Source organism: Parasteatoda tepidariorum, chromosome 10, assembly GCF_982258835.1.
Source record: "Parasteatoda tepidariorum strain Cologne lab strain chromosome 10, Ptep-v5.0, whole genome shotgun sequence".
NCBI classification, from domain to species: Eukaryota; Metazoa; Arthropoda; class Arachnida; order Araneae; family Theridiidae; genus Parasteatoda; species Parasteatoda tepidariorum.
The window spans coordinates 5,986,858-6,261,659 of NC_141764.1; the positions used below are offsets into that span (position 1 = coordinate 5,986,858).

General features: G+C 29.2%; 5 protein-coding genes and 1 long non-coding RNA gene across 19 annotated transcripts; 2 read left to right on the forward strand and 4 right to left on the reverse strand.

Moving 5' to 3' along the window:
* Positions 1-237: 237 nt before the first annotated feature.
* On the reverse strand, positions 238-114,140 carry LOC147802107 (hemolin-like). Of its 4 annotated transcripts, none has more exons than XM_087153919.1 (5): positions 113,737-114,137; positions 60,508-60,620; positions 58,928-59,086; positions 58,632-58,779; positions 238-454 (listed from the first exon to the last, which is right to left on the reverse strand). In XM_087153919.1, exons 3-5 carry the CDS (start codon positions 59,010-59,012, stop codon positions 394-396), a joined length of 294 nt encoding a protein of 97 aa, XP_087010045.1. In that variant the 5' UTR covers positions 59,013-59,086; positions 60,508-60,620; positions 113,737-114,137; the 3' UTR covers positions 238-393. The 4 variants fall into 4 exon arrangements, with proteins under 4 accessions (XP_087010045.1, XP_087010046.1, XP_087010042.1 ...); XM_087153916.1 differs by lacking the exons at positions 58,632-58,779; positions 58,928-59,086; positions 60,508-60,620; positions 113,737-114,137 and adding exons at positions 2,991-3,133; positions 3,281-3,439; positions 32,805-32,833; positions 49,837-49,964 and having other exon boundaries at positions 258-454; XM_087153920.1 differs by lacking the exon at positions 60,508-60,620 and having other exon boundaries at positions 113,737-114,140.
* Positions 67,960-77,892, reverse strand: LOC147802108 (uncharacterized). Its single transcript, XR_015429922.1, has 4 exons — positions 77,490-77,892; positions 72,139-72,297; positions 70,951-71,238; positions 67,960-68,059 (listed from the first exon to the last, which is right to left on the reverse strand). It is a non-coding gene; the product is annotated as an uncharacterized LOC147802108 (long non-coding RNA).
* A 5,090-nt stretch (positions 114,141-119,230) lies between the features above and the next one.
* On the reverse strand, positions 119,231-155,606 carry LOC107444804 (nuclear exosome regulator NRDE2). Of its 3 annotated transcripts, XM_043054412.3 has the most exons (13): positions 155,473-155,606; positions 152,872-152,992; positions 149,650-149,731; positions 147,380-147,508; positions 143,461-144,416; positions 141,359-141,616; positions 138,550-139,693; positions 133,218-133,409; positions 130,624-130,766; positions 128,182-128,297; positions 125,067-125,138; positions 121,514-121,689; positions 119,231-119,410 (listed from the first exon to the last, which is right to left on the reverse strand). In XM_043054412.3, exons 2-12 carry the CDS (start codon positions 152,981-152,983, stop codon positions 121,552-121,554), a joined length of 3,342 nt encoding a protein of 1,113 aa, XP_042910346.2. In that variant the 5' UTR covers positions 152,984-152,992; positions 155,473-155,606; the 3' UTR covers positions 119,231-119,410; positions 121,514-121,551. The 3 variants fall into 3 exon arrangements, with proteins under 3 accessions (XP_042910346.2, XP_042910344.2, XP_042910345.2); XM_043054410.3 differs by lacking the exon at positions 119,231-119,410 and having other exon boundaries at positions 121,405-121,689; XM_043054411.3 differs by lacking the exon at positions 119,231-119,410 and having other exon boundaries at positions 121,405-121,689; positions 155,308-155,584.
* Positions 155,607-156,309: 703 nt separating this feature from the next.
* On the forward strand, positions 156,310-193,067 carry LOC107444808 (uncharacterized). Of its 7 annotated transcripts, none has more exons than XM_071184455.2 (8): positions 156,310-156,439; positions 162,509-162,619; positions 164,427-164,563; positions 170,447-170,556; positions 180,081-180,262; positions 182,451-185,465; positions 188,313-188,400; positions 189,073-189,130. In XM_071184455.2, the coding sequence occupies exons 2-8, from the start codon at positions 162,517-162,519 to the stop codon at positions 189,113-189,115; spliced, it is 3,678 nt and encodes a 1,225-aa protein (XP_071040556.2). In that variant the 5' UTR covers positions 156,310-156,439; positions 162,509-162,516; the 3' UTR covers positions 189,116-189,130. The 7 variants fall into 7 exon arrangements, with proteins under 7 accessions (XP_071040556.2, XP_071040560.2, XP_071040562.2 ...); XM_071184459.2 differs by lacking the exon at positions 189,073-189,130 and adding an exon at positions 192,859-193,067 and having other exon boundaries at positions 156,311-156,439; XM_071184461.2 differs by lacking the exon at positions 189,073-189,130 and adding an exon at positions 192,859-193,067 and having other exon boundaries at positions 156,409-156,835.
* A 6,888-nt stretch (positions 193,068-199,955) lies between these two features.
* MCTS1 (malignant T-cell-amplified sequence 1 homolog) lies at positions 199,956-218,554 on the reverse strand. Its single transcript, XM_043054408.3, has 6 exons — positions 218,412-218,554; positions 213,977-214,129; positions 210,991-211,091; positions 206,091-206,224; positions 204,064-204,131; positions 199,956-200,067 (listed from the first exon to the last, which is right to left on the reverse strand). Exons 1-6 carry the CDS (start codon positions 218,420-218,422, stop codon positions 199,986-199,988), a joined length of 549 nt encoding a protein of 182 aa, XP_042910342.1. The 5' UTR covers positions 218,423-218,554; the 3' UTR covers positions 199,956-199,985.
* LOC107444806 (succinyl-CoA:glutarate CoA-transferase) lies at positions 218,527-242,727 on the forward strand. Of its 3 annotated transcripts, none has more exons than XM_071184173.2 (12): positions 218,527-218,641; positions 219,004-219,070; positions 221,015-221,088; positions 222,579-222,664; positions 223,836-223,886; positions 229,049-229,169; positions 232,586-232,821; positions 235,971-236,138; positions 237,443-237,540; positions 240,595-240,697; positions 242,183-242,246; positions 242,397-242,727. In XM_071184173.2, exons 2-12 carry the CDS (start codon positions 219,063-219,065, stop codon positions 242,543-242,545), a joined length of 1,158 nt encoding a protein of 385 aa, XP_071040274.2. In that variant the 5' UTR covers positions 218,527-218,641; positions 219,004-219,062; the 3' UTR covers positions 242,546-242,727. The 3 variants fall into 3 exon arrangements, with proteins under 3 accessions (XP_071040274.2, XP_042910341.2, XP_087010274.1); XM_043054407.3 differs by having other exon boundaries at positions 218,639-218,883; XM_087154148.1 differs by lacking the exons at positions 218,527-218,641; positions 219,004-219,070 and adding an exon at positions 218,758-218,883.
* Positions 242,728-274,802: the final 32,075 nt, after the last annotated feature.

Genomic DNA, 274,802 nt, shown 5'->3' on the forward strand with positions numbered 1-274,802 from the left:
ATTTTATTTAAAAAAAAAGTTATCAAAATTCGGATTTAGGGGAGCACTGATGACATAGTTTACAGATATTCAATATTAAAATGGATAGCACTTTGAATGAACCGCAACATTTTTTTGAAATTCAATTCTAATAAATGTTTTAAAAGTTCGATATAACATACCCTTTTGTGCAAATTATGTAAAAAGTTGAGGATAATGTTAACATGCTATGAAAGCCTTTATTGAAAATAATGCAATAATCTCATTTTTTTTAAAAATAATTTATGTCAAACACAAACAATTTTATGTTCATTATATATACAAAGAATATACAGATGCTAAGCTCCTCCTTCATTTGGTGACAGTTGAAAAAAAAATACAATTATTTCTTATGAACACAATCTTTCCTTGCAGTCAAATAATAGAACTCATTATCATTATTTCCATAACACATAAACAGGGAGCGCAGCCAAATCTTTCAACAAAAAATAAGCACATTTTAAGAACTAAAAAAATATTTTTAGCACTATATACATTTACAAAATGCAAAATAATTTACAAAGAGTTGATATGATAAAACAACTAGTTTCTGACAAAGAACTCTTTTCTTGATTATATTAGCCACCATAAAAATATTGAGAGATTTTTCAATTCAATTTCGGGGGGGGGGAATGAAGCTTGAAGTTGAGAATATCTTACAAAATGCAGCAGAGTTGCACACTAGAATCTCACCAAACTCAGCTTAGTAGACGCATATGCAGATTTGCAAGTATTTCATCAAACATGTAAAATGATTGGCTCCTTCATCCGCTAGGGACCGGCGTTAGGGCGAAATGGATTGTGAAAACGTAGAATAGAACAATGTGAAAAGCACGCTTTTGCATAATATGCGTGCCAAAATCGACAAGGTAAAGAAAAAAATATCATTTTCGAAAAGGGAAAATTAAGCACCTTTTAAAAACACCTAATGAAAAAAGCACCTTAAAGGGCTTTTAAAAAACGAAAAGCACTTTCTAAAACACTACGCACCATGATCTACTGCAAAAAAAATTTTTTAAATTATCGCAAAGTAGTTCTTGTCGTAGGCCATCAAGGCAAAAGGTGCGATTGTTCTTGCTTTTCAGTGGCGACATTTAGGGCCAAGTATTCGACTTCTGCCACCCCATACGTCACACCTGTTTATAGGGCAGACCCATTCCTTCATCCACAGACCGTAATTTTGACCTGAACCATAGAAAAATCAATCTCCTATTCAGTACCCAAAGAGACATAATTTGTTATGAGACTATGGAGTACTTTGTTACCTGACAGATTAAACATGCACTAGTAACCATTTACTACACGAGAAGTCTTTTACTACACGAGAAGAAGTCCAGCGGAAGACAAAACTTTGACCGTTTATCTTTGTCTTCCCCCCCACCTTCCTGGGAAGGGTTTATTCGATTAACAAAACAATAATGAAGATAAACAAATTTGTGAAGGGTCCGTTTTATGAAAAGATATTTTGTGAAGGATCTGTTAACGGACCCAAATTTCTTCTAAACAGACCCCTGAAGAATGTTAAAAAAAAAAACTATTAAAAAAGATGGAAAACAAAATGATGAAAAGATATAATCTCTTCATCAGCTCACACGATTATATCCGCAAAAAGGAGTGCTTTCTAATATTGTATTAATTATTGTCCAAAGCAAAATATATCAATACTATTGTGCGAGGAGAACTCAAAAAACAAACGAAAATAGAACACATTAAGTAAAAAAAAAATGACGAAATAAAGCATATAAAGCAAAAACAGAAAATAAAATTAAGAAAAACACAGAACGAAACACAAAACGTAATCTATAAAGTGAGTAACGAATTCAAATGAACTTACACGTACCGGAATCTTAAGAATAATTCAGGATGTTTTTTGCAATAAGATCAAACGTGCTTCAGTACTGCAGTAAGAACACGCCATAAAATATTTCTCTATTTACGCTTCTAACCTTCCTTTGCGCTATTATTTTCATATTTTGTAATCTAGCATAGCTAATAAGTTAAAAATATAAAGAAAACAGGGAAACTGATAAAGATTATTGAAGTTAAATTATTGCAATCTTATTACTAAAATATTTTAAATCATTCTTTAAAGATTCCGATGCATGTAAGTTCATTTGAATTCGCTACTCGCTTTTTAGATTTAGTTTCGTGTTTTGTTCAGTGTTTTCTGTTTTTTGCTCGATATGTTTTATTTCGCATGTCTTTTTACTTATTATGTGTTATTTCCGTTTAAATTGTTTTTGAGAGATCCTCACACTCATTGTATTAATATATTTTGCTTTGGCTATATTGAGGCAATATTAGAAAGCACTCCTTTTTGTCGATATAATCGTGTGAGCTGATGAAGAGATATCTTTTCATTATTTTGTTTATCATCTTTTTAATATATTTTTATAAAAATATTTTTAAAAAATTTATTTTAATAATGTTTCTTCCTCACTTTTCATTAATCTTTATTATTTTCCATAATTTTTACTTATTTTATGAGTTCTATATACTTGCAGCTTATGCGCAGTAAGTAAAACTTAACAATTTTATTAATTTTCTTAGTTTTCCTTTCAATTCTTGCTTATGGTGCTAAATACATTTATTCATATAGCATAATAAATAAATACAAAAAGGACAAAAGAAAAAGTGATGAAAATTAAGAAAAGCAATATTTATTTCTTTTTTTAAAATATTTTTCTCTTATTTTCATTGTTCTGTAATTTTTTCCATGTTTTCTCTACGTTTTGAACATAAATAGATACACATACATACATAGATACACATACATACATAGATACACATACATACATAGATACACATACATATATACACATACATACATATATACACATACATATATACACATACATACATACACATACATACATATATACACATACATACATACACATACATACATACACATACATACATATATATTGCATGAAAACTGTATTGAAAGAAAGAGGGGTGATGCGATTTACCGTTAGCGTTTTGCTGATAGTAGCGTCATCCCTCTGCCAGGTGACGGAGAGGGGTTGATCTCCGAGGGCTTCACATTTCATTCTACCACTGTCCCCCTTCTTCACGTTCACCACAGCGAACTTCTCCTCGAACTTTGCCGGAACTGAAAAAGAAGATTCTTTTAATGGAGGTTTGTGAAAACGCTATCTCTAGATGAAGTGTTGTTGTGAGTGTGTATGTGTGCGTAGAGTGGAGATTGAAATAAAAGGAGGCCATGGTCTTGAACGTTTTTTATTCGCGAATCCCTTACCCTTCACCCTCACTTGAACGGTTTTCTTGAGAGGGTGATCGATGCCGTTGTCCGCTTCGCATTCGTACATTCCTCCGTCTTTCATTCCGGCTGAGTGGACGGATAAGGTTCCGTTGTTTCCCACGTGGATTCTACTTCCGTTGACGAAACCTCCGCTACCTGAAAAAGTAATTCACATCACAACATTTATCTTAACTTTTCAACATTAAAAATTATTCTATGATAACATTTCATCGAAGAAAAAGGTAAAAAAAGATTTTGAGGAAAATATAGTCAATCCGCATAAAATTATAAGAATAGTAGATAAGCTACATGCCTATTTTATGTATGTATATTGACATCACTTAGTTTTCTTTTAGATATCAAGTTATTCCAACTCTTCGTTTGATTATTTCGTGTCTCTATTCGTTTCTTGAATATATTAATTTTAAAATAGATTTTACAAAATTTAAAATTATCGCGACATTTTTTATTCAATTTGCATCACTCTAAAATTTTTTGCAAATTTATTACAGCTTTATGGAGCAAGTATTTGTGATCAGATCAATAAAACTATATTATACAACCAACAAAAAAGCTTTAGTAAGAATACTATGATTTATAAGCACATATTATTTTAAAACTAGTTTAAATATTTTCTCGAAGTGAAGATTTCTGTAACCTAAAAGGTGTTTTTTTTTCAGTGGGTGATTTCATTTCTTTTCAAAGTTTTATGTATGCTTTGATTTATACAATGTTTTAGATTTTTATCTAGAAAATTCGTGAAATCAAATTGTGAATGATCTCTCACAATAATATTCCTTTTCTAATGAAATTGTAGAGTGAATTGTCAAATTTAAAGAGTAAATGACATTTCATAATTCAATGAATTCATTTTTATTAATTAAAATTATATTTCGAAAATCACTTTGGTTTGAGTCGTGGTGGCTCAGGGGATAGAGCTCTTGCTTCCCAATAAGGTGTACCGGGTTTGAATCCCAGTAATGACTGGTCGATTCAATTTTCGTATCAGGCTTGCACCGACCACAGTGCTGACGTAAAATATCCTAAATGGTAGACGAATCATGGGTAAGAGTCCCTTTGCCGTCAGGCTAACCGTGGGAGGTTTTCTTCTCCATGTAGCGCAAATGTGGGTTAATTTCAGCAAAAAAAAAACCCTACGAAAGCAAGAAAGCAAATCACCCCCCCCCCAAATACTTGATCCAGAAGTTCCCTTATCTTCTAGATTGGGTTCAAAATTATAAGGCTACGAAGTTGAACATTGGTAGCTGTAAACCAAAAATTTGGTTTGCTTCTCAAGGACGGTTATAAAATAAAATAAAAACACTTTGCTTTAAAAGTATAAAAAAAATTGTATTTGCAACCGCAGCTCTTCTAGTTGACTGCACTACAGAGAAAAAAAAATATCAATCTTATAATTACAGTGAATGAATAAAGCGCATTTAAATTTGTCATATTTTTACAAATATATTTTTAGAGTAGTGAATGTGTCTAGATTAAGCAACTATTTTGCAACAGCTCTTTGAGAAATAAAGAAAGTATGATAGCTAAGTAGAATGATATTTGTTCCAAGATATGATCGGGTTTGGATGTCCACCTGCAATGCAATGAATGGCGAATGCCTGACCCTCTAATACTTCTCGATCATCTGGGTCGTTGATCCAAAATGCTAATTCTACACAAACAAAACGAATGTTAATAAAGAAATGGGTTATAATTATGTTGAAATTTACACACAAATCCATTAATTTAATCAATATGAATCTTTTATTGCCTCACATTAACTATTAATTTTAAAAAAGAATTTATTAAGAATGACAGTTATTCTCAATGACAGGGCAGCGGCACTTTTGTGTGCCGCCAAATTCCTAAAGTGTGCCGTCAAATTTTAGAAATGATATGGAGAAATACATACAAGTACTTTCCAGTAAAAATTAAATTAAGGAAAAGTATATACATACACCTACTTATACTTTTTATAAATCTTGCACGCTTTAATAGCGTGAACATCTTTGACGGCGATAGTCCAGACTTTGACAATCTTAAAATCTTAAAATAAGTAGGAAATTTAATGACTATTAAAATTATTAATTAACAAAAGAAAGATAGCCACATATTAGGAATACGTACCACCACCACCACCACCTCCACCTCCATATATTATAAGCAAGTATATGCAAGTAAATGCAAGTATATATTATAAGTATATGCAAGTATATATTATAAGCAAGAATATGCAAGTATATATTACAAGCAAGTATATGCAAGTATATATTATTAGCAAGTATATTCTAGTATATATTATAAGCAAGTATATTCTACTATATATTATAAGCAAGTATTTTCTTGTATATATTATAAGCAAGTATCTAATATCAGCGAATATATGCAAGAATATATTATAAGCCAGTATATATTAAAAGCCCATAGATTATTTTGGAGGATCCGCAGATGGTGTTTGATTTTCTGTCGGAAGCGGTATCCTGGACGTGGTCTAGCCATGTTCCGGCCAAAGAGGAATGCGTACCACCACCACCAAGACCACCATGTATTATAAGAAGTATATGCAAGTATATAATATAAGTATATGCAAGTATATACACTGGTTATCATAAATTAAGGAAAAATCACAAAAATAGCGATAACTCTTTCAAAAGTAAGCCAAACCGTGCAAAATTTGCATATGTTGTCCACTAAGAGTAGCTGAGTAAAATTGCAATATGCAAATTAGTGGCGCTGCACTCGGCTTACGTCATCTGCCTGGAGCATAAAAGTCCAAGTTTGAGAGAAAGCACACAAATTTTACTGTGATTGCGACATTGAAAATCTGAGATAGCCAATTCGTAATAATGACCTCTAGGCATCATTTGCCTGAAGAACTACGATGGAGAGCCATCGGGAGACTAGAGGCAGGGCAGAGTCAATCAGAAGTGGCCAGATGGCTAAATGTGAGTCCATCTGTGGTTCATAGACTTTGGAGGCAATTTCAAACCACAGATTCGGCATCTAGGAGGTTCAGTCAAGGACGGCCAACTGTTACGACCAGTGCCGATGACCGATATTTGACATTAAGTGCACGCAGGAATAGAACCGCTACTCCGACACATCTTAGATCCTCTCTTGCTGCAGCCACCGGAAGGTTGGTGTCAACGTCAACTGTGCGCAGAAGGCTCCACGAAGGTGGTCTGTATGCGAGACGACCAGCCATTTGCGTGCCGCTCACATCACGCCATAGGAGAGACCGTTTGCAGTGGGCCCGACAACATGTCCACTGGACGTCAGATCAATGGAGGCCTGTTCTCTTTACGGATGAGTCCAGGTTTAGTCTAGAAAGTGACAGTAGACGTTATTTGATATGGAGAGAACCTGGGACCCGTTATCATCCATCAAACATCCGTGAAAGAGATGCATACGGAAGAGGCAGTGTCTGTGTTTGGGGAGGCATATCCTTAGGAGGGCGCACATACCTCCATGTCTTTCCAAGGGGAACCGTGAATGCTCAGGTTTATCGAGACAACATCCTTGATGCTTATGTGCGCCCATATGCCGGGGCAATTGGTGATTGCTTCCTGTTACAGGACGATAATGCAAGACCACACAGAGCTCGCATTGTTGATGATTATCTTCAACAGGAAACAATTACTCGCATGGAGTGGCCAGCTCGATCCCCGGACTTGAATCCTATCGAGCACGTTTGGGATGCTCTAGGGAGGCGTGTATCTGCCATCAATCCGCCCCCTCAGACCCTTGCCACGCTTGCAACTGCTTTACAAGAGCAATGGCTCTCACTTCCTATTGAACTGATAGACCGCATATTTGAAAGCATCACACATCGCTGTTTGTGCTGTATTGCTTCTAGAGGCAATCATATTCCATATTAAAGGTACTTTTTCTATTGCAAACCGATACTTCCAATTTGTTTATTTTATACATGTGCTAATTTCTATACTACTATTAATGTCTGATAATTTCTTTTTATGTTGTTTAATACCTTACTATGTGTTGTATATTGTGGGTAAGTTTCATAAAATTCCATGTGTAATTTCTTGAGTTATCGCGATTTTTGTGAATTTTCCTTAATTTATGATAACCAGTGTATTTTAAGCAAATATACGCAAGTATATATTATAAGCAAGTATATGCAAATATATATTATATGCAAGTATATGCAAGTATATAATATAAGCGAGTATTTGCAAGTATATAATATTAGCAAGTATATGCAAGTATATAATATAAGCGAGTATATACAAGTATATAATATAAGCAAGGTTATGCAAGTATATATTAAAAGTAAGTATATGAGAGTATATATTATAAGCAAGTATATGCAAGTATATATTATAAGCAAGTATATATTATAAGCAAATATATGCAAGTATATAATATAATCGAGTATTTGCAAGTATATAATATAAGCGAGTATTTGCAAGTATATAATATAAGCGAGTATTTGCAAGTATATAATATAAGCGAGTATATGCAAGTATATAATATAAGCGAGTATATGCAAGTATATAATATAATATAAGCGAGTATATGCAAGTATATAATATAAGCGAGTATATGCAAGTAAATAATAAGCAAATTTCTGCAATATATATATTATTTGCAAGTATATAATATAAGCAAGGTTATGCAAGTATATATTATAAGCAAGTATATGCAAGTATATATAATAAGCAAGTATATGCAAGTATATATAATAAGCAAATATATGCAAGTATATATTATAAGCAAGTATATGCAAGTATATATTATAAGCAAAGTATATGCAAGTATATAATACAAGCAAGTATATGCAAGCATATATTATATGCAAGTATGTATTATAAGCATGTATATATTATAAGCAAGTATATTCTAGTATATATTATAAGCAAGTATATTCTAGTGTATATTATAAGCAAGTATATTCTAGTATATATTATAGGCAAGTATATATTATAAGCAAGTATCTAATGACAGCGAATATATGTAAGTATACATTACAAGTCAGTATATATTATAAGCCCATAGATTATTTTGGACGATCCGCAGATGGTGTTTGATTTTCTGTCGGTGAACGGTCTCCTGGACGTGGTCTAGCCTTGTTCTGGCCCAAAAGGAATACGTACCACCTCCACCATGTATTATAAGCAAGTATCAGCAAGTATATATTATAAGTATATTCAAGTATATATTATAAGCAAGTATATGCAAGTATATATTACAAGCAAGTATATTATAGTATATATTATAAACAAGTATATTCTAGCATATATTATAAGCAAGTATATTCTAGTATATATGATAAGCAAGTATATAATATCAGCGAATATATGCAAGTATATATTATAGGCCAGTATATATTATAAGCCCATAGATTATTTTGGAGGATCCGCAGATGGTGTTTGATTTTCTGTCGGTGAACGGTCTCCTGGACGTGGTCTAGCCTTGTTCCGGTCAAAGAGGAATACTTACCACCACCACCACCACCATGCATTATAAGCAAGTATATATTATAAGCAAGTATATATTTTAAGCAAATATACGCAAGTATATATTATAAGCAAGTATATGCAAGTATATATTATATGCAAGTATATGCAAGTATATAATATATGCGAGTATTTGCAAGTATATAAGTTAGTGTATGCAATTATGTAATATAAGCGAGTATATGCAAGTATATAATATCAGCGAGTATATGCAAGTATATAATAAGCAAATTTCGGCAATATATATATTAGCAAGTATATATTATAAACAAGTATATTCTAGTATATATTATAAGCAAGTATATTCTAGTATATATTATAAGCAAGTATATATTATAATCAAGTATCTAATATCAGCGAATATATGCCAGTATATAATATCAGCGAGTATATGCAAGCATATATTATAAGTCAGTATATATTATAAGCCCATAGATTATTTTGGAGGATCCGCAGATGGTGTTTGATTTTCTGTTGGTGAACGGTCTCCTGGACGTGATCTAGCCTTGTTCCTGCCCTAGAGGTATACGTACCACCACCACCACCTCCACCTCCATATATTATAAGCAAGTATATGCAAGTATATATTATAAGTATATGCAAGTATATATTTTAAGCAAATATACGCAAGTATATATTATAAGCAAGTATATGCAAGTATATGAAAGAATATAATGTAAGTGAATATTTGCAAGTATCTAATATAAGCGAGTATTTGCAAGAATCTAATATAAGCGAGTATTTGCAAGTATATAATATAAGCGAGTATATGCAAGTATATAATATAAGCGAGTATATGCAAGTATATAATATAAGCGAGTATATGCAAGAATATAATATAAGCGAGTATATGCAAGTAAATAATAAGCAAATTTCTGCAATATATATATTATTTGCAAGTATATGCAAGTATATAATGTAAGCAAGGTTATGCAAGTATATATTATGAGCAAGTATATGTAAGTATATATTATAAGCAAGGATATGCAAGTATATGCAAGTATATAATACAAGCAAGTATATGCAAGCATATATTATATGCAAGCATATATTATATGCAAGTATATATTATAAGCATGTATATATTCTAAGCAAGTATATTCTAGTATATATTATGAGCAAGTATATTCTAATGTATATTATAAGCAAGTATATTCTAGTATATATTAAAGGCAAGTATATATTATAAGCAAGTATCTAATATCAGCGAATATATGTGAGTATATATTACAAGCCAGTATATATTTTAAGCCCATAGATTATTTCGGACGATCCGCAGATGGTGTTTGATTTTCAGTCGGTGAACGGTCTCCTGGACGTGGTCTAAATTTGTTCTGGCCCAAAAGGAATACGTACCACGACCACCATGTATTATAAGCAAGTATATGCAAGTATATATTATAGGTATATTCAAGTATATATTATAAGCAAGTATATAATATAAGCAAGTATATTCTAGTATATATTATAAGCTAGTATATATTATAAGCAAGTATCTAATATCAGCGAATATATGCAAGTATATAATATCAGCGAGTATATGCAAGCATATATTATAAGCCCATAGATTATTTTGGAGGATCCGCAGATGGTGTTTGATTTTCTGTTGGTGAACGGTCTCCTGGACGTGATCTAGCCTTTCTCCGGCCCAAGAGGAATACGTACCACCACCACCACCACCATATACTATAAGCAAGAATATGCAAGTATATAATGTAAGAGAGTATATGCAAGTATATAATATAAGCGAGTATATGCAAGTATATAATATAAGCGAGTATATGCAAGTATATAATATAAGCGAGTATATGCAAGTAAATAATTCGAAAATTTCTGCAATATATATATTATTTGCAAGTATATGCAAGTATATAATATAAGCAAGGTTATGCAAGTATATATTATAAGCAAGTATATGCAAGTATATATTATAAGCAAGTATATGCAAGTATATATTATGAGCAAGTATATGCATGTATATATTATAAGCAAGTATATGCAAGTATATAATATAAGCAAGTATATGCAAGTATATAATATAAGCAAGTATATGCAAGTATATAATATAAGCAAGTATATTCTAGTATATATTATAAGCAAGTATATTCTAGTATATATTAAAGGCAAGTATATATTAAAAGCAAGTATATTCTAGTATATATTAAAGGCAAGTATATATTATAAGCAAGTACCTAATATCTGCGAATATATGCAAGTATATATTATAAGCCAGTATATATTATAAGCCCATAGATTATTTTGGAGGATCCGCAGATGGTGTTTGATTTTCTGTTGGTGAACGGTCTCCTGGATGTGATCTAGCCTTGTTCCGGCCCTAGAGGAATACGTACCACCACCACCAAGACCACCATGTATTATAAGAAGTATATGCAAGTATATATTATAAGTATATGCAAGTATATGTTTTAAGCAAATATACGCAAGTATATATTATAAGCAAGTATATGCAAGTATGTATTATATGCAAGTATATGCAAGTATATAATATAAGAGAGTATTTGCAAGTATATAATATTAGCAAGTATATGCAAGTATATAATATAAGCGAGTATATGCAAGTATATAATATAAGCAAGGTTATGCAAGTATATATTAAAAGTAAGTATATGAGAGTATATATTATAAGCAAGTATATGCAAGTATATATTATAAGCAAGTATATATTATAAGCAAGTATATATTATAAGCAAATATGTGCAAGTATATAATATAATCGAGTATTTGCAAGTATATAATATAAGCGAGTATTTGCAAGTATATAATATAAGCGAGTATTTGCAAGTATATAATATAAGCGAGAATTTGCAAGTATATGATATAAGCGAGTATATGCAAGTATATAATATAAGCGAGTATATGCAAGTATATAATTCAAGCGAGTATATGCAAGTATATAATATAAGCGAGTATATGCAAGTAAATAATAAGCAAATTTCTGCAATATATATATTATTTGCAAGTATATAACATAAGCAAGGTTATGCAAGTATATATTAAAAGTAAGTATATGAGAGTATATATTATAAGCAAGTATATGCAAGTATATATTATAAGCAAGTATATATTATAAGCAAATATATGCAAGTATATAATATAATCGAGTATTTGCAAGTATATAATATAAGCGAGTATTTGCAAGTATATAATATAAGCGAGTATTTGCAAGTATATAATATAAGCGAGTATATGCAAGTATATAATATAAACGAGTATATGCAAGTATATAATTTAAGCGAGTATATGTAAGTATATAATATAATATAAGCGAGTATATGCAAGTATATAATATAAGCGAGTATATGCAAGTAAATAATAAGCAAATTTCTGCAATATATATATTATTTGCAAGTATATAATATAAGCAAGGTTATGCAAGTATATATTATAAGCAAGTATATGCAAGTATATATAATAAGCAAGTATATGCAAGTATATATAATAAGCAAATATATGCAAGTATATATTATAAGCAAGTATATGCAAGTATATATTATAAGCAAAGTATATGCAAGTATATAATACAAGCAAGTATATGCAAGCATATATTATATGCAAGTATGTATTATAAGCATGTATATATTATAAGCAAGTATATTCTAGTATATATTATAAGCAAGTATATTCTAGTGTATATTATAAGCAAGTATATTCTAGTATATATTATAGGCAAGTATATATTATAAGCAAGTATCTAATGACAGCGAATATATGTAAGTATACATTACAAGTCAGTATATATTATAAGCCCATAGATTATTTTGGACGATCCGCAGATGGTGTTTGATTTTCTGTCGGTGAACGGTCTCCTGGACGTGGTCTAGCCTTGTTCTGGCCCAAAAGGAATACGTACCACCTCCACCATGTATTATAAGCAAGTATCAGCAAGTATATATTATAAGTATATTCAAGTATATATTATAAGCAAGTATATGCAAGTATATATTACAAGCAAGTATATTATAGTATATATTATAAACAAGTATATTCTAGCATATATTATAAGCAAGTATATTCTAGTATATATGATAAGCAAGTATATAATATCAGCGAATATATGCAAGTATATATTATAGGCCAGTATATATTATAAGCCCATAGATTATTTTGGAGGATCCGCAGATGGTGTTTGATTTTCTGTCGGTGAACGGTCTCCTGGACGTGGTCTAGCCTTGTTCCGGTCAAAGAGGAATACTTACCACCACCACCATGCATTATAAGCAAGTATATATTATAAGCAAGTATATATTTTAAGCAAATATACGCAAGTATATATTATAAGCAAGTATATGCAAGTATATATTATATGCAAGTATATGCAAGTATATAATATATGCGAGTATTTGCAAGTATATAAGTTAGTGTATGCAATTATGTAATATAAGCGAGTATATGCAAGTATATAATATCAGCGAGTATATGCAAGTATATAATAAGCAAATTTCGGCAATATATATATTAGCAAGTATATACACAGTCCAGTCACATTAATGTGACCACCTGTCAAAAGCCAGAATAATCACCTTTGGCAGAGCGGACCGCTACGAGACGTGCAAGAAGAAAGTCAATTAGGTTTCTGAAAGTGTTCACTGGGATGTTGAGCCATGCCGACTCCAGTGCCGTGGCCAGCTGCTCTAGATTACGCGGTTGAGGATCCAAGGCACGAACAACCCGATCGAGGTGGTCCCACAGATTCTCGATTGGGTTTAAATCCGGTGAGTTTGCCGGCCAGGGGAGTACGGTAAATTCATCCTGGTGCTCTTCGAGCCACGCACATGCACTGCGAGGTGTATGACACCACGCATTGTCCTGGTGGTAGATGCCGTCATTCTGAGGAAAAATCATCTGCATGTAGGGGTGGACATGGTCCACATGGACAGATACGTACTTGTACTGATCCATCGTGCCTTCCACAATGATGAGTGCACCCAGTGAATGCCAGGAAAACATTCGCCAAACCATAACGCTCCCTCTTCCAGCCTGCAGCCTTCCGGCAATTGTTGCAGGGTGCTGCTTTCAGACGTTTTACGCCGTATACGCCAACGTCCATCTGTCCCATGGAGCATAAAATGTGATTCATCGGAAAAAGCCACCTATTGCCACTCTGTGGACGTCCAGTTGCGGTACTGGCGTGCAAATTCCAGCATTCGTCACCGATGAACAGCAGAAAGCATGGGTGCATTAACCAGGCGTCTGCTGCGGAGGCCCATGCGCAGTAGCGTTCGCTGAACAGTTGTTGAGGATACACTCTTGGTAGACCCTTGGTTTATCTGGACGGTCAGTTGCTCAACAGTTGCACGTCTATTTGTCTGAACGCATCTCCGTAGCCTTCATTCGCCTCTGCCATCTTTGGCCCGTGGTGCACCACATGTGCCACGCCGCTTGTTTTGTATAGTGCCATTTTGCCATGCACGGTATACTTTTACCACGGCGGTGAGGGAACAGTTCACAAAATCAGTCGTTTTCGAAATGCTTCCACCCTTGGCCCGAAAGTTAATAATCATGCCCTTTTGGACGTCGGATAAATCGCTATATTTCTGCATTGCGCCAACGACTGAAATGCTTTTCGATGCCCTAGGTCATCCAATATATACACTACACTGTAATGTGCTGCCACCTACACTCTGCGATTGGTTATTTCACTTTGACGTTGAAAGTAGGTGGTGGTCACATTAATGTGACTGGACTGTGTATTATAAACAAGTATATTCTAGTATATATTATAAGCAAGTATATTCTAGTATATATTATAAGCAAGTATATATTATAATCAAGTATCTAATATCAGCGAATATATGCCAGTATATAATATCAGCGAGTATATGCAAGCATATATTATAAGCCAGTATATATTATAAGCCCATAGATTATTTTGGAGGATCCGCAGATGGTGTTTGATTTTCTGTTGGTGAACGGTCTCCTGGACGTGATCTAGCCTTGTTCCTGCCCTAGAGGTATACGTACCACCACCACCACCTCCACCTCCATATATTATAAGCAAGTATATGCAAGTATATATTATAAGTATATGCAAGTATATATTTTAAGCAAATATACGCAAGTATATATTATAAGCAAGTATATGCAAGTATATGAAAGAATATAATGTAAGTTAATATTTGCAAGTATCTAATATAAGCGAGTATTTGCAAGAATCTAATATAAGCGAGTATTTGCAAGTATATAATATAAGCGAGTATATGCAAGTATATAATATAAGCGAGTATATGCAAGTATATAATATAAGCGAGTATATGCAAGAATATAATATAAGCGAGTATATGCAAGTAAATAATAAGCAAATTTCTGCAATATATATATTATTTGCAAGTATATGCAAGTATATAATGTAAGCAAGGTTATGCAAGTATATATTATGAGCAAGTATATGTAAGTATATATTATAAGCAAGGATATGCAAGTATATATTATAAGCAAGTATATGCAAGTATATAATACAAGCAAGTATATGCAAGCATATATTATATGCAAGTATATATTATAAGCATGTATATATTCTAAGCAAGTATATTCTAGTATATATTATGAGCAAGTATATTCTAATGTATATTATAAGCAAGTATATTCTAGTATATATTAAAGGCAAGTATATATTATAAGCAAGTATCTAATATCAGCGAATATATGTGAGTATATATTACAAGCCAGTATATATTTTAAGCCCATAGATTATTTCGGACGATCCGCAGATGGTGTTTGATTTTCAGTCGGTGAACGGTCTCCTGGACGTGGTCTAACCTTGTTCTGGCCCAAAAGGAATACGTACCACGACCACCATGTATTATAAGCAAGTATATGCAAGTATATATTATAGGTATATTCAAGTATATATTATAAGCAAGTATATAATATAAGCAAGTATATTCTAGTATATATTATAAGCTAGTATATATTATAAGCAAGTATCTAATATCAGCGAATATATGCAAGTATATAATATCAGCGAGTATATGCAAGCATATATTATAAGCCCATAGATTATTTTGGAGGATCCGCAGATGGTGTTTGATTTTCTGTTGGTGAACGGTCTCCTGGACGTGATCTAGCCTTGCTCCGGCCCAAGAGGAATACGTACCACCACCACCACCACCATATACTATAAGCAAGAATATGCAAGTATATAATATAAGAGAGTATATGCAAGTATATAATATAAGCGAGTATATGCCAGTATATAATATAAGCGAGTATATGCAAGTATATAATATAAGCGAGTATATGCAAGTAAATAATAAGAAAATTTCTGCAATATATATATTATTTGCAAGTATATGCAAGTATATAATATAAGCAAGGTTATGCAAGTATATATTATAAGCAAGTATATGCAAGTATATATTATAAGCAAGTATATGCAAGTATATATTATGAGCAAGTATATGCATGTATATATTAAAGCAAGTATATGCAAGTATATAATATAAGCAAGTATATGCAAGTATATAATATAAGCCAGTATATGCAAGTATATAATATAAGCAAGTATATTCTAGTATATATTATAAGCAAGTATATTCTAGTATATATTAAAGGCAAGTATATATTAAAAGCAAGTATATTCTAGTATATATTAAAGGCAAGTATATATTATAAGCAAGTACCTAATATCTGCGAATATATGCAAGTATATATTATAAGCCAGTATATATTATAAGCCCATAGATTATTTTGGAGGATCCGCAGATGGTGTTTGATTTTCTGTTGGTGAACGGTCTCCTGGATGTGATCTAGCCTTGTTCCGGCCCTAGAGGAATACGTACCACCACCACCAAGACCACCATGTATTATAAGAAGTATATGCAAGTATATATTATAAGTATATGCAAGTATATGTTTTAAGCAAATATACGCAAGTATATATTATAAGCAAGTATATGCAAGTATGTATTATATGCAAGTATATGCAAGTATATAATATAAGAGAGTATTTGCAAGTATATAATATTAGCAAGTATATGCAAGTATATAATATAAGCGAGTATATGCAAGTATATAATATAAGCAAGGTTATGCAAGTATATATTAAAAGTAAGTATATGAGAGTATATATTATAAGCAAGTATATGCAAGTATATATTATAAGCAAGTATATATTATAAGCAAGTATATATTATAAGCAAATATGTGCAAGTATATAATATAATCGAGTATTTGCAAGTATATAATATAAGCGAGTATTTGCAAGTATATAATATAAGCGAGTATTTGCAAGTATATAATATAAGAGAGAATTTGCAAGTATATGATATAAGCGAGTATATGCAAGTATATAATATAAGCGAGTATATGCAAGTATATAATTCAAGCGAGTATATGCAAGTATATAATATAAGCGAGTATATGCAAGTAAATAATAAGCAAATTTCTGCAATATATATATTATTTGCAAGTATATAACATAAGCAAGGTTATGCAAGTATATATTATAAGCAAGTATATGCAAGTATATATAATAAGCAAGTATATGCAAGTACATATAATAAGCAAGTATATGCAAGTATATATTATAAGCGAGTATATGCAAGTATATAATAAGCAAATTTCTGCAATATATATATTAGCAAGTATATATTATAAACAAGTATATTCTAGTATATATTATAAGCAAGTATATATTATAATCAAGTATCTAATATCAGCGAATATATGCAAGTATATAATATCAGCAAGTATATGCAAGCATATATTATAAGCCAGTATATATTATAAGCCCATAGATTATTTTGGAGGATCCGCAGATGGTGTTTGATTTTCTGTTGGTGAACGGTCTCCTGGACGTGATCTAGCCCTGTTCCCGCCCTAGAGGTATACGTACCACAACCACCACCTCCACCTCCATATATTATAAGCAAGTATATGCAAGTATATATTATAAGTATATACAAGTATATATTTTAAGCAAATATACGCAAGTATATATTATAAGCAAGTTTATGCAAGTATATGAAAGTATATAATGTAAGCGAATATTTGCAAGTATCTAATATAAGCGAGTATTTGCAAGAATCTAATATAAGCGAGTATTTGCAAGTATATAATATAAGCGAGTATATGCAAGTATATAATACAAGCGAGTATATGCAAGTATATAATATAAGCGAGTATATGCAAGTATATAATATAAGCGAGTATATGCAAGTAAATAATAAGCAAATTTCCGCAATATATATATTATTTGCAAGTATATGCAAGTATATAATGTAAGCAAGGTTATGCAAGTATATATTATGAGCAAGTATATGCAAGTATATATTATAAGCAAGGATATGCAAGTATATATTATAAGCAAGTATATGCAAGTATATAATACAAGCAAGTATATGCAAGCATATATTATATGCAAGTATATATTATAAGCATGTATATATTCTAAGCAAGTATATTCTAGTATATGTTATGAGCAAGTATATTCTAATGTATATTATAAGCAAGTATATTCTAGTATATATTAAAGGCAAGTATATATTATAAGCAAGTATCTAATATCAGCGAATATATGTGAGTATATATTACGAGCTAGTATATATTATAAGCCCATAGATTATTTCGGACGATCCGCAGATGGTGTTTGATTTTCAGTCGGTGAACGGTCTCCTGGACTTGGTCTAACCTTGTTCTGGCCCAAAAGGAATACGTACCACGACCACCATGTATTATAAGCAAGTATATGCAAGTATATATTATAGGTATATTCAAGTATATATTATAAGCAAGTATATGCAAGTATATAATATAAGCAAGTATATTCTAGTATATATTATAAGCTAGTATATATTATAAGCAAGTATCTAATATCAGCGAATATATGCAAGTATATAATATCAGCGAGTATATGCAAGCATATATTATAAGCCCATAGATTATTTTGGAGGATCCGCAGATGGTGTTTGATTTTCTGTCGGTGAACGGCCTCCTGGACTTGGTCTAGCCTTGTTCCGGCCCAAGAGGAATACGTACCACCACCACCACGACCACCATGTATTATAAGCAAGTATATGCAAGAATATATTATAAGCAAGTATATATTTTAAGCAAATATACGCAAGTATATGCAAGTATATATTATATGCAAGTATATGCAAGTATATATTATAAGCGAGTATATGCAAGTATACAATATAAGCTAGTATATGCAAGTAAATAATAAGCAAATTTCTGCAATATATATATTATTTGCAAGTATATGCAAGTATATAATATAAGCAAGGTTATGCAAGTATATATTATAAGCAAGTATATGCAAGTATATATTATAAGCAAGTATATGCAAGTATATATTATAAGCAAGTATATGCATGTATATATTATAAGCAAGTATATGCAAGTATATAATATAAGCAAGTATATGCAAGTATATAATATAAGCAAGTATATGCAAGTATATATTATAAGCCAGTATATATAAGAAGCCCATAGATTATTTTGGAGGATCCGCAGATGGTGTTTGATTTTCTGTTGGTGAACGGTCTCCTGGACGTGATCTAGCCTTGTTCCGGCCCTAGAGGAATACGTACCACCACCACCACCTCCACCTCCATATATTATAAGCAAGTATATGCAAGTAAATGCAAGTATATATTATAAGTATATGCAAGTCTATATTATAAGCAAGAATATGCAAGTATATATTACAAGCAAGTATATGCAAGTATATATTATTAGCAAGTATATTCTAGTATAAATTATAAGCAAGTATATTCTACTATATATTATACGCAAGTATTTTCTTGTATATATTATAAGCAAGTATCTAATATCAGCGAATATATGCAAGTATATATTATAAGCCAGTATATATTAAAAGCCCATAGATTATTTTGGAGGATCCGCAGATGGTGTTTGATTTTCTGTCGGTAAGCGGTATCCTGGACGTGGTCTAGCCATGTTCCGGGCAAAGAGGAATACGTACCACCACCACCAAGACCACCATGTATTATAAGAAGTATATGCAAGTATATATTATAAGTATATGCAAGTATATATTTTAAGCAAATATACGCAAGTATATATTATAAGCAAGTATATGCAAATATATATTATATGCAAGTATATGCAAGTATATAATATAAGCGAGTATTTGCAAGTATATAATATTAGCAAGTATATGCAAGTATATAATATAAGCGAGTATATGCAAGTATATAATATGAGCAATGTTATGCAAGTATATATTAAAAGTAAGTATATGAGAGTATATATTATAAGCAAGTATATGCAAGTATATATTATAAGCAAGTATATATTATAAGCAAATATATGCAAGTATATAATATAATCGAGTATTTGCAAGTATATAATATAAGCGAGTATTTGCAAGTATATAATATAAGCGAGTATTTGCAAGTATATAATATAAGCGAGTATATGCAAGTATATAATATAAGCGAGTATATGCAAGTATATAATTTAAGCGAGTATATGTAAGTATATAATATAAGCGAGTATATGCAAGTATATAATATAAGCGAGTATATGCAAGTAAATAATAAGCAAATTTCTGCAATATATATATTATTTGCAAGTATATAATATAAGCAAGGTTATGCAAGTATATATTATAAGCAAGTATATGCAAGTATATATAATAAGCAAGTATATGCAAGTATATATAATAAGCAAATATATGCAAGTATATATTATAAGCAAGTATATGCAAGTATATATTATAAGCAAAGTATATGCAAGTATATAATACAAGCAAGTATATGCAAGCATATATTATATGCAAGTATGTATTATAAGCATGTATATATTATAAGCAAGTATATTCTAGTATATATTATAAGCAAGTATATTCTAGTGTATATTATAAGCAAGTATATTCTAGTATATATTATAGGCAAGTATATATTATAAGCAAGTATCTAATGACAGCGAATATATGTAAGTATACATTACAAGTCAGTATATATTATAAGCCCATAGATTATTTTGGACGATCCGCAGATGGTGTTTGATTTTCTGTCGGTGAACGGTCTCCTGGACGTGGTCTAGCCTTGTTCCGGTCAAAGAGGAATACTTACCACCACCACCACCACCATGTATTATAAGCAAGTATATATTATAAGCAAGTATATATTTTAAGCAAATATACGCAAGTATATATTATAAGCAAGTATATGCAAGTATATATTATATGCAAGTATATGCAAGTATATAATATATGCGAGTATTTGCAAGTATATAAGTTAGTGTATGCAATTATGTAATATAAGCGAGTATATGCAAGTATATAATATCAGCGAGTATATGCAAGTATATAATAAGCAAATTTCGGCAATATATATATTAGCAAGTATATATTATAAACAAGTATATTCTAGTATATATTATAAGCAAGTATATTCTAGTATATATTATAAGCAAGTATATATTATAATCAAGTATCTAATATCAGCGAATATATGCCAGTATATAATATCAGCGAGTATATGCAAGCATATATTATAAGCCAGTATATATTATAAGCCCATAGATTATTTTGGAGGATCCGCAGATGGTGTTTGATTTTCTGTTGGTGAACGGTCTCCTGGACGTGATCTAGCCTTGTTCCTGCCCTAGAGGTATACGTACCACCACCACCACCTCCACCTCCATATATTATAAGCAAGTATATGCAAGTATATATTATAAGTATATGCAAGTATATATTTTAAGCAAATATACGCAAGTATATATTATAAGCAAGTATATGCAAGTATATGAAAGAATATAATGTAAGCGAATATTTGCAAGTATCTAATATAAGCGAGTATTTGCAAGAATCTAATATAAGCGAGTATTTGCAAGTATATAATATAAGCGAGTATATGCAAGTATATAATATAAGCGAGTATATGCAAGTATATAATATAAGCGAGTATATGCAAGAATAAAATATAAGCGAGTATATGCAAGTAAATAATAAGCAAATTTCTGCAATATATATATTATTTGCAAGTAAATGCAAGTATATAATGTAAGCAAGGTTATGCAAGTATATATTATGAGCAAGTATATGCAAGTATATATTATAAGCAAGGATATGCAAGTATATATTATAAGCAAGTATATGCAAGTATATAATACAAGCAAGTATATGCAAGCATATATTATATGCAAGTATATATTATAAGCATGTATATATTCTAAGCAAGTATATTCTAGTATATATTATGAGCAAGTATATTCTAATGTATATTATAAGCAAGTATATTCTAGTATATATTAAAGGCAAGTATATATTATAAGCAAGTATCTAATATCAGCGAATATATGTGAGTATATATTACAAGCCAGTATATATTATAAGCCCATAGATTATTTCGGACGATCCGCAGATGGTGTTGTATTTTCAGTCGGTGAACGGTCTCCTGGACGTGGTCTAACCTTGTTCTGGCCCAAAAGGAATACGTACCACGACCACCATGTATTATAAGCAAGTATATGCAAGTATATATTATAGGTATATTCAAGTATATATTATAAGCAAGTATATGCAAGTATATAATATAAGCAAGTATATTCTAGTATATATTATAAGCTAGTATATATTATAAGCAAGTATCTAATATCAGCGAATATATGCAAGTATATAATATCAGCGAGTATATGCAAGCATATATTATAAGCCCATAGATTATTTTGGAGGATCCGCACATGGTGTTTGATTTTCTGTTGGTGAACGGTCTCCTGGACGTGATCTAGCCTTGCTCCGGCCCAAGAGGAATACGTACCACCACCACCACCTCCACCACCATATACTATAAGCAAGAATATGCAAGTATATAATATAAGAGAGTGTATGCAAGTATATAATATAAGCGAGTATATGCAAGTATATAATATAAGCGAGTATATGCAAGTAAATAATAAGCAAATTTCTGCAATATATATATTATTTGCAAGTATATGCAAGTATATAATATAAGCAAGGTTATGCAAGTATATATTATAAGCAAGTATATGCAAGTATATATTATAAGCAAGTATATGCAAGTATATATTATGAGCAAGTATATGCATGTATATATTATAAGCAAGTATATGCAAGTATATAATATAAGCAAGTATATGCAAGTATATAATATAAGCAAGTATATGCAAGTATATAATATAAGCAAGTATATTCTAGTATATATTATAAGCAAGTATATTCTAGTATATATTAAAGGCAAGTATATATTAAAAGCAAGTATATTCTAGTATATATTAAAGGCAAGTATATATTATAAGCAAGTATCTAATATCTGCGAATATATGCAAGTATATATTATAAGCCAGTATATATTATAAGCCCATAGATTATTTTGGAGGATCCGCAGATGGTGTTTGATTTTCTGTTGGTGAACGGTCTCCTGGATGTGATCTAGCCTTGTTCCGGCCCTAGAGGAATACATACCACCACCACCAAGACCACCATGTATTATAAGAAGTATATGCAAGTATATATTATAAGTATATGCAAGTATATATTTTAAGCAAATATACGCAAGTATATATTAGAAGCAAGTATATGCAAGTATATATTATAAGCAAGTATATGCAAGTATATATTATAAGCAAGTATATGCAAGTATATATTATGAGCAAGTATATGCATGTATATATTATAAGCAAGTATATGCAAGTATATAATATAAGCAAGTATATGCAAGTATATAATATAAGCAAGTATATGCAAGTATATAATATAAGCAAGTATATTCTAGTATATATTATAAGCAAGTATATTCTAGTATATATTAAAGGCAAGTATATATTAAAAGCAAGTATATTCTAGTATATATTAAAGGCAAGTATATATTAAAAGCAAGTATCTAATATCTGCGAATATATGCAAGTATATATTATAAGCCAGTATATATTATAAGCCCATAGATTATTTTGGAGGATCCGCAGATGGTCTTTGATTTTCTGTTGGTGAACGGTCTCCTGGATGTGATCTAGCCTTGTTCCGGCCCTAGAGGAATACGTACCACCACCACCAAGACCACCATGTATTATAAGAAGTATATGCAAGTATATATTATAAGTATATGCAAGTATATATTTTAAGCAAATATACGCAAGTATATATTATAAGCAAGTATATGCAAGTATGTATTATATGCAAGTATATGCAAGTATATAATATAAGAGAGTATTTGCAAGTATATAATATTAGCAAGTATATGCAAGTATATAATATAAGCGAGTATATGCAAGTATATAATATAAGCAAGGTTATGCAAGTATATATTAAAAGTAAGTATATGAGAGTATATATTATAAGCAAGTATATGCAAGTATATATTATAAGCAAGTATATATTATAAGCAAATATGTGCAAGTATATAATATAATCGAGTATTTGCAAGTATATAATATAAGCGAGTATTTGCAAGTATATAATATAAGCGAGTATTTGCAAGTATATAATAAAAGCGAGTATATGCAAGTATATAATATAAGCGAGTATATGCAAGTATATAATTCAAGCGAGTATATGCAAGTATATAATATAAGCGAGTATATGCAAGTAAATAATAAGCAAATTTCTGCAATATATATATTATTTGCAAGTATATAACATAAGCAAGGTTATGCAAGTATATATTATAAGCAAGTATATGCAAGTATATATAATAAGCAAGTATATGCAAGTACATATAATAAGCAAGTATATGCAAGTATATATTATAAGCGAGTATATGCAAGTATATATTATAAGCAAAGTATATGCAAGTATATAATACAAGCAAGTATATGCAAGCATATATTATATGCAAGTATGTATTATAAGCATGTATATATTATAAGCAAGTATATTCTAGTATATATTATAAGCAAGTATATTCTAGTGTATATTATAAGCAAGTATATTCTAGTATATATTATAGGCAAGTATATATTATAAGCAAGTATCTCATGACAGCGAATATATGTTAGTATATATTACAAGTCAGTATATATTATAAGCCCATAGATTATTTTGGACGATCCGCAGATGGTGTTTGATTTTCTGTCGGTGAACGGTCTCCTGGACGTGGTCTAGCCTTGTTCTGGCCCAAAAGGAATACGTACCACCACCACCATGTATTATAAGCAAGTATCTGCAAGTATATATTATAAGCAAGTATATGCAAGTATATATTACAAGCAAGTATATTATAGTATATATTATAAAAAAGTATATTCTAGCATATATTATAAGCAAGTATATTCTAGTATATATTATAAGCAAGTATATAATATCAGCGAATATATGCAAGTATATATTATAAGCCAGTATATATTATAAGCCCATAGATTATTTTGGAGGATCCGCAGATGGTGTTTGATTTTCTGTCGGTGAACGGTCTCCTGACCGTGGTCTAGCCTTGTTCCGGTCAAAGAGGAATACTTACCACCACCACCACCACCACCAAGTATTATAAGCAAGTATATATTATAAGCAAGTATATATTTTAAGCAAATATACGCAAGTATATATTATAAGCAAGTATATGCAAGTATATATTATATGCAAGTATATAATATATGCGAGTATTTGCAAGTATATAAGTTAGTGTATGCAATTATGTAATATAAGCGAGTATATGCAAGTATATAATATCAGCGAGTATATGCAAGTATATAATGAGCAAATTTCTGCAATATATATATTAGCAAGTTTATATTATAAACAAGTATATTCTAGTATATATTATAAGCAAGTATATATTATAATCAAGTATCTAATATCAGCGAATATATGCAAGTATATAATATCATCGAGTATATGCAAGCATATATTATAAGCCAGTATATATTATAAGCCCATAGATTATTTTGGAGGATCCGCAGATGGTGTTTGATTTTCTGTTGGTGAACGGTCTCCTGGACGTGATCTAGCCTTGTTCCTGCCCTAGAGGTATACGTACCACCACCACCACCTCCTCCTCCATATATTATAAGCAAGTATATGCAAGTATATATTATAAGTATATGCAAGTATATATTTTTAGCAAATATACGCAAGTATATATTATAAGCAAGTATATGCAAGTATATGAAAGTATATAATGTAAGCGAATATTTGCAAGTATCTAATATAAGCGAGTATTTGCAAGAATCTAATATAAGCGAGTATTTGCAAGTATATAATATAAGCGAGTATATGCAAGTATATAATATAAGCGAGTATATGCAAGTATATAATATAAGCGAGTATATGCAAGTATATAATATAAGCGAGTATATGCAAGTATATAATATAAGCGAGTATATGCAAGTAAATAATAAGCAAATTTCTGCAATATATATATTATTTGCAAGTATATGCAAGTATATAATGTAAGCAAGTTTATGCAAGTATATATTATGAGCAAGTATATGCAAGTATATATTATAAGCAAGGATATGCAAGTATATATTATAAGCAAGTATATGCAAGTATATAATACAAGCAAGTATATGCAAGCATATATTATATGCAAGTATATATTATAAGCATGTATATATTCTAAGCAAGTATATTCTAGTATATATTATGAGCAAGTATATTCTAATGTATATTATAAGCAAGTATATTCTAGTATATATTAAAGGCAAGTATATATTATAAGCAAGTATCTAATATCAGCGAATATATGTGAGTATATATTACAAGCCAGTATATACTATAAGCCCATAGATTATTTCGGACGATCCGCAGATGGTGTTTGATTTTCTGTTGGTGAACGGTCTCCTGGATGTGATCTAGCCTTGTTCCGGCCCTAGAGGAATACGTACCACCACCACCAAGACCACCATGTATTATAAGAAGTATATGCAAGTATATATTATAAGTATATGCAAGTATATATTTTAAGCAAATATACGCAAGTATATATTATAAGCAAGTATATGCAAGTATGTATTATATGCAAGTATATGCAAGTATATAATATAAGAGAGTATTTGCAAGTATATAATATAAGCGAGTATATGCAAGTATATAATATAAGCAAGGTTATGCAAGTATATATTAAAAGTAAGTATATGAGAGTATATATTATAAGCAAGTATATGCAAGTATATATTATAAGCAAGTATATATTATAAGCAAATATGTGCAAGTATATAATATAATCGAGTATTTGCAAGTATATAATATAAGCGAGTATTTGCAAGTATATAATATAAGCGAGAATTTGCAAGTATATAATATAAGCGAGTATATGCAAGTATATAATATAAGCGAGTATATGCAAGTATATAATTCAAGCGAGTGTATGCAAGTATATAATATAAGCGAGTATATGCAAGTAAATAATAAGCAAATTTCTGCAATATATATATTATTTGCAAGTATATAACATAAGCAAGGTTATGCAAGTATATATTATAAGCAAGTATATGCAAGTATATATAATAAGCAAGTATATGCAAGTACATATAATAAGCAAGTATATGCAAGTATATATTATAAGCGAGTATATGCAAGTATATAATATCAGCGAGAATATGCAAGTATATAATAAGCAAATTTCTGCAATATATATATTAGCAAGTATATATTATAAACAAGTATATTCTAGTATATATTATAAGCAAGTATATATTATAATCAAGTATCTAATATCAGCGAATATATGCAAGTATATAATATCAGCAAGTATATACAAGTATATATTTTAAGCAAATATACGCAAGTATATATTATAAGCAAGTTTATGCAAGTATATGAAAGTATATAATGTAAGCGAATATTTGCAAGTATCTAATATAAGCGAGTATTTGCAAGAATCTAATATAAGCGAGTATTTGCAAGTATATAATATAAGCGAGTATATGCAAGTATATAATATAAGCGAGTATATGCAAGTAAATAATAAGCAAATTTCCGCAATATATATATTATTTGCAAGTATATGCAAGTATATAATGTAAGCAAGGTTATGCAAGTATATATTTTGAGCAAGTATATGCAAGTATATATTATAAGCAAGGATATGCAAGTATATATTATAAGCAAGTATATGCAAGTATATAATACAAGCAAGTATATGCAAGCATATATTATATGCAAGTATATATTATAAGCATGTATATATTCTAAGCAAGTATATTCTAGTATATATTATGAGCAAGTATATTCTAATGTATATTATAAGCAAGTATATTCTAGTATATATTAAAGGCAAGTATATATTATAAGCAAGTATCTAATATCAGCGAATATATGTGAGTATATATTACGAGCCAGTATATATTATAAGCCCATAGATTATTTCGGACGATCCGCAGATGGTGTTTGATTTTCAGTCGGTGAACGGTCTCCTGGACTTGGTCTAACCTTGTTCTGGCCCAAAAGGAATACGTACCACGACCACCATGTATTATAAGCAAGTATATGCAAGTATATATTATAGGTATATTCAAGTATTTATTATAAGCAAGTATATGCAAGTATATAATATAAGCAAGTATATTCTAGTATATATTATAAGCTAGTATATATTATAAGCAAGTATCTAATATCAGCGAATATATGCAAGTATATAATATCAGCGAGTATATGCAAGCATATATTATAAGCCCATAGATTATTTTGGAGGATCCGCAGATGGTGTTTGATTTTCTGTTGGTGAACGGTCTCCTGGACGTGATCTAGCCTTGTTCCTGCCCTAGAGGAATACGTACCACCACCACCACCTCCACCTCCATATATTATAAGCAAGTATATGCAAGTATATATTATAAGTATATGCAAGTATATATTATAAGTATATGCAAGTATATATTTTAAGCAAATATACGCAAGCATATATTATAAGCAAGTATATGAAAGTATATAAAGTAAGCGAATATTTGCAAGTATCTAATATAAGCGAGTATTTGCTAGAATCTAATATAAGCGAGTATTTGCAAGTATATAATATAAGCGAGTATATGCAAGTATATAATGTAAGCGAGTATATGCAAGTATATAATATAAGCGAGTATATGCAAGTATATAATATAAGCGAGTATATGCAAGTAAATAATAATCAAATTTCTGCAATATATATATTATTTGCAAGTATATGCAAGTATATAATGTAAGCAAGGTTATGCAAGTATATATTATGAGCAAGGTTATGCAAGTATATATTATGAGCAAGTATATGCAAGTATATATTATAAGCAAGGATATGCAAGCATATATTATATGCAAGTATATATTATAAGCATGTATATATTCTAAGCAAGCATATTCTAGTATATATTATAAGCAAGTATATTCTAATGTATATTATAAGCAAGTATATTCTAGTATATATTAAATGCAAGTATATATTATAAGCAAGTATCTAATATCAGCGAATATATGTGAGTATATATTACAAGCCAGTATATATTATAAGCCCATAGATTATTTCGGACGATCCGCAGATGGTGTTTGATTTTCTGTCGATGAACGGTCTCCTGGACGTGGTCTAGCCTTGTTCTGGCCCAAAAGGAATACGTACCACCACCACCATGAATTATAAGCAAGTATATGCAAGTATATATTATAGGTATATTCAAGTATATATTATAAGCAAGTATATGCAAGTATATAATATAAGCAAGTATATTCTAGTATATATTATAAGCTAGTATATATTATAAACAAGTATCTAATATCAGCGAATATATGCAAGTATATAATATCAGCGAGTAGATGCAAGCATATATTATAAGCCCATAGATTATTTTGGAGGATCCGCATATGGTGTTTGATTTTCTGTCGGTGAACGGCCTCCTGGACTTGGTCTAGCCTTGTTCCGGCCCAAGAGGAATACGTACCACCACCACCACGACCACCATGTATTATAAGCAAGTATATGCAAGTATATATTATAAGCGAGTATATGCAAGTATACAATATAAGCTAGTATATGCAAGTAAATAATAAGCAAATTTCTGCAATATATATATTATTTGCAAGTATATGCAAGTATATAATATAAGCAAGGTTATGCAAGTATATATTATAAGCAAGTATATGCAAGTATATATTATAAGCAAGTATATGCAAGTATATATTATAAGCAAGTATATGCAAGTATATAATATAAGCAAGTATATGCAAGTATATAATATAAGCAAGTATATGCAAGTATATAATATAAGCAAGTATATGCAAGTATATAATATAAGCAAGTATATTCTAGTATATATTATAAGCAAGTATATTCTAGTATATATTAAAGGCAAGTATATATTATAAGCAAGTATCTAATATCTGCGAATATATGCAAGTATATATTATAAGCCAGTATATATAAGAAGCCCATAGATTATTTTGGAGGATCCGCAGATGGTGTTTGATTTTCTGTTGGTGAACGGTCTCCTGGACGTGATCTAGCCTTGTTCCGGCCCTAGAGGAATACGTACCACCACCACCACCTCCACCTCCATATATTATAAGCAAGTATATGCAAGTAAATGCAAGTATATATTATAAGTATATGCAAGTATATATTATAAGCAAGAATATGCAAGTATATATTACTAGCAAGTATATGCAAGTATATATTATTAGCAAGTATATTCTAGTATAAATTATAAGCAAGTATATTCTACTATATATTATACGCAAGTATTTTCTTGTATATATTATAAGCAAGTATCTAATATCAGCGAATATATGCAAGTATATATTATAAGCCAGTATATATTAAATGGCCATAGATTATTTTGGAGGATCCGCAGATGGTGTTTGATTTTCTGTCGGTAAGCGGTATCCTGGACGTGGTCTAGCCATGTTCCGGCCAAAGAGGAATACGTACCACCACCACCAAGACCACCATGTATTATAAGAAGTATATGCAAGTATATATTATAAGTATATGCAAGTATATATTTTAAGCAAATATACGCAAGTATATATTATAAGCAAGTATATGCAAATATATATTATATGCAAGTATATGCAAGTATATAATATAAGCGAGTATTTGCAGGTATATAATATTAGCAAGTATATGCAAGTATATAATATAAGCGAGTATATGCAAGTATATAATATAAGCAATGTTATGCAAGTATATATTAAAAGTAAGTATATGAGAGTATATATTATAAGCAAGTATATGCAAGTATATATTATAAGCAAGTATATATTATAAGCAAATATATGCAAGTATATAATATAATCGAGTATTTGCAAGTATATAATATAAGCGAGTATTTGCAAGTATATAATATAAGCGAGTATTTGCAAGTATATAATATAAGCGAGTATATGCAAGTATATAATATAAGCGAGTATATGCAAGTATATAATTTAAGCGAGTATATGTAAGTATATAATATAAGCGAGTATATGCAAGTATATAATATAAGCGAGTATATGCAAGTAAATAATAAGCAAATTTCTGCAATATATATATTATTTGCAAGTATATGCAAGTATATAATATAGGCAAGGTTATGCAAGTATATATTATAAGCAAGCATATGCAAGTATATATTATAAGCAAGTATATGCAAGTATATATTTTGAGCAAGTATATGCATGTATATATTATAAGCAAGTATATGCAAGTATATAATATAAGCAAGTATCTGCAAGTATATATTATAAGTATATTCAAGTATATATTATAAGCAAGTATATTCTAGTATATATTATAAGCAAGTATATAATATCAGCGAATATATGCAAGTATATATTATAAGCCAGTATATATTATAAGCCCATAGATTATTTTGGAGGATCCGCAGATGGTGTTTGATTTTCTGTCGGTGAACGGTCTCCTGGACGTGGTCTAGCCTTGTTCCGGTCAAAGAGGAATACTTACCACCACAACCACCACCACCACCACCATGTATTATAAGCAAGTATATATTATAAGCAAGTATATATTTTAAGCAAATATACGCAAGTATATATTATAAGCAAGTATATGCAAGTATATATTATATGCAAGTATATGCAAGTATATAATATATGCGAGTATTTGCAAGTATATAAGTTAGTGTATGCAATTATGTAATATAAGCGAGTATATGCAAGTATATAATATCAGCGAGTATATGCAAGTATATAATATCAGCGAGTATATGAAAGTATATAATAAGCACATTTCTGCAATATATATATTAGCAAGTATATATTATAAACAAGTATATTCTAGTATATATTATAAGCAAGTATATATTATAATCAAGTATCTAATATCAGCGAATATATGCAAGTATATAATATCAGCGAGTATATGCAAGGATATATTATAAGCCAGTATATATTATAAGCCCATAGATTATTTTGGAGGATCCGCAGATGGTGTTTGATTTTCTGTTGGTGAACGGTCTCCTGGACGTGATCTGGCCTTGTTCCTGCCCTAGAGGAATACGTACCACCACCACCACCTCCACCTCCATATATTATAAGCAAATATATGCAAGTATATAATATAATCGAGTATTTGCAAGTATATAATATAAGCGAGTATTTGCAAGTATATAATATAAGCGAGTATTTGCAAGTATATAATATAAGCGAGTATATGCAAGTATATAATATAAGCGAGTATATGCAAGTATATAATTTAAGCGAGTATATGTAAGTATATAATATAAGCGAGTATATGCAAGTATATAATATAAGCGAGCATATGCAAGTAAATAATAAGCAAATTTCTGCAATATATATATTATTTGCAAGTATATAATATAAGCAAGGTTATGCAAGTATATATTATAAGCAAGTATATGCAAGTATATATAATAAGCAAGTATATGCAAGTATATATAATAAGCAAGTGTATGCATGTATATATTATAAGCAAGTATATTCTAGTATATATTATAAGCAAGTATATTCTAGTGTATATTATAAGCAAGTATATTCTAGTATATATTAAAGGCAAGTATATATTATAAGCAAGTATCTAATATCAGCGAATATATGCAAGTATATATTATAAGCCAGTATATATTATAAGCCCATAGATTATTTTGGAGGATCCGCAGATGGTGTTTGATTTTCTGTCGGTGAACGGTCTCCTGGACGTGGTCTAGCCTTGTTCTGGCCCAAAAGGAATACGTACCACCACCACCATGTATTATAAGCAAGTATCTGCAAGTATATATTATAAGTATATTCAAGTATATATTATAAGCAAGTATATGCAAGTATATATTACAAGCAAGTATATTATAGTATATATTATAAACAAGTATATTCTAGCATATATTATAAGCAAGTATATTCTAGTATATATTATAAGCAAGTATATAATATCAGCGAATATATGCAAGTATATATTATAAGCCAGTATATATTATAAGCCAGTATATATTATAAGCCCATAGATTATTTTGGAGGATCCGCAGATGGTGTTTGATTTTCTGTCGGTGAACGGTCTCCTGGACGTGGTCTAGCCTTGTTCCGGTCAAAGAGGAATACTTACCACCACAACCACCACCACCACCACCATGTATTATAAGCAAGTATATATTATAAGCAAGTATATATTTTAAGCAAATATACGCAAGTATATATTATAAGCAAGTATATGCAAGTATATATTATATGCAAGTATATGCAAGTATATAATATATGCGAGTATTTGCAAGTATATAAGTTAGTGTATGCAATTATGTAATATAAGCGAGTATATGCAAGTATATAATATCAGCGAGTATATGCAAGTATATAATATCAGCGAGTATATGCAAGTATATAATAAGCACATTTCTGCAATATATATATATTAGCAAGTATATATTATAAACAAGTATATTCTAGTATATATTATAAGCAAGTATATATTATAATCAAGTATCTAATATCAGCGAATATATGCAAGTATATAATATCAGCGAGTATATGCAAGGATATATTATAAGCCAGTATATATTATAAGCCCATAGATTATTTTGGAGGATCCGCAGATGGTGTTTGATTTTCTGTTGGTGAACGGTCTCCTGGACGTGATCTGGCCTTGTTCCTGCCCTAGAGGAATACGTAACACCACCACCACCTCCACCTCCATATATTATAAGCAAGTATATGCAAGTATATATTATAAGTATATGCAAGTATATATTTTAAGCAAATATACGCAAGTATATATTATAAGCAAGTATATGCAAGTATATGAAAGTATATAATGTAAGCGAATATTTCCAAGAATCTAATATAAGCGAGTATTTGAAAGTATATAATATAAGCGAGTATATGCAAGTATATAATATAAGCTAGTATATGCAAGTATATAATATAAGCGAGTATATGCAAGTATATAATATAAGCGAGTATATGCAAGCATATATTATATGCAAGTATATATTATAAGCATGTATATATTTTAAGCAAGTATATTCTAGTATATATTATAAGCAAGTATATTCTAATGTATATTATAAGCAAGTATATTCTAATATATATTAAAGGCAAGTATATATTATAAGCAAGTATCTAATATCAGCGAATATATGTGAGTATATATTACAAGTCAGTATATATTATAAGCCCATAGATTATTTCGGACGATCAGCAGATGGTGTTTGATTTTCTGTCGGTGAACGGTCTCCTGGACGTGGTCTAGCCTTGTTCTGACCCAAAACGAATACGTACCACCACCACCATGAATTATAAGCAAGTATATGCAAGTATATTTTATAAGTATATTCAAGTATATATTATAAGCAAGTATATGCAAGTATATAATGTAAGCAAGTATATTCTAGTATATATTATAAGCTAGTATATATTATAAGCAAGTATCTAATATCAGCGAATATATGCAAGTATATAATATCAGCGAGTATATGCAAGCATATATTATAAGTCCATAGATTATTTTGGAGGATCCGCAGATGGTGTTTGATTTTCTGTCGGTGAACGTCCTCCTGGACTTGGTCTAGCCTTGTTCCGACCCAAGAGGAATACGTACCACCACCACCACGACCACCATGTATTATAAGCAAGTATATGCAAGTATATATTATAAGCAAGTATATATTTTAAGCAAATATACGCAAGTATATATTATAGGCAAGTATATGCAAGTATATATTATATGCAAGTATATGCAAGTATATATTATAAGCGAGTATATGCAAGTAAATAATAAGCAAATTTCTGCAATATATATATTATTTGCAAGTATATGCAAGTATATAATATAAGCAAGATTATGCAAGTATATATTATAAGCAAGTATATGCAAGTATATATTATAAGCAAGTTTATGCAAGTATATATTATAAGCAAGTATATGCATGTATATATTATAAGCAAGTATATGCAAGTATACAATATAAGCAAGTATATGCAAGTATATTATATAAGCAAGTATATGCAAGTATATATATGCAAGTATATATTATAAGCAAGTATATGCAAGTATATATTATAAGCAAGTATATGCAAGTATACATTAAAAGCAAGTATATACAAGTACGTAATATAAGAGAGTATATGCAAGTATATAATATAAGCAAGTACATGCAAATATATATTACAAGCACGTATATGCAAGCATATATTATATGCAAGTATATACTATAAGCAAGTATATTCTAGTATATATTATAAGCAAGTATATTCTAGTGTATAATATAAGCAAGTATATTCTAGTATATATTATAAGCAAGTATCTAATATCTGCGAATATATGCAAGTATATATTATAAGCCAGTATATATTATAAGCCCATAGATTATTGAGGAGGATCCGCAGATGGTGTATATTTTCTGTTGGTGAACGGTCTCCTGGACGTGATCTAGCCTTGTTCCGGCCCTAGAGGAATACGTACCACCACCACCACCTCCACCTCCATATATTATAAGCAAGTATATGCAAGTATATGCAAGTATATATTATAAGTATATGCAAGTATATATTATAAATAAGTATATTCTAGTATATATTATAAGCAACTATATATTAGTATATATTATAAGCAAGTATCTAATATCAGCGAATATATGCAAGTATATATTATAAGCCAGTATATATTATAAGCCCATAGATTATTTTGGAGGATCCGCAGATGGTGTTTGATTTTCTGTCAGTAAGCGGTATCCTGGTATATGCAAGTATATATTATAAGTATATGCAAGTATATATTTTTAGCAAATATACGCAAATATATATTATAAGCAAGTATATGCAAGTATATATTATATGCAAGTCTATAATATAAGCGAGTATTTGCAAGTATATAATATAAGCGAGTATATGCAAGCATATAATATAAACGAGTATATGCAAGTATATAATATCAGCGAGTATATGCAAGTATATAATATCAGCGAGTATATGCAAGTATATAATATCAGCGAGTATATGCAAGTATATAATATCAGCGAGTATATGCAAGTAAATAATATAAGCGAGTATATGCAAGTAAATAATATAAGCGAGTATATGCAAGTATATAATATAAGCAAGTATATGCAAGTATATGGTATAAGCAAGTATATTCAAATCATATTAAAAGCAAGTATATACAAGTACGTAATATAAGAGAGTATATGCAAGTATATAATATAAGCAAGTATATGCAAATATATATTACAAGCAAGTATATGCAAATATATATTACAAGCAAGTACATGCAAGCATATATTATATGCAAGTATATATTATAAGCATGTATATATTATAAGCAAGTATATTCTAGCGTATATTAAAAGCAAGTATATATTATAAGCAAGTATATGCAAGTATATATTATAAGTATATGCAAGTATATATTATAAGTAAGTATATGTAAGTATATATTACAAGCAAGTATATTCTAGTATATATTATAAGCAAGCATCTAATATCAGCGAATATATGCAAGTATATATTATATGCCAGTATATATTATAAGCCCATAGATTATTATTTTGGAGGATCCGCAGATTTTGTTTGATTTTCTGTCGGTAAGCGGTATCCTGAACGTGGTCTAGCCTTGTTCCGGCCCAAGAGGAATGCGTACCACCACCACCACCAAGACCACCATGTATTATAAGAAGTATATGCAAGTATATATTATAAGTATATGCAAGTATATATTTTAAGCAAATATACGCAAGTATATATTATAAGCAAGTATATGCAAGTATATATTATTTGCGAGTATATGCAAGTATATAATATAAGCGAGTATATGCAAGTATATAATATAAGCGAGTATATGCAAATAAATAATATAAGCGAGTATATGCAAGTATATATTATAAGCAAGTATATGCAAGTATATATTATATGCAAGTATATAATACAAGCAAGTATATGCAAGCATATATTATATGCAAGTATATATTATATGCAAGTATATATTATAAGCAAGTATATTCTAGTGTATATTATAAGCAAGTATATTCAAGTATATATTATAAGCAAGTATGTAATATCAGCGAATATATGCAAGTGTATAATATCAGCGAGTATATGCAAGCATATATTATAAGCCAGTATATATTATAAGCCCATAGATTATTTTGGAGGATCCGCAGATGGTGTTTGATTTTTTGTCGGTGGACGGTCTCCTGGACGTGATCTAGCCTTGTTCCAGCCCAAGAGGAATACGTACCACCACCACCACCACCACCACCACCATATATTATAAGCAAGTATATGCAAGTATATATTATAAGAATCTGCAAGTATATATTATAAGCAAGTATATGCAAGTATATATTACAAGAATCTGCAAGTATATATTATAAGCAAGTATATATTACAAGCAAGTATATTATAGTATATATTATAAGCAAGTATATTCTGGCATATATTATAAGCAAGTACATTCTAGTATATATTATAAGCAAGTATCTAATATCAGCGAATATATACAAGTATATATTATATGCCAGTATATATTATAAACCCATAGATTATTTTGCAGGATCTGCAGATGGTGTTTGATTTTCTGTCGGTAAGCGGTATCCTGGACGTGGTCTAGCCTTGTTCCGGCAAAAGAGGAATACGTACCACCACCACCACCACCACCAAGAACACCATGTATTTTAAGAAGTATATGCAAGTATATATTATAAGTAAATGCAAGTATATATTTTAAGCAAATATACGCAAGTATATATTATAAGCAAGTATATGCAAGTGTATAATATAAGCGAGTATTTGCAAGTATATAATATAAGCGAGTATATGCAGGTATATAATATAAGCGAGTATATGGAAGTATATAATATAACCGAGTATATGCAAGTACATAATATAAGCGAGTATCTGCAAGTATATAATATAAGCGAGTATATGCAAGTATATAATATAAGCGAGTATATGCAAGTAAATAATATAAGCGAGTATATGCAAGTATATAGTATAAGCAAGTATATGCAAGTATATAATAAAAGCAAGTATATATTATAAGCATGTATATATTATAAGCAAGTATATTCTAGTGTATATTATAAGCAAGTATATTCTAGTATATATTATAAGCAAGTATGTTCTAGTTTATATTATAAGCAAGTATATTCTAGTATATATTAAAGGCAAGTATATCTTATAAACAAGTATCTAATATCAGAGAATATATGCAAGTATATATTATAAGCCAGTATATATTATAAGCCCATAGATTATTTTGGAGGATCCACAGATGGTGTTTGATTTTCTGTTGGTGAACGGTCTCCTGGACGTGATCTAGCCTTGTTCCGGCCCTAGAGGAATACGTTCCACCACCACCACCTCCTCCTCCATATATTATAAGCAAGTATATGCAAGTATATATTATAAGTATATATTATAAGCAAGAATATGCAAGTATATATTACAAGCAAGTATATGCAAGTATATATTATATGCAAGTATATATTATAAGCAAGTATATTCTAGTATATATTATAAGCAAGTATATTCTAGTATATATTATAAGCAAGTATTTTCTAGTATATATTATAAGCAAGTATTTTCTAGTATATATTATAAGCAAGTATCTAATATCAGCGAATATATGCAAGTATAAATTATAAGCCAGTATATATTATAAGCCCATAGATTATTTTGGAGGATCCGCAGATGGTGTTTGATTTTCTGTTGGTGAACGGTCTCCTGGACGTGATCTAGCCTTGTTCCGGCCCTAGAGGAATACGTACCACCACCACCACCTCCATATATTATAAGCAAGTATATGCAAGTATATATTATAAGTATATGCAAGTATATATTATAAGCAAGAATATGCAAGTATATATTACAAGCAAGTATATGCAAGTATATATTAAAAGCAAGTATATACAAGTACGTAATATAAAAGAGTATATGCAAGTATATAATATAAGCAAGTATATGCAAATATATATTATAAGCAAGTATATGCAAATATATATTACAAGCAAGTACCTGCAAGCATATATTATATGCAAGTATATATTATAAGCAAGTATATATTATAAGCAAGTATATGCAAGTATATATTATAAGTATATGCAAGTATATATTATAAGCAAGTATATGTAAGTATATATTACAAGCAAGTATATTCTAGTATATATTATAAGCAAGCATCTAATATCAGCGAATATATGCAAGTATATATTATATGCCAGTATATATTATATGCCCATAGATTATTATTTTGGAGGATCCGCAGATTTTGATTGATTTTCTGTCGGTAAGCGGTATCCTGGACGTGGTCTAGCCTTGTTCCGGCCCAAGAGGAATACGTACCACCACCACCACCAAGACCACCATGTATTATAAGAAGTATATGCAAGTATATATTGTAAGTATATGCAAGTATATATTTTAAGCAAATATACGCAAGTATATATTATAAGCAAGAATATGCAAGTATATATTATATGCGAGTATATGCAAGTATATAATATAAGCGAGTATATGCAAGTATATAATATAAGCGAGTATATGCAAGTATATAATATAAGCGAGTATATGCAAGTATATAATATAAGCGAGTATATGCAAGTAAATAATATAAGCGAGTATATGCGAGTATATAGTAAGAGCAAGTATATGCAAGTATATAGTATAAGCAAGTATATGCAAGCATATAATATAAGCAAGTATATGCAAATATATATTATAAGCAAGTATATGCAAATATATATTACAAGCAAGTATATGCAAGCATATATTATATGCAAATATATATATTAAGCATGTATATATTATAAGCAAGTACATTCTAGCGTATATTATAAGCAAGTATATTCTAGTATATATTATAAGCAAGTATATTCTAGTATATATTAAAGGCAAGTGTATATTATAAGCAAGTATCTAATATCAGCGAATATATGCAAGTATATATTAAAAGCCAGTATATATTATAAGCCCATAGATTATTTTGGAGGATCCGCAGATGGTGTTTGATTTTCTGTTGGTGAACGGTCTCCTGGACGTGATCTAGCCTTGTTCCTGCCCAAGAGGAATACGTACCACCACCACCAAGACCACCATGTATTATAAGAAGTATATGCAAGTATATATTATAGGTATATGCAAGTATATATTTTAAGCAAATATACGCAAGTATATATTATAAGCAAGTATATGCAAGTATATATTATATGCAAGTATATAATATAAGCGAGTATATGCAAGTAAATAATAAGCAAATTTCTGCAATATATATATTATTTGCAAGTATATGCAAGTATATAATATAAGCCAGGTTATGCAAGTATATATTATTAGCAAGTATATGCAGGTATATATTATAAGCAAGTATATGCAGGTATATATTATAACAAGTATATGCAAGTATATATTATAAGCAAGTATATGCAAGTATATATTATAAGCAAGTATATGCAAGTATATATTATAAGCAAGTATATGCAAGTATATAATTCAAGCAAGTATATGCAAGCATATAATATATGCAAGTATATATTATAAGCATGTATATATTATAAGCAAGAATATTCTAATATATATTATAAGCAAGTATAATATAGTGTATATTATAAGCAAGTATAATCTAGTGTATATTATAAGCAAGTATATTCAAGTATATATTATAAGCAAGTATATATTATAAGCAAGTATCTAATATCAGCGAATATATGCAAGTATATAATATCAGCGAGTATATGCAAGTATATATTATATGCCAGTATATATTATAAGCCCATAGATTATTTTGGAGGATCCGCAGATTGTGTTTGATTTTCTGTCGGTAAGCGGTATCTTGGACGTGGTCTAGCCTTGTTCCGGCCCAAGAGGAATACGTACCACAACCACCACCACCAAGACCACCATGTATTATAAGATGTATATGCAAGTATATATTATATGCAAGTATATAATATAAGCGAGTATTTGCAAGTATATAATATATGCGAGTATATGCAAGCATATAATATAATCGAGTATATGCAAGTATATAATATAAGCGAGTATATGCAAGTAAATAATATAAGCGAGTATATGCAAGTATATATTAAAAGCAAGTATATACAAGTACGTAATATAAGAGAGTATATGCAAGTATACAATATAAGCAAGTATATGCAAATATATATTATATGCAAGTATATGCTAATATATATTACAAGCAAGTATATGCAAATATATATTACAAGCAAGTATATGCTCGCATATATTATATGCAAGTATATATTATAAGCATGTATATATTATAAGCAAGTATATGCAAGTATATATTATAAGTATATGCAAGTATATATTATATGCATGTATATGCAAGTATATATTTTAAGCAAGTATATGCAAGTATATATTATATGCAAGTATATAATACAAGCAAGTATATGCAAGCATATATTATAAGCAAGTATATATTATAAGCATGTATATATTATAAGCAAGTATATTCTAGTATATATTATAAGCAAGTATATTCTAGTGTATATTATAAGCAAGTATATACAAGTATATATTATAAGCAAGTATGTAATATCAGCGAATATATGCAAGTGTATAATATCAGCGAGTATATGCAAGCATATATTATAAGCCAGTATATATTATAAGCCCATAGATTATTTTGGAGGATCCGCAGATGGTGTTTGATTTTTTTTCGGTGGACGGTCTCCTGGACGTGATCTAGCCTTGTTCCAGCCCTAGAGGAATACGTACCACCACCACCACCTCCACCACCGTATATTATAAGCAAGTATATGCAAGTATATATTATAAGCAAGTATATGCAAGTATATATTACAAGGAAGTATATTATAGTATATATTATAAGCAAGTATCTAATATAAGCGAATTTATGCAAGTATATATTATATGCCAGTATATATTATAAGCCCATAGATTATTTTGGAGGATCCGCAGATGGTGTTTGATTTTCTGTCGGTAAGCGGTATCCTGGACGTGGTCTAGCCTTGTTCCGGCCCAAGAGGAATATGTACCACCACCACCACCAAGACCACCATGTATTATAAGAAGTATATGCAAGTATATATTATAAGTATATGCAAGTATATATTTTAATCAAATATACGCAAGTATATATTATAAGCGAGTATATGCAAGTATATAATATAAGCGAGTATTTGCAAGTATATAATATAAGCGAGTATATGCAGGTATATAATATAAGCGAGTATATGCAGGAATATAATATAAGCGAGTATATGCAAGTATATAATATTAGCAAGTATATGCAAGTATATATTATAAGCATGTATATATTATAAGCAAGTATATTCTAGCGTATATTATAAGCAAGTATATTCTAGTATATATTATAAGCAAGTATTTTCAAGTATATATTATAAGCAAGTATATTCTAGTATATATTAAAGGCAAGTATATATTATAAGCAAGTATCTAATATCAGCGAATATATACAAGTATATATTATGAGCCAGTATATATTATAAGCCCATAGATTATTTTGGAGGATCCGCAGATGATGTTTGATATTCTGTTGATGAACGGTCTCCTAGACGTGATCTGACCTTGTTCCGGCCCTAGAAGAATACGTATCACCACCACCACCTCCACCTCCATATATTATAAGCAAGTATATATTATAAGTATATGCAAGTATATATTATAAGCAAGAATATGCAAGTATATATTACAAGCAAGTATATGCAAGTATATATTATAAGCAAGTATATTCTAGTATATATTATAAGCAAGTATATTCTAGTATATATTATGAGCAAGAATTTTCTAGAATATATTATAAGCAAGTATCTTATATCAGCGAATATATGCAAGTATATATTATAAGCCAGTATATATTATAAGCCCATAGATCATTTTGGAGGATCCGCAGATGGTGTTTGATTTTCTGTCGGTGAGCGGTATTCTGGACGTAGTCTAGCCTTGTTCCGGCCCAAGAGGAATACGTACCACCACCACCAAGACCACCATGTATTATAAGAAGTATATGCAAGTATATATTATAAGTATATGCAAGTATATATTTTAAGCAAATATACGCAAGTATATATTATAAGCAAATACACGCAAGTATATAATATATACAAGTATATAATATAAGCGAGTATATGCAAGTATATAATATAAGCGAGTATATGCAAGTATATAATATAAGCGAGTATATGCAAGTAAATAATATGCAAATTTCTGCAATATATATATTATTTGCAAGTATATGCAAGTATATAATATAAGCAAGGTTATGCAAGTATATATTATTAGCAAGTATATGCAGGTATATATTATAAGCAAGTATATGCAGGTATATATTATAAGCAAGTATATGCAAGTATATAATATAAGCGAGTATATGCAGGTATATAATATAAGCGAGTATATGCAAGTATATAATATAAGCGAGTATATGCAAGTATATAATATAAGCGAGTATATGCAAGTATATAATATAAGCGAGTATATGCAAGTAAATAATATAAGCGAGTATATGCAAGTATATAGTATAAGCAAGTATATGCAAGAATATAATAAAAGCAAGTATATATTATAAGCATGTATATATTATAAGCTAGTATATTCTAGTGAATATTATAAGCAAGTATATTCTAGTATATATTATAAGCAAGTATGTTCTAGTTTATATTATAAGCAAGTATATTCTAGTATATATTAAAGGCAAGTATATATTATAAGCAAGTATCTAATATCAGAGAATATATGCAAGTGTATATTATAAGCCAGTATATAATATAAGCCCATAGATTATTTTGGAGGATCCACAGATGGTGCTTGATTTTCTGTTGGTGAACGGTCTCCTGGACGTGATCTAGCCTTGTTCCGGCCCTAGAGGAATACGTTCCACCACCACCACCTCCTCCTCCATATATTATAAGCAAGTATATGCAAGTATATATTATAAGTATATGCAAGTATATATTATAAGCAGGAATATGCAAGTATATATTACAAGCAAGTATATGCAAGTATATATTATATGCAAGTATAAACCTAGTATATATTATAAGCAAGTATATTCTAGTATATATTATAAGCAAGTATTTTCTAGTATATATTATAAGCAAGTATCTAATATCAGCGAATATACGCAAGTATATATTATAAGCCAGTATATATTATAAGCCCATAGATTATTTTGGAGGATCCGCAGATGGTATTTGATTTTCTGTCGGTGAGCGGTGTCCTGGACGTGGTCTAGCCTTGTTCCGGCCCAAGAGGAATACGTACCACCACCACCAAGACCACCATATATTATAAGAAGTATATGCAAGTATATATTATAAGTATATGCAACTATATATTTTAAGCTAATATACGCAAGTATATATTATAAACAAGTATATGCAAGTATATATTATATGCAAGTATATAATATAAGCGAGTATTTGCAAGTATATAATATAAGCGAGTATATGCAAGTATATAATATAAGCGAGTATATGCAAGTATATAATATAAGCGAGTATATGCAAGTATATATTATATGCAAGTATATATTATACTCATGTATATATTATAAGCAAGTATATTCTAGTATATATTATAAGCAAGTATATTCTGGTGTATATTATAAGCAAGTATATTCAAGTATATATTATAAGCAAGTATATATTATAAGCAAGTATCTAATATCAGCGAATATATGCAAGTATATAATATCAGCGAGTATATGCAAGCATATATTATAAGCCAGTATATATTAGAAGCCCATAGATTATTTTGGAGGATCCGCAGATGGTGTTTGATTTTTTGTCGGTGGACGGTCTCCTGGACGTGATCTAGCCTTGTTCCAACCCAAGAGAAATACGTACCTCCACCACCATATATTATAAGCAAGTATATGCAAGTATATATTATAAGTATCTGCAAGTATATATTCTAAGCAAGTATATGCAAGTAAATATTACAAGCAAGTATATTATAGTATATATTATAAGCAAGTATATTCTGGCATATATTATAAGCAAGTATATTCTAGTATATATTATAAGCAAGTATCTAATATCAGCGAATATATGCAAGTATATATTATATGCCAGTATATATTATTAGCCTATAGATTATTTTGGAGGATCCGCAGATGGTGTTTGATTTTCTGTCGGTAAGCGGTATCCTGGACGTGGTCTAGCCTTGTTCCGGCCCAAGAGGAATACGTACCACCACCACCACCACCAAGACCACCATGTATTTTAAGAAGTATATGCAAGTATATATTATAAGTATATGCAAGCATATATTTTAAGCATATATACGCAAGTATATATTATAAGCAAGTATATATTATAAGCAAGTATATGCAAGTATATAATATACGCGAGTATTTGCAAGTATATAATATAAGCGAGTATATGCAGGTATATAATATAAGCGAGTATATGCAAGTATATAATATAAGCGAGTATATGCAAGTAAATAATATAAGCGAGTATATGCAAGTATATAGTATAAGCAAGTATATGCAAGTATATAATAAAAGCAAGTATATATTATAAGCATGTATATATTATAAGCAAGTATATTCTAGTGTATATTATAAGCAAGTATATTCTAGTATATATTATAAGCAAGTATATTCTAGTATATATTAACGGCAAGTATATATTATAAGCAAGTATCTAATATCAGAGAATATATGCAAGTATATATTATAAGCCAGTATATATTATAAGCCCATAGATTATTTTGAAGGATCCACAGATGGCGTTTGATTTTCTGTTGGTGAACGGTCTCCTGGACGTGATCTAGCCTTGTTCCGGCCCTAGAGGAATACGTTCCACCACCACAACCTACTCCTCCATATATTATAAGCAAGTATATGCAAGTATATATTATAAGTATATGCAAGTATATATTATAAGCAAGAATATGCAAGTATATATTACAAGCAAGTATATGCAAGTATATATTATAAGCAAGTATATTCTGGTATATATTATAAGCAAGTATTTTCTAGTATATATTATAAGCAAGTATCTAATATCAGCGAATATATGCAAGTATATATTATAAGCCCATAGATTATTTTGGAGGATCCGCAGATGGTGTTTGATTTTCTGTCGGTGAGCGGTATCCTGGACGTGGTCTAGCCTTGTTCCGGCCCAAGAGGAATACGTACCACCACCACCACCACCACCAAGACCACCATGTATTATAAGAAGTATATGCAAGTATATAAGTATATGCAAGTATATATTTTAAGCAAATATACGCAAGTATATATTATAAGCAAGTATATGCAAGTATATATTATGTGCAAGTATATAATATAAGCGAGTATTTGCAAGTATATAATATAAGCGAGTATTTGCAAGTATATAATATAAGCGAGTATATGCAAGTATATAATATAAGCGAGTATATGCAAGTATATAATATAAGCGAGTATATGCAAGTATATAATAAGCAAATTTCTGCAATATAGATATTATTTGCAAGTATATGCAAGTATATAATATAAGCAAGTTTATGCAAGTATATATTATAAGCAAGTATATGCAAGTATATATTATAAGCAAGTATATGCAAGTATATATTATAAGCAAGTATATGCAAGTATATAATACAAGCAAGTATATGCAAGCATATATTATATGCAAGTATATATTATAAGCATGTATATATTATAAGCAAGTATATTCTAGTATATATTATAAGCAAGTATATTCTAGTGTATATTATAAGCAAGTATATATTATAAGCAAGTATATATTATAAGCAAGTATATATTATAAGCAAGTATATATTATAAGCAAGTATATATTATAAGCAAGTATATATTATAAGCAAGTATATATTATAAGCAAGTATCTAATATCAGCGAATATATGCAAGTATATAATATCAGCGAGTATATGCAAGCATATGTAAAAAACCAATATATATTATAAGCCCATAGATTATATTGGAGGATCCGCAGATGGTGTTTGATTTTCTGTCGGTGAGCGGTATCCTGGACGTGGTCTAGCCTTGTTCTGGCCCGAAAGGAATACGTACCACCACCATGTATTATAAGCAAGTATATATTATAAGTATATTCAAGTATATATTATAAGCAAGTATATGCAAGTATATATTATAAGCAAGTATATTCTAGTATATATTATAAGCAAGTATCTAATATCAGCGAATATATGCAAGTATATAATATCAGCGAGTATATGCAAGCATATATTATAAGCCAGTATATATTATAAGCCCATAGATTATTTTGGAGGATCCGCAGATGGTGTTTTATTTTCTGTCGGTAAGCGGTATCCTGGACGTGGTCTAGCCTTGTTCCGGCCCAAGAGGAATACGTACCACCACCAACAAGACCACCATGTATTATAAGAAGTATATGCAAGTATATATTATAAGTATATGCAAGTATATATTTTAAGCAAGTATATGCAAGTATTATTATATGCAAGTATATGCAAGTATATGATATAAGCGAGTATTTGCAAGTATATAATATAAGCGAGTATATGCAAGTATATAATATAAACGAGTATATGCAAGTATATAATATAAGCAAGTATATGCAAGTATATATTATAAGCAAGTATATGCAAGTATATATTATAAGCAAGTATATGCAAGTATATATTATAAGCAAGTATATGCAAGTATATAATACAAGCAAGTATATGCAAGCATCTATTATACGCATGTATATATTATAAGCAAGTATATTCTAGTATATATTATAGGCAAGTATATTCTAGTATATATTATAGGCAAGTATATTCTAGTGTATATTATAAGCAAGTATATTCTAGTGTATATTAAAGGCAAGTATATATTTTAAGCAAGTATCTAATATCAGCTAATATATGTAAGTATATATTACAAGCCAGTATATATTATAAGCCCATAGAGTATTTTGGACGATCCGCAGATAGTGTTTGATTTTCTGTCGGTGAACGGTCTCCTGGACGTGGTCTAGCCTTGTTCTGGCCCAAAAGGAATACGTGCCACCACCATCATGTATTATAAGCAAGTATATGCAAGTATATATTATAAGTATATTCAAGTATATATTATAAGCAAGTATATGCAAGTATATATTATAAGCAAGTATATGCAAGTACATATTATAAGCAAGTATATTCTAGTATATATTATAAGCAAGTATATATTATAAGCAAGTATCTAATATCAGCGAATATATGCAAGTATATAATATCAGCGAGTATATGCAAGCATATATTATAAGCCAGTATATATTATAAGCCCATAGATTATTTTGGAGGATCCGCAGATGGTGTTTGATTTTCTGTCGGTAAATGGTCTCCTGGACGTGGTCTAGCCTTGTTCCGGCCCAAGAGGAATACGTACAATATAAGCACTTATATGCAAGCATATAATATTAACTACAACTGGACTAAGTATGAAATTGAAATGCAAGTATATAATATAAACTATAGCTGGACTAATGCTGAATATTACTTGTCATAATTAAATTAAATGCAAATATGTAATATATGCAAGTATAGAATGTACCCTATAGTTGTACTAATCATGAATATGACCTGTCATAATTAAATTAAATGCAAATATAAGGTAGTATATAATATAAACTATAGCTGAACTAATGATGAATCTAACTTGTCGTAATTAAATTGAAATGCAAGTATACAATATAAGCACTTTTATGCCAGCATATATTATTAACTACAACTGGACTAAGTATGAAATTGAAATGCAAGTATATAATATAAACTATAGCTGGAATAATGCTGAATATTACTTGTCATAATTAAATTTAATGCAAATATGTAATATATGCAAGTATAGAATGTACCCTATAGTTGTACTAATCATGAATATGACCTGTCATAATTAAATTAAATGCAAATATAAGGTAGTATATAATATGAACTATAGCTGGACTAATGATGAATCTAACTTGTCATAATTAAATTGAAATGCAAGTATACAATATAAGCACTTATATGCAAGCATATATTATTAACTGCAACTGGACTAAGTATGAAATTGAAATGCAAGTATATAATATAAACTATAGCTGGACTAATGCTGAATATTACTTGTCATAATTAAAATAAATGCAAATATGTAATATATGCAAGTATAGAATGTACCCTATATTTGTACTAATCATGAATATGACCTGTCATAATTAAATTAAATGCAAATATATGGTAGTATATAATATAAACTATAGCTGGACTAAAAATGAAATTGAAATGCAAGTATATAATATAAACTATAGCTGGACTAATGATAAAATTGAAATACAAGTATATACAAGCATTTAAAATAAACTATAGCTGGACTCATGATGAATATAACTTGTCATATTAAATTAAATGCAAGTATGTAGTATATACATGTATATAATGTAAAATATAGCTGGACTTATGATGAATATAACTTGTCATAATTCAATTGAAATGCAATTACTCAATTTAAGTATAAAATATAAACTATTTCTGGAATAATGATGAAAATGATATTTAAGTATATAATATAAACTACAGCTGGATTAATGACGAATATAGCTCACTAGCTCTAGCACTGAAGAAAAACCACGTACAACATAAATTATCAAAAACTTAAAGTATTGTCTGTAAACTGTCGTATAGCGCTGGGTTATAAAATAAATTTATAATGTTAACTTGTGCAATGCTTAAAGAATGGTTGTATGACAACAACTCAGAAAACCAAAATTGTGGCAGTCTTTACAAAAAAACAAAAAAAAAACATTTTGAAGAGAAAAACTTAAGAAAAAGGAATACCTTCTCAGTCCAGTGCTGAAAAAGAACGAGTCGAATATCTACATCACTCAGAAAACCAGACGTTACGCAGCAGGAACACAAATACAAAAATCGAATGCGCGCGTTGAGTGAAGTCAGCAGCTTGAATAGGAAAACGAGTTGCAGTTAGGAAAAAATTAGAAGTTACGGTTAAGGCAGGCGTAGGAAGGTAAAATAAAAGTTAAAGTGTTTAAATATTTGAGATAGTTACGGTTAAGAAATAAGAAAACGCGGAAAAGTAAAAGTTTTCACAGGAAACATCAAAGAAAGCCGGAGCACCTGTTATTCTACGAACTTGAGGGGAGCGACATTCCAGTCCACTTCCATAAGGGAAAGTGTAATAACTGTGTAAACCGACCAAGAGCCTTTCTTTATTTGTCTGAGTTAATTCTAAATACCGTCTGCATTGATTCATTAACACATTTTAGGTCACCCTCCCAAACCATTAATATTGAGTTTTAGTACGTGAAGATCAGATTATTCGATCGAAAGTAATCCGTGTTTTTTCTCTTTGTACGTTGGGTTTCATATGAAAATATTGGAATGTATAATTTAAATATTTCAATGTTAGTATTGCAATTATTGATTACTCGTTATTTCTTTTTAAAAATAATATAAAAAAATGATTTTAAAATAATAAAGTTTAAGTTTCATTATTTTTTTTACTTGATAAAGATTTCTTTTTATATTTCCAATGCCTACTTGTGTTAGTATTTCGTCAATTCAGGCCTTTATAGGGCAGAATTTTTGGCCACTCTTTCAGGGGTACCCTATGAGGTGGGTCAACGTTGTTCCCACAGTAGGAACAGAAAGTACAGAGAATGAAAGAACATCCATGCCTTGCTCGGGATTCGAACCCAGAACTTTTCTGAAACAAGGCCAGTTCCTTTACCCCTAAACAGTCTTGTAGGCCTTAATAAAGATTATTGGTCATTAAAAATGAGTTGATGCAGCTAAACAAGAAAAAAAAAAGGAACATAGAGGTAATTAGATTTGTAAGTCCGCAAGATACGGTTTCTGGTAGATCACCGATGACAGGTGAGTGAGCAGGTGGGTGACCACTTTGATCAACCTGCAAAGGGATCGCCGTGTAGGTCTTCCTTAAACTGTTCTAGGTGGTCTGTTTTTAAAGTAAGGACAGTTTTGTTGTGTACACTAATATGTGACGCTTTTGTCGCAATGAATGCTTGCGTAGCGTCCTGGCATTCCGTGAGAACAACTGTACTTAGTTACAGCTGTGTAGGCAACCTATATGGTCAGTTCTGTGTCTTTAACATGTTCAAGTTTAACAAATCATATGAGGTACGGTTATTGATGCATTCTTAGTCTGCAAAACACCTGTCAGCTGCATACATTCACTGACAGCAACAAAACTCCCTCTCATTGTGACGGGAAATTTTGCAACTCTATGACAATGACTCTTTTCACAGCGCAGTCCCGAGTTTTTGGATGGGAAGTTTTGGACCACTCCTCAATATAACCCAGACCTTGAGTTAAGTGATTTTTTCATATTTTCCGCAAAGATCATTCTGGTGGCAACGAAGAAGTGAAAAAAGTCGTGACAGTCGTTAGTTAATATGAAGAGGGTGTTCTAAATCTAGTTGTATGGTATGATAAGTGTTTAAGCAAACTTAGCAACGATTTTTAAAAAAAACGAGAAACGTATGTCGAATCAAAAAATAATTTTTCTTCATGAAAATTTTCTTCGTTTTTTTTTTTTTTTTTTTAAACGATCCTTAATTAAAAAACAGCCTTAGTACCATGAAGTGATCGACTTCGTGCACAGGTTGATGGGCTACCATTTTCTCTGCCGAGGATAAAAATTGTAATGAAAAGTGTGCAGATTGTTCTCAGGGATGTTCCTCAGAAAGTCGCCAATAGAGATATGCAGTTATATTATATTTTGCAAGCCATAATTTGTTATTAATGTAATTGAAGAACTCTTCAAATACATTAATTCAAGTATTTTATTTCGGTATTTCCGTGAGCCTGAAATTGTCAAGAAATTTGATTTTGGGATAAAAAAAAAGTCAGGAAAGAAATGCTATTTTAGGACAAAATATATATAAAAAAAAAAAAAAATCTTGCAACAAATTTTAAAATTGATGGTAACAATAAGTGGCTAATGAAGTTCAAAGTAAATTCGTCTAACATCTATTTTAATTATTTCTTTTAAAGCATTTTTAATATTTTGTGTAGAACACTCTTTCCTTAAAAATTTCTTGTTTCAAATTTTTCTCATTCATAACCATATTTGCAGTTTAATATTATTTTAAAAATTTAATTTGTTATGTAATAAAATTTTGAAAACAGTTAAACAATAAGTCGTCACATGCACCAGAGAAAGGATCTATTTTCCTAATCAACTTAGAAGTAAGATTGATTACAGCTAGAAGTAAGATTGATTACAGCTCTAAAGACTCAGAGAACAGGGTGATGATCTTTTCTTCTTCTTTGTCAGTGTAACAGCCCCTTGCAGGCCTCAACAGCTGACAAACGCCAGCGCCTCCTATTCATGGCAACTCCCTTTCAATTTCTAATCTTTAGGGAATCTTTTCGTAATGCTGGGAAAAAAAGTCTTTATTTCCTTTCACAGTGATTATATATAAAATATCGAATCAACATAATAAAATATAAAATGATTGTATATAAGATTCCGTTCACGGGTAGATAAGATATAAAACATTATTGAGAGAATCTAACAGATTACTAATAGAATCTAAATAAAAGATTTAAAGAAATCATAAGGGGCCGTTCAAAAAGTACGTACATCCCGAAGGGGGGGGGGAGGGGATTTGCTATTTTGTACGATTTTGTATGATGGGGAGGGGGGGAGGTATTATACGAAGTACGTACATACAGTTGGGTGTTATTGTTAAAATGATTTAAATGAATAAATTATATTAAATAAATATTTAATTTTATTTGAAACATAAATATTTTAATTTTTATAAAAAAGGGGGGTAGACTAATAAAATGTACGTACTCTAAGGGGGGGGGGGTAAGACCTTGTGTACGGTAATGTACGAAGGGGGGGAGGGGTTTAAAATTTCTCCAGTTTTGTGTACGTACTTTTTGAACGGCCCCTAACTGGTTTTAAAAAAAAAATTAACCCTCCGAGCCACTGCAACTCTTCCAGGGAAGCCTTGGGTTCAGCGAATATCATTTGGGAACCACAGTTTTAAATAATATTATTATAATAATTAGTTAACTTTGTATATTAACTGTAACTTTGTATTAGTTAACTTTGAATGTAATTAACTTTTTCTAAAAATAATCAAGGTATGAACTTTATATATAAAAATATTAATTTTACGGTTTTTTTTTAATTACCAGTTTATTTCTAATTTTTAAGTGCACAAAAGTATAAAATTTTTATTATGCACAAAAATTAAAAATAATGCAAAAAAAAAACTTCTCAGATGTTTCACTTTTGCTTTGGTTGCAGTTTTTGAAAGCAACTTTTTCTTTGGTTGCATAGTAAAAATTCAAATATGTCTCCCACCTTTAAATAAGGATGTTTGAGATACCTTTCTTAAAAAGAGAAATGATTTGCCCTAAATATGAATTTCATAATGTCGTGAAATTATTAGAATATTTATTGTTAGCTTAGTTAACCACTTCCCTGGTAATACAGAGTTAACTAGGGTACGTATATATTGCAAATATTTATTATCCCAAGAAAACTCGTGCATAGCAGAATTTGTCAATGCGTTTTGTTTTCACATTTTTACTCAGCCGGAAGCAAAAAAATAATAATCTGTTGTCATGGGAAGTTTTGCTGTTAGATTGTGGCACTTTACATGTATTTTGAGCTATTTTATATACGAGGGTTGCTGAATTTGAACAGAAAAAAAAAAGTTAAAAAAATGGCATATCACTTCACTGGCGTTTGGAAAGTATGACCTTGTGTTGTCCCTTGTTTTAAGAACAAAGACTAATATTTAGCTTTTTTCATTTGTCCGAGATATCTCGGGATAAATTAAATATTTTCAATTTATCCCGAATCAAATATTTTTTAAACAAAAAAAAAATTTAAAATTTCAACTTATAACATGGGTGTTATGTTTTGTTTAAGTTCTTTGTATTTATTAATGAAATAAAAAAAAATATCTTAACTTTTTGCATTTTTCCCCCTCAAAACAATTGGTAAGGGAAATGGTTAAAGGCTTTTTCTTTTCCTACTCATTTAGTTTGTCACCTCAGAAATGTGGATGAATTAAGATAGGAAATAGGTTTGTAATACATACTTGGTTGTTGCGTAGGAACTATTTATTTATATATTTTTTTCGGCAGTTCAATAATAGATTATAGGTAAAATTTTAGTTTACGTTATACACTAGCACAATTTTGAAATTTTTTTCCATTGTTGAAACAATGTTTTTATGATTCTTGCCAAGAATTGTTGAGAGCAAAAACAGAAAATAGTAAATGCATAAATATATGAAAAAAAAGCTTATATTTCGTTAACCAGCAGTTGGCTCAACAGTTCATCATGTGGTATCCGACGATACTATTTCGCTATTTTGGGAGAAGGATGTGAACAATCCTATTTGGCGATCGTCAGACAGAAATATTTATTTCGCAATCTTTATGTGCATTCTTTTAACATCGAATATTTCATAAATTTGATATTTCTCTCTTTTGAGTGAATAGTTTGTCCTTTTGAGATATTTTGCTGGCAGTTCTTAAATTTAAAATATATTTAATTAGCTAGAGTAACGAAAGGTGTAATAGCAGATAATAAAGCGAAGTAAGTGACTGAAAAAGAATTCACTTTTGGCGCTAGGCATGCATTAAGGGTTGTCTCAATTTCAAGCGCAGAGAAGTTTCTCCTCTTACTCCCGCGTTGAAATGAACTCTTCGTCCGACAAGGTGGAGCCGAGTGCCAACTCCTGGTGAACGAACTGTACTTACTAAACAAACAATAGCCCACCGAATCTACAACTACAGATTGCAAACATCACCAAATCCACTGTGTCACGTATACTGGGATAATTAAACATGCAAATTTATGCATAATTATACAAAAATTATGCATCATATGTAACATGCAAAATTATTTTTGATTATAGATTATATTGATAACAAATGTAAAGAAAAGTTCTGATGATACAGAAACTAAATACACAAAAAGAAGGTATTCTATAGCCTCTGAACGTTGAAAATAGCTTCCATTTCCCCAAAAAAAATATGTAAACCTAAAAACACAGATTTTTTATAGTTGATAAAAATGTTTAACTTGTGTTAAATTTTACACAAAAATGATAACTAGTTTCATGCTTTTATTTTTAAAAAAAAATAGATTTAAATTGGTGATTTTTTATTTAAAAAAAATCCAAGTGATTAAAATTCGGATTTAGGGGAGCACTGATGACATAGTTTATAAATATTCAATATTAAAATGGATAGCAGTTCGAATGAACCGCAAAATTTTTTTGAAATTCAATTCTAATAAATGTTTTAAAAGTTCGATATAACATACCTTTTTGTGCAAATTATGTAAAAAGTTGAGGATAATATTAACATGCTATGAAAGGTTTTATTGAAAATAATACAATAAACTCATTTTTTTTAAAAATAATTTATGTCAAACATAAACAATTTTATGTACATTATATATACAAAGAATATACAGATGCTAAGTTCCTCTTTGTTTTGGTGACAGTTGAAAAAAAAAACAATTATTTCTTATAAACACAATCCTTGCTTGCAGTCAAATAATAAAACTCATTATCATTATTTCCATAACACATGAACAGGGAGCGCAGCCAAATCTTTCAACAAAAAATAAGCACATTTTAAGAGCTCAAAAAATATTTTTAGCACTATATACATTTACAAAATGCAAAATAATTTACAAAGACTTGATATGATAAAACAACTAGTTTCTGACAAAGAACTCTTTTCTTGATTATATTAGCCACCATAAAAATATTGAGAAATTTTTCAATTCAATTTCGGGGGGGGGGGGAATGAAGCTTGAAATTGAGAATATCTTACAAAATGCAGCAGAGTTGCACACTAGAATTTCACCAAACTCAGCTTAGTAGACGCATATGCAGACTTGCAAGTATTTCATCAAACATGTAAAATGATTGGCTCCTTCATCCGCTAGGGACCGGCGTTAGGCCGAAATGGATTGTGAAAACGTAGAATAGAACAATGTGAAAAGCACGCTTTTGCATAATATGCGTGCCAAAATCGACAAGGTAAAGAAAAAAATATCATTTTCGAAAAGGGAAAATTAAGCACCTTTTAAAAACACCTAATGAAAAAAGCACCTTAAAGGGCTTTTAAAAAACGAAAAGCACTTTCTAAAACACTACGCACCATGATCTACTGCAAAAAAAATTTTTTAAATTATCGCAAAGTAGTTCTTGTCGTAGGCCATCAAGGCAAAAGGTGCGATTGTTCTTGCTTTTCAGTGGCGACATCTATGGCCAAGAATTAGACTTCTGCCACACCCATATGTCACACCTGCTTATAGGGCAGACCCATTCCTTCATCCACAGATCGTAATTTTGACCTGACTCGCAAGGTGGACCGGTGGTAGGCCGAAATGGATTGTGAAAACGTAGAATAGAACAATGTGAAAAGCACGCTTTTGCATAATATGCGGCCAAAATTGACATGGTAAAGAAAAAAATATCTTTTTCGAAAAGGGAAAATTAAGCACCTTTTATAAACATCTAATGAAAAAGGCACCTTAAAGGGCTTTCACAAAATGAAAATAAGCACCTTTAAGCACTTTCTAAAACACTACGCACCATGATCTACTGTGAAATTTTTTTAAAAAAATTATCGCAAAGTAGTTCTTGTCGTAAGCCATTAAGGCAAAAGGTGCGGTTGTTCTTGCTTTTCAGTGGCGACATCTAGGGCCAAGTATTCGACTTCTGCCACCCCATACGTCACACCTGTTTATAGGGCAGACCCATTCCTTCATCCACAGATCGTAATTTTGACCTGAACCATAGAAATATCAATCTCCTATTCAGTACCCAAAGAGACATAATTTGTTATGAGACTATGGAGGACTTTGCTACCTGACAGATTAAACATGCACTAGTAACCATTTACTACACGAGAAGTCTTTTACTACACGAGAAGAAGTCCAGCGGAAGACAAAACTTTGACCGTTTACATTTGTCTTCCCCCCACCTTCCTGGGAAGGGTTTATTCGATTAACAAAACAATAATGAAGATAAACAAATTTGTGAAGGGTCCGTTTTATGAAAAGATATTTTGTGAAGGATCTGTTAACGGACCCCAATTTCTTCTAAACAGACCCCTGAAGAATGTTTAAAAAAAATAAAAAACTATTAAAAAGATGGAAAACAAAATGATGAAAAGATATAATCTCTTCATCAGCTCACACGATTATATCCGCAAAAAGGAGTGCTTTCTAATATTGTATTAATTATTGTCCAAAGCAAAATATATCAATACTATTGTGCGAGGAGAACTCAAAAAACAAACGAAAATAGAACACATTAAGTAAAAAAAAAAAATGACGAAATAAAGCATATAAAGCAAAAACAGAAAATAAAATTAAGAAAAACACAGAACGAAACACAAAACGTAATCTATAAAGTGATTAACGAATTCAAATGAACTTACACGTACCGGAATCTTAAGAATAATTCAGGATGTTTTTTGCAATAAGATCAAACGTGCTTCAGTACTGCAGTAAGAACGCGCCATAAAATATTTCTCTATTTACGCTTCTAAACTTCCTTTGCGCTATTATTTTCATATTTTGTAATCTGGCATAGTTAATAAGTTAAAAATATAAAGAAAACAGGGAAACTGATAAAGATTATTGAAGTTAAATTATTGCAATCTTATTACTAAAATATTTTAAATCATTCTTTAAAGATTCCGATGCGTGTAAGTTCATTTGAATTCGCTACTCGCTTTTTAGATTTAGTTTCGTGTTTTGTTCAGTGTTTTCTGTTTTTTGCTCGATATGTTTTTATTTCGCATGTCTTTTTACTTATTATGTGCTATTTCCGTTTAAATTGTTTTTGAGAGATCCTCACACTCATTGTATTAATACATTTTGCTTTGGCTATATTGAGGCAATATTAGAAAGCACTCCTTTTTGTCGATATAATCGTGTGAGCTGATGAAGAGATATCTTTTCATTATTTTGTTTATCATCTTTTTAATATATTTTTATAAAAATATTTTTAAAAAATTTATTTTAATAATTTTTCTTCCTCACTTTTCATTAATCTTTACTATTTTCTATAATTTTTACTTATTTTATGAGTTCTATATACTTGCAGCTTATGCGCAGTAAGTAAAACTTAACAATTTTATTAATTTTCTTAGTTTTCCTCTCAATTCTTGCTTATGGTGCTCAATACATTTATTCATATAGCATAATAAATAAATACAAAAAGGGCAAAAGAAAAAGTGATGAAAATTAAGAAAAGCAATATTTATTTCTTTTTTTAAAATATTTGTCTCTTATTTTCATTGTTCTGTAATTTTTTCCATGTTTTCTCTACGTTTTGAACATAGATACACATACATACATAGATACACATGAATATATACACATGAATATATACACATGCATATATATATACACATACTTATATACACATGCATACATATATACACATACATGCATATATACACATACATGCATATATACACATACATACATATATACACATACATACATATATACACATACATACATACACATACATACATATATATTGCATGAAAACTGTATTGAAAGAAAGAGGGGTGATGCAATTTACCGTTCATCACCAGTTTTGCTGATGGTAGCGTCATCCCTCTGCCAGGTGATGGAGAGGGGTTGATCTCCGAGGGCTTCATCTTTCATTCTACCGCTGTCCCCCTTCTTCACGTTCACCACAGCGAACTTCTCCTCGAACTTTGCCGGAACTGAAAAAAGAAGATTCTTTTAATGGAGGTTTGTGAAAACGCTATCTCTAGATGAAGTGTTGTTGTGAGTGTGCATGTGTGTGTAGAGTGGAGATTGAAATAAAAGGAGGCCATGGTCTTGAACGTTTTTTATTCGCGAATCCCTTACCCTTCACCCTCACTTGAACGGTTTTCTTGAGAGGGTGATCGATGCCGTTGTCCGCTTCGCATTCGTACATTCCTCCGTCTTTCATTCCGGCTGAGTGGACGGATAAGGTTCCGTTGTTTCCCACGTGGATTCTACTTCCGTTGACGAAACCTCCGCTACCTGAAAAAGTAATTCACATCACAACATTTATCTTAACTTTTCAACATTAAAAATTACTCTATGATAACATTTCATCGAAGAAAAAGGTAAAAAAAGATTTTGAGGAAAATAAAGTATATATATATATGAAAAATTATTAGAATAAAATTATAAGAATAGTAGATAAGCTACATGCCTATTTTATGTATGTATATTGACATCACTTAGTTTTCGTTTAGATATCAAGTTATTCCAACTCTTCGTTTGATTATTTCGTGTCTCTATTCGTTTCTTGAATAGATTAATTTTAAAATAGATTTTACAAAATTTAAAATTATCGCGACATTTTTTATTCAATTTGCATCACTCTAAAATTTTTTGCAAATTTATTACAGCTTTACGGAGCAAGTATTTGTGATCAGATCAATAAAACTATATTATACAACCAACAAAAAAGCTTTAGTAAGAATACTATGATTTATAAGCACATATTATTTTAAAACTAGTTTAAATATTTTCTCGAAGTGAAGATTTCTGTAACCTAAAAGGTGTTTTTTTTCAGTGGGTGATTTCATTTCTTTTCAAAGTTTTATGTATGCTTTGATTTATACAATGTTTTAGATTTTTATCAAGAAAATTCGTGAAATCAAATTGCGAATGATCTCTCACAATAATATTCCTTTTCTAATGAAATTGTAGAGTGAATTGTCAAATTTAAAGAGTAAATGACATTTCATAATTCAATGAATTCATTTTTATTAATTAAAATTATATTTCGAAAATCACTTTGGTTTGAGTCGTGGTGGCTCAGGGGATAGAGCTCTTGCTTCCCAATAAGGTGTACCGGGTTTGAATCCCAGCAATGACTGGTCGATTCAATTTTCGTATCAGGCTTGCACCGACCACAGTGCTGACGTAAAATATCCTAAATGGTAGACGAATCATGGGTAAGAGTTCCTTTGCCGTCAGGCTAACCGTGGGAGGTTTTCTTTTCCATGTAACGCAAATGTGGGTTAATTTCAGCAAAAAAAAACCTACGAAGGCAAATCACCCCCCCCCCCCTCAAATACTTGATCCAGAAGTTCCCTTATCTTCTAGATTGTGTTCAAAATTATAAGGCTACGAAGTTGAACATTGGTAGCTGTAAACCAAAAATTTGGTCTGCTTCTCAAGGACGGTTATAAAATAAAATAAAAACACTTTGCTTTAAAAGTATAAAAAGAACTGTATTTGCAACCGCAGCTCTCCTAGTTGAACTACACTACAGAGAAAAAAAAAATATCAATCTTATAATTACAGTGAATGAATAAAGTGCATTTAAATTTGCCATATTTTTACAAGTATATTTTTAAAGTAGTGAATGTGTCTAGATTAAGCAAATATTTTGCAACAGCTCTTTGAAAAATAAAGAAAGTATGATAACTAAGTAGAATGAGTCTTACTTTGATATTTGTACCAAGATATGATCGGGTTTGGATGTCCATCTGCAATGCAATGAATGCCTGACCCTCTAATACTTCTCGATCATCTGGTTCTATGATCCAAAATGTTAATTCTACACAAATAAAACGAATGTTAATAAATGCATGGGTTATAATTATGTTGAAATTTACACACAATCCATTAATTTAATCAATATGAGTCTTTTATTGCCTCACATTAACTATTAATTTTAAAAAAATAATTTATTAAGAATGACAGTTATTCTCAATGACTGGGCAGCGGCCAAATTCCTTAAGTGTGCCGTCAAATTTTAGAAATGATATGGAGAAATACATACAAGTACTTTCTTATTACCTGTAAAAATTAAATTAAGGAAAAGTATATACATACACCTACTTATACTTTTTATAAATCTTGCACGCTTTAATAGCGTGAACATCTTTGACGGCGATAGTCCAGACTTTGACAATCTTAAAATCTTAAAATAAGTAGGAAATTTAATGACTATTAAAATTATTAATTAACAAAAGAAAGATAGCTACATATTAACTTACAAAAGGAAGTAAAAGCTAACAATTATAATAAGCTATGCAATTAGTAGTTATAAAACAAATATACAAAGGATAACAAACAAAGAAACAAGCTAACAATCAATAATTAGCAAAAAAAAAAGAGAATAAAAAACAAGTTAACAGGGAATCACATAAAAGTAACAATTATTGTAAAAAACAAAACAAATTAACAATTAATAACTATGAAAGACAAGGTAATAATTAATAAAGAGCAAAAAAGAAACAAAAAAAACATTTAACTTGTAATTAATCACTTAATAAACGTATTGTTTTAGTAGTACATATTTTATTAAAACTATTTTACAGAGTATTATATGTAAGAAAACATTTTTCAAACTTTTTTTTCTTTGAGTGCCATCAAATTTCGAAATAGTTAAAAGTGCACCGAGACTAAAGATTCAGAATCCCTGATTTAGATTCTTAGGCAAACAACCAATGAATTAATTAGATAAAGTCATTGAAATCAAGTAACAAATTATAAATAATTGTAAGACTATTAAAAAATACCGAGCATCATGAATGACTGAAAAAGTCTTTTCTTTCTCCTAGAATAATTGTATTTAAAAATAAGTCGAACGAAAAGTCTTAAGAAACGCTTGCTTCCTCTGATGAAATACAAAAGCATGCATTAATATAAAAATAAGACTTTATAATTAACTTCAGTCATACAATTCGTAAAAGGAAATGATACACATTACGGGAAAATAGGACATATATTGTAGATTTATATACTGTCGGGCTTCTATTTAACGAAATTCCATTTTGCGAGTATCTCTATTTTGTGATTTGTTTTGAGGAACCAAGAACATTTTGGAAATTTCTTCGTAAAATAACTTCCAAATAGCGAAGCGAATTTTTTATTTAACAAACTTTTCTTTGACTTTTTTCCACTTTCTCTATATCCCAAAATATTTTAGAACATTTCAAACCTGTTAACACATTCTGCAGGGGAAATTACCTTGAATTGATTTTCGAAGCCACTTAACTTTTAGAGAAAGCAGTAAAATCCCTTCCAATTTTTGTTTGCATTTCAAACGAAAAACTCAGACAAAATGAGCGAATTTAATCAGTAGGAATTAAACTTAAAAACGTAATGTACGTTTAAAATTACTTTTATAATAAATGCAGCTATAATTTTATACATAAACTAGGAGGCTCCACCCCCTGCTCGCTAACGCTCGCCAACCCCCGAGAATTGCTACGCTATCCTATGTGGTTCACGCCGTGAACCATGGATCGTGGAACCATGTGTTCTAGCACAAAGACATAATATATTATCATCACAGACATAGTATTTTATCATCAAAGACATAGTATTGTACTTATGTAGATGAATTCTACCAATGTTCTTATTGGCTTTTAAAAAAGTATATTAGCTATTTAGATTGTACATGGTGAAAAAATCAAAACATTAGCTAAATAAGAAACATATTAGCAAAATAAATTATCAAACATTGCTTCACTAATATTCTGCATTTTAAAGCGTGAAAATTCAATGCATAAATAAACGCGAAATATAAAAACATTCAATGCATTCAATACAAACACTTAAACGTTTTTTAGACGTTTAGGTAGCTCCCAGTAGAAAAATATCAATTCAACAGCGGCCTTTTAAAGCATTCTCACTTCAATTAATTAATTAATTCCTAATTGAGTTTAAATTAAATATTGTCATGTTTTTAGTGCATGAATCTGAATTGAACAACCTGATAATGCTCACTCTGGTTATTGTTATCTGGTTGCTCACTACGTGCTCTTGCGCGCCGAATCCAATCAATTAAAAATGAAAACTGTTGCCAGCGCGAGAAAAGAAATATCATCGGTTTTATTGATACATACATACATACGTACGTATTAGCGTTTTATATAATATAGATTAAGCTTTTTTTAAGTTGAAAATGATAGTGCAACAATGGATAACATAATAGTGTAACAATGGATAATGTTTTTCTCTATTCTTGCCTTTCATGCAGATTTCTTTTTTGGTTAAGATTTCTAAAATAAATAGTAGATACTAGTTAACAAGATAAAGGTTTATCAATTCCTATTGTAATTAAGTCTAGCGTTAAGAATTTATAACTAGTTTTATATTTAAGTACTTCAAACGGTGATTTCCTATTTAACGAATTTTCTATGTAATGTAACGAATTTTCCATGTTATTCGTGACTTTGTTAAATAGAGATCCGACTGTATATTCATTTCTGCGTGAGTATTTTGGTTTACCTGAAGAAACACTCATATTGCAGAAAACACACTTTTACAGAATCAGAAGTAGTAGAGAAATATCTTAACAACAAGTATAATATAAAAAGCATTTTTTGAATTAAATTCCTACTAATGTCAACAAAGAAAATTTTTATTTTAGTTACTTTTTATTAAACAATTTTAATTCTTTCTCCCATATAAAACTAAAATTAATTAAATAAATTTAATGAATGAATCAATATTTGAAAAAAAAAACTGTATTAACATCAAGCGTCATTCCCTACAAGTTTAAACAAAAAATATATTTGAAGTTAAGTGGAAGAAGGATTGAAAATTCGAACAAGATGTAGTGTGTGAACTAATAGTAAGAATTGAAAAACAGGTCATATTTCAGGATATTTTTTAGATAATTGAGAAAAATAAATAAAAGTGTCCTTCGACCAATAGTTGTGCCGTGCGGGTGTCTCTACCGTAAGCATTTTCGACCCGAATGAGCAGCCGAAACAGGATTTATATTCAACACTGAAAAATCATCGTACGAACTCAGAATGTTCGTTGCTGTACGTCCACTGAAATTTTAAAGGTCTGCTTCCTTTCTCGCTCGTGCAGAAGATCTTGGTGGACGATCCACTTCGGAGGAATTTTTGGTACATCTGAAACAGACGATTTAATAAAGAGCGTAAATATCAATTCTTTTAAATAAACATACAATGGGATTGTATAAAAATGTTCGATATATTATATGTTCAATAACTATAAATTTTTAATCAATGAAAATAACAAAAGGAAAAGACACACGCCTTTCCTAGAAGAGTTCACAGGAACATCGCAAACACGAGGAATACCCACAGCATCCTCAATATCCAGAATTTGCCGGTAATCAGTTTCATTAAAAGGTGATATAAAAAGTAACACTAAATCATAACGACAAGTGATATGTTGTTCTGAGGAAGAAGTAAACACATCAAGCATACCGAGGAGGGTGAATATACAGTATTGTAGCGCCACGCTGTGACGGCGATTGAAGTCTAAAGTTGTAAAATCGCAATACTTCCACACTTTACGGGAAATTATAATATATAGTAAAAATTCATCAAGATAATAATTACAAGCATGCAAATAACAGAAATTTAAGTACAAACTATTTCATTTTAATTCAAAATCGCTGAATTTGAGAGTCTAGCTGAGTTAAATGCCTATTTCTACAAAGTTTGAATTCAATAACAATTTAAGCGAATGTTAAGTAGAAAAATATGAAAGTTTTTTTTTTTAATGCATCACTGTATCACGTTAGTATAATATTGATAGATTATGCAACCACAATACAGAAATATAACATGAGAAAGTTCACAAATTAAATTTTACGAGACAGCATTCTAAATTTATGCAGTCACTTGAATGTTATTTAGCTGTCCAAGATATCGCGTCGTACAGAAATTTCTATACATGTGTGAAGGAAACATACGATTAAATTTATGAAAAATGTTTAAAATATTTTCTTCACTTTAAACGGATCGTCCTTCTACATATGACAGATGTACAAAGAAAACATACACATGTATTAAAGAAAACATACGATTAAATGTATAAAAATAATTTAAAATATTTTCGTTACTTTAAAATGACCGTCCTTTAAAGCTTCCCTAGATTAAGGAATTTGATCCCTGTATTTTTTTTTCAAGGCTCCTTCAATTCAACTTAAATTGAACGAGCCTTTTGATTTGATTATTTTTAAAAATTTCATCTTGGAATTGATGCACGCATTCTCGTACGATAAAAAAATAATACGATCTAGAACAAGCCAATATAATCTCAAATATATTGTCAGCTTCCAAGATGCAATTAGGGAGCATGCACACATTCAACTTAAATACAGTGTCACTTGTTGACTCATGCAGCTATATTTTTTAAAGAAAAGAAACCATCGATTTGAATATATTTAGTTCGCTTAGTAAAATTAATTTTTTTTAAGGGTCGGGCATTTGGGTTTATTTCCCATTGAAATGGCCTAGTGGACTTATTACCCAGTGGGCATTTGTGGCTAAGTCACGGCAGTGGAGTATCTTCGCCCACGCCATACAACCATTTATATCTGGTTACATTGACGGACAGAAGAAAGGACACAGAACACAGAGAGGGAGAGAAAGTGACATCCATGCCTACGGTGGGATTCGAACTCACAACCCGGAGTAGAGCACAGTAACCATTAGAGCAGTGATCGTCGTCTTTAAGGAATAATAATAGTGAATGATATCGTACCACGCACTCTCAATACTACCAACTTCTTGAGGGGAGGTGGAACACCGTTATTTGCTTCGCAGACATATGTTCCATCATCAGAACTCTGAATGTGATCCAAATGGAGGATCTCTCCTTTCATCCCTTCTTCTCTGCCTGCAATAAAGGAATAAATTTACTACTGTAATTAAACTAATTTAAAAAAGTTTACAATATATATACCGTAAACCGGGGCGAGTCTACCCATTTTTTCAGTTTGTCAACTTTCAAGTGGTCAAACTTTTGTAAATATTAAAGAAAAAACGCTTTTAATAGGTGTTTCGGAATCGCTATTTATCCCTCTTTAAAGCTGTGAAGTCGATTTTAGAAAATATTAACAGTTACGCTGTTACTGTATATTTTTATAGAACTGCTGACAAATCTCTCGTATGGGGCGAGTCTACCCATTCTACTAAAACGAATGTTAACATTGTAAATAATCAAATTTTACTATTAAATTGTCATTTTAGTTACTATATAGGATATTTATGAAGTAAAATTCATAACTTTATTATATATTCCATTTTTTTATTCATAAAATAACGCAAATTGAGTATTTGATCGATTATCACATTTTGATCACAGTTTTGTTTTTATAATCATTAACATTATAAAATAACATTTTTTTCTGATTATTGTTGATAAAAATAAATTAAAATTAATATAAATTTACAATTAAATAATTAATAAATAATAATAATTAAAGATTATTAACAAAATCGAAATTCAAACATTGGGAATCATGAAAAATCCTTTTCCCATACTTTGGGAGGTAATAATAATTTATAAATAATAATTTATTTAACTTGCATTAAATAAAAAAAGTTAATTTTGTAATATAAAAATTGAAAAAATAGGTAAAATAAACATATTTTATTCTTACATTTATATTTAACCTATAAATTTTCTTAATGATAAATTTATCAATGCAGAATTAAAATAATATACTTAAATTCATTTAAAATGACTTAATTTTAATGTAAACAAAGTTCTAAATTATATTATTATGCTTTATTAAAACTAAATACGAATGGGTAGACTCGCCCAGCGAATTCTGACTTTTTGTTTACAACAGCAAAACTTACATTCTTTTTGGTTTTTTTTCATATAAAATTAATGTAATCTTAGTCTTAGATAAGTTTATCACTTAACCAAAGTGAAAATAGTAATAATAATAATATACTTACGGAGCACCAACTAAAAGTTTGCTGACTTTCAATACAAATCTCTCAAAAGACGTTTGAACAGGTCGGTTAAAAAGACACCAAATAAATAAAAACGGATCAAACTACTACAGCGCCATCTTCCTTAGAGTCTGAACTAAGTCCTCCGTCTTTAAAAAAAATTTTATTTGCAATTTAAAATAGAGAAAATTAAATAAAACTAAAATGGGTAGACTCGCCCCTGGATGGGTAGACTCGCCCCGGTTTACGGTATATATATATATATATATATATATATATATATATATATATATATATATATATATATATATATATATATATATATATATATATATATATATATAAATTGCAGAATGAAGCTTACAGAATAAAAGTGCAAAATATGTACGCATTTTATGGAGTAATAGAAGTTTGAATTAAATATTTTAATTAAAGAAAATTTATAACGTTTAAACAGAAACAAAATTAAAATAAATTTTTTAATGCGATCAGAAGATCCAGCTGGTTGCTTGCAGACTGCTCACCCCTTAATGACCTTTTTTTCAAATGGGTATAATGTGTGACCTTATTTTATAACTATTTTAATTAGACTAAAACGTAATTTTACTAATTGTTATACATTCAGTTAGAAACAAATATTTTCCTGATTTATAAAATGTTCAAGGTAAGTGTAGTTTGAAGATTGAGTTTGCAATTATTGAATCGATCTTTTGAAAGTATTTGCAAACGTATATTTTTTAGTTTAGTTTATGAAACTGAAGCAAATTTATTGAGATATTTGACCTTTCAATACTTTTCGGACATTTTATAGATGCTAATAACAATAACATTAGTATTAATAATAGGAGGAAAAAAAACAAGTTAAATAGTGACTATAGATCTTAATTACTTAATAATCATAATTGAAGCGATGAATGCTAAAAGGGGGTATGTTACATTTCTGCACTTTCGAGAAAAACCAAAAAAAAAAGAAGAAAAAAAAGCTGTAAATTGTGGATAGATTGTTTTAATTGCTTCTAAATTGTTGGATTCTCTTCTTTAGGTAGTCTAGAAAATTACTCGTTTTTTTATAATCAGTGATTGATAATGCAAAACAAAAAACTTATTTTTGCAAAAATGTTACATAATCCCTTGTGACATTAAGCACTTCAATTGTAATTAGCGATGCATATATTGAATAAAAAAATAAAGGGAGTGACCTTTGATCCATGTAATTTGTGGAGGAGGGAATCATGGGCAGAACAACGAAATGAATAAGATGAGCCGACTAAAACTGTAGCATTTTCCGGTTCAATGAGCCACTTGGGTGGAGCTGTGAAAGAAAAACGTATATCAACAGAAGAGAAAGGGTCGTCCTAATAGCAGAAAAATGTTTTGGGTCCCTATAACATGGCATGCTGTTTAAAATCTAACTAAAAACACTTCACATACATAAAATAAAGATATGCAATAATTTTAAGATATGCAACATTGTCAAGATATGCAATAATTTAAATAAACTTAAACAAATTTTCATTACCCCCAAAAACTCATTGCACATAAAATTAAGCATTTTTAAACTATGCATATTTTTTCCCCTCTTTTTAAAAATTGAGATATAAACCAGTTGCAATCCTCATACAATAAAATAATTTTAAAAGCCAAGAAGCTGATGAAAACAATTAAAAAAACATAGGGGTATAACAGATAAAAAATTCAAAAAGGTAGGGATTATTTCACCAAACAATTAAAGTCAATTGTTAAAATACCTTTCAGTGCACATCAGACATAACCAGTTTAAAAATTGCTGTCCCATAGTGTTCTGTAATTCTAAACTCTTTCAATTATTACTTTATTTAACTAATTATAAATACTAAAAAGAAATGGTGGTGGTCAAGCCTATTTAGAGACATTATGACTTAGAGAGTTGAGTACTCTTGAGTACGTTGAGTGAGTTCAAGTTTTTTTGGTGATAAACTATTCAAGTAATTGGTGTTTGCATGATAATCAATTATTTTGTAGAAAACTTTTTGCATAAGAATATATTTGTTTTAGAAAACATAAAATGGAACATTGTTTATTGTTCGTTTTTTTAAGACACATCTTTACTCTTAAATCTATAATTTTCCTTTATGTTTTGTTAGATTTTTTTTATACCTATTATTGTATTAGTATGAAATGGAAAAAATGCAATGTGATATAAAGCCATATTTGCAGTAATTTGCTTCATGATTAATTACAAAGAACAAAAAAAGGTTATTAATCTTACTATATATAAAATTCTAATGATGGTGTCGCAGTTTTCCATTGTTGTCGGTGCATTTTTATTGGCCAGAAAATCACGTGGTAGGATCCAGTTTTCCCTCATTCATTTCCATATTGTCTTGGTTGTCATCAGCAATAGTCGTAAAGGTATTGTTTTTCTTTAAATATTTTGTATCCCTAATTTAAACTTATTTTCCAGTACTGCTACTATTAGCGAGAATATTAAATTATGGTTGTGAACTCATCAGATTTGTTTGAACAATATAATGCTATAAGAATATAAATGTTATTTTAAAAAATGATTACTTCGAAAAATCGCTTCCTTTCACCAACAGATCTAATATTTGGGTAAAGTAATATTTAGACGTGGGAAGTAGAGGCACAAGAGTAAGTAAACAGAATTCCTTTTAGTACATATATGTTAAAGGAATAATTTTAACTTTAATAGAAAAATTGTTTTCTGCCAAGAAAAGACAATTATTGCGAAGCAATATTGCAAAGCAATAATCGGGGTTGGTGAGCGGCAGCGAACAGGGGGCTTAGCCCCCTAGTAAGTTCATAACATTCTTAGTCATTCATAACAAAATAGTGAATTTTTTTTATAGAAAGTACTTTCATTTATACGTTATGGGCAGTTTAATTTAATATAAAATTATTTATATATAACCACTATTACGATATCATTTGTTTAAACTTAGTTAATATATTCATGGTTTCTTTCTACTAATTTTTTGCAGTTTTATTTTTAAATAGTTAGACATCTGCTACTTCCCCAGCCTAGCGTTTCATATCTTTTTTTTCTCATAGTTTCACAGTTTTTTACTTACAAAAATAAGTAAATAAAGAGAAAGTTTTCAGAAACAGCATTTGTTTTACCGTCATAAAGCGTAGAAAATAAAGTAGTAATAAACATTTTATAGAAATATTTGAACTTGTAATTTTTTAAAACAATTATCCACATTATGTAAGCAAGCAAGTTATAGTAATTTTCGAACATGAAAGCAATGCTCAAAGTATATTAATTATTATAGTTTTTATATTTCTACAAAGAAAAAAAAATGACAATTAAATTTTTTTCAACAAGTTCTTTTAAGAAAGATTAGGAAATTGTTACACAAGATTCTAGCTTGCGATTTTTACAGACAAAAAATATTCTTAATATTCAAATTTTTGGATTTGTGCCTATTTAAATGCTAAATATAAAACTATAAATTAATTACAAAAAATTATAACTGCGCTAAAGATATCATTAATATAGACTGAAAATATAAGCAAAATATATTTAAGGAGTTAAACTTCAATGCAGTTTTTAAGATTGTATTTTATAACTCTTAACACCAACTATACATTAATATTTATTGTTACAACATTCATACAATCTCTTGTTTGCATGTAAATTACCCTATTAAAATTATTCAATTGGATCAAATTGTTTTTAAAATAAATTAAGTAGTAACAAGTTATATTCTTTAGTAACAGAATAAAAAATTTTATTTGTGGTTCTCATGAATTAATAAATAGTTATATTTAATTATGAGTTTCTTAGTTAGTATGTTAAATATTATTTTAATTTTGAGCTATAAAGTCTTAAAAATACTTTGCTAGCAAAAGCATGAATAAAAAAAACATACAACTGGATAAATTAAAAATAAAAGCAGGAGACAATTTATGGAACATCAGAGAGTTGTTGATTTTTGTTTTTGATGAGAATAGTTTTTGTTTTGAATTCAATCTTCATAAGGTTGTCAAATAAATGTGCTTTTTTATAAAAAAAGAACTGTTTTTTTAATATAGTTCTAATTCATTACATCAATATTTAATTTTAAAACAAAAATCCAGCTTATAGGAACATTATTGCTTATTTTAAATCAAAAGTAAAAAATGCTGATTTTATATAAATGTGTTAATTCCATATTTATTCTTGGATTACAAAATATAATTAAATAAATTAAAAAGTACCTTTCACTATCAACTCTGCTGTGTATTTATCAAAGTGCTGTTGTTGGTTGGTTGCGATGCAAGTGTAATTGCCTGAGTGATTTGTCTTCACGCTTTTTATAGTCAGTGCTGAAAATTCTTCGTCTATTCTGAATTTAAACTCGTCATTTTCAGAGAGCGGTTCTCCGTCCTTCTGCCAAGAATAAGATATTATATTTGAACTCGATTTGGCTGTACAGGACACTGAAGTCTTATCCCCGATTTAAATACCTTCTTCAAAATGAAACTTCTAGATTACCACCGATGAAGCTAAATAAATAAAAAAAAGTAGCTTATTCTTCTAAAAAATGGAATAATAATTCTTAACTGGAATTATAAGCAGATGAAAGCAACTTCTAAAACAAATGGAACAATAATTCTTAATTAGATGAATTGCACTTCACAACAACATTTATTCATAGTAACTTATACTTCTAAAAAAAGGAACAATAATTCTTAACTGGAATCATAATGAGATAAATTGAGCTTCACAACTGCATTTATTCACAGTAACTTAAAGTTATCATTTTGTATGTTTTTAAAAATTATTATGTTATCACTACCCACGCTAACTTACACTACATTACAAATTAATAAATAAAAATTAAAAAACACTCAGCAAAAAGAATCAATGTTATTTTTCGATTCGTATTATGAGTTTGACAATATCATGATTTTAAGAGAAATAAAATCAGCAAATTACGAACATTTTCAACATTCAAAAATGATCAAATGAAGTTACCTTGCATTGAGAAAATCATCGACAATAAAATCAAAGTTTTCGAAAGATTTCGTCGTCGGAGCACACATCATCAGCTAGCATCTCTAAAGCTTCTAACTTTACGTAATTAGGTAAACAAACGTTATGTTATTTGATGAATTTTGAGTTTCGTAGACTCCGACAGTATTTTTACTTATAAGCGGAATACACTCATATAATGAAGGGAATTGCCGTGAGAATTCCCCCTAAGCGTTGCCACTCAATGTGTTACGGTAAATGAGCTCCACATATTGACAAAATAAAGAACTATTAGACATTTCACGAAGCACAACATTCAAAATATTCAAGTCATAACATGCTAAAGAGGTACTGTGCAATGACATTTTGTATTTTGCGATTATTTGTAATAAAAAAAATAATCCAGAATTTAGAACAGTTGGTCGTCTTACCAATGACCTTAATATGAATATTTTCGATTAGCTTTAATATTTGATTATCAGCCTGACACTCATAATGTCCGATATGTTCGACTCCGACTGAGGGGATGAGTAAGACGCTCTCATTCCACATTGATGTGTCCACAGACTCCTTCACATCTTCAGACACATCTAAACATAAACGAAAAGTAATAATTATGAATATAATCTATTAATTTTTTGAAGGGTGACTATTTTCTACGCTAACATAATATAAAAATTCATTTAAATAAATTGTGCTACTACAGTCAAACTAAGATAATTTCGACAACAATATTGTTTTATTTCTAAGAAAATTTCCTGCTCCTCGAAAAGTTAAAAAACATATTAGACATTTCTTCGTATTATGAATTTCAAACTGTTTCTACAGGTTCCGTAACTCTCAAAGCGTCTTAATAGCATGCAGGGTCTCCGGGCATGTTATAATATGACATACTGTTTAAAATCGAACTAACAAATTACATATATATATAAAATGAGGCATTTTTAAGTTATGCAATAATTTTAATAAATTTAAACATATTTTGATTACCCCAAAAGTTCAATGTATATAAAATAAAGCATTTTTAAACTATGCATAAATAAAAAAAAATTGAGATGGTAACTAGTTTCAATCTGCGAATAATAAAATAATTTTGAAAACTATGGAAGCTAATTAAAATTACTAAATTGAAAAAGCATAAAGGTATAACAAATGAAGATATGAATTATTTGTCAAACTGAAATTAGTTATTAAAACATCTTTCAATGCACGGCAGACATAACCAGCTGAAAGTTGCTCTCCCATATTTCTGCGTAATTCTAAATTCTTTCAATTATTACTTTATTTGACGAAAGTTAAATACTAAAAAGAGTTGGTGGTGGTCAAGCATTTTTAGAGACATTATGACTTAGCATAAATCTTACTCCCATTAATTTATTATATACAGATATTTTTTCAAGGACACAATGATATGTTAACATTTGCCGGAAGTCAGAGTCTAGCACCTAAACACTTCATAGCAATATCGAAAAATAGACTTCGGGTGCTTTTTTAAGTTTTCCTGGTGATAAACTATTCAAATTATTGATCGTGTTATGATATTCAACCACTATTTGTAGAAAGAAAAACGAATTGCACATTTTATATAATAGAATAGATTTTTTTTATTAAATATATAAGGCAACGTATATCCTTAGTATTTTTAAAATACAATTTATGAAGATTCTCAAGGGACACCGATGGGTGTGTCCATGCCTAAAGACTGTACTAGGCAGCTTTTACTTCTCAGGCAAAGAGACACCCATTGATCTGAACGTTGGTTGGCTTCATTGAGGATCAATCCCCAATTCATCCCAATAGCCTTAGTCGCTATCCAATCGTAGCTCATTGACTAGAATAATTATGTATGCAGTCATTAAATCAGTAATATCATCATAGTTGTCCAGACAGTCCAATGTGGGCCAATGCCTTCCTCTGAAGATTTCTCCATAACGACTTCCGATTTATCTTTGATCTCCAATTCTTTTCGTTAATTAAAAGAAAATCAAACTCTAACGAGTCAGCCCATTTCATCCACGGCCTTCCCCGCTTTTTTGTTGCAGTTGGACTAAAAAGCAGTATCTTTTTTACTGTATTGTCATCACTCATTCGAATCACGTGGGCCATTCTATTCATTCTATCTATTTTTATGTATTAATTAATATCGGGTTGTTCATAGATCTTGTACAGTTCAAAGTTAAATCATCTCCAGTTATTAATTTCATTTACACCAACTCCGCAAAATCTTTCTCTCAAATATTGCAGTACAATTTTCCTCCGGTTTTGTCATTGTCTAAGCTTCAGAGACAAGAGTTTTTAAGATTAAAAACTTTGTTTTTCTAGAAAGAAACCTAGATTTAATAAATTTTCTCAGCTTATAGACAGCCCTATTTGCCAGATAGATTCATTTTTTTATTTATTTCAGGAGTCATTCTGTTGTCAATGTTAATAATTGATCCTAAGTAAGTAAAACTCCTTACTGTTTCAAATCTATAAGAATCTATTTCAAGATAGGGGTCTGGGACTCTGAGAATAACATGTATTTTGTTTTGTCTACATTTATGACTAAGCCCATTTGTCCTGCAGCCACCTCAGGGGCCAAAATCAGTAATATATTGGTGGAAAAAAAAGTAACGTACTATAAAAAATTAACAACGAAAGAAGCTTTTGAATTACACACATTGATTTGGTAAAGTTTTCGAAATTTCCTTCAGCAAAATGGGAATTTCCTTTTTCCACCAGGGACGTGTTAATAGTAAGCAGGGTCCCCGGGTATGCTCCCCTATATCCTGTCATACTTTTTAAAATCGAACTAAAAAACTTGAAATACTTAGAATAAAGCATTTTAAGGATACGCAATAATTTTAACAAACTTAAACATATTTTTATTACCCCCAAAACTCAATGTACAGTCCGCAAAAAAAAAAAGATATCACCCTGAATAACTTTCGTTCTAATGATCCGATTTTCACGAACTAAGTGTCAATCTTAATGGTTCCTGGGGGTAACCTCAAATATGCTAATTAATTAGTGCTAACTATTTATTAAGTTACGAAATCTGACACAAAAACGTACTTTCTCTGAATAAACATATATTTTTGTTACATATTTGGAATCTAGACATTTGAATTAGGGGGGGTAGACAAAATTTTAAAACAATTGGGTCGTAAATTGGGTTGCAATAAAGGTTTATATATTTGGCGATAGTCCAGAAAACAGCCAAAAAAAGTCGCCTGCGCAAATAAATATTTTAAGATAACCCATTGACTGATTCAAAAGAGAAACGCTTAATTTTACTAGGTTGCTAGGCAACCAATTTCTGACTGTAAAAAAATTGAAATAATGTTTTGTGATTGCTCTGAGAGGTTTAATTAATAGTTAATAGAAAACATCTCGAAGTTTCTTGGCAATAGACAATTTTTAAGTTCATTTATGTCCAAAAAGCAAAAAAAAAAAAAAAATTATTTTCCTTTGAAAAGAATATTTGAATCGATTTATAAGTTTTTAGAATTTAAATATATGAACTTTTTATCTGATATTATTTAGATTATGCTATTTTTGCTATGTTTATTCGAGGATTTCATACTAAAATCAAATTAACATAACTTATACAAAATTTTAGCTATATACAAAATTAGCTATATGCAAAATTTTAGGGATAATGATTTTTACAGCTTTAATCGAGTCTTCTAGGCATGAAAGTTTGAAGAAAAAAAAAGTGCTTGAAAAATAAAATGTAGATTGTACAGTAATTCTAATGCACATTCACAACGTTTTCTATAATTTACGATATTTCTTTTTTCTGTAACTCAATGAATTGCTGAATGTTTAGTGAAATTTTAAAAACATTGAAATATTTTATGTTTAAGAATAAGATATTGAAATAATATGTTGCATATTGTATGATTCATTGTTTAAAAAATTGCTTAATTTTGCTAGATATTTACGTTACATGGTTTTCTTTGGATAAAGATGATTAGCAAATAGCATCCACATGTTTCGATACATTCTGAAACTTACGTTCGCAAATTCACCATAAAATGTCGCACACACATATTCTTCAATTACGATCGGCTACATTTACCTCCAAATACTGCTACTATGATTATTTTCGTTTTCTTATATAGATCTGATACTCTCTTTTTAAACAGAGCTCGTAAGATCCTTAAGTTACTGAAATGGGGGCACAAAAACGTAAAAGATAAAATATTTAATTTCAATAACTCATAATATCTTCCACGTTAACTGTGGTTATATGTTGTAATTCCAAGAAAAATCTTGTTTTTAGACATTTGTGTGGCCTATGGATTCCTAACGAGCATCAAACATTCTCAAAATTAAGTGTTCATTCACTGGAAAATTTAGTGTTTATTCAATTTAAGAACTGTTCCTTCACTTGGTTATCTTACTGCTTATTATTTAAACCACCAAAAGCTTAAAACAATATTATGTAAGTTATCTAAATTTTTTTACATAATTTGCATTTAATAACAAATATGTCGACATGCATTTAAAATAACAAATACGTCATTTAGCTAAAATTACAAATTTTGAAATTTTTATGATTTTTTTTAAAGACAAGCTAAGTTTAAGTATTCCATCACTGGTTAGTTTACCCTATAAGATTTTGAGAAATTTGCGATGTTGTGAGAGATGCTTAAAAATGTTGACTACGTATTTTTATCAATATTTATAAAATATATATTCAAGAAATTGATGAATATTTTATTCCAAATTTATTCATTCGTATGTATATTATTGAAATTTTATCAGTTATTGAGAAAAAAAAACTAAAAAATAAAAAATAATCACATTAAAGAAGCACAATCTGTTGTATAATCATATTCTATCAGAAGCATGCTTTTATAAAACTCCACATTCTCTGAATAAAATGTATTTTATTCAATAAAATGTTTTATTCAAATTTCTTTACTAAATTGCAAATAGAATTTTAGACGACTAAAAAAGAAACATCGTATTTTATAGCTTAAAAAAATAAAAATGAAAAGATAAGCAAACGATTATTAGCGAAAAAAATATGAATGAAATTTTATGCTAAGCGCGCGAAGTCAAGCTCCTCGCAAGGTTATCAGATTTTAATATTAATCGCCCCATTTAATCATTTCTTCATTGTCGCCAAATTATTTTTTTAAAAATAATTAATTTTAATTTTTCTCAGCTTATAATAAATAAAAACAGTAGAAACTTTAGATTTTTCAATTGAAAAATATGTAGATTAATATGGTATAAAAAAAATTATACCTTATAATTCAAATATTTTTCATCCTTAATTTAATTAAATAATAAAAAATAATTAACAATTATTAAAAATTATTTTTTTCGTAAAATTATCTTTGGGTAAATGAGTTTTATGACTGGGTGAAATTTTCTTCGAATTGAGTTATTAGTTTTTAAAATACGACTAAAAACGTAAAAAGTTAAATTAACATTAAGGGGTACGAACTTTGGATCCCTCTCCTGACCAAACTATGGGGACCATATTTCCCAGATTGCGGCTACCCCCTATATTTTGAAGGTTAAGAATCCAAATATGTAAGAAAAAATATATGTTTATTCAGAGAAAGTACGTTTTTGTGTCTGATTTCGCAACTTAATTAATAGTTAGCACTAATTAATTAGCATATTTGAGGTCACCCCCAAGAACTATTAAGATTAACACTTAGTTCGTGAAAATCCGATCATTAGAACGAAAGTTATTCAGGGTGATATCTTTTTTTTTGCGGACTGTACATAAAATAAAGTATTTTTAAATCATGCATAATAGGTCATTTTTAAGACTTACATTTTGTCCAAGTGACGCTTGGCTTGGGATGCCCAGATGCTTCACATCTCAGAATAACTCGGTCACCCACATGAGTTGTCACATTCAGGGGTTTTTGCAACCATTCGAGGGGACCTGATGACAAAGAGAGATCATTTAATAATTCGTAGATTAACTTGACTTGAAGATCATAGTTTACCCATCTAATATGTTTCGAGAGCAATTATGTACTCAGCTATTAAAAGACGTTATACCACGAGCAAAACTTTAGATGACAAATTCTATTTCACCTCCATGGGAATTTTCAAGATTAGAATAAAAAAAATAAGTGTAGGTAAAAATCGAGTAGGCGAAGAAGTCTTAAATGCAGAAAAGTAAATTTTTAATATGCATACACACATTATGGCCGAATAACTTCGCCACTGCTGAATCTATATTATAAGCAAGTACATTCTAGTATATATTAAAGGCAAGTATATATTATAAGCAAGTATCTAATATCAGCGAATATATGCAAGTATATATTATAAGCCCATAGATTATTTTGGAGGATCCGCAGATGATGTTTGATTTTCTGTCGGTGAACGGTCTCCTGGACGTGATCTAGCCTTGTTCCAGCCCAAGAGGAATACGTACCACCACAACCTCCTCCTCCACCACCATATATTATAAGCAAGCATATATTATAAGTATACAAGTATATATTATAAGCAAGTATATGCAAGTATATAATATAAGCAAGTATATATTATAAGCATTTATATATTATAAGCAAGTATATTCTGGTATATATTATAAGCAAGTATATATTATAGGCAAGTATCTAATATCAGCGAATATATGCAAGTATATAATATCAGCGAGTATATGCAAGAATATATTATAAGCCAGCATATATTATAAGCGCATAGATTATTTTGGAGGATCCGCAGATGGTGTTTGATTTTCTGTCGGTGAACGGTCTCCTGGACGTGGTCTAGCCTTGTTCCGGCCCAAGAGGAATACGTACCACCACCACCACCATGTATTATAAGCAAGTATATATTACAAGTATATGCAAGTATATATTATAAGCAAGTAGATATTTTAGGCAAATATACGCAAGTATATATTATAAGCAAGTATATGCATGTATATATTATATGCAAGTATATAATATAAGCGAGTATTTGCAAGTATATAATATCAGCGAGAATATGCAAGTATATAATAAGCAAATTTCTGCAATATATATATTAGCAAGTATATATTATAAGCAAGTATATTCTAGTATATATTATAAGCAGGTATATTCTAGTATATATTATAAGCAAGTATATATTATAAGCAAGTATATATTATAAGCAAGTATATATTATAAGCAAGTATCTAATATCAGCGAATATATGCAAGTATATAAAATAAGCCAGTATATATTATAAGCCCATAGATTATTTTAGAGGATCCGCAGATGGTGTTTGATTTTCTGTCGGAGAACGGTCTCCTGGACGTGGTGTAGCCTTGTTCCGGCCAAAGAGGAATACGTACCACCACCACAATATATTATAAGCAAGTATATGCAAGAATATATTATAAGCAAGTATATGCAAGTATATATTATAAGCAAGTATATGAAAGTATATAATATAAGCAAGTATATATTATAAGCATTTATATATTATAAGCAAGTATATTCTGGTATATATTATAAGCAAGTATATTCTGGTATATATTATAAGCAAGTATATATTATAGGCAAGTATCTAATATCAGCGAATATATGCAAGTATATAATATCAGCGAGTATATGCAAGAATATATTATAAGCCAGTATATATTATAAGCGCATAGATTATTTTGGAGGATCCGCAGATGGTGTTTGATTTTCTGTCGGTGAACTGTCTCCTGGACATGGTCTAGCCTTGTTCCGGCCCAAGAGGAATACGTACCACCACCACCATGTATTATAAGCAAGTATATATTACAAGTATATGCAAGTATATATTATAAGCAAGTAGATATTTTAGGCAAATATACGCAAGTATTTATTATAAGCAAGTTTATGCATGTATATATTATATGCAAGTATATAATATAAGCGAGTATTTGCAAGTATATAATATCAGCGAGTATATGCAAGTATATAATAAGCTAATTTCTGCAATATATATATTAGCAAGTATATATTATAAGCAAGTATATTCTAGTATATATTATAAGCAAGTATATTTTATAAGCAAGTATCTAATATCAGCGAATATATGCAAGTATATAATATAAGCCAGTATATATTATAAGCCCATAGATCATTTTGGAGGATCCGCAGATGGTGTTTGATTTTCTGTCGGTGAACGGTCTGCTGGACGTGATCTAGCCTTGTTCCGGCCCTAGAGGAATACGTACCACCACCACCACCTCCACCTCCATACATTATAAGCAAGTATATGCAAGTATATATTATAAGTATATGCAAGTATATATTATAAGCAAGTATATGCAAGTACATATTACAAGCAAGTATATGAAAGTATATATTATAAGGAAGTATATTCTAGTATAAAGTATAAGCAAGTATTTAATATCAGCGAATATATGCAAGTATATATTATATGCCAGTATATATTATAAGCCCATAGATTATTTTGGAGGATCCGCAGAAGGTGTTTGATTTTCTGTCGGTGAACGGTCTCCTGGACGTGGTCTAGCCTTGTTCCGGCCCAAGAGGAATACGTACCACCACCATGTATTATAAGCAAATATATATATTAAAAGCAAGTATATATTATAAGCAAGTATATGCAAGTATATATTATAAGCAAGTATATGCAAGTATATATTATAAGCAAGTATATGCAAGTATATAATATAAGCAAGTATATATTATAAGCAAGTATATTCTGGTATATATTATAAGCAAGTATATATTATAGGCAAGTATCTAATATCAGCGAATATATGCAAGTATATAATATCAGCGAGTATATGCAAGAATATATTATAAGCCAGCATATATTATAAGCGCATAGATTATTTTGGAGGATCCGCAGATGGTGTTTGATTTTCTGTCGGTGAACGGTCTCCTGGACGTGGTCTAGCCTTGTTCCGGCCCAAGAGGAATACGTCCCACCACCACCACCACCATGTATTATAAGCAAGTATATATTACAAGTATATGCAAGTATATATTATAAGCAAGTAGATATTTTAGGCAAATATACGCAAGTATATATTATAAGCAAGTTTATGCATGTATATATTATATGCAAGTATATGCAAGTATATAATATAAGCGAGTATTTGCAAGTATATAATATCAGCGAGTATATTCAAGTATATAATAAGCTAATTTCTGCAATATATATATTAGCAAGTATATATTATAAGCAAGTATATTCTAGTATATATTATAAGCAAGTATATTTTATAAGCAAGTATCTAATATCAGCGAATATATGCAAGTATATAATATAAGCCAGTATATATTATAAGCCCATAGATCATTTTGGAGGATCCGCAGATGGTGTTTGATTTTCTGTCGGTGAATGGTCTCCTGGACGTGATCTAGCCTTGTTCCGGCCCAAGAGGAATACGTACCACCACCACCACCTCCACCTCCATACATTATAAGCAAGTATATGCAAGTATATATTATAAGTATATGCAAGTATATATTATAAGCAAGTATATGCAAGTACATATTACAAGCAAGCCTATGCAAGTATATATTATAAGGAAGTATATTCTAGTATAAATTATAAGCAAGTATTTAATATCAGCGAATATATGCAAGTATATATTATATGCCAGTATATATTATAAGCCCATAGATTATTTTGGAGGATCCGCAGAAGGTGTTTGATTTCTGTCGGTGAACGGTCTCCTGGACGTGGTCTAGCCTTGTTCCGGCCCAAGAGGAATACGTACCACCACCATGTATTATAAGCAAGTATATATTATAAGCAAGTATATGCAAGTATATATTATAAGCAAGTATATGCAAGTATATAATATAAGCAAGTATATATTATAAGCAAGTATATTCTGGTATATATTATAAGCAAGTATATATTATAGGCAAGTATCTAATATCAGCGAATATATGCAAGTATATAATATCAGCGAGTATATGCAAGAATATATTATAAGCCAGCATATATTATAAGCGCATAGATTATTTTGGAGGATCCGCAGATGGTGTTCGAATTTCTGTCGGTGAACGGTCTCCTGGACGTGGTCTAGCCTTGTTCCGGCCCAAGAGGAATACGTACCACCACCACCACCACCATGTATTATAAGCAAGTATATATTACAAGTATATGCAAGTATATATTATAAGCAAGTAGATATTTTAGGCAAATATACGCAAGTATATATTATAAGCAAGTTTATGCATGTATATATTATATGCAAGTATATGCAAGTATATAATATAAGCGAGTATTTGCAAGTATATAATATCAGCGAGTATATGCAAGTATATAATAAGCTAATTTCTGCAATATATATATTAGCAAGTATATATTATAAGCAAGTATATTCTAGTATATATTATAAGCAAGTATATTTTATAAGCAAGTATCCAATATCAGCGAATATATGCAAGTATATAATATAAGCCAGTATATATTATAAGCCCATAGATCATTTTGGAGGATCCGCAGATGGTGTTTGATTTTCTGTCGGTGAACGGTCTTCTGGACGTGATCTAGCCTTGTTCCGGCCCTAGAGGAATACGTACCACCACCACCACCTCCTCCTCCACCACCATATATAATAAGCAAGCATATATTATAAGTATACAAGTATATATTATAAGCAAGTATATGCAAGTATATAATATAAGCAAGTATATATTATAAGCATTTATATATTATAAGCAAGTATATTCTGGTATATATTATAAGCAAGTATATATTATAGGCAAGTATCTAATATCAGCGAATATATGCAAGTATATAATACCAGCGAGTATATGCAAGAATATATTATAAGCCAGCATATATTATAAGCGCATAGATTATTTTGGAGGATCCGCAGATGGTGTTTGATTTTCTGTCGGTGAACGGTCTCCTGGACGTGGTCTAGCCTTGTTCCGGCCCAAGAGGAATACGTACCACCACCACCATGTATTATAAGCAAGTATATATTACAAGTATATGCAAGTATATATTATAAGCAAGTAGATATTTTAGGCAAATATACGCAAGTATATATTATAAGCAAGTATATGCATGTATATATTATATGCAAGTATATAATATAAGCGAGTATTTGCAAGTATATAATATCAGCGAGTATATGCAAGTATATAATAAGCAAATTTCTGCAATATATATATTAGCAAGTATATATTATAAGCAAGTATATTCTAGTATATATTATAAGCAAGTATATTCTAGTATATATTATAAGCAAGTATATTCTAGTATATATTATAAGCAAGTATATATTATAAGCAAGTATATATTATAAGCAAGTATCTAATATCAGCGAATATATGCAAGTATATAAAATAAGCCAGTATATATTATAAGCCCATAGATTATTTTAGAGGATCCGCAGATGGTGTTTGATTTTCTGTCGGAGAACGGTCTCCTGGACGTGGTGTAGCCTTGTTCCGGCCAAAGAGGAATACGTACCACCACCACAATATATTATAAGCAAGTATATGCAAGTATATATTATAAGCGAGTATATGCAAGTATATATTATAAGCAAGTATATGAAAGTATATAATATAAGCAAGTATATATTATAAGCATTTATATATTATAAGCAAGTATATTCTGGTATATATTATAAGCAAGTATATTCTGGTATATATTATAAGCAAGTATATATTATAGGCAAGTATCTAATATCAGCGAATATATGCAAGTATATAATATCAGCGAGTATATGCAAGAATATATTATAAGCCAGTATATATTATAAGCGCATAGATTATTTTGGAGGATCCGCAGATGGTGTTTGATTTTCTGTCGGTGAACTGTCTCCTGGACATGGTCTAGCCTTGTTCCGGCCCAAGAGGAATACGTACCACCACCATGTATTATAAGCAAGTATATATTACAAGTATATGCAAGTATATATTATAAGCAAGTAGATATTTTAGGCAAATATACGCAATTATTTATTATAAGCAAGTTTATGCATGTATATATTATATGCAAGTATATGCAAGTATATAATATAAGCGAGTATTTGCAAGTATATAATATCAGCGAGTATATGCAAGTATATAATAAGCTAATTTCTGCAATATATATATTAGCAAGTATATATTATAAGCAAGTATATTCTAGTATATATTATAAGCAAGTATATTTTATAAGCAAGCATCTAATATCAGCGAATATATGCAAGTATATAATATAAGCCAGTATATATTATAAGCCCATAGATCATTTTGGAGGATCCGCAGATGGTGTTTGATTTTCTGTCGGTGAACGGTCTCCTGGACGTGATCTAGCCTTGTTCCGGCCCTAGAGGAATACGTACCACCACCACCACCTCCACCTCCATACATTATAAGCAAGTATATGCAAGTATATATTATAAGTATATGCAAGTATATATTATAAGTATATGCAAGTATATATTATAAGCAAGTATATGCAAGTACATATTACAAGCAAGTCTATGCAAGTATATATTATAAGGAAGTATATTCTAGTATAAATTATAAGCAAGTATTTAATATCAGCGAATATATGCAAGTATATATTATATGCCAGTATATATTATGAAGCCATAGATTATTTTGGAGGATCCGCAGAAGGTGTTTGATTTTCTGTCGGTGAACGGTCTCCTGGACGTGGTCTAGCCTTGTTCCGGACCAAGAGGAATACGTACCACCACCATGTATTATAAGCAAGTATATATTATAAGCAAGTATATGCAAGTATATATTATAAGCAAGTATATGCAAGTATACAATATAAGCAAGTATATATTATAAACAAGTATATTCTGGTATATATTATAAGCAAGTATATATTATAGGCAAGTATCTAATATCAGCGAATATATGCAAGTATATAATATCAGCGAGTATATGCAAGAATATATTATAAGCCAGCATATATTATAAGCGCATAGATTATTTTGGAGGATCCGCAGATGGTGTTCGAATTTCTGTAGGTGAACGGTCTCCTGGACGTGGTCTAGCCTTGTTCCGGCCCAAGAGGAATACGTACCACCACCACCACCACCATGTATTATAAGCAAGTATATATTACAAGTATATGCAAGTATATATTATAAGCAAGTAGATATTTTAGGCAAATATACGCAAGTATATATTATAAGCAAGTTTATGCATGTATACATTATATGCAAGTATATGCAAGTATATAATATAAGCGAGTATTTGCAAGTATATAATATCAGCGAGTATATGCAAGTATATAATAAGCTAATTTCTGCAATATATATATTAGCAAGTATATATTATAAGCAAGTATATTCTAGTATATATTATAAGCAAGTATATTCTAGTATATATTATAAGCAAGTATATTTTATAAGCAAGTATCTAATATCAGCGAATATATGCAAGTATATAATATAAGCCAGTATATATTATAAGCCCATAGATCATTTTGGAGGATCCGCAGATGGTGTTTGATTTTCTGTCGGTGAACGGTCTTCTGGACGTGATCTAGCCTTGTTCCGGCCCTAGAGGAATACGTACCACCACCTCCTCCTCCACCACCATATATTATAAGTATACAAGTATATATTATAGGCAAGTATATGCAAGTATATAATATAAGCAAGTATATATTATAAGCATTTATATATTATAAGCATTTATATATTATAAGCAAGTATATTCTGGTATATATTATAAGCAAGTATATATTATAGGCAAGTATCTAATATCAGCGAATATATGCAAGTATATAATATCAGCGAGTATATGCAAGAATATATTATAAGCCAGCATATATTATAAGCGCATAGATTATTTTGGAGGATCCGCAGATGGTGTTTGATTTTCTGTCGGTGAACGGTCTCCTGGACGTGGTCTAGCCTTGTTCCGGCCCAAGAGGAATACGTACCACCACCACCACCATGTATTATAAGCAAGTATATATTACAAGTATATGCAAGTATATATTATAAGCAAGTAGATATTTTAGGCAAATATACGCAAGTATATATTATAAGCAAGTATATGCATATATGTATTATATGCAAGTATATAATATAAGCGAGTATTTGCAAGTATATAATATCAGCGAGTATATGCAAGTATATAATAAGCAAATTTCTGCAATATATATATTAGCAAGTATATATTATAAGCAAGTATATTCTAGTATATATTATAAGCAAGTATATTCTAGTATATATTATAAGCAAGTATATATTATAAGCAAGTATATATTATAAGCAAGTATCTAATATCAGCGAATATATGCAAGTATATAAAATAAGCCAGTATATATTATAAGCCCATAGATTATTTTAGAGGATCCGCAGATGGTGTTTGATTTTCTGTCGGAGAACGGTCTCCTGGACGTGGTGTAGCCTTGTTCCGGCCAAAGAGGAATACGTACCAGCACCACAATATATTATAAGCAAGTATATGCAAGAATATATTATAAGCAAGTATATGCAAGTATATATTATAAGCAAGTATATGAAAGTATATAATATAAGCAAGTATATATTATAAGCATTTATATATTACAAGCAAGTATATTCTGGTATATATTATAAGCAAGTATATTCTGGTATATATTATAAGAGAGTATATATTATAGGCAAGTATCTAATATCAGCGAATATATGCAAGTATATAATATCAGCGAGTATATGCAAGAATATATTATAAGCCAGTATATATTATAAGCGCATAGATTATTTTGGAGGATCCGCAGATGGTGTTTGATTTTCTGTCGGTGAACTGTCTCCTGGACATGGTCTAGCCTTGTTCCGGCCCAAGAGGAATACGTACCACCACCACCACCACCATGTATTATAAGCAAGTATATATTACAAGTATATGCAAGTATATATTATAAGCAAGTAGATATTTTAGGCAAATATACGCAAGTATTTATTATAAGCAAGTTTATGCATGTATATATTATATGCAAGTATATGCAAGTATATAATATAAGCGAGTATTTGCAAGTATATAATATCAGCGAGTATATGCAAGTATATAATAAGCTAATTTCTGCAATATATATATTAGCAAGTATATATTATAAGCAAGTATATTCTAGTATATATTATAAGCAAGTATATTTTATAAGCAAGTATCTAATATCAGCGAATATATGCAAGTATATAATATAAGCCAGTATATATTATTAGCCCATAGATCATTTTGGAGGATCCGCAGATGGTGTTTGATTTTCTGTCGGTGAACGGTCTCCTGGACGTGATCTAGCCTTGTTCCGGCCCTAGAGGAATACGTACCACCACCACCACCTCCACCTCCATACATTATAAGCAAGTATATGCAAGTATATATTATAAGTATATGCAAGTATATATTATAAGCAAGTATATGCAAGTACATATTACAAGCAAGTCTATGCAAGTATATATTATAAGGAAGTATATTCTAGTATAAATTATAAGCAAGTATTTAATATCAGCGAATATATGCAAGTATATATTATATGCCAGTATATATTATAAACCCATAGATTATTTTGGAGGATCCGCAGAAGGTGTTTGATTTTCTGTCGGTGAACGGTCTCCTGGACGTGGTCTAGCCTTGTTCCGGCCCAAGAGGAATACGTACCACCACCATGTATTATAAGCAAGTATATATTATAAGCAAGTATATGCAAGTATATATTATAAGCAAGTATATGCAAGTATATAATATAAGCAAGTATATATTATAAGCAAGTATATTCTGGTATATATTATAAGCAAGTATATATTATAGGCAAGTATCTAATATCAGCGAATATATGCAAGTATATAATATCAGCGAGTATATGCAAGAATATATTATAAGCCAGCATATATTATAAGCGCATAGATTATTTTGGAGGATCCGCAGATGGTGTTCGAATTTCTGTCGGTGAACGGTCTCCTGGACGTGGTCTAGCCTTGTTCCGGCCCAAGAGGAATACGTACCACCACCATGTATTATAAGCAAGTATATATTACAAGTATATGCAAGTATATATTATAAGCAAGTAGATATTTTAGGCAAATATACGCAAGTATATATTATAAGCAAGTTTATGCATGTATATATTATATGCAAGTATATAATATAAGCGAGTATTTGCAAGTATATAATATCAGCGAATATATGCAAGTATATAATAAGCTAATTTCTGCAATATATATATTAGCAAGTATATATTATAAGCAAGTATATTCTAGTATATATTATAAGCAAGTATATTTTATAAGCAAGTATCTAATATCAGCGAGATATGCAAGTATATAATATAAGCCAGTATATATTATAAGCCCATAGATCATTTTGGAGGATCCGCAAATGGTGTTTGATTTTCTGTCGGTGAACGGTCTTCTGGACGTGATCTAGCCTTGTTCCGGCCCTAGAGGAATACGTACCACCACCACCACCTCCTCCACCACCATATATTATAAGCAAGCATATATTATAAGTATACAAGTATATATTATAAGCAAGTATATGCAAGTATATAATATAAGCAAGTATATATTGTAAGCATTTATATATTATAAGCAAGTATATTCTGGTATATATTATAAGCAAGTATATATTATAGGCAAGTATCTAATATCAGCGAATATATGCAAGTATATAATATCAGCGAGTATATGCAAGAATATATTATAAGCCAGCATATATTATAAGCGCATAGATTATTTTGGAGGATCCGCAGATGGTGTTTGATTTTCTGTCGGTGAACGGTCTCCTGGACGTGGTCTAGCCTTGTTCCGGCCCAAGAGGAATACGTACCACCACCACCACCATGTATTATAAGCAAGTATATATTACAAGTATATGCAAGTATATATTATAAGCAAGTAGATATTTTAGGCAAATATACGCAAGTATATATTATAAGCAAGTATATGCTAGTATATATTATAAGCAAGTATATATTATAAGCAAGTATATGCTAGTATATATTATAAGCAAGTATATGCAAGTATATATTATAAGCAAGTATATGCATGTATATATTATGAGCAAGTATATGCAAGTATATAATATAAGCAAGTATATGCAAGTATATAATATAAGAAAGTATATGCAAGTATATAATATAAGCAAGTATATGCAAGTATATAATATAAGCAAGTATATGCAAGTATATATTATAAGCAAGTATATGCAAGTATATATTAAAAGCAAGTATATACAAGTACGTAATATAAGAGAGTATATGCAAGTATATAATATAAGCAAGTATATGCAAATATATATTACAAGCAAGTATATGCAAGCATATATTATATGCAAGTATATATAAGCATGTATATATTATAAGCAAGTATATTCTAGTATATATTATTAGCAAGTATATTCTAGTGTATATTATAAGCAAGTATATTCTAGTACATATTATAAGCAAGTATATTCTAGTATATATTAAAGGCAAGTATATATTATAAGCAAGTATCTAATATCTGCGAATATATGCAAGTATATAATATCAGCGAGTATATGCAAGAATATATTATAAGCCAGCATATATTATAAGCGCATAGATTATTTTGGAGGATCCGCAGATGGTGTTTGATTTTCTGTCGGTGAACGGTCTCCTGGACGTGGTCTAGCCTTGTTCCGGTCCAAGAGGAATACTTACCACCACCACCACCATGTATTATAAACAAGTATATATTATAAGCAAGTATATATTTTAAGCAAATATACGCAAGTATATATTATAAGCAAATATATGCAAGTATATATTATAAGCAAATATATGCAAGTATATATTATATGCAAGTATATGCAAGTATATATTATATATATTACATATATGTGAGTATATATTACAAGCTAGTATATATTATAAGCCCATAGATTATTTCGGACGATCCTCAGATGGTGTTTGATTTTATGTCGGTGAACGGTCTCCTGGACGTGGTCTAGCCTTGTTCTGGCCCAAAAGGAATACGTACCACCACCACCATGTATTATAAGCAAGTATATGCAAGTATATATTAGAAGTATATTCAAGTATATATTATAAGTATATTCAAGTATATATTATAAGTAAGAATCAAATATCAGCGAATATATGCAAGTATATATTATAAGCCAGTATATATTATAAGCCCATAGATTATTTTGGAGGATCCGCAGATGGTGTTTGATTTTCTGTTGGTGAACGGTCTCCTGGACGTGATCTAGCCTTGCTCCGGCCCAAGAGGAATACGTACAACCACCACCACCTCCACCACCATATATTATAAGCAAGAATATGCAAGTATATATTATAAGCAAGTATATGCAAGTATATATTATATGCAAGTATATGAAAGTATATAATATAAGCGAATATTTGCAAGTATCTAATATAAGCGAGTATTTGCAAGTTTCTAATATAAGCGAGTATTTACAAGTATATAATATAAGTGAGTATTTGCAAGTATATAATATAAGCGAGTATATGCAAGTATATAATATAAGCGAGCATATGCAAGTATATAATATAAGCGAGTATATGCAAGTAAATAATAAGCAAATTTCTGCATTATATATATTATTTGCAAGTATATAATATAAGCAAGGTTATGCAAGTATATATTATAAGCAAGTATATGCTAGTATATATTATAAGCAAGTATATATTATAAGCAAGTATATGCTAGTATATATTATAAGCAAGTATATGCAAGTATATATTATAAGCAAGTATATGCATGTATATATTATAAGCAAGTATATGCAAGTATATAATATAAGCAAGTATATGCAAGTATATAATATAAGAAAGTATATGCAAGTATATAATATAAGCAAGTATATGCAAGTATATAATATAAGCAAGTATATGCAAGTATATATTATAAGCAAGTATATGCAAGTATATATTAAAAGCAAGTATATACAAGTACGTAATATAAGAGAGTATATGCAAGTATATATTATAAGCATGTATATATAATAAGCAAGTATATTCTAGTATATATTATTAGCAAGTATATTCTAGTGTATATTATAAGCAAGTATATTCTAGTATATATTATAAGCAAGTATATTCTAGTATATATTAAAGGCAAGTATATATTATAAGCAAGTATCTAATATCTGCTTATATATGCAAGTATATATTATAAGCCAGTATATATTATAAGCCCATAGATTATTTTGGACGATCCGCAGATGGTGTTTAATTTTCTATCGGTGAACGGTCTCCTGGACGTGGTCTAGCCTTGTTCTGGCCGAAAAAGAATACGTACCACCACCACCATGTATTATAAGCAAGTATATGCAAGTATATATTATAAGCAAGTATATTCAAGTATATATTATAAGCAAGTATACATTATAAGCAAGTATATATTATAAGCAAGTATATATTATAAGCAAGTATATATTATAAGCAAGTATATATTATAAGCAAGTATATATTATAAGCAAGTATCCAATATTAGCGAATATATGCAAGTATATAATATCAGCGAGTATATGCAAGCATATATTATAAGCCAGTATATATTATAAGCCCATAGATTATTTTGGAGGATCCGCAGATGGTGTTTGATTTTTTGTCGGTGAACGGTCTCCTGAACGTGGTCTAGCCTTGTTCCGGCCCAAGAGGAATACGTACCACCACCACCACCACGATGTATTATAAGCAAGTATATATTATAAGCAAGTATATATTTTAAGCAAGTATATGCAAGTATATATTATATGCAAGTATATAATATAAGCGAGTATTTGCAAGTATATAATATAAGCGAGTATATGCAAGTATATATTATAATCGAGTATATGCAAGTATATAATATAAGTGAGTGTATGCAATTATATAATATAAGCGAGTATATGCAAGTATATAATATCAGCGAGTATATGCAAGTATATAATAAGAAAATTTCAGCAATATATATATTAGCAAGTATATATTATAAACAAGTATATTCTAGTATATATTATGAGCAAGTATCTAATATCAGTGAATATATGAAAGTATATAATATAAGCCAGTATATATTATAAGCCCATAGATTATTTTGGAGGATCCGCAGATGGGGTTTGATTTTCTGTCGGTGAGCGGTATCCTGGACGGGGTCTAGCCTTGTTCCGGAACAAGAGGAATACGTACCACCACCACCAAGACCACCATGTATTATCAGAAGTATATGCAAGTATATATTATAAGTATATGCAAGTATATATTTTAAGCAAATATACGCAAGTATATATTATAAGCAAGTATATGCAAGTATATAATATAAAGGAGTATATGCAAGTATATAATATAAGCGAGTATATGCAAGTATATAATATAGGCGAGTATATGCAAGTAAATAATAAGCAAATTTCTGCTATATATATATTTTTTTCAAGTATATGCAAGTATATAATATAAGCAAGGTTATGCAAGTATATATTATAAGCAAGTATATGCAAGTATATATTATAAGCAAGTATATGCAAGTATATATTATAAGCAAGTATATGCAAGTATATAATATAAGCAAGTATATGCAAGCATATATTATATGCAAGTATATATTATAAGCAAGTATATGCAAGTATATATTATATGCAAGTATATAATACAAGCAAGTATATGCAAGCATACATTATATGCAAGTATATATTATAAACATGTATATATTATAAGCAAGTATATTCTAGTGTATATTATAAGCAAGTATATTCTAGTATATATTAAAGGCAAGTGTTTATTATAAGCAAGTATCTAATATCAGCTAATATATGTAAGTATATATTATAAGCCCATAGATTATTTTGGAGGATCCGCAGATGATGTTTGATTTTTTGTCGGTGGACGGTCTCCTGGACGTGATCCAGCCTTGTTCCAGCCCAAGAGGAATACGTACCACCACCACCACCTCCACCTCCACCACCATATATTATAAACAAGTATATGCAAGTATATATTATAAGTATATGCAAGTATATATTATAAGCAAGTATATGCAAGTATATATTACAAGCAAGTATATTATAGTATATATTATAAGCAAGTATACTCTAGCATATATTATAAGCAAGTATATTCTAGTATATATTATAAGCAAGTATCTAATATCAGCGAATATATGCAAGTATATATTATAAGCCAGTATATATTATAAGCCTATAGATTATTTTGGAGGATCCGCAGATGGTGTTTGATTTTCTGTCGGTGAACGGTCTCCTGGACGTGGTCTAGCCTTGTTCCGGCCCAAGAGGAACACGTACCACCACCACCACGACCACCATGTATTATTAGCAAGTATATATTATTAGCAAGTTTATATTTTAAGCAAATATACGCAAGTATACATTATAAGCAAGTATATGCAAGTATATATTATATGCAAGTATATGCAAGTATATAATATAAGCGAGTATTTGCAAGTATATCATATAAGCGAGTATATGCAAGTATATATTATAAGCGAGTATATGCAAGTATATATTATAAGCAAGTATATGCAAATATATAATATAAGTGAGTGTATGCAAGTATATAATATAAGCGAGTATATGCAAGTATATCATATCAGCGAGTATATGCAAGTATATAATAAGCAAATTTCTGCAATATATATATTAGCAAGTATATATTATAAACAAGTATATTCTAGTATATATTATAAGCAAGTATATATTATATGCAAGTATCTAATATCAGCGAATATATGCAAGTATATAATATCAGCGAGTATATGCAAGTATATATTATAAGCAAGTATATACAAGTACGTAGTATAAGAGAGTATATGCAAGTATATAATATAAGCAAGTATATGCAAATATATATTACAAGCAAGTATATGCAAATATATATTACAAGCAAGTATATGCAAGCATAAATTATATCCAAGTATATATTATAAGCATGTATATATTATAAGCAAGTATATTCTAGTATATATTATAAGCAAGTATATTCTAGTGTGTATTATAAGCAAGTATATTCTAGTATATATTATAAGCAAGTATATTCTAGCATATATTAAAGGCAAGTATATATTATATGCAAGTATCTAATATCAGCGAATATATGCAAGTATATATTATAAGCCAGTATATATTATAAGCCCATAGATTATTTTGGAGGATCCGCAGATGGTGTTTGATTTTCTGTCGGTGAGCGGTATCCTGGACGTGGTCTAGCCTTGTTCCGGTCCAAGAGGAATACGTACCACCACCAAGACCACCATGTATTATAAGAAGTATAAGCAAGTATATATTATAAGTATATGCAAGTATATATTTTAAGCAAATATACGCAAGTATATATTATAAGCAAGTATATGCAAGTATATATTATATGCAAGTATATGCAAGTATATAATATAAGCGAGTATTTGCAAGTATATAATATAAGCGAGTATATGCAAGCATATAATATAAACGAGTATATGCAAGTATATAATAGAAGCGAGTATATGCAAGTAAATAATAAGCAAATTTCTGCAATATACATATTTTTTTCAAGTATATGCAAGTATATAATATAAGCAAGGTTATGCAAGTATATATTATAAGCAAGTATATGCAAGTATATATTATAAGCAAGCATATGCAAGTATATATTATAAGCAAGTATATATTATAAGCAAGTATATATTATATGCATGTATATATTATAAGCAAGTATATTCTAGTATATATTATAAGCAAGTATATATTACAGGCAAGTATCTAATATCAGCGAATATATGCAAGTATATAATATCAGCGAGTATATGCAAGTATATATTATAAGCAAGTATATACAAGTACGTAGTATAAGAGAGTATATGCAAGTATATAATATAAGCAAGTATATGCAAATATATATTACAAGCAAGTATATGCAAATATATATTACAAGCAAGTATATGCAAGCATAAATTATATCCAAGTATATATTATAAGCATGTATATATTATAAGCAAGTATATTCTAGTATATATTATAAGCAAGTATATTCTAGTGTGTATTATAAGCAAGTATATTCTAGTATATATTATAAGCAAGTATATTCTAGCATATATTAAAGGCAAGTATATATTATATGCAAGTATCTAATATCAGCGAATATATGCAAGTATATATTATAAGCCAGTATATATTATAAGCCCATAGATTATTTTGGAGGATCCGCAGATGGTGTTTGATTTTCTGTCGGTGAGCGGTATCCTGGACGTGGTCTAGCCTTGTTCCGGTCCAAGAGGAATACGTACCACCACCAAGACCACCATGTATTATAAGAAGTATAAGCAAGTATATATTATAAGTATATGCAAGTATATATTTTAAGCAAATATACGCAAGTATATAATATAAGCGAGTATATGCAAGCATATAATATAAACGAGTATATGCAAGTATATAATAGAAGCGAGTATATGCAAGTAAATAATAAGCAAATTTCTGCAATATACATATTTTTTTCAAGTATATGCAAGTATATAATATAAAAAAGGTTATGCAAGTATATATTATAAGCAAGTATATTATAGCATATATTATAAGCAAGTATATTCTAGTATATATTATAAGCTGGTATCTAATATCAGCGAATATATGCACAGATTTTTTGTCGGTGGACGGTCTAATGGACGTGATCTAGCCTTGTTCCAACCCAAGAAGAATACGTACCACCACCACCACCACCACCTTCATATATTATAAGCAAGTATATGCAAGTATATATTATAAGTATATGCAAGTATATATTATAAGTATATGCAAGTATATATTATAAGTATATGCAAGTATATATTATAAGTATATGCAAGTATATATTATAAGTATATGCAAGTATATATTATAAGCAAGTATATGTAAGTATATATCACAAGCAAGTATATTATAGTATATATTATAAGCAAGTATATTCTAGCATATATTATAAGCAAGTATATTCTAGTATATATTATAAACAAGCATCTAATATCAGCGAATATATGCAAGTATATATTATATGCCTGTATATATTATAAGCCCATAGATTATTTTGGAGGATCCGCAGATTTTGATTGATTTTCTGTCGGTAAGCGGTATCCTGGACGTGGTCTAGCCTTGTTCCGGCCCAAGAGGAATACGTACCTCCACCACCACCATCACCACCAAGACCACCATGTATTATAAGAAGTATATGCAAGTATATATTATAAGTATATGCAAGTATATATTTTACGCAAATATACGCAAGTATATATTATGAGCTAGTATATGCAAGTATATAATATAAGCGAGTATATGCAAGTAAATAATATAAGCGAGTATATGCAAGTATATAATATAAGCAAGTATATGCAAGTATATAGTATAAGCAAGTATATGCAAATATATATTACAAGCAAGTATATGCAAGCATATATTACATGCAAGTATATATTATAAGCATGTATATATTATAAGCAAGTATATTCTAGTGTATATTATAAGTAAGTATATTCTAGTATATATTATGAGCAAGTAACTAATATCAGCGAATATATGCAAGTACATATTATAAGCCAGTATATATTATAAACCCATAGATCATTTTGGAGGATCCGCAGATTTTGAATGATTTTCTGTCGGTAAGCGGTATCCTGGACGTGGTCTAGCCTTGTTCCGGCCCTAGAGGAATACGTATCACCACCACCACCTCAACCTCCATATATTATAAGCAAGTATATGCAAGTATATATTATAAGTATATGCAAGTATATATAAAAAGCAAGGATATGCAAGTATATATTACAAGCAAGTATATGCAAGTATATATTATATGCAAGTATATTTTAGTATATATTATAAGCAAGTATATTCTAGTATATATTATGAGCAAGTATTTTCTAGTATATATTATGAGCAAGTATCTAATATCAGCGAATATATGCAAGTACATATTATAAGCCAGTATATATTATAAGCCCATAGATCATTTTGGAGGATCCGCAGATGGTGTTTGATTTTCTGTCGGTGAGCGGAATCCTGGACGTGGTCTAGCCTTGTTCCGGCCCAAGAGGAATACGTACCACCACCACCACCAAGACCACCATGTATTATAAGAAGTATATATTATAAGTATATACAAGTATATATTTTAAGCAAATATACGCAAGTATATATTATAAGCAAGTATATGCAAGTATATATTATATGCAAGTATATGCAAGTATATATTATAAGCAAGTATATGCAAGTATATATTATATGCAAGTATATGAAAGTATATAATATAAGCGAATACTTGCATGTATCTAATATAAGCGAGTATTTGCAAGTATCTAATATAAGCGAGTATTTGCAAGTATATAATATAAGCGAGTATTTGCAAGTATATAATATAAGCGAGTATATGCAAGCATATATTATAAGCAAGTATATGCAAGTATATATTATAAGCAAGTATATGCAAGTATATATTATAAGCAAGTATATATTATAAGCAAGTATCTAATATCAGCGAATATATGCAAGTATATAATATCAGCGAGTATATGCAAGCATATATTATAAGCCAGTATATATTATAAGCCCATAGATTATTTTGGAGGATCCGCAGATGGTGTTTGATTTTTTGTCGGTTGACGGTCTCCTGGACGTGATCTAGCATTGCTCGAGCCCAAGAGGAATACGTACCACCACCACCTCAAACTCCTCCACCATATATTATAAGCAAGTATATATTATAAGTATATGCAAGTATGTATTATAAGCAAGTATATGCAAGTATATATTACAAGCAAGTATATTATAGTATATATTATAAGCAAGTGTATTCTAGCATATATTATAAGCAAGTATATTCTAGTTTATAATATAAGCAAGTATCTAATATCAGCGAATATATGCAAGTATATATTATAAGCCAGTATATATTATAAGCCCATAGATTATTTTGGAGGATCCGTAGATAGTGTTTGATTTTCTGTCGGTGAACGGTCTCCTGGACGTGGTCTAGCCTTGTTCCGGCCCAAGAGGAATACGTACCACCACCACGACCAGCATGTATTATAAGCAAGTATATATTATAAGCAAGTATATATTTTAAGCAAATATACGTAAGTATATATTATAAGCAAGTATATGCAAGTATATATTATATGCAAGTAAATGCAAGCATATAATATGAGCGAGTATTTGCAAGTATATAATATGAGCGAGTATTTGCAAGTATATAATATAAGCGAGTATATGCAAGTATATATCATAAGCGAGTATATGCAAGTATATAATATAATTGAGTGTATGCAATTATATAATATAAGCGAGTATATGCAAGTATATAATAAGCAAATTTCTGCAATATATATATTATTTGCAAGTATATGCAAGTATATAATATAAGCAAGGTTATGCAAGTATATATTATTAGCAAGTATATGCAAGTATATATTATTAGCAAGTATATGCAAGTATATATTATAAGCAAGTATATGCAAGTATATATTATAAGCAAGTATATGCAAGTATATATTATAAGCAAGTATATGCAAGTATATATTATAAGCAAGTATATGCAAGTATATATTATAAGCAAGTATATGCAAGTATATATTATAAGCAAGTATATTTTAGTATATATTATAAGCATGTATATTCTAGTATATATTATAAGCATGTATATTCTAGTATATATTATAAGCAAGTATTTTCGAGTATATATTATAAGCAATTATCTAATATCAGCGCATATATGCAAGTATATATTATAAGCCAGTATATATTATAAGCCCATAGATTATTTTGGAGGATCCGTAGATGGTGTTTGATTTTCTGTCGGTGAGCGGTATCCTGGACGTGGTCTAGCCTTGTTCCGGCGCAAGAGGAATACGTACCACCACCACCACCAAGACCACCATGTATTATAAGAAGTATATGCAAGTATATATTATAAGTATATGCAAGTATATATTTTATGCAAATATACGCAAGTATATATTACAAGCAAGTATATTATAGTTTATATTATAAGCAAGTATATTCTAGCATATATTATAAGCAAGTATATTCTAGTATATATTATAAGCAAGTATCTAATATCAGCGAAAATATGCAAGTATATATTATATGCCAGTATATATTATAAGCCCATAGATTTTATTGGAGGATTCGCAGATGGTGTTTGATTTTCAGTCGGTAAGCGGTATCCTGGACGTGATCTAGCCTTGTTCCGGCCCAAGAGGAATACTAAGCAAGTATATTCTAGTGTATACTATAAGCTAGTATATTCTAGTATATAAAGGCAAGTATATAATATAAGCAAGTATCTAATATCAGCTAATATATGTAAGTATATATTACAAGCCAGTATATATAAGCCCATAGATTATTCTGGACGATCCGCAGATGGTGTTTGATTTTCTGTCGGTGAACGGTCTCCTGGACGTGCTCAAGCCTTGTTCTGGCCTAAAAGGAATACGTACCACCACCACAATATATTATAAGCAAGTGTATGCAAGTATATATTATAAGCATATTCAAGTATATATTATAAGCAAGTATATGCAAATATATATTATAAGCAAGTATATGCAAGTATATATTATAAGCAAGTATATGCAAGTATATATTATAAGCAAGTATATGCAAGTATATATTATAAGCAAGTATATTCTAGTATATATAAGCCAGTATATATTATAAGCGAGTATCTAATATCAGCGAAAATATGCAAGTATATAATATCAGCGAGTATATGCAAGCATATATTATAAGCCAGTCTATATTATAGGCCCATAGATTATTTTGGAGGATCCGCAGATGGTGTTTGATTTTTTGTCGGTGGACGGTCTCCTGGACGTGGTGCATCCTTGTTCCGGCCAAAGAGGAATACGAACCACCACCACCATATATTATAAGCAAGTATATATTATAAGCAAGTATATGCAAGTATATATTATAAGCAAGTATATGCAAGTATATATTATAAGCAAGTATATATTATAAGCAAGTATATTCTAGTATATATTATAAGCAAGTATATATTATAGGCAAGTATCTAATATCAGCGAATATATGCAAGTATCTAATATCAGCGATTATATGCAAGTATATATTATAAGCCAGTATATATTATAAGCCCATAGATTATTTTGGAGGATCCGCAGATGGTGTTTGATTTTCTGTCGGTGAGCGGTATCCTGGACGTGGTGTAGCCTTGTTCCGGCCAAAGAGGAATACGTAAAACCACCACCACCATATATCATAAGCAAGTATATGCAAGTACATATTATAAGCAAGTATATGCAAGTGCATATTATAAGCAAGTATATGCAAGTATATATTATATGCAAGTATATATTATAAGCAAGTATATATTATAAGCATGTATATATTATAAGCAAGTATATTCTAGTATATATTATAAGCAAGTATATATTATAGGCAAGTATATAATATAAGCGAGTATATGCAAGTATATAATATAAGCGAGTATATGCAAGTATATAATATAAGCGAGTATATGCAAGTATATAATATAAGCGAGAATATGCAAGTAAATAATAAGCAAATTTCTGCAATATATATATTATTTGCAAATATATGCAAGTATAAAATATAAGCAAGGTTATGCAAGTATATATTATTAGCAAGTATATGCAAGTATATATTATAATCAAGTATATGCAAGTATATATTATAAGCAAGTATATGCAAGTATATATTATAAGCAAGTATATGCAAGTATATATTATAAGCAAGTATATGCAAGTATATATTATAAGCAAGTATATGCAAGTATATATTATAAGCAAGTATATGCAAGTATATATTATAAGCAAGTATATGCAAGTATATATTATAAGCAAGCATATGCAAGTATATATTATAAGCAAGTATCTAATATCAGCGAATATATGCAAGTATATATTATAAGCAAGTATATGCAAGTATATATTATAAGCACGTATATGCAAGTATATAATACAAGCAAGTATATGCAAGCATATATTATATGCAAGTATATATTATAAGCATGTATATATTATAAGCAAGTATATTCAAGTATATATTTTAAGCAAGTATATATTATAAGCAAGTATCTAATATCAGCGAATATATGCAAGTATATAATATCAGCAAGTATATGCAAGCATATATTATTAGCCAGTATATTATAGTATATATTATAAGCAAGTATATTCTAGCATATATTATAAGCAAGTATATTCAAGTATATATTATAAGGAAGTATCTAATATCAGCGAATATATGCAAGTATATATTATATGCTAGTATATATTATAAGCCCATAGATTATTTTGGAGGATCTGCAGATGGTGTTTGATTTTTTGTCGGTGAACGGTCTCCTGGACGTGATCTAGCCTTGTTCCAGCCCAAGAGGAGTACGTACCACCACCACCACCTCCACCACCATATATTATAAGCAAGTATATGCAAGCATATATTATAAGCAAGTATATGCAAGTATATATTACAAGCAAGTATATTATAGTATATATTATAAGCAAGTATATTCTAGCATATATTATAAGCAAGTATATTCAAGTATATATTATAAGGAAGTATCTAATATCAGTGAATATATGCAAGTATATATTATATGCCAGTATATATTATAAGAACATATATTATTTTGGAGGATCCGCAGATGGTGTATGATTTTCTGTCGGTAAGCGGCATCCTGGACGTGGTCTAGCCTTGTTCCGGCCCAAGAGGAATACGTACCACCACCAAGACCACCATGTATTATAAGAAGTATATGCAAGTATATATTTTAAGCAAATATACACAAGTATATATTATATGCAAGTATATAATATAAGCGAGTATTTGTAAGTATATAATATAAGCGAGTATATGCAAGTATATAATATAAACGAGTATATGCAAGCATATAATATAAGCGAGTATATGCAAGTATATAATATAAGCGAGTATATGCAAGTAAATGGTATAAGCGAGTATATGCAAGTATATAATATAAGCGAGTATATGCAAGTATATAATATAAGCAAGTATATGCAAGTATACAATATAAGCAAGTATATAGTATATGCAAGAATATGCAAGTATATAGTATAAGCAAGTATATATTAAAAGCAGGTATATACAAGTACGTAATATAAGAGAGTATATGCAAGTATATAATATAAGCAAGTATATGCAAATATATAATATAAGCAAGTATATGCAAATATATATTACAAGCAAGTATATGCAAGCATATATTATAAGCATGTATATATTATAAGCAAGTATATTCAAGTGTATATTATAAGCAAGTATATTCTAGTATATATTATAAGCAAGTATACTCTAGTATATATTATAAGCAAGTACATTCTAATATATATTAAAGGCAAGTATATATTATAAGCAAGTATCTAATATCAGCGAATATATGCAAGTATATATTATAAGCCAGTATATATTATAAGCCCATGGATTATTTGGGAGGATCCGCAGATGGTGTTTGATTTTCTGTCGGTTGATGGTCTCCTGGACGTGATCTAGCATTGTTCGAGCCCAAGAGGAATACGTACCACCACCACCTCAAACTCCACCACCATATATTATAAGCAAGTATATATTATAAGTATATGCAGGTATGTATTATAAGCAAGTATATGCTAGTATATATTACAAGCAAGTATATTATAGTATATATTATAAGCAAGTATATTCTAGCATATATTATAAGCAAGTATATTCTAGTTTATAATATAAGCAAGTATCTAATATCAGCGAATATATGCAAGTATATATTATAAGCCAGTATATATTATAAGCCCATAGATTATTTTGGAGGATCCGTAGATGGTGTTTGATTTTCTGTCGGTGAACGGTCTCCTGGACGTGGTCTAGCCTTGTTCCGGCCCAAGAGGAATACGTACCACCACCACGACCACCATGTATTATAAGCAAGTATATATTATAAGCAAGTATATATTTTAAGCAAATATACGCAAGTATATATTATAAGCAAGTATATGCAAGTATATATTATATGCAAGTAAATGCAAGTATATAATATGAGCGAGTATTTGCAAGTATATAATATGAGCGAGTATTTGCAAGTATATAGTATAAGCGAGTATATGCAAGTATATATCATAAGCGAGTATATGCAAGTATATAATATAATTGAGTGTATGCAATTATATAATATAAGCGAGTATATGCAAGTATATAATATCAGCGAGTATATGCAAGTATATAATAAGCAAATTTCTGCAATATATATATTAGCAAGTATATATTATAAACAAGTATATTCTAGTATATATTACAAGCAAGTATATATTTTAAGCAAGTCTCTAATATCAGCGAATATATGAAAGTATATAATATAAGCCATAGTATATATTATAAGCCCATAGATTATTTTAGAGGATCCGCAGATGGTGTTTGATTTTCTGTCGGTGAATGGTCTCCTGGACGTAGTCTAGCCTTGTTCCGGCCCAGGAGGAATACATACCACCTCCACCACCACCCCACCACCACCATACATATTATAAGCAAGTATATATTATAAGCAAGTATATGCAAGTATATATTATAAGTAAGTATATACAAGTACATAATATAAGCGAGTATTTGCAAGTATATAAAATAAGCGAGTATATGCGAGTATATAATATAAGCAAGTATATGCAAGTAAATAGTATAAGCAAGTATATGCAAGTATATATTATAAGCAAGTATGTATTATATGCAAGTATATATTATAAGCATGTATATGCAAGTATATATTATAAGCAAGTATGTATTATATGCAAGTATGTATTATATGCAAGTATATGCAAGTATATAATATAAGCGAGTATTGCAAGCTGGACTCAATATATAATATAAGCAAGTATATGCAAATATAAATTATAAGCAAGTATAAGCAAATATATATTACAAGCAAGTATATGCAAGCACATATTATATGCAAGTATATATTATAAGCATGTATATATTATAAGCAAGTGAATTCTAGTATATATTATAAGCAAGTGAATTCTTGTATATATTATAAGCAAGTATATTCTAGTATATATTAAAGGCCAGTATATATTATAAGCCCATTGATTATTTTGGAGGATCCGCATATGGTGTTTGATTTTCTGTTGGTGAACGGTCTCCTGGACGTGGTCTAGCCTTGTTCCGCCCCAAGAGGAATACGTACCACCACCACCAAGACCACCATGCATTATAAGAAGTATATGCAAGTATATATTTTAAGCAAATATACGCAAGTATATATTAAAAACAAGTATATAATATAAGCGAGTATTTGCAAGTATATAATGTAAGCGAGTATATGCAAGTATATAATATAAGCGAGTATATGCAAGTATATAATATAAGCGAGTATATGCAAGTATATAATATAAGCGAGTATATGCAAGTATATAATATAAGCGAGTATATGCAAGTATATAATATAAGCGAGAATATGCAAGTATATAATATAAGCGAGAATATGCAAGTAAATAATAAGCAAATTTCTGCAATATATATATTATTTGCAAATATATGCAAGTATATAATATAAGCAAGGTTATGCAAGTATATATTATTAGCAAGTATATGCAAGTATATATTATAATCAAGTATATGCAAGTATATATTATAAGCAAGTATATGCAAGTATATATTATAAGCAAGTATATGCAAGTATATATTATAAGCAAGCATATGCAAGTATATATTATAAGCAAGTATCTAATATCAGCGAGTATATGCAGGCATATATTATAAGCCAGTATATATTATAAGCCTATAGATTATTTTGGAGGATCCGCAGATGGTGTTTGATTTTCTGTCGGTGAGCGGTATCCTGGACGTGGTCTAGCCCTGTTCCGGCCCAAGAGGAATACGTACCACCACCACCACCACCAAGACCACCATGTATTATAAGAAGTATATGCAAGTATATATTTTAAGAAATTATACGCAAGTATATATTATAAGCAAGTATATGCAAGTATATATTATATGCAAGTATATGCAAGTATATAATATAAGCGAGTATTTGCAAGTATATAATATAAGCGAGTGTATGCAAGTATATAATATAAACGAGTATATGCAAGTATATAATATAAACGAGTATATTCAAGTATATAATATAAGCGAGTAAATGCAAGTAAAAAATAAGCAAATTTCTGCAATATATATTATTTGCAAGTATATGCAAGTATATAATAGAAGCAAGGTTATGCAAGTATATATTATAAGCAAGTATATTCTAGTGTATATTATAAGCAAGTATATTCAAGTATATATTATAAGCAAGTATCTAATATCAGCGAATATATGCAAGTATATAATATCAGCGAGTATATGCAAGCATATAATATAATCCAGTATATATTATAAGCCCATAGATTATTTTGGAGGATCCGCAGATGGTGTTTGATTTTTTGTCGGTCGACGGTCTCCTGGACGTGATCTAGCCTTGTTCTAGCCCAAGAGGAATACGTACCACCACCACCTCCACCACCATATATTATAAGCAAGAATATGCAAGTATATATTACAAGCAAGTATATTCTAGTATATAGTATAAGCAAGTATATTCTAGTATATATTATAAGCAAGTATATTCTAGTATATATTATAAGCAAGTATTTTCTAGTATATATTATAAGCAAGTATCTAATATCAGCGAATATATGCAAGTATATATTATAAGCCAGTATATATTATAAGCCCATAGATTATTTTGGAGGATCCGCAGATGGTGTTTGATTTTCTGTCGGAAAACGGTCTCCTGGACGTTGTCCAGTCTTGTTCCGGCCCAAGAGGAACACGTACCACCACGACCACCATGTATTATAAGCAAGTATATATTATAAGCAAGTATATATTTTAAGCAAATATACGCAAGTATATATTATAAGCAAGTATATGCAAGTATATATTATATGCAAGTATATGTAAGTATATAATATAAGCGAGTATTTGCAAGTATATAATATAAGCGAGTATATGCAAGTATATAATATCAGCGAGTATATGCAAGTATATTATATGCAAGTATATGTAAGTATATAATATAAGCGAGTATTTGCAAGTATATAATATAAGCGAGTATATGCAAGTATATAATATCAGCGAGTATATGCAAGTATATAATAAGCAAATTTCAGCAATATATATATTAGCAAGTATATATCATAAACAAGTATGTTCTAGTATATATTATAAGCAAGTATATATTATATGCAAGTATCTAATATCAGCGAATATACGAAAGTATATAATATCAGCCAGTATATATTATAAGCCCATAGATTATTTTAGAGGATCCGCAGATTTTGTTTGATTTTCTGTCGGTGAACGGTCTCCTGGACGTTGTGTAGCCTTGTTCCGGCCAAAGAGGAATACGTACCACCACCACCATATATTATAAGCAAGTAAATGCAAGTATATATTATAAGCAAGTATATGCAAGTTTATATTATAAGCAAGTATATATTATAAGCATGTATATATTATCAGCAAGTATATTCTAGTATATATTATAAGCAAGTATATTCTAGTATATATTAAAGGCAAGTATATATTATAAGCAAGTATCTAATATCAGCGAATATATGCAAGTATATATTATAAGCCAGTATATATTATAAGCCCATAGATTAATTTGGAGGATCCGCAGATGGTGTTTGATTTTCTGTTGGTGAACGGTCTCCTGGACGTGATCTAGCCTTGTTCCGGCCCAAGAGGACTACGTTCCACCACCACCAAGACCACCATGTATTATAAGAAGTATATGCAAGTATACATTATAAGTATATGCAAGTATATACTTTAAGCAAATATACGCAAGTATATATTATAAGCAAGTATATGCAAGTAGATATTATATGCAAGTGTATGCAAGTATATAATATAAGCGAGTATTTGCAAGTATATAATATAAGCGAGTATATGCAAGTATATAATATAAGCGAGTATATGCAATTATATAATATAAACGAGTATATGCAAGTAAATAATAAGCAAATTTCTTCAATATATATATTATTTGCAAGTATATGCAAGTATATAATATAAGCAATGTAATGCAAGTATATATTATAAGCAAGGATATGCAAGTATATATTATAAGCAAGTATATGCAAGTATATATTATAAGCAAGTATACGCGAGTATATATTATAAGCAAGTATACGCGAGTATATATTATAAGCAAGTATATGCAAGTATATAATACAAGCTAGTATATGCAAGCATATATTATATGCAAGTATATATTATAAGCATGTATATATTATAAGCATGTATATATTATAAGCATGTATATATTATAAGCAAGTATATTCTAGTATATATTAAAGGCAAGTAAATATTATAAGCAAGTATCTAATATCAGCTAATATATGTAAGTATATATTACAAGCCAGTATATATTATAAGCCCATAGATTATTTTGGATGATCCGCAGATGGTATTTGATTTTCTGTCGGTGAACGGTCTCCAGGACGTGGTCTAGCCTTGTTCTGGCCCGCAAGGAATACGTACCACCACCACCATGTATTATAAGCAAGTATATGCAAGTATATATTATAAGTATATTCAAGTATATATTATAAGCAAGTATATGCTAGTATATATTATAAGCAAGTATATTCAAGTATACATTATAAGCAAGTATATATTATAAGCAAGTATCTAATATCAGCGAATATATGCAACTATATAATATCAGCGAGTATATGCAAGCATATATTATAAGCCAGTATATATTATAAGCCCATAGATTATTTTGGAAGATCCGCAGATGGTGTTTGATTTTTTGGCGGATGACGATCTCCTGGACGTGATCTAGCCTTGTTCCTGCCCAAGAGGAATACGTACCTCCACCACCACCTCCACCACCATATATTATAAGCAAGTATATGCAAGTATATATTATAAGTATATGCAAGTATATATTACAAGCAAGTATATTATAGTATATATTATAAGCAAGTATCTAATATCAGCGAATATATGCAAGTATATATTATAAGCCCATAGATTATTTTGGAGGATCCGCAGATGGTGTTTGATTTTCTGTCGGTAAGCGGTATCCTGGACGTGGTCTAGACTTGTTCCGGCCCAAGAGGAATACGTACCACCACCAACCACCACCACAAAGACCACCATGTATTAAAAGAAGTATATGCAAGTATATATTATAAGTATATGCAAGTATATATTTTAAGCAAATATACGCATGTATATATTATAAGCGAGTATATGCAAGTATATAATATAAGCGAGTATATGCAAGTATATAATATAAGCGAGTATATGCAAGTATATAATATATGCAAGTATATATTATATGCAAGTATATGCAAGTATATATTATATGCAAGTATATGCAAGTATATATTATATGCAAATATATAATATAAGCGAGTATATGTAAGTATATAAGAGAGTATATGCAAGTATATAATATAAGCGAGTATATGCAAGTATATAATATAAGCGAGTATATGCAAGTATATAATATAAGTGAGTATATGCAAGTATATAATATAAGCAAGTATATGCAAGTATATATTAAAAGCAAGTATATACAAGTACGTAATATACGAGAGTATATGCAAGTATATAATATAAGCAAGTATATGCAAATATATAAGCAAGTATATGCAAATATATATTACAAGTAAGTATATGCAAGCATATATTATAAGCATGTATATATTATAAGGAAGTATATTCTAGTATATATTATAAGCAAGTATATTCTAGTATATATTAAAGGCAAGTATATATTATAAGCAAGTATCTAATATCAGCGAATACATGCAAGAATATATTATAAGCCAGTATATATTATAAGCCCTTAGATTATTTTGGAGGATCCGCAGATAGTGTTTGATTTTCTGTCGGTGAGCGGTATCCTGGACGTGGTCCAGCCTTGTTCTGGCCCAAGAGGAACGTACCACCACCACCACCAAGACCACCATGTATTATAAGAAGTATATGCAAGTATATATTATAAGTATATGCAAGTATATATTTTAAGCAAATATACGCAAGTATATATTATAAGCAAGTATATGCAAGTATATATTGTATGCAAGTATATGCAAGTATATAATATAAGCAAGTATTTGCAAGTATATAATGTAAGCGAGTATATGCAAGTATATAATATAAGCGAGTTTATGCAAGTATATAATATAAGCGAGTATATGCAAGTAAATAATAAGCAAATTTCTGCAATATATATATTATTTGCAAGTATATGCAAGTATATAATATAAGCAAGGTTATGCAAGTATATATTATAAGCAAGTATATGCAAGTATATATTATAAGCAAGTATATGCAAGTATATATTATAAGCAAGTATATGGAAGTATATATTATAAGCAAGTATATGCAAGTATATATTATAAGCAAGTATATGCAAGCATATATTATATGCAAGTATATATTATTCGCATGTATATATTATAAGCAAGTATATTCTAGTATATATTATATGCAAGTATATTCTGGTATTTATTATATGCAAGTATATTCTAGTATATATTAAAAGCAAGTATATTCTAGTATATATTAAAAGCACGTATATTCTAGTATATATTAAAGGCAAGTATATATTATAAGCAAGTATCTAATATCAGCTAATATATGTAAGTATATATTACAAGCCAGTATATATTATAAGCCCATAGAGTATTTTGGACGATCCGCAGATGGTGTTTGATTTTCTGTCGGTGAACGGTCTCCTGGACGTGGTCAAGCCGTGTTCTGGCCCAAAAGGAATACGTGCCACCACCACCATGTATTATAAACAAGTATATGCAAGTATATATTATAAGTATATTCAAGTATATATTATAAGCAAGTATATGCAAGTATATATTAGAAGCAGGTATATTCTAGTATATATTATAAGCAAGTATCTAATATCATCGAATATATGCAAGTATATAATATCAGCGAGTATATACAAGCATATATTATAAGCCAGTATATATTATAAGCCCATAGATTATTTTGGAGGATCCGCAGATGGTGCTTGATTTTTTGTCGGTGGACGGTCTCCTGGACGTGATCTAGTATTGTTCCAGCCCAAGAGGAATACGTACCACCACCACCTCCACCACCATATAGTATAAGCAAATATATGCAAGTATATATTATAAGTATATGCAAGTATATATTATAAGTAAGTATATGCAAGTATATATTACAAGCAAGTATATTATAGTATAGATTATAAGCAAGTATATTCTAGCATATATTATAAGCAAGTATATTCTAGTATATATTATAAGCAAGTATCTAATATCAGCGAATATATGCAAGTATATATTATAAGCCAGTATATATTATAAGCCCATAGATTATTTTGGAGGATCCGCAGATGGTGTTTGATTTTCTGTCGGTAAGCGGTATCCTGGACGTGGTCTAGCCTTGTTCTGGCCCAAAAGGAATACTTGCCACCACCACTATGTATTATAAACAAGTATATGCAAGTATATATTATAAGTATATTCAAGTATATATTATAAGCAAGTATATGCAAGTATATATTAGAAGCAGGTATATTCTAGTATATATTATAAGCAAGTATCTAATATCAGCGAATATATGCAAGCATATAATATCAGCGAGTATGTACAAGCATATATTATAAGCCCATAGATTATTTTGGAGGTTCCGCAGATGATGCTTGATTTTCTGTCAGTAAACGGTCTCCTGGACGTGGTCTAGCCTTGTTCCGGCCCAAGAGGAATACGTACCACCACCACCATATATTATAAGCAAGTATATGTAAGTATATATTATAAGCATGTATATGCAAGTATATATTATAAGCAAGTATATGGAAGTATATATTATAAGCATGTATATGCAAGTATATATTATAAGCAAGTATGTATTATATGCAAGTATATATTATAAGCATGTATATGCAAGTATATATTATAAGCAAGTATGTATTATATGCAAGTATGTATTATATGCAAGTATATGCAAGTATATAATATAAGCGAGTATTGCAAGCTGGACTCCTGATGAAAATAACTTTTCCTAATGAAATTGAAATGCAAGTCTATATTATAAGCAAGCATATAATGAAACTATAGCTGGACTCATGAATATAGCTAGTCATAATTGATTTGAAATACAAGTATGTAAGTATGTAATGTATGCAAGTATATAATGTATGCAAGTATATAATGTATGCAAGTATATAACGTATGCAAGTATATAACGTATGCAAGTATATAACGTATGCAAGTATATAACGTATGCAAGTATATAACGTATGCAAGTATATAACGTATGCAAGTATATAACATATGCAAGTATATAACATATGCAAGTATATAACGTATGCAAGTATATAACGTATGCAAGTATATAATGTATGCAAGTATATAATGTATGAAAGTATATAATGTATGCAAGTATATAATGCATGCAAGTATAATAAATATATGTAAGTATATAATATAAACTATAGCTGGTCTAATGATGAGCATAACTTGAAATAAATAAATTAAAGCAAATATTAGAAAGTATATAATATTAACAAAAGCTGGACTAATGATAAAATTTAAATGCAAGTATATGCAAGCATATAATAAAAACTATTGCTGGACTAATGACGAACATAACTTGTCATAATTTAACAGAAATGCAAGTGTATAAAATAAGGAAGTTTAGGCTAGTATGTATTATAAAATATAGCTGGACTAATAATGAGTATAACTTTCTATAATTTTTTATTGAAATGCAAGTATATAATATATGCAAGTATATAATATATTCAAGTATATAATATGAACTATAGCTGGACTAATGAATATTACTTGTCTTAATTAAATTTAAATGCAAATGTATAATATAAGCAAATATATAATATAAACTATAGCTGGAAACATGATGAATATAACTTGTCATAATTAAATTGAAATGCAAGTATACAATATAAGCACTTATATGCAAGCATATATTATTAACTACAACTGGACTAAGTATGAAATTGAAATGCAAGTATATAATATAAACTATAGCTGGACTAATGCTGAATATTACTTGTCATAATTAAATTAAATGCAAATATGTAATATATGCAAGTATAGAATGTACCCTATAGTTGTACTAATCATGAATATGACCTGTCTTAATTAAATTAAATGCAAATATAAGGTAGTATATGATATAAACTATAGCTGGACTAATGATGAATCTAACTTGTCATAATTAAATTGAAATGCAAGTATAATATAAGCAAGTATGTGCAAGTATATAATATAAACTATAGCTGGACTAAAAATGAAATTGAAATGCAAGTATATAATATAAACTATAGCTGGACTAATGATAAAATTGAAATACAAGTATATACAAGCATTTAAAATAAACTATAGCTGGACTCATGATGAATATAACTTGTCATATTAAATTAAATGCAAGTATGTAGTATATACATGTATATAATGTAAAATATAGCTGGACTTATGATGAATATAACTTGTCATAATTCAATTGAAATGCATTTACTCAATTTAAGTATAAAATATAAACTATTTCTGGAATAATGATGAAAATGATATTTAAGTATATAATATAAACTACAGCTGGATTAATGACGAATATACTATAGTGTTCGAATTAATTGGGACAAGCAAGATTTTCTCATTCGAGTTGGTATGGGATTGCCAGTGATGTCCCGAACCACTTCAAACCAGTTATATCTGCCTTGAGCTGCGGTGACGGATAGACCTTCACTATAATTTACTCGTCTGACTGGTTTTAGTGTATTTGTAGTTCAGTTGTGAGCATTTCAGTGTGGAAACTGGTGGTTATAATTTTGAGTTTAGTCTAACACAAGTTATGTGCTTATAAAAGATTGATATTAGTCCGAGGAAGCGCTCTAAAATTATAGCTCTTAATGAGCACACTTCTATGACTGTAAGAGACATAGCTACAGCAGTTGGTGTAGGGAAATCTAGTATTTCCAGAATTCTTAGAACATTTTAAGATTCCGGCTCATCCTCTCCAAAAAGAAAAGGAAAATGTGGACGCAAACGGAAAACTACTCCAAGAACTGATAAAAATCTAATAAGAAATAGTAAAATTAATCCAAGAAAGACGCGCACAGACCTCCGAAGGGATTTATTGGATTGTGGTGTTGATGTGAGTACTTCAACTGTACGAAAAAGGCTTCTAGAAAGTTGGACATAAGGCAAGGAGACCAAGGAAAAAACAATTTCTAACTCAGAAAATGATGAAAAAACGCTTAGCATGGGCCAGAAAATACCAAAAATGGACTGTAAATGCCTGGAAGAAAGTGGTTTTCAGTGATGAAACACATTTATTTGTGCAGGGACAAAAATCAAGTGTAGTTAAACGAAGTGAAGGCGAAAGTCTTAGACCAGATCATATCCAACAGACAGTAAAACACCTTTCTAAACAAATGTTTTGGGGATTCTTCGCAACAAATAGCATTGGAAGCTTAGTGCCTCTAAAAGGCATGATGAATTCAGCCAAATACATCGATATATTACATAGTAGGATTGTTCCATTCATCGAAACATTTCTACATGATTTGGCCCCTTGTCGCAATTCCAAACTGGTCCAGAATTTTATGCGAGAAAACAAAATAAAAGTGTTTGATTGGCCTGGTAATTCACCAGACCTAAATCCCATTCAGAATATGTGGCATATTCTAAAAAATCGCTTAGCCAAGATGAATTGCACGACAGCAGAACAAATGATAAAAAGTGCTATTCAAGCATGGTTCCACGACGATGAAGTCAAGAACATGTACGCTACACTAGTGGAATCAATGCCAAAACGTGTTCTTGAAGTCATATCTGCTAAAGGAGGACATACTTCATATTAATACAGACGTGTATCAATGTAACTTAAGGTATGTAATGATTAAAAGCTAAAGTTTCAATAAATCACTTTTTTTTAATTTGTCCCAATTAATTCGAACAGTATAGTAGCTCACTAGCTCTAGCACTGAAGAAAAACCACGTACAACATAAATTATCAAAAACTTAAAGTATTGTCTGTAAACTGTCGTATAGCGCTGGGTTATAAAATAAATTTATAATGTTAACTTGGGCAATGCTTAAAGAATGGTTGTATGACAACAACTCAGAAAACCAAAATTGTGGCAGTCTTTACAAAAAAAACAAAAAAAAAACATTTTGAAGAGGAAAACTTAAGAAAAAGCAATACCTTCTCAGTCCAGTGCTGAAAAAGAACGAGTCGAATATCTACATCACTCAGAAAACCAGACGTTACGCAGCAGGAACACAAATCTTTATTCGGTAAGTTGTGACAGCAACATACTGCTGAAGAATTGCGAATGTAGAATAGGTCTCCGGAAAGAAGGTGGTGATCTGTTGGACACATTGCTCAGACGGAAAATACGTTGATTGGATAAATTACAATTATTTTGAAGAAGACAACAGATGAATGTTCATTTGCGCCATCCTTCCTAACCGTTTTACGGGGAAGGTGAAAAAAAAAAACACGCTTCATTTAACGGAGAATGGATCCAGAAAAAGACGAAAATCGAATGCGCGATGTGAAGTCAGCAGGTTGAATTGGAAAACGAGTTGCAGTTAGGAAAAAATTAGAAGTTACGGTTAAGGCAGGCGTAGGAAGGTAAAATAAAAATTAAAGTGTTTAAATATTTGAGATAGTTACGGTTAAGAAATAAGAAAACGCGGAAAAGTAAAAGTTTTCACAGGAAACATCAAAGAAAGCCGAAGCACCTGTTATTCTACGAACTTGAGGGGAGCGACATTCCAGTCCACTTCCATAAGGGAAAGTGTAATAACTGTGTAAACCGACCAAGAGCCTTTCTTTATTTGTCTGAGTTAATTCTAAATACCGTCTGCATTGATTCATTAACACATTTTAGGTCACCCTCCCAAACCATTAATATTGAGTTTTAGTACGTGAAGATCCGATTATTAGATCGAAAGTAATCCGTGTTTTTTCTCTTTGTACGTTGGGTTTCATATGAAAATATTGGAATGTATAATTTAAATATTTCAATGTTAGTATTGCAATTATTGATTACTCGTTATTTCTTTTTAAAAATAATATAAAAAAATGATTTTAAAATAATAAAGTTTAAGTTTCATTATTTTTTTTACTTGATAAAGATTTTTTTTTATATTTCTAATGCCTACTTGTGTTAGTATTTCGTCAATTCAGGCCTTTATAGGGCAGAATTTTTGGCCACTCTTTCAGGGGTACCCTATGAGGTGGGTCAACGTTGTTCCCACAGTAGGAACAGAAAGTACAGAGAATGAAAGAACATCCATGCCTTTGCTCGGGATTCGAACCCAGAACTTTTCTGAAACAAGGCCAGTTCCTTTACCCCTAAACAGTCTTGTAGGCCTTAATAAAGATTATTGGTCATTAAAAATGAGTTGATGCAGCTAAACAAGAAAAAAAAAGGAACATAGAGGTAATTAGAATTGTAAGTCCACAAGATACGGTTTCTGGTAGATCACCGATGACAGGTGAGTGAGCAGGTGGGTGACCACTTTGATCAACCTGCAAAGGGATCGCCGTGTAGGTCTTCCTTAAACTGTTCTAGGTGGTCTGTTTTTAAAGTAAGGACAGTTTTGTTGTGTACACTAATATGTGACGCTTTTGTCGCAATGAATGCTTGCGTAGCGTCCTGGCATTCCGTGAGAACAACTGTACTTAGTTACAGCTGTGTAGGCAACCTATATGGTCAGTTCTGTGTCTTTAACATGTTCAAGTTTAACAAATCATATGAGGTACGGTTATTGATGCATTCTTAGTCTGCAAAACACCTGTCAGCTGCATACATTCACTGACAGCAACAAAACTCCCTCTCATTGTGACGGGAAATTTTGCAACTCTATGACAATGACTCTCTTCACAGCGCAGTCCCGAGTTTTTGGATGGGAAGTTTTGGACCACTCCTCAATATAACCCAGACCTTGAGCTAAGTGATTTTTTCATATTTTCCGCAGAGATCATTCTGGTGGCAACGAAGAAGTGAAAAAAGTCGTGACAGTCGTTAGTTAATATGAAGAGGGTGTTCTAAATCTAGTTGTATGGTATGATAAGTGTTTAAGCAAACTTAGCAACGATTTTTAAAAAAAACGAGAAACGTATGTCGAATCAAAAAATAATTTTTCTTCATGAAAATTTTCTTCGGTTTTTTTTTTTTTTTAAACGATCCTTAATTAAAAAACAGCCTTAGTACCATGAAGTGATCGACTTCGTGCACAGGTTGATGGGCTACCATTTTCTCTGCCGAGGATAAAAATTGTAATGAAAAGTGTGCAGATTGTTCTCAGGGATGTTCCTCAGAAAGTCGCCAATAGAGATATGCAGTTATATTATATTTTGCAAGCCATAATTTGTTATTAATGTAATTGAAGAACTCTTCAAATACATTAATTCAAGTATTTTATTTCGGTATTTCCGTGAGCCTGAAATTGTCAAGAAATTTGATTTTGGGATAAAAAAAAAGTCAGGAAAGAAATGCAATTTTAGGACAAAATATATATAAAAAAAAAAAATCTTGCAACAAATTTTAAAATTGATGGTAACAATAAGTGGCTAATGAAGTTCAAAGTAAATTCGTCTAACATCTATTTTAATTATTTCTTTTAAAGCATTTTTAATATTTTGTGTAGAACACTCTTTCCTTAAAAATTTCTTGTTTCAAATTTTTCTCATACATAACCATATTTGCAGTTTAATATTATTTTAAAAATTTAATTTGTTATGTAATAAAATTTTGAAAACAGTTAAACAATAAGTCGTCACATGCACCAGAGAAAGGATCTATTTTCCTAATCAACTTAGAAGTAAGATTGATTACAGCTCTAAAGACTCAGAGAACAGGGTGATGATCTTTTCTTCTTCTTTGTCAGCGTAACAGCCCCTTGCAGGCCTCAACAGCTGACAAACGCCAGCGCCTCCTATTCATGGCAACTCCCTTTCAATTTCTAATCTTTAGGGAATCTTTTCGTAATGCTGAGAAAAAAAGTCTTTATTTCCTTTCACAGTGATTATATATAAAATATCGAATGAAAATGATTGTATATAAGATTCCGTTCACGGGTAGATAAGATATAAAACATTATTGAGAGAATCTAACAGATTACTAATAGAATCTAAATAAAAGATTTAAAGAAATCATAACTGGTTTTAAAAAAAAAATTAACCCTCCGAGCCACTGCAACTCTTCCAGGGAAGCCTTGGGTTCAGCGAATATCATTTGGGAACCACAGTTTTAAATAATATTATTATAATAATTAAACTTTGTATATTAACTGTAACTTTGTATTAGTTAACTTTGAATGTAATTAACTTTTTCTAAAAATAATCAAGGTATGAACTTTATGTATAAAAATATTAATTTTACGGGTTTTTTTTAATTTCCAGTTTATTTCTAATTTTTTAGTGCACAAAATTATTATGCAAAATTATCTAATTTTTATTATGCACAAAAATTAAAAATAATGCAAAAAAAAAACTTCTCAGATGTTTCACTTTTGCTTTGGTTGCAGTTTTTGAAAGCAACTTTTTCTTTGGTTGCATAGTAAAAAATCAAATATGTCTCCCACCTTTAAATAAGGATGTTTGAGATACCTTTCTTAAAAAGAGAAATGATTTGCCCTAGATATGAATTTCATAATGTCGTGAAATTATTAGAATATTTATTGTTAGCTTAGTTAACCACTTCCCTGGTAATACAGAGTTAACTAGGGTACGTATATATTGCAACTATTTATTATCCCAAGAAAACTCGTGCATAGCAGAATTTGTCAATGTGTTTTGTTTTCACATTTTTACTCAGCCGGAAGCAAAATAATAATAATCTGTTGTCATGGGAAGTTTTGCTGTTAGATTGTGGCACTTTACATGTATTTTGAGCTATTTTATATACGAGGGTTGCTGAATTTGAACAGAAAAAAAAAATAAAAAAATGGCATATCACTTCACTGGCGTTTGGAAAGTATGACCTTGTGTTGTCCCTTGTTTTAAGAACAAAGACTAACATTTAGCTTTTTTCATTTGTCCGAGATATCTCGGGATAAATTAAATATTTTCAATTTATCCCGAATCAAATATTTTTTAAACAAAAAAAAAATATTAAAATTTCAACTTATAACTTGCGTGTTATGTTTTGCTTTAGTTCTTTGTATTTATTAATGAAATAAAAAAAATATCTTAACTTTTTGCATTTTTTCCCCTCAAAACAATTGGTAAGGGAAATGGTTAAAGGCTTTTTCTTTTCCTACTCACTTAATTTGTCACCTCAGAAATGTGGATGAATTAAGATAGGAAATAGGTTTGTAATACATACTTAGTTGTTGCGTAGGAACTATTTATTTATATATTTTTTTCGGCAGTTCAATAATAGATTATAGGTAAAATTTTAGTTTACGTTATACACTAGCACAATTTTGAAATTTTTTTCCAATGTTGAAACAATGTTTTTATGATTCTTGCCAAGAATTGTTGAGAGCAAAAACAGAAAATAGCAAATGCATAAATATATGAAAAAAAAAGCTAATATTTCGTTAACCAGCAGTTGGCTCAACAGTTCATCATGTGGTATCCGACGATACTATTTCGCTATTTGGGGAGAAGGATGTGAACAATCCTATTTGGCGATTTCAGACAAAAATATTTATTTCGCAATCTTTATGTGCATTCTTTTAACATCAAATATTTCATAAATTTGATATTTCTCTCTTTTGAGTGAATAGTTTGTCCTTTTGAGATATTTTACTGGAAAAACAGCAGTTTTTAAATTTAAAATATATTTAATTAGCTAGAGTAACGAAAGGTGTAATAGCAGATAATAAAGCGAAGTAAGTGACTGAAAAAGAATTCACTTTTTGCGTTTGGCATGCATTAAGGGTTGTCTCAATTTCAAGCGCAGAGACGTTTCTCCTCTTACTCCCGCGTTGAAATGAACTCTTCGTCCGACGAGGTGGAGCCGAGTGCCAACTCCTGGTGAACGAACTGTTTTTACTAAGCAGACAATAACCCACCGAATCTACAACTACAGATAGCAAACATCACCAAATCCACTGTGTCACGTATACTGGGATAATTAAACATGCAAATTTATGCATAATTATACAAAAATTACGCATCATATGTAACATGCAAAATTATTTTTGATTATAGATTATATTGATAACAAATGTAAAGAAAAGTTCTGATGATACAGAAACTAAATACACAAAAAGAAGGTATTCTATAGCCTCTGAACGTTGAAAATAGCTTCCATTTTCCAAAAAAAAATATGTAAACCTATAAACACAGATTTTTATAGTTGATAAAAATGTTTAACTTGTGTTAAATTTTACACAAAAATGATAACTAGTTTCATGCTTTTATTTTTAAAAAAAAATAGATTTAAAGTGGTGATTTTTTATTTAAAAAAAAAATCCAAGTGATTAAAATTCGGATTTAGGGGAGCACTGATGACATAGTTTATAAATATTCAATATTAAAACGGATAGCAGTTCGAATGAACCGCAAAATTTTTTTGAAATTCAATTCTAATAAATGTTTTAAAAGTTCGATATAACATACCTTTTTGTGCAAATTATGTAAAAAGTTGAGGATAATATTAACATGCTATGAAAGGTTTTATTGAAAATAATGCAATAAACTCATTTTTTTTAAAAATAATTTATGTCAAACATGAACAATTTTATGTACATTATATATACAAAGAATATACAGATGCTAAGTTCCTCTTTGTTTTGGTGACAGTTGAAAAAAAAAAAACCAATTATTTCTTATAAACACAATCCTTACTCGCAGTCAAATAATAAAACTCATTATCATTATTTCCATAACACATGAACAGGGAGCGCAGCCAAATCTTTCAACAAAAAATAAGCACATTTTAAGAACTCAAAAAATATTTTTAGCACTATATACATTAACAAAATGTAAAATAATTTACAAAGACTAGATATGATTATGATAAAACAACTAGTTTCTGACAAAGAACTCTTTTCTTGATTATATTAGCCACCATAAAAATATCGAGAGATTTTTCAATTCAATTTCCGAGGGCCTGAAATTGAGAATATCTTACAAAATGCAGCAGAGTCGAACACTAGAATCTCACCAAGCTCAGCTTAGTAGACGCATATGCAGACTCGCAAGGTGGACCGGTGGTAGGCCGAAATGGATTGTGAAACGTAGATTGTGAAAACGTACAATGTGAAAAGCACGCTTTTGCATAATATGTGGCCAAAATCAACATGGTAAAGAAAAAAATATCTTTTTCGAAAAGGGAAAATTAAGCACCTTTTATAAACACCTAATGAAAAAGGCACCTTAAAGGGCTTTCACAAAATGAAAATAAGCACCTTTAAGCACTTTCTAAAACACTACGCACCATGATCTACTGTGAAATTTTTTTAAAAAAATTATCGCAAAGTAGTTCTTGACGTAGGCCATTAAGGCAAAAGGTGCGATTGTTCTTGCTTTTCAGTGGCGACATCTAGGGCCAAGTATTCGACTTCTGCCACCCCATACGTCACACCTGCTTATAGGGCAGACCCATTCATTCATCCACAGACCGTAATTTTGCCCTGAGCCAGAGAAAAATCAATCTCCTATTCAGTACCCAAAGAGACATAATTTGTTATGAGACTATGGAGGACTTTGTGACCCGACAGATTAAACATGCACTAGTCACCATTTACTACACGAGAAGTCTTCGTCCTTCTGGATTCGAACTCTCGCGAATGTGAGTTCAGCACCTTGCCAACCAGGTTATCTAGGCCCAATTATTGCAATTAAAAATTCTTATGAATTTTCTTTTCTTTATGATTTGTGTACTTCATTTTGAATTAAAAACCAGAATAAACTAAATAATTTTTTTTTCTAAACCACTTTCCTGATTATCTTGAGTAAACTCGGGTATGTATACATTGCAAATATTTATTAACTCGGGTAAACTCGGGTCTAGCAGAATTCGTCAATGCATTTTGTTTTATCACCTTTTTATTCGCCCAGAAGCAAAACAAATAATAATCTGCTGTTATTGGAAGTTTGCCAATTTTTGTTAGAGAGTTTTGCTATTTGGGACTGCAGACGTGCTTTGTAAAATTGTAAATACGATGGTTGATGAATTTACATAGAAAAAAAGAGTTTAAAAAATGACGTTCATTTGAAAAAGTAATGCAGATGATTTTTCAGATGATGAAGATGTGAACATATACAAAGACTAATACAGTACAGAACCCGTTATCCGGAAATCAGAAAACCGGAAAACCAGAGAACCGGAACGAAATTCGATAAATTTTCCCGCCATTTTTTAAACAAATTTTTTTTTTCCTTATAAGATTTTAGGATTTTTCTTTCTTTTTTGAAAGATGTTCACCTTACCATCATTTTGGAAATAATCATTAGTGTATTACTTCATCGTTTTTTCTTCTTTTCAAGATTATTTCCTAAAAAAAAATTTTTTTTAGTTGGGTTTAACAATAAGAAAACGGCTTTTTGTAGCGATTCAGAAAACCGGAAAAATCAGTTATCCGGAATAGTGATGGTCCCGATCGTTCCGGATAATCGGTTCCCTACTGTATTTAACTTTTTTCATTTACCCGAGATAATTTGGGATAGTAAACTGATGGCAAATTAAGTATACTTTAAAAATTAAAATTTCAACTTAGTACTTGTGTATTATGTTTTGTCTTAGTTCCTTGTATTTATTAATGAAATAAAAATATATGTTGATTTTTTGCATTTTTTTCTTCAAAAAAAATTGACAGGGAAGCGGAACTAAAAAATTTTATATGAGGTATAAATTTAAATGATTTGAAACAGAGCATCATCCGCTAAGTTTAGACTTTCAAAGGGTAGGAGTTGACTGCATTTATTAGCATACTTAAAATGTACAGGAGAAGTATAATAGCAAGTGATTAGTTTTTTTTAAATATTATGAACTGAGTTATGGAAAAAATCTTACAAAATTTTTAAAAAAAAGAGTTAAAATCTGCATCACTGTTACTCCTGAACACAGTGTTCTATGAGCAAATTCACTTCTTCTAGAGGTGTATGAATTCTCATTTGTTTTTCAGTCATGAAATCCAGCGCTTGTTTTAAGTCGTCTTCAAAGAATTCAACTCCATCCAGAACTAAATCCTAATAAAATGTAATTTTATTCAAAATTATGACTCAGAGTATTTGTATAAAATATATTACTTAAATTTGAAAACATGAAAAAAATATTTAGTAGTAAATAAAGCTTTAATATATTTTCTGGTGTCTGTCTAGGTATTTTTGAGAGGCACCTATTTTGTGAAAATTCAGACATAATTTGCAAAAATTAAAAATTATATTAAAAAATCAACACAAAATATGGTAAAATAAGAAAATATTTTCAAAAATTGCAACTTCAGTTTAATAAAAACATGCATTAAACAGTAATAGCACCAGAAGTTATTTTCCTTATGCGAACATTTTTGACTGAATCATACAAAAAAAAAAAAATTCACAGAGAAAAAATGTTTCATAAAGAAGAAGAAATAGAATAGAATAATTTTACGAATAGAATAAATTTTACGATAATATTTACGATAACCGATAATATTACGTTATTATTTTACGATAATATTACGAATATTTAGGATAATGTTCGATTGTTTAGAATAATGTTCGATTGTTTAGAATAATGTTCGAACTTTGACTTCCTGTAAAGTTTACAGAGGAAGAGCCTCGTTGTTTCATTTTAAAAAACTCGGCTTGCAATGTAAGCCTCCTGCGGAAGGGTTACGTTGCATCGGGTTGCAATACACATGTAAGGGTTACATCGGGTTGCAATGTAACCCTCCTGCGGAAGGGTTACATTGCAACCCGAAATTAAATCAGGATTTAACGTTTTTTACAGGGATACAAAAACAAAATTTTAAGAGGTAGAGAGGAGAATCATAGAACTTCCTTTCTGAAAAGGATTTTGTGAAACTACCGTTTTCCTAAAGTTGAATTTGTGAAGGTACAGCTAAACGGTAGTAAAGTGCCCTGGACAGATCCCTGATTTTAATCATTATAATATTTATTATTAATACACATGTACCTAAGAAAAAATGAGCTTTTTCCTTATATCACAAATTTCAACATCATGGAAGCCATTTGCAATTATGGCAGCATTTCATTACAGCATAAAAAAAATTACATATATTTCGTTTGCGTAATGTGTGTGGAGAGTAGATAGAGACAATATCAACCTTCATCTATGAAAGGGTACTCCTCCATGTCTAATAAACAAGTGAATGGGAATTACATTTTTATTTATAGTGGTCAACTATTTATAGTGGTAGATACACTACAATATCCCTCACCAGAATTATATCTATGATAGAATTCAATGAACAGATACCTCTAGTTGATTTAATGCTGTTTCGTGAGAAGCAGGGAGAGCTGTATTAAGATCACCGGACTTTTGCTGATCGTGAGAGCTGTATTAAGTTCATGGTCGTGGTTGCTCCCGTGCTGTCATTGGCGGTTGAGTTTTGAGACTGAGTAGCAACAGTGCAAGTGGGAGTTTCTGTTAAGGTATGCAAGTTCACATCAGGTTCGAAAGTCCCCAATGTGAGGAGAGTAGATAGCGACAATATCAACCTTCATCTATGACAGGGTACCCCTCCGTAGAATCAAGCTAACATGTCTTATAAACTAGTGAATGAGAATTACTATATACATGTTTCAAGACATCACAACAGGGCCGGATTAACCTATAGGCACACTAGGCACGTGCCTAGGGCCTACGAAATTCAGGGGCCTACGAAAAACTTGGGAGAAAAAAATTTGTTGACAAAAATAATTTAGCTTTAAAAACAACAAGTGTATTTTGCACAAAATTATGAAGATACAAATAAAAATATAATATTTTTCGGTAATAAATTATTTTGCAGAATCTTACTTTTTTGCGATTTTTGGATTCAACGAAATCTTGTATCATGCTGTCGAATTCCAAACTACGCAAAATGTCGTATTCAATAGACATAAGTGCGAGCGATGCCAAACGATCTTGATTCATTGTTGAACGCAAATAATTTTTTATCAATTTTAATCTGGAGAAAGATCTTTCTCCTTCTGCATTTGATCCAAGAATCGACAAATATATTCTTAATGCAATGTGAACGTTAGGAAAAGTATTCACAAGTTTATCTTTAATTTGAGCCTTCAACATTTCTTGTTTAGATTTATGTTCATATAAATTTGAAAATAGTAAAAATTCATCTACAAAGTTTTTCTCTAAATCGGATGAGTAAATTTTCACCAAATTTTGCGCTTTTAGTTTAATCTCAGATTCTGACAAATTTTTGTGTAATTTCCTTGTAATTCGAGTTCGATAAAACATCGATTAATGACACTTTTTGGTCGATCCAGAAAACTGGGAAATTCAGACATCCGAGATAGCGATGGTCCCGAGCATCCCAGATAATTGGTTCTCTACTGTATAAATATTTCTTGTAATTAATCTCACTATCAATTTCACTGTTTTCTTTGCTGGTTTGTTGTTGTATTGTTGACGTGAAGTGTTTACATAGTTTTCGATCGAACTAATCATAATGGTATCATTGATATCAACTGCAATATCGGCAGTATGTCGGTATTGCAGATAAAGTTCGATAAACATATTCATGAATTAAAATCCATATTAATAAAAATGCAAAAAAAAATATGCAAGAAAATTTTAGCAGATATTTTGAAAAGAGGGGAGGAGTGGGGGAAGGAGGGGAGGGCCCAAAAACAGCTATGCCTAGGGCCTACGAAAGGTATAATCCGGCTCTGCATCACAAAATACTTTTCCCTTCTTCAGCATTCATATTTATATTAAAATCACCGTCAAGCCAGTCATTATACGTTAATAATAAAAAGAATATAAAAATACTTTAAATTATTATGATGTAAATACATTAAAAAGACCTGCTAGTGAAAATAAAAATAAAAACAGCAGCGGTCGCCTTAGTAACGCATGCCATGTTGACGACGCATGCGCACCGTTTGCCATCACTCTTGAACGCAATTGACAAGTGCGTGGATGCCATCAAATCCAAACCAAGACCCCTTTTGCTAATGGGTAATAAGATAATAATTTGGTTTTCAAATGTTAGGAAATATGTTATGCATATTTCAGCAAATCAGTCATATAAAGCAAAAACTCACTTTTAAAATAATTCACTTTCTTATTTTGTTTTAGAATATAACAAGTACCGTAACTTCTTCTTTTTCTAAAATATACAAATAATAATTAAAACTCAGTGTAAATACGATGAGGAATCTAGTTTTTCCACAACAGAGAGTGTTATGTAAAGAAAAAAATAACATGGGGTTGATAAATTATAATTCTTCTTTTCTTCGTAACTTCTTCTTCTTTTTTAAAATATACAAATAATAATTAAAACTCAGTGTAAATACGATGAGGAATCTAGTTTTACCACAACAGAGAGTGTTATGTAAAGAAAAAAATAACATGTGGTTGATAAATTATAATTTAGTCATAAAATAATATCTACCTTATACCAACAGCAATTTTGAAGAGCTCTATAGTAAATGCTTTTGGCTTTTGTAATTTGCTTATTGGATATCTGAAAGAAAAATATCAAGGAATAATAAATTGACGAAAAAGTATTACTACAACTGTAAAACATGCATAGCTGCCAACACGTATAGGAAAAAATACAGTAGATTTTACGAAATAATATAAATTTCATGATAATTGTTGCAAAATATACAAAATATTTTACACATAGGAAATTTTAGGGATTTTTATAGACATCAAAATAGAAAAACTGCCTTATTTTCCAGTTATGATTTCACATTAAATAAACATGAAATGTTATGTGTTGTGTTTATCTTTCTGCCGGCCGATGGTCAAGTGGTTATCGTGCCTGACTGCGAAGCCAGAGGCCAAAGGTTCGAATCCCGCTCAGGACATGGATGTTTCGCTCTGCTTGTTTTCTCTATTGTGTGATGCGTGAATATGGCCCACCCTATAAAATTAGTATCTGTGGCAGTGTGGCGTGGGTAATGTTGCTCGCCTCCGTGACTTTGGCTCACAAGTGCCCATTGGGTAATGTTAAATGAGTAACACTTCCGGCATCTTCCTAGGCGAAGAACGTAAAAGTTCAGTGTCTGCTGTTATGAGAAAAAAAATGTTTATTCATCTTTATGAATAGTAATAGGAATTTAATTCAGAGATAGTCAATTGAATTTTGTTAATGAGATTTGCTTCATTAGTGACACTTATTTAAATATTCAAGAAAGCAGTAATCTGCACAAAAATTCTATTTCTATAGTGACTTTTTAAGGAAACTTTAGGGAATAAAATTTTTTTAATTTCCAATTTTAGGAAATTTTCTGAAATGTACAAAAACCAGGAGAATTTTTATGAAACCAAAAAACCAGGAGAAACTGGAAAAATCCAGTAGAGTTGGCAGCAATGAACATGTAAAAATCAATTTATGTGATTAATTTATAACTAAATAATTTTAATGCATACATATTGAGATATTGCTAGCTCAAATGATGATATTTACAAATACAAAAGCTTAAAATGTGGCGGCAGTTCAAAAATATATAAGAAATTCCCTTTTCTTTCAGCACTATATCCCATCTGAATAACATAGCATAACCAGTTACTGCAAAAAATATGACTTGAAGAACAATTAACCCCTTGTCAGTATCGCCCGAACTGACATCGGGCAGGAGAAACGTTTCTATTTTGTGAAGCCTGAGTTGAGTTCGTTTCTATTTTAGGATATTTAATTCACTATATTCCTAATAGATGGCATTAGTTGTCCTAGTTTATCATGGATTATGACTTCATTCAAGGTAGGGAAACGAGGGTGGGGGGTTTGGGGATATACCATATTGTAAAAGATTTGTAAAATTTATGTATTGAAAATCATATTGTTGTGTTTTAATATTATATTATACTAGTTATATTATATTATATTATATTTAACTGAGGAAAGAGATTTAACTTTAAACTGTACAAAATTCATAAATAATCTGATATTATTAAATAGATAAAAACAAATAGAATGAATTGGATCGCCCTCGTGATTTGAATGAGTGACGACAACAAAATAAAAAAGATACTGCTTTTTAGACCCACTGGAAAAAGAAAGTGGGAAGACTGCGGTTGAGATGGGCTGACTCAGTGGAGTCTGATTTTCTCGCAATTAATTAAAAGAATTGGAGATCAAAGATACATCGGAAGTCGTCATGGAGAAATCTTCAGAGGATGGCATTGGCTCACATTGGGCTGTCTGGCCAACTATGATGATGAGTTATATTATATTAAGCTTCAAATTTTGTTTAAGTTGCTCTAATTGAATAAGATGTGAGTGTAATCCATTACTTTTTTATGTGTATGTAAAAATTATAAATACAGTAGTTATTGCATTTAAAATGTTATTTTTGCAATAATAAAAGCACTTTCTAACTTTGATAGTACTATAAAGAACAAAATTAAACAGTCAAAAAAGTTCATTTTTCTGAAATATATGTCACTGTTAAAGGGTTAAAGAACACAAAATTCAAGTGTTTTCCAGGGGAAACTTTGATAGATAGCGTAATTCAAAATTTTAAAATCAGATTTATGAATACCATTAATTCATTAACGTACAATAACAAGTCTGATCAGATTCAGATTCACATTAATATTTGGTACCAAAATACTGGAAAACCAAAGATATTGTTGTTCTTTATAAAGAAGGAGATGATCCTTCGCACGTTCTTGACATTTCCAAGTATGCAATAGACATAAATGACTTAAGGGATTTATTGAAAATATTTTCCAAAACATGAACAAGTGAAAATCAAAAAGTCATTGGAAACATTTAAGAAAATAATTAATTCAAAATAAAAATATATGCTTTTTTATACCTCCTATTTTATGTTCTTAAAATGTTCTATAATGATTATTTTTTTCTTCTAAAAATATTTATTTAAGAGTACCGGATCTTAAATGATTTGAATTTGGGAGAGTCATTAAAATAAAAATTAGCACAATAACTATTAATTTGTCTGTAAAGTAAAGGTGGCCTGTGCACAATAATGACCCTATTGTCACCTGTCAGGCGTCCAATTTTTAAAGGGGACGAAACTAAAATATTCAGTTAGATAAGTTTTAAACATTTTCCTTATGAAAAAAAAAATATTCCACCTGCAAAATGCTTAATTTCTTTAATTCCTTAGTTTGTTTAAAATAAATTAAATTTAAATTGATGAAAATTCATTCAATTTTTTAATACATTTTAAATAACAGGGGGGGGAGCTTTCTAAGATTTCGACTTACTGAAGGTGACAACTATCTACCATTCATTGCACCAACAACGCCTATGATTAATATAACCATAATTCTATTTGTCTTGAAATTGTAAAGCCTTAACTTCTATGATAACTCACGCCTACAAAAAATTGGTGCAGGTATAGTCCAAAATAACTATTGAAAACAAGAATAAAAATTTTTTTTTACTAATAACTAATACTAGAAGGATACAATAAAACACGAAAAATTTTTAAAAGGAGTATTGAATCATTATGTACATATTAAAGAGCAAAGAGAAGATACAAGAAAAACATGGATTTTTAATTGAAAACAAACATAAAAAGAAACCCTACTTCAAATTTCAGGTAGGACCTCCATAAAAGAGGGATATAACAACATAATGGGGATGTCAGCATTCTTTCATACAAGGCTCGGATTTTCCACATTATCCCAAGACTAAATGAACTATCTGTAGCGAGAAATGTTAACAAAAAATGTTAAAAATACAGCACAATCTAGCACTGATTAAGTATAAACACACACATACACACAAAAAAACATTATCCCAAACCCAAATGACCTATCTGTAGCAAGAATGATTAAAATACAGCACATAGCACTATTTAAATATAAACATACAAAAAAAACATTATCCCAAGACTTAATGACCACAATATAGCACAAATTAAGTATAAACACACACAAAATTTTAATCTTCAAAATAAAATAAAAATTTCATTTTTAAAGTAAGTTCAAATATAAAAAGTTTACAATGTGTGTACTGAAAATAGATATATCAAAGCTTTTAACAGTGAAATATAACTAACTTTTTTTTCTTCCAATTTCTTTTTTTTTTGTAATATTAAAATGCAAATTAATTTATTTTTAAGGAAAAAAAATTTGTATTTCTGATGTATGAAGGGTTTTTTCAAATTCTTGTTACACCCACAATTTTTTTAAGGCTTTCTTTTAAAATTTATATAAAGTTCCATTTAAATTCTGAAATGAGCCTTCAATTCAAAAATAATTCTCTTTAATGCTAATTTATTAAGATACAGATCTGTAAAGTGTAAACATTAAGACACATATTATAACTCACTTAGCGATTTTGCATGTAACAATTCGGTTATTTATCAGAGTTCTCCAACAAGGGCGCCACAAACTCATATTTTTGGGAGGGGATAAATTATCCCTTCAATGAATGAAGTTCCTAATTTAACCAAATCATAAATAGATTTTACTCATTGAATGTTTTCAAAAAAAGGGGTCAGCACTTGATTTATTTATAAAGCGTTCTTAATGATTTGGCAATTTTGATGGGACTATTCTAAGTGTACCTTTATTTATTATTCTTTTTGGTGGGTGTTTCCTTATTATGTCTTATTTTGTGTACTTTTAAGTCATTATTAAGACTTACTTTGTGATTGTTTGTCACTTATTTTTCTTTGCATTTATATATCAATTTTTCTAATTGCTTTCTCTTATTTGATTTTCCATTATAGAGCCTCAGTTTCACCACGGTTCAGTCGGTTTTTGGTTTCACCATTGACAACAGAGAGGCTTCTGTGTGTTAGCAGGTATTGTGTCCCCTGATGAAGTGTTGTCCTGCTAACACACATATCTTAAAAGTTTTATAATTTTTGTTTTTTGCTAGAATTGTTTTCCTGATTTTATAAATTAAAATAAAACATATTTGAATTTAGCTGCTTCAAGCGCTTCTCTATTTTGATTTATCATTTTAAATGAAACTTACTTATTTTGTCTTTTTCTGAATTTGCAAATTAGTTTCATTCTTTGATTAGATCATAAATAGGTATGTTATTCATTTGCTTCAAAAAACCTATCATGCAACTAATATTTGCATTACATGAAATGCATTAATATATTACTGATTTATCAATTTTATATCTGTTTATACTTGTAAATTAGCTGCAATTTCTGAGTGAGTAAGATACTAAACTGCTGTAAAGAACTAGGGTTCAATTCCCAATGGCAACTTGAAGCCCTTCAGATTGATGGGTACCAGCTTGTCAAAAAAGTAATGGTACCAGCTTGTTTAGGAAGTAAAGATGACCTGTGTACAATACTGACCACATTGCCACAATTAGGCTGTAGATCACATAATTAAGGGTCCTTAACCTCCCTGGCCACAATGAGATGTTGATTCATCGTTTTCTCGTAAATAAATAATGTACCATTTGATAAGTAAATATAAAACAAAGAGAAATAAATTAATTTGCAGCTAAGATGAAGGCATAATTTTTCAACATCCTATAAATCACATAACAAATTATTTCGTTTCAGCAATTCGCATCAATACTAAATAGAAAGATAGATAAAGCATGGGAGTTCTGTGACTTATTATTGACAAGTTTATTTTACATGATATTTTATATCATGAACATAAATACTACCTCAAATCCTTCTGGTTCTTGTGTTGGTTATCTACATCTTAATGTAATCTACATCTTATTATTGACAAGTTTATTTCACATGATATTTTATATCATGAACATAAATACTACCTCAAATCCTTCTGGTTCTTGTGTTGGTTATCTACATCTTAATGTAACGTAAAAGCAATCTTACAAATATATACATTTAAAAACAAGTAAAAAGTAATATAGGCCAGTTCCGTTAACCAGTTGTTTAAATTATTTTTATTTATTAATTTTTTTATTTTTCACACACAGACAAAACACCCCAAATAATAAAAAGTATATTTGAATTCAATTGCACCTGGCAAACAGAAAAGTACCCAATATTCTAAATAAATAAGAGAAATTATGCGTTACCAAAGTCTTCTTTAGTAGAGTCATCAGAGGTATTTTGCTTGCAAACTAGAGAATTTAATATTGTAAGTTCTGAAGCTATAAGAAATATCCAAGAATGTGGCTGGATTTGAGTGGAGGATCTCTCCAGAAATTTGGCAAAAAATCTAGATGAGTAATGAACAAAAAAGTATATTACTATAATGCTAAACTATATTTCAGTTAATAAAAAGAAGAAAATAAGCAAGTGGTTTCAATAGCGAGAGACAAGGAATAACTTGGAGGGGGAAAAACCTTTTTATTTATCATCAGAGCTTAAAATTCCATTATTGGTTCAAACAAGCATATAAAAGTTGGTTTTATATTATGCTGCTTCAGAACACAGAGCTTAAAAGAACTCAAGCATGCATTATTTTAAAAGCACAAAAATGGCCACTTTTTTGGACTGACTCCTATCCATTTTGGTTCAACTTGGAGACAAGGATTTGAGCTTAACTTCAAAGGGTAGGCATTTCTAAAGGAGTATTTTGTGCAAGAAAGGTGACAGTACACAGTTAAATGAGCTGTGGCCCAAATCGGGAAATTTCGTGACAGATTTCACAGCTCTATATTTAGACTAAATGGGGCCACTCAGAATTTTTTGCAAATATATTACAGGTAGAATTGTTTATTTGAAATTTTAGTTGCAATATTTCAATAATAGACACCAATCTGTTACTCAGTATATTTTTTAGATCAGTGGTTTTCACCTGGTAGTTCAAGCTGCCTTTTTTTCTTTATTGACTGCAAATGAAAATATATTAATTAAAAATTTATTTCTTTTTTTGAAGGTCTATATGGGTTTCACATATTTGTTATTCAGAAGCAAATTTGACTTCTTTCAGTTTCTCTGGAAGTTAGTCCACCGACCCATATATGTTCTATTTCCCTATGTTCTCTAACCCGAAAAAGGAAAGTATCCTTAATTTATTAAAAAAAAAATTTAAAAAAAGATTTTCGACAAAAGTTTACAATCATGCTCGAGAATACTAATTTTTTATATTTTATATCCGTTGCTGAACAGCTGACCCAAATTCGGGCTTACGACTACTAATGTTCAACTTCGGCAGCCTTGTAATTTTTGAACCAATCCAGATGACAAGGAAACTCCTGGATCAGTACCTCCAGAGGTGCTGATTTGTCATGGGAACATGGAGGACTTTGCAACCTGACAGATTTAACGTTCATAAGTCACCATTTACTACACGGGGAGACTTCGGCCTGTCAGAATGGAACCCACGAACTCTTGAACAGGGGTCCAGTGTCCTACCAACCAGGCTATCCCGGCTTCAGGACTAAAATTTATAAAGAGTTTCCCTAGTTCCCTTGTACATTATCTACTCCTTCTCTCGAGACAAACTTAAGGCGGACGTTCGGTCTCTTTGGTGTCAGTTTCTTATGCAATTCTTTCACTGAGCATTTTTTTAACTTTCATGAAATTTTTGCTCCTTGTTTTGTAAATTAATATCTTAAGACTTGCTATTAAAATAAAAGTATTTTTGTTCTGTGGAAGTTTTTTTTTTGGAAATGAAATTACAGATGATAAAATAAATACAGTGACACCTCCTGTTAAGGACACTCTTGCGAAACGGACGCGTCTCAATACGGACATATTTTTAATTACCCATGAATATTCTATGAATAAACCAATATGTACAAGCACATTCTCTGCAAAGCGGAGAGTCATCTTTGCCCTGAAACGTTATTTTCTATCTCGTATATTATGTGGTATTATTATGTGGAATTCATTTTAGCTTGGAATGTTACATTATATAATAAGATCTATTTCCCTTTATTTTTTAAAACAGGCAGTGTCAAAGTAACTTGTTCAGTTATGCATAAGATATAATTTATAATAAAATACTCATGTTCAGAGTTGACAAGGTTTAGGACAGAATGGATTAATATGCAGTTTAAACCGTCTTGTCCAAAGCCCTTTTTATTAAAATTGTCACAATTTTAAAAAAATATTGTGAAAAATAAAAGGTTAATTTTTGAACAAGACACAAAATGAAGACTATTTTTTGCTTTATTAAAAAAAGTTAATTATTATTTTTAATATTCATTATTTATCCTTAAGCAAAAACATAATTAAAGGATAAGGTATTCACTTTTGTTGTTCAATGAATTGTGGAGCTTTAAAACTTATAAATATTTTCCTATTATATTATATTATTTATCAAATATTTATTAATATATGTAATTATGGATACAATGGTTACACCTTTCAGAACTTTTACCTTTTACCAAATTTTATTACTTGTTTTGGACACTTTAGGACAGTTTGAGACTGTAAACCGCAAGTGTCATGTCCAAAATCAATTTAGGACGTCTAAAACCTCAACCTTGCTCATGTTTATTTTATTTTAGCATGGAATGTTGCATTATATATGATAAGATCAGTTTCCTTTTATTTTTTAAAACAGGCAGTGTCAAAAATAACTTTTTCAGTTATGCACGAACACTAATTTTATTGTTAAAAAGAAGTTTTATTTCAATGAACTATTTGTATATCATTACAAATTATAATAATAACATCAAAATAATTGATAAATACATGCTAAAAGATTAAATAGTACCTTCTGGTGGGGTTGATAAGAGAAGAGGCACTTTTCAATTTCACCAAATAGTGAAGAAGAGCTGAGTTGTTTGGATAGTCCGACACACACGTTTGTAAGAAAGAATGAAGAGGTTTGAGTGAAAAATTGGAATTCCAGGTATGAAAGTTGAGCAAATCAGCTTGGAAAATTGTTATTTGCTCTATCAGAGTCCTATGGGTGGAAAAAAAATTTTGGGATAATTTAAACAAAACTTGAATGCATCAGTATTAACAAGAAATTTATTCTACGTTAGTATAATACAAAATTAAAAATCGATCATTAGAATTTTTTGTGGAACTTCAGCTTTTAAAAAATTATGAAATTTCAATTCAGCAGTCAAACACAACTTTAAAACATGTGAGAGTAAAAAAATTCACCAATGGCAATGCTTCATACAGGAAATTTAGGTTAGAGATTCCAATTAGAATACTCACACACTATTGTAAAAATTTAATTACGAATAGATTTTTAACTATGAAAGAATACTGTTATATACAGTTATACACAAGCAAAATTCAAATGTGCCCATGACCGGCTTTTTTTTACAACATCAAACTTCTAAACTAAATTTTTTGATAACTATGAAATAATTTTTCAATCTTGAAACGTTGTAAAGATTTCATATTACCTGAAATAAGATAAATTAATTTTAAACTTTCAATTCTTTTCATTTCATTCTTTTTTTAAAATCTGAAGAAATTTTTGTTACATCATATTTTATCTGTAAGATTATTTTAAAGACATAAATTACATTCTGAGAAAATGTTTAGTAACACCAAAATGTCACCCAAGATTTCGAGAATAGAGAGAAATTAAAATTTTTTGAAAGAAGCCTATCTGAATTTTTTTTAAAATTTTCTATTGTTATTGTGAGGTCAGCCGACGTCACCTTCCGCCATTATTAATGAATCAATGACGGCAGCCTGTAGTTGCTGAACAGCAGCGCTGCCTCACCGATCTAGAGAGTATATAAACATGTTACTAATAGATGTTCATCACTAATCTTTGTTACTTAATGCTAGCATGTTATGTTATGTTGGTTTATTAAATATATATTTTAAGCTATCATGTTTCGTAATTGGAATACTTCGTCAAGGATACACACAGTCTTACAGTTATTATAATTCTTTAACAAGTTTGAGACTGTTTAAAAATTCAAACTTGGAGTGGAAAATAATGCAATTTATCTCAACATTCATGAACAATCATCTGCAAAAAATATTTTATTTTTATTTATTTAAACTAAATTTTCAGATTTTTTTTGATAAGAAAGTGCTACAAAAGATTTTTTTTTTTCAAAAGAAAATATTAAAAACTGCAAGTCTTATGACTTTTTTAATGAAGTTAAAAGTAACAAACGAAAAAATTGGAAGTATTATTCTTGCATATATATAAAAATTATTAATAATTTTTATAGTTTTAATTTTTGATAACATACTGATAATATAACATGTTATCAAAAATTAAAACTATAAAAATTTGATAATTTTGTGTATGTATGTAAAAATGTGTCTGATAACATGTATTTTCGTCCAAGGATCAAGTCATGATTTCATTTTTTAAAACCAATAGCAAAGTTTAAAGAAGTTAAAGTGCAAAAAATACTACCAGCAAAACCAGGGTTTCATAACAGCAATTTTAAAAGCGTTATAACAATAAAATTTGCGATGCAGAAAAAGCAACAAAAAATATTACAGTGTGACATATTGCAATTAAAGCGATTATTGAACAGTTAACATTCAGTATTTATACTCGTATGTATGAAACTTCAAACAACACTGTTTTATATTATTTTCATGCTACAAGATGTCTACACAAGTTTTAATGTAAAAAAAAAAAAAGATTACTAGTGGATTAAAGTGGCTTGCAACACATAAATAATAATTAATTAATAACAAAATTTTAATAAACAGTAAAAATTTAATAAATAATTTTGCATTATTTAATGTAGGTAAAATAATTTGTGTTTATTTAAATATGAATATTTTTAGAACTTTTTAAATATGTTGTTTGTGTAAATAATTAAGAAATATACTTCCTTTTTTTCATGTTTCCTAGTCTATTAATTTATTCAACGTTTGATACATATTTTGTGTTTACAAATTCATGAGGATATCGAGTTTGTACAGGGTATCTGCTACATTTTAGATTTTCAAATTCATGACTTTTCATGATTTTCCATGACTATTTCCAAGAGTTTTTCATGACTTAACAAAGTTACTATTTTCTCGGACAAAAATGCAACAATAAACTAAAAAATGCATTATAATAACATTAATTGAAATTATAGGTATAACCAAAACTGCTATACTCTGCATCTTCATATTTAGATTTTAAAATTAAAAAACAGAGTAAAGAAAGAGTTGAAACAATAAAATAGCTGAAAAAAATACAAAAGCAAATAATTTTTTTTTCTGTAGAATTATATTTTAAAGAAACTTTTCTTGCTCATCTGAAAGGAAAGAAATACTCCTGATTTTTCTGTTCTCATTTCGGAATAAAAAAAATTCGCCAATGACTGGTTTGCTTCAACTAAAATTTTAAATTAATAAAGTTTTTAAAAAAATAAATAATAAAAATTCTTAAATCACAGAAGAGTTTAAAAGATAATTCCCTCTAGAAATGATGTTTTTTTCCCTCATTTTTTGAAAGAACACCATAATTTTTAAAGAACATGATAAAATAACTTTATATTCTAATAAAATATGCCTGAGTGGTGATTTTGTTAGGAATTCAGATATTTGGAACAGGATGAAATTAGATTAATTGGAGCGAAAAAAAAAACAAAAAAAAAATTGGAGCAGCAAAACAAAATTTGAAGCATATTTAAAAAAAAAATTAAAACAAGAATTTAATAACAAGAGTTTTTTGTTCATTAATAACATATCTTATTTTTTACACTTTTTTGAAGGTCCTTGCATAATCAAATTAAGTTTCTTTTTGGCATCTTCCAATACTGTTAAATATTCTGCTATCCTCGACTTAGCCTCAGATAAGAGAAATAGAATTATTAGGACATAGAATTTTTTTTTTCTTTTTGAAGAAGAAGAAGATAAGGATGTCATCGCATTTGTGGTATCTAGTGCAACATCTATTAAATTTGAATTTTGCCAAATTTCTGCATTTTCAACATACAAAGATTTTAAGTGCTTTCCTGTCAAACTAAGAAAAGCAGAACTCTTTAAAAAACGCCCTAACAATGTTTAAACTAGAGACACCATTTCATCATACAGCAAGTGAATCAATGGTGTCTCAGTTTGGAAAAGACCTAAAAATTTATCTAATTTAGCAGAAACATTTCTTAAAAATGAGCTTTTGGCAAAAGCAATATAAATTCAATATTGAGTGGCTCATACTATTTTTTAAATTAATAATTACTTTATTTAATTCTGTAAAAGATAATTTAAAACTCTAATTAATTTAACTATTAAAGGTTATTGAGTATATTTTTCTTAAAATTTAAATAAATGTTATTTATAGTCGTATATTCAACAAAACATTAACAAGATTAATATTGATCATACCGAATTTATAAAAATATGTAAAGAATTAAGCAAACTTTAATAAATTTATATTACTAATGTTAATTAGTGAATGGACCCTAAATTTTTTTTAATTAAAATTGATTACCTAGTACAGTATTCCATTAATGAAATAATTAAAAAAATTAAATAATTTTAAAATGCACATACAATGAGTATTGAAGCTAAAAATTTTTTGTCAGAAGTAAATTATTATATTGTCCCTACACTCATAATATTTAACAAATCTATAATAATTTAAAATTTTTATATCAATTGTTTTAAATCAAGTCTTTATGAGATGAATTAAAGTATTTTTGAATGACAAATCTGAAAAACAGGAGATTTATTTGCTGCTTTAAAAATTCTGAAAGCCCCTCTCTTCATACTTATTTAAAATCTTGCTTCTAAATATTATTAAGTTTTTTCCTAAAACAAAATAAAAGCACCGAAAATTTTGAAAGTAATATAATAACACAATAATAAAATGCAATAAGTAAAAAAAAATTTTAGTGAAAGAAAAGTAATAAAGTATAAAAAAAATTTTGCAAACAATTTGCAATTAGTGGATGGTCCCTCAGATAAAAATTTACGTTTAAGAAACTCAATTAATTCTATCTTTATTAATTAAATGAATAAAAGGGAGATGGAAATTTTGAGGTTTTGAACCTTTGTGATTCTTGACTGCTCTGAGGATCAACATGAAAACATGTACTTAGTGAATGGTCCCCAAGTTAATTCCAAGATCATGGGTACTATTCTATAAATAGAATAGAGCAAGAAGGCCATTAGCTTGCCATTGACGAAAACGATAGCACTTCAATAACGATGAAATTAACAAGAGAAGTAAAATTTTCTTTTGCTATTAAAATTTGGCGATGTTTAGCTGGTCCCCTAAAATTCGTGGGAAGTCTCAGTTCCAATTGAGAGAGTGAAAAATGAAATCTGAAATTTAGAATATCTTGCAAAATGAAGCAGAGTTGCACATGAGAGTGCAAGAATCCTTCCCACTGAATCCAGAGCAACCCCCCACATGGCAGTAGCTGGGTTGCCGCAAAATTGTGACTTGGCGATACCCAGGGGGAAATATCCCTTTCGGCACAGAGTGGCGCAATTTAAGCCTACTACTTCAATTTGGAGCGTGTAGGCGCAGGTTTTCACAATTGGCACGGATCGGCGCAATTGGCGCAGCACTTGCAACACTGGGAGACCTAAATCCATGACTTTCCATGATTTTTTAAAAAAAATAGCAAAAATCATGACATTTCATGACAAATTTTGTTCAATACTGAAATTCATGACTTTCCATGATTTTTCATGACTTTCCAGGTGCGCGGATACCCTGTTTGTATAAAAATAGCAATGATTTTATTAATTTAGTAAATAGTTTTGAATGATTAAATAATAATTTTAAACATTTTAGTTTGAAATATCAAGTACTTTAGCTATATTATAACATGATATTTGAACAATATTAAAATATTTTATATGAGCTGTGATTAATATATGTAAAAAAAAAAAAACATATTCTGATTTTTTTATTAAAAAGAACATGTTCTCTACCTTGATAATACAACTAACCCTGACAATAAAATTACTCCAACCCTGATAGTATAATTACTTAATTTTTTGATATTACTAATAAAAAAATTTAAGATATCTATATTCATTTATTGACTATACTGCTTGAATAATTAAATTTAAAATGGTTTTTGTAATTCTACTCATTTTAAAGAAGAAAAAAGAACAGAGAAGGAAAAAACACAAATAAAAAAAAATATATTGCTTACGTTTTAGGAACATTTTGGAGATTTGCAATAAAATAGTCAACAACCTCTTTAAAAACATTCATAGCTGAATCAATACCTTTTGTAAAATACTGTAAGAAGGCAAAACATTTTGCACAGTCTAAAGCTGAATAGGAAGTCGGGTCAATGCAGAAGCAGAAATCAAACTCCTTGCCAACAACAGATTGTAGTTCTTGATGAAGCATACTTTTATAATTTGAAACAGCTCTCAAATGGAACACTGGTTTAAGAAACTCACTGGAAGACGTTTTTGTGTATTTTTCTTTGCAGCCGATACAAATAAGGATAGCAATTATTTCCTCGTGAGAAAATATTTTTCGATCACAGAAAGATTTGTCCGTTATTCCTAAAGAGTAGTCCAAGTAAGAACGGATAAAATACCACATTTCTCTCGTCGTCATGGTTCCTGCAGCTAGACCCTGAGAGCTAGAACCTATCAAAGTCTCAAAGGTTTTTTTTGCTTTCCTTTCTGAGTTTATTGACTCGATTTTTATGAATTCAAACCACAGTGATAAACGGTTACGATTTTCGGTTTCTTGCAGAACAGATTTTGAAAGTTTTTTTACATCGTCCACTTTTATAATCGAGTTGCCAATTTCAGAAGCAGATTCTCGGTAGAATTTTAATTGCATCAAAGATAAAAAAGTTTTGAATTTCGATGAAAACACACATGGCGACTGAGAGAAAACATTGTTTAAAAATTCAAATTTTTCTTTACATATTGCCTTCTTTTCAAAGCATAAAGGTGAAGAGATATTTTTAAACAGAGTAGTTTTTAAAGTTTCTGTTACTTTGTCAAAGTTGAAAATATCAATATAAATTGATTTAGAGTTAAGGGATGGTAAATTGCACTCAAAATTGTGTGAGTTGAAACCTAGGAATTGTATGAAATGAAAAATTAACAAAAATTTGTCTTCCTCTTTCGGTATTCGAAAGAGATACTTGGATACATCACCAAAGGAAATAATTCTTTCCGTATCATCTATGTCATCATCAGTTTGGTCATAATTGGGATTAGGTTTCCAAGGCAACCAGTGATGGTGTTCTCGTAACTTTTCAAATTGGAGCCATGTTTCATGAATTGAAAGTTTTTTGTCAAGGATGTCATCCTCAGTGTTATTTAGATCTAAACAAGAAAACAAAATTTATTGAAAAAGAAGTGCCCACTACTGCACATTGATATTGTTTTATTCTGAAGATTTAAACAATGACTGTGATAAATATATGTTTTAATTTTTAAAAAACTCTTTATAATTTTAAAGGTACATAAAACAAATACATATGGGCATGTACTTCTGAAATTATATATAGTTTTTACAAAGTTAATCTGCTTGTTTTTAAAATCAGGCACATTTTAAATCTTCAGAATATATATATAACATAATAAAGACAAAAAGGATAAAAAGAAAAAAGGTAGAAAATTAATAAGTTTCATTTACTGCACATTAGTTGCAAGTATATAAAACTCACAAATAAATTAAATTAAAATAAATTAAAAAATATAGAGAAAACATGGAAAATATTAAAGATTAATGAAAAGAGAAGAAGAAAAAAATTATTAAAGTAAAATATTTAAAAAATATACATCAAAAAGCGGGGGGGGGGGGAATGAAAATATATAATCTCTTCATCAGCTCGCAGAATGATATCCGAAAAAAGGAGTGAATTCTAATATTGTATCAATATAGCCAAAGCAAAATATATCAATACAATAGTGTGAGGAACACTAAAAATAAATAAATTTAAAACAAAATAGAACCCATTAAGTAAAATAATATATCACGTAAAAAGCAGAAAATAAAATGTTAAGAAAAAACAGAGCAACACATAAAACGAAATCTATAAAACGAGTAGCGAATTCAAATGAACTTAAATAAACTGAAAACTTTCAAGAATGATTTAAAATATTCTTGTAATATGATTGCCAGATTAAAATATGAAAACAGAAGTGAAAATGCAGTTAAAAACGGAAATAGAAGGATTTTGTTTCATGGCATATTCTTACTGCAGTACAGAAGCATATGGGATTTGTTACTTACCAAGGATTGTCCCAAAAATGGATATGCGCAAGGTAATATTGGATGTGGATGGATATTGAAAATGGATATGCGCTGAATAATTTTAAAAAGTTCATACTTAATAAAGATTGATATTTAATTATACAATTTTAAAGATTTCAGAAAATGAACTTATTTAAAAAGAGAGAGAGAGAAAACATGATTTGTCCGTTTTGCACGGATAAAGCGTTTTATGCATCAAGTCATTATTGAAAAATAAAAAAAGTAATCAAAACTTAGCTACATTATTAGTATGAGGTAGAGGGGAAAAAACTATAATCGAAATATTTAAGACAATAAAGAAAATTAGATATTAAGATAATTAGAAATATTTAAGATAAATGAAAAACTGAGTAACCAGGATTGAAAAAAAAAAACTAAAGTGATAAAGTTGAAAAAAAGAAAAAATATCTTCTTAATTCTTAATACAAAACTCTAATGATAAAAATAATATTTTCTGGAAAAAATTATTCATAAAACTTTAAAAAAGATATCTATCAGAAACGCTTTTCAAAATGCAGTGCTATCTAAAAATCCTCATAAAAATATTATATACAAAAGAAAAACTAAAAACCGATCTTAATTTTTGAAAGAAAATTTTGGTTCAAAATTACAAATGGGATTAAAAATCACAAGACTACAGAGTTGAACATTAGTAGTAGTGAACGAGAAAATTGGGTCGGCTGTTTAATGACGATTATAAAATAAAATAGATATTTGTAATGTTTGTTTACCTGACTGGGTAACAATTTTGTTGAAAGTAATTTTTCTCTCATTAACTGTGGCTGCCCAACCAATAGCACCATCTTCTCCAAATCTTGCCGATCCACTGTCCCAGAATGGTTCCAGAAATGAAATCTGGTCAGAAAGGGGAAGGACTTCAATACCATTCTCTCGAAATAAGTTGAACTCAATTAAAGATTGGAATGCCGCAACTGCTTTCTCCATGAAACCACAACTTTTAAGAACAAAACACATTTGGCTAAAAATATCTGAAGAAAAAGTTCAAGTTTGTTAATACCAAAACTATTATTTATACATAAATACAATCAAACCCTGGTATAGTGCACCTTCAAGGAACCGAAATTTCGGTTCACTATAACCGGGACTTCACTATATGCGTTCCGCAGACACTTTTAACTAATGGTTTCCAACTACCCCTTTTTATTACACACTATTTAAATAAATAGCGAATAAAATGAAACACAGAAATGACTGAAAGATAATAAGTAGCAACAAAAATGTGTGAACTTTTATTTTTTAATACTCTTCATCTTGAATTTATGTCACTCCGCTTTTTAAACCTGTCTAATCAGTCATTCGAGCACATAAAAGCAGTCTCACCCAATTGCATAGCAATTTCATCAGTTTTGACTTGAAGCATTTGTCCAGATACTGGAAGATTGCGGCTTCTTTGAATGCTGAACCAATTCAATAATGAAGAAAACAAGAAAAATGCTTATTGCTACATTTCATGCTGTAGATGGCTTTAAAAATCGGTATATGTATTTATTTTGAAGTAGAAATTTCAAAATTATTACAGAAAAAATGAAGATAATAAATCAGTCGAGGATAGAAAAAAAAGTTCATAATATCCAGCTTCCCCTCTTTTGTTGGTTCATTATATCCATAAAATATAACACTATACGTGTGTAGCAAGGCAGGGGAGCGAACATTTTGTTCATTATATCCAGGAATTTACTATAGCGAGGTTTGACTGTATAAAAGTCAGTGGGGCAGTTTTTTATAGATTCTTTAGTCATACGAAAATATGTCAGTTTTTGATAAGTATTCGTAACTTATTTAAAAATATCAAAAACAAGTTTTTTTTTTTAAAAAAAATACATGGATTCAAAACTGAATTTTTTTTTTTGTTTGTTCTACATATGAATAGCAAAAGTATATTTTAATACTAATTGTTTAATGAAATACTTTCTATACACATATACAGACCTTCATATAGAAAACCGATGCATAGTCTTGTTTGCTTTTCCATTGAAAATATATTTTATTTTAATGACTATTAGAATGCCTACATTGAACCCTTCACAGCGACTAAAATTTAATCATTTGATTTAGAAAAAGTAACAGAGAAATTCTTAAAATAATTATTTCCTAATGATGTTAGAATACAATAAATGTAAAATACATTTAATCTCCTTTGAATAAAAGAACCCCCTAAAATCTTATTCTAAGTTCTAGGTGGTCATGATTTATAGCTTTTCATATTTAGTGCATCAGTGTTTTAAGAAGAAACAATAAAATTTTCAGTCATGCTTTTCCTGTTTGATAATTGGATTTACTTTTATTTTGAAATGTCAGTCTCTTTGTGTGGTGAATTGGAATTATATGTAAAAGACGTGTATATGTTAAATATTACGACACTACACATGTAAAAAGATTATTTCCCGTTGCTTAATACAGCTCTCACGATCAGAAAAAAGTATGGTGAGCTTAATACAGCTCTCCTGGTTTCTCACAAAACAGCAATGAATCAACTAGTGGTTTCCGTTCATCGAATTCTATCACAGATATAATTCTGATGGGGTAATACTGTAGTGTGTCTACCACTACAAAAATATAATTCCAAATCACTAGTATATAAGACCTGTTAACTCGATTCCATGTTGGGGTACCTTTTCACAGATGAAGGTTGACATTGTCGATATCTACTCTCCCCACAAAGAGGAGAATTTTTTTAAATTTTATTTTGCCCATCTTTGCAATATGTGTTTAGAACAAAGCTATCTATTCTGCAATTAAAACTATTTTTAAAATTATATATTCTACATAGAACATTTTAAAATAGAAACATTCAAGAGACTTTAATACCTACCTAACATTCTAGGGACTATATCAGGAGGTGCTTCATGTGATTCAATTATGCCCTCATTAAGATTTGAAAGAGTCGCAAGACATTTACAGTAGAGCTTCAAAATTCGAGGGGTGGTAAAATATGTTACATTCGTCAAAAAGAAAACAAAATATTCCTGCCAAACTTCTACGTTATTGGGGTTCAAGAACACTAAATTATCCCAGCTTTGTATCAATTTTTCTAACTTCCACAGACTTCTGCAGAGTTTTAACTTTGCAACATTCAGTTGAACTGATTTAGGATTGTGGCTTAGAGCTTTGTCTAAAATTGCAATTTTTTTCTCTATCACAGAAGACTCTGGAATTGAATCGGAACTTTGGTTTCTTTCACACAACTCATCTTGAAAGGAAACAAAGTCCAGCCACAGTTGAATGTCCCTAGGACATTCAGATAATTTTTTATTGAAATGAATTGTTTTCTGTCGCAACTCAAAATCCACAAAAAATTCCTCTTTTTCTTTGTTTTGATTCAAATCAGTAATCTTTGAAGGAGTTTTCCAGGAACGAGATATTCCTTCAAATGTTTCTTGAGAATAATCTGCACGCATATCAGATTCTCTGTTAACAAGAGAAAGAGGAATAAACGTAGAATTTGTTGTGAGAGAATCATCTTTTATATCAATTTTTTCTACTGTTTCTATAGCTTTTAATTTTTTAATCGATTTCTTACTGAAGTAACGTACAAGAGCATTTTGCTGTTTGGGTACATGGGATTTATACCACTCGTCTCTTTGTTTTTTATTCAATCCCATAGGCATTCTTGGATTTAATTTGTACTTTGCAATATATTTTTGTTCCAAGTGTTCATAATAAATATTTTCTGGATCTCGATGTTGGTCCACTCGATAAGCTCGTTCATAGGATAGTCCAGTTTCTTCGATAAATGTCTTCTTACTTAAGTAACTTCTAATTGAGTCTCTAAAAAATAAATTTAGATTTAATCTTTTGAACATTCAATGTAGAAAAGGTTAAGTCTATGATAATAATATAAGCACAAATTAATAAATAAATTTAGTTAACAACATAAAAACAAATAATTAATAAAAAATACATAAATACTACGATTAGTCGAACTTTACTATTATGAAAATAATATATTCCGATATAAACAACTTTTCACCACTGTGGCAGAATTTTCTCGTGCTTTCTGCGATACACCTCTCTAATACTGATATCTTTCTGTAAGATACTTAATAACAAATACCGTATATTCCGGCGTATAACGCGCACTTTTAATACAAAAAATAACATTAGAATTTACGGGTGCGCGGTATACGCAGAATATAAAAAATTATAGATTAAAAAAATTTAAATATAGAAAAATACTTTTATTTTAAAGAAATAACATACCTTTACCTATATACTTCATTGATTTTCGTTATTACATAAATAGTTCATTATATTCGTCTTCCGCTATCAATTACAATTATTAAAATTTTTTTGTATTATAACTACAACTTTTTTTGTATTATCTGTAAGGTGGGACCTAAACATGTCCCACTCTAAAAGGCTTTCTGGTTTTCTTACGCAACCAGGACGGATTTGCCAGATGCTTTTTACCCACAATTTAGCACCATTTTTGTCCATCCAGAATCACATTATTGCTCTTTCAATTCTAGCCCTCACATACATGTCAAATTCAGTTTCATTTATTTTTTCAAAAGATAGGGAAAAATACTTTTTATTTACGATCTTGAAAGATGGTACAATCCAAATTTTCGTGCGCGTTATACGAGGAGTATATCTTAAAATTTAAAAAAAGTAATTAGAAATTACGGGTGCGCGTTATACGCCGGGGCGCATTATGCGCCAGAATATACGGTATACATGTTACTTATTTGAAGTAAGAGAAGCGTTAACTTCAAAATAAATAAATTTTAAAAAATCGGATCAAATAATTTTTTAAATTTAATATGTAATATTTTTTTATTCTAATATTATGAGAAATATTCTCGCCTTTTGTAATTAATCATCACATTAATTAAAATTTTAAGAAATCGCGAAATCTGTAGCAGTAAGTACCGTGAAAAAAAGATCGATGACGAAATCCTGCGAATCGGACTCTTCAAAAAGGGGATACTAAATGCGTTTTCATTTCGAGATTCAGTTGCTTTAATAAATAAGATCGTTTTAAAAATATCGGATTTTAATAGCTATGTGGAAATCAGTAGTAATAACTGCATGAAAAAACAGAACAAAAATTTTTACAGAAAAGAAAACCAATTTTTTACTTTATTATTCTTTATTTTTCATTGTTCTCAAATGAAAATAAAAAAATCGCAAGAATTTTTTCCACTCTGATGAGCGAGAAAGGCGTCTTCTGAATATAATTCTGAAGAAAATATAAAATCTTTCAAAAATTTCTGCCGAAAAGAAAAGCAAAATGTTTTACTTCCCAAAGAAAAAATATTGCTGCAAGAACTTGGTAAAGTTCTGCAACAATGTCACCGTGTCGCCACGGGGCTTTTCACTACATTGCTGCCTATTGAAGAGATTAAAAAATCACAAGGATTAATAATGAAGATATAAATTTTTTTCATTAGCTTTAAAATATTATTGAAAATTATGCATTTTAACACAATGAACCATCCATTTATATTAATGAAAGACTAATTTTTGAAATAATATTATGATGTGCATAGATAGTTAATTTTTGCAAGGCAGAAATTGTTTTTTATTAACACATATGGTGAAGTAGGATTTATGATCGAACACACTAGTTTGTATTAAAATGCTACAGACACCTATATTTTTACACCAAATGATGATACAAATTTTGTAATAAATCAACAATTAACCTAAAACTATTAAATTAAGACAATTTTTAACATAAAGTATTGATTCTTTATACACCACTTTATCAAATGACAATATTTCATTGAATTTTTTAGATATATTGATAATGTAGATGTAAAGTAGAATAAAAGATTTCGTATGAAACATTTAATTAGCTTTATTTGTACAGCTTATTTTAGAGACGTGAGCTGTGGTGCTGAATGATAGGTAAGCATACAGTCACAACTTTTTAATTCTCCAACTGCAGATTGAAAACTACCATATTAATTTTCACATCATAAATAAAATATAATGTTCATAAACTGAAAAATTGAGGAATAGAAAAACTTACTACTGTCCACTCTCTTTAATACAGTCCCCCATTAGTGCGATCCTTCAGACTGGATTTTCAATTTTAATAATAACATATAATTTTCAACGATATTAATATTATTACAACCTGGTATACTTTACACAATAGGTTTTGTTGGCATTGGCAGTGTTAGAGAAGGCAATAAAGTTTGTAGTCTGTAGTAGTAGATTTTAGCTAGACATTTTTTTTAAACAGTTGAGTTTTAGTTTGGCTCTTTTAGTGCCACTGCCTGGTACACATTTGGCCAGTATACCAATAGTTTGGCGACAAGCATCCTTATGGCAGTGGTGACATTTTCTAAAATCGCACCAAACTTGTAGCGTACACTAGAATTTTACTGATATTATTCGACAAAATATATTTTTTTTATTGTTAATTACATAACACCGACAATTTCAAAACAAATTACAAGACATTTATCATTAAGAAAAAATTGTTTTGCATAAAAAATAGGATTTTGCAGTATTTTATGAGCTAGAGAAAAAATCTCCCAGACTAACAAATTGTATTTTTTATACATACTAAATTTCAACACTAATTTGATAAATTTCATTCTCTAATGAAATGTTTTAAAATACAGTTTCAGTAAAAACTTCACAATCATAAGCATATTTGCTCCAATAAAACAACAAAATAGAATTGATCTATAGCTGTTTCAAAAGAACTATACGTTTACACAAAACAACTGTATTAAGGTATTTTTAAAAGAAAAGGAAATTTATATCCGTTATACTTTTCTGGAACTATAAAAGTTTCACTAGTTGTATTTGGAGTAACACTTTTGTGTTTAGCTTTTTTCTTCTTCGAATGCTTGATTTTCTTGCTTGCTCTAACATGTTCAGTATCACAATCAACAGTTTTCCTACAAAAAGTCATAAAAAAATACAAAATTTAGTTTAAAATGAAAAATTAAAAAAAACTTTATAACTTTAAAAATAAAAACTAATTATGCTACAAAATCCGGTGAAAAATCTTTAAAAAAAATTACAACAACATAATATGCTCAAGTGATTTGTATGAATGATATTGATTTAGAAATAAAACTATAAAAATTAAATCTTCTTTAACTTATTAATAGATCAGATAATAAAAGATTAATTTTCTTTTTTATTAAAAATATGTAGTGTAAATTAAATAGTTTCTTTCTCAGAGCTTTTTCTAGATTTTTTCCTTCATTTTTTAAATTAAAAATTTAAATAATTGGAAAGCAAATGTTCTATCCCCTAAGCCATCACAACTCTCACTGTATTATTTATAACTTTAAAAAAAATTATCATGTTCTCTCATTCTGGCTTTAGAAACTCTGATAATGGAAAATTTTCTGCCCTGTATGCTTTAATTTGTTAGTATAGCAACCATGGTTGGCAAGTTTTTGACACATGACAGTTTTTACCGGTTTATACCATGGTTTTTACCGTCATGTCATAAACCCCTCTGTAAAAAACGTCAAAAACCCATAGTTTTGGTAAAACTATTTTTATTTGAGTTTAACTGCTTATAATTTAAAATTAATTCATTTTTGGGCAATAAAATTAGAAAAAAAGTTGTTAAAAAGATATTTAAGAACAGATTCTTGAATTTTCCCAACATGATTATATCAAAACATACTATTTGAAGTAAAATATTAGGATACTAAACAAAATTTTCAACATTTCCAAGCATCATTTTGTTTGGCATTCTTGACTTAGAGTTTGTTAGTAGTTACAAGTTTTGAAAGTTTTGTTTAGCTTATTTCTAATATTTAAGAAATGCCAAATTTTAAATTCTTCTCTTTAGTTCTTGAATTTATTAATAGTTCCAAGCTTTTTTGTTTGTCTGTTTATTTCTAACAATTAAGAAGTGCAAAATTTTGAATCCTTTGCAAATCAAGCTATAATGATAAAAGTAAGTATTACTATTTTCAATAAGTTTATTACAATATTCCTATATGAATGTATATCCTTCAATAAGAATACGTGTATATAGTTGCAAAATCAATAGCAATCATTTACAACATTCATTTATAAAGGCAATTATGTGAAAATAATATATTGTGCTATATGCCATAAATTAAAGAAATCAGTAGGTTTTTGACAGTTTTTACCGGTAAAAACACTGTTTTTACCACTGTCAAGTCAAAAACCAGTTCTTGACGGCAAAAACCTAACCGTGATAGCAACAAGGGTGCACTTGCTTTGCACATTCAATCCATCTTTGTCTTTTTTTTTCAAGTGTAACAGCAAAACAGTTTAATTTTTCAATGATCTTTCTGTAGAAAATAATTTAAACATTTAAGTTTGTAGAAGGAACGAGGATGGATGGACAAACGATTTTTCAAATTCCAACATATTAAAGTTTTTTAGACATGTAGGTTTGATAATAACAGAACAGACATAGTAAGTCTTAAAATATCTAACAATTTAAATACCTAAAAATTTTTTAAAATTAGTTTGATGTTTCATTATTTTGAATCCGAATTTTGGTAATTAATTTAAGTCATTCAACTTTATGTAAAGTAATCTAATTTTTTTATATAAAATTAAAGTGATAAAAATTTCCCAATCTTGAATTCGGATACAAAATAAATCTTTCATACATTATAAATTTTTTTACAACATGAATTATAAACCACAAATTTGAAATAGCAGTCATGCTCACAAGCTCCCTCTATAATTCTAAAACTAGAAGAACACTATTTGCAACAAAAACTTGATAGACACAAAATTCTGGGCTCCAACCGACCATCAACCAGTTTAAAACAATTTCTCTAGAATATGTATTTTAAGAAACAATAACAATCTAACATTTGAATAATAAAGCAAATAATAATTTCTAAAGTAAGTAGCATCCATTGAAATAATTCTATAGAAAAATTCAATCAATGTGATTCAATTCGGAAAATTACTACAACCTAAATAAAATTTTAAAAAATATTTTCTATATCAACATTGCCATTGATTAAATGTCTTTTATTTTTAAATTAATGTATTAAATATACTATTTCATATAAGAATTTATACTTACTCTAGTTTGCTGTATACTATTTCATTATTCGAGGGAGCATAACTACTGTTGTTTAGCCACTCGGGATCAGCATTCTTATTGTCTTTAAAGCAAATAAAATGCATAAATTACTTTAGTAACATTGGAATTCACATCAAAAGTAAATTTACACTGAACACATAGTAATTCCAGTCTAACAATTAATATAGATATTTAAATGATAAGATTTTAAAGGGATTTGCAGAATACAAATTACCAAAATAAAATAAGCATAGGAATCCGATTGGCGCTATATTTAGAGTTTAGAATTTTTTTCACTTTTTTCACTAGAGCTGCACAATGGGCTATTGGCGACAGTCTGGGAAATATCCCTGAGGACGATTTGAAAATATGCTAGCACAATTTTGATACTCTGCAGAGGGGATGACTCCCCTGCCCTGATAGCCCGACGACCTGCATGCTAAGTCGAGCGCTTTACGGTAACAGTTTAACGAGGACCGATACAGAGAACCCTTGGTCCCTACGCAGGCTGATCAATGACCAAGTGGTCCTCCACCCCATTACTTATTGCAGTCTTTGAGGCTTGACTGCGGTGTTCTACTTGGAACCCTAACTTTACAATCAGTCCACTAAGGGAAGCTATGATGTGCCTACTTGATTAGAATGGAGCAATAGTTACACGTGTATAAGTAGAAGCTAGAAATATGCACACAAATCAGTTTAATGCAATTTTAACCAAAAAGTAGGGCAAAAATAAAAAGTTGAATAAGAATCAAACTGCTTCTATAAACAAACAAATTGAGTCACATTTTTAATTTAATTATGCTCATTAATTTATGCCTATCATGGTTTTGTCTGTATAGTTTGTCCAAAATAAGAACTCCCCCAGACATTCCCTGAACCTGTGGCGGTTACTATGGTAACGAGGTATGAATATTTCAAGCAGGGGTGCGGGGTCACTGTTTTTGTGGTTTTGGCTCGGGTTAGCCCTAAAGTGAAGCTACCCTCCCTAAAATGCATCATCCATTCTTGTTTCCATAGCAACAGACAGCCTCAGACTTTGTTGCGGGAGGATTTCTTAGCTTAGACAAACTACATTCCCAACTGTGACTCACTTGACTGATGACATACAGCAAATCCAAGAAACATGATTTATTAGTTTCACATGAATAGTGGGTAAGCATCCTTTGTGATAATTAGCACAACATCCAAGTAGTAACAAAATAAATCAGGGATGAGTTCGGTAAAAAGCCGAAAATAGAAATCCAAAAATGTGTGCAAAACAAATTATACATAGAAAAAATTCCCAAAATTTGAGCAAGAAGTGTCTGTAAGAAGCATATACAGGAGTTCTGTCCAAGACAAATTTAATACTGTTTAGCGGTACCTTCACAAATTCAACTTTAGGAAAAACGGTAGTTTCACAGAATACTTTTTCTTAAAATTTTATGTTTGTATCCCGTAAGAAACGATAAATCCATATTTTTGTGTTGATTTTTTAATATTATTTTTAATTTTCACAAATTATGCGCAAATTTTCACAAAATAGGTACCTTTCAGAAAAATCTGGACAGATCCATGATATATCTGTAGAACAAACATTATCAATGTTTTAATAAAAAAAAATAGTAAAAATATCGAATATATATGCTGAATAAAATTTTAAATGTTTTTTTCTTTTTTTAATTTTGGGTGAATTTTGATCTCGATGATACGAATTCCAATGGGAGATTTTTTTTTAAATCGCTTAAATACAAACCAAGATGTGTAATTTCAAATCGTGTGGATACGACTCGTGATGCATAATTTTAAATCGTGTGAATACGAAACAAGATATGTAATTTTAAATATGAATCAGGATGTGTAATCGCATGAATATTTTATCGCGATATGATTTTTGAATCCAGTAAATGCAATTTTGAATTGCTTTTACATAGGTATGAAAAAGCATAAAAACAAATTATTTTTTTATTAAATTTTTTTCAAAAAGAGCAGAATTCCTCCAAAAAGCTGATAAAACCCATCCTTGTAAATCAAATTACTTCTTGATAAATTTTGAAATGATTAACAATATTTTTCTGTTTTCAATAAAGATATGAAAGATAGAAAACAAAAATTTTGCTGGGTTCGATTAATCAGCACCAAGCAAAAACAAATTTTTTTTTACATGGGTGATACTGGATACCCAACACACTGGATGGGTATGTACAGACTTCATGCGAAACAATATATAAACCATATACTATATACTTTCTATTGAATAAACAAAGTAGTTTTAAGTAAACTTATTACTTACACATATAAATAAAAGCATACACATTATTTTCATTTTTTCTACATGTTTTAAAAAAGTTTATAAAAGAAATCCAGATAAATTAATATATAATTACTGACGTAAGACTTAGCTGAGGTATGGATAAGCTAAATGTGAGCTTATAAAATCATTAATTTTTCATTTGATTTACTTAAAACTTTAGTAACATTTAAAAGCGGGATATTTTAAAAGTATTTTTAAATAACATGATGACATATTGAAAGAAAATAATTTTCCAAATTTTAATAAACTTTAAAAAAAAAAAAAAATTGCCTAGAGTGTTAGATTGGCAGTAAAGGAACTCAACTGGATAGAAATTGCGGCTGTTGGACTAGTCAGTATGAAACAAGCTTTTTAGAGAAAAGGCAATTTAAAGTTAAAGGTAGTTGATTTCACTTATTTATGCATCACTTCAATGGGTCAATATAAGCAAGAATAATAAAATGTCCTATATAAAAAATTTTTATTTTTTATTTTTACTATTTTGCAGGCGTGTACTTGCCTGAATGTTTTTATTTCGTATTTTTAATTTCATTAATAATCTATCAAAAGTGTGTATTACACAATAATTATTTTCCTCAATTTTAAAGCTTTAAATTTGTAAAGAAGTTTTTCATGTACATATATATTTTTTACTTCTTATGTACTGTTAATCGCACAAGTTTTTTTCCCTGTATTTTGAAATTCACATTGTGTAAAATTTAGACTGAATGTTTGTTTACTTTTAATTATCACTTTTTTTTATGAACAAAAATAAAAATTTAGAATTAGTATGATTTTGTTTAAAATTTACGTTCAAATAAAATTTATGTTTCAATATAAGCAAAATTATTTTTAAGAATGTTACAAAATTCAAACAACAAATTCAAACTTAAACCATTTTTACATTAAATCAAATCAAACAATAAATACAATATGCAAATGCATACCATCATTTTGCCCTTGCAAATAATAAGCTGGAAACAGAGAAGTTGAGGGGTTGGGTGCAGTTGTGGTGGTAATGGGGAATAATGGAAGAACTGATATCTCATTAGGATCCATTTCAGCAATCTAAAAAAATAATAATTATATATAAAAGGAATTAAATAATTGAGAAAAATTCCTCAATAGTAACATTAATTTAAAACAGTCTTAAACTAAATTCATGCAATTATATTTTAAGTAGGTAGGCCCAGAAGCAGAAAGTGCCTAAAACTGTGACGTACGTCGCAGAACAAACGAAATCCTGCAGAACAATTTGTATCTTGAATAGAATTCTCTTTAGCTTTGACCACTTGCTGTTTTCCTGGAGTGATGTTGCTTTAAAAGAGGAACATTTGACACCCTGCACAAATTTCAGCACATTTATCAGTATTCTCCCTCTCCCGTATCTTTGCCATTCTGAGGAGGAAATTAAAGAATCAGCTTTTGGCTATAACATTTTTATAAAATGGGTGTATCAGTGTTTAGCAGACAGCAGGAGAAATCGATCACCTATTTTATCAAGAAAGCTTCTAAATCAAGCCGTTAAAGAATTAAATTCCGAGATTTCCAATTTCATAAAGTTTATGACTTTTATATTTTCCATTCCCATTTCAAAAGCAATTTGAGAATCGTGGGGATCCACGATTGACAGAATTGTTTCTGAAAGACCAAATGCTTTCGATGGAGATGAAGAAGTTGTTGGAACAACAGCCAGCGAATGTTTGTGTTTGCAAATGGTGCACCATTTGGGCACTTGTCCCTTCGAAAGATTTTTAAGGCAGCCCTTATTTTAATGTTCGGATCTTCATATCACAGGTATTTTATTTATAATTTATCATCATCATCGTCGTCATTAACAAAAGTTGTACTTCAAAAGTGATTGAAAAAGTAACAAATCAAGAATGTTTGCCTTGGTTTAAAAAATAATGCAGTGTATCTGTGTATAATCCTGTATTTTAATAAGTGAAAATATAGTATTTTAACGTAAAGTTGACTTTTTTTCGCAATGAAATGCATGCAGAACATTTGTATAAATTAATAAGTCCTGTTGCAGAACATTTGAAAATATTCTGCTTATGGGTAGGTAGGTACTTTATTTAAGTCACACTAGAGCTGTACAATGAGCTATTGGCGACGGTCTGGGAAACATCCCTGAGGACGAACCGAAAACATGCCACCTCAATTTTTATCCTCTGCAGAGGGGATGTCTCCCCTACTTCGGTAGCCCAAAGACCTGCAAGCACTTTAGGGTCTAACAGTTTAACGAGGACCAATACCGTGCACCCTCTTTCCCTACACAGGCTGATCAAAGTGGTCAACCATAAGCTTACTGATCGCAGTCAGTGATGCTTGACTTCAGAATTATATTTTAAAATGTATACGATTGGTAAAATAAAAAAGTATATTTTCTTTTGCTATTTTTCAATGGCAGGCTACAGGAACTAAAAAAATGCCATATTCAGGGCGAACATGAATAAGGTGATTTAACTGTAATTTTAAACACATAAAGCTTTTAGATCCTAATTTAAAGTAACATGCATCTTTGTAAAAATTGCGAGAAATTACTATTCTCTGCAAGCACTGAACCCTGTGGCTAAATCATAGCGACATTGTCGTAGAACGTTACAGACTTCTTGCAGATAAATTTTTCTTTTGAGACGCAAAATAAGCAGCCTTTCTTACTTACTATTAGAGAAGGTAGAAATGCATGTCATTTTTTTTTTATTTATTAATTTCTTCTGAGAATAAAAAAATCTGTAATGAGTTAGTTGGAACTTGATATTCTAAAAAGTAATTCCAAAATCATAAAAATTTAAACAATAGTTCACTTCAGAAATGCTTTTTAGAACATTTTATTTTATACTTTAGTAAAGTAAGAGTGTGTGTGGGGGTTTAATTAAAAATTCAGATTTGTGACAAAAGAATCAATAAATCATTGCGGCATATTTCTCCCTTTTTAATATTTGGTAGAAATAAATCTATTCAATATTCCAAGTAAATCTGTATCAAGCAAAAAACATTTTTTTTAAAAATTTAACTTTCTAATAGAATGGTATTTTTTCCAAAGCAGAAAAAAAAAACATTTTTAATGCAAATGCTTCAAATTAAGAATACATCATAAATTTTTATTAATATTTAAAACTGTTCTAGGGGCAAAACGCATGGTTCAGAGGTCAGTTTTGGCTCATGAACTGTAGATTGTATACCACTGGTTTTAACTATAAAAATAATACAAAATTTCTTAAACTAATAGTTGACAAACTGTTTTTTAGGATATTTTAAAGGGTACTTCATTGATATAACATACTATTTATATGTGCTCTTGTCACAATGATTTAATCACTAACCATATTTTATATAAAAATCAATTACTGTGTCAATCAAAAATCAATTTATAATACCGCAAATTCAGATATAATAATCAGGTATATTTATTAAAACCAGAAAAACAGCAGCGTTTAGCGATAAAGTTCTTTTTTTAAAGTTCAAACGGTGACAAATTTGATAACCTAAAAACTAGCGCTATTAGGTCTTTCAGTAAAATATAAGATAAGATTCATAATTACGATTTATAGACAGGGGATTTTCATTGGTACGTTTTCATTCAGCATTATATTTTTTTGCACAGAACAGATTCACAAAACACATAAGTACGGATTGTTGTGTAGAAAGTTGATTGTAAAAAAGTACGACGAGCTCTCTGAGTTAGCTTATAGCTCTGTTTTTTTATTAATGGGGCTAATGGCTGAGGCTAGGTAGCTAGCTGCTACTTCACGATACGAAGCCTTCCCTTTTGATGTAAATGCGAGAAACAAAGCCCCTCCACAAAAATGAGTAAATATTTCTTACCTCAACAATATTTTTGTAATGGCTATTTTTTTCATTTTAATTCATCGGACGACATCGTACAACAACTCTAATCTGAAGGATATTTCTGAAAACTGGATTTCAATGAAAACCAATTTTTACTGGGAAGGAATTAAAATATATTTGCTTACCGACATATTACTTTTAGAAGCAAACCAAACTTTACATCTCAAATGAAAACACGATAATTAATAACAAAAGAAAAGGATATACACTGTGTTTACTTGTCTCGCATTTATCAATTATTTGTTAGATGATCAATTATTTGTTGAGAAGATGAAATCAGTAGAATCGAATCGGTTGAATAAAACTTCGTTTTTAAATATCAATTTAATACTTGTTTGAATAGTATATTACATCCGCATCCGATCTTAAAGTTCATTCAGTTCAAGGATTTAAACTCCAAATCAGTTGCCATGGGAACAAAATTAAGATTATTAATGAACTTATTACATGATTAAATTTGAATGAAAATGAAAAGTGATTAAATTTTTTAGTGCTTTAAATTAAACTAAATTACAGTGAAGAGACCTAAAAAAGGGAAAAATTCATAACATTGACATTCACTTTATTGGGAAAAATATTGGCAACGAAAATTTGTATTCTTTTTTGTCATAACCGCTGAAATTCAAAAGTTGTTTCTTCCTCTGCTGTTTCGTTGCAATAGTAAGTTACAATAACAGTATCTTTTTGAAAGTTTTATGGTAAAATATTTTGTGAAAAGTTTGTTGACAAAATAAAATGCAAATAATTATGAGTAAAACTCTTATGCATCTGGAATCTTTCTTGAGCAGTTTCAATTTTGCTATAGTTGGTGTTTGAAATTTCGTTGTTGTCATAAATCTTAAATATATTTTCGAAAATATCAGGTAAAAATTATAGTTAACTTATAATTTTTGGATTAGGTTTGTGAAAATAAAACCAGTATTGATACATATCAGGGATATTGATACAATAATGGATTTATTCCTGTAAGAAATTCTCTGGCCTTCTCTTTCTGTACATTGCTGAGAAGCTGCCCTTTATATTTTGGGTGTAATAAATAAGCAAGAAGGTGCCAAGGTAAAATTGATTGCACAAATCTTTTTTTTTACTTGTATTTTATAAGGCTGTAAATTGTCGCATATGTAATTGAAATCACATATGCGAGCAACAATGTTTTGATCCATCTCTTTCAGATGATCATTTGTGACTTCTATGTAAGACTTATGATTACGCACATACGTTTGCAGGCATGCTAACTGGCTATTCCACCTGGTGCTTCCATGTAACTGAGGTAGAATACTATCACTGCATTCTTTTAGCCAGGCTGACAGAGCATGGTGATTGCGAAAATATTTGCTAATATCCACAACACAGGGTTCGCCAAGTGGGCCCACTTTGAAAAAACCCGCCCGGGTTTTATTGGGTGGGTCCACCTTGAAAAAACCGTCTTGGAACGATAAGTGGATTTTTTCAACAAAACATTTTTTTTTTTTATTAAAACTTATTGATGCACATTTAATTTTATATAATTTATTGTGCAGCATAAATTTGTCAAATAGAGTTGCATGATTTATGATTAAGTTTTTAATATTTGTAAAGTAAAGGAAACTTGTATCTATAATTTTATAGTACTATTGAAAACTATATGTGTGTTTTTTCAAAAAGTAATATTTTAATGAAATTAAATCAAATGGAAATTTAAATAATATAGTCTGAAAAGATCAACTTTTTCAAATATAGTTGCATGCTTTATATATTAATAAAGAGCAGGGGTCTGTCTAGGTTTTTCTGAGAGGTACCTATTTTGTGAAAATTTAGACATAATTTGTGAAAAATTAAAAATTATATTAAAAAATCAACACAAAAATATGGATTTATCATTTCTTAAGGGATACAAAAATAAAATTTTAAGAAAAAGTATTTTGTGAAACTACCGTTTTTCCTAAAATTGAATTTGTGAAACTACCGTTTTTCCTAAAGTTGAATTTGTGAAGGTACCGCTAAACGGTAGTAAATTCGGCTTGGACAGACCCCTGAATTGATTCCCATGTTCAAAAAAATTGGAAAAAATGTTTTTTTTTTTTAGACTAAGTGATATATTAACAAATTTAAACAGTTTTATTTTTCTGGCTTTAAAAAAATAAGCTAAAACTTTTTATACGAGAACTTTTTAAAATTATTCATCTAAAGATGAAATTATTTTCCTATGGTTAATTATTGGAAAAAAATGGGACAAGTAACTGATATTCTTTATAATTATACGTAATTTTAATTCACTTTCTTCTATATCTTAGTCTTATTATAAAAACATGAAAGACCACTAAGTATTTATCTCAGTTATTTATTTAATATTTGTTATTTTTATTATATATATATTTATTATAGTTATATTAATTTACTAAATATTTGTATCACTTATTGATACATATATCATTATGAAAATTGTTTAGAGTTTTCCTTTTAAATTTTTGGTTACAAAATTAATATGCTATTTGTGAATACTATATTTGATCTTTAATTCAGTACATTACAGTTTAATTGCAATATTTTTAAGATTCGTTTCTTAAGAAATTAATTGCATTTAGTTTTCTTTTAAATTTTTACTTTTTTATTTTCACTTATAATTGATTTATTAAAATATTTATTAAATAGCTTGGATATTAAAACTTGATTGTAATTTGAAACTGAATGAAATTTTTCTCCTGTTCCCTTTTTAAAAAGAATTTCTTCTTGAGTTGGAAGAAATTTATTACTTCTTTCTGGGGTCTGTTTAGAAGAAATTTGGGTCCGTTAACGGACCCTTCACAAAATATCTTTTCATAAAAACGGACCCTTCACAAAATATCTTTTCATAAAAACGGACCCTTCACAAAATTATTTTTCTTTTAATCGGATCCTTCACAAATTTGTTTATCTTCATTATTGTTTTGTTAATCGAATAAACCTTTCCCAGGGCAGAAAACAAGAAAGATGGAAGTAAACGAATTAAGTTTTGTCTTCGGCAGACGATTCTTCCATTATTCGTCCGAAACGAATATTCAACCTTCAGCAGTATAGGCTAAATACCGAATATTTTATGTTGCATCTCTAATTTAGAAGCAGCAATTGCTGTTTATTTTTGAAAATTTTAATTTTTTTTATTATAATTTTACAGTGCTGAGCATAATCTTGTATCTATTTACAATTTAAAAACTCCTTGAAAAAGGTTTTTGCAATAACCAGACCCTATCTGCACAAATTCATAAAAGCGAACCCTGGTTAAAAGAATGTGAGTAATTTTTTCACAATTTCACGAAAAACGGACCTTTCACAAAATGTCTGGGCAGACCCCTGTCTTTGACAAATTTCTTTATAATTCTTTCCACTTTGGATTAAATTTGCTATCCTTGATCAGGGTTTTGAAAACCTAACCCGCCCGGATTTTATTGAAAAAAACCTGGGGAAAACTGTGTATTTTTATTAAGTTTAAAATTTTACTGTGAAAATATTTTTTTTTATTAAATAGTGTTGTATAAGCTTAAAAATAGAAATAAATCCAAAAAGTTTATATGAAATATGTATTATAAAATTAAAATAAGTTTAAATAATGCACTATGACTAATGAATCTTTTTTGTTAAAAACATAATCTTAATGAATCTTTATTGTTTGAATCTATAAATATTTATAATCAGTAAAAACTAAAATTTCATCTGACTTTTACCTTTAATAATTAAACTGGAATAAATATTTAATGGTCTTCCATGTTTTTCTAATATGATTAATAGAAAGTGAAATTAAAATTACGTATAATTATAAAGAGTATCAGTTACTTGTCCCATTTTTCAGATATTTAACCTTAGAAAAGGACTTCATTTTTAGATATATTTTAACTTTATAATTTCAAAAAACAAATTAATCTTAAAATTATAAAATAGCATAGATGAAAAGTTTTAGCTTATTTTTTTGAAACCAGGAAATAAAACTTTAAATTTGCTGTTGTTTAATGTATCACTTAATAGAATTTTTGTTGTTGTTTGTTTTCAATTTTTTTAAACATGATTAAAAGAAACAAAATAAATCATATTCAAATGAAATCTTAAAAATAATATTTAAAAAATCTTAAAAATAATATTTTAATTTTTAACTGTTTTTAATGGTCTTAAACTTTCTCCTAAATTGTCAGCAGATGTTAAGAGTTAACTTTAAAAAAATGTCCATTTTTTTTATTCATTATTATCATACATCAGATTCAAAGTGTCTACATTTCTCTCTTAGATGGCGATACACTTTTACAAGTTATGTAGCTTTATCTGTTCCTAATCTATTTTGTAGTTTACTCCATGCCAAACTGAAAGTTGAAAAGTGTCTTTTGATAGAGGATGCTGGTGCTGAGTGTAAAGAAAAAAAAATTGGCATAAATTTTGTGGAAACTTGGAATTTTTTTTCTTGCCATAATTTTCTACTACGTTTTGATGAAAACTGTTAAATAGCAGTGTCAAGCATCATTAATTTTGGAAAGTATTCAGGATCGGAAATTTTGAATGCCATAACACCTGGCAGAAATCCTGGATAATGATTAGAAAGACAGTTTTCTGCTAATTGCTCTTGTTCATCATTTAAAAATTGTCCCCTTGTTTCGGGATCCAGGATGCATATGCTAATAATTGAGGTGGCTGAACAGCTCAATGGAATCTTTTTACAAAATGTTTATGGGGTTCTAATTCATCACACAATAGTAAGTTAATTCATATTTCAACAGCTTCTGAAATTGAAATGTTTTCTGATTCAAGCTTTTTTAAAGCTTCAGAAACAATTGATATCTGTTTTTCCAAATTGATAGTTTATTAATAAAGTCCAACATTATTTAATATTTTTAACATATTATTATTAAATTTATTTTGATGTTCAAGAGCAATCTCTTGATATTTATAGTAATTATTGGCAAAAGTTTTTACGCGGTCACAATATGAATTGCACCTAGTATCATTTGGTCATCAAGCAGTTTTTTTTCATTTGCCCATCCATGTGCTTGATGCACATTTCTAAAATATTTGTTAACTTCAACGATATGTCCAATGATAGTATTAGGAGATACTTCCTTTTGAACCAAATTAAAAAAAAAAAAAAACAATTTGTGAAAAAACCCACGAAGTGGTTTTTTTTTTTTTTTTTTCATAAATCCCACCAAGTGGGCCTACCTAGTTAAACCCGGGCGTGTTTTTTCTAAGTGGGCCCACTTGGCGAACCCTGTCCTTGATTGCAATGATTAGTCATGATAATTGATGACAGTAATGTGATCATACCTCATCATAATTAGTAATTATATAATGTTATAATAATCATGATCTAAAGTTAATCAAGCCTCAAATCTTACGTTTTTAAGAGGTAAATTTTTTTTATATTTAATGACAAATACTTACTAATTTTCTTTTGGTACATTGAAATGCTACTTTTGCATTTCTAAAATCCTCTACATTTTAAATGTTATATAAACTAAACACAGTGGCGCAATAGCTCATGGAGGGCCAAGACCTACTGCACCCATCTCAGTTTTCTTGTCCTTAGGCTCTGGGGTGCAAGAGCAGATGTTCCGGTTAGGTGGTCAGCCGAACGCTGAACCCCCAGTGTTTAGTTTTCAAGTATGCTTGGTACTCATTTATAGACCCACCAAAGGGATGATAGGCTGAGTCAACCTTGCCCGGTCCGAGGATTAAATGTTATATTGCAAAAGTTTTATTTTCTTTTCACTATTGACTTTTTAAAGTTGAAAGCAGAATGAAAAAGTCTTTTCAGCAGTAGAAAAAAAATTTTTCACTGAATAATTTTAAAAAATTTGTTTGCTTTGTAATTTACCATCAAGTTTTGACAGCCATTCTTCAAAAATTCTCTTTATCATCCATGCCTTTTTGTAATTTGAGGACAAATAAAATATTTCAAATTATCACAAGTTTGAGTTATAGATAATCGAGAAATAGAAGTTTGTACTCGATTGAAATTCTGTAAAAATAGTTTTTTGTTTAAATAGATGTAAAGAAAAAAACTCAACTTTTTAGTGCTAGATTAATTTGTTGAAATTTAAGCTATTCCTATTCAGGGGTGTAATAGCTGACAGATTCTGTGTATGAAATTGCATCATTGTTTTTACTGGATGCAAATCCTTTGATCAGTTATAATTATAACTCTTGTTTAGAAATTCTTAGTTCAGTATATCAGTATTGAATAATTATGAATTTGAGTTAAAGAACAAAGTTTTTTCATTGCTTGTTATCCATTTGTATACCTAAATGTATGGTTTTAATGAAATGGATTTATATTTAATGAAATGGATTTTAAAAAATTTTGGAAATTAAAAGTAATAATTGTTAATTGAATCCTCGCCTTTAAAAGAAAAGTAAATGATCAAATGCACAATTCGAATTTCCCATATCACCTGAAATATATCGGGATATCTAAAAGCCACATAAAAATCAATTTCAATAACTGCCGCAAATGCAAAATTGATTTTTGATATCTACTTAAATGTGAAATTCAAATTTTGCATGTAAATTACTACTGAAAAGCAAACCAAAATTGTTTACTTTCCAAAACGAAAGTCTTTCTGCGTGAATGTCGCCATGTCGTCGCGATTCTGTCATGGGTCTCCTGATTGTTTTAGGCAAAATCTCCCAATAGCAGTATTAACCATATAATTGAATAAACAAGCTTATTTAGAAAATGATGTAATTTTTAAATTTCTACATACAAAACTAACTTTGTGCTGAATTATGCAGAGAAAAACATGAAGAAGAAAAAGCGTTCGCAATTACCCAAAGGGCAGAAGGTGATTCATCGCCATTTTAAAAGGAGAAGGAAAACTACTTTGTCTAAAATCCTCCAAGCAGGTAGTTATCTTTTGTTTGATTTACTGTAATGATATTTATAACTGTAAGATTAGATTAGATTTTATCTACTATTTGTATGCAATTTTTCTAAATTCTGCCAAATGAAAAAAAATATATTAAATTTACTCTCATTTATTTTTAATGAGTTTAATTGCCAATGGGAATTCGCATACTCAGTGCCGTTCCTGAGGTGGCGAACGCCTGCGTGCAAGAATAATTTTCTGCGCCCCTATATACTATGCTTAAATTCTGATGATAAGGCCAATTTTCATAATCATTTTTAGTTTGAGGTTTAAACTGAATAGTTTCCTTAAAGACTAAAGTCACTTTAGTGTAAGTGTTTGATTATGAAAATCGGCGTAATAAAATAAAACAACGAAAAAATATGACAAAAAATTTATTTTCGACATCAAATAAAATAGACTACTAACATACAATATAGGTCATAAATTCCAGTGTAGAAGCAAAGTGTAGAAGTTACTTCTTATATTAGTTTACTGTTTCTTCCTGTTATCAAAGTTTACAGCTTTGCTATAATTTAATTTTTAATAATTTGCTATAATTTGATTTTTTTCGAATAGTTGAATTGGGCGCCTACGTGCGGGGCATTCGCTGCATACCCGCCAGGAACGGCACTGCGCATACTTCCGGTGGACTTAAATCGGCAATTTTTAAAAGATTACATGGAGTTAATTTCAATAGAAAAAAATATATGTGAGCACATTTTAGATAAAATCATAAGTTCTTTTAAAAATGCTTAAAATAAAGTAGGACATCACTAATTTCATGTTCTGTTAGTTTTTAAAATTTGTTAAATCATGTAATTGTTGCAAGAATTAACCTTTTTCCTACTTTATTTTTATATTCTTGTTAAAAATGCATAATCCTTGCTGCAGTCATAAGGTGCTTTTCTAAATTTTTTTTTTCAGTTTAATATTAGAATTATTTTCTGTTAAGTGGCAAACAAACTTGTATTTATACAGTATGCTTATAATCATTATTATAATATTTCAAATCACAATTTTCATACTATATTTTTTTTAAAAAAAAAAAGAAATTGTTAAAGAAAAAATATTTAAGATTAATATAAAATATATTTGTTATTGCAATATCTCAATTAGTGCACTGTTATAGTTTGAACTCCACTATTTAAAAATAAATGACAAGAAAGTAATTCTTTGTTTTTCTAATCTTTAGAACTGAAACATACCTATGCTATGAGTTAGTGTTTATGCAGGCTGCTTATCAATTTTACACCTTTTTATTATTTTAAATATTTCATGGTCCTTTATTTTAAAAATTGTGTTGATTCAATAAATAAATGAAATGATCAATGCTTCTAATTGCATACTGCTAAATAATGACATTAATGTAAATAATGCTAAAAATTTAATTTTTATATATACAGACTATCTAAGGGGGAAATTGTTTTTTACAGTCATTGAAATAACATTTAGATGTTAATAAAAGTGAATGTGTTTGAATTCTTTTTTCAAGGTATTAATCTATCAATAATTAAAAAAGATGTCTGTGTACTGCATTTTAATGGTTTGGTGACTTTTAATTTGGAGCTGAAAATATTAGGTGTCCCTTGAAGAAGTGCTGTGTTGCATTCATTGTTCTTTTGTATTATTATTATCTAATTTTATTATAAATGTATTTGCTGCTTTAATGCATTCCCAAATTGTACTTTTATATATTGCTTTTATGCTACATTTTCAAACAGATTTTTATTTAAGAATTTGATCGGACTAATGTAATACTGTCTTATTAAAGCATACTGTGGTTTGTTTTTTCTTATGTTTAGGTTCAAACAGCCGTCGCACGAAGGAATTGTTGCAGAATAATAGAGCATTGACAGCTGAACTTGTAGAATGTAGGACCATAATAGCTAACAACACTAGAATGATCCAAAGTTATAACGTAGCCAGTACTCAAGTTTGTGTAAGTTACATGCTTAAATTTTTTTTTTTTTTTAAAGAGTTCTTGGTTTTTTCTTAGATAAATTATTTAAAGATATTCTTGACATTTGTAAGAAGAATTGGCACACCTGTGATTCATTTATAGTTTGTCAAAAGTTAGAACTCCCCCAACCATTCGTCTGGACCCGTGGCTATGACTATGGTAACGCGGTATAACTAGTAGGGGTGTGGGGTCACCGCTTAGGACAGGTTTTGGCTCAGGTCAGCGAGAGAAAGGGAATCTTTTTCTTTGGTCTATTGTGTTAGTCATGAGAATCTACCCTCTCTGAAATACGCCATTCTTGTTCACATAGCAGCAGACGGCCTCCGATTTTGTGGCGGGGGAGTTCTTACCGTAGACAAACTGTACCAATTGATATTCACAAACGAAAGTCGTTAACTTGAAAATGAGTTTACACTGAAATTAAAATTTCCTCCCAATATCCAACTTTTAACAGACATGATTCAGTTTCAACCAGGATTGGAGTTTTGAATGGGACATGTGAGTTTTACTGTCCTAAACTGTCTTAAAGTGTCCAAAACCTTGAACATTGGTAAAAGGTACAAGATCTATATGTGTAACCATTAAACACATACAGTGTTTTCATTACAAAAAAAAATGGAGAATTTCTCACCCTTTCTCAAAAACAAGGTGAGATTTCAAAAAGTTAAGTGAGATTTCTAAAAATTAAAAAAACACGAATAGACTTGGAAAAAGATTATTTCTTTAATTATAGTACATTTTTAACATCTTCTAATTGAATATTTTTTGCTGTATCATCATATGGAAAATGTTCTATATCTACTTTTTCATCAGCTATTACATTTATTTGGCTGAAAAATATCCGTATTTGTTTCATTTTTATTTGTCCATTACGGAGTAGAAGATGTCGCCTTAACAAGGTATTTGTCCATCTTACATTCATGCACAAAAAATGTAAACATCTTACATGAAGAAACCTTACCTACAGTGAACATGTGGTTGCAGAGAAATGTGTTCTGAAAGGGGTTCAGGGGGGTGTTCTGCTGTTCACTCCGGTTCTGAACAATACTGGTAAATAGGGAAGCTGGATAACAAGGACCGATGTTCAAAATAATGAAGGATCAAGGAAGAAAAGTGAGGCGAATTTTATTCAAAATGGCAAAAGATGAAATTTTTTCAAAAATTCGCACATTTTGAAATTGATTAATAGAGTAAGCGAACTTCTCGCATTAATAATTTTTTATTGCGAGAAAAGAAAAAATATGCAAGATTCTCGCGCTGCAGTGAAAACACTGACATAATAATTACATATATTAATGAATATTTGATACTTTTTATACAATTTGCATTAACTTATTGAAGGGAAGTAATATAATATAATACAGGGATGAGATTCTTCCTCGGATTCGCGGATTTCTGCTCTTTTTTTTTCTTTCAAATTTTTTTTTATTTTCCCCGCTAATTTCTGCTGAAATTTTTTTTTGCACAAAGTAAAATATTTTATGAGGAATTTAATTATCCGATGAGCGAAATTATTAAAGTCCTTATTCCTCCCTCTGAAGTTTTCCTAAAAATCATTTCCTTGGGATAAAACTGGTTAACCTTTATACAGGGATGAGATTTTTTTTGTCTCGAATTTCAGCCTTTTTATCAAAAACTCCGATTCTCTGAAAGTTTAGTTTTTTTTAAATAAATATCCCTCTTTTTTTTTTTTTTTTTTTTTGAAATTCAGTTGTTGAAGTAAAATAATTATATTTATTTACGATTTTCAAAGATGAACAGAAAATTCGAACTGCTTCCTAGCTGCTTACCCTCCCGCATTTTTATTTATATTAGCTATTTTCTCCGATTTCACGCACAGAAAGTAAGATTTTCCGTATTTTTTATCCGTCGGCGGGATAGCTCGTATTTTCGTAATTCAGATGTCGCTGCTTCTTGTATTCTGGCATGAAAACAAATAAAAAAAGAAATAGAGGTGGATTTGCAGTGAAAATATTTATTTGCTCATTCAGTTAATCTTGTAAATTTTTATTTATTATGTCTAAACAAAAACAATACAAACAAGCCTTTTAGAAATCCCAAGTCCAGGCTCTGCAAATATCTCGATTTTTATTCACGCGATTTTATTATCAAACATCGATTTTCGTATTTACCTGCTTTTAAAGTTGAACGTTGCAATTCTTATTCGGGCAATTTAAATGTTGTACGAGATTTAAAGAACCAATTATCGCGATTTGTATTTACGGGCTTTTAAAACTCCATGTAGCAATTTGTATTCACGCGAGCTTAAAATCCAATGTCGGGATTTGTTATTGCTGTTGTAATATCGCGCGATTAAAAAATTATGTATTGTGATCTAAAAATTACGCATCATGATTTGCATTTTCGCAAAAAATAGTTTCCTTCTAGAAATCGTGTTCTTTCATTCATGTATATTTTTCAATTTAACCATGTTTTACTTTTTAATAAAGTTTGACTGAATCTTTAGATCTTTTTTTTTTTTTTTAAATTTGGTTAAAATGAAATCGATCCAATATATTTTTACAGAATTATGCTCATGAAAATTTTAAACCACTCTTTTGTGTTTACTCTTTTACGCTCACAGCTTGTGTTGATTCCATCATAGATATATGTAGTGTTTTAGTTTTTTTTTTTTTTTTGCAATTGCTATGAATCTTTGCTTTTTTGAATTCAAATTTCATTTCTCAGTTATTATTTATATTCTCATGAATTTTTAAAATATACTGATATTGTTTCGGAACGCGTAAGTCGAATTGCAGGTTCAAGAAATCGTTCTTTGAAATGCTTGTTTTGCATTGATATTCTCGTTAATCCATATCTTATTTCAATTGTTCTTTAGACTGTTATTGCTAGATTTTCACATTTAAAGAAAAAAATATCGATTTTATATAATTTAATTAGCAACTCAAATAAATTTTTTACTTTTCATGTGATCATTTCATCGTTTTTTTGACTTTTTATTGCTAGTGCAACCGAATTCCACACAATTTTTAAAATTCCGGTTATATCTCAGTTAATATTATTTCTACTCATAGAATTTAAATTGTGCATTTAAATAATTACATTTGGACACACTTACATTATGCCGATAACTATCCATGTAGTGTTTCGATTGTATTTTCGGCAGTTATTTATATTTATTTTCACATGGTTTTTAAATATCCAGATTTATTTCTGACAATATGGGAAATTCAAATCGCTTATATGAATATTTAATTTTTAAAGCAAAATATTGCTTTTTGAGGGCATATATTCAGGGGTCTGTTTAGAAGAAATTTGTGTCCATTAACGAACCCTTCACAAAACAATTCATCTTTTAATCGGACCCTTCACAAATTTGATCTTTATTGTTTTGTTAATCGAATAAACCCTTTCCAGAAAGGAGGGGAAAGAAACCCAGATGTAAACGAAATAAGTTTTGTCTTCAACAGATGCTTCTTCCTTTATTCGTTCTAAATGAATATCCTGCATTCAGCAGTATAAGCTAAATACCAAATATTTGTATGTTGCATCTCTAATTTAGTAGCAGCAATTGAGGTTTATTTTTTTAATATTACAATGTTGAGCATGATCCTGTATGTCAGGACCTTATGTGCACAAATTACGAGTAATTTTTTTACAGTTTTACAAAAACGAACGTTTCACAAAATGTCTGGACAGACCTCTGATATTTCCCCACAGAATCTTAAAGCAAAATTTTTGAAAGAGAATTTCAAAGCTAAACATCTGTTTTTCATTTACCCTATTTTCAAAAAATAAAAGAGTAAAGTATAAAATCTAATAGAAATTGATTTGCCGCGTTTTAATGAAAATGTCTAAAAAGCAAAAGATTTTTGAAAAAGAGAAGGCTAGATAGAAACCAAAGCAAAAATCATTTTTATATGAAAGATTTTTATGCTAAAAATCTCGGTTTAACATTTTTACATTGCCATATTTTTAGAAGAAAGTGACCATGAAAGAATAACATTGATTATATATACTTGTGGCGTAACTACCACTACGATTATTAAACATCAATTCACTAGTATATAAGACATGCTAACCTGATTCAATCTTGAGGTACCTTTTGATAGATGAAGGTTGACATTGTCTAATAGTTTTTCCCCACATTGGTGATATACTGACAGATATGATGGTCCACATTGAATAGTTTTCTTGCTAATTGTGACTGTGTCATCGTCCTCACGCTGTTGATTCTCAGTCTCATTTACACACAACTGGTTTCTGCTCACACTTGACTGCTAATAGCTCAGGAGTGATCACACACACAACCATGAACTTAATATAGCTCTCATGGTTCAAGATCAAAACCCAGTGACCTTAATCCAGCTCTCCCGGTCTTTCACAAATACAGCAACTAGTGGTATCCGTTCATCGAATTCTATCCCTGATAAAATTCTCGTGGGGGAGTGTTGTGGCATAACTACCACTACGGTTATTAAACATCAATTCACTAGTATATGAAACATGGTAACTTGATTCAATCTTTAGGTACCTTTTGATAGATGAAGGTTGACATTGTCTAATGGTTTCTCCCCACATGCTCTTATAAAAATGCTATCATAATAAAAACACTGTTAAAAAGAAAAGTTAATAGAAAAAAAGCTAATCAGAACAGACTAAAGAATTTCTTAGTGTTGAAAATAAGTTTCCTATGTGTCTGGTTACCTGTCTTACCATATTAAAAATTGAAAATTAGAGAATAAAGTTTATTAAAAAATATTGCTTATTTTGCTTTAGTCTAGTAAAAACATTTTCTTTTTTAATTATATATTTTATGTATTTGAATCAGGGTTTTTGACACATGACGGTTTTTACCGGTTTATACCATGGTTTTTACCGTCATGTCAAAAAACCCTGTGTCAAAAACGTCAGAAACTGTCAAAAACCCATAGTTTTGGTAAAATTTTATTTTTATTTGAGATTAACTGCTTATAATTTAAAATTAATTCATTTTTGGGCAATAAAATTCGAATAAAAGTTGTTAAAAGATATTTAAGAACAGATTCTTGCATTTTCCCAACATGATTATATCAAATCATACTATTTGAAGTAAAATATTAGGATACTAAACAAAATTTTCAACATTTCCAAGCATCATTTTGTTTGGCATATTACATTACTGAAGAATGTCAAGTCATTCTTGACTTAGAGTTTGTTAGTAGTTATAAGTTTTGAAAGTTTTGTTTAGCTTACTTCTAATATTTAAGAAATGCCAAATTTTAAATTCTTCTTTTTAGTTCTTGAATTTATTAATAGTTCCAAGCTTTTTTGTTTGTTTGTTTATTTCTAACAATTCAGAAGTGCAAAATTTTGAATCCTTTGCAAATCAAGCTATAATGATAAAAGTAAGTATCACTATTTTCAGTATATTACAATATTTCTATATGAACGTATATCCTTCTATAAGAATAATACATGTATGTAGTAGCAAAATCAATAGCAATCATTTACAACATTCATTTATAATGGCAATTATGTGAAAATAATATATTTTCCGCTATATGCCATAAATTAAAGAAAACAGGTTTTTGACAGTTTTTACCGGTAAAAACACGGTTTTTACCACTGTCATGTCAAAAACCAGTTTTTGACGGCAAAAACCCAACCCTGATTTGAATAAGACCAACCTAAAAAATTTATAAAATTTGTGTAGTATAGTGATTAAATTATGCAATTCTTTAATTATGTAATTTATAATATAAAAATCAGGAAAAAAAATTGGAGATTTTTTTTGTCTGTTGTAAGTATTAATCATGCATTAAAAAATGTAGTATAAAGTTAAAAAATAATTCTACTTGAAATTTTTTTACTGACAGATTGTGCAAAACTTCAGATGCTTATAATATTTGCTTTTGGTAGATGGCGCAAAGAAAACTTAAAGACATGGCCTCAACTTTACAAAAAGTGGTAGGTGATTTGGATGCTGCTTTAAATTACCTTGATGTGAGACATCTAATTTCTTCAACAATGTAAGTACTTGTTTCTAAGTGTCGATCGGTTTTAACTAATTTATAAGCTGCACTTAAAAGAAGAGCTAAAAAAAATCTATTTAATTATTAGATATGTTTTTTTTTTTTTTTTTTTTTGTTAAATAATTAAATCAGGTTTTCTATTTTGAGTTATATAACAAATATTAGAAAGTCTTGAGAGTTATTTGTTCTTTATTAGATTGTTCTAAGAGAGAATTTATGTATATTTATTCTATTCACAGGGTTTGAGGTTGCCCTGATTTTCCTGATAAAAGATATTCTGATAAAGATATTCCTAATTTTTGAGTGTGCTCAGAACATCCCCCTCATTTTTGTTTTCTTCTTTCCAATACATACATTGAAATAATTTACATTGAATAATTTGACTTAGTTATATTTTAATTATTCCGGTAAAGATCAATTCAATAGTTCAAGCTTGGAGACTTTTCATGAATTATATACATAGTACAGTCATATTACCTTACCTACGAAATTCATTGTTTCAAACTTTTTAAGACATTTTTGTAGTTGGCTGTCTTTGCCATTCGATGCATATTGTGAGAAACAGGATGTTTCTCTACTACTAGTTTTAATTGATGTATCTGAAAGAAAAATGTGCATAAAAATTAAAGATAAGTATTAGTTTTAAAGGTTCATCCACAAAATCTTCAAAAGAATCCTCCACTTTGATTTAACAAGAGAAAATGTTGATGTTTCTTTCATCTAGTATTAATAAAGCTTTTTGTTTATTTTTAGATTAAATAATTTTATTTATTTTTCTTACATAATTATTATATGGTTATATGATTATTATATTTATTTTACTGTTATCACTAAATGAACGTAAAACACCTTGAGTTTTCTATAAATGAAGAATGAGTTATAGGGCCATCTATTCTTATCATAGTTATGCTATCATAGTTAGGTTATCATACATGGTATCCGTGCACCTGGAAAGTCACGTAAAATCATGGATTTAGGTCGCCGAATAATTTTATTTTTAAAATGGATTCCCTCCCCAATTTCACGGTGTTCCGAATATCTGAATTTGTAACACAATCCCCACTCTGAGTCATATTTTATTAAAATGTAAGAAGTTTTTATAATTTTCTTTAAAAATTATGCTGTTCTTTCGAAAAATGAAAGAAAAAACATCATTTCTAGAAGGAAGTATCTTTTAAACTTCAGAATTATTATTATTCATCTTTTTTTTTATTTTATCAATTTAAAATTGTAGTTGGAGCAAGCCAGTCATTGGCAATTTTTTTTTATTCCAAAATGAGAACAAAAAAATCAGGAGTATTTCTTTCCTTTCTGATGAACAAGAAAAGTATCTTTAGAATATAATTCTGCAGAAAAAAAGAAAAGAAAAAATTATTTTCTCAGCTATTTTATTGCTTCAACTCTTTACTTTGTTTTTTAAATTTAAAATCAATAAATATGAAGATGTTGAGTATAACAGTTTTGGTTATACCTATAATTTTGATTAATGTTATTATAATGCTTTTTAAATGTATTATTCTGTTTTTGTTCGTTAAGTCATGAAAAGTTCTTGGAATTAGTCATGAATTTGAAAATCTGAAATGTAGCAGATACCCTGGACATGGAAAGTCATGAATTTGAAAATCTAAAATGTAGCAGATAACCTGATCATAGGTCCTAGACAAGACATAATCTATGCTCAAAAAGATAGTAAAATAGTGATTACTTTTCATTATTGAGAATTATAAGTAAAAATATATTACATCCTCATGTGTAACTCTGAGTCTCCTGTGTGTATTCTTAACTTTTGTAAATTTGTTTACAAAGAGTTCAATAAATTCAAAAATCATATATTTTTGCTAGAAAATTGTATGTACTTTTTTTTATAAAGGCTGTCTTTCCACCCATCTGTCAAAAAAAAAAAAAAAAAAAGAAACAAAAAAAAATCAAATAATCTACATTTAAATTAGTGTTTTTTTTGGGGGGGTTTTTTTTGGCAAGAGATAAGTAAAGCTAAAAAAAAAAAAAAACAATGGCTAACTTTTTTTCTCCCTGTTAATACTGCTGCTGTTATTGTAATTCCACCCATTTTTGATTATTTTTCTCAAATTATTTTACCATTTTTAAGCTCATACTCTTTATTACTTTCATAATAGTTGTTAACCAAAAAATAATTTTTAAATTTTTACTGTATAGAAATGTATAAAATTTTAAATAATAGAAAATATTTTTACATAGAAGTAAAACACATTAAGCTAAAAGTTCTGAAATAGTCTCTTTTAGTTCCGATTTACTGTTTAAATGTTTATAAACTTTAATAAGCTTCTTGACTAAGTTGATAACGAAACTATTTCTCAATTTGGAGCAAACAAATCCACATGTAGATAAACATGTGTTCAATACTATCTGGTTTAAGCTCATGTTACCTTTGCTATTTATTATTACTTAAATAATTTCTAACCATGCGGCTGCTGCATGTTGACTGCATTTACTTTTAATTTCTGTAGATGACATCTTTCCGTGACACGCAAATTTCCAGATTTGTCTTTCTTGTCTTGATGAATTATTTTTTTTTGGTCTTCTAATGCGCTGTTTACAGCAATAGCGTTCAGGGTTCCTGAAGTAACTATTCACTGCAACCTTTATTTTCATTTATTTATTATTTTTTTTTTTTGCAATTTGAGAACTTTTTAAAAGTTAAAGTTTTACCTTATTCGCCAACCTCTAAATTAGTTCTTTTTGGCATTGTATTGTGCATGCAGACTACCAAAATCTGCCTTTATACAACTCTCACCAAATCAAACCGCTTTTTGCATGTTTTATAACCTATGACCTAACCTGACAATGACCTAATGAATCCTAATTCCAAATTTATACTTTTTTTCAAGTGGTTTTTTAATGATTATGTCAATTTTACCATGATTTGAATAATATGATAAATAAAAATAAAATTGTCATGTAAAGCAATTAAGCTCTACATTTGCAGTTAGAAAATAAATTTGTGTATTCAGCCATAACAGTGGCGTTTCAAATTTGGCAATGTTTTGCTTGGCTTTATGTTTTCTTTTCTAGCACTGAATGTATTTGCCCCTCATCCTCCCCCCCCCCCTCCCTTAAGAAAAAAATATGACACCTAATTAAACCCAAAGAATACCAATACGACAAATCCAGTTTGGACTTTTCTAAAAAGCAAGGTTTTTTTTTTTTTTTTTCCAGCCCTAATTCCCATTTTTCTATATTTTTACAGTTCTATAAACTTATGCTATTTAATTAAAATGCTTGAACCTAACTAGTGTGATGCCATATTCTTAGAACAGAATTGAGAAATATTTGAAAGAAGTAGATAAAAGAATGATGGTTTTTGTATCATCTTAAATATTTGCTATAGTTTTACAAATTCACGATATAGCGGCCTCCGGTTATAACACCCATTTCCACTGAAAAAAGTTTCTTCTGATATCACGGTACAAAACGTTATATGCACTCACATACATCACACATTTGAAACCTAGTTTAACCCAGGATTACTTTTTGTTTATAATTTAATTTTGAAAAATATTTGATAAAATTTTCTTCTTGCATATAGAAAGCAAATTAAAGGCCATACTGTCAGTGCATCACAGTGGTAGAAATTAGTTGAAATGTGTGTTTATGATAAAGATCTGACAGGTTTTTACAACTTTATGGTTGCCCTAAGCAGCTCTGTTCAGCTAGCTCTGCATCACTTTCTGCATTATTATAGTATAACTTTTATTATAGATTTATTTTCAAATTATATTCTGTTTTTTATATGAAACCTATACCATTTTTCATCATTAATTACACAAATAATTTTCTTTTCAGATTGGTGTTAGTTTTTCCATAGGTTCATTATTTTAGCTAGACTACAGATATTTTTCAATAGAATAGATCTTTAATAGGACTGGGCGATATAAGAAATTTTATATTGTGACACATCGCCAGTTTTGCGTTGCGATGTATTGCGATATTGTATTTTTGAATTTCATTTACTTGTAAGGCACAAAAAGTCGGATTTCTATCAAAACTTCATACTCAGATTAATTTAAATCAATTTATGAATTAGAAGATACATATGTTTTGCTTAAGAAAGATATTAATGCAGGGTTGCCACAGGCTACTAAAATGCAACTATTTGCTACTATTTTCGGCCTTAGGCGACTATGGCGACTTTTTTTGCCTGAAAAGGCAACTATTTTCAGGAATAGGCGACTATTAGGAGACTTTTTTTTACTCTTGGAGAAGTTTTTTCGCAAAAATGAACATTACTTTTCAGAACGTTAATAAAAGAAAGCAAACTTTTATACAATCATTTATGTCCAAAGAGCCAAAAATTTAAATTTCCATGGATTTAATAAAGTACTTGTTATATGTTCTCTCAGAGGGGCAGTTTTGTTATTTTTAATTGTCTTTTCCTTCTACTAACATTTATATTTTATTGTAGTTTGACTTTTATTTAGGTATCTATTTTCTAATATGTATACCTTTTATATTTGTAAAAAATTTTTTTTTAATTGGAGCATAGTTAGGACTGGGAGATAAATCGATGTATCTCGAAATATCGATTTAACGCATATATCAGTAAGCCGATGTAGTGACTTTCGTTTTAGGCGATGCATCAGAAATCTGATTTAAGCCACCGGAATTAGATTACAATCACGGTTTAACGATTTAATATGCAAGGATCCTTGACTAGGCTAACGCTGTTACCGCACTAATGAAGAGGATTTTGATTTCCTCTAGCTGCAGAGATGTAGATAGCATTTTGCTATTAAGATGATGTTGAATGACGAAGAGCGAATTGAATCAGAACTCCCGATTTCGTGCGAGGATCAGCGTTGTAATATAGAACGCAATGCATAGTTTCTTGATGTCCATTTTTGTCTTTGGGATTTGCGTTTTTTGAAGATTATTTTCAATGGGACGTAATTCATTTTGCGATCGTTGTGCATTTCATTCCGTCGGAAATAATTGTCGGGTTTCTTGTAAATTATTTTTAGTGAGACTTTTACAACGATCGTTTCGTTCTGCATTATTTCATACCATTTTTTTTCTGTCTGGGCTTAACGATTCTTGTCAATTATTTTTAGTAGACCTACTGTTACTTTGCGACTGTTGCACAATCGCTGTTATCTTAAATTTTCGTTCTGAACTCAGATCAAATCATTGATTTTTTTCAATTATTTTTTATTTTAAGCGATACAATTTAATCGTATTCTGTATTTAACTTTGTTATAAAAAGTTAATTTTTTTAAATTTATTGAATGTAGTTAAGTATATAATTTTGATTGTTTTTCAACCAATAAATGCTTATTCGTTTTTAATTATAAAAAAAATTAAAACAAAGCCTACCTTAATTTAATTTGCTTTTATTTTTGAGAAAATGAAAACAAAGTTTTAAAGCAAATTTTTTTTTAATTAAATAAAAAGTTCAGTAATGTTTTGACGTTTTTAATAATTAAACATTGGTACTTAACTTATTTTTTTAAAATTTTTATTAAAATTCTTTCAATACTTTATAATTTGTTCGATAGTCAGTATCATTTTGAAACAAATAAATCTTCAGTCGATTTTATTTTCAAGAATGAAAATAATAATAAATAAGTAAAAATATTTTTACATTTATTAAGTACAGAATTCGACCATTAGTTAATACTACTTTTTATGATTTTAAATAAGTAAATAAAAAAGGGTCTAATGATGTTTCAAAAGCAAAAAAAAAAAATTTTTTTCTTCTTTTAATTTTTAATGCATGTATGTAAAATAATTTGTTACAGTATTATTATTTTTAAACCAATAAATCTTAAGTCATTTTTAATTTAAGAAAAATGAAGTAAAGCTTGGGTTTGCTTTTACTTTGACTTCTTTATTAATTTAATTGAAAAAATTAAGCAATGATATGGATGTCATAGTAGAATATGTTTAGAATTAATATTTTCTTTTGTACTAGATTTATTCCTTTTTATTTATTTTTGATTGACTTAAAAATTTCCCATAGGTAATTTTTGAACATATGCTAAATTGCGGTACATCACTATATCGTGATGTTTAACTGACAATGTATCACTGTTTAAAATTTCTGACATCACCCAGTCCTAATAATGGTATATGACAATTAAGCTATAATTTTAGTTATTTGGCTACTATTTTTGAAAAATTTTTGTTCCTGTTCAGGCAACTATTTTCATAGTTTTAGGCAACTATTTTCATGCTTGAGGCTACTAAAAGCAACTATTTTTGTTCATTTTTTACTGTGGCAGCCCTGTTAATGTTATATTTTCTAAAAATGATCGCGCAAATAGCGAAAGATTTCTTAGTTTAAAAATAAATTATAAAAAAAATAATTAAAATTGAAATTTATCAATATATTTACCTAACAATATAGAAAGAAAATTTAAAAAATAAGTTCGTTAAAAATTATTTGTATGCTTAAAGCAAAGTGCTAAATAAATTTTTTAAAAAGAAACGCTTTTAAAACAACACTATTATTTATCATTATTATTTAACATAACAAAAAAAAAGTAAGGTTTAATTTCCTAAAAATAAAAACGAAAGAATTATAATATTCGATAATATATTTCACTGACAATATTGAAAGAAAATTAAAAAGCACGATTATACTCTTTAATAAAACGAAGAGCTAATTAAAAAAAGAAGTCGCAAACCTTACTAATTTTTTTAAATAAACAAAGTTGATTGACTTATGTCCAAATCCAAACGAGGAAAAATAAGTTTTGTTATAATTTTATTTATAAATCTAAAAACAACTAAAGATTTATAAATTTCCGGGCTGATTGTGCTCCGGGAAAAATCCGGATTTTTCGCTAACAGTGATCCGTTTAAAAAAAATCATTGATCACAGAAGTTTCCGGAAATCAAATTTTCAAAGGTGGAACTTAAAAACTCTATTTTATTTGTTTGTAAGGGAGACCCAGATACTTTATAAGCTTATATTCATGATTAATATTCAATTTTTTATCAGTAAATAGTTATTATAATCATAAATTCAAGAAAGAAAGACATATTTGTAAATTTTAATTACTTCTCTGAGTCATCATAGGTATGTGTAATTGGTATAAGTGTGTGTAAAATTTTAAATCTACTTTAAGTAAACTAAAAAAAATATTGAGAAAAGGGAAGAAAAAAAACTTGTCTGCATTTTTTTTTCTAATTTTTCAATTTAAACTGTTTTTTTTTTTTTTTTTAATTGAAATTTTCCGGAATTTTGACTTGGACTCACAATCACCCCTAAAATTTAAAATCAGTAATAAAAACCCATTAAATTATTACAGGGATGTGATTCTTCCGCGGATTCGCGGCTTTCCGCTTTTTTTTTTTTTTTTTTTTTTTTTTTCCAGATTTTTCCATTTTTCCCGCTAATTTCCGCGGAAAGTTTTTTTTGAACAAGTTAAAATATTTTATGAGGAATTTAATTTTCCGCGGAGAGAAAGTATTTAAGTCCTCATTCCTCCCTCTGAAGTTTCTCTAAAAATCATTTCCTTGGGATAATACTGGTTGACCTTCATACAGGGATGAGATTTTTTTGCGTTTGCTACTCGAATTTCAGCCTTTTTATCAAAAACTACGATTCTCTAAGAGTTTCGTTTTTTTTTTTAATAAATATCCCGCTTTTTTTCTTTCTTTTTTTTTGAAAATTCAGTTGTTGAAATAAAATAATTATATTTATTTACGATTTTCAAAGATAAACAGAAAATTCAAACTACGTCCTAGCTGCTAACCCTTCCAGATTTTTACTTATTTTAGCTATTTTCTCCGCTTTTATGACCAAAAAATAAGGTTTTCCGTATTTTTATTCGTCCGCCCGATAGCTCGTATTTTCGCAATTCATACGTTGTGACCCTGTTGTCTGATGTGAAAGCAAACGAAAAAAATAATAATAAATCGAGGTGGATTTGCAGTGAAAATATTTACTTGCTCATTCGATTAATCTTGTAAATTTTTATTTATTATGTTTAAACAAAAACAATACAGTCAAGCCTTTTAGAAATCCCAAGTCCAAACTCTGTAAATATCTCGATTCTTATTCACGCGATTTTAATATCAATAATTGATTTTCGTATTTACCTGATTTAAAAGTTGCACATTGCGATTCTTATTTACGCTATTTAAACATCATACATTATGATTCTTATTTGCGAGATTTAGAAATCCAATATCGCGATTTGTATTTACTCGCTTTTAAAACCCTATGTAGCGATTTGTATTCGCGCGAGCTTAAAATCCAATGTCGTGATTTGTTTTTGCGGTTGTAATATCAAACATCGATTTCCGTATTTATACGTGCTTTAAAAATTAGACATTGTGATTTGTATTCGCGCGATTTAAAAATTATGCATTGTGATGCGTATTTACGTGATCTAAAAATTACGCATCATGATTTACATTTTCGCATTTATTAAAATTCGATATAGAGTTTCATATTCACGTGATTTAAAAGCCTCATATCGGGATTCATATTCTCTCAATTTAAAATCATGCATGTGATTCATATTCATGCAATTTTAAAAATAATCATGGGGATTTATAATCGCATGGCTTACAAGTTTAAAAATCACACTTTTTTTGTCAAATAATTTGTATATATATATATATATATATATATATATATATATATATATATATATATATATATATATATATACACACACACATTCATTCTTGGATTTCCTCTTTTTTTACTTTCTGACTACTGTCATCTCTGTTATTAGAAGTTTTATCTAAAAAGTTTTTAATAAATTAAAATAAAGTAAAAAATAGCCTAACAAATTTAATTACTTTGTAATTTAATTCTTTATGGGCACCTTAAATTAGATTTCCGATTGTAATAAATTCAATAATGTAAAAAATTACTTAAACATATAAAATCAAAATTAATTTTCACATTTAAAAATAAATAAAAAAGTTTTGTTTTAAAAGAAAATTTATCTAATTAATTAAGAAACACTTCTTTATATATTCTTTTCAATAATAGATTACGTTCAGAACAAGTTAACGACGGCAATCACAAAGTCAGCTATTGAAAATAATCTACAAGAAGCAATATCAAGTCGCTACAAAGAAAAAGAAAAAAAGCACGAACATGCGAGATCATGATATATATTCTCAAAACTATGGTTCTGATTCTACCACTCATCAATCAAAGCTATTTCAACCTAACGAAACGTACATCGTCGTCTTCTGCATGCGTCGGTATCAGTTGCAAGAAGATCCTTGCACGTCTTATATCGATACATTGTTTCGCACTCGTCGTCTTTAGTCTACGGCTTAAATCAGATTTCTGATGCATCGTCTGTAACAAAAGTTGCTGTATCAGCTTGCTGATATATGCATTAAATCGATATGTCATGATACATCAATTTATATCCCAGTCCTACTTTTTAATATATCAGAAGATTAAAAAGAAATCATATTTTAGAAGAACCCACTTTGTTTGGGTTTTACTGGGTAGGTGGGTTTTTACATTGAGCGTTGATAGTAATTTCCCTTGATCATTGTCTTTTTAGATTTTCTAATGATTTCAAACCTGAATCCTGTCCACCAGAATTGGAAACTATTGAGGAAAGTCCCAGATCATCAGTCACCAGCAATGAAGTTGAACTCATGGAAGATGCAACGCCTGTTTTTGATGATTATGTTACAGAAATCTATAATGTTACTAACTTCCTTAATCTTGATAAACAAAATGGTAAGTGATTTCTAGCTCAAATTGTAGTAATAATTGTCATCTTGAGATTGTTTATGGAAGATATCTTAAAAATTTGTTCTTAATACAGTACAGAACCCGTTATCCGGAAATCAGAAAACCGGAAAACCAAAAAACCGGAACGAAATTCGGTAAATTTTCCCGCCATTTAAAAAAAAAAAATTTTTTTTCCTCATAAGATTTTAGGATTTTTCTTTCTTTTTTGAAAGATGTTTACCATACCATCTTTTTAGAAATAATCATTACTGTATTACTTCATCGTTTTTTCTTCTTTTTAAGATTATTTCCTAATATATATTTTTTTTTAGTTGAGTTTAACAATAGAAAAAACGGCTTTTTGTAGCGATTCAGAAAACCGGAAAAATCAGTTATCCGGAATAGCGATGGTCCCGATCGTTCCGGATAATCGGTTCCCTACTATACTAAACATACCAACACTTAATCTATACCTATTTCTATCATAGCCGGTCAAATGACCGGACTTTATGTTTCTTGATTGAATGTATGAAATATGGATGTTAGGAAAGAAATAAGCTAAAAAACTTTATAATACTAATTCAAAATTTTATATTGCCAATTTTTAATTCATTGCTTGATGCATTTTTTACATATACAGGGTAGGGTGTTTCCATTGTACATTTTCCAAAAACGTATTTCTTCCAATTATTATTATTTTTATAAATTAATATTATTTCTTCTAAGTTTGATTATTATTGTTTCTTCTGTTTTGATTGTTTTGACATTTTTCTGACGGTAAAAACAAACAGTTAGTTCGAAATGAAGTAAACCTATCAAAATAAAATATAAGCTACTTACCAAAACATTTAGTTTTTGGTCACTTTTTCTGACACAAAAATGCCAATCTAAAATGTTAGGTACTTTTTTGAAATTTGAATTTACACTTATTCTGATTGTACTCACTACGCAACAGTTTTTGCAGAAATGTGCAACTCATCGAATGCAATATGTTGGACACGCATTACATCATCATTTCTGATTCGATAACCTTATAAAGCAGTAAATTGTTCTCCCGGTCAAATGACCAGTTGTGGTAGAAATAGGTTAACGGCAAGTATTATTCGAAACGAACAAAATACAAAAAGTAAATAATAATAGAATATTCACTGTATATAATTGTTTGAAAAAGTCATGAAGTCAAATGCGCAAAAAGATAAGCTGATCAGCGCATTTTAGATGCAAAAGATGTTAAATGGTCATTTGAGCGGTTATGGTATGTTTAGTGTTAACTTAGTGAATCTATTATACTCAATGTAAAGCTGCAACAAATATTCATGCAACTAAGAACCTGTGAAATTGATCACTAATTATCAAGAATCAATCTTTTTTTTTATGTAACAACAGAGAGAAAAACTTGTAAACCTCATTACTTGTCTATCTTGTTATATTTGTGATGGTATTCTGGTTTTAAAAAAAACTGGAATTCTTTTTATTGAAATGAAATGTTTCTTCTTTAGAAAAAGACTTTTTTTTTCATATCTACAACATGATTTTCCCTATATCTGTGATGAGTAAAAAAAAAATAGCATGAAAATGTCAGAAAAAAACTGAAACTGTTTTTTTTCTTCTCATTTTTTTTTTTTTTGTTTTTTTTTTTTTTTTTGATTCAACTAAACTCAGTGGTGCGACAGCCCACGGAGGGCTAAGGCCTACTGTACACATCTCAGTTTTCTTGATCTTGGGCTCTGGGATGCATGAGCAGACATTCCGGTTAGATGGTCGGCCGAACGCGAAACCCCCGGTGTTTAATTCCCAAGCATGCTTGGTACTCATTTATCGACACTCTGAAAGGTTGAAAGGCTAAGTCAACCTTGCCAGGACCTGCGGCACATTAGCGCGTAGCGCTACCACTCAGTCGCCGGGCGTTCACTTAATTAAACCAAATTTTTTAAGCTAATTTAAAACAGACATGAAATATTATTTTGAGAACTAAACTATTGAAAGGTGCTGCATAATATTTTCAATGAAAATTATCTACTTGTAATGTCTTTCATCAGCTTTAGTATTTCTATGCTTTTCAGAGAAGGCAATTTAGCTAAATTATTGAAGAATTTAATCAATATAAAAAATTATTGCGAATATTCTTGATTTAAATTCTTTGTTCATAAATTCTTTTCATTCTGAAATTGGAATTGTTTTATTTTTTATTTAGGTTCAGAAGAAAACAATGTTTCTACAATACGGACACCTGAAATGCCCCAATTCAGTCCCCAAAAGTATACTAGTAAAATGCCAGATTTTGTATATGAGAAACCTAAAGACATAGAAGGGAAAGAATTTACAAAAGAAACAACACCCAAAGCAAAAACAAGCTCTAATCTCTCCAGAATACCGGTGCGACGACATAACTTATTTTGCGATCTGGGTATACCTGACACTCCTGAAGCTTTCGTTCCTTCGATTCGACGAGAAACTTTTGTTGTTAACCAGCTAAACAAAGATAACAATGACTGCTTACCTGTTTCTGTGAAGTCGGGAACAGACTCTTTGCAGGAACTAGCGCACGAGTTACAAGCCACCAAGAAGGCTGATTCAGATAAGAGAGGCACATTTGTAATTCCTCATTTGCCACCGCAGAAACCAGATCCCAGACCTGGAAACCCATTCCAATTGCCTCATGAAATTTGTACTGGTGATATGACCCTGAACTTTGTTGAAGACATGGATCTCACTGAAATTATCCCCTCTGTTGCCCTTGCAAGTTCAACATATGAAATGCATTTTAATAACTTCTCTCTTCCTTCCAATAAAACAGCATGCAACCTGAAAGATTTACCTTCTGTTTCGAATATTTCAAAACCAATATCTCCCATTGAAAAATTTAAACCTTCTCCTAATCTAAGTATAGTATCCAGTGATCATAAGCCCGGGTCATCAATGTTGAAAAAAGGAAAAGTTGTTTCAAAATGCTTTGAAGAAGGTTTTGTGCCCGAATCTAGTAACCTAAAACCCACCAATAAAATTTCTAATAAGTTAATTGGATCAAATTCCTTAAATGAAGCTTTTAAGCATCCCACAATATCAACCCCGCCTACAGTAAATACAGGGTCGCCCGAGTATTGCCATAAATCTGTCGGCCAATCAGTATCACCTACTATACCCGAAGAACTGTTAAAGCAACAAAAGTTATCGATTGATCCTATCATTGCAGTTGAAAGTGATTTAGATGTCATAAATAAGCGCAAAAAATCTAATCGAGCTTCTAGAAAGTCAGTGTTGCCTTATCCTGCTAAAGGAGTTTCAAAGCAAACGAACCAAACAAATGATGCAGATGATTTGGAAGAAGTACACGAATGTCGAAGATCGAAAACTTCTAAAATGACAGTATTACCCAATTTTTTAAAAAAATCACCAAGCTACCAAAATTTATCATCTAATCATGATCTGTCAGAAGAAACTGATTCAGAAGCAATAGATAAGCAAAACAAATCTAGTAAAGCCTCTATCAAATCGTTGTTACCTAATCCTAAAGAATTATTAAATCAGCTAAACTTATCAGGTAACATTGATCTGCCAGATACAGCTCATACAAAAGCTACAAATGAGGTCATGTCTTTGGATGAAATAACAAGGCCATCATGTAGCACTGAAAAAACAGTAGTGAATAGAGAACATTCAAAGGAACCAGAAATTTCAAACAGCAAATCCACAAAAAAGAATCTTAAGAAAACTTCTAGTATATGTCCTAGAAAATCTGTTTTGCCTAAAATTTCAGAAAATTCATCAAATTCAGAAAATTCATCAAATTCATCTTTTTCGGATATGTTCCCCTCAGATTCTGAACCTGAGGTTATTGCAACAGAACAGCAGAGAAAGAGAATCCCAGGCAGGAGAAGTTTAAAACCAGGCCGAAGAGGACCTTTCATATTTAAAAAAACTAGGAAGTCTAATTCAAAGCTAAATAAGCTTGAATGTGCCGATTCTAAAGGATACGACTTCTCTTTGTCCGACGAAGATGAGGAACCGACCACGAAATGTAGGCAGAGCAAAAAACCACCCAAAAAGAGTTCAAAAATGCCAAAGAATAAAAATACAGTTGCCGTTCTAGAGCGAGATATCGGACTCATGTATCAAGAGCAAGGTCGAAAGAAACGCTCCTTGAAAAAGAAAGTTTCATTTGCAAATATTAATGCAACCCCTACAGATAGTGACGGCGAGGACAGAGTTAAAAACTCTGAGAGAGAAATTAAAATTTTGGATATGTTTGAACCTAATGATTGTGAGAAAAAAAGTGTTCCTGTGCGACGTTCGATGCTTAAAAAACCATCACTGCCCGCTGAAAAAAGTTACATTTCACACAATATTTCTCCCAATATTGAACACAAATTAAAAAGCTCATTTCCAAGTACTGATGAAAGTGAAGAGGAGTTAAGGTCCAAGAAAAATGAGAAATCTGAAGAAACTGAAAAACAAACAAATAAGGTTAAGGGAAGAAGCCAAGGAGATGGTCTTGTAAATGTGACTGATAAAAAAATGGATGGTGAGCCTAAAGAGATTGAAACAGACTACCCTCTTATTGCTACAACACATGTTGATAAAATAGATGTTAGCAAAAAATCAAGTTTAAATGTGAAACAAGGGAATAGTTCCTCTAAGTTGAGTGGTGCGAAATCTCATAAAAACTCTGAATTTTTCGGATTTGAGAGTAAAAGGTCTAAAAGCAAAAAGACGTTCTCGGGGATTTCCGAAAGGTCTAGCAGGAAGAGAGTAACTGCAACCGATGACTTCTTAGATGATGTTGATATCCCTTTTCCGGAAGAAAATCCAAATGGTGGGGCTTCAGATATAAAAAGCCTGAGCAGTGCCACACAGAGCACCCATACATCGTTGGCAAAGCCACCGATTGATAACTTAAATGCGGAAGACGTTGCAGTGGAAAATGAAACGAGTGATGCCAATGTTGCTCCCTCCAGCGACAAAGAAATGGAAGCTCTGACGGTGGTCCCGAAAACGCCGGTCTGCGTAAATGTGAGTTCCAAGAAAATTTCTAACCTGAAAAGAAATAAAAAAACCAAAACTCCAACTTCATCTGATGTGCTGACAGAAGTTAAAGAGAATGCCAGGAAAAGTAAATCTAAGAATGTTCTTAAAGAGAACATTAAAGACTCAGCTTTCACTCCTCCTCCCTCTAAAGCAAGAAAAACTGATAGCACTGGAAGTCTAAAAGGTACTTATCATTTCTTATGCTATGATTAAAATAGGGTTTACTGTTTCTAACAACAAGGTTCTTACTGTTTCTAACTCATTACATTATAGCCATGATCCGAGTGGCAGTTGTAAAAATGCATTTCTTAACTTATAGCAGTTTGAACTTTTAAAGATACATTGGGATGAAAATACAGGGTGGCCACCCACCTTGAAAACCTGGAATTAGCAGGGAATTTTTTTATACTGGAAAAAACGGGGAATTTTCAAGAAAAGCTGGAAATTTTTGTTTTGATATTTTTTCAATTTCCCTAATTTAAATTATTAACTAATTTTCTTAATTTAAATTATTTCATCCATTATATCCACTTTTTTTAGTCTGAAATGTGTCTCCAAACAGTTGAAATATTATTAACTTAACAAAATTTGCTCCATTATAACCCTGTTAAACTAGAGTGCCTCATAAAATTCGCCCATGGTTGCTGAATGAATGTAGAAACAGTTGACCTCTATTGAGACTATGGGACTGCAATTTAGGAAAGGCAAAGATCAATCATCAAAAAGTAACGAAAACTTTATCCCACAAAAGTCATTTTACACTTTCAAAAAAAAATTTTCGCCTATTGAAAAATATTCTAATTTTCGTTAAATTAATATTTAGTGGAGTTTCCTTTCACATCTACTATAGCTTTCATGAGTTTGTAAATAAATGTAGCTAGTTTTTTTTTTTGTCGGGTGAAATTCGAGCAGAATATTTTTTATTAAATTTTACAGAAACTTTTACAACACTCAATTGTGAATTTATGAATTTTCCCACAAATTTTTATAATTTTAATCTTTGGTATGAAGTCTTTCTTTTAAGCATTTTATCACATATTACAGTGCAATAGCACACAATAAACTAATTTAACAATGTTCATACTGATTTACCCCTTATGATGACAAATTACCCACTTTCAAATTTGGTCTATTTTTTTAATAAGACAACGAGCCGTTTTTAAATGATAAAATAAAAAAATTAAAGCAATTGACGATAATTTTAATTCTAAAATTAGAAAACATTTAAAGTGTACAATGACTTTCGTGGGGTAAAATTTTTTTTACTATTTGATTATTGATATCTTAGAAATGAACTTTTGCTTTGATATACTAAATATTGAACTAAAATATTCTATGCAGTTTTGCTAAGAATAGATTATACATCTTAAAATCAAATACCCATTCTGAAATATTCATTTTAATTAATGAATTTTTATTTCCTATTTCAATAAAAGTTATAAGTGAACGAACATTTTTTGGAGCCACTGTAACTATAAACTTTATTGATATATTATCACCTGGAACGGTTTTCCTTTACTTAATGAAAATATATTAAACAATACTTATCCAAGCAAAAACTACTAAAAATAACACATTAAAAATATTTTATTCAATGAAAACAATCTATTCTACAAGCTAAACATATTATTTTCTCCACATGTTTTAATTTCTTAAAAATTAATGTTGTACCAAAACATTAAAAAAAAAAACTTGCCAAATTGTCAAAATAAATTATTTTTTCAAGATGACATGTTAAAAAAGTAACATTTTGAATAAAATATTTCATAATATTGACACTTTTCTTGTACAAATTCTACACTTAAATACATAAGAAAGAAAAAAATACTGATTTTGAAATTTTAAGATTTTTACATGGAAAAATCAGAGAAATTTGAAATCTGATTTGAGTGGCCACTCTGAAATAGAGTTTAGTAAATACAGTGAAAATTTCCAAATAGTAAACAGGGTTGCCACCCACAGTGAAAAACCTGGAAAATGCAGGGAATTTAAAAACCACCTAAAAATAACAGGGAAAATGCAAGGAATTTTGATTTTTTTTTTCTTTACGAACTGGAAAAATACAAGGAATTTTGTTTCTTATTTTTGTCTTTTTAAAAATGGTAGGCACTCAAGCGTAATCTATGGGATATTTAACTATGATATTTCAGTTATACTAAACTATTTCATTTACTATAGCATTATACAGCTGTTTTTCCAAAAATTAGAACTTATATAGTTAGCCCAATGTAGCTCACACATGAGCACAGTCGTTTCCTCTTAATATATTGTGTGTAATATTTACAGGGAATACACATGGAATTTTTTTTTACAGATTTGAGTGGCAACGCTGGTAAACATAAATTTTAAAGAGAAAAAGATCAGTTGGAAAACCTCTCATTATAAGTTAGAATTCTGATCTGTTACTGTTAACTTTATATGCTGTTTTATTAAAATATTATTATCTAACGAATATAAGGGTAAAATAAAATAAAAAAAGAGAAAACCTTAGTGAGTTGTATGTAAAAATTATCAAGGTTGCTGATATTTTTTTAAAATAGGGTTGCTTAAACTTAAAAATCAGCATTTGTTTGTTTTTTAGTGTGTACTACAAGATAAAATGTACGACTCAATCGTTGTCAACTTAAATAGAAAAATTTTTGAAATTTTGGTACCAAGTAAGTTAAATGCGTATATACATAATTTAATAATTTGTTAGCAATATAATTTCTGGAAGAGGAAAAAAATAAATACCGATGTTTAATTTCATTGTTCAAGTATAAAAAAATATCAGTTGATATTTATAATTATCAATAAAAACATAAGGCAATGTAGTTTAAGAGATGGCTTTACAAAATCATAATATCTGAGATTTTTGGCAGTGTCTTTTTTACATAGAATTTTTGTTTTACCTGTAAACAAAATTGCCAACAATTGTGACGTGTCAGAAATATATTATTTTTAAATATAATTGATGGGAATTAAATATTCTTTTAGTTTCAAATCTTGGACTATCTTAAGTATACACTTATGTTTCAATATGTTATTTTAGAGAATTTCGTTGTTCCTGACTTAGAAAGTGGAGGACGAAGTAGGCGTAATCGGCCAACAGTAAACTTTAAGGAACCTAGCCTGAATCGGTATGTACTCCACTTTTATTTTAAAAAGAAATTAAAAATACTTTCCTTATTTAATTAATTTAAACAATTCTTAAAAATATGTTCCTAAGTTATGTATTTTACTTGTTTGTATATCTTTATAGAAATATAATTGGTTTTTTAATGTGATTACATATAAAATCCCTGATTATAATGCCCATTTATTTTGTGTCTGAAAACAAATATGTCCTTTTGTTCGTTACTAATGCATTATTGATTAAAAAAGTGTGTCATGTTACTTTGAGTTAATATTGACAAAAAAGTATAAAGATTTAGTAAGTATATGTTCCATGAAGTAAAGATTGAGATCTTTTAAATCACTTTTCATTGACATTGTGTGTAGTGTTTTTAAAAAAAGCTTAAATGTTCTTATTTTTGATTTTCATTCTTTAAAAGTCCTTAAAGGTGCTTTTTTCATGGGGTGTTTTTAAAAAGTGCTTGATTTCCTTCTTCCAAAACCAGGGTTCGTGGGTTTTTTTTATATTTAAATCGAATTTTTTTTTATTTTTATTCAAACACATTGTAAGAACTTTAATTTATGATTAAAAATACTTTATAAATGTTTAATCAAAATTAAATTAATATTAAAACAATATTATATGAATATTTTAGAAGCTCTAACTTACTAATATAATTTTTCATTACAATACATAGCTTTGAATGCATAGCAACCATTTTGAAACAAATGCATAATTGAAATTTGAAGACTAGATGAAATAGAGAATTTAATGAAAGTGATATGTCTAGGTTTTTCTGAGAGGTATTTATTTTGTGAAAATTTAGACATAATTTGTGAAAATTAAAAATAATATTAAGAAATCAACACAAAAATATGGATTTATTCGTTTTGTACGAAACACGAAAATAAAATTTTTAGAAAAAGTATTTTGTTTATCCTTTGTTGATTTCCAAAGTTGAATTTGTGAAGGTACCCTAAGCAGTAGCAAATTTGGCTTGGACAGACTCTTTAACTAATAAATTAAAGTTTCAAATAGCAAATCATAATTTTATTTTAAAATTGTGTTTTTTTCTCTTGATTTTTAAAATAAATAAATATTTAATCTATATATTTTTATATTAAAATATTCATTTTTAATTCTATATCAAAATAGATCAGCTGAAAAAGTTTTTTAAAAAAATCTATGCACTCATTGAAATTTTTTTCACAAAATTTCTTAATAGAAAATCTGATAATGTCAAAGATACTGTAAACATATTATGAGAAAAAAATACCAGTTAATAACTCAATAGACTTTGAAAGGGAAGAATGACACTATATCAGGAAAAAATATCTGAATTAATTTGCCTTTTTTTTTCTATTTTTGGCATATTAGGGTAATTTCTTTTTAATATAACCTCAAGCTTTAGAAATATACATTTTCCATCAATGAAATATTATGTCAATTTTAATTCCATGCTGTTTCAATCAAGAGGTAGGATTTTAATTAAGATTACAGAGTTGCCACAGACTACTAAAATGAGACTATTTGCAACTATTTTCAGCGTTGGCGACTTTTTTTTGCATGAAAAGGCTTAAAAAGCAACTTTTTTCAGGAATAGGCGACTATTGGGAGACTTTTTTACTCTTAGCGAAGCTTTTTCCCAAAAATGAGCGTTACTTTTCAGAACTTTAGTAAAAGAAAGCAAACTTTTATACAATCATTTATGTCCAAATAGCTGAAAATTTATATTTCCATTAGATTGAATAAAGTACTTGTTATTTTTTCTCTCTGAGGGGCAGTTTTGTTATTTTTGTTTTTTTTTTCTTCTATTAACATTCATATTTTATTATAATTCAACTTTTATTTAGGTACCTATTTTCTAATATGTATACCTTTTATATTTGTACAAAACTTTGTTTTAATTCGAGTATAGTTAGTACTGGGCGATAAATAGATTTATTGCAAAATATCGATTTAACGAATACATCGGTAGGACGATATAGTGACTTTCGTTTTAGGTAGTGCATCAGAAATCTGATTTAAGTTACCGGAATTAGATTACAATCGCGGTTTAACGATTTAATGTGCACGCATGTAAAATATTTTGTTACAGTATTATTGTTTTTAAACCAATAAATCTTAAATCATTTTTAATTTAAGAAAAATAAATTAAAGCTTGGGTTTGCTTTTACTTTGACTTCTTTATTATTTTAATTGAAAAAAAATTAAACAGTGATATTGATGTCATAGTAGAATATGTTTAGAATTAATATTTTCTTTTGTAATAGATTCATTCCTTTTTTATTTATTTTTGATTACATCGCTATATCGCGATGTCAAACTGATAATGTATCACAATTTAAAATTTCTGACATCACCCAGTCCTAATATAGTACTTGACAATTAAGCTATAATTTGAGTTATTTGGCTACTATTTTTGATAAATTTTTGTTCCTGTTCAGGCAACTATTTTCATATTTTTGTTCATTTTTTACTATGGCAACCCTGAGATTATTTGCATTTTTTTCTTTCAAAATTCATGTCTATTAATTACTTTCTACAGCTATGTAAGTCTATAATAAGACAGCATTAAATGTGAACTTTAATCTGTACTTTCAATCTCAAGAATCAAAAGATTTTTAAAATTTTATTTCGAATGTGTTGGAATTTAACATACACCAAGAAAGAAAGTAATTTCGTTAACTAAAATTAATTAACACAGCAATTTATTGAAAATAAATTTTAAAACTAAGAAAAGAAAATAATAAAAGTATCTATAATTTAAAACACTGTTTTTTAACCTTTAAAGTCAATATATATATGGATTTTAAAATTGATATAAATCAGATGATTTAAATCAATGAACCCTGTCTAAAACTAGATTTTTTTTCTTGCTTTTCCATGTCGATTTTCGCCATGTATTACGCAAAAACGTGGTTTTCATATTAGTCAACGTTTTCACAATTTCTTCAACCACAATTCATTTCTCCCTACCGTCGGTCCGTAATGTATGATAGCACCAATCATGTTAAAATACTTGGGAGTCCGCGTGTTCTTCTACTGAACTGGATTCAGTGAGATTCTTGCACTCTCATGTGCAACTCTGCTGCATGTTGCAAGATATTCTCAGTTTCAGGTTTCATTTTCCACCCTCTAAAATCGAACTGAAAAATCTCTCTATCTTTTTATGGTAGCTAATATAATCAAAAAAAGAGTTTTTTTTTTGTCAAAAACTAGTTATTTTATCATGATTATGCTAAGTCTTTGAAAATTATTTTGCATTTTGTTAATGTACATAGTACTTAAAATATTTTTTGAGTGTATTTTTTATTATTGATATTCAAGAAATAAAATGTTACTTTATTATGTAGTGTAAAATCATATCACTCTGAATTTTATTGAGTGCCTTTTTTAGATTTTTTACCGACATGTATTTTTTTTAATTATTATTGTTGTTGTTATGCAAAAATTCAAATATTGTTATTATTCATTTTCTCTTAACTTAAATTTTATTTTCTGGATTTAAGGACACAATTATTGAATTAAAAGATAAGTACAAAATTTTTTTTATTTCTATAGAAACTATTATTGGCACTAGTGATGCTTAATCAATCATGGTCAGGGGTCTGTCCAGACATTTTGTGAAGGGTCCGTTTTTGTAAAATTGTGAAAAAATTACTCGTAATTTGTGAATATAAAATAAGCGTTAAGTCACATTCTTTCAACCAGGGTCCGCTCTTGTGAATTTGTGCAAATAGGGTCCGTTATTGCAAAAAAACTTTTTAAAAGAGTTTTTAAATTGTAAAGACATACAAGTTTATGCTCAACACAGTAAAATTATAATTAAAAAAATTCATTTTAAAAAATAAACAGCAATTGCTGCTACTAAATTAGAGATGCAATATACAAATATTTGGTATTTAGCCTATACTGCTGAATGCAGAATATTCATTTCGGACGAATAAAGGAAGAAGCGTCTGCCGAAGACAAAATTTAGTTCGTTTAAATCTATCTTTCTCCCCCCCCCCCTTCCTGGGAAGGGTTTATTCGATTAACAAAACAATAATGACGATAAACAAATTTGTGAAGGGTCCGATTAAAAGATAAATTATTTTGTGAAGGGTCCGTTTTTAAGTTAAAATATTTTGTGAAGGGTCCGTTTTTATGAAAAGATATTTTGTGAAGGGTCCGTTAACGGACCCAAATTTCTTCTAAACAGACCCCTGATGGTAATAAGTACATACTGTAGTAATAAGTCTCAAAATCTCCCCTAGAACAGAAAACTTCTTAAATATCTTGATGTTTTTTAGTACTGGAGAATTTTAACAGTAACTAACACATTTGCTAACTTAATTGTAATTGCCTTTTAAATATTCTGGTCAACTAGAACCTCTGTGTTATAAACTTTGTATATGTGTGTGTGTAATTCTCTATTAAATATAAAAATCAGAATACATAACTTCAACTTAAAAATAAAATATTGTTTTTATCATTTCAGGAAATTAAGAAGAAACTAATCTTCTTAGTCTTCTTTTTGTAATCAGTATCATTTCTGTGCTATGTATATTTTTAAAAACATTGTCGCCTTATAAGCTTTGTATGAAACTTTGAATTAGAATTTTAGTCTTCTTTTTGTAATCATTATCATTTCTGTGTTATGTATATTTTTAGAAACTAGATAGTTTGAAATAAATTGTTTTGCTGCCATTAATCTTTTTTTTTTAACTTTTCATTTACATTTAACTAAAAAATTAAGCACTTAACAAAGTTTTAATTAATTATCTATCAATTTGTATTGACATATTTTTGTTTGCACCTTAAACATACAAGTTATCTTAATTTATTTTAAAATTTTTGTTATTTGACATAATTGCAGTGTTCCCATGGGTCAGGGGAAAACCTGGAATTGTCTGGGAATTTTAACTCCAAAAAATCAAGGAATAGTCACTGAAAGTTGCAATTTTTTTTATAAAAACCTGGAATATTATGCCTGGAAAATAACTAGTTTTAAAATTGTCAGTAATAGTAATCAGTTATTGAGATTTGAATTAAATAATTCTAACCTCTATTACAATGATCTGTTGTAAAAATTTCAATCAAACTGAAATGTTCCCTTCCTCATTTAATAATATTTTTTATACAGAAAATCTAATATTTCACATTATAAATAAAAGAATAAAAATTTTCTGATGGTCTTAATTTTCACTGAAATTTACCTGGAAAAGTCGGGGAATTTTTTTTCTGGAAGTGACCTTTTTTTGTAATTGTTCAAGCAAAATTATATATGTATCTACAGTGAAACCTTGGTAAGGACTAGGACGCACTAATCTAATGTTGAAAAAACAAATTATTTAATTTTTTTACATGTTTGTATATAATTCAAAATTACATAATTCAAAATAAGGAATTACATTAATATTTATTTTAAGTTTATTCAAATCTCAAGAAAGGTAGTTGTTGTAATTTTGCGATACAATCAATAAATAATAATGCAATGATTCATCAAGTTTCAATTATATGCAAGAAGTTTTAATTATACTATTTCTTTCTTCACATTACCAGCACAAAAATGTTTACCCCACCCTTCAATATCCCTTAAGGACATTCACATAGCTGCCAACTCTACTGGAATAGACTGCTGGATTTTGGCAGTGTCTCCTGGTTTAATAAAAGTTCTCCCGGTTTTGTACATTTTAAAAAAATCTTTAAAATTGAGTAAGTTTCCTTAAAAAATCTCTATTGAAGTAGAATTTTTGTGCAGATTGCTTGCTTGAATATTTAAATAAGTGTCACTAATACATAATAAAGTGAGCCTCATTTATAAAATTCAGTCAACTATCATTGATGAATTAAATGCCTATTACTATTCAAAATTATGAATAAACATAATACATAACATTTCAATATCATTGAATGAGAAATCATAACCAGAAAATATTGCAGTATTCCTATTTTGATCACTATAAATTTCGCTGTGTGTAAAATATTTAGAACATTATGCAACAATTATCATGAAATTTATATTACGTAAAATCTACTGGATTTTTTCCTATCCATGTTGGCAGCTATGCATTCACATCTATGTAAAATTCATAAAAATATGAAGTATACTGCTTTCAGGGAATGTCTAAGAAATTAATCGAATTAAAAAAATATCCACCCTTTGTAAGGGTATATTCATGGCCATGTGATAGAATCGTGGTGACATTGTCGCAGAACGGTACTGAGCTCTTACCGAAAGATTTTTCCTTTGGGAAGTAAAATACTTTTGCTTTTTTTTCTGCAGAAATTTTGAAAGATTTTTTTTTCTTTTCTTCAGAATTATATTCAAAAGATGCTTTTATCGCGCATTGGAGTGGAGAAAAAAAAATGCTTGTGATTTTTCTGTTCTCATTTGATAATGAAAAATAAAGAGCAATGAAGTAAAAAGTTTTGGTTTTCTTTTCTGCAGAAATTTTCATTCTATTTTTTATGCACTTTTCATTTTTTTTTTTTCATTCTATTTTACCATTGATTTCCACATAGCTTTTAAAATCAAATATTCTTAATACTGTATTATTTATTGCAACAACTGAATCTCAAACTGAAAACACGCATTTAGGTAACCCCTTTCTGAAGAGTCTGATTTGCGTGATTTTGCCGTCTGTCTTTTTTTTTTTTTTTTTTTCGGTAGTTACAGCTACGGATTTCACGGATTTTTTTAAATGTAATGCGACATATTAGAATTTAAAAAATATTACATATTCAATTAAAAGTTTTATTTCCTTTGAAGTTGACGCTTCTGTTACTTTAAATTAGTAACATGTATATTTGTAATGTTTAAAAGTATCTTGCAGAAAGATATTATTAGAGAGGTTTGTCACAGAAAGCCCAAAAAAATTCTGCCACAGGGATTCATAGAAAGTCTTCTATAGATTTTGGAAACCTGGTGAAGTGAGGTTTCACTGTAATGATGATTTGATTTTCATAACCATGCTTAAATGATAGATACTTATGTAATGCTAAAAAAATGTATTATTTATTGTATCCTGTGTGATTTTCTTATGTTAAAACAATGAATTTTCAAATTAGTATTTTTATTTCCTGTTAAGAGTTTTTTTACTATGTCAACTGTTTTTAGATTTAATTTCAATTCATTTAAGGTAATAAAATGTTTCTTGCATCACACTCCTTTTATCATCTTGAACTCTAAACACAAAAGCAAAAAAAAAAAAAACTTGGAAAAATAAGAACTTAGTCCGTTCTACACAGAAAGAAATTTTTTTTTTCTCAATGGATCTTACGGATTGTGCAGCCAACACAAAAACTGCAGAATATTCTGTCATTCTTGCCACTAAATTAATAGAGTATTGATATATGAGAATTTGGAAATCAATATTTTTACAATATATAGTTTGTCTAAATTAAAAACTCCCCATGCCATTCGTATGGACCCGCAGCAGCGTCTCTGGTAACGAAGTGTAACTATTTCAAGTAGGAGTGTGGGGTCATTGTTTAGGACAGGTTTTGGCTCACGTTGGTGAGAGAAAATAAATATTTTTCTTCGATCTATTGCATTAGCCTTAAAGTGAAGAGAAGATTCCCCCTGAAATTAGCTATCCTTGTTTTCATAGCAGCAGGGGGAGTTCTTACTGTAGACAAACTATACACATGTTAAACTACATTTACAGGGTGGCCACCCACATTGAAAACCTGGAATTATCAGGGAATTTTTTTTTTATACTGGAAAAGTCAGGGAATTTTAAAGAAAAGCTGGAAATTTTTTTATAGGTTTTCTTAATTAAAATTATTTTATCCGTTATACCCACTTTTTTTAGATGGAAATTTATTGCCAAACAGTTGAAATATCAACTTAATAATATTTTGCATGCGTCAAAATTTACTCCATTAATCCCTGTTAAACTAGAATGACACATAGAACCCTTGAATACAGTTTAGGAAAGGCAAAGATTGTAGTTGAAGAAGGAGTTAAAATATTTGCTTCTGTTTATAAAAGTAGCATTTGTTTCACTTCTAATCTGTGGGTTGAATCCAATTATCGTTCAAGTTTGTTCCGATGCTTTAAGTTTTTTTTTTCCTTCTAACTAAATGATTAAGAATGTTTTAGTATTTTTAATTTCATAAAATTCCCCACAAATTAGTTGGTCATAATTTAATAGATTTTATGTTACACTTTTTTTCTAAAAGCTTTTGTACTCCCATCCAAATCGGTGAATTATTTTTCTCAGCAAAGCCAATCAATCACATGTTTTCTTATAATCGCTAACAGCAATGTTTGTCAACAAATTGTTATAATTTTTGCATTGATGCTAATTTTCTCTATTTGATTTTAACCTTTTATAACATATTTTAATTTTAAAAAAAATGTTCTTTTAAAGACCGACCATATGTTAACGTTCTGTTGGTAAATAATCTATTTTTGATTCAAAATTAAGATTTTTGCTTTAAAATTTGATTCACAAGGTCCAATTCAAAATTCGACATTGTGTAGTAATAACATTGTCGAAAGTTCGTTACTCTTTTTCCCGATATGATATTTCCGAAACTGTTTCTCTTTTTACCTTAAGGAGCTGGTAAAAATTAGGGAATGTATGGGAGACATGTTAAATGTTGTATAAACATAGGATATAAATTTTTTTATTCATATGTGTTTATTACGAAGAAGAAGGAAACTATATTTTTGTTCTGCACTGTGCAGGTTTCTAGTTGTAAAAAAAAAAAATACTAATAATTAATCTAAGCTAAAAAAATCATTTAGTTAGATAAGAATTCTTTAAATATTTTAATTTCATATTAGAAAAGAATAAAATATAAAGAATTTATCTAGTTTTTTTCCATAGGATATGCAATAATAAATTTCACAATTTTGCCTTTGTAACATTAATTTTTTAATATTGCATATTGATTAAAATAATAATTCTGCTTGAACACAACATTATTTAAACATTTGACTTTAGATATTTATTAGTTTAAAGAAAATATGATCAATGAATTTTACAAAGAGCACTGTTTGGATTAAATACAGTATAGAATGTGCTCTATATAAAATGTAAATAAATATAAAAAGTTATTGATGCAAAATCGCCTGAAATTATTGATTTTTATTAATTATTTTTTTTTGTTTAGTGAAAATTAGGGATGCAACAAATATTCGATTACTATTTGGCATTCGGTTACTATTTGGCAAGTATTTTTTTTTTTTCTAAGTTTTGATAGATCAAGGGTGATTGTGAGCCAAAGTCAAAATTCCGGAAAATTTCTTGAGTTAAAAAGAAATAATAATAATAACAGTTTAAATTGAAAAAAAATTTAAACAAGGTTTTTTTCCTTTTTCTCAATATTTCTTAGTTTACTTAAAATATATTTAAAATTTTGCACATACCTATACCATTTACACATACCTATGATGACCTGAAGAAGTAATTAAAATTTACAAATATGTCTTTCTTTCTTGAGTTTATGATTGTAACAACTATTTACTGATAAAAAATGAATATTTATCATGAATATAAGCTTATAAAGTATCTCTTTGGCTCTCCCTTACAAACAAAGAAAATAAAATTTGGTATTTAAGTTCCACCTTTGGAAATTTGATTTTCAGAAACTTCTGTGATTAATGATTTTTTGAAACGTCTGGACCTTCGATCTCCAGAAACCTCCGGATCACTGTTAGCGAAAATTCCGGAAATCCGGATTTTTTCCGGAACACAATCAGCCCTGATAGATTAAATAAAAAGTTATCTAAAATAGTATTTTCATTATGCATTATCAGATATAGTCTTTACACATCTTTGTTAAGTTTTAATATTCATGTGCTTGCAAAATTATATTGTGAAAGATAAATGGATAAGCAAAATTTATGTTTTAAGAATCCAGATTTTCTTTGTTCTGTTTTGATTATAGCACAGCATTTTATGATAGATTTTATTCTTACTTTTTTCTAGTATAGTAAGACAGATAGCTGGTAACAAAAAAATGCTATGATTTTCAATCTTAAAGTTATATTTTAAGAAATAAGAATGTTTTTTTTTCTGTCTTTTCTTATTAACTTTTTATCAAAGTTTTTATTATGATACAGTATTTTTTAAAGAGCGTTTCTGAGGAACGTTATTTTTGATCGCCACTGTTTGAAAAAGCATTAAATTTTCTTTAAAAAATTTAGAACGATTTTTTTTTTGTTTCTCTTTTTTTAAAAACTTTGGTTTTAATGAGGAGTTTTATTATGGCGGAGCTATTAGACTTCTTTTTTCTACCCTTTACCAATTATGCTGTATTTTTTTTTAAACAGATGTTCAGTTTAATTATGATAGATTTTTATTTTTTATGTTTCGCTTTTGTGTATAATTTTTTGTGGGCATTTTTAAAAGCTTTTCTGATAGACTCTTGTCTTTTAAAGTTTTATGTTTACTTTTTTTTCGGAAAATACTATTTTCAGCATTAAAGTTTTGTCATAAAAATCAAGAGAATATTTTTTGCTATTTCTCTTTCTTTTTTATTAAACTTTACAACTTCAGTTTTTTTTTTGTTTTTTTTTGTAGCTATTAGTTAGTTTTTATTTATCTTAAATATTTCTAATAGATAACTTTTATAATTTTTTCTCTTTATCCCACACCATTAATATAGCTAAGTTTTGATTAATTTTCAAAAATGATTAATTTTATTAATATATAAAAAAAATATGTATTAATGATTTTTTTTTATTGAAAAATGTTTGAACACAGCCCTGGTTTCTACTGACTGTTCGGTAAAAAAAATTTCAGAAAAATTTAGAACCAAGATATTTTTATAGAAACTTTGCTATGTCATTAACATTACAAATAATAAAAACCCATAATGATGTGTGCATCTTTCCTTTTTGAGTAAAATGAAGAGAAGAATTGAATTTCTTTTTGATGACTAAGTTTCAAACGATGTAATTGTGTGAAACAAAATAATCAGGGTAAAATGCATTTCCACACGCTAAGAAGAGGTTGTGAGGGACTAAAGCTATTAAATCACTTGTCAATCGCATTAGTTCCTCACCAACCCTCCATAGTGTGTGGAAACACATTTTAACCTGATTTGCCCTTCTGTGGTTTTTCTTGTTCTGCTATCTTTCATCCTTCGCGTTTATTTAGTTTTGTTTCTATTTTTCCATTGGCTACTATACGTTTTATATTTCAAATCACTTTAGTTTCTTCTCATTGACTTCTGGCAAGTCTTGAAAGTGAGCACTTCAAACAATGTCAACTGATATTTCCTATGTATATATTTTTGAAGTTTTCACTCAGTTAATTCCTCATCTGATAAGAAATTAAAAGATCCCTCAACAACAAAAAAGGGAGAAAGCTAACAGAGGATAGTAGGATCATTTTCAGGTATTTTTTATAGCAAAAAATATATTTTTCGAAAAAAAAAAAACTTTTTATTTACTTTAATTACTAAACTATACATAAAATGTTCAATGTAACTAAAATAAAAGGTTTGAATTAAAACTAAAACTTTTTGTTTTATATAAACTGTAATATCTTTTGTAAAGACAACTTGTACTCTTTACACACAAAGGTATTTACATAATAATTACACAGGTCACAAATAAAAATAGAACGGAACAAATATATCAAAAGCATAATTTTATTAAATTAATTATTTTACAGTTCTCATTTGCCAAAGACCATCATTAAGATAATGAATATTTTCAACTCCTATACCTTTGTTAACTTTAGCTCTAGAAAGAAAAGAAAAATCATTAAATAAATCTCTTCTTAAAAAGCACAATGAAGTTAATAAAATATACAGGGTGTACTCAACTCAAATGACAGCTAAATATATAGTTGTAGAATATTTGTAACAATTGAAACAGAAATAAAATAAGTACATTAGAGGGTATCCAGTTAGATATCAAACTTAGTTTTTTTTATTTCCTTACTTAAATATTAAAGTATTATCTAAATATAATGAATCATGAAAACGTCGAAACCTATTTGACAGGAGGGATCAATACAGAAAAAATATTGAACGATGACAATTGTTCTTTATTATGAAAACTCTAATCTTAAAAATCATAAATCTATTTTCAGCAAAAGTTTTTAAATTCCCCAGTAATATTTAGATATTACAAAATTTATGAGGTTATTGGTGTCATAAAATTTATAAAGGTAAACAGAACCGATTTGTAGAACACATTTGTGGTTTAAATACAACTACATCAACACATTTCAAATATGAACTAATTGATATCAGAGCTAAAGGAAGCCTAAAACTTTGATGGCTGAACTCCATTAATGCAGATTTGAAAACTATCAGCATAACTGCCATCTTTTAATCCTTTAGGGAATGATTTTCCCAAAAGGAAATTTAATTTAGTTTATGCAATAAAGCTTATGTGCTGTACCACGACAGTTTTGCATATTAATATATCTGCTTAATTTTTTTTAAAAACAGTGGTGGTCAAGAAGATTATAAATTAAGTTTATAAGTGCAAGGAATCTATAGAAATCATACATTTTACAACCACTTTAAATATAAAAATAAAATTTTACACCAAATGCGTAAAAGTTGGCAGGTATGTATCAGTATGTTGAACTGCCAAGTGGCCACAAGTAAAAATGTTGCAGCAAGGGCCAACCCCGGGCTACCGTGCCCGTAAATAAGCTGATAAAGTAATATTTAGAGAAAATATAGCATAGTGAAATTATTTATATTTAACATGTGCACTGGAGTTTCAATTTTAATGCAATTATTACTTTAAAATTTGAAGAAAAAAAATTCCTTTCTTTTTTGTACCAATTCAGAAAAAGTATAACTGTGGCCAATAAAAGCAAAACCATATATAAATTCAGACCAATTCTTTTGGTATGCGTGGCTCTTTTTTTTTCTTCTTTTTTTTTTAACATTTTATAGTAAATCTTTGAATAGAAGATTATTCAGGTTCAAAATCAAAATTGCAGGAGATTATTCGAGTAGAGTATTTTTAGAAGCGGGAAAGATATATATGAAACTGAACAGGACAGAATTCTATCAAAAGATGTGAAAATATTGATTTCGCATTATTATTTCAGAACCTTCTACCTATTACGCTGTAACCCATTAAAAAAAAAAATCATTATTTGATTTTGAATATATATAATAAAGTTTTATTTACATGTATTTAATCAGTTGTTTATTATAAAAATTAATAAGTAAGAAGTTAGAATAACAAATGTATGTTTACTACTTACACATTCCATTACACTACATTAAGAGGACGATATACCGTGGGAGAAATTTTTCATCATAAATTCTCTGTCACTTCCATAAGTAATTTAAACAGGGTATCTGCTACATTTTAGATTTTCAAATCTATGACTAATTTGAAGAATTTTTCATGAATTACCGTAGTTATTATTTTCTCAGACAAGAAAACAACAATAAATTTAATAATTCTCCTTTATCCACTAAAGGACGCAGCCTTTAACCATTGGATACCATTGATGGCCACTCTCAAAGCCTTGTGGCAGAATCACGGGCAATATAGCTTCACAGAACACAATTGAATTCTTGCAGAAGGGCAAAAGGATTTTTCTTTTGGAACTTTAAAAATTTTGGTTTTCTTTTCTGCAGAATCATACTCTAAGGATACTTTTCTTGTTCATCAGCAAAAAAAGAAATGCTCCTGATTTTTGTGTACTCGTTTGGGAATAAAACAAAAATTGCCAATGACTGGCTTGCTTCAACTAAAATTTTTAAATTGATTAAATAAATTCAGAAATCCTGGAAGTTTAAAATATAATTCGCACTAGAAATGATGTTCTTTTGCTCATTTTTTTTGGAACACCATACTTTTTTTAAAAACATGATACGAACATTTTATATTTTAATAAAATGTGACTGAGAGTGGGGATTTTGTTACAAATTCAGATATTCAGAACAATGGGAAATTGGGGAGGCAGGGCTGATTGTGCTGCGGGAAAAAATCCGGATTTTCGTATTTTTCACTAACAGTGATCCAGAGATCGAAGGTCCAGACATTTAAAAAAAATCATTGATCACAGAAGTTTCCGGAAATCAAATTTTCAAAGGTGGAACTTAAAAACACAGTTTATTTTATTTGTTTGTAAGGGAGAGCCAGATACTTTATAAGCTTATATTCATGATAGATATTCATTTTTTATGAATAAATAGTTGTTATAATCATAAACTCAAGAAAGAAAGACATACTTGCAAATTTTAATTACTTCTCCAGGTTATCATAGACATGTGTAAAATTTTAAATATATTTTAAGTAAACTAAGAAATATTGAAGAAAAGGGAAAAAAAAACCTAGTTTAATTTTTCTTCTTCTGATTTTTCAATTTAAACCGGTTTTTTTTTTAACTCAAGAAATTTTCCAGAATTTTGACTTGGGCTCACAATCACCCCTGGGGAGGTAATCCATTTTAAAAATAAGATTTTTTAGTGACCTTAATGTATGAATTAACACAATTTTTTTTTTTAAAAAAATAGTTAAAATCGTGACAAATTTTGTTCAATACCGAAATTTATGATATTTCATGACTTTCCAGGTGTGCGGTTACCTTGTTTAAAGTATAGAAAAAAAGAGTTGAGGCAAACCTAGAGTAAAGCTATAAAGGTTCAAACACTGAAAAAAAATTTATTTTCAAAACATTGAAATGAAAAATAATAATTATGTGAGGATGACTTTGGATTATGCAATGAGGAAGTTCTCTTCCAATAATTTGTTTTATTTTAATATTTTGAGTTTTATTTTTAGTACCTAATAAAAACTTCAAGGCTTACCCTAGGTTGTCTGAACTTACTTTTTCTAGGCATTAAATTAGCATGGAAGTGAAACAGAATTTGCGATGAAAATTTTTTCAGGTATAGTGTCCTCTTAAACATGCTCTCTTAAGATGTGAAATTCAGGGATACAGAAAATTATTAATATGTCTCCAAAATTGTTTTCTTTTTTTTTTAAATTCCCCCCAAAATTATATAGGTTATTTTTACTTAGCTGCAACAACTTTTTCAAAATATTTTTAGAAAAATTAATATATAGTTAATATTTTTTGATAATTTTTGTCTTTTGAACAAAAATAAATTTCAATACGCAATTCTTGAATAAACAGGAAAAATTTTGTAAAGCAGCAGGGTTTTTTTTTTTTTTTAACAATAAAAAGATTTGTAGCCCTATTGTTTTTTTTGTAAAAAAATTAAACAAGAATTCTCCTCGGAACTTATTTGTACGACTGGACATATTCTGCACCTCTGGTGAAATTTACAGCTTAACACCAAGTAACTGTTAAAGATGAGATGCGCTGAGCTAAAAAATTAAGAAATTTATTTATCCTTTAGTAAGTAATCTCATGAAGATATGTTATTGGAACTTTGACTTCCTACATTTTGGCTTTAACCTCTCCAAATTTCAGCCTCAATCTACCATATTGAATATCTGGCTCAGATTTCAAAAAATGACTCGTAGCTGAAAACTGGGAGAAAAATACTTTGTGCCCATTTTTCACAAAAATAACGATTGGATCACTAAATGTTATATTTTGAGGATTACTGAGTTTCGACAAATCAATAACATGGAAAATTGGTTTTCCCCAAGACAGTCCTACTGTAGAAAGTCTTAACTTAATATTTTTATTCTTCACTTATGTTCATTCATAGTATCAAAAATATTATTATTTAGTATCAGGTTACAACAAAGGTAGATTGAAAAAATTACAAAATAAATACTCACATTTCTTCAGTAGACAATGATGTAAGTCCAATTGCCAAAGCATGTTCTTTTCCTTCAGCCATTATAGCCTTTCATCAAATTAAAGAAAATACGGATTTTTGTTTTCACTTATACAAGAAAACAGTTTGATATAGATTACTTAAAATATTGAAAATTAATCACAAAATTAAAATGTCGAATCAAATCTCTATTTGAGTTACTTTTTTTTTCCTTGATATAAAAATAGTGTAAGCTTTTGTTTAATTGTTTCACATCTACTGTAAACATTATAATTAATTATAGGAAACTATATCAAATGTTGCCCCCTACAGATGGGGTAATTATTGATCACTGGGGTAATTCCTGATCATTGTCATTTCTTCTTATAACTAGTATATAAAATAGCTAATTGTCTTTTCTTAAATAACAGTTCATATTTATTAAGTGGAACAACTATAAAATATATATTTCAACTGTCATCACAAAATTTGTTTTTAACTGAATACAAGACTACAATCTGATTTGCACCATTTCTGGTTTGTCTTACCTTGCTTCTATCTAAATTTTATGTGTGAATATTGTTAGAATAATTTTTAAGTTTATAAATTAGCCTAGTATAAATATGGTGAGAAATTATAAGTCTAAAAAGGATACTAAGATTCTAGAAAGCAAAATTAGTGAATTTCTTTTAATGATTGAAAATGAAAATTTAAGTGTGAGAGCCCCTGCCAGAGCTGTTGACATACCTTACTTATCTTTACACTTTCCCTTAATGAAGTTAAAAAAGCCAGCAAAAGTAACCCATGCGGGAACTCTCTTATATTTCAGCAGAACATGAGAATGAGTTGGCTGATTGCTTAAAATGTATGGCACGATGCAAAGATTTTTGGAAAATTTAAAATGTTAATCTTTCTTCTTGCTTTTAAATAAATTGTTTTATTAGCTGCTTAAACATATCTTTTTGGTTTATTTGTTTGATCGTGATGTCTTATTTGTTAATTACCATTATATAATTATTTTTAAACAGCCCTTTTACAATAAAAACTGTGATCAGTAATTTCCCCAGAAAAGATCAGGAATTACCCCAGAAATGATCAAGACCAGGGGTAATTCCTGATCACTAAAAATTTAAAAGCTTTTAAATTCTAATTAGATTTTCAAACAAAAGAAGGTGGCATAGGACTCATCTCATATAGCCTCAAACTTCCAGTAAATATTAAAATTCTATCTTGAATAGTTTTTCACAAAGAGATGTTGGCATTTTTTGATCAAGAATTACCCCAGGTCACCCTACTAATTTAAAATAACAAAAGTGCTGTGTTTACAACAAAAAAAATTAAATTTTTTTTTTTTATAATTAAACTTGTAGCAATTTTTTCTTCTTATATTTTGTTGTTGGGGAAAAAACTCACCATATACTTCCTTCATGGCATTTTGTAAATAATGATCACAATAAAAACCATGAAATCTGTTAACAGAAAAAGATCGACGACTAAAACACACGAATCGGTCTCCCCAAAAAGGGATTACTCAAATGCATGTTTCATTTAGAGATTAGGTTGCTGCAATAAATAACATCGACGAAAAAAATTGGATTTAAAAGCTATGAAGAAATTAACAGCAATAACTGCCAAAAATTTGATAGAATCATTGCTTTGAAAAGTAAATACTCAAATACATGATTAGAACTTTCTATATTGTTTGAAATATATCGGGATATTTAAAAACCACGTAAAAATCAATATCAATAATTGCCGAAAATTAAATCGAAAAATTACATCTATTTACGATATTATCCGGGTAAATTGAGCGTGTCAAAAAGTTATTAGTCTAAATGAATGAGTTAAATATTACATGCAAATTTCTGTAGAAAAGAAAGCTAAATATGTTTACTTTTCAAAAGAAAGTTTTTTCTGAAAGAACTCTGTACCGTTCTGCGACATTGTCGCTGCGATTCTGCCAAGGGGCCAGGTAGTTAGCTATCAAAAGATGTATGTATAAATTATGATAAAAATATGTATAAATAATGGTTAAAAAAGAAAGGATACCACAACAGTATTTTTAGGTACTGATGTCATTTTAGCACCAGGAGATGTTAAACCTGGACACATTATGTTAGCCCCACTAAGAACAAAACGAATAGCACCTCTATCAACTTGTTCCCATGGACAGATAAATGGATCTGTAAATAAAAAGTTTTTATTGAATTAATTTTGAATACAATTACCATAAGACTGTGTTTTTATTATTATAATTTATTTGTTTAAACAAAAACAAATATTTTAGGAAATTTTAATAGATAATCGTAGTGCGTCTACTGCTACAAATATACAATTCCAATTCACTAGTATATAAGACATGCTAACTCGATTCTACAGTGGGGTACCTTTTCATAGATGAAGGTTGACATAGTCTATATCTACTCTCCCCATATTGGTGACCTTCGAAAATGATGTGAACACGCCTACCTTGACAGAAACTCCCACTTTGATTTGAACTCACATTCTTCGGTGACTTGTCCACATTGAACAGTTGACTTGCTACTACTGACTGCAACATTACCCACCTCCCAGGGTTTCCGCTACGGTAGCTTTTTTCGCAAAATGCGAAAAGACCCCTCAAAAATGCTAAAATTCAACAAAGCATTTTCGCATTTTTGCTAAAGGATTTTACTAAATTCCATTTAAAAAAAAGCTTCCGCGAAAAACCATGACGCTAACATCCATGAAAAAAACTTGATCAAACAAGAAGGAGAAAAAATCTAAATATCTTTCGCAAGAAGAACCATGACGCTAGCGTTCACGAAAAAAACGTGATCAAACGAGATGAAGCATAGCGATCAACAAAAATGGCCGTTGCAGTTTCAATTTGTTTTCGGAATCTCCCAGAAAAGATTTTCAGTTTACAGAAACTGAATTACTTTGTGAATGGGGATTATTTAAACACATCTTAATGCAACGATGTAAAAACATGTCATTTAATGAATTACTTTTATTTTTATATACCAATGATGTGTCTGAACAGTACCCATTAATAACTTCTGTTATAGAGTAGTGTGCAAAAATACCAATGCACACTGTTGACTGTGAAAGGGGCTTTAGCTGCCTTAATTTGATTAAAACTAATATTCGAAACAGGTTGTTAATCAACCATGTAAACAATTTGTTAATGATTAATATTGAGGTCCCTGAAAGTGCATTTAACTTTCAAGAAGCATTTGTAAAATGGGCAAACATGAAAGAAAGGAAGATTGTTAATTATAAACCAAAATGTTTTGATAAATAATAAATGTGTTTTTTTTTGTTATAGGTATTCTTTTTGATATTCTTGTACATTAAGCTATTCTTTGTCAGATAACTTACAGTACTTGTTTGATATAAAGTAATTTTATAAGCCTAATGGCATTTTAGCATTTTGCTAAAACTTTTTTTCAGATTTTAGCTTTTTTGCTAATGAATTTTTCGACTCAGCTTAAACCCTGCCACCTCCTCTCACTGATGCCACTCAGTCTCTATCATACACAACATCAACCTGTATACTCTCGACCGCTAATGGCAACACAGGAGTGACCACGACCGTGAACTTAATACAGCTCTCACGATCAGTGTTTAGAAGTGCGGTGATCTTAATACAGCTCTCCCGGCTTCTCACAAAACAGCAATGAATCAACTAGTGGTATCAGTTCATCGAATTCTATCACAGATATAATTCTGGTGGGGGAGTACTGTAGTGTGTCAACCACTACAAAAATGTAATTCCAATTCACTAGAATATAAGACATGTTAACTCGATTCTATGGTGGGGTACGCTTTCATAGATGAAGGTTGACATTGTCAATAACAACTCTCCCCACAATTCTCTTAACCATAAAAAAAATAAAGGGAAAATCCTGGATTTCTTTTTACTGGGCATCTGCTATGAGAATCTTGACAAAAAAGTGCCTTGAATTTTATCAAAAAGATTTTTTGGGCTTTTTTTAAAAGATATTTTTGTTTCTTCTATTTTAACAAAATATTGAATTTAACAATAAGCTACATTTATAAAAGAATGAATGAGCTTATAATTGCAAAAAAATTCAATAACCAAGTGTTCTTAAAATAGAAAAATAAGTTAGTAGGTCAGTCTTATAATACACAATAGATGATGTTTTCAACCCTAGGGAACGCCGCATGCTCGGTACCGCCTAAATTTCCGGGTTACTGTTTCCGTTGTATTTTACAGCCATTTGGCATCATTGTGTTTTGGGATTCATGCAAACAATGTATTTGATTACTTATTACTTGTGTTTACAATGCTAACAATACTTGTGTTTACAATGCTAAAAGTTTAACACTAACATAAGATGGTGTACAGCTTGCAACAAGAACAAACTGTAATAAACTTATGGAAAGAGGCCATATCAAGACTGCCAAAAAAGCGAGCTATTCAAAATCTAGCAACCATGTCACCTTTTTTAACAATATATCTCTAAATAACTAAAACAAATTTTCACTTCAAACTCACCAGAATTACATAATAACAGTCGCAGAATTACATAATAACACATTATGAAATACGGCAGATTTGAGCTCAGAAATCATCTAATTTATTTCTTTTATTGAAAACAAAATTATCAGTTTAAAAATATTGCCTTGCAGAATAACATGTAGTAAGCAGCTGCAAACTTTCTAACCGGAACTAGAGCAGGCATACAGCTCGAGATTGTCATTGTTTACATTTTTACTGAAAACACCATCCATAGACAAGTGTAGACTTTTTTAAAATCTCAGAATTGAATATGAAATTATATTCCATTTAAAATGAGTTTATTACATACAAAATGAGATTGCTTTGTTTATAAAATTAAAGGTAGAACATAATACTTAATTATCAATAATATCAAAGAAATATTTAAAGAAACAATAAAATACATTTACAAAATAACTTTTAAACACTCATTAGCACTATCTGTAAAAAATAGAATAATGCATTGCAACTATCATAAAATTAGTAACCTTGTTTTTTTATGCCAAATATTCTAATACAGGGTAAAAATAAAAAATAATCAACCATATAGTTACTATATTAATGAAACTATCAACTTACTGCAAATTCTATAAAATACATAAAAACTGATTTGTATATTGTTGGTTGATATAAAAAAAATTACAATCAATGCATCATGTGTACATTTTATTTTTGATGAGTTCAAAGACGTTTTTTCCCAAAGAACACACTTTCACATGCATGGCATATATCCTTTGTATAGTACAAACATGAACATAATGTAATACTATACATTTCGGATATATATATATATCATATCAGGTTTAACAAACCCCGATATTTGGTTATTGTTTTTAATTTACATTTGTAGAAATAATAAGTCGATAGATTTTAACAGGCTTTATTTACTGGAGTATGATGTAAACAGAAATCTCACCCACTCTCCAGCCGGAGGGGGAAAGATACAGATTCCCGTCAAAACGACGAAGTTCAGGTGGTAAACATGAAACAACAAAAGACAAGCAAAAATCATTGCTCTTGGGTTTTATACGATACTTACAATGTGTAAACAGGGCAGTCATATTGCATTAATTGTATTCCTACGCCTCATTAAAATTATTTATTACTCATAGAAAATCGTTTAATCTTTCCTTATATGGAAGTGAAAGATCTTAAAATAACTCCTCTTTTGAAACATAAATCTAATTATAATTCATTGGTATGTTTTCAGCCTTGAAGTCCCAAAATAGAATATCTGCATTTTATGAACACGAAAAGTTTTAATGCTTTTATTAATACAAAAGTAATTTTATAACTTTTGTATTACATATATATATGTATATATTAAAAGCATACAGAAAACATCAAAAAAGTTAAAGATAAGAATAAAATTATTGAAATAAAATATTTTAAAAAAATATTAAAATGCCAGAAAAAAAATTAAAAGATATAATCTCTTCATCAGCTCACATGATTATATTTGCAAAAAGGTTTGCTTAAAAAAAAGAAGAGGGAAAAATTATTAATTTTCTTAATTTTTATCCTTTTTGTCTTTATCGTGATACAGATATATATAAATAATGAAAAGTTCTTTTTTAGAGTGGAGGTCTTTATTTTGTGAAAAATCCGATAAACTTAGACTAGAAATAAATTAAACTCCAGTCTAATTTATTGGGTTGCAAATAATTTAGACTAGCTTGTACAAATGATTTGTCTATTTTTCTCCTAAATTTTTCCATTAAAAATATAAATTTCAAATTTGTTTTTTTCAAAAAAACTAATAGCTTTCAATCTAAATAACATTTATTTAAACTTAATTTATTAAAAATAAAAAATTTAAGAGAAAATATTCAAGATTTATTAAAACATTCATCTTTAGAATTCAGTTATTTCCAAAACACATTAAAAGCTTTCTCAAATAGGATCATATGATAGAGTAAGCTTTGTTACCAACAATAAATAGAAATAATTTATCATAACTAGTATCAATTTTTCAAAATCAAACAATAAACACAGTAAACAATATATTTGATACAGATTTCAAAAATTTTCCCCCAAAACTTTTTAAAACCATGAAAAAACTGAAAGAGTTGAAGATTAAATCAGAAGACTATGCAGAGCTGAAGAAAAAAAAAATTTATAGTCTACTAAAAATTTAGTATATTTAGCAACTATAGATAACAATTAACAAGAATATAGAGTTTAAAGGTATGACTATCTTTTTTAACCAACTATCTTTAACAGTATCTTTTATACTTTATAGCCAAAACAAACGCAAAAACTACACCAAATAAAAATGATATTGTGTACTATAAATAAGCTAATCAAATAGCATTCTAAAGGCAAAATAATAAATAGAAGAATACTCATTCTCAGAGCTTGCATTTACCCAATGAAACCTTACCTAAAATATCAGTTTAAGACATTTTATGCAACACAAACAGAATAAATAAACTAACATACATTTATGCAAAAGTCTAAGTGTTGGAAAATAGGGTCCTTCTCGTTGTCGAAAGAACAGAAGCTCGCCGTTTGCACCAACAATGATTTCAATGTGATCATGGCTGAAATACAAATAAAAAACTGTCAAATATTTAATATTAGATTAAGATATAAAAACAATAACTAAGTTAATTAGATACAATAAAGGAAACGAAGGAAATAAAAATATGACCATCGAAGTTGACGTCTTTAGGGGGTACCGTACCGGTCAAGAAAAAGATACATAACAAATTAATAGTTAAATGTTGAATATTTAGATTTTAAAAATGATATTGTTAACAGTTTTATGAAAATTGGTGTTCTTGATGAAAGAAAAGCTTTTAAATTTTGAGTTATTTTTTCTGCAATTTTAATACTAATTTGTGTAATAAATTTTTAAAAATTTAGTTTTTTCACAATTGGTTAGGATCAAAAATATTTGCAATAATGTTGAAAGTTTTCCGGAAGCTGTGAATAATTTGAGCAACAATGATTTTCTTTTTAATTTTTGTAATGTTAATTTTTTAATTAAGAAAATGATTGAAGAATCCTAGGTTTTTATACATTTTTTTTTCTTTTAACAGGACGCAATTCAAGTCTTAACTGAGCAGCCCCAGTTAAGCATTCTATTAATTTGTTACGTATCTTTTCTTGACTTCTTTTATTTTCTATCTGCGCATTGTAATAGAGGGCATTGCTTTCTTTAGTTTTTAGTGTTTCCTTTTCATTCGGCTTGCTTGTGAAATCGCTGTTCGACCTGGTTAAGTGAGTTTTTATTTTCTGATGATTTTGTTTGAGTTTCTTTTCTAAATTGGTTCTTTGTATTTCATGTTTTTTTTTCTGGACTTCTATACAAAACCATCAGGGTACTGAGGGAGTTAATTTAGGCATTTGCTTCTCCCTCAATAGAAATGGTTTTGTTTTATGAAGTTTTGTTTGCCCTGAAGACGTCGGCTTCGGTGGTCATATTTTTATTTCCTTCGTTTCCTTTATTGCAACTTTTTTTTAAATTTTTGCTACTTTTTAGCACATTTTTTTCTATTTAGAATATAAACATTTTTTTGTTTTCTTTTAGTATTAGATACTATAACTTAAATGCCACATTTCTTCCACAGAATTTCAAGACAAGACACAAGTTGATTTAAAACTAAATTTACTGTGATTACCTATTTTATTATTTCCTTTAAGGGGTTTTGATAAAAAAAAATCAATACTGAAAATTAAGGTTGAGTAGAAGGTCAAGCTAGTCATGAAAGTTAAAATGGCAAAATATCCATCAATCAGATTACTGTTACTTATTCTTACACACTTTTCCTTCTATGTCACAAAGAGAGGTATAATCTTAAACAATCTAGAAGCCTTTACTATCATCATCTTGGAATTTAGGTTACAATTTTAATTTACATTTTTCATTCTCTCAATGTTTTTATGCTTGTAAAAATCTTTTCATCATAGACTACCACTTTGTAAAATTAGATTAGAAAAAATAGCATTCGATAATTTTTGGAACACCTTTTGATTTTTTCTCGAAATGTAAATCTAAAAAAAATTAAGGGTAAGTAATTTTGGATTGATGTAAAATATATTTGAATAGAAAGAAAATGGATGGTTCTATTCACTTTTTTATTTACTTTTATTGATGTTTAAACTGATTTAATATCTTATTTGGATTTAGAGGTATTTATCAAAAATTTAAAAACAGAAAAAGACATAATACTGAACAATCTTTCAAAAAAGCTGATAGCAGAATTAAAATGGTACAATTTTGTAACAGAAAAAATAAAAAATAGATAGAAAATCTAAATTATTACACATTATATTTTATAAATTGTGAGTTGGATGAGTCTTATATTTTGAAAAATTATGTTTTAAATGTTACTATGGGGTAGAGTATATATCCAATGGCAGTTCTATTGAGAAAATTAATTGAGAATTATTTAAAGTACATTAAGTCCATTTTCCCCTTTACTATCTTCACTCCATTTGAGTTTGGTTGAGAGAAAAAAGGTCACTGTAGCTCTCCCTACAAAACTTTGTGTATAACTTTAATCCTGAGAATGAAAAAACTAACTCAATACAAATTGTTTATGTGGGATCTCATGTTAATCACTTAAACTCAAATGCTTTCATTCTGGAATCTTTTAAATAAAATGAGTTTATATATACATATGTATATTAAAATGTCAATTTTAGCATTTTGCACAAATGCCAGATGTGAGTAATGAATGTGAGAATGCGCTTCGTTTTTAATAATAAATTAAGAAAAAAAATTCAGATAAAGAAATAACAAGGTTATATATATATATATATATATATATATATATATATATATATATATATATATATATATATATATATATATATATATATATATATATATGAATGAGATGGCAATAGAGAAAAAAAGGAAGGACAATAATTAAGATTTTAAGATTATTTTATTTAAAAACTACAAGTATATAAAGCTCAAATCATAAAACAAAATACAAAGAAAGCATGGAAAGAAATTTAAAAAAAAAAGAAAGGAAGAAAGATATAAAAAAAGAGAAAAACACTTTAAAAAAATAATTAAAAAAAATTGTCATGAAAAAAATAATTGAAATTTTTAAAATTGAAATAAAAATAATAATCATCTTTCATCTATATTAGTAAAATTGCTCTCTTTTCAAATAAAAAGTAACATTTAAACCAAAAAAGTTTTATTCTAAATAACACTTTAACCCAGCAAACTAAAATCTCACTTGGTTTGGGTTTTTCTAAAAAAGACTAATTTATTTAAAAAATAAATAAGAGATTGTATAAAAAACTAAAGGGGACCAACACTATAAATCTTCGATTTTTAAATAAACAAATATTGTTGCTGGGTTTATTGAGAAAGAAAATACTTATATCAGTCGATTTTCGATGCCTATTAAACGCAACTCAGAATAATTTAAAATTACAATAATTTATTTAAAAAGAAACTAACCATTTGACCACACGTAAATTTTCTTTTTTAGGCAAAATTTGATTCATGTAGTCATCTAAGTGGGGAAATTGTTCTAGCAGCTTTGTTCTGATAGCTTTCTGTACTGATGATTTCAACTGAGTAACACCAGAAACATGCTCTTTTTCATCAAACCTGAATAGAAAAAAAAATTGAATATTAAGTTATATATTTAAGAAATGAATAAACTGGAAGCATTGTATCTAAATTAAATAGATTTTTAAAAATATGTATAACTTGATAGTGGTGAAAGTATGTAGAAGAGTTGGCAAGGTTTAGGACCGAATGGATTAATTCACAGTCTAAATCAGAGTTTAAACCGCCTTGTCCAAATTTCTTTTTTTCAAATTATGTCACAATTTAAAAAAAAACAATTATTTTTTAACAGGAAAAATGAAGAAATTTTTTTGTTTCATTAAAAAGTTTATAATTACTTTCAATATTGCATTATTTATCTTTAGGCAAAAACGTAATTTATCAGTACTAAAAGCATATTTATTCATATTTAAAGGATAAGGTATACACTTTTGTTCAATGACTTGTGGAGAATCAAAAAATATAAATATTTTCCTATTATATTATATTATATTCTTGTAATAAGTTAAAGCAAATTGTATAAAAAGCATCAAATATTTATTAATAAATGCAATTTTTATGTGTACAATGGTTATACACATAGAATCTTTACCTTTTACCAATGTTTAAGGTTTTGGACATTTTAAGACAGTAAAAGAATTTTAACCTTTTTAACAAAGTTCAAGGTTTTGGACATTTTAAGACAGATTTAGTCAGTTTAGGTCAGTAAAACCCAAAACAAGTCCAAGAAATTGATCATGTCCAAAACAAGTTTAGGACGTCCAAAACCTGAACCCTGGAAGAAAGTTCTAGAAATTATTTTTTAACTGAACACCATTAAGTTTAAAAGCATCAGTTAAAAGCAATTACCATATACAGTAGAGAACTATTTATCCGGTATCCAGATAACCGGGAAAAAATTTGATCTGTTTTCCCACCATTTTAAGCTAGAACGATTATGAAAAAAAGTGGAAATTGAATTCATCCTTGAAGTTGAGTAGAGGAAAATGTAAGGAAGGGGAGAATTTATTTCCCCGTTTACCCAGAGAAACGTCATTTCCTCCGTGACCTTGAAGGGAGGAATGTTTTATTTTCTCCTTTAGACCGTCAATCAAGCTCAAGGGTGTGGCATGCTGATTTCGTTTTCTGCCTGATTTACGAGGGTGGTGGGGAAAATGCATTGCCTGCACATCAGACAAATATATTTATCTATTTGACATCGATTAATAAAAATAAGAACTTTTTCTTCTGAATAAATTCTCATTCCTTGGAAGTGTGGTATCATTTGCAAGTTTTTATTGCTGTGGAATCACATCAACTGTAATTAAATATCGTGTTTTTATCAACAAAAAAATAAAAGGAGAATTGTTTATTAATTTAAACATAGGTTTATTTTATGAAGCAGATTGCAGTTTTGTTTTTCTGATTCCACTACGTTTGATATTTTTTTCTTTTCTCGATAAATTCCGCACTTAATAAATTAATTCTTTTTATTCATAACTTTTATCATTAGGTTTTTTTTTAAAATTTTGTTGATCTTGCCTTGTTCCGGGTTTCAATAGTTATGCTAGTGCCTTTTTTAACTATCGTTTCGGTTCGATAATTTTCAAGTGCTTTTATTTAGATTAATAAGTTTTCCTTTTATTTTATCATTTCCCCCGTATAATTAGGTATGAAATATATTGCGTTATTTAACCATTGGTTTTGTTTATACTAGTTAATTTAGGAATTGTAATTATTTTTAAAAAATAAATACGAAAATTTTGTATTTTTTAAACTTGTTTTACTTGTCTAAACTTGCTAATTTTTTTTATTCTTTTAAATGTTATTTTTCTACCGTTTTTTTCCTTTTTAAAGTTAGGAGTACCTTTCTTTTTTCTTTTACTTTATGCATTCCTTGCTTATTTTCTTACTTTTCTTATTTTATATTGCCTTTTCTTATTTTTCCTTGTAATTTGGGTTGGACAAAACATCGATTAACAACACTTTTTGGTTGATCCAGAAAACCGGGAAACTCAGACATCCGGGATAGCGATGGTCCCGAGCATCCCGGATAATTGGTTCTCTACTGTATTTCCAAATGCTGACAAGGGACAGATTGGCTTAGAAATGAATTGATTAACTTTGTAAAATTTTACACCAGAGACAAAAATTTTTTTTGGGCAATTCCACCCTTTCGGATACTCACGTAGTTGACTTTAAAAGCATACAACTCAGTCAACAAAAAAAAAAAAAAAGAATCAAGCAATTCTAATAATTTTTGCAAAAATAGTTTTTGATTGCTTATGATTGATTATTTATGATTGCACCAATTTTCAGTAACTTTCGCAAGTTTAAAAACTTTTAATAACTAAAAATTGAGCATTACAGACACAACAGAATGTGTTACATCTGCAACACATAGTTTTTGATATTTTAAGTTCATAAACATTACAGTAATAAGTAATATTAATTAACTTAATAATAATGGTAATATTTTAAATTAAAAAATATTACTGATTTACTGACATACTTTTAAGACGACTAATACGAAACTTATTAAAAGGTTGAATTACTATTTTCTATTGGTTGAAAATAAGCAATAGATCATTAACTGTCACGAAGTGGCATTTACAAAATATATAAATACATTAAGAGTTGAATAAATACAGATAAAAATGCTTACAGGAAAGGAATATTTTTTAATACTCATTTTACAGTTCATTTTTATAAATAAAACAGAAAACTAACTAAGAAAATAAAACATGCTAGCATTTTGGAAATTTAAACGAAGGAGGGTTCAAAAATTAAATAGTCACCTAATGGAAGGGCATTTGTGATTTGCTTATATTTTCTAACAAGGTGGGAGAAAGGATATAAACAGTGCTCACAAAAGACACTAAATATTCCCTTAATTTCATTATTTTCTAAAAAGGCAAAAATCTTTGGAAGATTTAATTAGTGGAATTTAAACTAAAAAATTGAGAACTGGGTAGTGTAAAATCACAAAAGGATGTCAGTTGGAAAGGCATTATTTGAAGCCACCCTTGAGCAATGATTCCATAATTTTTCTTGCAAGAGCAAAACTTTTTTAGCAATTCTAGTCAACATTAGCAGGTACCAATATGGAATTATCACTCAGTTATCCTGCTTAATAAATTATTAATTTATTTATAGTGAATTTCCTGAAAGTGGTTAAACTTTTAATTGGTAAATTTTCACCCTTAAATAGCGTAGAATACCGAATAAGCCTCCAGATTGAATTAAACCTCCAACCATGAATATACAAATATTGAATAGCGATCAAAACCTAATAAGCCCCCATCCACTGTTAGATAGTACAGATGCATACAGTAAAGGGATACACCCATGGGAATTCTTTAATTTTGTAGATACTTTTTTTTAAATTAACAAAAGTTTTCATACAATTTGAAAATTCAAATACCGCGATTTGAACACTACAGTTCAAATTTGAGTGATTTAAAAATCAAACATCGTGATTAGCATTTATGTGGTTAAGTGAACTAGATAGCGTTTTGGAAGATTTCCATATTGTGGTTTGCAGCTGAATAATCTTCAAGTCTTGGCAATTTCCAGACAATAGCCAGTAAGAAGTTTTAAAAAAAAACTTCATAAAAGGCAAGCAACTCAAATAGTAGAACTTGCAGTCAAGCAAAGGCAAACCACTGTTTTTTAAAAAAGAATTTGCAAGCTTAAAATTCATTTGGCACTTTGGCGATTGTAACTGCATGACAGATAATGATACGGAATATCCTAGTTCTTTGTTTAAATCAAAATTAGACTTAGTTATAGATTCTTCTGATATTTTTGTTTATTTAACGTACGTAACAATTTTTTTTAAACTAATTAGAATAAAACAGTTCAAAAGTGAACAAGAATTTAAAAACTAAATTTTTAAATAAAAAAAAGTCGATAAAAAAATTACTCTATTAGATAGCTTTGGGGGCTCTAGAGTAGAATCGGGGGGCCCTTTATTAGGTGATAATTTCCGTTCAATTTTGCTGAAATCTCATTTCTTGTTACCATAATATACTTTGCGGTCTTTGCTTTCAATGATGTCACCTTCGAGTAACTGCAACTTTTGTTTACCTTTATATAATGGGCTCTTGGTTTATTTACATTTGTAGGGATTTTTATCATAACCACTTTGTATTCGTTTACTTGCAAATAGCCAAAAATTAGAGGGCCCCGCGATAGTAAAATGCATGGGCATCTAAGCTCTGGTGATGATTGTAGTTTAATAAAATATTGAACATCTAGAATAATTGCAAGAATTACTTTAAAAAATTCAAAACACAACAATATTAGTTATGTAATGTCAATTCAATTACTGTTTACTTACTTTTTAAACATTCTTGCTTTACTTTTTCTAAATGCAAGAACGACTGCTAGAACAAATGAACTAAATTGTTTATTTATTTATTAGTACACTTCTGGCTGCTTATTTCTGCTGTTTTATAACAGCTTATTTTTGTTAAGCTAATGACCTTTAATAAGTGTTGTAACCTAAATATTGAAAAGATATTCATGAAAAAACACTTTTAACTGTAAACCGATGGCAAATTCGATAAAGTAAATAAACATTGCTCAAGTTTTTATTTTATCCCAACCAACTATCTGTCCTTTAAATTTTTTATACGCTTTAATATGTGATTATTGTTGTCAGAGTATTATGAGAACATTATTGATAACTTAAAATATTGTCACAATTTGTAAAAAGTTCAATTTTAACAAATATACTTCAATTATGTTGAAAAGAATTCTTTTTAGGCAATTTACAAATTGTACTAAATGTAGATATCAGTATTTTACAAGTATGTCCTCATATTTTAATTTGACCGTTTTTCTTATAATTCTCTATATTTGGTACGATTTTATATGTTGTTCACATTTAAACTATTTATTTAAAAATTATATGGCAATATTTTTTTTAGATTCAAGCTCGAACGAAGCATTGAAAGAGGGCCCTCTTTCTGGCATTCGTATTCTTGATATGTCGCGGTAAATTCAAATCTTACCTTTTCTTCTTACTATTATTGCTATTGTATCATTCATATCTGAAAATTTATTCATAATGAGGATATTTCCATATCCATTTGTTCGCGATCATTACCACTATGGCCAAAAAAATATAAAACTTTTAAAAAGTGGTTGAGGCCTCCCTAGATGTGGCTACGAATTATACCCTTCAAATGGCTTCAAATGTTTTTTTTTTCCAATACGGAAATCTTTCACTCATAATAATTATATTGTTTTAAAATGTTACTCTATAATACTTAGCTATTTTATGTTCGGATAGTGGTTCAAATTTAGTGCTTAAATAGGTTTCAAAATCAGCTTTGAGTTATCTGTTTTATTTTCTTAAAAGAGTAATTGACAAGTCTTATAAATTGAGAAGTTTTCAGTGTATGATTAAGTTGTCTGTGATTTTGTTTCATAATAATAATGAAAACAATTCTAAATTTTCTATTTTGTTTTCCTTCTTATGATACTTGTTTAGTGGCAAAAGTTTTATAATTGGGTTTTGCCCAGTCAACATTTGATATTCAAAATATCTGGTCTTAATCTGTTTTAATTATGTGTTGATTTTAAAGTATTCTTAACTTTATAAAATTTTAACCGATTTTTTTTTTAAACAGAGCTAGGGGATCTCATTAGAGATCAGTTCATGGTCACTTGTCTTTAAAATCATATGTGATCCACTGTAGCAAGGAGGGGGGGGGGAGACTGGGACATTTGTCCCAGGGCTCATGATTGTTGAAGGTTCAATTCCTTAGAAAAAGTAAAATGATTTTTATTTTTTATTTTTTTTTAATTGCACAGGATTTCTTTCATATTTATTTACAATGTTCTATAATTTTAGTGAATAAATTTTTTAAATTTAGTGCTTGTTTATGAAAATAAAAACCAGCAAGCATTAATTTTTTAATTAAATGAAGTAAATTAGAATACAATATTTTAGTACATCTACAAAAACTGATGTTTCAACAATCAATGGTAAACCAATGTTTTAACAAAAAAAAATTTGAAAAAGCATACAAAATAAAAAAAAATTGACTTATTGTGTTTTGAGCAATGGGCTCGCGAGTGTTTATTGTCCTGGGGCAAAATCCATGTTCACCCTTGCACTACAATAGAAACCCCTAAAAAATGATGCAAACTACAACAAAATAATTTTTAGTGAGCTCTGGGACCTGAAATTGCTGTCCATAAAAACACTGATCACATTGCACAAAGTAAATTTTTAATATTCATTCTTATAAAGCCAAGAAAATATCAAATTTTTGCTTAAACTAAATCTGTAACAATTTAGTAAAATAAAATAAATAAATTTTTAAAAAATTCCTTCTGAATATTAGCTTTTTTTCTTTTTGTGTATTTGCTATTAATTCTAAACAGTATTTTTGGTAGTTTATATTATGTTTGCTTTATCGTAACCTTTAAAAAAGGTTCAGAGTTATATTTTAATTGTGGTTAAAATATTTGATTTGTGATTAATTAACAAACAAGGTTAAATATTTATATTATTTAAATTTCATTAAAAATTTGTGAATAAAATAAAGTTATTGTTTGATGGAAGAAAGTTCTCAGAGAGTATAGAGTTAAACTGCTGTTAGACCATTAACATTAATTGTAGACCACTGTGTTATTACGTGTTTAAATTCATAAAAAATTCGGTCATCATCCTGGTATTACGCAACCACAACCATTTTCTAAGCCAAAGAAGAAGCCTAATCTTTAACTTTATTTCCATATACTAAGCATCCCTAGATCTTAATACTGGAGATGATTCAAATTTTTATCAAGCATTACCTTTCAAGGGTTTCAAGTTTTTATTCTGCCTCCGATATATTAACTTTCTTATATTCTAACAATACTTATTTATGTATTTTCAATATTATACAATGTTTATTATAAGCAAAAATTTAACTCTTGTTTTTACAGTATTTTAGCTGGTCCATTTTGTACTATGATATTGGGGGATCTTGGTGCAGAAGTAATCAAAATTGAAAGTCCTTGTAAGTCATACCCTTTGTTTAAGGTTTAAATCCGAATTTGTGTGATCTATATATACATATATATTCAAATGTTGTTCTAATTTTATTTATTTATATCATTTATAAAATGTTTTATACTTTATACAAAAATTTAATTTCAGTACACTGATTCACGAAATTTTTTTTTAAAAAAAGTGTCGATTCACATCATTAATTTTAATTTTTAACACTTTCATTCTTATTAATTTCATGATACATGAACACTGTTTATAGTGAACTCTCGAATTTTTTTTGGCATTACTAAAAAAGAAAAAAAAAGTCAAAATTCCCATATCCTAATGAGCAGGTCAGTCTGACAGAGATTAATATGGGAATTTTTTTCTCTGCATCATGCAATTATGTCATTGCATTTGACTTGGCATGCTGGTATCAGAGATTAGTTTTTTCTCCTTTTTTTATTTCTATAAAAAATAAAGTATGCATCTTTAAAGAAAGATTGGCTTTTTCGAATTCCTGAGAAAAAATATTCCTTTCTATACTTTTTCTTATCTATGCAAACACAATTTAAAACTACATTCATATGATTTAAAATAACACAGCGCATTTCATGTTCACATGATTTAAAATCATACATCGCGATTCTATTTACAGGATTTAAGATCACACACCCTGTATCATATTTTCATGATTTTATATCAAATATTGTATTTTGTAAACGTGCGATTAAAAAGCCACAATTATAATTAATTTTTAAGTGACTTAATTATACATCAGAATTCATTTAAAAACAATTTTAAAATCAAACGTAGAGATTTGTCTTAAGTTAAATCAAATACCGAGATTCGTGTTTGCATAAATTTAAAATTCATTCATTGAGATTCAAATTCACATAATTTAAAAAATATATAAGTAAATAAAATCTTGCATCAGAATTTTTAGTAAGACATTGGTGAAATTTTGTGGATAGATGCTTCCTATATTCACTTTTTCTTGCTCAAATTTCAGATATTTTTTTCAATTATTTAAAGAGTGCTTTTGCACAAAGCATTTTTTGATTTCTATATTAGCTTGTTTGGTTTTTCAACAAATTCATCTTTGTGGTATGAATCAATATATTATGAAAATTAAAAAAAGTTTTATGAAAATAAAAAAAAATTTTAAAAATCTGTGATATTGAAAAGCAAATTTCACTGATATGACAATGAAACTAGTTAAAAGAGTTAATATATTGCTTGCATAAAGTTTTTTAAGTGAGATTTTTTTATTGTGTCTAAGTCTTATTGATTATTAAATCCTAAAACAGAAGTAAAAATATGCACCGTGAATTTATAGAATAATTTTTAAATTTACTGAAGAACATACTTTGTTTTAAGTTTTTTTTTTTTTTTTTTTTTTATAAAAACTTCAACCTACAAACTTTTTTGTTTTAATCTTGCCATATTCTAATGTTTACCTTTAAGAATTTATTTTCTTAATTAATTATTTAATTTTTACATAATTTAATTTTGCAGATGGTGGGGATGAAACACGAAGATGGGGACCACCTTTCATCAATGGAGAAAGCATTTACTTCATTTGTGTGAATAGAAATAAAAAAGTATTTATTTAACACATTTTTAATGCAATCAAGCCTTGATGTCACAAAGTGCTGTTGCTTAACTACCACTACAATTATTAAATATCCATTCACTAGTATATAACATGCATGCTAACTTGTTTCAATCATGAAGTAACTTTTGATAGATTTTGAAGGTTTGCATTGTCGGTAACACTTTTTCCACATTACCGTGATAGGAATTTTTCAATATCGTGAAAAATTTGGAATTCCTTATGAGTTAACTATGTTTCTAATTGAGAAAAACCTTTTTTAGCCAAATACATTTTTTGTTGACCCTTGATTTCAAGAAATTTTTTTGATATCAGGAAAAAAGTTTTCCCCCCTAATTTCTTCAGGATTAAAACTGTTTTCGCAAATTCCTAATTTCAAAAACTTATCTTGAATAATTTTATAAATCATTTTTCAAATACCCTAAAAAGAGAAAGATGTTTGAAAAGTGGCAATCTAAATCATCCATTTCTGAAGAAGTAAATGTGCAAGATATGTATACCCACTAATAAAATGGGAAAGAACTTGCTAATTAAATGAATCCAAAAGAAACTAATATTTATGCGGACGTAGTTACTGTAGTGATTAGGAACAATTAGAGTTATTAAAAGAGACTTCCGCGTCTGGAGATACATCAGAAAAGGAAAATGACAAAACCGAAGAAACTTAGCAAAACTTAAAATCAAATGAATGAGCAGATATTGTTTGAAGTAACTGCTTTTTTTTAATAATTTTTTCATTAAGCATCTTTTAATATATTCTGTGTTTTATTTAAAGTTATTATTTTGGATTAATTGTTACAAAATAATAGATTAAAAATATCCAATTTGTGATGTCCTGAAATTCTGATATCACAACATTTTTAATGTCTTGGTTCCATTTTGTGCTATTTAGGTTTGACTGCATTTCTCTATATTAATAAAAAGTTACTTCCTCTATTGTACCTACAATTCCAGAAAAAATTTGACACACATATCTCTGACTTTCAAGAGCCCAGGCTTTTTCGTATGTATGTGTGCAGAAGGTATTAGTTTTCATTGTATTAATACTAAGATTTTTTTATGATCCTTGTATCAATAAATTCTTTAACTATTGTATTGTATTAACATGCAATTTGAAACTGTGTGTAATAATGTTATATCCATTTTCTTGTGTATTTCAGAGTATCGCAATTGATATTAAGAAGCCACAAGGAAAAGAGTTACTTATGAAAGTGAGAAACATCATATTTAAATATTATTTTTTTTTATTATTATTATTTTTAATGAAATAAACATCACTTATATGTGTGCGGTTTGTGTAATGTAATTGAAATTTCTAATATTACAGTTTCTCCTTGTAGAGATAAAAAAGAATTAATAATAAATTTTTGCAGTGTGTGATTTTTTTGAAATATTCATGAAAAAATTATACACAGTATACAGTGTGCAAAATATAAAAATAGACCATCACCCTGTATAACTTTTGATCTAATGAGCAGATCTTCATGCTCTAGGACTCTATCCTAAAGCAGTGTTTTCACTACAGCGCGAGAACGCGAGAATCTCGCATATTTTTTTAAATTCTCGCATTAAAAAATGATTACCGCGAGAAATTCGCGCAATCTATAAAAAAATTTCAAAATTAGCGAATTTCTCGCATTTTGAAAAAAATTTCTCTTTTGCGCCATTTAGAATAAAATCCGTTTCACTTTTCTTCCTGGATCTTTTATTATTTTCAATATCTGCCCCATTATCTAGCTTCCCTATTTACCAGTATTGTTCAGAACCTTTAAGAACAACAGAACACCATCCTTCTGAACCATGGAACCTCTTTCAGAACGCATTTCTCTGCAACCACGTGTTTACCGTAGGTAAGGTTTCTTCATGTAAGACGTTAAAAGTTTTTGCTTGTTAATGTAAGATGGACAAATACCTTGTAAAGCCAATATCTTCTACTCCGAAACGACCAAATGAAAATGAAACAAATGTGGGTAGAAGCGATCAAAACGAAACAAATACGCATTTGAGCAACCTAATGAGAATAGCTGATGAAAAAGTAGATGTAGAACATTTTCCATATGATGATGCAGCAAAAATATTCAATGCTTTAAAATTTAGAAGATGTTAAAAATGCATCATAATTATAGAAATTTTATTTTTTTTCAAGTCTCTTTACGTTTTTTTTTTATTTTTAATTTTTGAAATCTCACTTAACTTTTTGAAATCTCACCCTGTTTTTGAGAAAGGGTGAGAAATTCTCACCCATTTTTTTTCTGAGATGAAAACACTGTCCTAAAGGTTCGAGATGATGACTCCAAATATGCTAATTAATTAGTGCAGGCAATATTTTAAGTTTAAAAATCAGACACAAAGGCATACTTTTTTTGGATGAACATACCTTTTTTCTGGCGGATTCAGATTTCTAACTCCCGAAAATTAGGAGGTATTGTAATCTGGAAAATATTCCAATAGTTTGGTCAAGAGTGGTCTAAAGTTTGGACACCTAAATGTTAATTTTACTTTTTGTGTATTTCTCAGTATCTCAAAAACTTTTTAACGAGTCATAAAATTCGATTACGATATGAATATAAAATTCCTTTATCCAAATACAATCACATGCAAAAACAATTTTGTTGTAAATATTTACAATTTTTTATAACATTTAATGGTTTTTGAACAAAATTTTTAATTGTAAGGTATACGTTTTTTTACATAATTTTAAAAAAATGCAATTTTAAAACATAAAATTTGAGCAAAATGGGCCAAATTTTGAGCAAAATCAGCCAAATAGCTCCTGAGAAATTGAATTTTAAAAATATGACTTTTTAAAAAATTTGAATTCTCAGGAACTATGTGTCCAATTTCACTTAAATTTTGCATTGTAAAATTACATTTTTTAAATGAGTGTCAAAAGCTGTATACCTTACAATTGAAAGTTTTTTTTTTATTAGATAAAATAATAAAAAATATTGAATGTTTACTAAATGTTATATTTTGCATTAATCATCTTTAGATATACAAGTTTCATTATTCTGTGGAAAAAATTGTCAAAATTTCTCGAGAATTGGTGAAATTCTCAGATAGTAAAATTAACATAAAAGAGTTCTAACTTTTTCCTGTCTTGCTTGACATATTTCCCAGGAACCATATGTCCCATACTAGGACTACCTCCTATATTTTGGAGGTCAGAAATTATAATCCATAAAAAAGAGGAATGTTAATTCAGAGAAAGTAAGTTTTTAAGTCTGATTTCGTAACTTAAAATATCGTTTGCTCTAATTAATTAGCATCTATGATATCACTCCCTCGAACCATTAAGATTGAGTCTTAAAGTGATCATTAGTTTAAAAGTTATTTAAGAAGATCAATTTATTCATTATTATTTTTTTGCGCAATGTGCATTAGATAATTAGAAATCACTATACTATGTATGTATACTATTTATGTACCTTCTTCATATAATCAGGGCTCCTATGGGACAGGGAGAACAAGAAAAACCTGGAATTGGCTGGGAATTTTTTTTTGACTCTAAAAAGCTGGGAATATTCAGTTGCAATTTTTTACAAGAACCTGGAAAATTCCTACATCATTTCTGGAAAATAACCAGTCTCAGAATTGTCAGTAGCAGTGATCAGTTATACGAGTTAAAGTATTTTAAACATTTGTTATGATTATTTGTTGTAAAAATTTCACATTTTAATGAAACTTTCATCCTTATTCAATTATACTTTTTTTCTCCCAAAATCTAATATTTAACATTACAAATAAAAATCAAAGTTTCCTCATTAAAAATTGCTTGGTATAAATAAATTGGAATTCTATAAATAAGTGAAATTTTCCCGATAAACCTGGAAAAGTCAGGGTTTTTTTTTTTTCTTTCTGAAATTGGGTGGGAACCCTGTATAAATTGTTCTTAATATAGTGAATCACTATGAAGCATATGTTGCCAAAGTAGGCATGACCTACTTCCTATCATTCAATAATTTAATTCATATTTAAACCACCAACTATTTTCTCAATTAAAATATGCATTAAATATATTTTTCAGAAAACTCTCTGAACCAAAATTCTATAAATAGCTTGTCTGTTTTTTTAATTACTCTCAATATTTATGTAAATATAAGAAACTTATAAAGGATTGATGTAATGTTTCGACTTTAAGAGATAGTAATTATTAATTTTCACCAACTCATTTAAAATTTCTAAATCTTATATTAAAGTAGAAGTATTACTTCTACAATAGCTATTGCTAGCAAAGTTATCGATCTCAGTTTAAATACTTGTGTTTGGAAAAATGTTTTGTAGTTCATAAACAAGCATTTTATTCTGGACGCAGTGTGAAATACCTGTTTTAAAAAATAGACATTAGAAAAGATGCACATTTAAGGAAATGGACACAGAGAAAAACATACTTTTTCAATGTTCAACCCAAATGACAAAGAATTTCATAAGTACTTTTTTAAACACTAAGCATAATCGTAATGAGTCCATCACACAGGCTTAGTACAGATCTCATTTTTGAGCCATCTCTTCATATTCACATACGCTAAACTATAAAGCGGTTTTGAAAAATCTCTAAATTTGTTCAACATCAACTTAATAACCACTATTATAAATTTATAGGAACCGTGACAACCTTGTAAGTAAAGTTAAATGATGTACTATAAAGTGGTTTTGAAAAATTTAAATTTGTACTATGTCAACTTAATCATGACTATTATACATTTATAGGACCTGTGAGAACCTTGTGAAAGGAACTGTTGTTAATATCTTTTCAAAAAAGAGTAATTTTAACAAAAGTGTACTTAACAGTTTAGGCAAATAAACGTCATGAATGAATTATGATGAATTTATGAATTTATTTGAATCCATAAGCATATTCTTTAACAAGATTCAAAAAAAGAAATTTGAAAAATGAAATTAAAATGTTTGTCTATTTTCTTGGACACTCACATTTTCTGTGTCCATATTCTTAAACACTTTTCGGGCTGTGTCCATAATTAAAGACTATCCAATGAGATTCTAATTAGTACTACACTAAAGGATTTAATACAAGGAGGATGCCACAGTTGTTAATTGCATGTCCTCTTAATTTCACTTTCTTATCCAATCATTGCAATAGTGCAAAATTCATTAATATTCGAGTAATGTGTAACTTCTTCATCTGCTTAGAAAACAAAATAATGGTTTCTTTTTTACAGGACATTTATGTATTGTGTCATCTCTCTCTTTTCTATGCACTCTGTTTCTAATAGAACTTCATGCAAATTTTTAAAAAATTAATACAATTGGTACTAAGATCAGTACGAGATCGACATAGCATAATTCTATTAACTTCACTAACTTAGCAGGTGTAAACAATTGTAATTAAAAAATTTCTGTGACTTAGCAAGAACTATTGAATTTTTTCATTATTTGTTGAAAGGTTACAAATTTTAAAAGTACTAAATTAAATTTTTTTTTCTATAAATAATAGACTTATATTAATACTTATAATAAACACTTCTAATTTTTTTGTTTTTCATTAATTTCCTATGTTCCAGACAAATATAACCATGTTTAGTAGGTAAGTTTAACCCCTTGCCTGTGTCGCCCGAATCCAGTTCGATTATTTACTATGTGCGTTGTTTGTGTTGCCCGAACTGACTTCAGGCAAGAGGAAAATTAACGTTTCTATTTTGTGAGGCCCGAGTTGAGTTCTTTTCTACTTTAGGGTACTTAATTCACTATTTTTCTAAAAGATGGCATTAGTGGTCCTAGTTTTTCACTGATTACAACCTCAGTCGAGGGAGGGAAGTGTGGATGGGGATTTTGAGATATGCCATACTGTAAAAGATTTGTAAAATTTATGTATTGAAAATCATATTGTTGTGTTTTTATATTATATTATACAAGTAATATTATATTTAGCTTCAAAATTTTGTTCAATTTGCTCTAATTGAATAAGATGTGTGTATAATCCATTATTTTTTATGTGAATGTAAAAATTATAAATGCAGTAGTTATTGCATTTAAAATTTTATTTTTGTTATATAAAACTATTTTCTAACTTTTACAATAATGTAAAGAACAAAATGAAACAGTCAAAAAAGTTTTCCATTTTTATGAAATATATGTCACTGTTAAGGGGTTAAAGGCGTGTGAAAGGATCTATATAACGAAAAAGTCTGAACAAATGCAACATTTGGTGTTTTAAGGTTTATGGAATAAACTAATTCTATCTGTAACAAAATTTATATACTTTTATTTCATGACATATCTTTTTAAAAAATATTTTAAAATTTAATTTTTTATATAAGAGTTTTAATTTTATGATAACTATTTCTTTTTTTATAATACTAATGCCATGATCTTTTTTCAAATTGCATTTTATATTATTCGTACTTCCTTTTAGCTTGCTACAGAAAGTGATGTTTTGGTAGAAAATTTTGTTCCTGGGAAACTCAACTCTTTAGGATTAGGTTATGAATCTTTTAAATCAGTGGCTCCTCATTTAATATATTGTTCAATAACTGGTTAGTAACATTTATTTTAATTAATTGAATAGAAATTTTTAAAAACTTGAAAGTTTCTAAAATGCTTCAATTATTATTATTTTACATCATTGTAATTTTATTTGATGCACACAAGTTTAGCAAGTTTTTTTTTACTATTATTATTTTCCTTGTGACCGAATCACTGCGATACAGCAACAGTTCTGGTAGAAAGAATTTTCTTTTGAAGAGCAAAAAATGTTTATTTTCGACATAAATTTACATATAATATTTGAATCATGCATTTAGATAATCACTTTTTGACTAGCTCAATTTATGCTGATAAATGTAAAATTTCTATTGTATTTTTGGCAGTTATTGTTATTGATTTTTCACATGGTTTTTAAATATCCCAATATATTTGAAACATAATGAAAAGTTCCAATTGTACATTTGAGTATTTACCTTTTAAGGCAATAATTCTATCAAATTTTTGGCAGTTATTACAATTGATTTCTCCATAGTTTTTATATCAGATATTTTTTATATGATATTATTTATTAGAAAAACCTAATCTCGAAACATACATTTTAGTAGTCTGATTCGTGTGATTTCATCGTTGATCTTTTTTTTCGGCAATTACTACTACAAAATTTCTTGATTTTTAATGATTTTTCATTGTGATGGTTATTTTCAAAATGCGAAGGAGGAAATAATTCCCCCCCCCCTTACCAAACTGCCAGAATATCACCCATAATATTAGAATAAAAAATTATTACATGTTCAATTCAAAAAATATACTATCGTTTTTTTTTTATCTTTTTGTAAACAGAGTGCTTTTGTTATTTTAAATTAGTTACATATATGCATGTTATTATTTAATGTATATTTCAGAAGTGCTCAAGAGTTTTGATGCAGAAAAAATTCTGCCACGGGAATTATTTATTTGTACTAGTTGCTGTCATTATATAAATTTTAAAAAAATCTAATTACTAAGCCAATAAGTTCAAAATCAAGTTATGATATTTTGTTGTATTTTATGCAGAATCATAAAATTGACATCGAAATGTAGAAATTGTATAAAATTAGCCCGAATCTAAAGAGCCTAAATTTGTGTTTTTATTAAATTGTTGGATCATTTAGTTGTTTTTAATGTGAAAATTGATAACTGTTTTAAAACTGGTGCAGTTCTCATAACACTTTTCACCTTGATATTGTGAACTATTTTTACTTTTGTTGAAAAATGAGACTCCATTTGATTGAAACTGCCATGTCTACACACAATACACACAGTGACAAATTCTACATTTTAAACTAAAAAAAAAAAACTGAATAGATGTTGCCATTGATAATTTTAAAATGGTTAATATAGAAAACAATTTTTAAATTAATTTTGCGATTTTAATAGGGTCCCTCAAAGTAGACATGCCACCCACCAGTGCTTAATGTGTGGACCACAGTAAAATGTAATCATAAAAAATAAACTATTTATTTTTTGTTTGAAAATTTTTAAAAAAAAATGTCTGCAATTTTGAAATGCCCTTTTAAATTTTGGGTGTACTCAATCTTAATCAGTGTAGCTTTTTGGTGGTTATCCCTAGAGATTTTCTCATAATTTTAAAAATCTCATTATTTTTAATGTGAGATTATTACAGTACTTGAATTTTGAATTTTAGTAATCACCTTTGACTATCATCATTATATTTCATTATAAATTCTTTGTGTTTTAATCATTTTTTGATAGTATTGCCTGCAAATATCCCTGTAGTTTTTAAAGCTACACTATTTTAATGCCTTTTAAGTTTTGAATCGTGCATTTAAACACTCTTCGATGCACTTTATTTGTTAAAACTTCATCCCAAATCCAAATGACTTTTGTTATTGCTAATTATTGTTTTGCTATTACTAGTTGTTATTGATAATTTGTTAGTAATTGATATGCATTTCCATGTAGTTTATAAAATTTCAATATTTTTGGCTTGTTATATTATGAATTGTGTAGTTAGATAACCACTTTTTGACATGTTTTATTCATGGTTATTTTTTGAAAATCCTAATTATTTTTCAATGGTTAATTTGGCAGTTATTTCTACAAATTTCTTCTTGGTTTTTAAAGTCTCGATATTTTTAATACTCTATTATTACAACATTCACATTTCGAATCGAACATTTAAAAAATCACTTTTTGACACTCTTCATTTGTGCTGACTTAATCATAAGTACAATTGTTTTTTCTATCGTTTTTTGGGCAGTTATTGCTATGCTTTTCTGTGTGGTTACTAAAATCCTGATACTTTATCACAATATTATTACAACTCGTGGATTCAAAATTTTTTTTTTTTTTTGGTTAATAAGTGCTTTATTTTTTAAAAAAAATAATAAATAAATAAAATATTTTAGATTTATTAAGCCTCTTACAATTTACTTAATATAAATGTCTTAAAGTTGAAGTATATTCCTTACTTAATACTAAATCTTATTTTGCACAATTATGGTTTTGTTTTAATTTAAATCATTCTTTTTTTATTTGAAGTATTTAACCTGCATTTATTTTGCTCTATTTAATTATTTTTTTTTTAAAAACTTAAGGTTTTTTTAACATATAAACATTGTTTCTTTTTGATATAATATTTCTTAAATGAACTTTTGTATTATTTAATGCAACAAAGTACCCACCACATTTTACCATTGTTTTTATTTATTTTAATCATTCTGTATATTTTGTTTTTCTTTAATTTTAAGTAAACAGATTACCTTGTTAACTGATGAAAAGGACTCAAGGCCCAGAACACTGATATTTATTAAAAATTACTATAATTGCCATCAACATATATTGGATATGTGACCTTTCATTAGTCAATCTGTTGTAGGAGTGATCCTTTATTGGTCAATATGCTGTGCTATAGTTTATCTTAGCTAAGAACTTCTCCTACCACAAAGTCTGAGGCCTTCAGGTGCTGTGGAAACAAGAATGGAGCATTTTGGGGGTGGGGTAGCTTCAGTCTAGGACTAACACAATAGACCGAAGAGATTTCCTTTCTCTCCCCGACCCTATCCAAAACAGTGACCTTGCACCCCTTCTTGAAATAGTCATACTTCGTTACCATGGTCACCACCACAGGTCCAGATTTTAGACAAACTATAGTGGCCCTTCATTTGTCAATCAGATGTGCAGGTAACTCTCTATTCAAAAAGATCATGCAACCGCAAGTTGCATACCTTAAAGGGTGCTATTAGGTATAACAATTTACCTGTCTTCTGTTAGTCATCATATTTATTTTTAATGTGGCATTTCTTTGTTAATTGTTTGACCCTATAAAGAAAAGGAAAATTATTCATCTTAATTATTACTGCATCAGATACATTTCATTACTATTTTAGTAACTAGGTTATAATCATAGTAACTAGATTTCTTCTATAGTACACCGAAATTTTAATAATTGTGTCTTGTACTGTAGGATTTGGACAAACAGGTCCATATGCAACCCGACCTGGACTTGATGTCATTGTTGCCTCTGTTGGTGGTCTGTTTCACATCACTGGTCCAGAGGGTGGGCAGCCTTGCAAAGCAGGTGTGGCCGTGACTGATTTGGCTACTGGGCTGTACGCTCAAGGTGCTATTATGGCTGCTTTAATTCACAGGATGAAAACCGGAAATGGTCAAAAAATCGATTGTGATCTTTTTTCTACTCAGGTACGCATGTTTTCAAAACACTGATGTGCAGGGGTGTTCGAAATCCCGGGGCAGGTGTCTTAATTAGATGACCCTAAAAAAGAAATGAAATAACTGAAGGGGACAAAAAAAGAGTCAATTTAATTTTAAAAATAAATTTTGGAATTATGCCTTTAAATTTATCAGTTGGAACCTATGTTTATAAAAATCTAAATCCATACTTTTTTTTAACTAATTTTCTGCCAACTCTATTGGATTTTGCCAGTTTTTCCTGGTCTATTGGTTTTATAAAAATTCTCCTGATTTTTGAACATTTTAGACAATTCCCTAAAATTGTGAGTAAGTTTTCTAAAAAAATCCCTATTGAAAGAGAATTTATGGACAAATATTATGGTTTGCTTGAATACTTAAATAAGTATTACTAATGCATTATGAAGCGAACCTCGTTTATAAAAATAAGTTTAGAACCTTTTATTTTATTCTAAAATTTTCAGTTTATCTTGATTCAGAACTTTTTAAATTGATTAAGAAATCTTCTAACTATCTTTGATGAATTAAATGCCTGTTACTATTTAAAATTATGAGTAAGCATAATACATAACATTTCAAGTTCATCATAGCAGGAAATATTTGCAGTCTTCCTACTTTGATTACTGTAGAAATCCCTAAAATTCCCTTGTTATAAAATATTTAGTACATTATGAGACAATTAACATGAAATTTATATATTATTTTGCAAAATCTCTTGGTTTTTTTTATTATCCATGTTGGCAGCTATGCATTTTGATATAAATGTAGGTGAAGATTATTATGGGGTAACGCACAAAATATTCTTCAAATTTTTTTAACCCTAAGAAATATTTTAATTTTAATGACGAAAAATTTAATTTGTTTTAAAATCAGGAAATATTTTTGATTGAGTCACATATTTATTTATTTTAAAAAATTAATTTCATAAAAAAAAATTTTTTTTAATTGATTTCAAGTCTTATTATCCTTAATTGTCAAATGAATATCTAGGGTAGTTGCCCGCTTTCTCTACCCTTTCTGCATGCCCACTGTTAGTGTTTTGACAGTGATACGCTCTGGCCAAAAGTGTTTGGACACCCAGTGATATGGACTTAGAGCATCCTGAGGCACGGATTAATATGATGTTGGTCTTTTGCATCGATGACAGCCAGCACACACCTGAGAAAACTTTACACCAGTTTTTGATAGGTAGCCATAGGAATTGACTTCCAGGCTTTGCTCTCAACTTAAGTGAGTGGATACGTAATCTACCCTCTAATTGGTCCTAAAAGTATTCTATGGGATTTAGATCGTGGCTCTGAGAAGGCCTGTCCAGTTTTTGAACACTCATTTTGTTAAACCGCGTCTTTACAAGCTCGATGTGTGAATGGAACAGCTATCCTGCTGGAACAGAAATGGGCCTTCCCCCAAATATTGCTATAGAGTTGGGAGTGCAGCATTGTCCAGAATGTTCACATACATCTCAGAGTTCATGATTCCAGCTACAGGAACTAACGGACACAGGCCAAACCACAAGAAACACCCCCCACACCATTATGCTTCCACCACCCATAACAACCGTTTGTCCGGACAATTTTGGCCAGATAGTGTATCTTAATTCCATTTGCCACCCCCTTATATATATCATATATATATATAATATTTTTATTAAGGTGTCAAGTAATGAAAATAAGTTTCAGTTATTTGAAACTTTCATATCGTTATTAATACTTTATTTTTTATTGAAATAACCTAACTGAAAACATCAGGTTCATTATTAGAGAAAAAATATGATCAGACTTTAGTATTTTTGCTTAGTTATGTAATTGATTCAAACAAAAATGACAGTTATCTAATTATGAAAAAATTAATGACATTTCTTATAAAAGAATCTTTGCTTACAAATATTAAAACATGTAGTACTGCTCTTAAAATGATTTAATGATGGTTTTAAATTGTTTTTATTTATTTTCATCTGTTCCAATATTTATTCTAATTTAGGTCTTTTCATTTGTGTCCATAGTTTTCTCTATTATTTCCTCTACAATTAAAAAATGTTTATTCCTATTTAGGTTTTTTCATTTGCGGTTATAGTTTTTAATTATTTTCATTCACTTGCAATTAAAAATGTATTCTTGATAAAATAGTTTTCATTGCTAAACATTATTTTAAATTATATGCATTCATTTTAGTTGAAAAATATTTATTAAGGTATCTTAACTAGAGAAATTTTTCTTATAATTTTTATTCACATCTAGAATTGAAAAATATTTATTCCTGATAAAATGCCTTCATTAGTGAAGACAGTTTCAAATTATAATTCATTCATATATAATCAAAAAAAAATTTTTTTTACTGGTGTAGAATTACCACCGACTATAATACAACTATTTTTTTACATGAGGCGACTATGGCTTCTTTTTTTTTTTGCCTGAAAAGGCTAAAATAAGCAATTAATTTCATTTAAAAGAGACTATTGGGAGACTTTTCTGTACTCCTAGCAATGTTTTTTAGCATAAATTAGGTTCAAAATCTGCAGCCCGCAATAGCTTTTGAACACACTAAACTTTTTTTTCTCAAAAAAGAGAGTAAAAAACGTTGAAAATTTTAAGTTGCAAATTCTAATCTTCACTTTTTATCGTTCAATCCGCAGATTCCATTGTAAGTCTATTTCGTTTCTCGATCGCCTTTTCAATGGCTATTGCCTCAAAATTCCGTATGATTTGGAAAACAATGAAGAAAAAAAAAATTTTATACGATATTATGCTGCCTGAATTTTGAATTTGAGTGATCACTTTTCACAATATATATATGTGTGTGTGTACAACTATTGATAGAAGGGAAAATAGTACTAGAACATTAACGCTTATATAAAAATTATCATATTTGCCACCAAATTGACTAAATGGATCACAGTATATAACAATTAAGTCATTAACAAAATTTTAGTCCTATTTTTGTTCTTATTTAGGCAACTATTTTCATAGTTTTCGGCAACTGTTTTCATGCTTTAGGCTACTAAAGCAACTATTTTGTTCATTTTTTTCTGTGGCATCCCTGTAGTGAGATATAAATATTTTTTTAAAAATGTCTTTTTTAGTGGATTTTGTTTCCAAATCTTTTCATTTCTCTACAACTGAAAAATATTTATGTCTTTTAAGGTTTCTTCATTAGTGAACATAGGCTCCAATTATCTCAATTCTGGAGTAGAGGCAAAGCGCTGGGGAACGGCCCATGAGAGTATTGTCCCATATCAAGCTTTTGAAACAAGGGATAGTTATATAACTATAGGGGCTACCAGCAATGACGGGTTCAAAAAGATGTGTAAGGTAAGTGTTGATATTTAAGTTATTATCCCTGTGGCAGAATTGCCGCAACACGGCGCAATGTTGCAAATTTTTACAGAGTTTTTGCAGAAAAATGTTTCATTTGGGAAAAGAAAAATTATGGTTTTCCTTTCTGGATAATTTCTCTAAATTTTTTTTTTCTTCTGCAGAATTTCTTTTTTTAAAGATGCCTTTCTTGCACATCAGAGAGGAAGTAAATAATCATGATTTTTCTATTCTCATTTGAGATTTTACAAAAAAAAAAATCTTTAAAGACTGGCTTCAGCTAGAATTTCAAAATAATAATCTAAAATAAGAAAATTAAAATTAAAAGAAAGTTAGCTCTAGAAATGATGTTCTTTCTTTCATTTTTTTTCTTTAAAGAACTCCTTATTTTACATACACTTATTTGAGCTTCTCTTTTTTAAAGAGTCCTATTCGCGTGACTCCTGATCTTTATTGTGGGAGTTACTGCACGGATTTTACGAGTTTTAATTCAAGTACGCATTTTAGTTTAGTATCGCTTAATTTATATACGAATTTTAATTTGCGGAATGATTTTCAAAATTCAAAAGCAGAAATAATTGGTGAATTTTTCCGCCTACAAAATGCGACAATATCGCATACAATATAAGAATGTAAAAAAATATAACTTTTACAATTAAAATTTATTATGCATTTTTATTCTATACTTCTTAGAAATACAACGTTTCTGTTATTTAAAATTAGTAATTGTTATAATTAAAAGTATCTTAACACAAAATATTAGTGCTAGGAAAGTTTGTCTCAGAAAGACCGAAAAAATTCTGCCGTATTGTGGGTTCATTAACTGCTTCCCTGATCATCCCGAGAAAACTCGGACAGAATTTGTCAGTACATTTTGTTTTATCACGTTTTTACTCGGTCAGAAGCAAAAAACATCTGCTGTGATTGGAAGTTTGCCAAGTTTTATTTGAGAGTTTTTATGTGGGACTGCACTCGTGTTTTGTGTGATTGTATATACGATGGTTGCTGAATTTGCATAGCAATAAGAGTATTAAAAAAACCTGCCATATTCCTTCACTGACGTTTGAAAAATATCACTTTGTGTTGTCCCTTGTTTTAAGAACTATCCTACAAAAACTAATATTTAACTTATTTCAATTGCCCGAGATAATTCGGGTCAAAAAAGTGATTTTAAAGTAAATGTTTCTTACACATAAAATTAAACTCGATTTTTTTGAGGGGGCAGGGGAGTTTGTATGCCCATTCTTTTCTGATACAATTTTATTCTGTTTAAATTGAATAAAATAGTTTTCTTATTGCAGCTTTTAACTATTCCAGAATTCTGTGCCGATCCAAGATTTTCATCAAATGAGGAAAGAGTGAAAAATAGAAAAACTCTCATATCGAAATTATCAGAAATGTAAGTATTATGTTGTTGTTTTTTTTTATTTATTTATTTATTAAAGAAAAAGATCATATTTACTAATTCTCAGAGTTCCTGGTTTCTGTTCAAAAATTTTCAAAAACCTTAGTTCGCAACATTTAGGATAGAATGGATGAAAAGCCACGGTTTAAACCGTCCTGTCCAAAATCCGTTTGTCCAAAACAGTCTTAAACTTTTCAAAACCTATTCACTCAAATGATATCACAATTTCAAAAAAAAATATATTGTGAAAAATAAAATGTAAATTTTTGAACAAGAAGGAATATGAAAGCAAGTTTTGGTTTTATTAAAAAAGTTTATCATTATCTTTAATATTGCATTGTTTATCCTTATGCGAAACATAATTTATCAGTATTTAAAGCATATTTATTCATATTTGAAGTATTCATTTTTGTTGTTCAATGAATTGTGGTGCTTCAGAAGTTATCTTTTCCTCTTATATAATTTTCCTTTTGTAATTAAAAGCAAATTACAGTAGAGCGCCGATTATCCGAACTGCTTGGGACCGAACGTGGTTCGGATAATGAAATGTTCGGATAATTGGAAAGTTTTTTAAAACCTAGTTTAAATGATTATTATTTATGCGCTAACCTCCCTTCACACTTTTTCTAGGCTTAGGACTGGCAGTACTATCTAAAATAGCTCTGGCGAGTTTAAGAATTTTTTTTTTTCGATTTTTAAACATATTTTTTTAAACTTTTTTTTTTCAATTTGAATCATTTTTATCATATTTCGGCTTTTTTATAATTTTTTTTGTCAATTACTGATTTTACCACATTTTTCTTTATTTTCCATTGCAAAAGATATCCAGCAAAGACTTTTGTTTCAAAGAACATGCTCTTTTTTGTGCAGCCATATCCCTTATTCTTTTTAACAATATCAACTGAATTGGATCAACATCATTTTGACGTTCTAGGCAATTCATTGCAATATCTAATGAATTGCATCCTTCTTATGAGAAGGTCCATGATCTTGAACTTGATCACGTACTTCTTCCTCTTAATCTGAGGAGTTCCGATTTTCATTCAAAATTTCAGAAACAATTTCATGATCATTTAAAATTTGAAATCCTGAGTCGTTTTCAGTGTCTCGACACCAGTCTTCTATTTCTTCTGCTGTATAACCTGGCATCTTTTCACTCGAAAGATCTACCGATTCACGAACTGAAGTTTCGTTTGTTTTTCTGATAAGAATTTTATTCCAAGATTTAGGATTCCAAGCACTGTAATCACTAATCATTAACCATGAGTGTCAACAACTACCCATCCCCAATTGTAGAATTTCAGCACTTATTTATTCATAAACACATTCTGCTTTCCAACAATTGTAGATTGTCAAAATGAAGCTCGCATTCTTTGATGATAATTTTCAGTTGAAGAGGGCTAAAGGGGTATGTAGGTTTAACTGTATAACAATACATGTATGTATGGCTACTATAAGAAAACTGCTGAAAAAGGTTGTAAATTAAATATAGTCTTCAGATGTAGTTGATATTATCTATTCCTCTAAATTTAGAAAAATTGTCGATAAGTTAAAAAAAATTCTAAACTTAAAAAAGAGAAGGAAAAAAAAAAGCGAATTCGGAATTCATAGTTCGGATAATTGGACGTTCGGATAATAAGGGTTCGGATAATCGGCGCTCTACTGTATATAAAAAGTATCAAATATTTATTATATGTACTTATTATGTGTGCAATGCTTACCTTTTACCAAAGTTCAAGGTTTTGGACACTTTAAGACAGTTTTAGTCAGTTTCAAACAGTTTAAGACTGTAAAACCCAAATGCCCTGTCCAAAACCAGTTTAGGACATCTAAAATCACAACCCTGCCAACAGTCTATCAGTGCTAGTCTATCTTGCCATTTTTTTTATTGGGTTTTAATTTTATCCATTGATTATAACTTGTTTGCTGCATCTAGTAGACATTTTGTTGAGTGATTTTCTTTGCTTAACAGGTTTACTATCCTCAGCGTCATTTGTCTTAAAGATTTTGAACTAAAACTAGGTTTACCAAGAGTAAGAGTTTATGCCCATGTTACAAACCCTGTGGCTATCTTTTCTTTGTGGTTGTCTTTTTCAAGCAATCTGTGATAAGACTCTCTATCACTAATATCATTCTGCAAGATACTTCTAATAATAACAAATATATATGTTACTAATTTAAAATAACAAAACTGCTGTGTTTACAAAAAAAAAAAACTGTAAAATATTTTTTTAATTGAACATGTAATAACTTTTTATTCTAATATTATGGGTGATATTCTTGCAATTTGTTGGAGGGGAAGCACAAATTATTTCCTTCTTCGCATTTTGTAAATAATCATCACATTAAAAAAAGTAGTTAAAAATCATGGAATCTGTAGTTGTAATTGCCGGAAAAAAAAGATTGACAACAAAATCACTCGAATCGGATTCTTCAAGTGCGTGTTTCCTTTCAATATTAGGTTGTTGTAATAAATAATATTGTATAAAAAATATTAGATTTAAAAACTATGGAGAAATAAATAGAGATAACTGCCAAAAATTCTATAAAATTATTGCTTTAAGAGGTGAATACTTAAATGCACGATTCTAATTTTACATAATGTTTGAAATATATCGGGATATTTAAAAATGCGTGTGAAAACCAATATCAATAACTGCCGAAAATACAGATTAAAATATTATTTGTAAATTCTGTAGAAAAGAAGAGTACAAATTTTTTGCTTTTTAATGGAAAAATCTTTCTTCCAGAACTCTGTAAAGTTCTGCAACAATGTCTGAAGTTTTAAAATCAAAATTCAGTAAGCTACAAAGATAATATGTTAAAATATTGCTGGCTTATATAATTAAAAAATTTATAAAAGTTGGAAGATATTAAACTGAAGGGCACTTTTAATTTTTAAGAGAAATTTGTGAATGTCACAAAAAAAGCATTAAAAATTCATTGAATAATGATTCTAAATACATCATTTTAATTTTGCTGTGAATAAATTAAATGTAGAGCTACTTTTTATTTTAACTAATCATCATAATGTTTCTATCTTGGTAGCTTTTTAAAACACCCTACTGAATATTGGTTGAGAGTATTTGATGGCAGTGGTCTACCTTATGGTCCTGTTAACAACATGGAACAAGTGTTTAATGATCCTCAGGTAACTAATTTTTTAATTTAAAAAAAAAATTATATCTTTTGTTGATTTGATTTAAATCTATTTTTGTATCGTGATGAAAAAGGCATCTAATGCATTGATATGTCTGCGATTACAGAAATGTCATGAATCGTAGTTCCATAGACATTTGTCCCTCAAACTATTCCAAATGCATAAAAACTTGAACAGTAAGGTCCCACGTTCAATCCTCTCAACTGCCGGGGCCCACTAAGTACATACAATATGTATTTTTGTAAAATCTGTGGAATCAAAAGTCCTTAGATGAGGGGGAAATTTCCTTCCTCTTCAGATCTATGCCTCACTTCTGGAAGTGGACTCACAATTGAGTGGTGCTGCTATCTATCTGGGGGATTCTGAACCAACTGACACTTTGACCCTAGCGGTGCTCTCTTGTCAAATGAAACGCCTTCCTGTTTAATTTGTAAGGGCAATAGCTGCAGGGACATTGGAATGAAAGGTCTATGTGAAACTAAACTATTCGGCATGAAAATTGAAACTATTCTATGAAAATTGTTACTATTCGGCAAATTTTATCTGTTCATTTTCGGCACATTTACAAGATTTCGTATTCTGACTTTTGTTTATTTATTTTTTAGAAAACAAATTAAATTAGTAAGCATCACAGATTTGACTGTCTTTTTTTTTTTTTTTTTTAAGAATACTTTTTTTTATAGCAATAAAAAAAAAGTATTCTTAAATAATATTATAGGAACCTATTTTGCAATTTCTTACCAAATAGAATCCCGATTGCTATAAAAACTCACCTTTGTTATTTCTGGATTCATGCAAGCCAGTTTTGTCAGAAATAAAGAGACAAATATTAGCTTATAATAATATCTTTTTATGTCACCCACCCATCAATGAAATTTGCAAATGCTGTATTTTTTAAAATTGCGAAAATGTTACGAAACAGTTGATAATTCAAAGAACAAAATTCCATAACAAAAAATATTTAGTAGCTTATAGTACTAACATGAACTATTCTTCTTCTAATATTGAATTTCTTTTCCATTATCTAATACATGCATGGCTTGCAATATGTTAAAAATCTGTAAATTAAACTTTAAAAATATGCTTATTTGTTGATGTTATACTATATAGATCATACTTTATTTCTAAATTGCCAGCACTTGCTCTTTTTTAAGAAGTTTTTTTCCAGTGGTCGTAAAATAAAATTGCGATGATAACAATAAGTAACTCTGTGTAACGCAAACGCTGGTTAGTTCCATCAAAAAGTCTTCCACAAATGCAAAATTTCTCCCAATACTTGATCCAGGAGCTCTCTTGATTTCTGGATTGAGTTCAAAATTACAAGGCTATGGAGTTGAACATTAGTAATCGTAAACCCAAAAGTGAGTCGGTTGTTAAGCGACAGTTATAATTATAAGTTAAATGCTTTCTGCATGTTATAGAAATATTTCAAAGCTGATTTGGGTTTTATGGCTAAAATGTTTGTAAACATTTCAGGTTATCCATAAAAAATTAGTAGTTGACTTGGAACATTCAACTGCTGGTCCTATAAAGGTAATAGGTAAGTTTTCAAATGTGACTGTCAAACTTAATAACAATCTTTTTAATTTTAAATTATTGATTTCTTTAAAAGTTTTGTAATATTAAAAACTGTTGGATCCCCCAAAACAGTTTAGCCTATATCTAAGATTGTTTTATGTTCTGCAAACAGGCCCTGCTGTGACATTTAGTGAAAGTATCAATAAAGTTAGATCACCACCTCCAATACTTGGTGAGCACACAGATGCAGTCCTTTCAGAAGTCTTGTCTTGTTCTCCACAAGAAATAAGACATTTAAGAGAGACCAAAACAGTCTGCTAAGTTAAAAAGACAAATTTCTTTCAAAATGAAATTTTCAAGAAGAAAACAAAAGCTGAAAATTATGATAGAATTGTGGGTTTCAAAAAAGAAAGTTTCCTATGTGTCAATAACATTTTTGTATTCTATAAAAATGAGTTCTTTGTAATAAATATTTATAATATAATAAATATATATAATAAATATTTGTGGTGGCCGTGATCATTTTAAATTCATGAGTGGATTTGTACAAGTAGCATTATTCTATTTTGGCCGTTACAGATACATCTTAATTTGGATGTAACATAATATAATGGTAAATATCTCAGATAAATAAATACAATCGCTTAAGCAAAATTGATTTATTAAGTATTGAAAAATGGCCATAATTCAAATTAAAGAAAAAACCCTTTAAAGAGATCAAGAAGAATCATTCTCTTTAATTGAGAATTTTAGTTTTACATTGATATTCAATGGTTGGGACTGGGATGCCCTAAAGGGCACCCCCTGTTTGCCTAAAAATTGGAAATTAAATGTGAATGAATTGTTCCCAACGCACAGTTAGGAGCAAGGGAAGAGATCCATGGTTGGCGATTTAATGAGAGATAACATAGCCAAAAATAAAGCCAACCTTCCGTAATTATAGATTTAGATTTTAAATATTATATTATATATAGAAAATACCATATGGATACTAATAGTAGGTTTGAAAATTCTTTGGCGATCATGAATCACTAAAAAGACTGTGAGAATTACTATAACCATTCAACTGAAACATATTTGTGGTAAGATATAAAGAGTTATCAATAGATTTTTGTTTTCGATTAGAGGAGACAGTGAATTAATGAGCTTTACATTAGTATTGAAAGTTAGCCGTTACATTGATCAATAAAGAAAAGAATAAAGTATTTTCTATTCGCTTTTTATAAATTTTAATGAAAATTAAATAATTGATTTAATTTAATTAAAATTCGGTTAAGAATGATTTAAAAAATAAGTTTAAGAAATTAAACAAATTTTAAAAGCTAGGAAATATGTAATGCCCATTGTGGCATCACAATATTTATAATATAATTTTTTTTAATAATACAGTACAGAACCCGTTATCCGGAAATCAGAAAACCGGAAAACCAAAAAACCAGAACGAAATTTGGTAAATTTTCCCCGCCATTTTTAAAAAAAAAAATTTTTTTTCCTCGTAAAATTTTAGGATTTTTCTTTTTTGAAAGATGTTTACCTTACCATCATTTTGGAAATAATCATTAGTGTATTACTTCATATTTTTTTCTTCTTTTTAAGATTATTTCCAAATATTTTTCGTTTTTTTTTAGTTGCTTTTAACAATAAAAAAACTGCTTTTTGTAGCGATTCAGAAAACCGGAAAAATCAGTTATCCGGAATAGCGATGGTCCCGATCGTTCCGGATAATCGGTTCCCTACTGTATTTATAACATTCTCTTTTAATTTTTAGTTAATGTTTTTGAAACAAAAAGTTATTAATTATTTGTGTTGTTCAGTTGCAAAACATGATAGTTTGTAACATTTAGAACCCAAAATTATTTGGTATAAGAGGCATTAAAATAGTGTGATCTAAAACACAATATAAAGTGTTATTGAGACATCCATTTTTTTTATTTTAGATTTGGTCGCTAAAAAACTTAATAATTTGTTAAATTTAATGTAGATGCTGGGTTTTTAAGATTGCAAAAAGATAAAAATGTTTAGTTTGACTAAATTGTATTGAACACATGTTAAAATCATTGTTTAAGTTAACTAAATTACGTCTGGTGTTGTGTTGAAATAATATTCCAACATATTTGTTTTCACTTAAAAGATATTTTATTTTTTATCAATCAATAACATGCCTCTGTCTATAAATTGAATAAAACCTCGTTCGTTTTCTGCTATGAGTTTAATTAATTGAGCCGTGTACTTCTTACGAAAATTCATCACCAATTGTAATCCACACTTTAGATTTTTGGTCAATAATTGTGATTCAGATTCAAAATTTAATCCGCCAAGATCGAACCCCAGACAAGAACACACTAAGCCATTTCCATCCATCTTGTTGATAACATTGACCATTGATAATATTATGTACCACCAACTTTGTTAATTTTTAAATGTTGAAGAGCTATTTTCCCATTTATGTTCAGGGTATCTGCTACATTTTAGATTTTCAAATCCAGGACTTTCCATGAATAATTCCTAGAATTTTTCATGACATACCGAAATTACTATTGTCTCCAACAAAAACACAATAATAAAGTTAAAAAAGCATTATAATAACATTAATTTAAAGGATAGGTATAACTAAAACTGTTATACTCTGCATCTTCATATTTATTGATTTTAAACTTAAAAAACAGAGTTAAGAAAGAGTTGAAGCAGTAAAATAGCTGGGGGGAAAATATAAAAGCAAATAACTACACTCAGATATACGTAATTATTTAAACCTGATTAATTTAATACAATACGACTTAAACAACAAAAATATTTTGCATTCATTTATTCGCTAAAAATATTAAGAGTTATTTTATAAAAGTTCCTTTTGGCGAACATATGGCCTTGTTTTATTATGTTACTTGTTATATTCGCCGGTAAAAGTATTCTGAAACTCACTTTCCTCTATTTCTTCAACGTTTGTCAGCACCCCCTAGAAGAAAGAAGACCGCAGTACAAATCTTTTATAGTCCATTCCACCTTAAGTTGGCACCGGAGAGAAAGGTAGGAAATGTAATACTCCGCCTTTGAAAAGTAGTTCTTCGCTATTTTGGAATTAATTGCAGTTTAAATGCGCGTACAAATATAAATAAATGTTGCATAGTAAGAAAAGTATATCTTGAAACATTCATTAGAAGTTTTTCATGTTTAAATGTATTTAACTTATAAATACCTTCTCAGTAAAGCGAATGTACAAAGAAGAAGGAGGTGTTTTAGTTTGGCGCTGAATTAGTTTTCAAGGACAAGGAATTGGCTCATTGGCTATGTTTCTGGTTTCTACACTGGTCAGTCAGCTTTTCCATTCGTCTTGGCTTTGCTTAAGTGTCCTATCGCTTGTGCAGTACTTATTTCGTTTTTTTTTTTTTTTTTTTTTGTATTTGATTATTTAATTTTCTAAATATTAACCTCATCTGTACAATATTTACTGAAAAGTTTTTCCCCCTCAGAATAAATGAAAAGCAAAAAAAAAAAAAAAAAAAAAAAAAAAAACACCCCAATAGACAGGTGAATATTATTAAACTGATGTCAGTTGAGCATATTTGCTGTGTAGCTAATTCAACATGTGATTTTATTATTATTTTTTTACGACAAAAGAAAAAATTGTTTTCGCTTTGATCGATCTCTGTAAAGATTCAAATTTTGCGTCTTTTGCGCCATGTTTAGTTCTGAAGTACAATTCGCTTTTTATAGGAACTTAAATAATGTAAAAATTTAAGATTTTTAGTTTGTTCAATTAAAGGGTCTTTTAAATATTATCTGAAATATAATTTCCATAATAGAAATGCTAATCCGTTACTTATAAACTAATAAAATGTATAGGAATTGAAATAATTTCAAAAAAGACGCAAAATTTGAATCAGTAATTTTTTTTAAACATCGAAAGGTTAATTTAAACCAATCAATATTTTAATAATTATTTTTGAAATACAAAGCCCTAAAAGCTGAGAAATCCTTTCCCTTATCTAGAAAATATTAAGATATTTCAGTATCTGACAAAATATTTTGAGACTAACTAATTCTACTGTACTTAAATAACAAATTATACGGATTTTTCTCTTAAGCCTCCTTTCACCTGCAAAGGTCCTGAAAAGTAAAGGAAAGTTCTGATATTTCAAAATATGTATTTTCTTTTGAAGAAATGCGCCCACCCATCCAAGTAGAATTTCGCCTGATGAGAAATTGTGGATTGAATTCAATTCAGGGCTACCCCACAAAGAGTTTGCAGAAGGAACTGTCAACTGTTAAAATATTAAATGAATAACATGATAACCACCAGGATAGGTGGTTATCCTGTTATTAGGCCGGTTATCATGTTATCCAGGATAGGCCGGTTATCATGTTATTCAAAGAGTTCCTGTTGAGTCTAAGAGGGTGGGATATGGCAGCTGAAAACATGGGGGGGGGGCGAACAAACAGTACGCCCCCCATTTGGATAATACTAATTATTTTTTTCAGGTAAGTTCTCTTGTCTCTTAGAAGCAAATATATTTCAGGAAAAAAAAAATTTTATAGTAAAAAAAAAAAAACTTTTCTGAAATTTTTTTTAAAATTTTTTATTTATAAAAAAAAAAAAAAGAACAGTAAATATTAAAAAAACATAGGTATGATATTTTTCATGATCAATGATTTCCTGCCTATGTTGACTTTTTCTTCCCCAACAAAACACCAATGAGGGATGAATTAATGTACATTAATCTACAAAAAATAAGCATATAAAAATAAATATTTAAAACAAAGTATTTATGCGCATCTATGCATTTCGTTTTTTTTTTTACTTAGATTTCAGCAAAAAAGAATCTTTTTAAATATAATTTTTTTTTTTTGAAATTAGTTTCGTTTAATTAAAAAATTATAATAAGAAAAAAAAACAGTAAGTATTATAAAACATAAGTATGATCTTTTTCATGATCAATAATTTCCAGCCTATGTTGACTTTTCCTTCCCCAACAAATCACCAATGTGGGATAAATTAATGTACATTAATCTACAAAAAAATAAGAATAAGAATATAAAAATAAATATTTAAAACAAAGTATTTTTGCGCATCTATGCATTTCTTTCTTTCTTTTTTTTTTTTTTTACTTAGATTTCAACAAAAAAGAATATTTTTAATATATATATTTTTTTCTGTTTAAAATTAGTTTCGTTTAGTTAAAAAATCATAATAAGAAAATCTGCTTTTTAAATACTAATTAAGAAATCAGCTTACAACTAGTATCTTAAAATAATAATTATGAGGAATGCTCTAAAAAATCGTGCTCTTTTCCGTATTCTGTACAAAATTTTAGTACGATTCTTGGTTTTTAAAAAAAAAATCGGCGTTTTGCTTTCTTAAACGCCAATAATGGCCACTTTCTCTCCCTTTGTTGCTACCTCATCCCCGCACTGACTTAAAGAGTAACCCAGTTTCCATGTAATCCGGTCTACCTACCTTTCTCTCCAGTGCCAACTTAAGGTGGAATGGACTATAGCAGTTCGACGAAACGTACATAAACTGCTCAGTGGATGAAAAATAAGAAATATGTCATTACGTTTCGACTACTAAAAGTTCGAATTTCTTGTTTATGGTAACTCATCGCGAGGCCTTCTCTTTTCTTGGAGGTATTTGTTTTGTCCAGGTGTGTTTAGAGGCATAACCACCTTCTAGTAGGTTATGTTAGAGGTCGAAGGTTGTCACCTGTTTCACTCCCCCCCCCCCTTCTGCTCAATTAATATTCGTTCACGCCGATTGTTACTCCTTTTTAAAACCTGTAAAATTCAATTACACGTGAAAGAAAAATAAAAAATTAAAATTTAGTTGAAAAAAATTACATAAGTTTGACAATCCATCATCCGATAGAGAACAATCGCTGAAGGAATCAACAAACCATTTACAATGAAATGAATACCTCTAGAAATACATTAAACAGCTCTACAAGTACTCGGTAATTACAGCAGATTATTACAAAAATTAATTTAAAAAAAATTAAACCATTAGTAACATTATAAATGGCATGATGCAAAAATGATCTATGGATCAATACATTAATGAGCCGGCATCGAACTCAACATAACATACCAAATTAATTACTTGTAAACAAATTCAGAAATCAATTGAAACTAAAATCAACTTCTTCGGTAAAACAGGAATTAATGAATTTTTTAATTATTGAAAACTGCTCCATTGTTATACTCAGAGTTTTCAGCAATGAGGAAAGTTTTTTTGTCAAATTTTTATTTAAAATAAAAATTTAAATATTTTATTAAAAAATGTATACTTAAATTAAAAGGAACTTAAATCTAATCAACTTTTATTTGTCACCAACATAGCCCTTTTAATCATTAGCGAAATATTTTATAAAGTGTCTGATGTAAAAACCAATTAAAACGTTTTACTGCGTAATGACGTCACACGTTCTAAAACATACGATCGACTCATCTATATATATAAAAGTGAATGTGTGTTTGTTTGTCCTCTATAGACTTTAAATCATCCGACACAAAGCTATGAAACTTGGCATACAGATAGTTCAAATCACGAGGAAGGTTTCTGTCGACATTAGAACATTCTGCGACAAACCGTTCCAGCGGTATCAGCGAAAATCGAAATGGAATTTTCTGATTGGTTAAAAGTTAGCCATTGTTTTAAATTTTGCTATAAACGAATCAGTTTTCAAATATCTTGAAGATAACAACAGTGATATTTTCTATCTTATAGCTCTATTCTTTTAGAAAAGTAAATTACATATACTTTAATATTTAATTATAATTGGGTATAATATAAAAAAAAACACAACTACTTCCACTTAGTAGGAATAACATTAACCATGACGCAATGCTAAATTCTATGCCACTATCCACATAAATCAATTATTAATCAAAAATCGAATATCAATTACTTTTCTTTATAATGCAATAAAATCTGGCGAGCAGCTATTTAAACGATCAAACACTTCGTTTGTTTATTTGTGGCTTGAAGTTAGGCTCGCAGAAAATGCCGTTCATGGGTTAAATTTAGTAGGAATAACACAACCTGTGACGTAGGCTATAGTATACCCAATTCGGTTCTTTATTTCAGGTGAGCACAAGCACGTAAAATCAACGAGAATAGTTTTCGTAATTATTGGTCGTATCACGGATTTAGTATTCGCGATCGCAAAGCTCGAGTACGCCCTCTAGCGGGAGGCTGAAAATATCGGACATTAGTTCCCACATAACCATTGGCAAAGACGGACGCCATTTTCTTAGAAGCAAATAAGAAGCAAAATTTCCCTAAGGAAAAGAGAACTTCTTGAAAAAACTAACCAGAACGATCGCGAATAGTGAAAACAGTTTAATAAAAATCAAGGCAAAAGCAAATCTTATTCAACTTGCACGCTTTTAATAATTATTTATATTTATTAGTATGTATTTTTAGGTTAGCACAATTAAATATAGTTTTTGAAGGTTTCATTGCTGACAGTTGTCATTTGAAAACTATTAGATTGTTTATTATTACAAAGTTTGCAAATTCACATTCATTTTAATTATTTCATTTAAAAAATAGGGGTAGACTATATTTGAGGATGCCCCTTGATTCTCGCCAAGTTGTGATAGCGGTTGATCGCCAAGCTGGCCGATGTTGAAGCCCAGTCGTGATTCTGATTCGTTTAAATTTCAGCGTTATTTTTAAATGTCCAACGGTATATGTAATTTCAGAAGTCCGTTAGTTCTATGTTGGATACCGGCTGGTAAGGTTACTTTTGCTTCTGATCAATAGGATCGAAGGTATGTGGGCAGTCATAAAAAAGGACTTTAGAAAAAAATGTCACCTCCATTCCGATACCACAGACGCCATTTTCAATTCGTATTTCGCCGAATTTATGTGGCGATGGAGGAACACAGATTCTATTCATGATAAATTTAGACAATAAGACCCGGTTCCCAGCAGATCACGGAAGTCAAGCATCACCGGCTGCGGTCAGTGTGCGGGTGGGTGACCGCTTGGATCAGTCTGCGTAAGGACAAAAGGGTGTGCGGTATTGGTCCTCGTTAAATTGTTCTACCGTAAAGTGCTAGACTTCACGTGTAGGTCGGCGGGCTACCGAAGCGGGGGTATCATCCCCTCTGTAAAGGATCAGAATAATGAAGGCATGTCTTCGGATCATCCTCGGGGATGTTTCTCAGACCGTCGCCAATAGCCCATTGCCCAGCTCTAGTGCGTCGTAAATGAACTACAACAGCAGCAACAAAATTATCATTAATTTAGATTTTAGGAAGAATTCCGTATTTTTGCTATCTCGATTTGTTTTTCTGTTTTCAACAAACACTTGATGATAGATTGCGATTTGATACCATGAAACTTTTAAATATAAAAAGACGCTGATCAGGAGAAAAGGTAATAGATAATTTTTAGAATTTGAGGACTTTTTTTCCTCAAAGTTTTTCAGCAATAAGGTTATAAGGTTAGTAATATTGGTTAGGCAACTTAACATTTGTCAGCTGTCCATTATTATTTATACCGACGAAAATCGATTTTTGGATTATGCTGATAATCCTTCTGACCTGTTTTAAGCAGAACCTTTATAGTTAATTTAGTCCTTGTAAGTACACTATTTTCGTTTTTTAGCGATCCCGCAGTTTACTGATCGCAAAGACATGGCTACCAGTAGAACACCTAAGTCAAGCATCACTGACTGCGGTCATTTAGAGGGTGGGTGACCACATTGATAAGCCGGGGGTGTGCGGTACTGGTCCTCGTTAAATTGTTCTATCGTGAAGTGCTCGAATTCACGAGCTACCAATGCAGGGAAGCCATCCCCTCTGCAGAGCATAAAAATTGCGAGGCATGTCTTCGGTTTATTCTCAGGGATGTTTCCCAGAACGTCGCCAATAGCCCATCGTGCAGCTCTAGTGTCGACGTAAATAAAATACCTACCTACCGTTTTTGAGTGTTGACATGATTTAGCAAGTCAGGGGTGCAAATCTACCAACGATTTCAGTTTGTCACCCAACAGCAAAGTCACAAAAATTCTATGGCTAATAAAATAGTTATTCTAAAAAAAATTTCTGCTTTGAATATATAAAAAATTCCAGCGAATATTTTAATATAAGTAAGACTTGAAACATTTCATTAACTTCTTAATACAGCAATACTAATCTTAGCATCTGGGCATTTTCCTTTTTTATGATACGAAGACAAATCAGACGCATTCGTAAACTACACTTTTTTGGTACTAAGCTCACAGTTGTCGAATTGATCTTGAGCCTTAGTTCCTGCTGCATCACGGTGGAGAAGGTCGCAGGATCGAGCCCCGAAGTTTCAACCGAATTCCAACACTTACAAATATGCAAGTAACCGAGTGATCCGCATAAAAACTTTATTTTGAAATATAAAAAATTACACCGCAGTGTCATGTTGTGTTTCTATGTCTTATAATTAAACAGTCATGTACTACTTATAAATATTCATTGTACTTATTGGGTGAATTTGGATTATAAACGTGTGATCATCTTTATTGTAGTTTGGTGTTTCAGCTTCCAGACTTTTTCAGTCCCAGAATTTTCTGCGGTTAAACTTTAATGCGATACGACTTTTCATTATATAAATTTAAGTTATTAAGAATGACTTTAGGCAGTTTATTAATTCTTGTAAAATTACTTTTCATGGTAGGATTAAAGTAGTAACGAGAGTACATCTTCTTGCTACTTCTATAAATTGGAATACAGGTTGAACAATTTAAATAAGTAGATCAGAATAGAAAAGAAAATTGAACTTGCTCTCTTTATACTTCGGAGCAATTGGCAAAAGAACAATACTTTGATGGCAACTTCAATGCAAATATCCAAATTCTTAAGCAACGTTTGTTGTAAAATTTTTTATGTTACGATTCGAATTCTGAACGACTGCATAGCTTCTGAATTACCTTTTACTAATAATGACCAACACAAGTAATATAACTGTGACCATGGGATGAAAATCTATTTAAGCTCTTCAGCCACCTCGTAGCGTGCTCTAGTTCAAAAGTTTAGTTAACTGAGTATTGTCATCTCAATACGCTCTTACGAATTAACCTTCTAAATTATAGGAATTTTAGCTACAGCAGCTTCAGCTATATTTGGTAAGTTTTATCTTTGTAGCTTTATAGAATTTTTAGTAGTGTAGAATAAAATTTAGGTTGTTTTAAAATTTTCTTTTATTAAAAAATTAATATTTTTGAATTTTTAAAGAAATCGTGATATTTTAATTTTAAAAAATTAGATAGGAAATATTAAGTGATCTAAATTTATCTAAAATTTACTGTAATTTTTGTTCCATGAGTTAGTTTTAATAAAACTAGTGATTGATTACGTCTGCGTTAATAAAAGCCGTTACTTAGAAATTATAGTATTTTCAATCATTTGATCACACACTGAATTTAATTAAATTCATATTCCGTTTTTCTCACGGAATGCCAAACTATATTTAATGAAGTTTGGTAAGCATTGCTTTTTAAATGTTCTAAAATAAATGGCCTAAACATTTCAAACCAACTTCATTTTTAATTCAATAACATAAGTAACGCTCATAAACAAAATATTTGAAATAAATGATATTTTCCAGTGAACTTACACTCGTAAAAATAAATGCGTATTCACTGTCGAACACACATTGATTAATGCGATTGTGCGTAAAAAATGAAAAGAATGAAAAAAGTTAAAAATCAGTAAAAATTTCAACAGATCAAACAAGTATTTGAATCTACAAATTGTTAAACTACACTTGTGTAAAGTTTTCGTTTATCTTGTATTAATTTCTCAAGTTAGCGCAAATTAATTTGTATAAAAACTTGTCGTATATGACATTGTATATTTTAAATGCGAAATTTTAGTTAAATTTTAAGTCTGAATAATTAGTTATTTTGCTTTACCGTAAATGAATATTTTTAGATTTACATGAAATTTAAAATTCTAAATATTTCTGTGTCATTATAGGTTAATTGGCAATTGCATCTACAGTAATTAGAGCCACGCATTAAGGACTGGATATATTGACCACGCATTAAGGACTGGATATATTGACCACGCATTAAGGACTGGATATATTGGCCACGCATTAAGGACTGGATATATTGGCCACGCATTAAGGACTGGATATATTGGCCACGCATTAAGGACTGGATATATTGGCCACGCATTAAGGACTGGATATATTGGCCACGCATTAAGGACTGGATATATTGGCCACGCATTAAGGACTGGATATATTGGCCACGCATTAAGGACTGGATATATTGGCCACGCATTAAGGACTGGATATATTGGCCACGCATTAAGGACTGGATATATTGGCCACGCATTAAGGACTGGATATATTGGCCACGCATTAAGGACTGGATATATTGGCCACGCATTAAGGACTGGATATATTGGCCACGCATTAAGGACTGGATATATTGGCCACGCATTAAGGACTGGATATATTGGCCACGCATTAAGGACTGGATATATTGGCCACGCATTAAGGACTGGATATATTGGCCACGCATTAAGGACTGGATATATTGGCCACGCATTAAGGACTGGATATATTGGCCACGCATTCAGGACTGGATATATTGGCCACGCATTCAGGACTGGATATATTGGCCACGCATTCAGGACTGGATATATTGGCCACGCATTCAGGACTGGATATATTGGCCACGCATTCAGGACTGGATATATTGGCCACGCATTCAGGACTGGATATATTGACCACGCATTCAGGACTGGATATATTGACCACGCATTCAGGACTGGATATATTGACCACGCATTCAGGACTGGATATATTGACCACGCATTCAGGACTGGATATATTGACCACGCATTCAGGACTGGATATATTGACCACGCATTCAGGACTGGATATATTGACCACGCATTCAGGACTGGATATATTGACCACGCATTCAGGACTGGATATATTGACCACGCATTCAGGACTGGATATATTGACCACGCATTCAGGACTGGATATATTGACCACGCATTCAGGACTGGATATATTGACCACGCATTCAGGACTGGATATATTGGCCACGCATTCAGGACTGGATATATTGGCCACGCATTCAGGACTGGATATATTGGCCACGCATTCAGGACTGGATATATTGGCCACGCATTCAGGACTGGATATATTGGCCACGCATTCAGGACTGGATATATTGGCCACGCATTCAGGACTGGATATATTGGCCACGCATTCAGGACTGGATATATTGGCCACGCATTCAGGACTGGATATATTGGCCACGCATTCAGGACTGGATATATTGGCCACGCATTCAGGACTGGATATATTGGCCACGCATTCAGGACTGGATATATTGGCCACGCATTCAGGACTGGATATATTGGCCACGCATTCAGGACTGGATATATTGGCCACGCATTCAGGACTGGATATATTGGCCACGCATTCAGGACTGGATATATTGGCCACGCATTCAGGACTGGATATATTGGCCACGCATTAAGGACTGGATATATTGGCCACGCATTAAGGACTGGATATATTGGCCACGCATTAAGGACTGGATATATTGGCCACGCATTAAGGACTGGATATATTGGCCACGCATTAAGGACTGGATATATTGGCCACGCATTAAGGACTGGATATATTGGCCACGCATTAAGGACTGGATATATTGGCCACGCATTAAGGACTGGATATATTGGCCACGCATTAAGGACTGGATATATTGGCCACGCATTAAGGACTGGATATATTGGCCACGCATTAAGGACTGGATATATTGGCCACGCATTAAGGACTGGATATATTGGCCACGCATTAAGGACTGGATATATTGGCCACGCATTAAGGACTGGATATATTGGCCACGCATTAAGGACTGGATATATTGGCCACGCATTAAGGACTGGATATATTGGCCACGCATTAAGGACTGGATATATTGGCCACGCATTAAGGACTGGATATATTGGCCACGCATTAAGGACTGGATATATTGGCCACGCATTAAGGACTGGATATATTGGCCACGCATTAAGGACTGGATATATTGGCCACGCATTAAGGACTGGATATATTGGCCACGCATTAAGGACTGGATATATTGGCCACGCATTAAGGACTGGATATATTGGCCACGCATTAAGGACTGGATATATTGGCCACGCATTAAGGACTGGATATATTGGCCACGCATTAAGGACTGGATATATTGGCCACGCATTAAGGACTGGATATATTGGCCACGCATTAAGGACTGGATATATTGGCCACGCATTAAGGACTGGATATATTGGCCACGCATTCAGGACTGGATATATTGGCCACGCATTCAGGACTGGATATATTGGCCACGCATTCAGGACTGGATATATTGGCCACGCATTCAGGACTGGATATATTGGCCACGCATTCAGGACTGGATATATTGGCCACGCATTCAGGACTGGATATATTGACCACGCATTCAGGACTGGATATATTGACCACGCATTCAGGACTGGATATATTGACCACGCATTCAGGACTGGATATATTGACCACGCATTCAGGACTGGATATATTGACCACGCATTCAGGACTGGATATATTGACCACGCATTCAGGACTGGATATATTGACCACGCATTCAGGACTGGATATATTGACCACGCATTCAGGACTGGATATATTGACCACGCATTCAGGACTGGATATATTGACCACGCATTCAGGACTGGATATATTGACCACGCATTCAGGACTGGATATATTGACCACGCATTCAGGACTGGATATATTGACCACGCATTCAGGACTGGATATATTGACCACGCATTCAGGACTGGATATATTGACCACGCATTCAGGACTGGATATATTGACCACGCATTCAGGACTGGATATAGAGCAGTTCCTATCAGTAAGAGTATTTTATCCTTCTAGGATCTTTATTCCAAGACACTCCCCTTTTTATCTATCAATAAGTTATTCAATATTCTCTCAAAGTTAAATATTTTGTTAAAAATGTTAGATAATCAGTTAGATATGTATGATTTATGCAGCAACGTAACTTTTTATCATACTATATTCAAAATTTTACTTGTTGGAATTTAAATTTAGGTCAAAATTCTTAAATTTTTTAGCTTTGAAGTTAGCCGCTCTTTTTAAAGTTTATTTAAATGCAGTTTTGTTACAACTTAGTTTTTTCAAAGTATTTTAATTAAATTTATTTTAAAATATAATTTGAGAACAGATTATTGCGAGAGAAAATTATTAGCATACTTATGAGCAATTAGAAAACTTGTATTTTGATCCCTTGGTTTCTATTGAAATTTTTATACGATTAGAAATTTAGAGGTTGAGATTTTAAATCTGGTATTACACTTTACTCGTATTTTGTTTATCGCTAGTGGTAAATTCGAAGCAGCATTGATAGAATGTAATACTTGCGAACTTTTAATGTATTCAACAAAACTTCATATAAATCCCTCACAATTTTATTTTTAAAAAAAATTACAACTTCTTCAAATTGAACGGATCAATGACAAATTTACTGGATGTTTCAAAACTGCGATAGATATATGAGAACTGACAGTTACTTTTCAAAGCAATGCAGTAAATTATATGTAAATTCTACGTTCTTGGGATAATCAATAATATGGTAAATATACCAAATCTTTAATTTTACATTGATAGTGTCGGATGTCATATGGTTTGTTGCGGAATAGTCACCTTGATTTGTATAAGTTTGAATGTCATAATAGATTTTAATACTTTGTTATATGCCAGAAGTAATTTACAATGAAACCTAATAAATTTTAATAAAAAACAACCGAGCATTGACATACTTTTATTAGTCTATACGCAAAATTTTTTCAAGCATTATTATTTAAAAACTTGTTTGCTTAAGTATATATCAATATTGTCTAGCCTCAAAAAATATAATTGTGTGTTAGCAAATGATTTTGGTTTCCTATTGAAATTTCTATTAAACCAAATATTTCAGGAAGTTTTTAAGAAATACTTGATTAGTTTTTAATACTATAAGAGTCGGTGCAAATTTTCAAGTCTTTTAGAAGAAAAAAAAATTTCACTAATAAACATGTTATATTCATATCTACAGATCACTTTGCGACTGCTTTCACAGTCGCTAATTATTAAAGTATTTTATCTGTTTAAGCATTATTATACAAAAAAATTTGCTAAAAAATTTATTTTGCAAAAAATCTGTGAATCTCCTGCGTATGAATTATAATGAACGAAAATAAAACGTATATAGACATTGTAGTATTTTTTTTTTTAAAAAAAAGACAAAATACCGTTTGTGTTAACTGAAGTTTAAGAGAGTTCTAGATTCTATTCCTTCTGCACAGTGTAAAAATACCTTTAACTTCATAGTCTCGGGGCATACAGTTCAACTAAGTGGTAAACTGGGTTGTATATTTGTCACTCTTTTTCGAAGCAGACACTCTATGATCATATTCATTAAATGTTCTTTGTTGCTAAAAAAGTTAATATTCGTGAATCCAGTTAAATAAAAGTACTTTACACTCACTTGAATAGTAATGTAATTTAAAACAGAATAAAGTGCATTATTCAAATTGGGCGTCATGTTACTCTTAACAATGAATTTTTCGAAGCTCTATATCCAAATTCCTTTTCAATGAAATCTTATGTTTGAAAGTTATTTATTAAATGATTCATTTTAATAATTTTCTGTTTTCATGTTTCGTTTAAAGTTTAATTTTACTTATTGCTTGGTTTCTAAGGATGATTGCGCACAAATATAAATAAAACAACCTATATAACTTTAGATTCAGCCCATAATTAAACATTGCATATGATACTAAACACCGCGACATCTGTTTTCTTAATTTCTGCAACAAAAAAATTTCAGAGGTCTGAGAGGAAATTAATTCCTTTTCGGTGATACAGAATTCAATAATTCTAATTTAATGTTATCACTTTTAAAGAAAAGTCTAAGCGTTTTAAATTTTGCGAAGGAAAAATTCTGGCTCATTTTTAAGATGAGTATGTGGGAAAAATGTTTTTAAGTGAAACATGTAATATTTTCTCTCCTAAATACGCACTCTTAGTTTTTACAAATTTTCTTTTTTTTTTTTTTTTTTTGATTGATCACTTTTAAAAGTAGTGTAATTAATTTTTCATGTCTATTATTGTAAATTAAAATACAATTTAAGAGGATTTAATTTTAAAAAGCGAAATAAATATTATTTTATCGGGAATTGTAATTTGAGAAACTAGTTAATAATTCTTAAAATTAGGAAGAAACTGTTTAAGACTCAGTATTTCTTCCAATATGGTATTCATGAAATCTAAATTATTTTCATTTACGTTGGAATATTTCATTTCTTTCGCATTGCTTGTGAAACATCAACAAAATATCTCAGTATTTAATTTTATTCAGGATAAGAAACTACCAAAACGGTGAGTAATAAAATGAATAAGAATTTTTGAAAACCAATTATTACAGTAAGTAGATGGTTTTGATACAGGTATTTTAAACTGGTATCAGCAACACTGACGATACACTGCTAAATACTTTGATGCTAATAACATTGACTCTTACTAAACACTAGCATTAATACTAATAATCTTAACACCGAAAAGTATTTAGGAGTGTCGTCAGTAACATGGAGGGTCTACAACTATTTTAAATATCGGGCATCTGGTCGCTACTGCTATAGCAGGCCCAAAAAGTGAAACAAAAGCAAAAGTCTTTAAGGCTAGTTTATGTTCTAGAGCATACTGGGCTCTTAAAAATTTATACTGATTCCTAGAAATTTGTTTTTTTGTAGACCCCAGAATATGAAATGAGACAAATTTATAACCTTGCAAATAATATGCTATGAAATGTTTTAGTTTTTGTATAAAGTATACAAGGATGTATACAGTCTATGCAAGTAGTGTAACAGTACGTACTTTTTTAGATGCAAATCAAGCAATGCAAAAGAAATACTTATTCTAATGTAGTTTAAAATAACGCAATACTTTTAATATGAAATTTGATAAAATCTAGTGTAATATGGCTTCAGCTATGAAAATAGTGATGGGAGCTTCCAGATTATGAAAAATTTTTATCGGAGTAATTTTTTATAAATGGAATTAAACATGGGATGAAATAGCCCGGGAATTTCATCTTGAGTTTAATTCCAGAAAATAAACTTTTCTCAATAAATTTAATTCTTACTTTGATTATATAATTAAATTTATTAATTTTAGTATGTTATTGTTAATAGTAACTAAATTTATTTCTTCCCACATACAGTCTTGTTCAGAACTTAATTTTAATGATTTTTAACAAATTAAAGAATTTACTTCTTACTGATTTTACTTAAAAATTTAGTTATTTCAATTTATTTTCCACTGTTTTCTAGTTTTAAGCTAGCTTATAACAAGCGAGTTCTCAACGGAGCAAAATTGCATTATTAAATTCTTTGCTAGTTTTAATTTATCAACACAGTACAAGAGATTTAAAATTAAATGCAGTAAATGTATCTAAACAAGTTGAACCAAATATTAAATTCAGGGATCTGTTTATGAAGTAAAGGAGCAATTTTTAATATTGTATTTCAGGAATTTTCAATATGAGATCTGAAACTTCGCGTTCATTGAAAATATTATTATTTATAATTTAACCGAATGTAAACGTTGACCAACTTAAACATTAGTGTGCAATAGATTTTTTAAGCTAATTTTAGTTATTTTCTATCCTAAAATATTTAAATCTATCAATAGTTCGATTTTAATTCGATTAAAAAGATAATTATATCATAAAGTAGTTGGAGTTTGTGGTGAAAGAATTTAGATTATATTAATTTAAACATTTCTCCCATTTTTAAAATATGCTTTAATTCGTTAAGATTGGAATTTTGTCTAACATTGTAAATTAGTGACAAGTTTCAACATGAACTCTCCTTACAAACTTCAGTTATCACAAATAAAGTATTTTTTGTCTGCAGATGTATGGATTAATTAAATGATACTTGAATATACAGCACAATGGCAGTATAAACAGATACTTTTTGTTTGAAATTTCCTCTTTGTATCTCATATTTTAAATTTGAAGGAAATCTTAAATTATTTAACACACTGAAGTTGTAATTCCTAACTTTTGTCCCATTTAATTTTATGCTTATACGTCTCTTTTCAGTCAAAATCAATTTGTGTTAAATTACAATTTTTAATATTCATTTTTGTAATTTTATGTTTCTTTAAAAATAGCACACTTCCTTAACGAGGACAACTTCAGCAGAAATGAGTTCTCTAATTTGTTACGAAATACTGAAATCCGTTCAATTTCTACAGTGCATTTTTATCCCAATTTTATATATACTCTACAATCTAAAGCCTATATCCAAAATACTTAAGGAAAGTCATCAATTTTAGTTTGAGAAACACATTTTTACCCTATGTAGCAAAAGGTGACAATTCAGTAATAACACATCTGCTCGCGGAATTCTGAAAATGCTGAAACAATCAGGGTTAGTTCAAATATAATAAAAATTAAATGAAGGTTTTCAGATTTTTAATTTCCCGTTGATAAGAAAGCTCAGTTTCAGCATTAAAATTTTTAGTGGCTCTATATGACTTTAAATATTTACACAATTATAATTGTATCCTATTTTTTACTAAACCAATCGGGTTCCTGATAGGATACTGGCAAATATACGCGTTTGAATAATACTCTAGAAATTTGACGGGGAAAGAATAAGCTGTGGGTAATAAAAAGTGCAGTATTTTAATTAAAGAAACTAAAACCAAATGTTTTTCATTTGCTCCCTACTGATTGATTTATTTTTATGTATTGCTATGTTTCTAGAATGAAGTAAAAAGCAAATTCTTAAAATAGTGGTACTGTTCGTTTCCGAAGGGAACGATTGCCAGGACGATTGTCATAGAGAATGAGTAATTTGGTTGTATACATCCTGAAATAAGCGCGGCACACGTCAAAGACGGACCCTTTTTTTTCACTACACTCATGCATTTATGAAATCGAAGTAATCCTGACGCATGCGCAAATGTGCGGAATGCTTAGCGATAAAAAATATACAGTACTACCATTCCAGACAGTGGTAAACTAAAACTTTTATAAATAAAAAAAATTAACTGCTTATTATTTACTGGGAGTCTCGTATTTAAGACTGGATTTATTTACTGGGAGTAGCCACGTATTAAGGACTGGATTGAGAGCAGTTCCTATCAGTAAAAGAATTTTATCCTTCCAGGATCTTTGTTCCAAGACACTCCCATTTTTATCCATCAATAGGTTATTCAATATTCTCTCAAAGTTAAATGTTTTGTTAAAAATGTTAAATAATCATTGTTAGATATGTATGATTTATGCAACAACGTAACTTTTTATGCTATATTCAAAATTTTACTTGCTGTTTTGTGCTAAAATTTAGGTCAAAATTCTTAAATTTTCTAGCTTTGAAGTTAGCCACTCTTTTTAAAGTTTACTTAAATGCAGTTTTGTTACAACTAAGTTTTTTCAAAGTATTTTAATTAAATTTACTTTAAAACATAATTTGAGAGCAGATTGTTGCGAGAGAAAATTATTAGCATACTTATGAGCAATTATAAAACTTATATTCTGATCCCTTGGTTTCTATTGAAATTTTTATACGATTAGAAATTTAGAGGTTGAGATTTTAATTCTGGTATTACACTTTACTCGTATTTTGTTTATCGCTAGTGGTAAATTCGAAGCAGCATTGATAGAATGTAATACTTGCGAACTTTTAATGTATTCAACAAATCTTCATATATTTTAAAATTCTAAATCCCTCATAATTTTATTTTTAAAATAATTACAACTTCTTCAAATTGAACAAATTTACTGCATGTTTCAAAACTGTGATAGATATATGAGAACTGTCAGTTACTTTACATATAATTTACTGCATTGCTTTGAAAATTCCACGTTCTAGGGATAATCAATAATATGGTAAATATACCAAATCTTTAATTTTACAATGATAGTGTCGGATGTCATATGGTTTGTTACGGAATAGTCACCTTGTTTTGTATAAGTTTGAATATCATAATAGAATTTAATACTTTGTTATATGCCAGAAATAATTTACAATGAAATCTAATAAATTTTAATAAAAAAACAACCGATTATTGACATACTTTTATTAGTCTATACGCAAAAATTTTTCAAGCATTATTATTAAAAAACTAGTTTGCTTAAGTATATATCAATATTGTCTAGTCTCAAAAAATATAATTGTGTGTTAGCAAATGATTTTGGTTTCCTATTGAAATTTCTATTAAACCAAATATTTCAGGAAGTTTTTAAGAAATACTTGATTAGTTTTTAATACTATAAGAGTCGGAGCAAATTTTCAAGTCTTTTAGGAGAAAAAAACTTTTACTAATGAACATGTTATATTCATATCTACAGATCACTTTGCGACTGCTTTCACACGCTAATTATTAAAGTATTTTATCTGTTTAAGCATTATTATACAAAAAATTTGCTAAATTACTTTTTCAAAGAATCTGTGAAATTCTCCTGCGTATGAATTATATTGGAAAAAAATATAACGTATATAGACATTGTAGTATTTATTTTTTTTTAAAAAAAAGTGATAAAATACTGTTTGTGTTAATTGAAGTGTATGAAAGCTCTAGAATCTGTTCCTTTCCTTCTATACAGTGTAAAAATACACTTTATAATTTAGTGATATACGGTTCTCTTAAGTGGTAAACTGGATTGCATATTTTTCACTTTTTTGAAGCAAACAATCTAATTCATTAAATATTCCTCGCTCCTCAAAAAGTTAATATTCCTGAATGCAGCTAAATTAGTATACATTAACTTGAATAGTATTTTAATTTAAAACAGAATAAATGACATTATTCGAACTTTGCGTCCTGTTACTCTTTACAATGAAATTTTTAAAGCTGTACATCCAAATTCCACTTCAAAAATTTTTTATCTTTGAAATTTATTTATTAAATGGTGCATTTTGATAATTTTCGCTCTTAATGTTTCATTTAAGGTGTATTTTACTTATTGCTTGGTTTCTAAGGATGCATGCACGCAAATATAAATAAAACAACAAATATAACTTTCATTAGATTCAGCCCATAATTAAACATTGCATATGACACTGAACACCGCGTAACTTTTTTCTTAATTTCGGGACAAAAAATTTTCAGAGTTCTGAGAAGAAATTAATTCCTTTTCGGTTGAGTATACTTTCAAAACAAAATATTATGAAATATATTTACAAAATTGTTTTAAAAGTGTCATTGTTAATATTTTTTGATGCAAAATTCAATAATTCTAATTTAATAAAATCAATTTAAGAAAGTCAAATAAGCGCTTCATTTTTAATTTTATGAAGGAAAAAATTCAGGCTCATTTTTAAGATGAGTATGTGGGAAAAAATGTTTTTAAGTGAAATATTTAACATTTTCTCTCCTAAATACGCACAACTTAGTTTTTACAGATTTATCACTTTTTTTGATTTATCACTTTTAAAAGTAGTGTAATTGTAATTTTCATGTCTACTATTGTAAATTAAAAACAATTTAAGAGGATTTAATTTTAAAAAGCGAAATAAATATTTTATCGGGAATTGTAATTTGAGAAACTAGTTAATAATTCTTAAAATTAGGAAGAAACTGTTTAAGACTCAGTATTTCTTCCAATATAGTATTCATGAAATCTAAATTATTTTTATTTACGTTGGAATATTTTATTTCTTTTGCATTGCTTGGGAAACATCAACAAAATATCTCAGTATTCAATTTTATTAAAGATAAGAAACTACCAAAACGGTGAGTAATAAATTGAATAAGTATTTTGGAAAACCAATTATTACAGTAAGTAGATGGCTTTGATACAGGTATTTTAAACTGGTATCAGCAACACTGATGATACACTGCTAAATACTTTGATGCTAATAACATTGACTTTTACTAAACACTAGCATTAATACTAATAATCCTAACACCGAAAAGTATTTAGGAGTGTTGTCAGTAACATGGAGGGTCTACAACTATTTTAAATATCGGGCATCTGGTCGCTACTGCTATAGCAGGCCCAAAAAGTGAAACAAAAGCAAAAGTCTTTAAGGCTAGTTTATGTTTTAGAGCATACTGGGCTCTTAAAAATTTATACCGATTCCTAGAAATTTTTTTTTTGTAGACCCCAGAATATGAAATGAGACAAATTTATTACCTTGCAAATAATATGCTATGTAATGTTTCAGTTTTTGTATAAAGTATACAAGGATGTATACAGTCTATGCAAGTAGTGCAAATGTGTAACAGTACGTACTTTTTTAGATGCAAATCAAGCAATGCAAAAGAAATACTTATTCTAATGTAGTTTAAAATAACGCAATACTTTTAATATGAAATTCGATAAAATCTAGTGTAATATGGCTTCAGGTATGAAAATAGTGTTGGGAGCTTCCAGATTATGAAAATTTTTTATCGGAGAAATTTTTTATAAGTGGAATAAAACATGGGATGAAATAGCCCGGGTATTTCATCTTGCGTTCAATTCCAGAAAATAAACTTTTCTCCATAAATTCTCACTTTGAAATATTTATTGCAAATACAATTTGTGCTGCAATAAACACTAAATTCGAAATTTTGCAATGTAAATATATTTCTACGTCAAAGTTATGAATTTTTAATTTTCGTGTGTATAAAAAGTCCGTGTGTAACAAAATTTCTTTCTTGTAGATATAAATTTAGTGTTTCAAATGTCCATTTTTGAAAGAATGATTTTTGAATATTTTATTTTCATAATTAAAGTTTTCCTAATTACAAATATTTTAATTATGTCTTATAAATGTTAGCATGTAATAATTTAGGGTAACTAATTTTTAACTATTTTTCCCATATAGTCTAATTTAGTTTCTAAAAGATAATTTTAATGATTGTTCAACAAATTTCCAATAATTCACGCCTTTCAGATTTTACTTTAGAATTTGGTTATTTATTTTTCGTGGTTTTAGATAGTTCTAATATAGTTCGTAACAAATTAGTGCTTTATTTTGCATTGTTGGGAACAATTACATATTTAAAATCTGCACACAATATAAGAGATTTAAAAATTAAAACTTTTAATTCAATATAGCAAACGAGCATCTGAGCTAGTTAAACCAAATTTTAAATCTGGGGATCTGTTTATTAGGTAAAATAAGGAACAACTTTTAATATTGTATTTGGGGAACTTTCAATACGTCTGGGAATTTTCAATACTGTAACTTTGCATTCATTGAAAATATTTAATTTATAACTTAAAACCAAACTTAAATCTTGACCAACTTAAACCTTAGCGTGCAAAGGAATTTTTTAAAGCTAATTTTAGTAATTTTCTAGTCTAAAATATTTAAGATCATCAAAATAGTTCTATTCTGTTAAAAGATAATTACAATATTATAAAGTAGTAACAGTTTTAAAAAGAATTTAGATTACAATAATTTCAACATTTCTCTTTTTATTTAAAATAAGCTCTAAAATTTATTCAGATAAAAATTCGTTAGCATAAGTTTCTTAATTATTGTAAATTCATAAGTTTTAAAATAAACCCTCATTACATACTTCAGTTATCACAAATCAAGTATTTTTTGTCTATAGATATATTAGTTAAATAGTACCTAAATATACTGCACAATGAAGCATAAATTGCTGCTTTTCGTTTTAAGTTTTTAAATTTTATCATTTATTTTAACTTTAAGGAAATAAAATCATTGAGTTATTATCATTTTTACGAGTTAATGATGAATTCAATTTTTAAATTCGTAACCTTTGTCCCGTTTAATTTTTATTCCTTTTCAGTCTAAATAAATTTCTATTAAAGTCATATTTTTGATCTTATATTTTTGTAATGTAGTGTTTTTTTATTTACATGCTTACTTAACGGGGCCAATCTCTGCAGAAGTAAGGTCTCTTAATTTCTAATAAATACAAAAATCCGTTAAATTTAAACAGAACTTATTTATCCAAATTTCTTTATAGCTACTCTACAATGTTAAGCCTATATCCTCAATACTTAAAGAAAATCTCTAACCTAAAGTAAAAAAAATAAACTTTGACCCTATGTATCAAAAGGTGACAATTCGGTTACAACCCATGCGAATGCTCGTGGAATTCTAAAAATACTGAAACAATCGGGGTGGGGTTACTACGAATAAATAAATGAAGGTTTTAAAATTTCTAATTTCACAAGCATGCTCAGTTTTTTATTAATTCCTAAGTAAAAGTGGCCCTTACAACAATACTTATATAAGTAATCCCTTCAAGGCAAAATCGGAGAAACGTAATGTAAATTTTTTAAATAAGCAGTGACGAAGATTATAAAGCCTCCAAAAGATAATTTTAAATGTCCTAAATTTTTCTGTACTGTCTGGTTCCTAATATGACCTACTTACTGGCTTTGAATAATGCTCTAGAAATATGAGTCATAAATATGATAATAAAAAGTATAATATTTTAATTTACAGAGAAATTAAAGCCAAATATTTTTAATTTGTTCCTTTCCAATCAATTCATTTGTATGTTCAGTTTCTGGACTTAAGTTAAAAGCGAATTCTTAACTTAGAGATTCAGTTTGTGTCCAAAAGGAAAAGTTACTACTGCAGGACGATTTTCTTCGGTAATAAGTATTTCCCGAAGAACGCGCATAGCACTACAAAGTAACCAAACTATTTCTCCTTGCCTATTTTTCGATGAAATCGAAGCAGACCTGGCAAATGTGCATCCATGTTTTTCGATATACAGTATTAGCATTCCAGATAGAGGTGAACCATTTACTTTTTTTATACAAATAAAATCAACTACGCGTATTAAAACTACTCTCGGCAAAAATCCATCACACGGTGTTGAACATTAAAATTCAAACGTTCTAAAATTTAAAAAAATCGTACTTCTAGTTTAAATTTCAAGTGATTTTTTAAAGTTAATTCGAAATGTTCCTTAGACATTTAATGTTGCATTAAATAGACTAACGAGTAAAATAGCATGAATCATAAGTTTTGTAACGAACTTAAGCTGAACTGAATTAACTTTTCTTTATGCTCTAATTTGTTCTCAAATTGATATTATTCTGTATTTCATACAATGCGTTATGAGCGTAATCAATTTTATGTGCTCATAACATTAAGATACTAAAATGCCAAAATTTCATGAGCAGACTGCATTAAAATAAGCAAAATTTTTAAGTACACATTCAGCACAATAAAGTATAAAATATATATATTTTTAAAAATATTAGATTCGAAAACTTCCTGTAATTCTTACTAGAGTGTCGTTAAATCTCAGTGATTGCAGCATTTTCGATTGTAGAATATAAATTCAAGCTCATTCATTAATGCACACTGCGTGGTAATTTAGTATAACAAAAATAAAATTATGGCAACAAACAATGTAATTAAAATTTGTATGAAATATAAGTTTATTTAAATCTGGTAATTTTTTTCTTGTTTGAAGTTACATTGTGCTGAATGCAGTTAAAAAAATTTTTTTTTAATTAAAACTTTGATTTTGCATCTAATATTTATTTTGAGGACTTTTTTTTTTTAATGCTCAATTCAGTACTATTATTCATATAGTTTAATTTTTCATTTAAAATAAATTTGTTGCCATTGTTTTTATATTTTACCCATAACTGTACTAGAACAAAACTGTTAGTAATCCATAATGTAACAAAATCTGTTAACTGCTATTAGGCTAAAAGTAACAATTCGAACAAACCATGACAAAAAGTTCAATCAAAATCCTTTTATAAAAATAGGAGAAAGAGTTAATATTGAAGCCGTGGAAAAATTTTACTAGTTTCTTATCGAAAATTGCAGTTGACAAATTTTGCATCCAGTTCTTTATTGTAAGACCATATTCTTTATTGTAAGACCATGCTGCATATTGTTGTATATTGTTGCATTTTGAAATTACAGCATTAAGTGTAATTGTATATTTGGCTTAAACCCGAAAATTGATGTATAATTTATAAATTTAGAATTGAATAAAATTGATAATTAAAGCGTGATGTTGTTTTTAGTGTTTCTCATTGAGAAATTTATCCTTCTTTAAATATATTGTTCTGACTCGTCTTTTGCGTACATAGTGATTGCTAGATGTTACCGTGTTACTTTAATGTTTTAGGAGTGAACGTGAAATTTTAGCACTTAACTTTACTTGAGGGAATTTAAGTGCATTTCTCTTAAGCTGCATCGATATTTTGACATAAGAGGAGAAATAAATGTTTTTAATTTGTAGACCTAGTCTAATAATCAATCAGAGGAAAGTCTTATAGGGTTAAGATAGTGGCATGACTTCTTCAATCCCCAAAGCATAGCATATAAATGAATTTAGAGAAAATTAATTTTAAAAAGAAAAGGAAATTCACTGAACAGTTATTCCGTTAATTAACTTTAAAAAATTTTGATTCAAAACTGAAATACAATGATATTTAAAGCGTAAGTGAGATAAAAGTTTTGATTTAAGAAATAATCAAAGAAAATTTATTCATTTGAAAGAAAGTGTGCTAATTCATAGTTAAACAAAGTTACATGAATTACTAACTAAAGAAAAATAAAATTTGATATCAGATTATAAACTATATTATTGGGAATCCTTTGGGCAACATTCTGGAACTTTAAAATTTCAGAACGTAAAGAATTAGAGTAAATTAGGGTACTTGTTAGTCAAAAACTCTTTCATTTACAGGTTTATTAGTCCGGTGGTATTCGCTGAACTTAAAGAGATCAATCACGAGACTAAGACTCGTCGGAAAATATATTTTGCCTGATAAATATAGTTCCTTGACAACAATATAAAGTATCAGTATGCGTCGGAAGTTGTACTTAAATACATAAAACTCCTGTATTTTTTGAACTACAGTCGCACTTCTATTCCATTTTCCGATTTTTCTCCCATTCTTCCATTTTGCAATTTTTTTTCAAGGAACTTTGGAAATTTTTACGTGAAATAACTTCCAATTAGTGAAGTGAATTTTTTATTTAACGAACTTTTCTTTGATATCCACTTTCCCTATTCCCCAAAATATTTCTGAACATTTCAAACTTGTTAACGCATTTTATGGGGGATATTAATAATTCAAATCCACTTAACTTTTAGAGAACGCACTAAAATCCCTTTCCCTTTTTGTTTGCATTTGGAAAGAAAAACTCAGACAAAATTAGCGGATTCATGAGTAGCAATTAAATTTAAGAGCGCATGTGGTAATGTATGTTTAAAATTAGTTTTAAATTAAATGCAGCTATAATTTTACACATAAATTTAGCCTTTTTTTAGTCGAAAATGTATGTATCTTGATAGTGTAACACTGTATAATGTTTTGCTCTGTTCTTGCTTTCCATGCAGATTTCTTTTATGTTTAAGATTTATAAAACAAATACGTAGTAGATACTAGTTTACAAGTTAGAGGTGTATTAATTACTATTTTAATTATGTCTAGTAATGATGAATTTAAAACCTGTTTTGTGTTTAAGTATTTTAAAAGTTGATTTTCTATTTAACGAATTTTCCATACAACGAACTTGTTATCGGATTTAACGACTTCGCTAAATAGAGATGAGGCAGTGTTTTGTCCATTGGCGTGTGTAGTCTCATTCAATCCATCATAAGAAATTGTACAGAAAAATTGCGTCACTTGTTTAGGCAGGGACCGATCAAGGCAAATTCAGGCCCTAGGCCCTCCAGATTTTTTGGGCTCTTTACAGAATGTTTGAAATTAAATTGCTGAAGAGTAGTCCTAGCAATTAAAAAAGAATCTATTAAACTGCATGATTCAAGAGAAACATTCTAAAAAATTTTAAAAGCAGACAATTGAAGATTTTTTTTTTCGAAGAGAAAGTTAATGCATCAATATATTAATGCAAAATATGTTATGTCAAAATAAAAATAGTTTGGTGACCACAAGCAATTGATTTTAGTGATTTTTGCTAAAAGTCACTGATTCGCGGAATTATTTTTATTGTAAGCTGCATTTATTTTTTATTTAGTATTTAAACCAACACAAAGCTAGCCCACCTTTCATTAGATATAAGTAAGATATTAAGGCTGTTAATTATAATTTTTATTAAAAAATACTTTTCAACACATGAAAAATATCCAAAAGAGCCAAAATACAGATAATGCTCATAGATAATTAAAAACTCATTTAAATAATAGTTTATTCAGATGTAACACATTTTAAAAAATTAAAATTCATATTTAATGAAAAAGTTATACTCAAAATATTCATACATTTAAAAGTATTCAATACAATGGATTTCTTTAAATAAAAAAACTTTTAAAAAAAAAAAAAAAAAGCATTTTTTTCAGCAATTTCGAGAATTTCCAAATCCTATTCTATAGCAATATCTGATTCAACTTATAAGATAAAATTTTAAATAAAATTACTTAAAAACATTTTGTGGCCACTAACAAGAACTTTTGCTGCGTCATTAAGCTGTAATTATTCATTAGTTAAACGAACACAAAGCTAGCCCATCTTACTTTCGAATCTGATTAGTGCAATTTTTACGTGAGTTTCGTCATATCACGATATAAAGAAAATTTAAAATAAAGAAAATCTATTTTTTTTTTTTTTAGAAAAAATGTTTCTTAAAAGAAATAGTAATGTTGATTACATTTTACAAATTTTCGTGGTCCCTTAGAAATTTTGGGACCTAGGCCCATGCCCACTAGGCGATAATAAGGCAATGTGTCAGATTCGTAAATACTTATAGTACAATCTTGTACTTAAAACGCTTATAACTTCTAAACTATTAGTATGATAGTTTCGACATTGATTTCATTATTTTCAGGGAGAAAAATACAATGTGTCACTTGCCGTAGTTTTGTATTTCAGGTCTCGGCTATTCACTGACTTATATAGGAGGTCTATTAGGAAAAAAACATTGGTCATTTGGTGATGGGATACTGTTAATACAGAACTTTCTTTTTCGTGTCAGCGTGATTGAAATAATTATAACGCAATATCAAATTAGTTAAAACCAAGTAAGAACTTAAAAATCGAATTAAAATGTGTAAAAAAATATTCCTAGTAGAAAGATATTTTTCTCATGTTTGCTTTGTGGTGCCCCCTTTACTTCTGGTGCCCTACGCACGTGCTTAGTATGCTTAATGGTTAATCCGGCCTTGCTAATTACTTTGAAGCATAGTTTTCCTTTTAAAAGAAATTTATACTTCATAAAAATATACTATATTCCATAAAATTTAGAAAAAATCAAACACCCGATGTAATTTCGGTTCATTATTTTTTACTTTAAGTACGTTTATAGCTATTTGACATCTCCTGCATTATAAAAATGCATGCTAAATTAAACTAACACTAAGCTTTAAAACATAGTACAGAATTTTAAATCTTGGTCTCTCTTCCATATCTATACATTTAGAATACTTTAAATCATCTGCAGCTTAAAAGCAAATTCTCCAAATTAAAAAGAAAAGAAAAATGATAAATAAAAAAAAAAGAACTGAATATATCGATTTCATGCATTGGTATGCCATTTTGAAAAATTCATAGCTTAATATAGTTATTACATATATATCAAACTTATTAATAAACAAACTGGATTACATGATTATTAATTACAAATTTTGAAATATTTCTCATTTTGCGTTTCAATATTTTTATGCTACTGCTTTTAGTTTTATTTATTGAGTATTGGATATAATATAAAAAAAAAACACAACTACTTCCACTTAGTAGGAATAACATTTACCATGACGCAATGCTAAATTCTATGCCACTATCCACATAAATGCCACTATCCACATAAATCAATTATTAATCAAAAATCGAATATCAATTACTTTTCTTTATTCGCGATCGCAATGAACTATAGGGGGCGTTGTTGTATGAGACGCATACCTGCGATTTCTACATGAACCGTCATTCAGTTACTCTAGAGACGTCGTTAATGTAGCATGTAGCATTGCAACGTTCCTTCTTTATTGTGCTTAATTAAATTTAAAAAAGAAAAATTCTTGATATTCTTTCTTATGCAAACGAAAACAAAATGGTATCTCTTTTTACTAGAGAAGGAATATCCAAAACACATCGGAAAAATATTTGTACATTAACAGAAAAAAATATGCATATTCTTATAACAGTTAAAACCTAATGCCCGAGAAATAGTTTTACTAAATTTAATGATATAACATGAAAGGCCTATTTAAACTTTACATTCTATAGTTTTAAGAATCATATTACTTCAAAAATTAAAATGAACAAAAAGTATACATAAGCCTCATAATTTTATGAAATTTAATTTTGTAAACAAAGTTTTTTGACAACAATTTTTATCAAAAAATTTCAAGTTTCAATAAAAATCATTATTTAGAAATTAAGAAACGTAAAATAAAGAATGCTGACGAAACAAAAACAAATGAACAATTCTTTTCTGTCGCCATTTTTAGTGCTACAAAAATTCGTCTTTGGGATTTGCCAAAAACAAAACAAGATGCAATTGTATTTTTTTAGGAGGGAAATATTTTACCGAAAAAACGAAAATGTACCAATTCCCACAACATAAAACTTTATCTTGGTAAACGTACGTTTTGGAAATGTTATTTCATTTGGAATCTTATTTATCAGAGTTCATATGGCGATATGATTGTTTTGAATCTTTGCTAAACTCTATATCGGCTCATTTTCCACCGAAATCCGATTGACTATTTTGATTTTAAATAAAGTGTTTTATTTTATGAATTGTCGCAAAAATTTTAAGTGTAGATTAGCGGCACTTAAAAACCGCCAAATCTGTAGCGGCGGTGGCGTTAATAAGTAAGTACCGAATTTTTATTCCATACTTCTCTGAATCATATTACTTCAAACATTGGAATATACAAGAAGTATACATAAACACATAATGTTATACCATTTAATTTTTCAAAAAAAGTATTTTGAGACCAATTTTTATCAAAAAATTATAAACTAAAAAACGGAAAATAAAGAATTCTTAGGATAAAAAAACGATTTCAAGAATTCTTTACATTGAAATAAAAACTTTCATATTGTTTCTTTTTTTATTATTCTTATAGTTCTTAATCAGACGTAAAAAACCATTCTGTAGAGAACCATTATCAAATGAAAAAAAAAATATTTACAGTCAAATTTTTTATTGTAAAAATCATTGCACTTACCTGATTTATAATTCCCGGAGAATTCCAAAATGATAAGTTCCTTGTTTGAAAACTTTATTCTCAAATAATAGATACATAGTTTATCCCTTCATTACTTTTAGATAACATACTACACAGCAAAATTTTATAATAGATATGAAATTGAATATGTAGCTAAAAACAGAATAGCTGAATTCTAGTTGAACTTATTCTTTCAAAACTAAAAAATACTTACCAAGAAAGCGATTAAAATTAATTAAGAATCAGCACAAATGGCACTATTTCAAGTAACTTGGATAATTTTTTATTGTTGTTTTCCGAATTATATGGATAGAGAAATATATACTATTCTATAACGAAGAAGAATATGTTATAACTATTACAATTCTGTATGTTCTGAATTCATATTTATTCACTGGAATGACGAAAGCAATGTTGACTTCACTTTAATTCGTAATGAATTGAAGACAGAAGAAATGCATTTTACCTTAATACACACATCTGTAACAGTATCCGAAATCGGAAGTCATCAGTATGTTGATAATAGAAATTAAAAATTATTGCGGAATTTTTCTTCAAATGTTTGGCGTGTTCTGTTCCTGAAAGATTTACTAATATTCTGGAGATTTTTTTCAAGTTCTTCGGCCTTTTCCTTAGGGAAATTTTGTTTCTTATTTGCTGCTAAAAAATGGCGTCTGATTCAGTCAATGATTTCGATGGAACTAAATGAAAACGTGATAAATTAATGTCCGATATTTACAGGCTCCCGCTAGACGGCGTACTCGAGCGTTGCGATCGCGAATAGCGTAAACTAAAATTTTACCTATAATCTATTATTGAACTGCCGAAAAAAAAATATAAATAAATAGTTCCTACACAACAACCAAGTATTACAAAAGTTTTACAGTTGCAATTATAATATAAAAAAAACACAACTACTTCCACTTAGTAGGAATAACATTTACCATGACGCAATGCTAAACTCTATGCCACTATCCACATAAATCAATTATTAATCAAAAATCGAATATCAATTACTTTTCTTCATAATGCAATAAAATCTGGCGAGCAGCTATTTAAACGATCAAACACTTCGTTTGTTTATTTGTGGCTTGAAGTTAGGCTCGCAGAAAATGCCGTTCATGGGTTAAATTTAGTAGGAATAACACAATCTGTGACGTAGACTATGGTATACCTAATTGTTTTTGTTTTTTTTTAAGTTACAAAATCTATGAGACTTAGAAACATGAAATTTTTAATGTGCGTAGAAAGTATGCAAAGAGTTAGAAAGAAAACAAGAAAATACAATTTGATTATTAGTTTTATTTTTTTTATAACCGCCGTTGAACAACCGACTCAATTTTGAGTTTACGCTCTATCAACCAGGCTTTTTATTAGTTCATTTTAGCCGTAGTCGAATTAGTTAGTCATCGCACAGCCGACCCAATTTCGACTGCTAATATT

What these genes read in the sequence shown, in the direction of transcription:
- LOC147802107 (XM_087153916.1), bottom strand. Translation starts at nt 3,365, where the DNA reads ATGAAAGACGGAGGAATGTACGAATGCGAAGCGGACAACGGCATCGAT. An exon ending in CGTTCAAGTGAGGGTGAAGG is followed by an intron (nt 3,134 to 3,280) that starts GTAAGGGATTCG and finishes CTTCTTTTTCAG; the next exon opens with TTCCGGCAAAGTTCGAGGAG. An exon ending in CTATCAGCAAAACGCTAACG is followed by an intron (nt 455 to 2,990) that starts GTAAATCGCATC and finishes TTTTGTTGAAAG; the next exon opens with ATTTGGCTGCGCTCCCTGTT.
- LOC107444804 (XM_043054412.3), bottom strand. Translation starts at nt 152,983, where the DNA reads ATGGATCCTAATGAGATATCAGTTCTTCCATTATTCCCCATTACCACC. An exon ending in CTTATCAACCCCACCAGAAG is followed by an intron (nt 130,767 to 133,217) that starts GTACTATTTAAT and finishes TTACTCATCTAG; the next exon opens with ATTTTTTGCCAAATTTCTGG. An exon ending in AAAATTGCTGTTGGTATAAG is followed by an intron (nt 121,690 to 125,066) that starts GTAGATATTATT and finishes ACATTTTATTAG; the next exon opens with GATTTAGTTCTGGATGGAGT.
- LOC107444808 (XM_071184455.2), top strand. Translation starts at nt 162,517, where the DNA reads ATGAAGAAGAAAAAGCGTTCGCAATTACCCAAAGGGCAGAAGGTGATT. An exon ending in TAATCTTGATAAACAAAATG is followed by an intron (nt 180,263 to 182,450) that starts GTAAGTGATTTC and finishes TTTTTTATTTAG; the next exon opens with GTTCAGAAGAAAACAATGTT. An exon ending in AAGGAACCTAGCCTGAATCG is followed by an intron (nt 188,401 to 189,072) that starts GTATGTACTCCA and finishes TACAATACATAG; the next exon opens with CTTTGAATGCATAGCAACCA.
- MCTS1 (XM_043054408.3), bottom strand. An exon ending in ACTTAGACTTTTGCATAAAT is followed by an intron (nt 206,225 to 210,990) that starts GTATGTTAGTTT and finishes TTTTATTTACAG; the next exon opens with ATCCATTTATCTGTCCATGG. An exon ending in TCATTGTCTACTGAAGAAAT is followed by an intron (nt 200,068 to 204,063) that starts GTGAGTATTTAT and finishes TTTTCTTTCTAG; the next exon opens with AGCTAAAGTTAACAAAGGTA.
- LOC107444806 (XM_043054407.3), top strand. Translation starts at nt 218,817, where the DNA reads ATGTTGAAAAGAATTCTTTTTAGGCAATTTACAAATTGTACTAAATGT. An exon ending in GAAAAGAGTTACTTATGAAA is followed by an intron (nt 223,887 to 229,048) that starts GTGAGAAACATC and finishes ACTTCCTTTTAG; the next exon opens with CTTGCTACAGAAAGTGATGT. An exon ending in TGGTCCTATAAAGGTAATAG is followed by an intron (nt 242,247 to 242,396) that starts GTAAGTTTTCAA and finishes TTCTGCAAACAG; the next exon opens with GCCCTGCTGTGACATTTAGT.